This window comes from Peromyscus maniculatus, chromosome 5 (genome assembly GCF_049852395.1).
Source record: "Peromyscus maniculatus bairdii isolate BWxNUB_F1_BW_parent chromosome 5, HU_Pman_BW_mat_3.1, whole genome shotgun sequence".
Lineage (NCBI taxonomy): Eukaryota > Metazoa > Chordata > Mammalia > Rodentia > Cricetidae > Peromyscus > Peromyscus maniculatus.
The window spans coordinates 118,515,255-118,753,919 of NC_134856.1; the positions used below are offsets into that span (position 1 = coordinate 118,515,255).

General features: G+C 45.8%; 1 protein-coding gene, 1 long non-coding RNA gene and 1 pseudogene across 9 annotated transcripts; 1 reads left to right on the plus strand and 2 right to left on the minus strand.

Annotated features, from left to right (window-relative positions):
* Nucleotides 1-24,525: 24,525 nt before the first annotated feature.
* On the minus strand, nt 24,526-25,410 carry LOC102914591 (large ribosomal subunit protein uL30-like; annotated as a pseudogene).
* A 9,319-nt stretch (nt 25,411-34,729) lies between these two features.
* On the plus strand, nt 34,730-219,988 carry Rreb1 (ras responsive element binding protein 1). Of its 8 annotated transcripts, none has more exons than XM_015990857.3 (13): nt 34,730-34,866; nt 155,231-155,332; nt 159,582-159,687; nt 160,785-160,997; nt 165,646-165,735; nt 167,039-167,202; nt 184,679-184,823; nt 185,617-185,753; nt 198,231-198,420; nt 200,099-203,006; nt 209,067-209,228; nt 214,695-215,495; nt 216,644-219,988. In XM_015990857.3, exons 4-13 carry the CDS (start codon nt 160,827-160,829, stop codon nt 217,123-217,125), a joined length of 5,250 nt encoding a protein of 1,749 aa, XP_015846343.1. In that variant the 5' UTR covers nt 34,730-34,866; nt 155,231-155,332; nt 159,582-159,687; nt 160,785-160,826; the 3' UTR covers nt 217,126-219,988. The 8 variants fall into 8 exon arrangements, with proteins under 8 accessions (XP_015846343.1, XP_076429302.1, XP_006972837.1 ...); XM_076573187.1 differs by lacking the exon at nt 34,730-34,866 and adding an exon at nt 93,462-93,722; XM_006972775.4 differs by lacking the exon at nt 34,730-34,866 and adding an exon at nt 93,758-94,014.
* On the minus strand, nt 78,007-88,008 carry LOC143273467 (uncharacterized). Its single transcript, XR_013051581.1, has 2 exons — nt 87,536-88,008; nt 78,007-78,535 (listed from the first exon to the last, which is right to left on the minus strand). It is a non-coding gene; the product is annotated as an uncharacterized LOC143273467 (long non-coding RNA).
* Nucleotides 219,989-238,665: the final 18,677 nt, after the last annotated feature.

Here is a 238,665-nt window from a genome sequence, read left to right on the forward strand (position 1 = left end):
CTTCATGACCCAGGACAACATCAGGATATCTGAGAGAAGTTTCGGTGAGGGTCCAGTATTGATGATGTACCAGAAGCCAGAGGCCTTGAACCAGACCAACAACTCATTGCAAGTTGAACATTTGCAAGTAAAGCTGTTTGGGCATAAGGGTTTACTGTGTGACACACAGCAGCTCCCAGTGCCACCAAGACTAATGAAGAGGTGATGGAGAGGCAGGAAAGACAGAGGAGCAAAATGGTTTTCTTTCTTTTGTTTTCTTTTGTGGGGAGACTACAAGAGTAGAGGGTAGACATGGAACAACTGGGAAATGAGTGGGGTTGGGGTGCATGACGTGAAATTCCCAAAGAATCAAAAAATCTTAAAAAAAAAAAAAAAAATAGTTGCAACACCTGGACTCTTTTTTGGTATCAGGGAAAAAAAAAAACATGTGAAGGTCAACAGATTGGATCAATGGCGTCTTTGTGCTGGTCCTGCTGTTTGCTTTGTTTTGTGTTTTTAAGACAGAGTCTGGCAATGTGGCTCAGGTTGGCCTTGAATTCTTTACCCTCCCTCCTCCACTTCTGAGTGTTAGAATTAGAAGGTTGTGCCCCAACAACTAGCTTAATATGGATCCTGAGTAATGCCATGCAGACATTTATCTGGAAGAATTCTGTGGGCACCTGGGCTCAAGGTCAGTCATATGACTCATCTGACCAACAGAGGAGTTGACGAAGACCATGGTCCATTTCAGTAAGGTCCTCAGGAGTGAGTGTTAGGAGTAAGGACAGCATGAGGCACTTAAGTCAGGATAAAGTGAACAAGGGGTGAGGAGAAAGGGGGATAGGAACGGTCCTTTGCTTTTGCAAATGCAGACCCATGAGGCATCACGTACATATGGCCTACCAGAGAGTTCCCCCAAGTTCTGTGACATCCCATCCCTCCCATCACGTCTGCAAAGAACGCAATAGGAGGGGCTTATCATCTGGAGACTCGGGACACTGGGCAATGGTAGGCCTAAATACAATACTAGGCAGTCATCCACTGGTGTGTATAGGGAGTTGTTTCGGAACACTCCTTGTCATGGAGATGAAAATCCATGGGTTCTCAAGTCTCTTATATAAAAACGGCAAATACTTCATAGAACTTACACAAAACCTCCATATCCTCCCACACACTTTAGACCTTCTCTAGGTTATTTATACTACCTAAAACAATAGGAATGCCATCTAAGTAATTGTTACAGTGTGGTGCACAGGGAATAAAGGGCAAGGTAAATGTCTGTGACATGTAGTAGAGAAAGTCTATCACATCACAGCACAGCACACGGCAACACAGGCACACTGCCCAGACCCTGAGGAAACCCCACTGCATTGTACCACGGCATTTACGCATGTTGATGTGTGTGCTATGGGCTAGGGATGTAGCTCAGTTGGTAGGAGGCTTACTTTGCATCTGTGAGACCCTGGGTTTGATCTCCAGCACCATTTTAAAAAGGGAATACTGGACCAGGAGAATAGTTCAGACAATAAACAAGCCTCCGGAGTTGAGGGTTAGCCCTAGAACCTACATAAAAGCAAACAAGAAAGTTGGCATGCTAATGTGTACCTGTAATCCCAGCACTGGGGAGGCAGAGAGAGGAAGATCCCTGGGCTCAGTTAGCTTTCCTCAACTAGTGAGTTCCAGGCCTGCAAAAGTCCCTGTCTCCAAAAAAAAAAAAAAAAAAAAAAAAAAAGTGGATGTTGCCTGAGGATAATGACATCCAAGGTTGTCCTCAGGCTTCAACACACACACACACACACACACACACACACACACACACACACACACACACAAGTACACACTTTCATGCATGCACATACACATGCACCTGCACACACATGAACACATGCGTGCACACATGTAATGCATGTAAAAATATGTATTATAATGTAACAAGTTGATCTTATTTTGTTGCTTTCTATCACAAAGCTCCCTTCAGGCACAAACTTTCCCCTTGTTTTTGTGACAACCTGAATTCCAGCCTCAGAGGCTACACCTCGGGATCTGGTTTGAGCAAGGACCCGTGGCTTAAAATCCAATTTGAGAAGTTGGGGGTGGAGCAAGAGCTGGAAGGTCATAAATGAGGAAGGTGGGACCCAGAATGAGAAAAGCAACAGGTTCTGGCTCCCTTAAATCGTCTTTGCTCCATTTCTTTTCCCATGTGCTGTAATGAAGTGTGTTTGTCCTCAGCCATAAGAACCAGATCTTTTCAGGCCCATTAGTTAACAAATCACACCTCCATCTCCACACCCGGCTATAAAGACCGAGTGGAACTTGTGCCTACCAGGCAGTAAGGCAAACTAGAAAGCCAAGGCTTAGCTGTATTCATTCTTAGACAGTGCTTGCCACTTAGATCCAGGAATTTGATTTTTCAAGTTTTCGTAATTACTTTACCCCGATCAGTTTGTGTGGAAACTGCTTTTGACCAGAATTTTTTTTCTTTTTTTTTTTTTTGCAGACAGCCATCATTAAGCAATTGTGTTGTTCTATCTCACGCTATACAATTTTCACTGAAAGCACATTGATAAACATCAGCCAGGCCAGTTACTGGATGTCACCCTCGTTCCCCGAGGGCAAATTTCCAGAGCAGTCTGTACCTGCTGGCCGGTCCTCACAGGAACACAGTGATAACACGGCTCTTCTGGAAAGTTTGCAGGCATGTTGACCAAAGAAACTCAGAAGTGAGGCAACAAGGGCCACAGGTTGTGGCTTTCTCTTTGTAAGGACAGCGTCTCCTGCTTCTGCCACAAAGGAGGCCAAGGGGCTGCTTTCCTGGAGTTCCAGCGACAGGAGAGCTTTCTGTCCCCAGAGCTGCTACTTCCTCCTTCCTTGTTTACTCAATAGCCTGCAGACAGAGGTTGCAAGGAACTCTGCAACACTCTGGGGAGGTCGCAACTACTTGTCCTGAGCCTCCAAGCTCACAGGACAGTGGGCAGTCGTTCACAAAGATGGTTACAGGCTAACGAAGAAGGGGCTGGACTCAAGACGAGGTCCAAGTTCTGCACAAGAGAGCAGACTCTAAACGTAGCTAGAGGCAGAGCACTTCCTGCCAGGGAAGATTGCCTGAAGGAAAGGGCTCCAGCACCTATAACCAAAAACTGATTAACCGCAGTTCCCGAGTGCCAGCGCTTCTCTGACGGCTAAGATAGAACAGTGGACCGACCAGCCATGCACATCCTCCTCACTAGTGCCTCCAGTTTCAGAAAGAAGAGGCCCACTAACATGCCCAGTGTGGCAGAGGGACCAGGAGGCCAGGGAGAACTGAGGAGGTGATGGGTAAGTTGAGGAGCTAATGATCACAAGGAAGGGAGGGCTTTGAAGCAGAGGAAGATTCTGCGTGCCACACCAAGGTTCTCATGTGACACTCCAAGCCCCGTAGCTTCATCCTTGAAGGCTGTAGAGGGGGTGGGGTGGAACTGATGTGTTCACAGATAACTACACTCACCCATTGGCTCTTGAATTGTGGGTAGGACTGAGGGAATGGAGTTTCTACATAATAAGGGCCCAGTGTGCAGAGCACAGTTTCTCTTTAAAGATTCAAAACGTATCCTGAGTTGCAGAGCTCTTAAAATGTGTTAACAGTTGTTGGTTGGTTGGTTAGTTGGCTGGCTGGCTGGCTGGCTGGTTGGTTAGTTGGTTATTTTTGGTTTTTCAAGACAGAGTTTTTCTGTGTAGCACTGTCTGTCCTGGAGTTCACTCTGTAGCCCGGGCCAGCCTCGAACTTACAGAGATCCACCTGCCTCTACCTCCCAAGAGCTTGGATTAAAGGTCTGCACCACCACCCCCAGCTCCACATTCGACACAAGTCCCTCTGGATCCCATATGTTGCCACACCACGCGAGTTGCGAGGTGCGTCCAAACACTTGCATCTCTGGTCTCACTGGTCCTGTCTGTAAAATGAGAGAAAACGTAATCACATAAGCCTTACACAAGTAACTTCTAGGAAAGCATGTGGATCGGAGCTGGCAGTCTGGCCTTGTGAGCTACTGCACTGCTGAGGGTCACATGACCCATCACCCACCTCTCTCCTCCTTCCTTGGGCTTCTGCGGCTTTGCACTAGCCTGACTCTCTTTCTTTGACAGTTCCATTTCAGGTTACTGTACAGCTTCCTCTTCTTCCTCTCACTTCCTGGAAACCCTTCAGAGTGCTCAGGAACCCCATCCACGTGCCGTGACACCAGCGGTCGCCTCCATGTAGACTAGTCGTAAGCCTGTCTCCGGCCCGACCTCCTCCCCCACAACACCTCCCCCACGCTCTCAGCCTTGCTGCTCTCTACCCATGTCACATCAGCATCTCAGACCCTGCTCACCATCTTCCCCAGACCCGTCCCTTCTTCAGAAGTGCTCTTTGATGGTGGGCAGCTTCCCCACTCCCCCTCACTGAAGACTCTCCTCTTCTCTGTAGTGCGCCACACCTAGGGAACCAGCAAAGCCCGGCCTGATGCCTCCCCAGCAGCTCCAAAACCATCATGTCATGCCATTCTTCCCTCACCACCCCCACATCTTATTATGGTCACTGTAGCTATGGCAACCTCCTCCCAAAGATCTCCTTGCCTCTGGTATGTGTCTGTTATCTCTACTTCCCTTTGCTCAAGTCCCACACACCACAGTAAACTGACCTCACACTGTTCAGAGTTGAGAAAGGCCGTTCGGCTCAAATTTTCTCCACCTACCTTCCCACCAAGCCTCCTTCTGTATCTGCTGGCGTCCTCGGTTCTCCTCTTGACCATCCCTTCTCCTGAACTCCACATCCTTGCCTGTTATCTGTACTCTAGGACTGCTCATCCACACTTACCCCGCACCTATCCCTATCCACACCAAGTTCCAATTCCCATTATCCTAATCAAGGGTTGATGCCAAAGGCGAAGGGATTCCCACCAGGGCTGGAAAGTAAACGTGCTAGCTGCCAGTGCCAACATCCAGACTTTCTTCTGGCACATAAACTATCACCAGGGATCACAGCCCAGCTGAGAAAACCAGCAGCCATGTGGCAAACACCAGACTCAGTGCACTGAGGAGATTAGACCCTGGGGAAATAAGCACTACAGGAAAGAGGTGAGCGTTAAATTAAGCATAATTAGTGTCTTGGGAGAGGTGTGAGAGGATGCTAAATCCATGAATGACCGGCTGCTCCGAAGAAGATACCAGAGTGCTGGGTAAGTGAACACATAATTGCTCAGTGAGAACTCAGCTGATGGAGCCAGTCACAGAAGGTTGCCCTGAGCGGTGAGTCAACTGAATGGAAGGATGGGCTGATTTGCCCAAAATAAAGGTCAAAGGTTAAGAGATTTGATGTGAGGCCTGATGAGATGGCCCAGCAGGTAAAGGCACTTGCTACCAAGCTGGACAACAGGAGTTTGAGTCCCAGGACCCACATGATAAAAGGAATGAACTGACTGCGGAAAATTGTCCTCTACACACATCATGGCATCATGAAATGCATACATATGTGTATATAAATAAATTCTTAAATGTAAAAAAAGCACAATGTTTTTTTCTCTTTTTTTATTTTATTTTATTTTATTTTACCATTCAGTTCTACAAGCACAATGTTTTAAAGAAAGAAAGGGATGTAAGGGAGGAACACAGAGTAAGGGACATGAAAGCCTGAGCCATGGGTCACAGCCGCACAACATCCCAGGACTTGGTCAGAGCCAGAAAAGAAATACATTTTACAAGAAAGATTCAAGCCCTTTTATCTTTTTGAGATAAAGCGGTTTGGAGATTATTAAATAATGTGAAAAAATGCTGAGGAACCCATAGTAAGTAGCTGTCATTTCCATTATTAGAAAAATTGCTATATATATTGTAGGTATAAATGGAAATAATTTATTACCATTTCTCCCCCCTCCACATCCCTTTAGAGACAAGATCTCACTGTGTAGCCCAGGCTGGCCTGGAACTTGCTCTTCTGCCTCCTTTGCCTCTGAGTAAAGGGGGTCACAGGCCTACACCACCACATCTGTGCACCACCACATCTGGCAAGCATCCTTCAAATAACACTGTTTGCTTCATGCAAAACAAATGGGTTCCCTTCTCAGTCTTTTGGATCTTTCTCTCTCTCCTCTCTCTCTCTCTCTCTCTCTCTCTCTCTTGAGGAAACACACACAGCCTTTCAACTCCTGTCACACATCCTCTCTTCTTGTGTAGCCCTCTCCACGGGCTCAGCGCCTGTGCTGTTCCCAGGCTGTGCCCGATGCCTCTTGGAAGGCAGTCAGTCCAGCACACACCCAGGGCAGAGCTCAGCAAACAAAAGCTGAGTGGATGAAAGCTCAACCAGGCACCCTCTCTCCCACACCTCCACTGCCTCTACGGGTGTGTGTGTGTGTGTGTGTGTGTGTGTGTGTGTGTGTGTGTGTGTGTGTGTGTCCCCTGATCAAGAGTGTCCCTGGGCTGAAGGGTTCTTCCAGCAAGAGATCTGATTGGGCGCTGCTGGAGACAGGCCCCCTGCAGTTGCCAGGACAGAGGAGGAAGAAAGTCTCAGTGGGCAGCAATAACAGGAAGTAGAATCAGTCTCCCAGAAGTACAGTGTAAAGAACAGGGTGTCTCACCAGGCAGGAGAAGCCCCAAGGGGCCCCAAGAGCAGCCCCTGTTCATAGTGAGCAGGATCTGAAAAGCAGATTGGAGAACCTTACATTCTGCCCACCTAGGCACAGGCCACACCCCCAACCCACCCTCAACTGTCTGTCAGTGTCCTCTCAGTCTGAAATGCCCACACACCTAACAGGGAAGCCTTGAGGAAGAGCACCAAGTCCAATCAGGAACTTTATGTTCCCAAGATTATCTGGAGGAGGGGCCCAAAATGCCTGGAGTGCAAGCCAAGGTCAATGCCGCATGGCTGAGTGTCCTCTCCCTGGGGTTCAGCTGCAAGATTGAAAGTTCACAGCAAGAAAGGGCAGAGCAAGAAGTCAGCCACACCAGCTGCTCTGAGTGAACCTCAGGTCCAGGAGAGTGCTTGACTGACGTTAGCACCTACATTCTCCCCTTCTGAGCATCCATGTCTCACACAGGCCTTCCCTCACCCCTCACTAAGTGTCATTCTCCTGCCTCTTACCACCAAGCTGGGCCATACGAAACTGCCCAACAGTCCCTCGTGTTTGTCCTTTAAAAACAGTGATTTCATGTGGTCTGATAAAATGCTTCGTCAGAATTTTGAAGGCAGAGTTTGTGTATTCTTTGCCCATTTCTTTGAAGGCTGGGCCATGCAGGAGATGAAAAAAATACAAATCACAAAGCCTGGCGGTTCTGTGCGTTTATTTTATTTCACCTTGCCAAGTAATTCACCAGTAGTTTCTTAGAAAGTCCCTCTGCAGCCCTTAAGTAAAAATTAGTTTGCACGATTTCTCATTACTAAAACAGGGCCCTTCTGTAGTCCAGGCACAATAACTACACAGAGAAAGAAAAACAAAACAAAACAAGCAAACAAACAAAAAACAGTGCTTTGACTAATACCTTCTGGTGCCATTCACTAGCAGACTCACCAGGACAATCTCAAAAGGAACATATTGTTGGTCTCATTTCAAAAAATTAAGAAATTCTTATAGAGTTTTGTTTGGTTTATTTGTTTATCTTGGTGGTGGGGGCAGTTTTGTTTTGTTTTGGTTTTGTTTCTTTGTTTGTTTGTTTTTTGAGACAGGGTCTCTCTACATAGCCCTGGCTGTCTTGGAACTCACTCTGTAGACCAGGCTGGCCTTCAACTCAGAGATCTGCCTGCCTCTGCCCCCCTGGTGCTGGGATTAAAATGTATGCCACCATACCTGCTGCTACAGAGTAATTTTAAAAGCAATTATTTAAAAGAAAAATTACAGCCAAGCAACAGGCACTCAGGTGTCTGGAATAAGAGGATCAAGAACTCAAGGCCAGCCTGGTTTTTATAGCAAGGGCCTGCCTGTCTCAAAAAGAAAGGGAGCCAGGCATGGTGGCACATGCCTTTAATCAGTATTCAGGAGGCAGAGGCAAGTAGATCACTAAGTTCAAGGCTAACCTGGTCTATATAGTGAGTTCCAGGATAGGCAGGCTATCAGAGAAACCCTGTATTGGAAAAGAGAGCGGGGGGGAGGGGAGAAAGGAAGGACAGACTGGGGATGTAACCCAACGGGTCAAGTGTTCACTGTGCAGCCTGAGGACCTGAGCTGGAAGCTCCCCAAGCCACACAAAGCTGGCTGTAGTAGAGTACGTCTGTCATCTTGGTCCTCCTGTGGAGAAATGGTGGCTGGGCTCCTGGGCCACCTTGGCTGGTGTACACAGCAGTGAACAGAGAGACGGCTTCAAATAAGGTAGAAAGCAAAGCCCAACACACACACACACACACACACACACACACACACACACACACACTCACACACAAGATCAAGCACATACACACAAACATGCATACATAGGCACACACACACACACTCACAAGATCAAGCGCATACACACAAACATGCATACATAGGCACACACACACACACACACACACACTCACAAGATCAAGCACATACACACACACACTCACAAGATCAAGCACATACACACACATGCATACATAGGCACACACACACATACACACACACTCACTCACAAGATCAAGCACATACACACACACATACACACACACTCACAAGATCAAGCACATACACACACATGCATACATAGGCACACACACACACTCACAGGATCAGGCACATACACACAAACATGCATACATTGGCACACACATACACACACACACTCACAAGATCAAGCACATATACACACATACACACACACACTCACAAGATCAAGCACATACACACAAACATGCATACATAGGCACACACACACACACTCACAAGATCAAGCACATACACACACACATGCATACATAGGCACAAAAGAAAGAGATAAAGAGAGGAGGAGGAGATAAGGAAGCAGAGAGAAAGGAGGCAAGAGAGGGATGCAGGAGGAGAGAAGAGATAAGAGGGGGAGGGGGAGGGGGAGAGAGAGCAGAGGGGGCAGGAGAAAAGGAGGGAGGGGATGGAAGGAAGGGAAAATAGAGGAGTGACCAAAAGGAGAAAGGAGGAGAGGAGAGGGAAGAGGAGAAAAATTAGGGAACTAGGGAGCCCAGGGGTCAAGAAATCCATAAAATATCACACAGTACTGTAAACAGTAGAAAGCTAATTCAAGTCTACATGATTCCAGGCCCACCATGGTCTCCCAAACCCACCACTAAGGAGATTTTTTTTTTTTTTGGTAAAACATTTTATTCACACTGAGGGCCATGCAAAAAATAAATGATCCACAGAAGACAAGCATACCAACAAAAGCATGCAGAGAAGCTGAGAAGCCGCAGTGTCCCGTTAGGGATCCCCTGAGTGCCAAGCATGGTAACATCCACCCTTAATCCTAGCACTTGAAAGGCAAAGGCAAACAGATATGTCAAGTCTACATAGTAAGTTCCAAGCCAGACAGGGCTATATAGTGAGACCCTGTCTGAAGAAAATACAAGAGCTAAAATAAGAAAACCTTATGCTGGGCGGTGGTGGCGCACGCCTTTAATCCCAGCACTCGGGAGGCAGAGGCCGGCGGATCTCTGTGAGTTCAAGGCCAGCCTGGACTACCAAGTGAGTTCCAGGAAAGGCGCAAAGCTACACAGAGAAACCTTGTCTCGAAAAACCAAAAAAAAAAAGAAAGAAAGAAAGAAAAAAAGAAAACCTGGTTTTGTACAAATATTCCATTCTACATTCCCCCCATCCCGCGGGTCGCCTTTTTAGCATCTTCAGTGTTCTGTGAGTTGCAAGACATTTTAACTTGATATACTTTAACCTTTTTTTCCTTTTTCTTTAATTTTTTTTCTTTTATTGCTTACACTTCTATCATAGCACATAGATTATTGCTAAAAAGCAGAAAAAAAGCATCTTTTTCTGGTGTAATATGTGTGACGTACTCACTCACATCTGTGTCATAATGTCACTGTTTCGCATGTGATCCAAGGGTCCCAGTTACAAAATTTTGCAGTTCTCTTTGTTATTCTTTGGTCCTCAGCCAGGACCACAGGGTGGCCCTGCATCTTTTCTTCTAACATGTAGTTGAGATGTTCAATGCCATGTCGATGAGCTTAATTCTTTTTAATGTTTATCTTTATTTGCATTGGTGTTTGGCCCGAATGTCTGTGTGAGGGAGTCTACAATGGAACTTGAATTACAGACAGCCATGAACTGACATGTGGGTGCTGGGAATTGAACCCAGGTCCTCTGGAAGAACAGCCAATGCTCCCAACGGCTGAGCCATCTCTCCAGCCCACGGTGAGCTTAATTTGCAGGTCAGGGGCTTGGTCATGAGGCAGTCCACACGTTTGCACATAGAGACACAGACTCTTCCTCGGTAGAGCCTTCCTGTTGCCTATTGGTGACAAACGAGATACAGAACTGTGCCCCTGACTTCTGAGTGCTTGAGGCTGGAGTGTTGAGCACTTTCTCCGACCGCCTCTTGGCTGTGCATATGTACTCTCTCCTCCACTGCCCTGGCCTGCAAAGGAAGAGCTGCTGCAGAGAAAGTGGGATAAGAAGTAAAAGAGCGAACACCATCCAACACAGAGCAGAAAATCCACAAATGAGACCTTGTGGAGGGGTGCGAGCTGAAAGTACGGTTTGTGAACTCTTGATATCAGTGCTGTTCTCACTAGTGTAATGTCAACTTGACACCAGCTAGAGTCATCAGAGGAGGGGAAAACCTCACTTGAGAAAACGCCTGTGGGTAAGCCTGTGGTTCATTTTTTTTGATTAACGATTGACGTGGGAGGGTCCAATTCACTGTGGGCTGTGCCACCCTGAGCTGGTAGCCCTGGGTGCTATTAGAAAGCAGGCTGAGCGGGCAAGGCAGCAAGTGGCGCTCCTCCAAGCTTCTGCATCAGCTCCTGCCTCTGGCTTCCCTCCCTCCCTGAGTCCCTGTGCTGATTTCCTTTGATGATGGACTGTGATGTGGACCTAGAAGCTGAAATAAACCCTTTCCTCTATAAGTTGCTTTTAGATCATTGTGAGCAACCTAGTGGGTGCTCGATAAGTGTCTTCTGATAAGGAGAGACCAATTATGTAAAAGTCCAAAAGGGTACTTAAGACTGTGGTCATACTTAGGCCACATCAGACATTTACTGGACAGCATGTGGCTCAAACCTACAGGCCAGGTTTGAAACACTAGATCACACTACTCTCCTACAATTCATTGTTCACTTAGATGTGAGACCTAGGATTTACAGAAAAGAAAGCAAGCAAAAACTAAGATTATACAACTGAATGATTCTACAGAATTTCAAAACAAGAACCACTCCTTAAGCCAGATATGGTGGTGGATGTCCATAATTCTAGCACTCAGGAGACTGAGGCTGGAGGATCAGGGGTTAAGAAGCTATAAAGCAAGATCCTGTATCAAAAAACAAACTATCGAAAAAAAAAAAAAAAAAAACAACCAAAAAAAAGAACCCAGAAAACTCTCAAGTACATCTGGAGGATTAAGGGGTTAAGGCTTACCTGGCTATAAAGCAAGATCCTGTATCAAAAGACAAACTATCAAAAAAACAAAACAAAACAAACAAACAAAAAAACCTAAACAAAGGACCCAGAAAACTCTCAAGTACAGCACATCCAGGTTTCAAGAACACCACCCCCTGCAGTTAGACAGGAAGAGGTGTGCCCCAAAGTATCATGGCCAGCCCAAGGACACCTTTGGGAAAGAAGGGCCACCATTGAATGAATGTAAAAGAAAGGGAAAAGAACACATCAGCATTTTAAAAGTAGAAGCACAACCATAGTCCCACCCTCCTCTCAGAATCTCCAAACTTCCTCAGTAAAATCCCCTTGAATTGGGATGTGATCGTTCATCTCCACAGTCAACTTGACTTTAGAATCACCTGGGAGACACACTTCTAGATGCAACTGTGAGAGTGCTTCCAGAGGGATTTAACTGAGGAGAGAGGACCCACCCTGAACACAAGCAGTGAGATCTCAGGGGTTGGAATCCTAGACTGAAGAAAAAGGGGGAAAGAGAGAAAACTGAGGACCACTGATTCTTCACCATGGCTGCAGTGTGAACAGCTACCTCATAATCCAGCCACCGTGATTTCCCACCATGACAGAGCCTTTCCCTTCTCAAACTGTGAGCCAAATAAAACCTTCTCTGGGGGATGGAGACCTGGCTCAGCAGTGAAGGGCACTTGGTGCTCTTGCAGAGGACCCGGGTTTGGGTCGAGCACCCACTAGGTTGCTCACAACGATCTGCAACTCTAGTTCTAGAGGATCCTACACCTGCTTCTGGCCTCAGGCACACACACACACTCTCACACACACACACAGACACACTCTCACACACACACACACACACACACACACACACACTCAAAAAAAATTTTTAAGTAATTCTTCCCTGCCCTTATACACACACAACAAAAACTCTCAATCCACCATGCATAACTCCAGTTTCAGGAAATTCTATTTTGTGGACATCAGGCATGCATGTGGGGCACACACATATATAGACAAACACCCATACACATAAAAATTAAAAATCCTTTAAAAAAAAAAACTTCTCTTCTGTTGCTATTGGTCATAACAATAAGAAAAGTAACCAATAGATACAGCTAAAACAGATACCCAGTGAGGCTGGAGAAATGACTCAGTGGTTAAGACATATTTTGCTCTTGCATAGGGCCTGAGTTCTGTTCCCAGAACCCACACTGGACAGCTGACAACTGCCTATAACTCCAGCACTGAGGGGAAAGTAACCACCTCTGGCCTCTGTGGGCACCTACACTCATGTGCATGTACACACACACACACACACACACACACACACACACACACACATTAAAATGCAATTACAAAAAAAAATTCACAACAGTGGAAAGCAGAACAAGAAGTTGTTTGTTTGTTTGTTTGTTTGTTTGTTTGTTTTCCAATTTGGCCACATTACTAAGAGAAAGAGCAATGTCCAAGACCACCTCCACCACCTGCCCAAGACCCTCTAGGTTTAAACAGATATGCATAGCTAAACAGTCCTGGTCACACTGTGGTCCTGCCCGGAAGCATTGTCTGGGCTTCTGTTCTGCTCCCTCCTGCAAGGCGGTCTGACATGGAGTCAGAACTGTGTGAAATCTCTTTCCAGGGGATGAGGTGTGTGGTCCTACCACCCTCCCCCCAACCCCATCCCCACCCCAACCCCCCTTGCACCAGCACCCCCCATGCCCCACTCTTCCACCCAGCCCCCACCCCCCCCACCCCCCATCCCCCCCACCCCCCACCCCCCCGCCGCCCCGGGACTAGCTGGCAGCAGGCTCCCGACTTTTTCCTTGCCCCCAGCATGAGATTCCTGGGGAAATTCCGCTCCTTGGGGTCCACTGTTGGTCTAAAAGCCTGAGGAGAAGCACAAGTGTCTCTTTACAGCATCTTCATTCCTGCCAGGCTGGTAACGACTTGGCCTCAGACCTAATTCTGGTACTTGCCACCAGCTTGTTCCAAGAGCTTGATGGTCCCACCTACAGCTGCTGTGCAGAACTTCCTAGGACTTCCATACCTCAAGACTGACTCCCCAGAATCTTAAAGGATCCATGCGAAGGGAACGAGACAATATTTGCAAGGCGACTTTTAAAAGTAGAAAGGTTGTGTCTGGGGTCAGCAAACTAACAAAAGAATGAAGTCCGCTTCTGACCTTTTGCCTATGCCTGTGGGACAGAACTGGGGGTGAAAGAAGACCCATAGTGAGGGTGTCTCCAGCTCCCCAGAAATGACTACAAAGCCACTATTTAATATACAATAGATGGACCCTACATAGCCTGGCAGCGTTTACACAGTGACCCATGGGGACGAAGTTCTAAACTGGGGGTCTAAACTTGACTTTGTCTCCCAAGAGTTAGTAGTTCAAGAAGACGTGAGAAAAATATTCACAAAAATGGCAGAACCGAACTAATAAGCCCAGAAAACATAAAAAGTTGTTATTGGGAGTGATGACAGAAACAAACCATGGAGATGGCTAATGTTGATCAGGACCTGGGATAATCTGGGACGTCAATGACAAGGTGACTGGAATGCACTGGTCACTCGTTTTTGAGGACCAGGACCAGCTCCGCTTTCATGCTTTCTCCCCGCTATGGGAATTTTTATCCTTCCTTTAAAGAAACTCCTGATAGCAGGTGGTGTCTAGGACTCAGAGGAATGAATGAATGAATGAATGAATGAATGACAGGGACTTAGATTGGTACACATCTTAGTTACTTCCTATTGCTGTGATAAGACAGCATGACCAAGGCAACTTATAAAAGAAAGAGCTTATTGGGGTTTACGGTTTCAGAGGGTGAGTCCATGACCATCATGGCAGGGAGCATGGCAGCAGGCAGGCAGGCCTGGAACTGGAGCAGTGGCTGAGAGCCCACCTCTTGAGACACCACTAGGCAGAGAGGGTGACACTGGGAATGATGCAAGTCTTTCAAAGCCTCAAAGTCCACCCTGGGTGACACATTTTCTTCAACAGGGCCACACCTCCTAATCCTTCTCAATGAACTGGGAACCAAGCATTCAAATACACGAGCCTATAGGAGCCATTCCTGTTCAAATCACTACAATGCATTTATTTAACACATGTTCATTTTATCCAAGTCCTACAGTGGGTTCCAGATATATGCACAAATTCTTTGATATCCTGCCCTTCAAAGGGTGGAGACTAATTCTCCTCTCATTGAGAATAAGTCCTTTTGAAGGAATTTCTTAACTGCCAGTGTAACCAAAATAATTATTCAAGTGAAACTAGGGCATGGAAGATACAGCAGTTTAGGCTGAGACTGTACCTCAGTAATAGAGTGCTTGCCTAGCATGTATGCAGCTCTAAGATCAATTAATTCCCAGAACCACAAACAGTAAAAGGATACAGGAGTTTCTTTTATGCTTTTTCTTCTGGGTCATCACCATAGGATAAATAAGTTACCTTCCTATACTGGATACTTTCATGGCAACTTGACACAAGATAGAGTTACCTGAAAGGAAGGAATCTCAATTGAGATCCAGCTGTAGAGCATTTTCTTAATTAGTGATTGATGGGGGAGGGCCCTGCCCAGTCTTTGTGGGTGGTGACATCCCTGGGCTGGTGATCCTGGATTCTACAAGAAACAAGATGTGCAAGCCATGAGTTGCAAACTAGTAAGCAACACCCACCCCTCCATGGCCTCTCCATCAGCTCCTGCCTCCAGGTTCCTACCCTGTTTGAGTTCCTGTTCTGGCTTCCCCCAATGATGGATTATAACATGGAAGTTATAATCCTTTCCGCCTCAACTTTTGGTCATGGTGTTTCATTGCAGCAATAGAAACCCAATCTAAGGCACTTGTCATGTGGATTTTCAAGCAAATATCTGGAGATGCCTATACAGTTTTTCAGAAACTGAGGCCTCCTGTCAAGGATCATGTGAGTGGCCACCTTGGAGGAGGGCCCTTTAGCCTCTGGGTTACAGCTGCCCTGGCTGATACCTTGTCTCCAACCTTCTGAAACAAACACCCGATAGAGCTGCTCCTGAAATACTGACTCACAAAAACTAAATGTTAATTAAAAGGTAAAAAAAAAAAAAAATTGACCAGGTGAAAGGAGCCTGGTACATAGTAAAGCCTATAAAGGCACAATGTAGCATGTGAAATTGGAGAATTGTCAGAAGGAAGAGAAAGACAGCAAACTCTGGGGCCAGGTCATTCAGGGTCTTATGAGCCAAACCTAAGTGTTGACCCTTCCCTAAGAACAACAGCAACCGCTGAGGTCACATCCTGAGAGTTGTGTGGATTATCAGAAGGAGGAATGCACACAGGAAAGCAACCAACAAAGTGATGGAAGTCAGAATAAAAAGATCCAAGTCACTGGGTGATGCTGGCGCATGCTTTTAACCTCAACACTCCAGAGGCAGAGGCAGGTGGATCTCTGTGAGTCTGAGGCCAGCCTGGGCTACAGAGTGAGATCCAGGACAACCGGGACTACAAAGAGAAACTCCATCGCAGGAAACAAACAAACAAACAAACAAACAAGATCCCAGTCATGAGCCAGGCATGGTGACTTATACCTGTATGCCTAACACTCCAAAGATGTCTGTAGAGACACTGTCTCAAAAACCAAACAAATAAATATAATTAGTTTTGAAATAGAACTTACAGAAACAGCTGTCATGGAGAAAAAGAACAGGAAGAATCAACAATGATGATAAGATTCCTGGCTTGGACAAACAGATGGCTAGTTGTAGGTACCTATCACAAACAGAGAAGACAAGAAGATGTGGGATAAACAGGGTATGTTACATAATGGATCTTACTTATTTATGGCTTTTGGAAACAAGTAGCCTAGACTACTCCCAAACTTATGATTCTCTTGCCTGACTTACCACTCAGGATTACAGGTATGCCCTGCCACATCCAATTATGTATTAGATATCTGGATCATTTGAGCTGAAGTTTCTGAAAGCTTATGTTCCATAACTGAAAGGAAAGATGTAGTCTAAAGACAGACATGAGAAAACCATTCCCAGCACATGGAGCTCCTGTTTGAAGTCTTGACAATGAATGAGATCTCTGCAAATGAGAAAGTCCTGGGGCTAGAGAATATGGTATGTCTTTGGAGAATATCAATACTGGAAAAACAAGCAAAACATCACTCAAGAGATGTGAAGAAAACTAGAAAACCAGGGTTGGAAAAATGGCTCAGCAGTAAGAGTGTATATTCCTATTGCAGATGACCCAAGATCAGGTCTCAGCACCTATTTCAGGTAGCCCATAATCGCCTGTAACTCCAGCTCCCAGGGGCTCTGACATCTTCGGCCTCCACAAACACCTGTATCTATGTGCATATACCCTTCCACATACACATAACAAAAAAATAATAAAAGTTAACATTAAGAAACTAGGAGCCAGGCGGTGGTGGCGCACGCCTTTAATCCCAGCACTCGGGAGGCAGAGGCAGGTGGATCTCTGTGAGTTCGAGGCCAGCCTGGGCTAACAAGTGAGTTCCAGGAAAAGGCGCAAAGCTACACAGAGAAACCCTGTCTTGAAAAACCAAAAAAGAAAAAAGAAAGAAAGAAAGAAACTAGGAGACTAAGAAAATGGGTCCATTCAAAAGATGACAGTAGCAAATGATGCTGAGAATTCAAATAAGAACTATGACATGCCCTTTAAATATAGCAACAGGGACATTGCCCAAGACCTTGGCAAGCATGTCAATCTTCGAGATGTTCACTTGGAGCTGACAGGGCCATCTTAATAGTTTTAGATATGTTAGAAAGGATTTCCCCCTGCGTAAGTAGAAACCCAGTCACTGGTATCACCCCCACGCACACTCTGATCTCTTTCTGAGAAGGTGTTCCTCACTGAATTAGCAGAATGGCCCAAAGCTTTCCTTAAGTGTATCAGAGAACTCACTTATTCATCCCAGAGCCAACACATCCTGGAAAACATTAAGAGTCTACCCCCAAGGCTAAGGAAGCAAAACAGGCATCAGCAACATCTTCTAAGTACAACTAACTCCGCCCAATGTCCTTCTGGAATAGAAGAAACAACTCCTTTTCAGGGAAACCTGGGAGGACTTATTTCTAGGGCTTTCCCCAGCACAGGCAGATGCCATCCAAAAGGGCTTTCCTTTCTCTGAACTGCCAGCTTTGAAGCCCAGTTTGAAACCAGCTGCACTCACTTCACTTCCTTACGTCTCCATGCCCGCGTCTGTCAAAATAAGTGAAAATATAAGTCACCGCGAAGGGTGGATGAAGTCCATACCAATTGCCCTGGTGCTCAGCACATCAGAAGACAGGGGAATGCTTTTGTTCTTCCTAGACAATATTATACTGTGAACATTACGATATAGTTATCATCAGAAATCTTTCTGTTTTCCCTGCAACGTGTGAGCCTGCAGGTCCCTCGGCTTCTCCATCACCACCTTCACACACCACACCCCGCTCTTGGCAACCGCTAAGAGACACTATTTTTACTGCACACACAAGATCTAGTAGACTTTCCGGCACAATAGTCATGCTTTGGGATGAGTTAGTAAAGACCCAAGGGTATCCACCAAAAGTATTTCTCAGAGAAAAAAAAAAGCGTTGCTCCCGGGGAATGGGAAATATCACATGTGGGGAGGCAGAAAAAGCTGGTAAGTAGGAAGTAGGGAAGTTGAAGTTTGAACAGTATTCTTTCCGTCTAAAGGCCTGAGATCCATTCTGAAACCGCTTGATAGAAAGTCCAGTAACAGAGCAGCCTGGCCGCACAGCAGGGGGCAAAGATAACAGTCCTGTGGGCTGCTGGCTGTTTTATCCTCTCAGGGGAACTCCCTTGAGAGGCAACAGAAGAGGGCAGTTTTAAAAGAATGCATATCTCTTGTAAACGCCGCCGCAGACCACCTTCCTATCACTCCATCAGTCTGGAGCTAGAGGTGGTGAAGGTTCTGGGGACTGATGACAATTTGGGAACACCAAAAACAGAACAACAAAAAACGGACATAATTCAGCAAAACCCAATAAATTACAGGACATTTCAAACCCAGCAGGAGACAAAACACAGACCCCCCAAAGAGGAAGTAAGGCGGTCACCCTAGCCAAACAATGAAGTCAACACTTTGAAAAGGAGGGGGGGGGAACACCCAGCACAAAGGGGCAACCTAAATACCTTAAACAACAGAGAGAGCTGTGACCAAAAAGTCTGTGGCTGCCAGTCTCTGCCATCTAACTGGCCCTGGGACTCAGATTTGTAAGCTGCCAGCTTCAGGAATGAGCAAAGAGAAAATAAATGCTCCCATCTTCCATTTTGTCCTGCAAAACTTAACATGAAAGACATCAAGTAAAAGAAGAAGGGAATGGGGGGGGTGGGAGATGGGGACCGTGAGTGGACAGTCAGTAAGATGACCTGAAGGACCTCGAATGGTATTCATTCAGACCTATTCTGGGGAGATTACCATAAAGATATATTCTTTCATGTAATGAAGCCCTTGTAGGTGATGTCCAAAAAAAAATCGTAAATGTGAATTGGGGTATTCCCTGTACCTCTAAGGGATTTCATTTTCATCCTTCATGTTTTGCTGAGAAACTGAGGTACAAAGAAATGAAGGAAATCGCCTGCAGCATGGCAGTGTGAGTCAGCAGCACCATCAGGAAGCTGGGGCCGTGCCTCCTCACTTCCTGGTTTCCTCTATAAATATTAGTGTACATCGCTTTCCTCTCAGACTAGGGTCAATGGTGGCAGCCACACAGTGTAGAGAGGCAGCTTTCCAGCGGGAAGGCACAGATTTGAACTCTACTAGGGTGGGGCAAGATATCCTGACATGGGTCAGCAGAAACCGGAACATCTCCCCAGATGGGTCTTTCCCCTTCCTAAGCCTGGAAAACCCATCTAGTCTGATGCTCTAACATCCTCTCATGGAGGCGTGTCCTCCAAGCTCCCCGCCCATCTCCCGGCCTCTCAGGCAGTGGCTGCGCAAATTAGCAGTGTTCTTTGTCCCTGGAGCTCCAGAATTCAATTGTGCTCCAGTGCATGCCAAAAGCTCTCAGAGTGTGCCGTGCATTGTAATAAAGCTGGCACGTGCTCCAGCAAAGAATTTAGTTCTGCTTAACGGCCCCCCAGAACATTTGTTTAGTCACCCGTCCCTCTAAAGCAAAATAAGGGGAAGAAAGGGAAGAAAAGGCTGCAAACTGCTTATTTGATGCTTCCAGAGCTTGAGTGGAAGTTTAACTAACTTCAAGGAAAAGCGGGAGAACACTACACCCCCAGCTGTTTGAGGACTTTCTGCTTTTCCATGCACCGGAGCTGGGTTCTGGAGCAAAGGGCAGCAGCGATCATTCTAGAGGTTATGTCATAGATGGTGTAACATTACCTTCTACCCACTGGGATCTTATCAGCCCTCTGTGTTCCTGGTCTATTTTGAGACCCATCTGAGCCTGCTACCTGGGACATGGGTAGTGTTAACAAACCAACCTCCAGCTGCCAAGAGGCCAACCAGCCTCATCTGGAAAACAACGACAGGCCAAGACCTCTCTAGGCAGTTGATTTTATGCTTCAGAACATTGCTTCTTTGCCATGAAACTTAAGAGGTATGCTACACATTTAGGGGTATGCTGTACATTTAGAGATATGTTGTAAATGTGCAACTGGGGCCCAAATCAGCTGAGTAGGTATGGAAAAAAATAGATGCATTCTGTTACTTAGATCTCTTCGTTATTTAAGAAGATAGACTATTAAAAAGAATGTCAGCTGGGTGGTGGTAGCACACGCCTTTAAGCCCAGAACTCAGAAGCCTGCCTCTCTGAGTTCAAGGCCAGGGCTACACAGAGAAATCCTGTCTCTAGGTATGGTGGTGCATGCCTTAAATTCCAGCACTTGGAAGGCAGAAGCAGGTGGATCTCTGTGATTTCCAAGGCAGCCTGGTCTACAGTGTGAATTCCAGGACAGCAAGGACTACATAGAGTGACCCTGTCTCAAAAACAAACAAACAAACAAAAACAAAACAACAGCAACAAAAATCTCTCAGCCTAGTGTGGCACACACCTTTAATCCCAGCACGAAGGCGGGCATATCTCTATGAGCTCAAGGCCAGCTTTGTCTACATAGTTCCAGGCCAGCCAGGGTTACATAGTGAGACCCTGTTTCAAAAAAAAAAAAAAAAACCAAAAGAACTCTTTTCTTGAAGCAAAGTCTTGAGCCACCATACTAGACTGTTAAGTCCACACAATGTGTGTAAGTCTTCATTCACAGCCATGATCCCAGACACTGACTTCTCTCTACCTGAAGGCAGGTAGTCAGCTGATCAGTCTAATATCGTCATTCACAGCCATGATCCCAGACACTGACTTCTCTCTACCTGAAGGCAGGTAGTCAGCTGATCAGTCTAATAATCCTCCTACTGTATTCTTAGCTCTTCACAAAAATGGGCAGTCCAGGAACGGCAGCTTCCAGAAGCAGTGCTCTGGTCCTCGGCCTGTCCCGCACAGTGTGGGCTGCCTGGTGCTACCTGCTTCTCCCAACTGCTTCTGTTACTTCCTCACACCCAAGACTGGAATCCCTGGTTTCTGACCTTGACACTCCCTTCCCTCCAACCTCTCAGATACAAATGGCTCCCTCACATTTTTCCATTGAGTGAGTGGAGGCAGGGCAGAACTCTTGGAAGGCGAGAGAGTCTTTTTGTCAGCACGTGGTTTTGTCCTCCTGAGCTTTTCAGAGTGGGGGGTGGTTCTGATGGACAGTCTTTGGGGTTTTAAAGTGATTGGTTGGGCTTTGTCTCTACCCATCTCAAAATCATTGGTACAGCATGGGGATAAAGCTTCTTGTCCAGGACTTAGCCAGAATGCTTGAAGCCTTGCGGGGTAGGGTGGTATACTTAGAAAACAACCAATTAAGGTCATCAGCACATGGCAAAATGGTTCAGCCTCCTGAAATGATGGTAGGAAGTGAGAGATGAGTTCCCATCAAAGCCTGTAAGAGAAGCCAGGCCGTCGAGCCAGAAGGATGCCCTACTTTTCAGCCACCATATGTGTGAAGCAGTGAGCTCTTCCAGCTTCCACATGGTGCTTGTTGACTTGATAGCTATTGTGTGTGACCGCCTTTAAACTGTCTTCTGAGACAATAGTAAACGAAATGTCTCTCCTATGGAAAAGCCACAGACTCGTTTGTTTTCAAAATAATTTCTTTTCTTTTTTAATATACTAAAGGCTAGATAAGTCTTTAAAAGTCTCTCCTTCTTGATGACCATTTCTAGCCGTGAAAAGGCCAGAATAATTAGGTTAAGTCACATCTGGCCCAGTGCCATCTGTGCGTCAAATTCAAGGATGAGCTGGTAGTGGTTAAGCCACTTACATGCCTTCTAGTTCCTGGGAAGTGTAAGCAAGAAGTGATGAATGACGGGGGGCCAAGGAAACAGCTGTCGGTATCTGGCTTCAGTTACTTCAGCCCTTGCCTTTCCAAAGATAAGAGCAAGCGGGTGAGACCCCTCTGCGCTGTTTAAGGTTCTGATTCGAATTCTGCCACTCCCTGACAGATAAATAAATAAATAAATCAGCTTAACGTGTCACATCTCTTATTCTGAACAACAGAAAAATAACAATATTTGCTTCGCAGAGTTGTGAAGATAGCCATAAAATGCCTGCTGCAGAGCAAGAGCTTGGCAAGGATCAAATAATTAATAGAAAAATGAGTAAACCCTAGTTTGCCAGTAAACAAGCCTCTTCATGCCAGTCCTACCTCCAGTTAAGGATTTGGGAGCTCAGCCCTTGTACTGGATCCTCACTCAGCTATGATGCCATCTGCTTGCTGGCTTGCTGTAATATTCTAAGGGAAAAGTACACCACTGAAGAGAGAATTATAAACAGTAAGCAGAAAATTGAGGGCAAAAACTGCATCCTATAACAAGAACCTTCTGAGTCGCTCTGAACAATATCTGGGGTTCTCAAAAGAGCACCACATTTTAAGTGTTTATTGCTGTTAAATGTTGCAGCAAACATCTGTATCTTGGTATTTCCAATCTGACAGTGCATATGGATTGTGAAAGCTTTTCCTGGTGTTGGATATTAAAGTGAGAGCAAGCATCTCTTGGCATCCCAAGGAGATGGATTCTCAAGCTCCCTGCGGATAGCCAAAGTCTCAGATGCTCATCGCTTCTATAAAATAGCCATTTTTCCGCATAGAATGGGCTATGAATATGTATATATGTATACAAATCATCTTTAGATTATTTGTTTTTTGTATTTTGTTTTTGTTTTGTTTTTTGTTTGTTTTTTGGTTTTTCAAGACAGGGTTTCTCTGTGTAGCGTTGAAGCCTGTCCTGGAACTCACTCTGTAGACCAGGCTGGCCTCGAACTCATAGAGATCCCCCTGGCTCTGCCTTCCAAGTGCTGGGATTAAAGGCGTGGGCCACCACCGCCCAGCTTGATTACTTGTAACACTTAAAACAATGTAAATGTGGGCAGTGGTTGTGCACACTTTTAAACCTAGCACCTGGGAGACAGAGGCATGTGGATCTCTGAGTTCAAGGCCAGCCTGGTCTACAGAGTAAGTTCCAGGACAGCCAAGGCTACACAGAGAAAGTCTGTCTAGAAAAACAAAAGCAAAACAAAATGAAAAAACCAAAACAAGAGCTCACAGAGTGGTAGATTGCTTTGGGTCATTTCTTTGCAGGGCGGTGGTACACACGCCTTTAATCCCAGCACTCAGGAGGCAGAGGCAGGTGGATCTCTGTGAGTTCAAGACCAAAATGGTCTACAGAGTGAGTTCCAGGACAGCCAGGGCTAAACAAAGAAGCCCTGTTTTGGGGGGGGGGGAGGTGGGGGGAGTAAACGCTGAGTCAATAGTTATTATACTGTAATGTTTGGGTACTAGTAACAAAACTTATTACATGTTCAAAATACAGCTTTTTAAATATTTTCTCTCTCTCCCAGCATGTTTATGTGTTTTTATCACGTGTATGAGAGCTTCCTGCATGTGTGTTTGTGTACCGCGTGTGGATGTCTGGTACCAGCAGAGGTCAGATATGCAGGAACTGGAGTTAGAACTTGTTGTGAGCTGCTGTGTGGGTGATGGGAACTGAGCCTGGGTCTCGTGCAACAGCAGCAAGTGTTCTTAACTGCTAAGCCATCTCTCCACCCCCTAATGTATTTTCCATTTGCTGTTAAATATAGAGACATAGAATCCATGAATGTGGAGAGTGAATTGAATGTAAGTATAAAGAAGTAGCAAAGAAGGGAGGCCCGGAGCTTCCAAAACAGCCCTGACACATGTAAATGGTCCCTGACATCATTTCTTCCTTACGTCATTGTTGCACGTCAGATGTTGACTGTCTGTCCCCCCTAAATCCCCATGTGTTGAAAGCTCTCTAGCTGATGGGACTTTTGGAAGGTGGTGGGACCTTCAGGGGATGGGGCCTAGTAGGAGGGAATTGGGTCATTGTGGGTTTTTTTTTTTTATTGTTACTTTTTTTTTTTACTTGTATTCCTTTAAGGGGATGTGGGAGTCATTATTAGTTATTTTTCTCAGTGCCATGAAAACACCAAAGTCCGACCAAAGTCACTTAAGGAAAGAAATGTTGATTTTTTTTTGGGGGGGGGGGATCATAGTGTGAAGATGCAATCCACCATGGTAGGGAAGGTGTGGTAATGAAGGCGGCTCTCACGGTGACCGCGGGAGTCCCAGGCAGGAAGCAGAGGAAGATGAGTGCTATCGCTCAGCTCACTTCTCCCCTTTGTCTCCAGTGTGGGACCCAATTCCATGGGATGTTGCCATCCTTCAAGGTAGACCTTCCCTCCTCAGCTAATCCTCTCTGGAAACACCTTCACAGACACTTCCCGAGGTGTGTCTCCTAGGCGATTCCAAATCCAGTCATGCTGACAATGAAGATTAATTAGAGCAGACTCTAGCCCCTTTCGCTACCACCTCTCTCTTTGCTCCTCAGCCTCCATGATGTGAAGAGGCCTCTGCTACCTTCTCTGTTTATTTATTTACTTTTTTCCAGTTTGCCAAGCTGTGACTGTTTATTAACTGACCAAATTACAAAAATACCATGCCAGACACCTTAGTTCATCCAGCTAATAAACCTGTTAATCTGGTCTTCCCTCTTGCCAGCATCTCCACCATGCACAAAATGAGTTGAGTTGTCTTTCTCTTCATTCCACTCATGGAGAAGATACTGTGAAGGGCCACAGGAAATTTTCCACTTGTATAGATCTCATGAATTAGATCCTCCGTGCAGATGTTGCTGTATTTACCAAGAGATCAAGCAATCAAGGAATTAGCTGTCAAGGAAATTTACTTCTTCTTTTTGTTTTGTTTTGTTTTTGAGACAGGGGTTCTCTGTGTAGTTTTGGTGCCTGTCCTGAATCTCACTTTGTAGACCAGGCTGGCCTTGAACTCACAGAGATCCATCCACCTGGCTCTGCCTCCCGAGTGCTGGGGTTAAAGGCCTGCGCCACCACTGCCTGATGGAAATTTGCTTATTGATTTTGTAGATGTGCTCATTTACTGACTTCAGGTTGGGGTGACTCCATGCAGTGTGTGGCTCCACAATCCTCCGCATGTTAACTAAAGCCTCCGTGAGCTTAACAAAGGTACCGTGGAAGATCTTATAAAGACAGAAAAGCTGCAGTGCCTTGCAGACCTTTGTGCAGACACCATTGATACCTGGAGTTCTGACAACAAGCACCAATTTCAGTTCTGATATAGAAGTTTCCGGCTTTCCTTGCTGTCCTAGCCATCTGAATCTCAGTCCGGCACATCTGACTGTGTTCCTTGTGATGGTGCTTTGCCTTTTCATAGCTAAGCTTCCTCCTGGCCTTTCTCAATGTCTTCATGGCAAACTTCTACTGGCGCTTCACCTTCAGCTCTGTGAAATTCCTTCGCTTTTTCTTAACGGTTTCTGCACAGCAGGAACCTTCCTTTTTTTCTCTGGCACAGCCTCCATGGTTCCAGTAGGAAAAAAAGTTTCTCTCTCTCTCTTTCTTTAATTTTGTTTATTTGGTTTTTCAAGACGGGGTTTCTCTATGTAACAACTCTGGGCGCCCTGGAATTTGCTTTGTAAATCACCTTTTCTCTTTTTAAATTAATTACCCTGAGCATTTTTGTCACACAATGATGGAAAGGTGACTAACACTGCAATAAGCTATGCTATAAACAACAAAAAACATTGTGTTACATGAAATGAAGCTTCACAGGAAGCACAGGGAAAGAATGGCAAGGTTATGGAAGAATAGGAAGGAGCTGGCTTTACCACATTTACCAAGAGCTTCTCCTCCAGAAATGGTTGCTTTTATCTGCCCGCTCCACACACAAATTGAACTTTCAGGATTTTGTTTCTTTATCATGTGCCCCTCCTGCCATGAGATTTCTCTGTGTAACAGCCCTGGCTGTCCTGAACTCTCTCTGTAGTCCAGGCTGGCCTCGAACTCACAGAGATCCAGCTGCCTCTGCCTCCTGAGTGCTGGGATTAAAGAAAGGCATACCCCATACCTCACTACACCTGGTTGAGTTTTTGTTTATTTAAAAGATACATAAGGGCCGGGCGGTGGTGGCCCACGCTTTTAATCCCAGCACTCGGGAGGCAGAGCCAGGCGGATCTCTGTGAGTTCGAGGCCAGCCTGGACTACCAAGTGAGTCCCAGGAAAGGCGCAAAGCTACACAGAGAAACCCTGTCTCGAAAAACCAAAATAAATAAATAAATAAATAAATAAATAAATAAATAAATAAATAAATAAATAAAAAAGATACATAAGAATGGTAGAGGGGGGGTGGGAAGGGTGAGGGTGGTGCACACTTTAATCCCAGCAGTCGGGAGGCAGAGGCAGGCAGATCTCTGTGAGTTCAAGGCCAGCCTGGTCTTTAGAGTGAGTTCCAGGACAGGAACCAAAGTTACACAGAAAAACCCTGTCTGGAAAAGAAAACAAACAAACAAAAGCTTGGAGGTGGGGGCACACACCTTTAATCCCAGGCCAACCTGGACAAGGAATCTGGAGGTAGGAGCTGACACAGAGGCCATGGAGGAGTGCTGCTTACTGGCTTGCTCATCATGGCTTGCCCAGTCTGCTTTCTTATAGAACCCAGGACCACCAGCCCAGGGGTAGCATAGATCACTAATTAAGAAAATGCCCTACATTGGGATCTTATGGAGATATTTTCTCTTAATTGAAGTTCCCTCCTTTCAGATGACTCTAGTTTGCGTCAAGTTGACATAAAGCTAGCCAGGACACACAAGATAGCAGAAAGAGATGCTTGGCACATCTTTAATGGTTTTTTTTTTTTTTTTTTTTTTTTTTTTTTCGGTGATTTAAGTCAAGTGGGATGAGATGCTTTTCCCTTGGGTGGTAGCCTGTGTGTGTAGTCCCAGCTGTTCAGGAGATTGAAGCAAGAAGATTGCTGGAGTTCAGGAGTTTAAGATCAAGCTGAGCAATCTAAGCAGCTTCCATCTAAAACTAATAATAATTATTTTAATTAAAAAAAAATTTCCCCTAAGCTTCTGAGTCCATGAAGTTGGTCTGCTCCTGTCTTCTCTGTGTGCTTGGAAATCCCACCCTGGTCCAGTTTTCCAGATCTCTATAATATATCACCAAATATTTATTGAATGATATTGATCTTGCTTATAACCTCAATGGTATCTATACCTTAAATAAACTGCACTCATTGCCTTGTCCTTGTGATATTTTGATGGTTTCCAGATGCATATAGATCATATGAATAGAAAGAGGGTGGGGATACAGCAAAGCCATTCAAAATAGAACCAGAACCTCAGCTTCCCCATGTGTTTTAAATATATTACCCATACAATTAAGAACACAGTATTATAAACCAGCTCTATAAATCTTAGGATAAAACCAATAACATAGCAGCCCTTCTTAGCCACAAAGAGGCCCTTAATAACACAGATTTCATGATGATACACTTTAAATACCCCTGAATATTCCATAGCTTCCTAAAATAAACAACAGCACGTTCCTTTCTGTGCAAAACGAAGAGGGACATTTCTTCTTTCACATATATGTGTCCATCTTATTTTGGAAAAATTTAAAGACATTTTTAAAAGATGGCTTTTAAAATGCAAAGTAGAACCTGGCTGTAATGACACACACTTTCAATCTTAGGACTCCAGAGGCAGAGACAGGCATCTTGATCTCCTCAAGTTCAAGGTCAGCCTCGTTCTTATAGCAAGTTCCAGGATAGCCATAGATACATTTCATTTATTACACACACACACACACACACACACACACACACACACACACACACAGAGAGAATTAGATTATTTTAGTGACAACACAGCATTCCAGTATAAATACTGTTTAATTTAAGACTTAAAAATTGTGCTTTAAGCCAAGTGGTGGTGGCACACGCCTCTGATCCCAGCACTTGGGAGGCAGAGGCAGGAAGATCTCTGTGAGTTCGAGGCCAGCATGGTCGACAAAGAGAGTTCCAGGACAGCCAGGACTGTTACACAGAGAAACCCTGTCTTGAAGAAAAAAAATGACAACAACAACAAAAAACAACTGTGTTCTAAATATAATCACAAACTTACCAATCTAAATATAATCACAAACTTACCAACACTTAAATCAGTAACAATAATTCCTTTATGCTCTCCAATACATAGTTAGTAAGTCTTCCCTAAATGTCCTGAAAAAAATCAGATGTGCTTTTCTTACCTTTTTTCTGAGTGTGTGTATGTGTGTGTAATATGTAGTGTGTGTTGGTGCACATGAGTAAACAGGTACATGTGTGTACATGTGCACATGAGATCAGCAGTAGACGTTGGATGTCTTCTTCAAGTCTCTCTCCACCTTATGTTTTGAAACAGGATCCCTCACTGATGGCTAGACCAGTTGGCCAATAAGCTTCAGGAATCCACCTGTCTCTGTTCCACCCCTCAATGTTGGGGTTACAGATGCATACCCCTTGCACCTAGTTTTCTTTATTTGTTTTGATTTTTGAGACAGGGTCTTGCTCTGTAGCCCTAGCTCGCCTGGAACTCACAGAGATCTGCCTGTTTCTGCCTCCTGAGTATTGCATAGCCTGAATCCATGTGGTGGTCCAAACTCACAGCAAGCACTTTACTAACTGAGCTATAGTTCATCCTTCCCACCCCCTTTATTGAGACAGCAACTCAGTTTGTAGTTCAGGCTCACATGAAACTCAGTATGTAGACTAGAGTAGCCTAGAACTTGTAGCTACTATCTTGCCTCTGCCTCCTGAGTGCTAGGATTACAGGCATGCATCACCTTGTCCAGTTTCTATCTTCAGTTTTTAAGGACAGTAGCAGTTTTTTGTTTGTTTGTTTTTTAAGATTTATTTTATTTTATGGGAATGAGTATTTTTGCCTGCATGGGTGTATGTGAGCAGACATCAGATCCCCTGGAACTAGAGTTACAGACAGTTGTGAGCTGCCATGTGGCTGTTTTTAAGGACTCATAGAACTGAAATCCCCTTGCAGTTCCTCTTAGGAATATTTCCTTAAATAAATGTTGAGTCATGGGATATTTTATCACAAATTCAACAGTCCCACCAGCCATCGCTGGGATGGGTCCACACTGCTCAGCAGTGGAAACAGGACTGCCAGGAGCCTTTCCTCATGTCCTCTTCTTACTAAGGCAGCTGCTGAGAACAGAGAGCGAGCAAGCTGGGTGGGAGAGCTTTATCCCAATCCCAACTCATCATTAGCTAACTCTACAGAGTAACTTGGAGCAAATTCTTCTCTTACGTGTCTGTGCCGAGGCTGGAAAATGAATAAGTTAGCCTAAACAACCTCGGCATTTCCTCTGGTCCTTAAGATTCCACGAATTTGACTTTCATTTTAATTCTTCTTCTTCTTCTTCTTCTTCTTCTTCTTCTTCTTCTTCTTCTTCTTCTTCTTCTTCTTCTTCTTCTTCTTCTTCTTCGTCATCCTCCTCTATCTTAGTGCTCTGCATCAGCAAATTTAACCAACTTGGGATGGAAAGTGTCCTAAAACTAGCACAGCTGTACTAAATATGCGGAGACTGTTTTTCTTGTCCTTGTTTTCTAAACAATACTATGTAACAGCTTTTTACATAGGCTTTATATTGTATGAGGTGTGACAAGTCACCCAGAGGTGACTGGAAGTACATGAGAAAGGACTGGGCGGAACTCCACCAGCAGGTTGCTCACCTGACACACAGGAAGCCCTGGGTTCATCCCCCAGCCCTACATAAATGGAGAGTGGTGATGCCAGAACCCTCCAGACACATGAGGATCAGAACCTCAATGTCATCCTACCCTGCAGAGTTTAAAGACAGCCTGAGTTACATGAGACCCTGTCTTGAAAGAAAAAGAAAAACAAACAAACAAACAAACAAACAAGCAAACCAAACCAAACAAACAAAAAACAATGTACCTAGGATCAGTGCCAATACTGCACCATTTTATATGTGGATTTGGGGTATTCAAAGGGAGGGGGCTGGGACCAATCCTCTTTAGGTACTGAGGGATGGATGCAGAGGCAACTGACTGACTATGATTACACTATATATCATGGTGCTATTTGCAAAGATAAAAACTTTAGACAGCAGACTATTTGCGATCATAAAACCAGTCAAACCCCAACTTTCATTCCCTTGAGTAAGTCATCAACCATCCCAAGCCTCACTATCTCTCTGAATTGCAAATATTTGTTATGAATATGATCTTTCCTACTGGACACAAACTTTTAAAGAGGTTTTTCTCATATCTGTCTTTGTAATATCAAAATCCAGTGCCACATCTGGAGACTGGTAGGTACTCAATATATCCCCGCTACATAAATAAATGGTGAGTCCATAATCTGAGGCTACAGATTTTTCCATCTGCTTTACAGGACCCTAAAGAGTATAAAGAGCTGATGCATGTAAATACATACTTTATATTTCATAATTAAAACATAAAATCTTATTTGCATGTAAAAACATTCCAAATAGACCAAGCCTTGCTTCTAATGTATGACAAGGGATGAGTGGTGGGCATTTTTCTTCCCTAATCTCAATTTCCTCTCTCTTTGTAAAGTGTGTATCTCTATCTGTGTTTTCTTTTCCTCCCTCCAGTACTGGGGATTAAACCTAGGACCTAGTTCATGTTAGACAAGCACTCTTCCACTGAGCTTGTCTTATACACTACCCCTCTTTTTACTTTTTCATTTTGATACAGAATCTAAGGTATCCAAGCTGTCCTTGAACTTGCTCTGTAGCCCAAGTTGGCCTTGAACTTGAGATCCTCCTGCCTCAGCTTCTTGAATAGCAGAATTTAAAAACCTGTGCCAGCAGGTCAACTTGCTTTTGCTATCTATCAATCTATCAATCTATCTATCTATCTATCTATCTATATAACTATCTTATACCTCTATTCACTCATTATCATTTTTATTTTTCTCTAACAATTATTTGGGGACATTTTTGGACTTAATGACATTTCTACTTATAGTGTTTTTCTTTACAATACACATTGAGTAGAAACTGTCCTTTAGGGACTGGTGAGGTTCAGTGGGTGAAGGTGCTTGTCACTCAAGCCTAGTGACCTGAATTTCATCTCAGTAAACCCTGTAAAGGTGGAAGGCAAGAATCAGCTCCAGAAAGTTGTCCTCTGACATGTGGCATTCATGACTCCCCCCATATTATGCGCACACACACAAATCTTGTGTGCACACATAGTTGTAATAAAACATTTTTATTTTAAAGAAATTGTTCTTTGAGTCAGGATCTTTCTCTCAAGCTAGCAAGGCTAGCAATCTGCAATCTGGTCCTCTCATGGGGTAGGAACCCAGACTGCATTGCACTGTGTTGTTGACATTATTTTAATATGGTGTTTTAACTGTTCATGTCCCATCATGTGTACAAAATGACCATCAGTGAGTGTACAGAGCTAGTCAACACTTTCTCATAAGATAGGCTTGGTATTGGGTGACTTTGCCCATCCCTGTCTAAGTCTTGTGATAACAGGTAGGACTGGTGTGTAAAAAGCATCTTCGAGGGACTGGTAAGATGACCCATGGCATAAAGATGTCTGCTATGAAGCCCGATGGCCTGAATTTCATCCCTGGGACTCACATGGTAGAGAGGATCAACTCCTGAGAGCTGGTCCTCAGACCTCCATGTGCACACTGATGTTTCTGACCCCATTTTTTTTTTTTTTAAGATTTATTAGTTTTGTTTGTTTGTTTTTGTTTTGTTTTGTTTTTTGTTTTTCTGGAGCTGAGGACCAAACCCAGGGCCTTGTGCTTGCTAGGCAAGCACTCTACCACTGAGCTAAATCCCCAACCCCGATTTATTAGTTTTATTATTTATGCGTATGAATGTTTTAGCTGCATGTATGCAGATGTATGTGCACCACGTGCATGCCTGGTGTCCTCGGAGGTCAGAGGAGTGTGTCAGATCCCCTAGGTCTAGAGTTACAGATGGTTGTAAGCCAACATTTGGGTGCTGGGAATAGAAGAACCCAAGCCCTCTGTGAGAGCAACAAGTGTTCCTAACTTCTGAGACACCTCGCCAGCCCTCTCCCATTTTAAAAATGTAATAAAAGAAATAAAGCATCTTTGAAGGCTGGGCAGTGCTCACCTAGCTTGCTTACAAAAGCTGCTTTTTTTAAAACTTATAACTTGGAATTTACAATATTTATTATATCGTATTATATTAAGATTTATTGTATTGTATCATATTGTATTTTATTAAGATTTATGGGAAACCAAATCTAAGTAACTCACAGCCATCTGTAATTAGGAGCTTAGTGCCAGTCTTATTATTTGGACTCAGGGGATCAAACTCAGGACTTGACATATGCTGGGAAAGTCTACCACCAATCTGCACTCTTAATCCAATAAGCCAGTCAAATTTAAATAAAGCATTTTTTTCACCTTTTCCAAGTTAAAATAAGACAAAAGGCAGTGTAGCATTGATTATATATTTGAGATACATAAAATTCCTGACCTGTCATAAACATTCACAGCTCCTAACACACCTGATGGAAGCTGAATGGGAACAGTTCTTTAAATGTTTCTTCAAAAGCGTATTTCCTTCCTACTTCTTTCTTGTAATGACATTACATTTATTTTAAATAATTCCTGATGGTGCCATTTTGAAACATAAACATTTCCCTTCATTGTGTTCAAATCTTGTAGAAGCCCTGAAGTGGCAGTTCCTAAAAGAGGACTGTTAGTCCTAAGCAACAACACACTCGAATGCACACATTTATACACCAACACCCACCCACACATACACATGCACACACACACACACACACACACACACACACACACACGTGCACGCTCATGAACACATACACATGCGTGCACACAAACAAATGGAGACTTTTTTTAAATTTTATTTTAAAAAGTGCACATTATAATCTCTCCTGGATGACATGAGGCCTCTTCCTGCATTGAACACTGACAAGTCTTGTGATAAAGCTGGTGGTGTACTTACTGTATAACAAATAAACTGGATTTAAACTTTTTTAACTCAGTACTTATCAAACTTCCTTATTTTTATGGACCACTAAGAAGGAAAACCAGTGAGTCTAAAACTTAATGCCTGGGGGCTGGAGAGATGGCTCAGTGGTTAAGAGCACTGGCTGCTATTCCAGAGGTCCTGAGTTCAATTCCCAGCAACCACATGGTGGCTCACAACCATCTGTAATGAGATTTGACATGCAGGCAGAACACTGCATGCATAATAAAAAAATTAAAAAAAACCTAAAAAAAAATAATAATGCCAGGATGTCAGCAAGCAGAAGTCATCAGAGATGTTCAAGTTAAACCTAAGATGTTAAAACTAGTGCACTTGGAGTGGATAAAATGTGGTATAAAGGACCTCAGGCACCACCCTCCCACCCTGCCAATATAACTTATGGCCATGCTGAGGATCTTCGGAACAACTCTGGAAACGCATGCTCTGGCTCTAGGCTTTCAAAATTATGTTCAGGGGGAAGTATTTCCCAAACTGAGAAGATTAAGAACAAACGTACGGGAGGGAGAGGGGTTGAGGGGGGCAGATAGATGCCAGGCACCTTCTCACAGTGGGAAATGAATTGACCTTGCCGAGTGAGTTCAAGAGTAATTTCCAGGTACACATCAGAAGGAACTGTCCAGCTGGCCTCAATGAGCATCAAATCTCTTTAAATTAAGATGGCATGTAATTAAACCATTCAGCTTGTTGACAGGCCTCTCCATGAAGGTAGTTTACTTTCACTTGAAATGACCCTTTTGCTTCCGAATATCCCCACACCCAGAGTGACTCAACTTCATAACACCACCATTAAAATCTCTAGCTTTATGGGCAATAGGCTGAGGCGTAAAGCGTCAGTTACTCTACAGTGAGTCAGATCAAGTATGTGAGTGGCGGGGAGGAGGCTTGGAAGCCAGGTTGGCTTCCAGGGCTGGGGTGTGGCTGATAGCTCAGGCTCTTAGCGCGCCTTTGCTTGAGTGCGTGGAACTGGTCCAAGCCTTCAGTTTACACCCTTCTTCCCCTTGGCTGGACCACCCCACCCCCATCTGGGGCAGCCTGCCCTGGGAGCCTGACTTTAAAGACTTTAGGTACCATCTCAGACCGGCCCAGAATTCTCTGCACCCTCAATGTCAGTGTAGGCCTTTCAGACGTTTTTGATTTTGTCTTCCTGGACGCGCCCCCTGGGTTTTTCCAAGCTGTCTGGGCTGATGGGACTAGAGGGTGCCTCGTGCTGTCCTCGGAGCCCAGAACAAGTATCTGATGACCGATGACCTCCGGGTGGGTCACCTTCACAGTAGCCTCCGCCCCACAAGCCGGTTTACACCGCCACCTCCTTCTTCGCCTCTAAGAAGAGGTGGGCGCGGAAGGTGCCGGAGATGAGGTCGGATCTAGAAGAACTTGTGCTAGCTGGGCCGCGCTTACCCCAAGCACTGCATCCGACTGCAAGATGCTGGGTTCAGGGGACCGCCCCATGCAGCCCTCTCCCTCGTTACCCACTCCGCACAGTTTCCACGGCTCCGCCGCCATCCTCCCGCCCCTCTGCTCGCGCGGAGCCCAGCAGGAGTCGCCTGGTGGGCCGATGGGGGACCGCACGTTCTCCTCAAGGCCTCGGTGCACATAGGTGCGCCCCGTAACGTAACTCTAGTGAAGTTTTGTCATGTTCCTCGCCCCTTTCCCAGTCGCCTGCACTCCCGATCTGTCCCCTATCCTGGCAACGCGCAGCCCCGGGCCGGGCCTGGTGACGCGGGGGAGGGGCGCGCGGCGCAGGCAAAGTTGCTGAGTTGCGGTGCACGCTCAGAAGTTGCAGCTGCGACGGCTGCTTCCCGCCCCCTTCCTGGACTCCGCCGCCCGGAACCGCACACCCACTGGTCACCGCCCGCTACCTGCCCTCTCCCTTGCAGCCCCGGCCGGGACTCAGCAGCATCCCCGCCCCGCGCCCACAAGAAGCCCAGGTTTCCAGCGCAGTCGGGCTGGGGGCGGGCGGCGGGCGCACCCCACCTCTGCGTTCCGCCTGGAGGAGAGGGAGTGGGGGGCAGGGTCCCCTACACCCGTGGGCCCCTGAGCCCAGCTGAGGGAGGGAAGCGGGTTTGCAAACTGGAGTCAGCGTTCCCATTGCCTCCGACCAGGGGCTTTGCCCGGAGGGGCGCGCGCAGGGGAGTGGGGGGCGGGAAGCAAAGAGTCTGGGCCTGGGGCTGAAGTTGCCAACAGGTGCTCACGAGCTCATGTGACCCGGAGGAAGTACACGCAAGGGTAGCCGGAGGTGGGGGGGCGGGCTTTCTCAGGGTCCCCCGCAGTGCCAGACAACCGATGCACCCGCCTGCCGTGGTCCAGGGAGTGCCCGCGGGTGGCTCCGAGCACTGGCGCCCTCGCGGCCAGTCGGGGAGTAGGAGGAAGAGGAGGGGGAGGGAAGGGATGCGAAAGTGGGTCAGGAATGTGACTGGATGCACACCCCTCCTCTGGCCGCCCGAGGCAGCCAGCTCCAGCCTTGGAAAGCGAGTCCTTTGCTGTTGTGGTTCCGCTGCATTATAGGTGGACAGTTACCAGGAGATCCAGACGAATGTGTTTCTCTGTGACCCATGGGGAAGAAAAACTTAGTTGCCTCAGTAACCGGGTTTGACTTGGATGCAGTGATGCAGTGAACGTTGTAGGTGAACTTGGCTTTGAAGGAGACCGCAGTTGCACTTAGGGGACCAGAATGGAAAGCTGAGGAGGAGATCCCGCTTTGCTGTGTTTTGTGTTTGTTTGCTGTTTACCGTCTTAGAAGACATAAATTTACCACAGTTCTTAACAGTAGCTGACTAAGTAGATACAAAAGTTTGAAGTTGATACCCTGGAGTTGGAAGGAACAGGGGACAGTCACAGTTTTGTATTTGGGGAAGGCCTGAGAAACAAACAGTAAAAGCCTTTTATTAAAAGGAGAAGGAGGAGGGAAGGGGTCCAGCCCTCTCAAAGCAGAAGAAGCTGCTGAGTTCCTCCTGAGTGCTGGAGCAGCTCACAACCCGGGCACGTGATAAGGAAGGAGGAATTGAGATTTGAAAGTGATGGCCTTTGGGGATGAAGGCAGAGGAGACAGGAAAAGAAAGAAGAAAAGGGGGGGGGGGCGTGGAGGCAAGGGACACAGAGGCAAGCTGGGCCCGCACAAGGAGGGGCTGGTGTTCGTGGAATTTGTAACTCAGACTTCTCTCGGACACTTCCTAGTTTCTGTCCCATTTTCCTTCCATGTGGTGGACCAGAGTCACATGGTGTAGGGACAGGACTGAGGAACCCATGAGCTGAGAAATCCGTGGACGCTGGAGTTTTTGCTCAGAGGTCAACGGGGTGCCTGGTTCTCCAGGGTCATCTTCGGAGTTAGGTAGCCAGGGGCTTAGGAATTAATGTGAAGTTCTGTTTATTTCCAAAGAAGTCCACATGGGTCAAGATGGATCTTGCTTTGGAAAAGTATATACTTCAAAGAGACTACAAATCCTGGGCCATTGAGCTGGATAGGAGGACACAGGCCTGGGGAGTGAAAGGGGATCAGGAGTTCAAGGTCATCCTGGCTACAGAGCCACTTTGAGGCCACCTTGTCTGAAGAAGCAAAAACAAAGAACAACCAGGAAAATGTATTTGTTATCAATTGAATCGTACTCTAAATATGTAAAGGGAGGTTGATTATTTCGCCGTGAAAACTTTTGTAGAGATTTCATCTACAAAAAAAGAAAGATTTTTTTTTTTTTAAATTGGGTATGGGATTGAAGTGGCCCTGGTTGGCCTGAAACTTTCTATTTAGACCAGGCTAGCTTGTCACTTACAGCAGTCTTCATGCCTCTGCCTTCTAAGTGCTGGGATGACAGATAAACCGCCACCACGTCCAGCTCTCTTGTTCATTTCTCTTGATGCTGGAGATTGAACCCAGGGCCTTGCAGACCCTAAGCACAGTCTATCATTCAGTGGTACTTCCAGCCCAAATGTTAGTTATTGGAACAGCTGGCCTCTATTCCAGTAAAGGATTGTGGATCTTTAAATTTAATTTTATGCATAGGAGTGTGTTTGTCTACATGTATGTATGTGTATCACATGTGTGCCTGGTACCTGAAGAAGTCAGAAGAAGGTGGCAGACGTCCTGGAACTGGAGTAGTGGATGGTTGTGAGCCAACATGGGGGTATACATGCACTGAACCCGGGTCCTCTGAAGAGTAGCAAGTGTTCTTAACCACAGAGCCATCTCTCCAGCCCAAAGACTGGGCTTTGGAATCTTTATTTCAACTAGAAAACAAACATTGTTATTTTTACTTAGGATGTTTGCATAAGCCATGCAAAGGCTTTATTTAGAATTTCAAATGGCACCTGGTGGCGATGGTGCATGCCTTTAATCCCAGCACTAGGGAGGCGGAGGCAGGCGGATCTCTATGAGTTTGAGGCCAGCCTGGTCTACAGAGCAAGATCCAAGACAGGCACCAAAACTACACAGAGAAACCCTGTTTTGAAAAAACAAAAAACAACAACAACAACAAAAAAAAAAAGAAACTTTAAGTAAAATGAAGCAGTAAATGTCCTTTTCCCACCTACCCTTTCTCCAAATTTCACCTCTGAATTCATGATTCTTCTATATAGGATGATCTGCCTTTAGTTACAAACCAGATTTAGAACACAAATTAAATTGTGGAAGGAATATATGTCAATAAAGAGTTAACAACAGGACTTTTTATTAGCTGGGAAGTAGTGGTTCATGCCTTTAATCCTAATATTCAGGAGGCAGAGGCAGGCACATCTCTGAATTTGAAGTCAGCCTGGTCTACAGCTTGACTTCCAGGACAACCAGGGCTATAAAGAGATGCCCTGTCTCAAAAAAATTTGCATTTTTCTTGCTTGTGTATATATGTGGGTCCATGTGCCATGGTGTACATGGAGTTCCCTCCTCCTGCCACGAGGATTCTAGGGATCAAACTGAGGTTATTAGTCTTAGTGGCAGGCGCTGTCACCCACTGAACCATCTCACTGGCCCCATAAAGTCTCATTCCTCTGTACCTTTTGGGGTGCTTTCTAAAGAAACCATCTATGTAGCCAGGAATGGTGCCACACGCTTTTAATCCCAGCACCGGGGAGGCAGAGGCAGATGGATCTCTGAGTTCAAGGCCATCCTGGTCTACAGACTGAGTTCCAGGACAGCCATGGATACACACTGAAACCCTATCTCAAAAAAAGAAAAAGAAGCCGGGCGGTGGTGGCGCACGCCTTTAATCCCAGCACTCGGGAGGCAGAGGCAGGCAGATCTCTGTGAGTTCGAGGCCAGCCTGGGCTACCAAGTGAGTTCCAGGAAAAGGCGCAAAGCTACACAGAGAAACCCTGTCTCGGAAAACCAAAAAAAAAAAAAAAAAAAAAAAAAAGAAAAGAAAAAGAAATCATCTATGCAAAGTAGGGATATGGCTCAGTGATAGAGCACTTGAGGCATAGGTGAGACCCTGGGTTTGTTCTCCAGTACTGGGGGAAAAAACTTTTTTTAAAGAAGTTGTCACTGGGAGGTGGTGGCACATGTCTTTAATCCCAACTCTTAGGAGACAGAAGCAGGCAGATTTCTGTGAGTTTGAGACCAGCTTGTTCTACAGAGCAAGTTCCTGGCCAGTCAGAACTACACAGTGTACACAGAAAGACAGCTGTCCTGAGGAGGGAGAAGTTACCTATTCATTATATCAGATTTTCACATGCGTTGCTATGGGTGATGTGTTAGGAGCCATCTACTCACTGACAGCCCCCAAAATATTTTTTAAATGAGCACATATTTGAACATCTGATCTACCTATACTATGTACTGTGTTAAGCACTGTGGGAATTACAGACTAACAAATGGATGTTCCTTAAAAAAAAAAATGTCAATCCAATAAGGTCTCATTGAAGGTGATAGCTAGATGACAAATGTGAGAAGCTTAGTTGTCCAGACTTTAAAAAACATCATCAGTAAACAAAGCAGGCAGAAGAGAAGATGGTGGATTCATGTACAGAAGTCAGTTGTGGAGAGGTAAAGCGAAGGTCTAAATATGTTTTTCTTCTGGCTTCTATTTCTCTAAAATGTTGACAGTGAGCTTGCACATTTCATCTGTATAAAAAGAAAAGACTGGCTGGTTTTTAGGGTGGTGTTACCACCAGCCAGTGTGTGAATGACTACCAGTGAGGGGCTGGACAAAAACTGTCACTGAAAATTCCTGAAGGAATAGAGAACACAGCAGGCTAGGCTGGTGGGGCTATAAAGCGCCGAGTGTCAAGCTTACCTTGTCAGAAATGACTGCAGAAGGTACCCGGAAGGGATCAGAGAAAGCACACACCCGAGTTCATGCTTGGGTGTTCCAGGGTGCTGGGAATGTTCTGGGACGATGGATGACAGGTGACAACCATCAGGAAGTAGTTCTGAGGAAGGTCTTAAGACTTGAACTTGGGCCTTAAATGATGGACATGATTTTTATAGCTAGAAAGAAGGCAGTCCTCATGCTCTGAACCTGTGAGCCAAGAGGCCTGAAGTTACAGAGCACACACCAGGAATCTGAGTTGACCAGCTTTGCTGGAAAAGATGAATCAGGTATGAAATTTGTCATTTCAGTGATAAGATTAGGGACAGACCAATTAGGGACAAGGAATAGCTAGCCAGTCTCGGTATCGGGACCTTATCTGCAGATAATGGGGAATTATGGGAAAACTTTAAGCAGGGAAAATATAGACATACCTCAGTTTGTGCTTGGTAGATACTGCTATCTATTAAGAGTTTGTCCAACCCCGAGTCAAATAAATCCATTTTTCCAATAGCTCAGATGATTGTTAGCAATTTTTAACAATAATACAGTATGGACAGATGGGTAGTGGTGGCACATTAATCCCAGCACTGGGGAGGCAAAGGCATGCAGATCTCTGTGAGTTCGAGCCCAGCTTGATCTACTAAGACAGTTCAGGACAGCCAGGACTACACAGAGAAACCATGTGTCACAAAAACCCAAAAAATAAATAAATAAAATATGTTCATCATTTTATTAGACATAATGTTGCATAGTTAATAGACTCTAGCACAATTAAACATAACTTGAATATGCTGAGGGAAACCAAAAAAATTCTGTGTGACTCACTTTATTCTATTCACTTTATTGCAGTGGTCTGGAAAGGACCCTGCCATATCACCAAGGTAGGTTGTAGGAAATCAAAGTTAGATTCGGAGGCAGTCAGCCTTGGGGTTCAGGTTACAGCAGGAGTTTAAGGAACATGCATAGCTATTGCAGGAACCCAAGAGGACAATGAGAATGACTTTTGTCAAAGGAAATGGGAGTGGGGATGTAACTTAGTGGTGTATACCTACCTAGTATATGCAAAATATAATAAAAAAATAATTTTTTTTATTATAAATCAAAAAATAATTTTTATGGAGAGATGGCTCAGTGGTTAAGAGTGCTTGCTGCTTTCAGAGGACCTGGGTATGGTTCCCAGCACCCATGTTGGGCAGCTCACAATTGTGTGTAATTTCAGCTCCAGTGGATCTGATGCCCTCTTCTGGCCTCCACAGGCACCCACACACACATGCACGCACATATACACACATCAATAATGAAAATGTAAATATTAAAAAAGAAAATGTCGATATTTTATAGGATGTGTAAGGGCAGGACAAGGTACCTGATGATGTATATCTAGATGCTTTGAGTAATAAGAAGATTCACAGAGAGCCTGTGTTCAAAACAAACGGAAAAGTTCTCTTTGAGAAAAACTTGTGTTCGAGGTCATGTTGGAACCTGGGTTTAAGCGACTTAGGGGAATGGGTGAGTCATGGATGTCTGCATCACTCACTGGAAGTGATGGCGGGTCCCAGGTGTGACTGAGCACCTGAGTTGGAACCAGTTGGCAAAAGACCAGTTTTAGGGATCATTCTCAGTGAAAATGTGCCTCCATCCAATTTGTGAAATCTCCCTCCTCATAGACCACACATTAGTCATTTCTGGGGCTTTTTGGAGAGCCCAAGAGATGGCTCAGCACTGTTCTAACCAAAGTGCTTTAGCTCAGTGGCTCCTGACCTGCCTCATCAGATTAAGGCGCCCCACCCTCAGGCACAGCATCAAATCCTCCTGGGGTCAGCAGTCTGGTTTTTTTTTTTTTTTTAATAATCCTCTTAGAACATCCTGGTGTGGATCCTTGGCATAACTTTTGCCTTCACCAGTTTACGGTCCAGCTTGAGACAACCCCAGGCCTCCTGCGACTCTCCTAAGGAGACCAAGAAAGTTCCAGCTTTCCATGCATTCTCATCAAACCTGTCCTCTGTTTGGGGGTTGCAGGGACAGCCCTTGACAGGCAGCACTCAGAGTTGTTTTTATCCTAGTGACCTGCTGCCTTCCAAATTTAGCAGTGGTCTGGAAGAGAGGATGGATACCTCAAGTCCTCTGCCTGGCTGGGTTGGAAGGAGGTGGCATTTCTGAGCCCTGTGTGGTGGGCAGTGACTCAAACTGTGTACATGGAAGCCTGTGGAGATGATGCAATAACCCAGCTTGGGCAGACCACTTCCTGTACCTTTGGATTCACAGACCTAGGGTGTGGCGATTGGCAGTGTTCTCAGGAGCAGACTGTTTGGCTGACGTCTCAAGGCAGCTCTGTCAGTCTAAGGTGAGATGAGGCGAGCCACAGGCTGTAAGCCCACAAGGTCTCACAGGGTCTACTAGCCTAAACACAGATGTATCGTCAGAAATTTGGACTTAAATTCTAAAAGCCTATAGCCATGGATGCAAGAAATACCCACCTACGTATGTGTCTTTATTTATTATTGCTACAAAAGAAATGTATGTTCTATTGAACAGCAGTCAGACATTTTGTCACAGCCAACTTTCAGTCAGTCCAGTATTACCTATCCAGCTACAAAGTGATCGCTGGCTCTTCTTTTTGTTTATTAGGTATAAAGGGAACAGCTCATGTGTCTACAGTATGACTTGCCTGGGGAATGAGCAGGCGAAAGCTCATGTTTACAACTGACGGTGAAGATTGTAAGTGACAGAAGGTTCACCCCACACTCCACCCTGTTCTGTGTGTGCAGGGGTTTGCTGTGTTCACTGGAGTGCTGGACACTAGCGGGATCAGATCCCCTGGGGCTAGAGTTACAGGTGGTTATGAGTCAAGTCGAACTCTGGTCCTCTAGGAGAGCAGTGCGTCTCTTAACCACTTATCCATCTCTGCAGCCCAAGAGTCCATTTTAAAATGTTCTTGTCACAATTACTTACCGTTTCCCCGCAGACATTCATAAAAGCCCACAAAGCATATCTGAAGGCCATCACTCCAGCCGGTCAGCTTCAGTTCCAACGTTTTGGGTGTTTTTCCAAAAGAGAAATGCCCTCCCACAGCTGTGGCAGCTGGGGACATGTATAGTTTATTTCATGGCGGTCTGCTTGAAAGTACTGCTGGATTTATGAAACTCATAGAATAAGCTGATTTTACTCAAAACTGCTTTTTGCCTATCGGCCTTAAAAAGATGTATTAAAACCAGTTTGGCAACTTTTTAAATAGTATGTTAGAAGGCCTAGAGAAGAGAATTATTAATCAATATCAATGTTGGAATTAAAGCAGAGCACTTTTTTATTTTTCTTCAAGACAGGATTTCTCTGTGTAGCCTTTAGACCCTGTCCTGGAACTTGTGCTGTAGACCAGGCTGGCCTCGAACTCACAGAGATCCTTCTGCCTCTGCCTCCAGTGTTGGCTGGGATTAAAGGCGTGAGCCAGGTGAAAGCAGAACACGTTTTAAACAATATTCATGATGTTCACGTCTCTGAATTAGTACGACTCTTTTTTCCTGATAAGACTGAATTAACAATAGTTTTTTTTTTTTTTAATGATAGCATTCAAATCAGGCATAAGTAGTGTAGAGTTTCATCAACAACTTGGAAGATGGCTGATCACCTGAATGAACACCTGAATATTCACATCCTCACAGTCCTGGTGCCCTCTCCTCCCAAGTATGACTCCTTAGAACCAATTTAGAAACAGGTGTAGCAGCTATTTCTAATTCCTTATACTATGATAGTGTAGAAATACAGGGCTCCAGATGAGATTCATTCTCCCCGCCATCTCTCAACCTGAAACAGTCTCATGTATAAGATTATCTTGAATTTCTGATCCTCCTGCCTCTACCTCCTAAGTGCTAGGATCACAGGTGTGCACGGCCACATTGGAGGATCTACAGTGCTAAGGATTGAACCCAAGGCTTCCTGCGTGATAGACAAGCATTCTCCCAGCTGAGCTATGTAAGGACACAGGCATAAGCAGCCAAGGACTGCCCCTTAAATGATTAATTTAGGAGGCCCTATTATTTATTTATTTTTTTATGGGGCTAGGTATGAAACCTGGGACCTCACAGATGCTAGGCAGTCACACTATGCACCTAATGGTATGCGTTGACTATTTCATACTGCATTTTTAGAATATTTAGAAATAGTTGTGAGTTTCAATAAGACTGCTGGAGTAAAGAAACAATTAATTCATATTGTCAAATTGCAGATCTCTAAAAAAAAAAAAAACTGAGTTGAGACTGTCTTGGGAGTGGAACATTATCTTAAGGTTAGCTTTTGTTTTAAATCCGAGGTTGTTGGTTGGTTTCTTGTTGAACTAGAGAAGTACTCCAACTTTTAAACCCTAAACTGCAGCCTGGCAGTGGTGGCGCACGCCTTTAATCCCAGCATTTAGGAGGTAGAGGCAGGTGAATCTCTGTGAGCTCAAGGCCAGCCTGGTCTACAAAGCAAGCTCCAGGACAGCCAGGACTGTTACACAAAGAAACCTGTCTGTCTCAGGGAAAACAAACAAACACACAAACAAAAAACTGTAGCACTCCATACAAGGCTGTTTGTGCAGTGAAACTGTGTGATTAAATGGAAACCTTAGTGCCACACTACTGTGAAAGTATGTGGTCTCACGGCTGTGCCCCTTAGCCTTGCCAGTCCTGTGTTCCGCAGAACTGCTGCAGACTCCTAAAACGTCAGCTGAGCTCTCAGCCTCTGTGTGTCTTACTTTTGATGACTTTGGTCCTCAGCCAGCCTCATACTTGACACGCTGGGCATGGGCAGTGTTGGTGCTACTTGGACTTGAGCTGTTAATCTTTTTATTATTTCCTGTCATTTTGCCCCGTGATTGATGCTCTTGAGCCCGGGGTGGGGTAAGGGGGCGCGATGAAAATGACTTTGAAAATAGCTTTGGAAAGGAATAAGTTAAATTGGGACTTGGGTCTTACTTGAGTATTGTTGGAGGTTTTTGCTCTTTCTGGGGGGCCTGCTACCCAGCTCCCAAATAAATAACACATGGAGGCTTATTATTACTTATGAATGCCCGGCCTTAGCTTGGCTTAGTTTCTAGCTAACTTTTCTTAACTTATCCCGACTACCTTTTGCCTCTGGGCTTTTCCCATTCTCTTACTTCTGTAAATCTTACTCTTACTCCGTGGCTTACTGTGTAGCTGGGTGGCTGGACCCTGGAGTCCTCCTCCTTCTCTGGCTCCTAGATCTTAGCTCTCTCCTACCAGTTTTCTCTTTCTATATATTCTCTCTGCCTGCCAGCCCTGCCTATCCTTTCTCCTGCATTGCTATTGGCCGTTCAGTTCTTTATTAGACCATCAGGTGTTTTACACAGGTAAAGTAACACAGCTTCACAGAGTTAAACAAGTGCAATATAATCAAAACTAACACACCTTAGAATATTCTACTCCACGTGAGAAGAGAGAAAGACTGAAAAGAGCACATAGTATGTTTTAGAAGGGTACATGGGCCCTGGCATGGAGGGAGCGAATGCACTCCTGAATGCCTTGCCAAAGTGAAAGGGGGCTTTTCTAGTGTTTTATCATGGTTGTATAATTCAGATTTCCAGGTCTGTGGTGTGAGGGACAATAAGACCTCCTAGGGTCTCTGGACCCTATGGAAAGGGTTCTATGTTCTATGGAAAGGTTACTTTCAAGGTCCTCTTCTCATGAAGTTAAAAATAAAATAAATTTTTAGCTGTAGGCTTAAATATCTTCCCAATATTCCCCCTACCGCTTAGTTCACTCGTGAGGGCTGATCTTGGCTTGGAAGCTGCCCACCCTGTATCATGCAGAGAGGCCCTCTGGGATGTGAGGAGAAACAGAACATCACCTTATGAATTTTTGCCTTTCCTTCTGTAGTGTTGGATTTTCAAGATAAACTATTCCATCGTGACCTTGTAGCATAAAATTTGCTAGTGTAACTAATTAAAGCACATAAGCCAGTGGCATGTGTTGCGTCCATAGTGTTTGAACGTAGCACTGTTCTCTACTGTCAACATTTTTTCAATCACCGCCAAACAAAACTCCTGTGTTCATTAAGTATTAACTCCCTATCATATTTTGCTCAAGACTCTTATAACTTCTAGTCTACTTGCTCTTCCCTGTGGACATTCTGGATATTTCATAGCAGTGGGACATAGTTGTCTTTATTTTTTCGAGTCTTGCTTTTTCATCTAGCATACTTTTTTTTCAAGATTCATCTCTGCCATAGCATGGATCAGTACTCCATTTTTTTTCTAATGTCTCTGTGTAGCCCACCTTCTTTAGTCTCCACATGTCCTAAGGTTTCCTTTTAATCACTCAATTTCATGGTGAGAACAGGCTCCTGTGTTGTTTGTGGCCCTTAGCTGATTTGAATGATGCTGCCAGAAATACTGGCTTGCAGGTATCAGTGGGATTGGGATTGTTGGGTCATATAGTCAAGTTCTTTAACTTTTGGGGGAGCTACCAAGCTGTGTTTCCCTGTGGTTGCACCATTTTACATTCCTTCCTGCAATGCACAGGGCACAGATTTCTTCATGTCTCTGCTAGTATTTCTTATTTTCCATTTTTCAAAATTCTTGACATCCAGGCTGCATGGTGGTACACACCTTTAATCCCAGCACTCAAGAGGCAGAAGCAGGCAGATAGATCTCTATGAGTTCAAACCAGGCCAGCCTGGGCTATATGGTAAGACCATGTCTCAAACAACAAATTCTCACCACCTTATTGAAATTAAAGTGGAATCTCATTGAAATTTTTATTTATTTGTTTATTTATATGTGTATTGGTAGTTTACCTGTATGTATATCTGTGTGAGGGTGTCAAAAACCCCAGAGCTGTAGTTATAGACAGTTGTGAGCTGCCATATAGGTGCTGGGAATTGAACCTGGGTCCTCTGGAAAAGCAGACAGTGCTCTTAACCAGTGAACCATCTCTCCAGCCCCCTCATTGAGATTTTGATTTCTCTGATGATATTGACGCTGTTTCTGGTTTTTGTTTTGTTTTGTTTTGTTTTTCTCCCAATACTAGGGCCTTGTGCATGCTAACCACACACTCTACCACTGAGCTACATGCCCATCCTTTCTTTTCATACTCTTATTTCTTTGATGATGATGATGATGATGATGATGATGATGACGTCTGTGTGTGGTGTGTGTGCATATGTGTGCAGGCAGGCGTGCATGTACCATAGTGTGAATGTGCAAACCAGAGGACAATTTTACCTGCCGAGCCACTTCACCAACCTTATTTCTTAGTGGTCATTGGTACAACTTCCTTCAAATAATGTCTACTAAATCCCTTGTGTTGCCCCATTTTGCATATTTTATAACATATCTTAGTAGCATATAAATGAAGATATGGGGATACTTGGCTATATGCAAATGTTTTTTAAAGACAGGAGGACATGCTTTGTTAGGAAACCCTTACTATGGTCAGTGATGATCCATTTTATTCCTTAAAGCCTGACATTAACAGAAGACTGTTTATTTGTTTGTCTGAGATCTTATTTGTTTGGGTCTCATACGGCCCAGGCTGACCTCAATCAAATTCATTATTCAACAGAGGCTGCCTTTGAACTCCTAATCCTCCTGTCTCTACCACCAGAGTGCTGGAATTACCACCACACCTGAAAGAAAGAAGCATTGATGAAAATCCTTAAACCTTAAGAGAATTCTAATTGATCAAATGTTATGTGTACTGGAGCCTTCCATATGAAATTAAACACTGGGTCCCATAGCTCTCTTTTATGTTACCTTGGTACTTAAATTAAATCCTTGATGGGAAATAACCCCAGCACTTGGAAGACTGAGACAGGAGGATTTCCGTAATAGGATAACCTAGGCTACAAAACAAGTACCTGAGCATACAGGGCTACATAGCAAGACTCTGTCTTAGAGAAAGGGAGTGGGAATAAGGGGAGTTTACTTAGACGGTCTTCAAGTTAGAGACTTGTCTTGAGCTTGGTGCAACTGTGTGGTGAATCGAGGCATTTCAGGGTGCTTATGATATTTTTGTTTGTTTCTTTCTTTCTGAGACAGAGCTTTACTATGTAGCTCTGGCTGTCCTAGAGCTCGCTCTGTAGACCAGGCTGGCCTCGAACTCACAGAGATCCGCCTGGCTCTGCCTCCCGAGTGCTGGGATTAAAGGCGTGCGCCGCCGCCGCCGCCGCCGCCGCCGCCGCCGCCGCCGCCGCCCGGCACTTAGGAATCTTATTCAGAAATGGCACTTGGGGCTAGGGAGACGGCTCAGTGGGTAGAACGCTTGCTGCCCCAGCAGGAGGACTCGAGTTTGGATCTCTATTACCTGCATTAAAAAATAAATAAATCCGGACTTGGTAGCCGGTAACCCCCGAACTGGGAAGTGCAGAGAGGCCAGTGTTGAGCACTTGCTGGCCAGGAAGACCAAGAAGAGGGAGCCCTAGGTTCAGTAAAAGACCTTGTCTCAAATATGTAGATGTATTTCTAAACGGTCTTGTTAAATAAGAAACACAGAGCCAAATAAAGAGTTAAGAGTAGAGCCGGGCGGTGGTGGCGCACGCCTTTAATCCCAGCACTCAGGAGGCAGAGGCAGGAGGATCTCTGTGAGTTCGAAGCCAGCCTGGTCTCCAAAGTGAGCTCCAGGAAAGGTGCAAAGCTACACAGAGAAACCCTGTCTCGAAAAACCAAAAAAAAAAGAAAAAGAAAGAAAAAAAAAAAAAGAGTTAAGAGCCCAGAGATTGGGCAGTAGCCAAGAGTGAAGACCACCTTATCTTACATATCGATGCTGTCCTTCCCCTGAGAGAGAGACCTTCTTCCTGTGTCCTGTCTTTTTAATTGCCTTTCTGTTCTGCCTTCTCATTGGTTCTAAACCCATCTACATGATTTCTTCATCACTGCCTGTCTATTCAGACCTTCAGGTCTCTATGGTTGGTACTGGGATGAAAGGCGTGTGTCTCCATGCTGGCTATGCCCTTGAACACACAGAGATTTTGTCTGCCATGTGATCAGATTAAGGGTGTGCGCTACCACTACCAGACTTCTGCTTAATGGCTTGCTCTTAGCTCTGATCCCCAGGCAACTTTATTAACTTACAAATAAAATCACATTTCAGCACAAATAAAGCATCACCGTACAAATATAAGGTGGAGAGTGAAAGAGGAAACTGCTGCTGATGTTGACCCGCAGCCTCCACACACGACACAACACAACACATCCCATATGAGGACCCGAACTCACAACTCTCCGGAGACAGACCTGGCTCTAAAATTACCATTATCAGTTAGTATAATGATGTCATTTGCGAAACTCACCTGACTCTGTAAGACGTTCCCTGGGGAAGGATGGAGCTGGTCCAGTCAAGGACACAGCCGGAGCATTTCAGGTGTGGGATTGAGCTGTTAACCGCTTGACTTACCCTTTGTTGTTTTGTCCTCTGAGAGTAAACTTTGTGAAGTTGCCCTAAAATGCCAGCTTCTATCAAGGTGTGACATCACCCTCCTGGTAATCCTGGTGTGTTTCTTGGAAAACGACCACACAAACAGGCGTTCTCCAAATAAAACATTTGTTTCAGTAAACAGGTATTTTACCCAGCCACTCGAGTGGAGGATTTTAAAACCAGTGTTTGTTTTGCCAGCAAACATTTTGTTTCAATCTTTGCAGCTTAACAAGTGGGGAAGATTTAAGTGGCTCCTAGAAAAACCAAAGCCAGGCTGTGGATGGGAACCTCGGGTTAAGCAGCTATCTATTTGCTGTCAGAGACTGACTTTAATCACACATCTAGAGAACCAGCTAGTGCTTTCTGGATAGCTCTGTACTTGGTTGCAATCCAAATGAAAGTCTCAGGTGTGTGAACGCCTTTAAGGCAGCACTTGGGAGGCAGGAGCAGGAGGAGGTCAGCATGGTCTCCATAGCAAGTTCAAGGCCAGCCGCGGCTGCATATTGAGACTCTGCCTCCCTAACCATTTCCCCCACCCCCCACCCCCACCCCCACCCCCCACCCTCACAAAAAACAAACAAACAAAACTTAGGTTTTAGGTTTGGGAAGGGCTTTTCATTATTTTCTTATGTCAAAAGATGAGTAAAAAGGAATTATTAAATTGGAAATTGATTGTCCTCAAACTCATGATCCTCCTGCTTCTACTTCCTGAGTGCTAGGATTACAGGGACTGGACACCATCCCTGCCAAACTACTTCTGCTACTTGTTTGTCCCAGTCAGCGGTATGACGAGACGCAGCCATGTTGATGCCTGTAGCTGTGATTTTGTTGCTCGCGCCTTGTAGCCAGCCCTCTGGATTCCCACAATGCCATTTCCCACTTTACTCTTGGTGGACATTGGAGCCGTTCTATATTTTGACTCTTACGCAAAAGGCTGTCAATACCTGTCTTAGCTGGGGTGACGATTGCCGTGATGAAACACCATAACCCAAAGCAACGCGTGGAGAAAATGGTTTATTTGCTCACACTTCCAGATCTTAGTCCGTCACTGGAGGAAGTCAGGCCAGGGCAGGGCTGGAATCTGGAAGCAGGAGCTGATGCAGTGGCAATGGAGGGGTGCTGTTTACTGGCCTGCCCAGCCTGCTTTTTTTCTTTATAGAACCCAGGACCACAAGCCCAGGGATGGCACCACACACAATAATCTGTGCCCTTTCCCATCAATCACTAATTAATGCCCTACAGCCAAATCTTATGGATCATTCTCAGTTGGGGTCCCCTCCTTTCAGATAACTCTAGCTTGTGTCAAGTTGACATGAAACTACCCAGAACAAGACCTTTCTTCTAAATATTTTTCCTTTCTATTGTGTAAATGTTTCTCCAGGATGGATATGAAAGGTGATGGTTGTGTCAGGTTGTGTCATAGGATACTTGTTTGTTTGCTTGTTTGGTTTTTCAAGACAGGGTTTCCCTGGCCGTCCTGGACCTCGATATGTAGACCAGGCTAGCCTCGAACTCAGAGATTTGCTTGTTTCTACCTTCCAAGTGCTGGATTTAAAGGTGTGCACCACCGCTGCACCACCATGCCTGACAGGGATACTTGTATCTTTTGACTTTGTGCTATTAGTTACAAAGTTTTCCAAAGTAAATATTCCAGTTGCTATCACTAACATCAAATGTGGGCTATTTTTCCAACTTTACTGAGTTATAATTGACCTTCATTATGTGTATGCATTTGTGGGTATGTGCACAAGACTGCAGGTGCCAAACAGAGGCAGAAATCTTTTTTTAAATTTAATTTTATTTATTAGTAGTAGTATGTGAGCAGGCATGTGCTACAGCAGTTTGTAGGTCAGAAGTCAACTCTCACGAATTCTCTCCACTGTCCCAAAGATTGGACTCAGGCTGCCAGGCTTGCATATGAACCACTCCCCTGTCCCATGGTTATCTTTTTAAAAAACTTTGCTGAATGCTGGAAGGATGGCTAAGTGGTTAAAAGCACTGGCTGCTCTCCTAGAGGACTCGGGTTAAGTTCCCAGAACCTACATGAGGTTGATAACACTCTGTAGCTCCAGTTCCAGGGGATCTGGTTCCTTCTTCTGACTCTGTGGGCACTAAACATGTATGTGGTACACAAACATAGAAGCAGGAAAATACCCATAAACGTTAAAATATAATTAATTAATTAATTAGAAACTTTGCTGAATGAGAATATTTTTTGTTACTCTACATCCTCACCAAAATTTAATATTGCCAGACTTTTTACTCTTTGCCAATGTAGTAAGAACTAAATGACAAGCTACGCAGAGAAACCCTGTCTCGAAAAACCAAAAAAAAAAAAAAAAAAAAAAAAAGAACTAAATGACACTCCTATTATTGTTTTAATTATCTTCCTGATTACTAATTAATAATAATAGGCAATTTGGATTTCTTTTTTCCCTAAGTATTTATTCAAACTCATTGCATATTTTCTTTGTAAATTTGTTTATTTTTGAGAGTCATTATGTAGCTCAGGTTAGTCTAGGACTGCAGAATGTAGCCCAGGCTGACCTAGACTCTCAGCAGTCCACTCAACTTCTTGAGTATTGGGACTGCAGGCTATTGATACCACATGGGGCTCAGTTTTCTAGGGACTGTCTTTTCTTGATGATTCACTGTTTGTTTTCAGAGAGTTCCTTTGTGTAGCCTGATGTGGATCTTTCGTTGTATTCAGACTTGTTGCAAATATCTTCTGTTTATGTGCCTTAGCTGCACACATATTTTTAATTTTATACTGTTGAGTTTATCAACCCCTTCCTTTATGGAGAATACTTTGTATCTTAAAGAAGTATTGTCTTAGGCCGGGCGTTGGTGGCGCACGCCTTTAATCCCAGCACTCGGGAGGCAGAGCCAGGCGGATCTCTGTGAGTTCGAGGCCAACCTGGGCTACCAAGTGAGCTCCAGGAAAGGCGCAAAGCTACGCAGAGAAACCCTGTCTCGAAAAACCAAAAAAAAAAAAAAAAAAAAAAAAAAAAAAAGAAGTATTGTCTTGGGCCTGGAGAGATGGCTCAGAGGTTGAGAGCACTGGCTGCTCTTCCAGAGGACCTGGGTTCAATTCCCAGTGCCCATCCATATGGCAGCTCACAACTGTCTGGAACTCCAGTTCCAGGGGATCCAACACCATCACACAGACACACATGCAGGCAAAATACCAATGCACATAAAATAAATAAATAAATCTTAAAAAAAAAAAAAAACAACTATTGCCTTGGGCTACCCAAGATAGCTCAGCTGGTAAAGTACTACCCACGCAAGTATAAGGCCCTGAGTTCTATCTCCAGAGGCAACAGTTTTGAAACGTTGCCTATGATGGCTCGTGTTTGCCATCTCAGCGGTGGGAGACAGGATGGGTAGATCCTTGGGATGCTCACTAGCTGTTGAGTTGTGTAGGTCAAGTTAGAAACTTTATCCCCCTACACCTGAAGAACAACACCCAAGGTTGACTTCCGGCTTCCACATGTTCCCCCACCCCCACCCCCACAAATAAATTATTCTGAAGCTCGGTGTGGTGAGGCATTCAAGAGATGCCAGCATTTAGGAGTTAGAGGCGGGAAGATCAGAATTCACTGTCGTCCTTGATTCTATATAGTGAGTTCCAGGTCAGCTTGGGCTACAAGAGATCCTGTCTTAAACAAACAAGCAAATTATTCCCTATCCCTGAAGATAAACATGATGTTACTCTTCTGTATTATTATTATTATTATTATTATTATTATTATTATTATTATTATTTTGAGCTGAGGATCGAACCCAGGGCCTTGTGCTTGCTAGGCAAGCACTCTACCACTGAGCTAAATCCCCAACCCCGATCTCCTGTACTCTTTATCAGTTTTCCCCCATTCACATTTTGTTATTGCATTTCATTCATGTGGATGTGATTTTGGTGAGTGTTGACTTTTGTGAATGGGCTCCATCTTCAGTGCTCGTCTTGGTGACTATTGGGAGCTGCTGTTGAGGTGTCATCCTTTTCACACAGTCTGGAATTGTACCTGTCACACGTGTGCCCTGCCTGACTATGAGCTTTCTAGTCTGTTCAATGATGGCCATGTCAATTCTCAGGGCTGCAATTAACTGCCACAGCTTTCTGATGACTCATGCCATCCAGGAGGGTGGATTCCTCCAGTAGTCAGTCACATCAAAAGGTACTGTGCAGAGACATCAGTGTCAGACTCCTGGGTACCGACCCTGCACCAGGTCTCACTGACCATGTGATTCGGAAGAATTTACTTCATCTTGGTGTGCCTCTGTTCTCCCACGTGTAAAATGGGGATCCTGGGCTGAGAGATACAGGCCAGTGATAGAATATGTATTTACCGTGCATAAGGCCCTGGGTTTGATGCCCAGCACCAAAAAGAAAAAGTAAAATACTAAACCATAGCATAGGAGAAGCTGTCTCACATCAGCTAATTAGAAGCATACACAGCTACCTTTCTGAGAGTAACTGGAAGACTTCAGTGAGTAAATGTGTACTGTATGATATGCACAAAGAAGTTGGAACACGGGATCTTATGTGTTTGAACACTGATTCTGTTTGTTCACAGGTAGCTTCCTCGACATCCAAGAAAGTCTGATAATTTCCCTTGTAAAGCTCTATCTAGGGGCTGGAAGGATGACTGGGCACTTCTAGCGCAGGAGTTCTCAACCTTCCTGACACTGCCACCCTTTAAGGCAGCTCCTCATTCTGTGGTGACCGCCCCCACACCATAAAGTTATTTTTGTTGCTACTTTATAGCTGTAATTTTGCTATTCTTATGAATCGCAATGTAAATATCTGTGTTTTACCACGGCCTTAGGCAAGCCCTGTGAAAGGGGTTGAGACCCACAGGTTGAGAACCACTGTTCTGGAGGAACTGAGTTTAAATTCCAGCACCAATGTTGGGCAACTCACAACTGCCTGTGACTCCAGCTTCCAGGGATCCATCATCTCTCTTTCTGGCCTTTATGAGTACCTTCATGCACAAGGCACATGCACACTGAGAGACATATAAATATGTAAAAAGTTTTAATAAAAAATAAAACTATCTGTAATATGTACTTTATATTCCTATCTATCCCAACATGTATAGGGCACATTAGCCCATATATGTGGTATATATTACTTAGTATTAGTATATAACATATATAAATATAAAGCACTTTATATAATATAAATACATATATACACATTTTTGATGCATCAAATGGTACATCAGGCATCTCTGTGTATATGAGGTCCTTGAAGATATTTAGTCTATTTTATGAGCTGAGTGTGATTATATTTGGTTAACACTACTCAAATGTCATGTCCCATGAGCCACTGTTTAGAACAGACAAGAAATATGGACAGTGTGACAATTCATCATGACCACTGCTCTGTTCTGATGGGGCTGAACATGGTTTCTATTTTACCCGATCTGACATTTTACCCAATTCAAACCTTTGTAGACTATTGATTTCTGTTGTTGAAGTTTATCCAAAAATTTGGCAGTCTGCTTCATTTTTTTTTTCTTCTGCTATCTCAGGCTGTTTTCAATCTCTAACTTCTTTCTTACTGGTAGCATTAAGATGTCACAGAAGGTACAGCTAGACCCCCCACAGAGTGTCTGGGGTCCTCTTAGAGTCTGTGTTTTCTAATACTGTGTGTTCTGAATTTGGTATCAGAGGTGCCATTCCATTTGAGTTCAGAGTCACTTTATATGCTGACTAGCATCAGCCTAAGTCAGGACCCCTTAGATAAAAAAACAAATGTCATTCTTTTTCCATTTCCTGTCCCTGTCACAAAAGTATCTGTGGAGTTATATTTTTTTAATGTATGCTCATACAAAAAAAAAAAAAAAAAACAAAAACAAAAAAAAAAAAACAAAAAAAAAAACTTCTATACGAAAGTTCTTAACAGCATTATTCACAAAGAAGCCCAAATAGCCACTAGTTGGTGGAAAGATAAGTAAAATATTGTACATCTCTACAATGGAATATTATCTGACAATAAAATGGGGTGAAATACTGATGCATACTACAACATGGATGAGCCTTTCAAGCATCATACTAAGCCAGACAGAAGGTTGCGTATTATAACTCTATGGAAATTAGAATATTAAAATCAAATGGACAAATTCATAGAAAAACAGAAAGGAAAGGAAAACATACATCCGTTCTCCTTGCCTTGTGCCCCCCCCCCTTGGTTTCAGTTCTTCAGCATGGGCTCCGTCACGTGGCTCTGACTCACATGGGAGGCTCTGACTAAAGCTGCCAGGCTGCGTGTGATTTCACTTTGTTGGAGGACACGGAGACTCAAACTGAAACCAGTGAAGAAACCAATGTGTTCTTAATGGTTTTTACCCAAACCATAAGTCCCTCCCTTGGAGAGACGGGGAATCACCCAAAAGTTGGCCCAGTTCCTACAATATGCTGTAGAACAGTATCTGTTGAATTTTTTTCTCAATATCCGTCAATTCACTGATCACCTGTGTCCACCTCACTCCAGGAATTCACCTAAAACACTAATTCCTGGGCCTGTTCTAGACCAAGAGAACTGGACAGTGTGAAAGGCAGAGAAATCCAGCCTTTTGAAAGGTTCCTGGGAATACTGTCCACCAGGCAGGGCTTGCTACAAATGATGAAGGTGGTATGGGCTGGGGTTCCATGGAGCACTACTTATCACTTAATGGAAAATGTCATCAGGTGGAGAATTAGGGTGCTGACATTCATTTAGTGATGTGGTAGGTGAGCACCTCGTGTTTTAATAGAATGTAGTCTACTATTAGGGAACTATTGTGCAGAAGGGCAGGCAGCAACACAAAGGTGTTGGGTAGCATGTTCAGCATCTAACCTTTAATGCATAGCTGTCATGGTCTTTGTGAACCTCTATGTGAATTTTAACTTAAGTTGGGTTTCAGCCAAAGGGAACCAGCAGAGTCTACTTCTTTTTGTTGGGATTTTTTATGTTGCTGGGGATTGAACCCAGCCCCTCCTGCATGCTAGGCAAGAGTGCTGCCACTGTGCTACATCTCTACCGGGAATGCTTGGATCATAGCTGTAGCTTAAGAGTTCTGCTAGATGCTTCATAAATTATTCATTGCTTCAGAAAATCCTTACCAAGTGTTTAGCGCTCCTATGGCTTGGAGTAGGTATCTCACAAAAGAGAGGCACGCACAAAAGCTTTCCGCCTACCAGACAACCCAGGGACTTCTTTACCCGTGTCCATACGTAGATTAGAGGGACTTTGGGGGGTTGGAAGACTACTAGGCTCTATTGTTATGAGGTATTGCCGTATACTGGGCTGTGTGCTAAGCATTTTAAGTAGTTTTTCACAAACTTCGTTTTTGTTTGTTTGTTTGTTTGTTTGTTTGTTTGTTTTGGTTTTTTTTTGTTTTTGGTCAAATTCTATTAATAATGCATTTCATGGGAAACTAAGAAAAGAGATATAAAGGCTATGCAACTCCTATGTCATAGGTATGATGTGAAGATGACACCCATTTATGGGCATGCCATTTGCTTACCAGTGTCTGTAATGGAAAAGGAGAAAATGCAGACTTTCTCTTGGCTCAGCAGGTAAAGGAGCTTTTGGCACAGGCCTGATGATGTGAGTTAGATTTGGGGAACCCACAGGGTGGAAAGAGAGAAGTGACTCTTGTAATTTGTCCTCTGAATGAAATAAATGTGCTGCGGTATGCACATGCCCACCCCCACCTCCCAACACACACACACACACACACACACACACAGACACACACACACACACACGCACACAAAATGGAAAAATTTAAAAGAGAAGCTATGGGAGCTGGAGAGATGGTTCAGCAATTAAGAGCACTTGTTGCTCTTGCAGAAGACCTGGGTTCAGTTCACAGCATCCATATGGTAGTTCACATTCATCCATAACTCCAATTCCAGGGGACCTGACACTCACTTCTGACTTCTGTGGGCACCAGGAAGGCATGTGGTGCACAGGCAAAATACCCATATACATAAAATAAAATAAATAAATCCTTTTTAAAAAGATGACTTCTAAAAGAGAGAGAAGGAGAAAATGTAATCAAAAGTTAAAAAGGAGGTGTATACTGCGATGATGATGATGATGATGATGATGATGATGATGATAGAAGTGCTGATTATTTTGCAGCAGAATCTTGCTGTGTGGCCCTGGCTCACATGGCTCTCACTGTGTCACTTGCACTGTAACAATCCTCTCGCCTCAGCCTCCCAAGTACAGGGATTATAGGCCTGATCCACCACGCCCAGGTATGATTATTGTTTTTAGATCGAGTCTTGCCAAGGCCTTGGATACATATGCATAGGTTCTAACCCATACTGTCTCTCTCTGACCCAGTATGTTAGAAAATAGATGTTTAAATGGAAGAAATATAAAAAGGTATCCACTAATTAATTCATGGAAAATAATCATATATATAAAATATATATGCTATATATCATATATATTTATCATAAGTATAGAGTCCCCCAAGTTTTCACACCCCTTTGGGCTTTTTAGCAACATGGGCCTGATTTCAAACCCCGGCTCTATCTAGCACTTCCCGTCTGTTAAATAACCTTAGGGAAATGATCTAACCTTTGAGGACCTCGGTTTTCTCACCTGCCCAACAGGGAAGAAACAATTGTCTTTCTCAGGGGTTTGTGAGACATGAAGGGTGATACCTTCATTTCCCGGGCATTCCTTTCTCTACTCCCAGGAGACTTCTTCGTACAGACACCTCTCCAGTGCATTAGCTGCGCAGCTGAACATTTGCATTGTTAGGGAACTATCTGCAGAGATGTTTAATAACATGGACTGGATGAAACAAGTGAGCTGGGTGTGGAGGCTCAAGCCTGTAATCTCGGCTGAGGCAGGAGGATGCCATGAATTAGAAGCTAGCCTGGACTACACAGTGAGATCTTGAGGTTGGGGGAAACAGAGAACAGTACCTACTCCCTACTTTCATGTTTGAACCATTTACTTCTGAGATGCCTTTGAAAGTTGGTTTGATTAAAGTGAATTAGCTAGGCATGATGGTACTTAGGAGACTGAGACAAGAGGACCATGAGTTCCAGGCCACCATGGACTATAGTAAGACCTTGTCTTTAAAAAAAAAAGTAAGTAAATAAATAGATTGGAGAAACAGCTCGGTGGTTTAGAGAACTTGCTGCTCTTGCAGAGGACCTAGGTTCGATTCCTAGATTCTGCATAGTGGCTCACAACAATCTGTAACTCCAGTTCCTGGGGACCTGGGGACCTCTTCCAGTCTCTTCTCACATCAAGTGTGCATGTAGTACATAGACATACAGACAGACAAAACACTCATGTATATAAAATAAAATAAATAAATCTAAAAAAAATTAAAACAATAAACAAAGTTCTAAAGCTTGCTAGGGTCCTAGTTCCTGAGACCCTCCCTCTACTTGGCTCTTACCAGATCTCCTCCCCTTAGCCTCCCACCTAGGAATCTATAATAAACTTCACTCTAAAACAAAACAAAACAAAAATCTCTATTTTATTTGCTAGATGTGGTCTGTGGAATTGATTTTGAATGTCTTGCTAGCACTCGAGGCAACTGGTAGAAGTCATTCCTTGTCCAGTTCAGAGGACCCTAGGAAACTGAAAAGAAACAGTTGTGCAGGACAAACCCAGTGTCTTGCTTGGTCCCAACACCTTCCTGCTTGGGTCTTCATAAAGACAATTTGACAGAAACCAGCGAGGTCCCCCGTGATAGAGAAAACAACCTGATTGGTTATGATGGGCCTTGTGGTGATGACGAATGACACAACACTGATGCCTCGCTTCGTCAAAAATAGTTTGAAAATTGACCATCAAATGAGTGTAGACTGCTCAGACCAACCTGGGATAGCGTCATCGGTGAGCTCCGGCCAGCCATGGCCTGGGGCATGGGGCCTCTGGGTTTAGATCTGGGGAAAGAACAATTAAACACTGTTTTCCACAGACCACCTTAAGGAGGAGGACCAGTTTTCAGCAAGTGCTTTGACAAAGAGCCAGCTCACTCGATATAAACCAGTTTGAAAGAAGATGCAGGATGCGCCATGAAAGACCGCTGGACTTACTCTGAGGAGCTGAACATTATACTTACAAAACTTAAAACACACCAGCACTCCCACCAATGAGGAGCAAGTTGGAGGGTAGAGTAAGGAGGTCAGTTTTAGACTGTATGGGAGACTGTGCACATGCAGGTGAACACAACACCCTTGATGTTGGCTTAGCCAGAATATCTGGATGATTCTAGAGGCAAATTATGAAAAATAGAACTCAGGGTGTTTTGTCTTGTTTTGTTTTGTTTTGTCTTGTTTTGTTTTGTTTGAAACAGGGTCTCCCTTTGTAGCCCTGGCCGGCCTTGAACTCACTATGTAGACCAGGCTGGCCTGGTCTGCCTACCTCTACCTCCAGAGTGCTGGGATTAAAGGTATTTCCCACCATGCCTGGCAAATGTTACTCTTACTATCATTCTTGATGATATAGCTGTTCTGGAAGACTGACTTGGGGATTCCTCGGGAATCTCTGATATCTTTTAAAGGGTACATGGAGTCAGCACTATTTTCATAACAATGTTAAAATATGATTTGTCTTATTCCCTTGTGTTCCCTCTGGCTTTCCCAGAGGATGCATGGTGTGTGATATTGCAACAGACTGAGCAGAGAACCCAGTGACTTTCCATTAAGCCAGCTATTCAGAGATTTGCAAAAAAATCAAATAAAGTGGCGCCATTCTTCTCATTAACTCTTTTGTGAGAAAATAGTTTGTTTTTTTTCCAAGACAGAGTTTCTCTGTGTACCCTTGCACCTTTCCTGGAACTCACTCGGTAGCCCAGGCTAGCCTAGAACTCACAGAGATTCACCTGCCTCTGCTTCCTAAGTGCTGGGATTAAAGGCGTGTGCCACCACCGCCCAGCTAGTTATGTTTGTAAAGTATAATATTTATATTAACACATGGCTAGTTTGTTATTGTTATTTTAGCTGAAATTTTTATAGTTTATAAAATTTTTATAGTTCTAAGCTTTGATTTTTAATACATAAAGTACTGATTGGCTTATTAACATACAGGAGCTATCTGGGGTCCTCGATAATTGTAAATGTCCGAAAGAGTCTTGAGGCACAATGTCTGTGAATCCTCATGTCAAGCATGCACTCACCATAGACTTTGTTGGTCTGGTACGCTAACTATAATACACAAAACAAGAGCTGGGATGTAACCTAGTGGTAGAGAACTTCCCTGGCACTCCCGAGGGACTGGGTTTGATCCTCACTTGGCACTGCAGAATAACAAAAGTCAAAGCAGCCGGGCGGTGGTGGCGCACGCCTTTAATCCCAGCACTCGGAAGGCAGAGGCAGGTGGATCTCTGTGAGTTCAAGGCCAACCTGAGCTACAGAATGAGTTGCAGGAAAGGCGCAAAGCTACACAGAGAAACTCTGCCTCAAAAAAGCAAAAAAAAAAAAAAAAAAGTCAAAGCAAAATAGTCCACAACACACAGAATGGCTGTAACTCCAGAGAGGTGCATGATGCTGTCAGCAGTAACCCAGCTCAAGTGTGCAGAATTGTTCCCAACAACTAGACACCTCTGCTTTGCGTGCTTATATAATCATCTGATGGGTATTCACTTAGCACTAGAATTAATTACAGCAGTTGATAAAAAAGAGAAGGCCCTTGTGGAACTTACTTCTAAAAAAAAGTGCACTAAGAAATCAGGATCATCCTGTCTGTTTGACTAGGACCACACATCCATCTGGTATCTGTGTCTGTGGAACTGGTCGGCTGAGACTCTCTGAGAGAATGAGCCCCATTCCTCACTGTGAGCCAGGCCCTGGGAAGAGAGTCCTGTGCCCATTATTTATTCAGCATGCCAACCCTATAGTAGAAGTGGTCATATGTCTTCATAAGTGAAGACATGGACAGAAGTGGAGATGGAGAATTTGAGTTGGCAGCAAACACGGCATAGAACCAAGGGCTGGGTGTACGACAATGGTAGAGTTCCTGCTGAGGGTATGTGGGGCTCTGGTTTTTCACCCTCAACACAGTGGGAGGCAGAATTTGTGCGTTTTTTATAGGATATTTGTTTTAGGTAGTCTGTTGGACTTCCCATTTACGAGTTCCCACATCCTTTCTAGAGAAAGCATTGATTGCCCAGGTGGTGCTTGTGGATCACAGTGTGTATTTTCAACCATGTTCTCACACAGAACAGGGAGCAATGGGTGAAGAAGCCTCTGCCACGTCCAGGTTGGGAAACTTGTACTGCAAAAGCAGCCGGGCGAATCTGAGTGACATTATCAAAAAGGAGTTGTCTAAACTGAATGCAGGAAAAGGTGCAGCCAGACAACCAAGAGAACCACCCACAGGGGCATTGACACTGTGGTGCTGGACTCCTCCCGGACACCCTCACAGTAAAGCCTGCATCTGGCACCATCTTATCACCACCGCTAGTTCAGATGTCAAATTGCTTCTTTCTTTGTCAAAATGATTGAAGTGTCAGCTAGAGGTGACCTTCCTGGGTCTGTAACTGATTTTCTTTTCTTTTTTAAAATAAGTTATTTAGTTAGTTAGTTAGTTTTTGTTTTTGTTTGTTTGTTTGTTTGTTTGTTTTTTGAGACAGGGTTTCTCTGTGTAGCCCTGTGTGCCCAGGAACTAACTCACTCTATACACCAGGCTGGCCTCCAACTCACAGAGATCTGCCTACCTCTGCCTTCTGAGTGCTGGCATTAAAGGCGTGAACCACCACACCTAGCTTATTTATTTTCTTGAAACAGGGTCTTACTCTAATCTCAAACTGCCCTGGAACTCATGGGGTAGCCTAGGCTGGCCTCACACTCTCAACAATTTTGTACCCAAGTACAAGGATTATAATAGGGAGCCACCAAGTCAGGCTTGGGTTTTCATGTGGATTCAAAACCAGTAACTTTTGTTCCCTCAGCGTTTCCTCCCACCGCCACAACAGCTTTTGTTTTTTTCTGGTCCCACAGGAGCCTCTGTTCTGTCTCCTTACCATCTCCCTCCCCTCTACCCCCCTCCTGGAGAACTTTGTCCACCTGCGACCAAAAGATACAGCGACTTATAGTCATGCCCAGTGTGGTGGCTGCTTTGTGTATTAACTCCAAATACAGTTGATGTTTGCAACCCAAACCCATGTGATCTGCAATCTTTCAGTGTCTTCCAGAAGTCTAAGGAACTTGGAGTAGGTCCTGAATGGAGAGCTCACAGGTGCATGCGTATTTGCAAGAAGGCTCCCTGGGTGTGGAATCAGGGCCTCCTCCTGCCGGAGTTTTGTGAAACACTGTTTCATTCTCTCAAACAGTGTTTCCTTCTATCATTTGAAACACCGACAACAGGTGCTGTGGATACAGCCTGAGACTGGTGGATAGTGGAATCGTCAGAAAAGAACCATTCCTCAGACCTCTGAGTTCCATGCGTTCAGTTTGCCCAGTTTCCTGCGGATGGTCATCTGAGCAGTTAGCTCCCTGGGAGAACATGTACTCAGCATGTGTGAAGCTGTGGGCTTAATGCCTAGAATTCATCTCTGTACTCTGTCACCTCCCAAAAAAAGACAAGTTCCTGAGCCAGGCTTGGTGGTACAAGTTACCAGGAGGCTGCAGCAGGGAATTGCAAGTTGAAAGCCAGCTTGAGTTATTACAATGTTGAGTTCAAGGCCGACTTGGCAATTTAGTTAAGACTGTGTCTCAAAAATTATATCTAATAATTAACAGGGCTGGAGATGCAGTTCAGTGGTAGAACACCTGCCTTCCATGCTTGAGGCCCTCAGTTCAAGGACCAGTACCATAATGAGAGAGAGAGACAGAGACAGTCTTGCACCATAAGTAGTTTGGCAACTAAGCTCTCCCTGGGAACACGTGATGCTCCGCATCTTCTTCCCTGTGGCTTCTCTTCAGAGAGTTAAGTCGCTCTGGCACTCTGAGCGGCAGATCTGTTGCCCAGCTTATCAACTTCCCACTAACCTTTGTCCTGTTGACTTGGTAAAGTTTGGGTGCATGGAAGGAGCTGGCAGAAAACCAATGCATCCCTGTTGAAGCTGTCCTCCCTTTCCTTCCATGGTCCTTTCCCATTCTCTCCACCCCAGCTCAGATGAGACTCTTTCCCCACCACCCCCAAGTCTGATGTCCTGGAGAAGGCTTGTGAAAAGGAAGAGCGGCAGGTCAAGTCAGGTACTGACAGCCAAATGTGTTTGTAACTGGCCAGAAGACGTGGCAAATTGACTCACCCCCCCCCCACCCCTTTTTTTATTTGTTTTTCGAGAGAGTTTCTCTGGGTAACAGTCCTGACTGTCCTGGAACTCACTTTGTAGACTAGGCTGGTCTGGACCTCACTGAGATCCACCTGCCTCTGCCTCCCAAGTGCTGGGATTAAAGGCTTGTGCCACCACCACCACCTGGCTAAATTGACCCCTATTTACCATCTCAGCAAACTGATGTTGGCTTTTTTCTTACGTTTTGAATGCTGGCAGCCTGCTTTCTTACCATCTTCAAGGTGAGGCATTCACGCAGAAAGAGCAGTAGTCTTCGGCTGGCTGATATAGTTCAAGGCCATCTGAACACAATAGTTATACTTGGTGTACTGTCTTAATGACAACCCTTTATGAAAGGGTCAAATCACTGTTTCAGATAGGGGCCATGTAGAGAAGAGGACCTCTTTGCTGGTGTGGTTTCTGGACGTTGGTACTGTGTTCACAGTTTATAACAAGGGGATAAGAGCAGGAACTTTGAGAGACACAGACTCACTCTGTGACCTTGGTGATTTAATCCCTCCAAACCTTCTTCCATAAGTGAGGCACCCTGCCCACCTCAAAGGGTGATTGCAAGGGTTAAATGAGCTCCTGTAGGCTTATCACATGGCTCAATTTTTTTTTCCCCCTGGAGCTGAGGACCGAACCCAGGGCCTTGTGCTTGCTAGGCAAGCGCTCTACCACTGAGCTAAATCCCCAGCCCCACATGGCTCAGTTTTAAGCCAGGGCTCTTAGTACACGTGCACATTGACTCCTAATCAACTTCCTGATCCAAATCTGTGAATGGTGGTCCCTGTGTGTGGGGAGTGAGGAGACAGGAGGCTCTCACTATTTAGCATGTGGTCCACATGCCTGTAATCCTAGCATGTGGAAGCCCAAAGCAAGAGGATCATAGATTCCAGGCCATCGTAGGTTACATAGGCAGATGTGCAGGGAGGGGAGTCTTTGAAGGAGGGCTGGGGCCTGGGGCTCCATGGTAAAGCACTTGTCTAGCTTGCAGAAGGCCCTGGTTCTAATGCCCAACACTAGCAGTACTGCTTGAGATGGATGGGAAACAGCAAAGGAAATAGATAGAAGCCAGGCCTCAAGCAAATGTGCTACTCCTGGAGAATTCCTAGGAGGCCCGAGACAGACCAAGGCCCACAAAGAGATGCCAGCATAGGAGGCTTGGTGGGTGGTGTGTACCCCCCGTGCTGGCCCTGAGGGGGCTTCCCCTCCTCCCCCTGACCTTTGAAACACTTGCACAGGATGCAACCAAAACCTAAAGTACTTGGCAGAGTTCAGGGACTCTGTCCCAGTCCTGCACCTCCTATGACCAAGAAGGCGAGTCATATGGCCTTGTCAAGTCACTTTCCGACCCATGCTGGTGTCAGTCAATGCTTTCAGATTCAACACAGTGAGAAGACTACTCAGCTCTGAACTCTGTGGTCAGGACTTGAGTCTAAGTCTCTGCTTTGCCATTTGAAGGAGCTTCAGCCAGTGACATCCGTTCTCAGAATACTGAGTTCCCTGACACTAGAAACTCTTTCTGCATTTGAGCTCATCTCTCTGAGGGTTTTGTTTTTAGTTTTTATGTTTTTGGTTGTTGTTTTGTGTTTGTTTGTTTGTTTGTTTGTAGTGCTGAAGACAGAATAAGGAGCCTCCAACATTCTGGGCAAGCCTCTGCCACTAAGCTATATGCCCAGCCCTCAGTCCTTCCCCATCCAGGCAGTGGTGGCGGCACCTCTGTCAGGTTGAACACCTGGGACACAGTCCCTAAATTTGCCAGCCCTTCTCAGACTCTGGCCTGTTTTTTTTTTTTTGTTTGTTTGTTTGTTTGTTTTTAAGTTGTAGTTTTTGGACCTTGCTGCACACAACCACACCCACAGTTGCTCAAAATTTTCAGCTTCCTTTCCAGCCTCCTCTCCAGGCTGGCTGTGACGCAGCTGCCCCTCAGCTCCCACCGCTGCACCTGCTCGGCTTCCCTGTGGGGTCTGAGACTGAGAAACGGATCATCAGCCACCTTTCGCTTTCGGTGTGCCTCTTCCTGAATGAGTCGGGACTTCCATTTTTTTTTTTTTCTAGCTTCTCTCTCTCTCATCTCAAGGGCCACATCTAACAGAATGCTTAAAAGGGAGGGGGGCGGTGAGGTGTTGACCTCCATTTCTCTATGAATCAAAACAATTTTGGTTTAAATTAAATGCCTTCCATAGAACTTGTTTTAGAAGATTGGAGCGGTTCATTAGAAAGTGAAAGCAGCTGCTAATCCTTTTTAAATGTGAACTAGCAAGTCATTTCACACACACACACACACACACACACACACACACACACACACACACACACACCACACCACACCACACCACACCACACCACCGGAAATTTAGTAGAAATGAGCAAAGATGCTTGAATCTTGTCACCTTTCATCTGCCTCCTTTTGCCCAGGATGAAGATGTTATAGCTGCCCTTACGAAGCACACGCCTGCTAAATTCCTTAGGTAGGAGAAATAATTGGCTTTTCCTTGAGGGAAGGGTAGTCACAGAGTGTGTCTGAGCTAGTCTCTTGCAAATCCCCTGGGTACTGAATAATAAAGCCGGTCTAGCTTCCAGTCAGCAACTCTTCTCGCTTTCCTTTGAACGAGGCCAGTCCATTGCTCTTTTTCAGCCCAGCTCTGGCACTGAAAAAAAATCCAGTAGGTGGCCAGAGACTGAAGGGAGCTTCAGAGAGCCACCGAATCTGGTTTTAAAAAGAAAGCACGCTTGTGTTTTTGTATAGCAAAGAATGCTTGAAAAGTTGAATGATGCTTTCCCACCCCAGGTGACAGACAGGTGACTTCCTTCGGTGTGTCACAAGTGGAAATGTTGAACTGTAGCTAAATGACCTTCTCAGACTAATTCTTGCGACTGGAGCCCCTGCTAGTAAAGCAAGTGCTCAGATCAGACCTCTCAGGCCTACACATTTTACCCTTTAACTGGGACTTGGTGTCATCCTTCCCACCTCCCAGCAAAGCCCCTGGAGTGTGCTCCCTGGCACATGAAAGAAGTCTTTCCACATCACAGGAGCCAAACCCCAGAAGCTCTGAAGGCTGAGAACTTTGCCCTTGTAAACTGCTTTGGTAAAGAACTCTAAGGCAGGAGGCTGCGATAAGGAAATTGCTCCGCATTGTTTTATGGTTCCAGCAGTCGCCCGGTTTCCTGTAGTGTCCCATGTTCTACTTGAATCCTAGAAGCCTAAGAAGCCAGCATAACCCTGCTGTCACCCAGCTGGAGCATCCCATTCTCCCAGTCTCAGGCACAGGTCCGGTCACTGGGGTAGTCCAAGGGGCAGTCTGCATCTTTGAGTCAAGTACCTGCTGATCTGGTGTGGCTTCAGCATTCACACGGAAGGGGTTTTGTTTGTTTGATTGATTTCTTATTGGGGTAGGGTATGAATCACTGTAACTTTTACCAGCTTAACTATTTCTAAGTGTAGAGGCCGTGGCATGGAGTCCACTGACACCATCGTGTAACCGTCACCACTGTCCAGCTCCGCGATCCTCTTCATCTTCCCAAACTGAAATCGGCCTGAAACAATAACAGCTTCCAATGTCTCCTCCCCTAGCCCCTGGCAACCTCCATTCTCCTTCCTCTTTCTAGGAGTCTTCCTGCTCGAGGAACCTTTAGGTTGAACGGACCGTATTCATGGCTGGTTATTTCACCTAGCAGAATGTCCTCCAGGTTTATCAACTTGTAGTGTGTGTCAGAGTCAGCCCCTGCCGTGTGTGTGTGTGTGTGTGTGTGTGTGTGTGTGTGTGTGTGTGTGTGTGTGTGTGTATGCAGTACTAGTATCAAATGCAGAACCTTGTGCTTGCTAGACAAATTCTCCTTCAGTGAACTACATATCTCTCCCCTACCCCATCCTCTTGCAATCTCCTTACTGTCTAAAGCTAAGCAGTATCCCAGGGATGGAGAGATGGCTCAGCAGTTAAGAACACTGGCTGCTCTTCCTGAGGATCCAGGTTCAATTCTTAGAGCCCACATGGCAGCTCACAACCATCTGTAACTGCAGTTCCAGCAGAGCTGACTCTATTCTGGCTTCCACCGGCGCCATACATGCGAATGGTATACAAACATATAGGCAAGGCGAAACATCCATACACAGAACACAGAACTAAAGAAATCTTTAGCGGTTCATGCTTCAATCCTAAAACTCAGGAGGGAGAGGCAGGCCTAATCTATAAGGACTATACAGTGAGATCCTTTCTTAAAAACAAACAAACAAAAAACAAAAAAAGTGTTCTCTAGCTGGGCAGTGGTGGTGCATGCCTTTAATTCCAGCACTGGGGAGGCAGGAGCAGGCAGACCTCCTCGAGGTCTACAGAGTGAGTTCCAGGACAGCCAGGGCTACACAGAGAAACCTGAAAAAACAAAACAAACAAAAGTGTTCTATAGAATGCATTTTTCCAATCCATGGACTTGTAAGTCATTTCCAGCTTTTGGCCACTGTGCACAGTGCTGCTGTCAGCATAAACATACAAATATCTTTCAACACCCTGTTTTCACTTCTTCAGGGTATATACCCAGAAGTGTCATTACTAAATCATATGCCAGTTCTATTTTTAAGTTTTCAAGGAACTGCCAAACTTTTTCCATTCTGACCAATGCAGGCGAGCAGCAGTTTTTCCACACCCTCAACACACTACTTCCTGATTGTTTGGACAGTAGGTATCCAAAAAGGTGTCACCTTCAGTATCATTTGTTTTTTCTTGCCTAGTTCCTACTCTTTTAATTAGAGATTTTATATTAGTTTTTCTAAAAATTTGATGCATTTATTTATTGCGGTGTGTGTGTGTGTGTGTGTGTGTGTGTGTGTGTGTGTGTGTGTGAGAATGTGGAGGTCAAAGGACAACTTTCAGGAGTTGGTTTTCTCCTTCTAGCATGGATCATATAGATCATGTTCCTGGAACTGAACTCAGGTTGTCAGGCTTGGCAGCAAGCGCCTTTCCCCACGGAGCCACCTTGCCAGCGTGCTTCATAGTTTGATATCTAGTATCTCTTCTTTCTATGGTGCTTTAGTAAAGGTGTTTTTGTTTACTTCTATTGTTCTGTTCTGTTTTGTTTTTAACGGTATCTCTCAGACTGGCCTTAAAACTTTTTTTTTTTTACATGAATTAGTTAATTGACTTCTCTGCGTGTATGTCGTATGTGTGTATGTCTGTGGGTGTGGGTGGAGGTCAGAGGACTACCAGCAGGAACCGTTTCTCTCTTGTGTGGGTTCTGGGAAGCAAACCCAGGCCGTGAGATTTGATGGAAGCGCCTTTACCCACTGAGCCATCTCCCTGGTTCCATCGATCTGGCCGTCAACTCCCGGCTCTCTTGCCTCAGTCTCCCAAGGGTGGGACTACAGGTCCATACTGCCATGCCCAGCACTTCACCAAAATCTTATTTGCTATTCTCATTTGTTTCTTTCAGATGCACCCCAAAATTATTTTTTTACATTTCTATATTTTATAGAAATTTTGTTTTATATATTTGAATTTTTATTGGAGTTGCATTTGTCATATAAATTTAGGATGCACATTAAAGGCGTGCACACCTTTAATCCCCAATAATTGGGAGGCAGAGGCATATGGATCTCTTTGAGTTTGAGGCCAGCCTGGTCTACAGAGTGACCAGGACAGCCAGAGCTACACACAGACACCTTGTCTCGAAAAAAAAAATCATATATTTTTGATATTCATTGTTTTCATAATGAAAATATATTATGTATATATGTATGTCAGAGAATATTATAATTGTCCACTCTCTTCTTTCTTTCCTTCCTTCCTTTCTTTTTTTTTTTTTTTTTTTTTGGTGTTTTGAGATAGTCTCTTGATATAGGTAGGCCTGGCTGTCCGGTAACCCACTATTTAGACCAAACTGGCCTCAAACTCACAGAGATCCTCCTGCCTCTGCCTCCCAAGTGCTGGGGTTAAAAGTGTGTGCCACCACACCTGGCTAATTGTCCACTTTCTAAAGCAAAGCAATACTATATTGTAAAGAACATAGTCTTTGCAGACAAGAAGACTTGTGATATTTGTGTGTATGTGCGCACGCGCATATTCCCATTTGTGTGTCTGAATGATAATATATGTATATGTGTGTGTAGCCAGGCATGGTGGCACATCCCTTTAATCCAGCACTCAGGAGGCAGAGGCAGGTGGATCTCTGAGTTCCAGGCTAGCCTGGTCTACAAAGTGAGTTCCAGGACAGCCAGAGCTGTTACACAGAGAAACCCTGTCTCAAAAAAACAAAACAAAAAAAAGTGTGTGTATATACTAATGATAGGACATTATATATATATAAAATGATAGAGTCTTGCTGTGTAGCCGGGATGGTCTAGAACTTATAACCCTCTACCCCAGTCTTCTAAGTACTTACATCACAGGTGTGCACTCCCAAGTCCCAGGAGAGTTGGGTTTAAATCTCAGGTCTGCCACTGACCAGATGCATGACCCTAAGAAAATGTGAGTGTAGTGTTTGTGGCTCTTACACCAATAAATTGTGGCTAATACTATTAGAGTTCTCTTTAATATATTTCCACTCATTTCTATGTGTTCTCTAGTCACACAGTGATATGACAGACAATTAATAGTAATGTTAACTTTTCCTTCCCAATATTTATATCTCTTAAATCTGATTCATGTCTTATTGAATTAATGAGGAAAACCAGCTGTGCAATGCTATGTAATTATGTTAGTTCAGTCTTGTAGGGGTATTCTGCTTGGGAAAGCAGTGCTGTAATTGTTCATTGTTTTTTGTTGTTGTTGTTTGTTTTTGTTTTTTTGGTTTTTCAAGAGGGTTTCTCTGTGTAGCTTTGATGCCTGTCCTGGATCTCACTCTGTAAACCAGGCTGGCCTTAAACTCAGAGACATCCTCCTGGCTAGGCCTTTTGAGTGCTGGGATTAAGGGTGTGCGCCACCACTGCCGGGCTGTTCCTTGTTAAATACCAAATACTATTGGTTGTACTTTGGATACTGTAAATTAGAGCAATAAGTATTTTCATTCTTTTTATTTTTATTGTTTATTTATTTTTAATTTTCCAAGACAAGGCTTCTCTGTATAACAGCCTTGGCTGTCCTGGGACTCGCTCTGTAGACCAGGCTGGCCTGGAACGCACAGAAATCCACCTTCCTCTGTCTCCCAAGTGCTAGGATTAAAGACGTGTGTCACCACCACCTGGCTAAGTATTTCCATTCTTGTTAAGTGTTTTAAAAATGAAAGTCAGTTATTTGGGGAGATTTATCCAAGCTTGATATTGTATTGTGTCTACGTTACAATGTTAATGTTATCCAAAAGCAAAGATAAAAATGAAAGATCCACCTTGTCTTCTTCCTTCCTTCCTTCCTTCCTTCCTTCCTTCCTTCCTTCCTTCCTTCCTTCCTTCCTTCCTTCCTTCCTTCCTTCCCTCCTTCCTTCCCTCCCTCCCTCCCTCCCTTCTTCCTTCCTTCCCTCCTTCTTCCTTCCTTCCCTCCTTCTTCCTTCCTTCCTTCCTTCCTTCCTTCCTTCCTTCCTTCCTTCCTTTCTTTCTTTCTTTCTTTCTTTCTTTCTTTCTTTCTTTCTTTCTTTCTAGATAGGGTCTCTCTATGTGCCCCTGACTGGCTTTGAACTTACAGAGATCTGCTTGCCTCTGCTCCCAAGTGCTAGAATTAAAGGTGTACTACACCCAGCCCAGGGCAAATCTGTTCCTTAGTTCACATCTAATTTGAGTTCCACAACATATTTTTATCTTTGATTCCAATTATATAATGAAGCTTAGAACATTTAACTACAACTCATGGGGCTTCTTTTTTTTTTTTTAATACTTTCTTGTTTACTTTTTGTGTGTGTGCATACATACACGCCATAGCATCTGTCTGGGGGTTGGAGGACACCTTGCAGGAGTCAATTCTCTCCTGTCATGTGGATTCTAGGCATGAAACTTGAGTTGTCAGGTTTGGTAGCAAGCACCCTTATCCACAGAGCTATCTCACTGGTCATAAATTCTATATTCGTAAACTAGATTGTATTCTTCTGATTTAAGATCACTGTTATTTTCTTTTCTTTTCTTTCTTCCTTCCTTCCTTTCTTTTTCTTTCTTTCTTTCTTTCTTTCTTTCTTTCTTTCTTTCTTTCTTTCTTTCTTTCTTTCTTCTTCCTTCCTTCCTTCCTTCCTTCCTTCCTTCCTTTCTTTCTTTCTTTCTTTCTTTCTTTCTTTCTTTTTTTTTCTGAGACAGGTTTTCTCTGTAGTTTTGGCGCCTGTCCTGAAACTCGCTCTGTAGGCCAGGCTGGCCTCGAACTCACAGAGATCCTCCTGTCTCTGCCTCCCGAGTGCTGGGATTAAAGGCATGTGCCACCGATGCCCTGCCCACTGTTATTTTCATAACAATTGTTTTCTTGATATGAAAGAAATTTTTCTTAATTTTGATTTGTCGTTATTTATTTTTGTCTCTCTTTCTTGAGACAGGGTCTTACTTGGTAGTCTAGGCTACCCTGGAACCCATTTTGTTCCTTAGACTGGTCTTGAACCTGTGGCAATCCTACCTCAGTCTCTCTGTTGGTTCTGATGGTAGAGAACATGGACCAACTCCCACAGGTTCTCCTCTGAACTCAACATACACACACCGTGGCAAATATGCATGTTTACACATGCATGTACATGCATATATAAATATGTAATTGTAATTTTTTAAAAATTTAAGGGATATAATCTTTAAATTTCCAAGCTTCTATTTGCAGTGGTTGAAAATATAATTTCCACAACCATATATACATATATCCTGTTTTCTGAGCTTTGCTAAAACTAGAGGTCGGACTTTTCAAACAGGTTTTACTAGTTCAATGGGGGAAGAAATCTTACTGTGTGCTTTGTTGCTGTTGATGCTGAATATCACCAATGTTTACTAAGTATTCATATGTCTTCTTCTATTAATTATTTCTTTCTGTCCTTTGTGTACTTTGAAGTCTTGAAGTGTCCATTTAATTGATTTAGAACATCATAATTAAGAGAAAAGCTTGTAGGCAGATGCAGGTGGATCTCTGAGTTCAAGGTCAGCCTGGTCCACATAGGGAATACTAGGATAACCACAACTCTGTGGAAGTGATGTCTGGGTGTGGTGTTCAGTGCCTCTAATCCCAGCACAGGCAGAAAGATCTCTGTGAGCCCCAACACGTCCAGAGCTACAGTGTGATCCTGACTCAAAACAAAGAGTGGAATTCAGATCGATCCCCTTCCAATCTGTCTGGCTATTTATTTACTAGGTATGTCCTGAGCACATCACTTCTTCACTACTTAGTATGTATATTTAAACGTGGAGCTAATTAGGGGGCTGAAGATGGCTCAGAGGTTAAAAGTGGGTACTGCTCTAACAGAGGACAGGGCTTTGTCCCCAAAACACCAAGCACAACAACAATAAAGTCAACCATCAAAACAATGAAGTAATTTTGTCCCAACAATTTTTTTTTCTTCCCGAGACAGGGTTTCTCTGTGTAGCTTTGTGCCTTTCCTGGATCTCGCTCTGTAGACCAGGCTGGCCTCGAACTCACAGAGATCTGCCTGCCTCCCAAGTGCTGGGATTAAAGGCGTGAGCCACCACCGCCTGGCTGTCCCAACAACTTAAAATGTTTTGTCATCTGCAGTAGAGAAGGAAGAATTTAGGCTGCATGTCAGAGGACTTGGATTCCAATTCAGCCTTCACCATTCAGCAGTTTTAAGTTGGGTGTATTATTCAATGTTAACCTAAAGCTCTCTTTTAAAATAATTGTGAAAAAAAGAATTCACACTTGGGCCAGCAAGATGCTTCAGTGGTAACGATGCTTGCCACACAGGCCTGACCACCTGAATTCAGGTCCCAGAATGCACAGTGGAGGGAGAGAACCAACTCCTGAAAATTGTCCTCTTATCTTTACACAAATGCTGTGGCACACATGTGCAAGCATTCACACGTGCACATGTGCACACACAATAATAATAATAGCAAAAACACAAACTTTAAAAAAAATTGTAAAGTCAAAACTTACTCCAAATTCATGTGAAATGAGACCAACTTGACCAATTGTAGAGTCTTCAAATTTATATGCTTCTATAAGATAAGTCAATGTTTCTCCCCCCCCCCCCTTTTGTCTTTTCGAGACAGGGTTTCTCTGTGTAGCTTTGGAGCCTGTGCTGGAACTCACTCTGTAGCCCAGGCTGGCCTCGAACTCACAGAGATCTGCCGGCCTGCCTCTGCCTCCCTTTTGAGTGCTGGTATTAAAGGTGTGTGCCACCACCGCCGGCAAGTCAATGTTTCAATGACTCAAAAATTTTTATGACTTGGGGCTGGAGAAATGGCTCAGTGATTAAGAGCAAATGCTATTCCAGAGGACCCAGCTTGAGCTCTCAGCACCCACATCTTGTGGCTCAAAACTGCCTGTAACTCTAGCTGCAACACCCACCTTCTCTGACCTTCACAGGCATCTGTACTCACAAGCACACACACACACACACACACACACACACACACACACACACACACACACACACAGAGTTTTAAAAATAAAATACACATTTTCAAATTACATTTACAAAAATTTATAACTCATTTTTGTTATAAAAGTTTTATCCTCTTATCTGATATTGGTATAATGTGACTTTAATAATATTATCAGAGATTATGAGAAATATATTTATTTGTTTGCTTATTTTAGGACAGGGTCTTATTCTGTAGTCCAGGTTGGCCTCAACTCAAGATATCCACCTGCTTCTGCCTCTGTAGCTGCAGGACTAAGAGCATGCCTGACCTGACCTGAGAATTTTGTTTCATAAGTACATTAAACACATACACCCACATATAAATCCAATTATCCTCTTGAACTTGTAAGGGATGGTTTATGTGGGGATTTAGGAACAGTGGTCTACATGTAGCACTATTCTGTTTTAAAGAAACGATTATATAGGGAATTTGATTGAATTAAGGTATGTATGCTTGGTTGTGAAATGTAGCTATTGAGAGTCTAATTATAAGAGCTAGAAATGTGACTTCGTTGGTAGAGTCCTTGCCTAGCATGCACAGGGCCCTGGGTTTAATCCCGGCACCACATAAAACTGGGCATGGTAGTACACATTTGTAAATCCCAGTACCTGGAAGGTGAAGAGGAGGACCAGAAGTTCAAAGCTATCTTTGGACACATAGTGACTTTGAGCCCATTCTGGGCTACAGGAGACTGTTTCAGAAAAGGAAACAAAATAATCTAATTTTAAAATATACAGGAGCTGCAGCTTACTGAGAACCTGTGTGGGCCAGGTGCCTTCCTTGGATGCTTTCTGCACATGCTCTCCTTTAATCCTTCTAGCAAGGCTGTGAGTGGTACCCACAGCTCTTCTAAGGAAAGGAACTGACTTCACTCCAGGTAGACACCTATCCTAGAGCAACATTGGCAATCGGTATTTGAGCCAGGGCAGCTCCATCCATGCTCTCTCTCTCCGCTGCAGCCTACCCTTGTTGTCTTCATTTTGTCTCATAAAATACAATTTCTAATAAATTACAGAGGGAAGGAAGACCTTCAGTTAAGTCTAAATTTTGAATTTCAGTCTAGGCAGAAAAAAACATATGAATGAAGAACTGATGGAAATCATTTTGTTATTCTGTTTGTTTGTTTGTTTGTTTGTTTGTTGAGACAGGGTCTCTCCATGTAGTTCTGGTGCCTGTCCTGGATCTCACTCTGTAGACCAGGCTGGCCTTGACCTCACAGAGATCCGCCTGGCTCTGCCTCCCAGGTACTGGGATTAAAGGCGTGTGCCACCACCGCCCAGCCATTTTGTTATTCTTATTTGTTGTTGTTTCTCAAGACAGGGTTTCTCTGTGTAGCTCTGGCTGTCTTGGAACTTGATCTGTAGACCAGGCTGGCCTCCAACTCACAGAGATGAGCCTGCCCCTGCCTCTTGAGTGCTGGGATTAAAGGCAAGCACCACCATTGCTACCCAGTTTAAAAGTCATATTATAAAGATAAATTGTGGAAGAGATTCAAAGTGAAGAGGGCCATATGCTTTACTGTTTGTTACCAGTCTTCCCCTCTCACATTCTCTAAAGAATTGCATCAGATGACTGACTTTAAAGATTGTTACTTGTGTAAGGGTGAGGTGGTGCACGCCTTTAATCCCAGCACTAGGGAGGCAGAGGTAGTCAAATCTCTGTGATTTAGAGAGGAGCCTGGTCTCTATAATGAATTCCAGGACAGCCAGGGCTATTTAAAGAGACTTTGTCTCAGTTAGTTAGTTAAAATGAAGATAGTTACTTGGGCACGTGAAATGGCTCAGTAGGTAAAGGCATTTATAACCAAACCAACAACCTTGGGACAACAACAATACTTGGGACCCACAGGGTGGAAGGAGAAAATCAACTCCTTCAAAATGTGTTAATCCCACCAGGTGAGAAAAAGAGCACTGCCACAATTTTTTGAGCCAAATTTGAAGAGGGCTTTATTAAATACTGGCCAAAATGATGGACACTTGCCAGGTCCATATTTGGGATTCCTAGAGTGTGGCAGTGAATTGCATTAATCAAAGGCTCATAAAGGCAAAACCTACAAGTCTATATGCTTCCCACCTATGTCCAAGCATACATCCTGATTACTTCCTGCCTGCATACCTCCTACCTACATATGATCAAACAGCCTGTGCAGTGGGGGCAACCAAGCTTGTTTACAGAAGTGAAAAAAGTGGCTTGTTATCTTGCATGAACAACAGCCCCAACATTCCAGCAAGTTATCTGTCCTAGGGCCAGTGGGGCTTACAAGGTGTTTTTGTTTTATAGCTTTCCTAAGCACAGTAATTTAAACTTAAAACACAACGTAAGCCATTACAGTTGTCCTCTGACCTCACACATAGAGGCAAGTTTGTGTGTAAATAAGACGTAATTAAAAATTTTAAATTAAGATAGTTACTCCCAGAGCCAGAAATGTAGCTTAGTTGGTAGAGTTTTTACTTGCCTAGCATGCATGGAGCCCTAGGGCCTGTCCTTAGCACAGAAAACGGGGAAACAAGAGGCAATCACTTCGTGTAATGGGTTTAATAAATTTTCCTTTTATAGCAAAGTTATTACATGTCTATTATAAAATATGTATATATATATATAACATAGAGACAACCAGAATGAAAAAATAGTAACCTCTTATAATCCCATCACTTAGAAATAAGAACTGCTGAAAATTTCTGTGTTGATGCCCTTTATCTTTTCCCTTTCTTTTCTGGGTGAGGTTTGAGACAGGATCTCACTATGTAATTCTGGCTACCCTAGAACTCAATACGTAGACCAGGCTGGTCCCGAACTCACAGAGATCTGCCTGCCTCTGAGTGCTGCCACATCTGGCTTTCACATTTATATATGAATATAGTTTTTTTGCTTGTTACTTAAACAGAATCGATTATATATTTATAGTCAGCTCTTTTTTTCCACTTAAAAATGTATCATGAAGGGACTGTAGAGATGGCCCAGATGGCTCAGAACACCTGCTACTCTCCCAGAGGACCAGAATTGAGTTCCCAGAACCCACGTTAGAAAGCTTATAACTCTCACAACTCTCTCAACTACAGTTTTAAGTCACTGGACACCCTCTTCAGACCTCTATAGGCCCTGCATGCCTGAGGTGTATATGTATTCAGGCATACATACATATATACATAAAAGAAATCTTTTTAAATATATCTTCAACTTAAACCAGGCATGGTGGCACATGCATGCCTATATTTCTACTGTTCTGGAGCTGGAGATGGCAGGGTCAGAAGTTAAAGATCAGGGTCATCTTTGGGCTACATAGTAAGAACCTGGGATACGTGAGACCCCATCATATATTCATGCACACACACACAACAAATAGATGTTATATATATTATATACTGTGTTATAGGGTGTGTGTGTGAGTGTGTGTGTGTGTGTGTGTGTGTGTGTGTGTGTGTGTGTGTGTGTGTTTGCCATAGCATGCATATGGAGCTCAAAGGGGAATTCGTAGGCATGGCTTGGGTTCTAGGAATCCGAGGAGATTAGATGTGTTCAGGATGGTATGTCGGGTCCACAGAATCACACTCAGGTCACCTGGCTTTGCAGCAGGTGTCTTTGCCCCCGAGTCATCTGTCTCATCAGTCCACAGCATGAACTTTAAAGTGTAACAGTATCTTCTCCAAGATCATTTTAGTGGGAGCAGAGTGCTTTGTTCAGAGATCTAAGTAAGATCCGAATTCTGATAAAATGGTTCCAGATTGCAGAATATCCCCCACACCGTGAAGCTCTGTTGGCTGTATTAGGCTAGGGCTGAAATGTCCAATTACAATGGCCTGCTTTGCTTAAATAACAGAAACAATCTTTGCATAATAATGTAGGTGCTACAACCCATAGAACCATAGAGGCTATATATATAGCATGGAGGTCCCTAGGACGACTGTGGCATAAAATAAATTTCAGTTTTACTCAATTATTAAAAAAAATAGCCAAATGAATGGAAACACATGAACTATGAACCAAAGGCTGAGGGGCTCCCAGCTGGATCAGGCCCTCTGAATAGGTGAGACAGTTGATTGGCTTGATCAGTTTGGGAGGCAACTAGGCAGTGGGACCAAGTCCTGTGCTCATTGCATGAGTTGGCTGTTTGAAACCTGGAACTTATGCAGGGACACTTGGCTCAGTCTGGGAGGAAGGGACTGGACCTGCCTGGACTGAGTCTACCAAGTTGATCACAGTCCTCGGGGGAGGACTTGTCCTGGAGGAGGTGGGAATGGGGGGTATGCTGGGGGTAAGGGGAGGGCGTGGGAGGGGGGAGAATAGGGGAACCCATGGCTGATATGTAGAACTGAATGGTATTGTAAAATAAAAAATATATATCACAAAAAAAAAATCCCTTAGCCATACACCGCATCTTCTAATCTTTGATTTAAGATTAAAGGATTTTTGGTTTGGGTTAAAAAAAAAATAATGTAGGTGCTAAAAGGTTAAGGGGATGAAGAAATGGCTCACCAGTTAGGAGCACTTGTTGCTCTTGCATAGGATCTAGGTTCAATTCCCAGCATCCACATGGTGGCTCATAACCATCTGTAATTCCAATTCCAGGATGAACTCTTCTGACCTCAGACACCAGGCACACACAAGGTACCCTGACATACATGCCGACAAAACATCCATATAAAAATAAATAAAATTAATTATAAAAATAAATCCAAAACACACACACATATAGATCTATACATGCAGGCATGCATTATAGATATGCACACACATACATGCATAGATTATAATAGTTAATTTCTTGTAGTTTCAAAGCTTGGTTTCTCGATGGGCTTCTCCATATGTTGTTCCATTTTCTTCTTCTGTACTCTTTCATATCGTAATCTCTTCTTTAGCTTTTTGCAGAGACAGGGATGGTTTCCAGAGCTTCATAAGTAAGGGCTCTACTGCTGTCTCCATCCCCAGCCCTAATCTCTTTCTATCACGTTAAATTAGGGCCCACTAATGTGTCCTCATTTTTCTTTAATAACCTCTTTAAAGGATGTGTCTCCAAATATATCACATTTAGAGACTGGGCGTTGGTACCTTGATGGGGAGATTCATCCTTAACAGTCATACCCTGGCCTTCTCTTAAGATTTGAAATGATTTTTTCTGGACTTGATGACAGGGGTTTTGTAATCCAGATGTTTTGGAGACCGAGGTAGGAAGATTACAAGTTCAGGGTCTGCTTATACTCCGAAATGAGTTCAAGGCCAATCTGGAAATAAAGAGTTTTTAAAAAAAAAAAAAGTTAAATAAATGAAAAAAGATTTTTGTTTTGTTTTGTTTTTTTTAAAGCTGGAAATATAGGTTGGTGGAAGAATATTTTTCCAGTATGCAGGAGGCTCTGGTGTAGTCTCCAGTTCTGGGGAGAGAAAAAAGTTTTAGCTATACTTTCTTATTTCTTCTCTATACTGGGTTACAACCAAGGACTTCCTGCATTCTAGGAGAGTCCTCTCACCTCTGAGCTGTACCTCCCGGCTGCAGCGGCTTTCTGCTTTCATTTTAGCTTTTGTTTTGTTTTGGTGCTGGGGCTAGAACCCATGGCCTCACATGCTAGACAGGTGCTCTGCTAGTGAGCTTGGCTGCTGGTCCACTGGCTTTATTTTAAGAGATCTGTCCGAGGAAATATAGGTTTGGGTTTGTTTGGTTTGGTCTTTCAAGACAGGGGTTCTCTGTGTAGTCCTGGCTGTCCTAGAACTCGCTCTGTAGACCAGGCTAGCCAAGAACTTGAACTCAGAGTTCCACCTCTGCCTCCTGAGTGCTGGGATTAAAGGCATATTCCACCACCGCCCAGCGGAGATATGGTTTTAAAAGGTGTGTGTGTGTGTGTGTGTGTGTGTGTGTGTGTCTTTTTTAATGGCATTTGTTGTTTTAAACATAACCAGTCTTAAGTCCGTCCCTAAGAGCCACTGAATGCCCTCATTTAGTTCCCTGCGCATATAGAGCACAGAACTGCAGCACATCCATCAGTAGCTTCTTCCGTGAATGAGCAAATGGATGTCAAGTTTCTTCGGTTATGTCATGCCATTCTCCATATTTGAAAAGATCTTGCTGTGTTGACATGTCAAACTTGTTGGTAGAGGGCTGCCCGTGTTCATGCACAGAGTCTTAGACTCAATCCCCTGCATTGCATGGCTATTTCCAGTGTTGATGGAGAGACGGGGGCTTTCATAGCCATCTAGTAGTGTGATTTACTGTAGTCTTCAGCACTCTTGACAACTGAAAACTCTGGGTCAGATCCTTTGACTGGGGAACGTGAGGGCCCATTCTGCGAGAAGGATGACTGATGGCCGGGCAGAACCTTTACAATCGTCAAGGGCTGGCTGGCTGGGCTAGTGAAGTGGCCCGCCTTTTACCAGCATCACTTGAAGCTGAAGTTAAGGCAATTTTGTTTTGGTTCTGACCATCATTCAGCTGATGTCATAAAGATACACACTAATGGCTGGGAATGTAGCTCTGTGATTAAGCATTTGCCTGGTGAATGCAAGGCCCAGGGGGTCAAACCCTAGCACTGGGAAAAACCAAAAAAGGCTAGATGTACATACTATTTACTGAGGAAGTGTGTGCTTTATTTATCTGTACCTCGCCTCTCGAATGAAGAGCTCCACCCTACAAAGAAACATGGAATTTTAAGGGCAAGTCTTCTGGACAAAGACAGATTTTCATGTGATAAGGAGGGCAGTGCTTTTGTTTATTTGTTTGTTGTTCATCTTGCCTGACCCTTTCAGAGTCCTGGAAAGGAAGGACTAAAAACTTGCACTATGGAGGGAGGATGGGCTTAGGAGAGCTGCGGAACATTTCATGAAGTCTTGTATATTTCTGTTTTTGAAACATATATTTGCCGTCCAGACGCGTGCTAACAGTACATCTGTCTAAAGCCCGGTTGGTGGGAAGTGTAACTCAGTGGTAGAGCCCTTGCCTGGCATGTGTGAGGCATTGGGGCTGCATCTCCAGCACCGCAGAAATAAGATGATGGCGGCTGGAACCCGGAAGTAAGGCTGGCTGCAGACAGCAAGAGGAGTCCGGTCCTCCCGCTTACTTTTGACACATTTCTAACAGCCTTGGTTATCCGGTTTCCTAACCGCTGCAGATTAGAGCAGATCAATTCAAGGGGAAGAGCAGGTTGCTATTGGCAGGCACACAGAGTTCAGAGAGAAGTGGCAAGGGTCAGCCAGATAATGAGGAGGAGGAGGAGGAGGAGGAGAAGCAACCCGAAGCAGACAAACACTCCAGCTGGAACGGACTGTGGCGTCTTCGGAAGGGCTGGCGACTAGCTGTTGGATACCTGAAGACGAGAAGTTTCTCCGGGATGTGACCACCTGCAGCCTGTGCTAAATGGTTGTTTATAAAACATTGGTGTGGGCCTGGGAGCATAGCTCAGGTCACACGTGTGCCTGGTATGCACAAGGCTTGGATTTAACCCTTGACACCAAACAACAAAGGCAACAAAAGCTATCGAGTGATAGTCCTTGGTATAGGGATTTATGATCGGATCATTTTGTTCAGGTTTTAGTTTTCTAGTGTTTTAGAAAATGAAGCAAAACCAGAGCAGTATACAGTGCATTTCAGAGAGGAAAAAAAAAAGTGACTTCTATCTCAATGGGAACCCCTCAACCACCAGAAACAATGCATTCCTCAAGTCGTCTGTGTCACTAGAGGACTGGTGGACTGAGGGTGACCGAGGTTGTATTACAGTGTTCTCAGTAGCCCATTCCTACCAGCCTCATTCCTTTTCTGAGATGGTCTCACTGTGTAGCTCAGGCTGACCTGGAATGTAGACCTGGCTGGTCTGAGGCTCACAGAGATCCACCTGCCTCTACCTCCTGAGTGCTGAGATTAAAGGTATGTGCCCCCTCTGCCAGCTACTTCCTCCTGCTTGTATGAGACTCCTTAAGGGGGCGTTGCTAAGGAAGTTTAGAAGCGGCAAATGACATCTCCCTACCTGCCCAGCCCTCTGCTACATTTGTGACTCCTAGGCAAACCCTTCCTCCAACCACTCACCCCTCTCCAGCTCCCCTTACCAGACTCTTCCAGGTTGGTTCAAACGCTGTAAACTTTACCACATATAGCTGTTAAGAATATGAAGGCCGGGGGTTGGGGATTTAGCTCAGTGGTAGAGCGCTTGTCTACCAAGCGCAAGGCCCTGGGTTCAGTCCTCAGCTCTGGGGGGGGGGGAAGAATATGAAGGGATTTCCCTTTTCTTAAGAGAGGTTTCATCTCTGGAACCCCTCACTCAGAAATCAGTTCCTAGCCTTCTCCTCTCTTCATTCCTCTGTTAGAAATTTGGCTTATCCCGGAGGTGGTGCTTTAATCCCAGCACTCCAGAAGCGGAGGCAGGTGGATCTCTGTGAGTTGGAGGCCAGCCTGGTCTACAGAGCATGTTCCAGGACTGCCAGGGCTGTCTGCTGGGATCAAAGGTGTGTGCCACCCCCACCCAGCTCAAATTGGGTAATTTATAAAGAGCACAAAGAACAGTTTTTCTAGCTCATGGTTCTAGAAGTTCAAGCACATGGCACAGGCATCTGCTCAGCATTTGGTGAGGTTCCTTTTGCTGCATCATAACACATTGAGGTGGTGGAGCTGCAGCATCCTGTGGTGATATTATGTTCCCCAATATATTATGAACACTAATAAACTTATCTGGGGTCAGAGAACAGAACAGCCACTAGATATAGAGGCCAGAAAATGGTGGCACATACACCTTTAATCCTAGCATTCCAGAGGCAGAGATCCGCCTGGATCTCTGTGAGTTCAAAGCCACACTGGAAACATCCATACATGGTGACTCACACCTTTAATCCCAGGAAGTGATGGCAGGAAGCAGAAAGGTATATAAGGCCTGAGGACCAGGAACTAGAGCCTGGTTAAGCTTTTAGGCTTTTGAGTAGCAGTTCAGCTGAGATCCATCTGGATGGGGACACAGAGTCTTCCAGTCTGAGGAAACTGGATCAGCTGAGGAAATAGCAAAGTGAGGTAGCTGTGGCCTGTTCTGTTTCTCTGACCTTTCAGCGTTCACCCCAATATCTGGCTCCCAAGTTTTTTTTTTTTAATTAATAAGACCTTTTAAGATTCATGCTACAGCATCCCATAGGACAGAGTAGACAGGCTGGTGACATTGCTCCCTTAACTCACTGTTATACAGGAGGACCTTGAAGTTTGGATTCTCCTGTCTCTACCTCCAGAGTGCTGGGATTACAGATTGCACCAACCCAGAGCATCATGCGTCCTAGACAAGAATTCTACCAACTGAGCTACATCCCCTTCCTTTTTTTTTTTTTAATTTAATAAAGCTATAATCCAGCCAGGCACAGTGGCGCTCCTCTGTTATTTTAGCACAAAAGATGCAGAGGCAGGAGACTGCAAGTCAAGGGGCAGCCTGAGCTGCACAGTGGAGACTCCAGCTCAGAAAAACAAAACAAACAACAGACAGCCACTAATTCCATCCTTACCTCCAGGACCTCCTTTAATCTTAGTTACCTCCAAAGGCTCCAGCTCCAAAATCTATAAACCTATCAACATTGCACTTTGGAGATTAGGTTTTAGCTTACATCTGTGAGGAGACAAATGACTGGATCCCAATACCCTCTCCCCATGGCTTGAAGAAGTCTGCCCTCTCTCTCTCTCTCTCTCCCCCCCTCCCATGAGTCAGATTAGATCAGGACCCACCATAATGGTTCCATCTTCCACCAGTCATCTCTTCAAAGATCTGATACAGTGCCTTTCTGAGGCATTTAGAGTTAAGGCTTGCAAGTAAATGGTGGTGGTGGGGGGGGGGGAGGCGGGGACGGGACGGGACAACGATGGGGGGCAGGACGGGACACAGCTGAGCCCACCCTACTTCCTCTGATATTTATACATTCCCCTTCTCATCTTTTTTTTATTAATTAATTTATTTTTTAATTACACCCACGATATTCATTAATTACACTCATGATATTAATTACATTTGTGGTATTCATTGATTACATTCTCAGTGTTCATTCAATAACTCTATTTATGATATTCATTAATTTCATTAATTGTGTTCATTTATTACATTCATGCTATTATGTCCTGATACTACTGTCCATTTGTGGGGCTTTTCTAACACACAAAACAGAGATTCTGTACTTAGGAAATCATTGTTCTATTTTCCTTTCTTCTCCATCTTGAGATAATGTCTAATCCTTCTGTCTCTATGAATTTGTATATTTTATATATTTCATGTACTACAATTCTATAGTATTTGGCCTTTTTTTAATATAAAAACATTTTATGTACAACTGCAGGAGAAATAATACACAGATAGCTTGAACATAAAAACAGGTTATAATTCAAAAGTCCAGGGTTATTTGAAACTGGAAAATATTTTCTCTCTAGAAAATAGTAAAATGATAACATTTCCCAATAAACCCTTTTAAGCCAAATAATAGCTTCATTATACATATAAATATTGATTAGATTCTGGGATACAGATATCTTCATCTGTTCAGAGAGCTATGTTTTACTTAAGTTGTGCAAGTGAGATTCTATTCATCTTTCTCTTCACTGTTTGAATTACAGCAGACATTTTTTTATAGGCTAATCCATAATCTAAAAAGAGTTTAGCCTTCCCTCCTGAAAGTATAGCCAGCATTTTCTTTCATCAGCTTGATACGGTACAAATTCTTATCCTAACAGTGAAATGTTTCACTAAAGCTTGCCCAGTGATTGGGCAAAACCAAAACTTATTATAAGCTACAGTCATCCTAGGGTCCCCCTTCTAGGTAGCCTCCCTGGATTTGTGGGTTGCAGTCTGATTGTCCTTTGCTTTATATCTAGTATCCACTTATGAGTGAGTACATACCATGTTTGTCCTTGTGAGTCTGAGTTACCTCACTCAGGATGATATTTTCTAGTTCTATCCATTTGCCTGCAAATTTCATGATGTCATTGTTTTTCTCTGCTGAGTAGTACTCCATTATGTATATGTACCACGTTTTCTTAATCCATTCTTCAGTTGAAAGGCATCTAGGTTTTTTCCAGGTTCTGGTTATTATGAATAATGCTGCTATGAACATAGTTGGGCATGTATATTTGTGGTATGATTGAGCATTCCTTGGGTATATGCCCAAGAGTGATATGGCTGAGTCTTGAGGTAGATCAATTCCCAGTTTTCTGAGAAACCACCATACTGATTTCCACAGTGGTTGTACAAGTTTGCACTCCCACCAACAGTGGAGGAGTGTTCCCCTTGCTCCACATCCTCTCCAACATAAGCTGTCTGAAGTGCTTTTCATCTTATCCATTCTGACAGGTGTGAGATGGTATCTCAGAGTCATTTTGATTTGCATTTCTCTGATGACTAAGGATGTTGAGCAATTCCTAAAATGTCTTTCAGTCATTTGAGATTCTTCTTTTGAGAATTCTCTGTTTAGCTCTGTAGCCCATTTTTTAATTGGATTGTTCAGTATTTTGATGTCTAGTTTCTTGAGTTCTTTATATACTTTGAAGATCAGTCCTCTGTCAGATGTGGGGTTGGTGAAGATTTTTTCCCATTCTGTAGGCTGTCTTTTTGTCTTATTGACTATGTCTTTTGCTTGAAAAGCTTCTCAGTTTCAAGAGGTCCCATTTATCCCTTGCTCATCTTCTGAGTGTTACTGCATATTGTCCCCACAACAGCCTAAGCAGCTATTTTATACTTTTCCTCCCAACACCAATCCCTTCATCATTTTCTGTGGCAGGTCCATCTCAACGATTGATCTGTATCTGATTCATTTCTTTTTTTCTAGATTTTCCTTTATTTTATGTGTAGGAATATTTTCCCTACATGTATGTATGTGTACCACATTTGTGCCTGGTACCAACAGAGGACAGAACAGGGCATCAGATCCCTTGGAACTAGAGTTACAGATGGTTGTGAGCCTTCATGTTGGTACTAGGAATCAAACCCAGGTCCTCTGGAAGAGCATCACAACATAGCACTCTTTAATGCTGAGCTATCTCTCCGGTCCCAATCTCCCTGGTTTTGCTTCATATCTGCTCCAGTTCCTCAACTCAGACTTCGCCATCTCACCGACATTCATCTTTGAATTTTTCTTCCCAGAGAGCCCCATGCCTAGCTCCTGCTTGACCCTGTATTGCTTGCTCTCCCAGCGAGGCCTGCTTTCTTTGTCTCTACTCCCTTTGGTCAGGCCCAGCTCTCACCACCTCAGCTCCACCCCCACCTTGCTAGCCACCTTTCTCTGTTGGCCTGGCCATGCCCACCCCAGCATCTGGTCATGCCCTAGAGGTACAGAGGCTTTTAGACCCCTTCACTTTGTGGGCCTTCCGGCTCTAGTCACCCCCTACTGTTGCCTCTGCCTCCAGGTCCTCTTCCGAGGACAAAGAGAAGGCTCTCTTATCACCCCACCTCCTTCTGGCATGAAGGCCTTGGAGGGAAACTGTTATGAGCCATGAGCCGTGTTAGTCTCAGCCTGTGGCTCTTTCTTGCTCTTTTGTACTGGTAATTTATACATTTAAGGTCATCAGTTGCTAACTCTCACAACTGGCCCTCCGCCCTCCATCAACATTTCTTCTGTGTCCCTACAATTCTTCCTCCCTCTCCTTTGTTAGAGAAAGAATGATCACTGTAGGGCTGGAGAGACGATGGCTTGCTGGTTAAGAACACTTGTTCTTGCAAGGGACCCACATCAAATCCCATAACCCACACGGTAGTGCCAATCATCTGTAACTGCAGTCCCGACAGATCGGATGGCCTCTCTGACTTCCCCAAACATCAATGCCATGGCTTCTCAGCCTCAGGGCTAAGTCATCCCAAGGCTGATCTCGTTACCTTTTCTTCTCTGTTACAGACCCAGGTGTGTGCTCCTTCCTTCCAAAGCTTCGCTTTCTGCTTCCGATATCTGTATTCCCTCCCTTTCTGACATCAATTTCTTTCCTTTGGACATCAGTTGTCTGAGTGGTTTATCCATTCCCACCTCTTTCACACTGATCCTCCAGGAGAGCTGGACGCCTCCTTCATGGCACAATCAACACTTGGGACCAGAGAATTCTCCCCTGTGGAGCCTGTCCTGTTCATGGCAACATGTTAGGCAGCATGCCTGGCCTCATTTATTAGGGGCCTAGAGTACCTTTTTTTCCAATTTGTGATAGGCCGGAATGTGGAGACATTGCTTTAGCATCCCTTGTAGAGCAGAACTGCCTGTTTAAAAACATCGGTGTAGATGCTTAGAAATGTAGATTCGTGGCAGAAGGTGGTTGTGATGGCCTACACCTTTAATCCCAGCACTTGGGAAGCAGAAGCAGAGGCAGGGAGATCTCTGAGTTCAAGGCCAGCCTGGTCTACAGAGTGAGTTCCAGGAGGCAGCCAGAATTACACAGAGAAACCCTGTCTCAAAAAACCAAAACAAATACGATTCAGATTCTGATGATGACTAGACTGTGCTGTCCTTGTAGACCATCTGTCTGTCTGTTTACTTCAGAGTTAAGTGTGTTCCTAAATTCTCCTGATTTCAGCCCATTGACCATCTATACTCATAGCCCCACGTTTGTACTATGTCACTACATGGAAGGACATCATTACTATTTTGACCATCATGTGTAACTTGAAAGAAACAGATATTTTAAATTAAAAAACAAACAAACAAACAAACAACAACAACAACAGCAACAAAAAAAAGGAATGTGTGTTCTGCCAAGTCATTATTTCTAGTCTCTCTACAGGTGTATTAGGTTTGTACCTCGTGTTTATGTGAGGGAAGGACAATTATAAACAAAACTGTCAAAAGTAAAAAAGTGTAGCATCTTATCTTTCTGATTAAATTCCTTATATAAAGACATGGTCTCACTATGTAGCTCTCACTGGCCTCGAACTCACAGAGATCCACCTGGCTCTGCCTCTCGAAGTGATCGAATAGGCTTTTAAAAGAATCCGGCCGGGCGGTGGTGGCGCACTCCTTTAATCCCAGCACTCCGGAGGCAGAGCCAGGCAGATCTCTGTGAGTTCGAGGCCAGCCTGGACTACCAAGTGAATCCCAGGAAAGGCACAAAGCTACACAGAGAAACCCTGTCTCGAAAAACCAAAAAAAAGAAAAGAAAAGAAAAGAAAGAAAAGAAAGAATCTGTCAAGCAGTAGCAAGGGATGCCGGCCCCTGGGGTCAGCTGGGGTCTACCTTGCAGTTCTCCTACCAGTTATTTGGCTTGGGGCTGTCAAGTAAAGCCACTGCTGTAGAATGGGCACGGTCATATCACCTACCTGACCAGAGTGCGGAGGGGCTGAAGCAAGATCTTAGCTAGAAGCTCACCCTTGGGCCCGCGCCGGGCACAGTGAGTGTCCGCTAAGTGTAGCTGCTATCTTCTCTGTTGCTCTTTTCCTTTCTCTTCCTTCTCAGCCGAGCTCACAGCCTTCACTTCCTCTTCTTCTTTAACCCCTTCCTCCCTAGGCCTGGCCTTCCACGCTCTCATCAGCCTGGTGCTTGCCTTTTCCCGGTTCCGAGCCTTGATGGCTCTGTTTTAGGGCTGACCAGCTTTTCTTCATAAGCCGCCACTTCCTTGGCTGATCGGCTTCAGAGGAAACCGAGAGGGCTCTCCTGTCACTCCCACTTCCTTCTCCTCCTAACTGCAGGCATTTCCCTCGGTTCAGCCTGCTGGCCTCTCACACGCCATTGTCTCTGTGGGCCCTTATGTTGGACCCACCTCCCCGGTCTTCTTCCATGCATCTCCTCTCCAAAATTCATGGCACTAGTGAGCTGACTCCCCATCTCTGTAAGTCACAATCAAGGGACCAAAACTCACAGTTTCTACCTCCTCCCCTCTCTTCCCTCCTGTCCTCCCCGTTTCCGCTGCATTCCTGGAGGGACATTGGCCACTCTAACACTGCTTAGTGACCTCCCTTCTTTTATACCACACTGTTGTTTTTTTTTCAGAGCTGAGGACCGAACCCAGGGCCTTGCACTTGCTAGGCAAGCGCTCTACCACTGAGCTAAATCCCCCAACCCCAATACCACACTTCTTGATTAATGCTCTATAGTTCCTTTCACTTTCTCTCTCCCATATTGGTCAGTTTCTCTTCATTCCATGGTCCTGGAATTCACCATCCTCTTGTTGTGTTCAAGCATTTCAGGCCTGTAGCACCATGCCCAGCTTGTGGCCTAATGTCTCATTGGTTTTCTCCCCTGTACCTCAGCAGCAGCGACACCTGAGTGAATTTCTGAGGTGAACTCTTCCACTAACTCCTAACGAGTCCTCCTGTCTCTTTTTCTTGTCATCCCCCAGACCGCTCTCCACAGTACCATGAAGGAAGCTGGCTGCCCTCCTCTGCAAGCTGGTTCTTGGACAAGGTCCAAGTTTGGTGGTTTGCAGAGCCCTCTGGCTGTTGCTCCAGCCCCATCTCTTGCCGCCTCCCCCTCCTCCCCCCAAAGCTGCTGTCACCAAGAGGTGTTTGCAGTTCAGGAGCCTGACCTTGTGTTGTGCCTCTGTGCCCTTTGTGCTGGCTGCTCCCAGACTTCTCCGCCTGGTGTGCACTGCCTCCTCCTCTCTGCCTGGGAGACACCTCCATGACTCCTGAGACTCAGCAGGCTGTGTCACCTCATCCAAGCAGCCTTCCCCAGGGTCCGCATCCTTTCCTTCATTACCCACTTCGAAGGCATGGCCCTATTTCCCATCTATCTCTACCTCAGGTCTCAGGGTCACCTGCTCTGTGACCTTCTACCTCAAACAGGCTCCGACCTCCAGACTTTCTCATTCTTATTATTCTCTTATTGACCTCAGGCATAAGCTTGGTCCTGATTTCTTTACCTTCATTTCCCAACCTCTATAGAATGTTTTTCTGACAGCTTTTTCTCTAAGAGAGTCCCTCTGCTTCCCACCTTGGGTACTCAAGATTTTTCATGGATGATACAGGAAAAGTCTATCGGTGTAATCTCACACATGTAATAATGTCCCATCAACTATCAATTCCTGTCCATGTTTTTTTTTTTTTCCTGGAGTTGAGGATTGAACCCAGGGCCAAGCACTCTACCACTGAGCTAAATCCCTAGCCCCTTCCTGTCCATGTTTTAATCCATTCATCCTAGAATCTACCAATTTTAGGAAAAGGCCCATAATTTGCTATAATACTGCTTTTATGTCTACTGGTTTTGCTATATATGTTAATATATATATATATATATATATATATATATATATATATATATATATATATGGCTTCAATAGATTGCCCTTTTGGGTGTTAATTTTGGCTTTTGGTGTGTGTGTGTGTGTGTGTGTGTGTGTTCTGGTCATGATGGTACCCTCAGAAGCCAGAAGAGAGCATCAGATCCCTGGAGCTAGAGTTATAGACAGTTGTGAGCTATCTGATGTAGGTGCTGGGAACTGAAATCTGGTCCTCTGGAAGAGCATCAAGTGCTCTTAAACACTGAGCCATCTCTCAATCCTCATATTTTTGTTGTTTTGAGATAGGGTCTATATAGATAGCCCTGGCTGGCTTGGGATTTGTAGTTATACTCCTGCTGCTGTCTTTCCAGTGTTGGGATTAAAAGTGTGTAGCACTATGACTGGCCTAATTTGTCAGTTTTATTCCCAATTTCTATCTCTTAACTTGCTGGTGATTCTCTGTAGCTGACTTCCATTTCTTGTGTGTATGTGTGTGTGTGTGTGTGTGTGTGTGTGTGTGTGTGTGTTTACATATGTGCAGGCATGGATGCATGTACTTTGGTGCACAGGTGGAAGCCAGAGGATAATATTGTGAGGTGGGTTCTCTCCTTCTACTGTGGGGATTTGAGAAATTGAATTTAGGTCACTAGACTGGGCAGCAAATGACTTTACCTGCTGATCCATCTCAACAACCTTCAAATTCTTATTTACTTTTTAAGCTGTTATGACTAATGCTTCAATAAGCATCTGTGTAAAATTTAATTGAACACATTTTCATTTTTAGTATATGACTTAGGATTAGAATTGCTGGGTCATATTGTCACTATGTTTAATGTTTTGAAAGACTGACAAGTTATTTTTCAAAATGGAGGCACCATTTTCCATTCTTCCAACATTCTTGCCATCATTTACTTATTGACCTTTTGGTGAGCGCCATTTTAGTGGCTGAGAGGTGGTGTCTCATCATGGTTTGATAACATAGTTATTCTTTACTTATTGAGTGTTTGGCAACAATTTGTTGAATAAATGATATCAACATTTGAACAAATCTTTGAACAGGTGCTTTCACTTGCACGTTTATTAATGAGGATGATACAGGGCCCCAGAAGCATTAGAATCTAATCCTTTTTTTAAAATTGGCTGTTCAAAACAGGGTTTCTCTGTGTAACAACCCTGGCCATCCTGGAACTCTCTCTATAGACCATACTAGCCTTGAACTCAAAGAGATCCGCCTGCCTCTGCCTCCCAAGTGCTAGGATTAAAGGTGTGTGTCTCTATGCCTGGTTAGAATCTTTTTTTTTTTTTTTTTTTTTAGTATTTTATTGTGTTTTATTTTGGCTTGAGATAGGATCTTACACTATAACTATAATCCAGGCTGGCTGGAAGTCATAGCAATCCTCTGAAGTGCTGGGATTACAGGCTTGAGCCACCGTGCCTCATTAGAATAATAATAAAAAAATTCATGGTGACTTTTTGGTTGCCAGAATTATCTACGTGGTATAAAAATGGTGGTGATTTTTCATGAGAATCCATGCAACTTTGGACACTTGAAAGTATTTTACAGAATAAACTGAACTGCAAGTAAAACACCAACTTTGATATTGTTGCTGTTCGTGGTCCAGCATGATGGGGCAAGCCTATAAACCCAAGCACTTGGGCAGTATAGGCAGAAGGATGGTGAGTATGAGGCTGGCCTGGTCAAACTAGGGTCAAACTAGAGCTAGGGTCAAACAAAATACAATCAAACAAACAGCAGCAAACCCCCTCTGCCTCCTAAGAGACAAGTAAATAAGGTAACATTGTCAGAGTACCCATCCTTGACCCCCTTCATTTGAACAGGTTATAAATTGGAACCACAAGTCTAATATCTTTTCTTTTTTCTTTTTTTCCCCCGAGACAGGGATTCTCTGTGAAGTTTTGGTGCCTCTCCTGGATCTCGCTCTGTAGACCAGGCTGGCTTCGAACTCAGAGATCTGCCTGGCTCTGCCTCCTGAGTGCTGGGATTAAAGGCATGTGCCACCACCGTCTGGCACGAGTCTAATTTCTTTGATGACCATGTAACTATTCTATTTAAAGACAAGTCCTCATAACAACTTTTGGTAATACACTTGGGAGACAGGATGGAGGTAGCAAGATGCTTAGAAGAATGCAACTAGCCGGGCATGGTGCCACACGCCTTTAATCCCAGCATTTGGGAGGCAGAGGCAGGTGTATCTCTGTGAGTTCAAGGCCAGCCTGGTCTACAAAATGAGTTCCAGGACAGCCAGAGCTACATAGTAAGACTGTCTCAAAAAACCTAAAAACCAAATGAAGTCAAACAAAAAGAAAAACAAACAAACAAACAAACAAAAAAAGGAATTGCTGAGGCTGGTGGAGCACTTGCCTAGCATGAGCCCATGTTGGTACTTCATAAATAAGGCACGATGGCACTAGGAACCACAAGTTCAAGATTATCCTTAATTAGCAAGTTCAAGGCTGGCCTGAAGACCTGTCCAAAAAAAAAAAAAAAAAAAAAAAAAAAGAAAGAAAAGAAAAAAAAAATGCTACTACTAAAATTTCTCCAGATAGTTTTGCTCAGCAAACAGTAGACCCTGGGAAACATAACAGGTTCTGAAAACTTACTTTTAATGACTGGAAGTCAAAGAAACAGCCAGCTGAATCAGTTCCCTCACAGTCTGTGGTTTAGCCTACTTATCTCAAGTCAGGGGTAATGGTCCAACTGTTTTTCTTGGGTCCTAGAGAAATCTATCTTAGCCAGGCTTCATTTTGTTCATTCTATCCCCAGCCAGACACTTCTGTCTGCAGTCCCCCAGACTAGAGTACATTTGAGGGAAGACTTCAAATTAAAGTCCGTAATGGGCTTTACAACTGTAGGGTGCTCAAGCATTCCAAGAGGAGTCTGTGGGGTGGAGCCAGGGCAAAGGCCATACTAAACAGCATGTAGCAAGCTTTCTGCATGTATAACATCAACCCAGTAGTCCCAAATGCATAACTCTATAGTCCTGTTTTCTGTGCTTTTATCTTCAGAATTTTGGTGTGTGTGTGTGTGTGTGTGTGTGTGTGAAGGTAACTGTCATTCTTATCTTTCTGAAGATGTATCCAAAGGCCGAGAACAAGCCCCTTTTGGAACCTAAGTAGAAACCGTCTGACTAGTTGGAAACATGTCAGCTGCTTTGTGGAAGAAGCACAGCTGAGGCCTGCTTTCTCTGGGTTCTTTGATAACTCGGGCCAAGGCAGTGTGGTGGCTTCAGGAGCCTCGGGGATGGAGAGAGGCTCGCAGGAGGACCCGAGCTTTTCAGAGTTGAAACAGGAGCCCTCTGAGAGAAAGAGATATTACATGTGGCTTCCCTGACGCCTAGAAGGGAGACGTGGATGACACAGCACCAGCCATTCCGTCGCGGGGTGGGGACAAGGTGGAGGTAGACGCCATCCTTAGGCCCCTCTCGGGCAGGCAGCCTCCGCCGCCGCCGAAGCATCACTTGTAGGCAGTGAGAAGGCAAAGCGACCAAAGTGTAGGGCCCTGGCGCTTGTTGGCAGAGAAGCATGCTCCAAAGTCGCTGCGCTGGTGGGAAGGACCAACCTGGGAGAGAAACTGCAAGAGGTTGGGGGCGGGGTGAAGCGCCTGCTCTTTAATCTCCGGCCCCATCCTCTACTCGCCCCACCTGGATGCAGGGCGAGGACCGCGTACAGAAGGAACTGTGCGGGTGGGGCTCCGTTTTCAGATTCAGGGGAGCGGAGCTGGATCTGGGGTCCACCGTCACCACACTCCCCTCTCTCGGGCCTCCCAGGCGTCCCCCCCAAGCTCCTCTCCGCACCTCCGCCTCTCCCCTGCTCTGTTAAAATAGTGAAACAAACCGTGTTGTAAAGTGATGGAAAGCCGCGGGCTGAGAGCCACTGGCAGCGAGGGGTTGGAGAGGAGGGGGCGCGGTGGCCGGAGATAGTGGCCAACCGTGAGCGCCGGGTGGGTCGGAATTACGCTCAGCTGCAGCCGCTGAGACCCTTCCCCTCGGGCGGCCGGGCCCGCCCCTGGCCCCAGGCGCCTAGGGAGGGCGTTGGGCAAACTTGGGTCTGCTATTGGGGGTATGGTGGGGACTCCACCTCCATCCATCCTGGGATAGTGGCAACTGCGGTTGCCTAGCTAAAATTGAGGCGGGGGTGACGACAGGGACAGCCGGGTACCGCGGTCCTCCCGACTCCCCCAGCTCAAGCCGCCGCGGCTGCCGCCGCGGCTCTGTAACACGTCCCCAGGAGACTCGCAGGAGCAACACGTGATGTGTCTACTTATCAGGGTGAGAGGGGGAGAGCGAGTCTCTGAGCGTGCGGGCGAGGAAGCGGGGCGGGGGGCCGTGGCGGGGGCCGAGAAGACGGCTTGGGCAACGGGGTCGCCAGCTCCTCGCCCACCTCCCTCCCTATGGGAGAAAAGGAGGAGGGGAAGTGACTGCGGAGTTGATGAACTTTGCACATCCAGAAACGCCATTTTGATTCCTTTTCCGGAACAAGTTTGCATCTCTCCTCGTTCTCTCCCCGAAGCCCACCGGTCCCCACGGCATCATGCCTGGGAGCCCAGCACCCTGCCGGGCCGTAAGTACGCGTCCCGGGTCCCCGCTTGCGGCACTCTGGTGCCTGCGAGATGTCCGGGGCACTGCCGGAGCGACCTTTTAAAGAACTTTTTGGGGATGGGGAGGGTGAAGTGTGCAGAGAGCGGTGTACTTCTGAAACTCAGCGTTTGGCAGAAAGGACCCGCGCGCCCCACGCCGCGCAGCATGCGCTCGGTTGGGGGTGCGGGGTAGGGGCGGCCGGGATGAGCTGGGCAGCCCTCTCCCCTCGGGCTGCGCGCCCGGCCGCTCCTCCTCCTCCTCCTCCCCTTCCTCCGCTCCTTTCCCCTTCCCGAGCCGCCGGCTCTGCCAACCAGCTCCCTGCGCGAGCCGCCGCAGCGCCCCGCCAGCAGGACCTGATGCGCATCCATATTAGCCGTCCGAGCGCAGGAATCCGGCCCGACCCGCGCCGCCGAGTTTATTTTTAACCAGTACCGCCGGGACTCGGATGGTGCGCGCACCGCGGGCCAGAAACATCTTCCCAGCGCTGCTCTCCATCTTCCGCCCTCTCTCCCCCGACATCCTCCCCCCCCCATGTGGGAGGGGAAACTTTTCTCCTACATACTTTCTAGTCTCTCTCGGGTCGGGAAGCACGGAGATGACGGAGCCCGCCCGCCACCGCAAGGTATCCGGGGGTGCCCACCCGGGGTGCAAGGCGCGGGGGCTGAGCGTTCGGGGCTGCTCAGTGGGAGCATCCGCCGCGCCCTGCTCTGCGGACTTTGATCCTCCCGGGCGGACGGCGCCGGCCGGGAGGGGCGGCAAGCAGCCCCGCGCCCTCTGCGGGCTCCCGGCTGGCTGCGGGGCTGCGGGCGACCACCGTCGCTGGGGAGGAGGGGAGGCGGCGACCGGGGCCGAGCCGACACGTATTGTTGGTGACTCTGAGGCTGACTGGGTACGAGCTTTGGGGGAGCCCCCGGCTTGGGGCGAGCTTGCATCGCGGAGGGGGGGCTCGCGCCCGGCGCCGTCACGAGCACAGGAAGGAGGCCGGGAGCATCCGAGGCGGGGCCGGCGCCCGCCCCACCGCCCAGCTGTGGAGCGCGCTAGGAAACTTTTGTCCGCCGCCCGCTGGACCAATTTTTTCTGGAGTTCTGGGGCTTCGCTTTCTCCTCACACCCCGGCCCGCACCGCCGAGCAAGGAGGGTGGGGGAAGCTGGGGACCGTGGTGGGGGGAACCGACGACGTCGAGAGTCAGCCCCCCCCCATCAGGCCCAGCTCCCCGCTCCCCCACCCGGTTCGCGGTCTCTTAGGAAACTGCGACCTTAATGGTTGCTAAGGAGCAGGGGAGGTCCTTCCCGTCGCCGGCCCCCTCCTTGGGAGGTGGTGTGTTTTCTGTACAGGGCCAGGGTCGTGTCGAGGATGTGACCCTCTCTCCAGCCCCGGGTGAGTGCGGGGCGCGGCGACGGTGCCCGCGGGCAGCGGGCCGAGGTCTAGGGGCGCGGGGACCCCACTGGGTTCGGGCTCGGCCACTTGACAGGCGCCGCGTGCAACTTGCGTCCCTCGTCCTCGGTGCATCCGTGATGGGTTATAAAAGAGGAGGAAAGTTATTTCTCCTTGCTCAGCAGATTTGCCCTCCCTCGCTCCTTACTGGTTAAGAGATAGAACGTGAGCCCAGATCCGGACGAGCAGTTCACATTCCATTACGAAATTCTACACGGCTTCAGAGCCAGCAGCAGCACACATTCGGGGCACTTCGGAGGGGATTTTTCTTCTTTGGGGGATGCTGGTAGTGGTGGTGGTGGAGACCGATACAGGGGTGAATAAAAAACAACCTTTGGGCGATGTTGAAAACCTTGCCTTCAGGTTTTCAGCCCTCGGTCTTGTTTTAGAGTTTAGAACTAAGCATATCCTTGCTAAAGCTGATGGGAAGAAAGTTTGCCTGTTGGATGTTGGAAGTTGGCTGACTTGCTGCTTGTGCATCCCCTGGTTGTGAGATTACTTTTTCAGATAAGATGGTGGTCTGTGTCTGAGTGCGAGTGTGTTGTGCAATAGTTAATTGGAGTGGAAGGTGGAGAAATGAGAACAGCCAAGAAAAGAATGTGTTGATGTTTTTTCACATCCTCTAAGTTTGATGCTTTCTTGAGTAGGCAGGTATAGTTTCCAGGATAATTTAACCCGGAAGTCTGAGTTGGAGGCTCAAGTCTTGGTTTAAACTCTTAAGAAATTCTGTGCCTGCTCAAAGAAGCCATAGTTTCTGTGGAAAGAGTTCAGTATACTCTTCAAACATTATGTGCAAGGGTGGACTCGTTTTAGAGACTTGGAGTTGATTTTTTTGTTTTGTTTTGTTTTACCTCTGCCCATTGGGGTATCTACTGATGGGTCTTGCTTTGATGTATTTGGTTACACTGATGAATTAAACATTTGAATGGCTCTAATCAAGTTTTAAATGTGTGGTAAAAAAATGCCTTTCCCAATTTTTACAAAAGAAAGGGGAGAGAGGAGTACTTTGATTTAATTGTTTCCCTGTCTCCTTTTCCGGTTAGTTAACTTGCACTGTCCCAATCTTAACAAAGTATTTTTAAAGTAAGCTAGTTGTCTTTTCAGGGTGTCTGGTTTTCAAGAAAGCATTTACTCCTAAGAAATGCTGCTGATGCTCAGTGGTACATGGAATATTATTCTCGGCGTTTCCCTGGATACCACTTTATTTCTCATCAGAAACTCAGACAGCACCCTCACCGTAGACGTGATGGGGAGCATTTGTCTGACTCAGCTGGTACAGGTGGTGCATCCATTCCTAACCGTTTACATCATCAAACAAGTGACCTTTTGATGGAAGGGGCCTTTATTTTAGATTTCTTCAGGCAGAACTATCCAAGAGAGCTTATTTGCATCCAGTACAGGTACCTCAGTGTGGAAGGAGGAAAATAAAGCCTGAGTGTTTTAGTCCTCACCAGATCAGCAGCTGTTTATTGGTTATCTGCCCTAAGTCAGGCACTGGCTAGCAGCTGTTAGCAAACTTCTGTTTTTTGCTTTTCTGTTTTGAACTGCTGTGTTGGTTCACTTCCTAGGTCAGTTTGGAAGTCTTTCTTGCTATTGTGTGCTCACTTGCTAACATCACTTAACAGCTTCAGCTAAGTACATTTCCTGGTTAATGAAGTTGAAAAATTCTATCCTCTTAGGGTTTTGCATGGCATAGTTAATATAAACTTTTACAAAAATTGGCTAAACAGGCCCTCTAGAAGCAGTGAGAAGTGGGTCCTTTTGATGTTTCTATTCATTATCCTTCTGAAAAGTAGGTGGTGCTTAGAAGGTCATAGGATAAGGGTTGCTAAGCAGCTAAACAGAAGGATGCTAAAATTAACCGAAGCTTTTTTGAAAGGGAGTCCTTCCCTGTTTTACATTATTTACTAGGTTTAATTAATTTCTGAATCCTACATGTTTTTTCACCTAGGAAGGTAGGATGTTAAAGTTGGTTTTTGTTTTTGTTATTTAAATAGTCTTTCTTTTGTAAGTGTCTTTAATTGAAGTTCAGTATTCTCTGACCCGGTGCTGTGGTATCAAATGGCAGCTTGTCTGGGGTGACTTTCTTGTCTGTTAAGAGGTTGAACTTCCCTGTTGTTAATGTGTGTGTGACTTCACCTGCTTTCGCATTAATAACAGATTTTTATGTTTGTTTTGGAAATTCTACATAATCCACAAAGTGATGTTTTACTTTTGTTTTATATTAAAATTATTTGCACTTCAAAAGATAGAAGTGCAATATGGCATCAATAGTAACTACAGTATTGTCTCCTGATGAGGAGACAATTGCTTTCTTTCCTCCTGGATTAGATGTGGATGTGACTGTTCCTGGTCCATGTTATCCTACTTCTGTGGCTTTTTAAAAAGATAACCTTTTTAAAAACAGTTATTCTAGGCTTAGAATATATTTGGAAGTTCTGAGCAGATGTTAGAAGGCAAAAAGTATTGTGGTTTGCATTTTGCCTTGAGTGCGTTTCAAGGTTCTGGAAGTTTTTCCCGGAGATGGAGGATGCAGGTTGGGTTGAACTGGTGGCTGGAAACTACCACTTCTGTTGAGTGTCAGGCCTGCTGCAAAGTAGAAGCTCCCCTGCCTCAAGGTCATATGTCTTTCTGATCCATCAAACAGGCCTTGTTGAGTCATATTTTTTTTTATATTCAAATATAATTGAGAGATTGACAGTGTTCCTCGTTTCTTTTCTCTCAATTTTTAGATTTAGACTGTAATTCTTGAGTAGAAACAATCAAGTCTCTCTCTTAAATGCAGGGGTCAAAGAATGCTTGCCATGCCCAGGGGTAGAGGATAAATCAGAGGTAAAACGGTGTACCATCTGAACCCAGAGGGAGGCATGAGATGTGCTTTCTGAAATGCATCGCTTACTTTTAATTTCCCCCACTCCCACATGGCAAGCCGACCAAGGAAAGGAAACCTGTCTGCTGGTGTTTTCTTTACTGCAGAGGGAGAAGAATGAGGAAGGTGGGGAGGAGCTTTTCCTCGTTAGCAGTTAGTCTTGCTGGGCTCTGTCATCAGCCCAGCTTTTCTCAAGGTCTCTCTTGTCACGTTCTTTGGGTGCCCAACATGGTCTGAAGGGCAGCCGAGCATGCCTGGAGATTTCACCCTGTTTGTTGGCAGCTGAAGTCGGGTGGGTGGGTAGGGAGGAGGGCACAGGGCGCTGGGATCCTGCATCCTGCTTTGATGGGGCCTGTAGGCTGCAGGTTAGCCGTCTGCCCATCAGTAAAGGTGACTGCTGGTGAATAGGCGCTTCAGACAAAGCAGTGGGAGAGGGTGGAGACTGTTTGTTCTGTATGATTCAAGCACCTAATGCTAAGAGAATTCGAAAACCTCGGTAAAGGCCGGGGCCTGGGGACTGGCCGCTTCGGCAGCGATTCACCTGAGGGCTCCTTGAGGGCGGTGCAAGTCGCGGTGGGGAAAGAGAATGAAAACCCCCACTGGCTTTGTCAGACGGCCAGACTGAAGAGAAAAAGTCTCAGTGGGGGTAATTAGATAAAGCTTTTAAATGCTCTATTTGTTTTTCCCCTGAGCTTGCTTGGTATTTCATCCCTTTACCCCCTTTTCCAAGACTGGGGAAGGAGTGTTACAAAAGCGTTTGATGGGCTGGTTGTTGAATTACTTTTACATCTCCTTTTTTTTTTTTAAATTTTTTTTTTTTGGGGGTGTAGCTTCTTGGACTAAGTTTCAGCCTCTTTTTGTGAAGACAGTTAGCAAATATTCTAAGTTTAAACTCAGAACAGCTCAGATTTACAGCTAGGTCCATCCTGACCTCTGACTCCTCACTGCTGGTTGGAAGCAGCCTGGCCTCAGAGGACTTAGCATTCCCTATGTACTGTGGATTTCTCTCTTGGTGGTGTTTTAAAATAAGGCCAGACCCTTTTGGAAGTAATTCTCTGCTTGAATGTGCAGGTGTACGAGAATTAATTCAAACAAACACAAACACCCCACTAGCAGTATTGCTGCTGCTGGATGTAATTAGACACATCTTTTCAGTGGCTTTTCTACCTCAGGGCATTGCTGGGAGGGTGAAATTAATGTTCTAGAAACTCAAAATCTATATATGGAAGAAAGTGGTGTATTTTGAGCTCAAGACGTTTTTGTGGGTATCCAGTCCAGATTTCCTTTCCAGGATTTTTTTACAATTCCTTTACCTTTGACTGAGTTTACCTAGAAGTTTCTCTTAAAGGGGGGGGGGGGGGAGGGACGGGGATGGGGGAAATGACACACTATATTTTTTGCTTCCAGGGTGGGGAGCAGGTACAACCAGCAGATTCTTCTTAATGGGGTTCACTTATAGATGGACTTTAAGAGAAATCCAAGAGGCAGCCTTAGGACTTACTCACCATCAAAGGCATGGCTGACCGCCTGTTGGTTGTAGCAGTGTCTGGGTATATTTTACTGTGACCGCTTCCCAGCCCCATTGGGGAGGGATTCTGTTGGCCGTCCAGGAAGGAGACCCAGATGCTAATACACTTCCTGCAGGGCAGCAATGCAGGGCAGCAATGCAGGGTGACCTCCCTCCACTCTTATGCAATGGAGACTTATTCTTCGTCTCCCCGTGTGTCCAGGAGCCAAGGTGGAAAAGTCTACCTTCCGGTGCTTGGGATGAGGGTGCATCTCTGCCCCGCTGAGCCCTGGGTTTGATCCCTAGGACCACCAAGGAAAAGGGAGGGGGATGGTACTGTAGTTGTGCCACGCACACAAGCTGAATGTGCACTCCATATTGCATGCATCTTGTGGGGAGATGCAGAATTCCATAAAGTAGGTAAGCTCTTCATGGCGTGCCTGTAAGGGAGCTCGGTTGGCAGGTTCGAAGTTTCACGGACAGTTGGGGGGTGGGGAAAATGTTGAGTGGTGTTAAAGATGTTTGAAAACCCCGGTAGTAAGTTCCAGTGCTCATCTGCTTCTAAAACAACCTAGATGCACGGACAGGAAGCCGCTCCCGGAGGTGCCTCCGCTCTCCCATCACTCTGCAGCCACACTGGCAGGTCTCCTTCATTTTGTAAGTTATGTGGAATATACTTTTTTTTTTTTTAAGTGTTTGAACTAGCCCTTACTTGCTTGATGCTTTTGGTCGCTCCGTCTCTCTTCATTTTGCTTCTCAGATTTTTGTAAAAATTCTTACATAATTATCTATCTATCTGAGCCCGGTCTTTGATCCAGACATCTTGAGAGGGGGTGGGTTATCCCGTGGCAGGGTAGGGGAGAGAGGTCAGAAGGGGCGAGCACAGGGGTGGGGCTAGAGGGACAGTTACTGTATGTGCTTGGGACCCCAGAAGGACATGTCCAGCAGTGGCAGGAGAGAGATACACACACCCCTGGCTTTAACCCCTGCTACCACCCTGTGCCTCTCACACCGTGGCAGCAGGCAAGGCCTGGAGCCCTGGGCGTAAAGGAGCCAGTGTTTCCAACAGGAGGGACTGGGATGCCCTGGGCTCCCAGTCCTGTCGTGTGCCTCAGGACCCGTAGCTTCCGTCTCTCACACCACTGGGCCAGCTGTGCCCAGGGCACACAGTGCCGCAGCTCAGCAGCCACCTTTCAGGCCCTTCCCTGGGACCGAACGCCTCCGGCCTTTGGGTGTTTTCCTGCCCTCTTGTCTTCACCTCTGAACGGGCAACTCCCAGCTCTTTCTTTTTACAGCTTTGCCCAAGCTGGAACCTTCAGGCACCTCGCCCTGCAGGTACTTGTAAAAATGAAAGTCATCTCCCTCCCTTCTAGAAAGGGATCTGCAGGGTGCCTCGAGTACCCAGGCGGCCAGGCCAGGCCAGGCCTCTACCTCACTGTCTTCCGTGACTGTCCCTCCAATGGGCAGAGCCCCTCGTGGTGTTGCGAATGTCTCTTAAGTTAATTTCCTGTCACCGGTTCCTCCCTCCCGCCGTCTACCCTGCATTGTCCACAGAGTGGTGTGTGTGGCCCACTTAGAAACATCCCTTGGCTGCTTGTGTCTACAGGAAGACATCCAAGTGCCCACAGGGACCTCCATCAGCTGCTTCCACATGCAATCTCTGGCCTCGGCTGGCTCTTGGGAGCCCCCCTTCACCACTGCCAAGCGGAGCCATGTCTCCATGCTTTCAAATGGGCTGCTGTTCTTCCTGGGTGTCCCCAGCTCTTCTCCAGCTAGAATTCTTTCTTACCTTTTTAAAAAAAATACCCAAGCCCTGTCTTCTGGGGACTGTTATGTCCTCCTTACGGAGTATCCCCCACCCCCACCCACCCCCATGTTTTCCCACCTCAGGAACATTTTTCCCATCCCTAGTATCTAGCCTGATGATTGCTTAGCTGGTGCTCTTGCCTTAGCATGTGCTGAGTTCTGATACAGAAACCAGTAGATTTTGGAGAAGAGCCACGTGGAATTTGGAGCCGCGGCCTAAATAGTGCTACAGATGCAGGGAGGGAAAGAGCCATACACGTTTTTTTTTTTCTGCACACCCATCATGCCAAGGTTTGGTTCTAGGTGCACATTGGTGGGAAAGTCTTGGATTTCTGAAATCCTAAAATAAAAGTTGGTTCAGTTTCATTTAAAAGAGGAAAAAAAAAATTGAATGCTCGGTTGCTCTAAATGCTGTCACACTGGGGCTTTTACTAATTATAACCACTTTTCATGGCTCTTGGTTTGAAGTTTACGTTAAATAGGAGAGATGGGCACCCAGATCAAAGACGAGAGCATTTCAGAGCTCCAATGAGTGGGCCCATTTTCTCTGCTTAGTTAGAGTTTTGCTTCATTAGTGGTATGAGTTAATAGGAGTGTTGGTCTGTGTATAATTCAACTTCTTTTCCCCCCATTACTCCTTGGACTGAAAACACCAAACCAGAAACATACAGGATATGGATCTTCCTTCATTCCTCCTTCATTTGTATGTGTATGCGTACACACTCTTGGTAGATATTAGTTATATATAGGCCATAGGAATGAAGACTTGTCATTATTTTAGGGGACTGTCTTTTATGCTGACTGAAACTGCTGTGGAACAAATGCTTCTGAATACACAGAATCATCTCAGTCTTAACCTCCTTAAAAAGATACACACTTTGTATAGAAGTGAGATGATACTGGGGAACTGGAGTCAGGCTTTAAAAACGCGTCACGAGGGCTCAGTTTGTAGAGCACTTGCTTAGCATCCAGGAAGTCCTCCATTCAATACTCAGAACTCAGAAAATGGAGACAGGAGTACCAGAAGTTCAAGGCCATCCTCAGCTATATAGTTAGTTTGTGGCAAGCCTAGAGTGCATGATACCCTGTTTCAAGAAAAACAAACCATAATATAAAACTCTGGCCATGGGTTTCCTTGCTAAATAATCACACACACACACACACACACACACACACACACACACACAGAGAGAGAGAGAGAGAGAGAGAGAGAGAGAGAGAGAGAGAGAGAGCTTGCCATCAAAGAGCCAAACATTAAAGAACAGAAATTTACAGCATCCTTTTTAAGGATGAAGTTTTTGATACTGCCATATGCAAGGACATGGTTTTGCCCCTCAGTAATGCATTCACACTTTTAGTCTTTTTTTTTTTTTTTTTTTTTTTGGTTTTTCGAGACAGGGTTTCTCTGTGTAGCTTTGCGCCTTTCCTCCTGGAACTCGCTTTGGAGACCAGGCTGGCCTCGAACTCACAGAGATCCGCCTGCCTCTGCCTCCCGAGTGCTGGGATTAAAGGCGTGCGCCACCACCGCCCGGCTACACTTTTAGTCTTAAATGCGTACCTGCTAGCTGTAGGTCAAACTGAGATTTGGCAGCTGCAATCAGCTGTGCTAACTTTTAATTTTAACTGAATTCCTTTCTGATGGAGAAAGTAAAATTTTTGTTTTTTGAGACAGTCTCCCTACGTAGTCCTGATTGCCCTGGAACTTTCTGTGTAGACCAGGCTGGCCTCAAACTCACAGAGATCCACCTGCTTCTGCCTAGGAGTGCTGGGATTACAAAGCAAATTTTATTTATTTGTTTTTGAGGCAGGGTTTCTCTCTGTATATTCCTGACTGTCTTAGAACTCACTCTGTAGACCAGACTGTTAAAACTCAGGGATTTACCTGCCTCTGCCTCTGGAGTGCTGGGATTAAAGGCGGGTGCCACCGCTGCCCAGCATAGAAAGTACAGATTTTGAAAGGCCATTTTCTCTTTACTGTGGGACATTTGTTTGGAGAATGATTTTTATAGAAATGTTCAGTGAACATCTCAAAGTGGTTCCCATAGAATGGTTAATTAAGTCTGTATTTGGCTAAGCACTTGAAGTTTGAAATCAAGTATAATTTACCTTTGTGTGCAGTGCTGGGTACTGAATTTAGGGCACTGCACATACTAGGCAAGCACCTCTGCCTCTGGGTTATAGCCTTGCTGTTTCACTTTATTTATTTATTTATTTATTTATTTATTTATTTATTTATTTATTTATTTATTTTTTGAGGCATGAGGTAGGATTTCACTGTGTAGTACAGGCTGGTCCCAAGGTTACCTTAAATCTGAGTGCTGGGATGCCATACCCGAACACCAAGCAGAGTTTATACTTCTCTGAATTGGATCGTTTTCCATTGACTGCATTGTTGGTGATGAACACAGTGCCTTGCAGATGCTTGGCAAATGTTACAGCAAAATAAAAAAAAAAAAAAAAAATCATGATTTCTTTTCTGTGTGTCACCTGAGTCAAGGAAACATGTTCCTCCTTCTTGTTGTAGGAAAACGGCTTGCAGATTATAATTCATAATGGCCCCGTGGACTTAAAGTGATCAGGCCCTAAAACGTTGTGATGAGGTTTCTTTAGCAAGTTCATGTTTAACTTATCATTTATTTGATGAGTGAAGTTTTTAACTTGCTTTGCTGTGTGAAATTTCAAAGGGATGTTTTCTCAGGCTGGAACAATAAATGTCGCTGTGCAGTTTAAAAAAAAAAAAACCCAACTAAATATTGTATCAGCCAATTCAGTATCAATTCAGTCTCTTTGGAAAACAGGTAGTTTTTCATCACTTTTACGAATCCCATGGTATTTTTTTTAATGTATTCTAATATGCATAAATGTTTATTTACTTTGTGAAGATACTGATGATCACCAAAGCTTTAGTTAGGGAGAGAAAGACCTGTTAGCCTGGAAGAGGACACATTTACATACAGAGAGGCATGGTCAGCAACGTGTGATTGATGTCTGGGCCATAATTAACATGCAGAGGGAGGCAGGTCAGTGGAGGATTCTGGGTGACAGGCCAGGAAAGGCATCCTGTGGAAGTGACATTGGTGCGAGCACTTCAGAGGACAGCTTGCTCCTGGGCCCTGGGATTGGAAGAGGGACTGCCCCCAAGGAAGGAAAAGACAAATCCGGCACGGCAAGAGTGGGCACAGCTAGGCTTTATGTTCATCTCTTGGAAATTACATTTTCCTCCACCTGTACTGTTTATTTGGTTAAAACGTATGTCCCCAGCATAGATGAAGCGTGAAATGTCATAATGATGAGAGAGGGGACGCCAGGTAGACTCTTAGAGGGAGCAATTGAGTGGCTTTTTCTACCTCTCTCTTTTTTAGTTTCCTGATTTTTAAAGGGAACAGGAACTTTGTTGTCCATGGTCTGAGCTTTTGAATTGCATTCAGATGAGATGTACACATAAAGTATTATTGTTGTTTTAAGTTGTATTTTTGTTTTGTTTTGTTTTTCCGAGACAGGGTCTCTGTGAAACAGTCCTGGCTGTCCTGGAACTCACTCTGTAGACCAGGCTGGCCTGGAACTCACAGAGATCCGCCTGCCTCTGCCTCGCTAGGGCTGGGATTAAAGGCGTGTACCACCACCGCCCTGGCCCGTTTATTTATTTGTGAGTGTGAAGGTCAGAGGACAACTTGGGAATCACTTCTCTCTTGAGATGATGTGGATCCCTAGGACTGAACTCAGGTGGATAGGCTTGGTGGCAAGTGTGTTCCTCCACTGAGCCACCTCACCTGCCCTGTACGCTCAACACTTAAGAGCTGGTGAGTTTTCATTCATTCTGCTTTTACTGTGTTTGTTTTAGGAGCAAAGGGTCATGGGAAGACGCTTTAGGTAAGGTGCCCAGACTAGGACTCTTCAGTATTGCTCAGATCAGGGCCCTTTTCATGACCTGGTTTTCCAATTTAGTTGTTCATTAGAAGCACATGAAGTCGTCCCTCGATGCCCTCGCTGTCTTCTTGATAGTTGCACCAATATTTTATTTAACAGTAAACTTGTGTATCTGCTGTGTGTATACTGGGCTCTTCCTTAGATGTGTGGGTGCCAGAGACAAAGATCGAACCTTGGACTTCCACAAGGGAGGAGGAACTTGCCCCTTCAGAGTGGTTGTCTGTCTGGTATCCGTACACTCGGTGATGGCAGACTCACCACCCATCACCCAAGCCTCCTTCAGGTGACTTTCTTCCCGAGCTAACAGAAATCTTTTGGGAACCAGGCAGAGTGTTTTCTGCTGAGTTGGTACACACTGGAGACTGGCAGGCAGGCGTGTTCCCTGTGCTCTTGCCATGAGGAGAGGAACGGCGATCTGACTCTCGGAAAGTTCCATGGGGTTCCGGGGCTAAGCAAGCAGCCAGCCATGTTCTGGTGAGGACTCTTGCTTCCTGGGGAAGGGGGTGTACTCGTCTACACAGCCACCCCTTGTGCCTGAGTCGGGCCCTCCTATAAGATGACCACAGAGAAGGCTCATCAGTGTTTTTCTCTGAGGCTGTTCAAATATCAGTTAACCTCAAGTAAGCCCCAGTAAGCCTCAGAGGTGGCGCTTTTCACTGTTCTCAGTCTTTTTCTTTCTTCTGGTTTTTTGAGACAGGGTTTCTCTGTGTAGCCTTGGCAGTCCTGGAATTCACTCTTTAGACCAGGCTGTCCTTGAGTTTACAGAGATAGACCTGTCTCTGCCTCCCAAGTGCTGGGGTTAAAGGCATATCCCTTAGGACTCCGGGCAGCTCTGGTCCCACACTAGGAAGGAAGTAGTACATGCTTTTCCATCTTTTGCTTGGGATCCTGAATGTTTTCACATCACCGGTCCATAAATAGAGTTACAACTGAAACTGCACTTTTCCTTGGACCTGGACCTGTATTTGATAAAGAGATGAACGGAGGATGTGAGGAGACCCTTCCCCTGCCTCTTTTTTTTTTTTTTTCTTCCTTTAAATAGGGGAACTTGAGTTCAGTCTCCCACTACTACAAATTACGCAGTTTTAAAAATTGAAATAGCCATTCGGGGCGGTGGTGGCGCACACCTTTAATCCCAGCTCTCAGGAGGCAGAGGCAGGTGAATCTCTGAGTTCAAGACCCGTCTGATCTACAGAGCGAGATCCAGGACAGGCTCCAAAGCTACACAGAGAAACCCTGTCTCAAAAACAAAAACAAAAAAAATGAAATAGCCCCCTGTGCAGACTGTGACACAGTGCTGAGCCTGTAACCTAGCCAGTACTTGAAGGATGGAGGCAAGGAAGGTCAAGGGTTCAAGGTCATCTCCCCTGCTACATTATGACAAGGCCAGCTGGGGTGCATACCACCTTGTTTCAAAACAAACATACATTAGCTTGGGAGATGCCTGGCAGGGGCTAAAAATAAAGCTGGATTTAAAATAATAAATTTTGAAGTTTAAAATTGGAAAATCTAGATTCTTAATGTACTATGGAAACAGTTTAGGGGCCTTCACCTCACTCTGACCTTGACACATGCGGGTTTGGCCATCTAATTTGGTTGTAGATGGCTCACTAGGTAGTTGCCTTGTAATGAGTGTCTGCATTGTTATATTAGTTCAGTAGTTCATTCAGGACCCAAGTTTTGGTGTCAAACATGTAAACCCACTTTAGGGCAGTCCACTCGTAGCGACTTACTTTGGGGTCCTTTAACAGACTTGGGGGGCACTAGCATATTTTAGGTGTACGTGTCTTGTCTTCCAGATACCCTAGGCCATCTGTTGCCTAAGGATGAAATGAAAGCCTTTTAAGGAAAACCTCTGCAGACTGATGAAAATATGAGGTGAATGCTTTAAAATTTCAGCAAGCTTTATTTAGAAGCTCCTCATAATATGACCTGAGGGTGTCTCTGCCCTTTCCTGAACCCAAAGCCACTGTTATCTTACCTGAATGTGGTGCTGGGGTTTTTGCTAGCCTGGCAGGTGTGGTGGCACACGCCTTTAAGCCAAACACTCAGGCAGGCGGATCTTTAAGTTCAAGGCCAGCCTGGTCTACATAGAGAATTCCAGGCCGGCCAGGGTTTCATAGTGAGACCTTGTCTTTAAAAAAATAAATAAATAAAGGTGTGACGAAAAGACTTGTACTTTCTCCTCAGAAAAGTGGATGTTGAAGCACAATCCATGTTTGGTACTGTGCGCAGGAAGAGTCATGAATGGGGATGGGCATCCCTCTTGCTTCTTTGATTTTTGGAGTGCTGGCCAATGGAGGTACACACCAGGAAAACCCTCTGCCACTAAAGCCACATCTCTACTCCTTGTTTCTTTTATTTTAAGTGAGTCAAAGGCAGATTTATTTCAGAATTTATACAAAAAGCCCATTTGAAATACATGTGTTACAGCCAGGCAGTGGTGGTGCACGCCTTTAATCCCAGAGCTGGGGTGTGGGGGGGGGCAGAGGCAGGTAGATCTCTTAGAGTTCAAGGTCAGCCTGGTCTACAGATGTACAGAGTGGGTTTCAGGGCAGCTAGGGCTGTTACACAGAGAAACCCTGTCTCGAAAAACGAGAAAAAAAAAAGAAAAAGAAAAAGAAATTCATGTGTTACTGTGGTTCAGTAAGGCAGGAGGGCCACTTCAGTGTTAATTCAGCCTTGATTTTAACGTAGCACACCTTAGCATTTGCCTCAGTTTGTTTCAAACATTGGGAATTACAAGCATTTTTCTCTGCCAGCTTTGTATAATTTTGGCAAATTCTTTTTTTAAAAAATTATTATTTTTGAGACAGGGTCTCACTATGGTCTTGAACTCAAGAGATTTTCCTGCCTCTGCCTCTAGAGTGCTAAGATTAAAGGTGTGTTATCGCACCTGGCAGAAATTTTAATTCTTGGGTTGGGGATTTAGCTTAGTGGTAGAGCACTTGCCTAGCAAGCACAAGGCCCTGGGTTCAGTCCTCAGCTCCGGAGGGGGGTGGGGGACTAAATAAATAAATATACACTGGTCAGGCTTTTCTATTCCAAAGCAGCTTCAAGGATGATGGGTGATAAAGCAGTGGCGAGGGTGACGATGTGGTGCTGGCTAAGAAGCCTGATGGCCTGGGTGTGATTGCTGGGAGCAACATGGTGGGCAGGAGGGTACTGACTCCTGCAAGTGGCCTTGGCCTTCACATGTAAACTGTGGCCTGTGCACACCCTCACATACACACACACACACACACACACACACACACACACTCACTCACTCACTCACTCACTCACACCCCCCTACACAATACATCAGTAAAATGTAATTTAAAAAAGCTAAGGTTCGCTGGGCGGTGGTGGCGCACGCCTTTAATCCCAGCACTCGGGAGGCAGAGGCAGGCGGATCTCTGTGAGTTTGAGGCCAGCCTGGGCTACCAAGTGAGTTCCAGGAAAGGCGCAAAGCTACACAGAGAAACCCTGTCTCGAAAAACCAAAAAAAAAAAAAAAAAGCTAAGGTTCACTTGATGGTTGGTTTGGAAGCGCTGTTTGTGCCGCCTTGTCTCAGGAAGTCTGATGGCGTCTGTAGTAGAGTGTATCTTGTTTCGCGGCGGAAGATTGAATACAGGAAAGCAGTCTTTTTTGAGGGTGTCGGGGGAGTTCTCTACACATAGGCTGGTCCTTCTGCCTCTGCCCACGTTCTAGGGTAACGCCTGTACACCACCACACCCAGCTAGAAATCTGGTCGTAAAACAGGAGAAACTGGCGCATGGGTATTCACACCACCGATGAGTCTGTCTAGAGGACCTTGGAGAAGTTCCAGCAAACAGTGTTCCGGTTCCAGGCCCCCGTTAGTGAAAACATCACTGGTGGGGCTCATCTGAATATATTAGCCAGGTAAGCATAAGTGAGAAAGGCCTGCTGCTTCTCTCTCCCAACCCTACTTTATCCACAGGACAGGAATTCACCCTTTTGGTGGCATTAGTCTGTTGTGTAAAATAACTCTAGGTGTGATTGTAGGAGCAGCAGTCATAGTTAATATGTATCGAGAACATACTAGTTACTATTGCCCCAAGTTCTTCACCTGCGTCATTTCCGTTCCTGCTTCACAATTCGTGGACCCAGTGATGTAGGTACAGTTCTTATCCCCCTGATTCAGATAAGGAATTTGAGACCCGGAGAGACAGGGTGTAGTCGAGTCACACAGTGAAGTGGATTCCAGGGCCTTGGCTAACCACTCTGCTGAACTGCCTCTCAAAAAAGTATCACGGACTCCACAGTGCTGGGATCAGAGGCCTGAACCACCTGTTGAGCTGTTTGGCTTCATTAACAGGAGACCTGTGGGTTGGAGGAGAGAGAGAGAACACCCATCTTTTTCAGTGTCTGGGAGGTGGGGCTCCCCAGAGTGCTTTGTTCTCTACAGGGGGCCTGAACAAGTTGTAGGTCTGAATTGCTGTGAGCCCCCTGAGCTTTGCTTTCTGCATCTGGTGGGTCTGTGAAGGAGGGTTGTTTTGAGGCAACAGAATTTTAGTTACCCCCGTGCTACCAGCTCAGTTGTCACTGGCCTGCCTGTGTGCTCTGTTGTTATAATCCTTGTGATTTTGCTCTTGGCAGTTTGATAATTTTAGTGGAGGTCCGGTGACAGGCAAATTGGACTAGGAGAAATTTGTGCTCTTTATTTCTCAGCTGTGGGTTGTCCCATCAGCCTGCCTGTGTTGGTCACCCTACCTTGTCACCTAGTCCAGGTACCAGGCTCTGGGAAGACAAGGATACCCTGATGGTTCCTGACTTAAACTTCCACAGCACTTGGCAACGGGCAAGACCATGTGGCAGAGATGCAAGTGGGAAGTGGCTGGGGAAAGAGGAAGTGAGGCCTCAGCCATGAAGGGTTTACCATGTGGGGAAGGAGGTGGGGAAGGAAAAACAAGATGTACTTCTCGGCTGAAAGAGCCACGCACACACTGAAGCAGGAAAATGTGAAGCTGATCTGGGGACAGAATGAGACAGTTAGGAGAAGACTGGAGGGTTTGGGGGTACCGTGTAGATGGAGACGTGAGAGAGATTGACTGGTACTGGTATTGAAGCCATAGGCTTCAGCTGCTTTCAGGGACTTTGAGGTAAAGTCATGGTGGGACCAGCCTGTGCTTGGGAGAATACTATTAAGCCTAGAGCAGTGCTTCTCAACCTGTGAGTCATGGCTCTGGGGGGTGAACGACCCTTTTGTGGGGATCACGCATCAGATATCCTGCGCATCAGATATTTACATTATGCTTTATCACAGTAGCAAAATTCCAACCAAATAATTTTATAGCTGGGGTCACCACAACATGAGGAACTGTATTACTGAAAGCCTTAGGAAGGTTGAGAACCACTGCCCTGGAGGAAAATTAAGCAAGAGAGATGGCACCATGTTCGGCAGAGTGTAATACAAACGGGAAATTTGGTGTCGGTCTTTTATGGAACTGGGCTGACCTGCAGCTCCCTATGGACCAGACTAGCATGGACCTTGCAGTGAGCCAGCCTCCTGCCTCTGCCTCCTGAGTCCTAGGATTGCAGATGTATATACCATCATGGCCGGCTTGGTGTCACCTTCCGTTTCAAGACTGTGGACTCTCTTGCCAAATACTGTTAAGTGATAACTAAGGGGTTTGGGTGCATAGCTTATCAGGAGGGTGTTTGCTCTAGCACTGCAAGGTTTTTTAAAAAGAAGAAAAGATCACTGAAAGGTGGGAAAATTTGTTTGTAGCAAACAGAAGTCAATCGGACACTGTTTAAACTTCTTTTATTGTATTTTGCTGATTGGCACTTATTTAAGTTCATTAGCGAGCAGGCAGAGCCTCGACCCCTCCCCCACTCACAGATGTTAAAGGGTGGGCTGGGGTTGTGGCGCTCAGTATTAGAGCATTTCTGTGATATGTGCAAGGCTCTGGAGTCAGTCCATTTCCAGCACCCAAAGAGAAGCAAAGGAGGTGAATACTAGGAGTCTAACGCGGACCATTTATTTATTGTGATACCTGGTCTGTCAGTCCTCATGGAGTGAATGCAGGCTGGGAATAAGGGTGAGCAGATAATTCACAGTCTTGATATAAGAGTAGAATGCGGAGTTGGGGATTTAGCTCAGTGGTAGAGTGCTTGCCTAGCAAGCGCAAGGACCTGGGTTAGGTCCTCAGCTCCAGAAAAAAAAAAAAAAAAAAAAGAGTAGAATGCTTTAGGAGCTGAACGCCTCTGGTGGAAACAATCTGTTCATAAAACAGATGCTCCTCAGATGCTCCAGGCTCCGCTCCACCTCCTTCACTGTATGTAGATGAGGCAGCCAGGGAATTGGGGGGGGGGGCATGTCCAGGGCTTTAAAGTATCTTGGTAGGTGTGAAAGATGTCAGCTGGCAGGCTCTACAGACAATTAGTGGCTTAATAATTACTGTAGACACAGTGTTCCCTTGGACTGTGAAGTTTTCAGAGTCCTCTTGGGAGGAAATACTAATTTTTTTTTTATAGGCCTAACTTTATACATTTCAAAGCTTATATGCAACAGACTAAAGGAGCCGTCTGAGAGGATTGAGGAAATGTGTGTAGGCCTTTGTAAATTTGCCGGGTCAGACGGCACTCAGACCTTCAAGTTACTTATTTTCATCACTTAAAACTCATTGATATATTTTATGATTTTCTGTGTTGCTGTCAACCTTTTATTGCTTAGTTCTGTTTTTAACAGTGGAGCTACAAGGATGCAGGAGGAAGTGAGGTCCTCCGAAGCTGAAGCAGGGTTTTGGGGAACCAGGACAGGGGAAGGCATCTATCTGAGAATGCCGATCAAGGTTCCTTTTGTGTATGTGACCAGTGGGGCAAGGTGGTTGGGGGATGAGCCGTGTGCAACGTCCATCACTATCTGGCAGGATGTAGCTGCTTTCCTCTCCCTTCTGTTTAACAAAAATACTGCTTTTAGGTTAATGTGTGCGACTGTTTTGCCTACATCCATGTTTGTATAGTATGTGCATGCCTGGTGCACATGCAAGTCAGAAGAGGTTATTGCATATCCCGGAACTGGATTTCCCGGGACTGTTGTGAGCTGCCACATGGGTGCAGAAGAACGCTCCCCTCTTAACCACTGAGCCATCTCTCCAGCCCCTTTGTCTTCCTTCTAAAGGAGGAAAACTGGGGGTTGGAGACATTTGTGTTTCTAACATCATAAAGCCAATGGTGGTTTCCCAGGAAGCTTTATGGACCATTTCCATAATCTTAGGAATAAAAACTCCCCCCTCTCTTTTCTGGTGTTTTTTGTTGGCCCTCGGTGTGAAACTCAGAGTCTCACACACGCTAGGTGTGCCCTCTTCCGATGAGTTACACCCCCAGGCATTTTGTCATTTTCTCTGTGGATGATCTCTCTACCCTTTGGTCCCCAGAGCGGCCTACTATTTAACTCAATTCAGGTGTCTTGATGATTGCTTGATGAGAGCATTACATAGGATTTGATTGCCTTCACCTCCAGTTGAAATAGCCTTAATTGAGCAGCTGTAGTGTTTAGGGCATTTGGTTTAGGTTTTGGCAGGTGAAACATGGTGGTTTTTGCCTTCGGGGAGTCTATGTTGTGAAAGGAATCCACAGTGCTATGGACCCCGAGCCAAGTTCCCATGGGAAGGCCAGGGTTCGGGGAGGCTCTCGGGACTGGGTCTGCACTTCCAGGAAAAGCACCAGCAGGAGCTGAGGTCCCAGCAAGGGAAGGCAGGTTGGTTTGGAAGTCCAGGGTATAACTTGCTGTTGAAGATGATGTACTAGAAGATAACAGGGCTACTGGGTTACTTAGAGCCCAGGTCAGGAAGGGCAGAAGTTGACCTTTCCAGCTCCTGGTCATAGGAACCATAGGATTTGAGCAGAGTAGTGACTGTCCTCCTGGGGCCTCGACAACATCCTTAAGAGGGAGAATGTGGTTTGAACACTGATGCTTTGGTGTGGCCACCATAACCCGAAGCAGAGAATACATCCCAGGGCATCTGGTACGGGATGCATGCACTAAGCTGAGTGCTTAGCATGTTAATTGCTCTGAGCCACTGCACTGATGTGCACACACAAGGAATTCTTTTCTTTCAGTGTGGACGTGCTAAAAAGCTGACTCACATTCTCTCGCTTGATACTGGACTTGATAGCTCCCGATTCAGGTGAGCCACTTTTGAGAGGTGTCAGGAAGGTGTGGCTAGGTAGCAGGCAACTGGGTTCTAGTTAGGCCTCTACCTGGAAGGCTTGGGCTCATTTCCCTTTGGTCTGGGAAGCTCTTCTAGGGTGCTTTGTGTTTATAATGTTGGCAGTTGAGCTTGGGTATCAGTAGGAAAGCTTTCCTGCACATGTAATGTGGAGCGAGCTGCCAGTCGGCCAGGATACCAGGTCTTACTACCCTGGGCCAGCCCAGGGTCTCAGTGCTGTTCTCACGGCACCTGATCCTATCTCCTGACTTTCTCCATTCTGGCTTTGGGGCTGCTGGCTCTGTCTCTGTCCACAAGGAGAAAAGGACCCAGGCCTGCCTTCCTTACCTGCGCTCATCAGGGCAAGGCAAGTCTGGATCTATGGCTTTTTCCTGGTAATAACCCCCAAATCATTTTGATCCTCTACAGCTAACTGGCCTTCCTCTAGAAACCTGCAAAGCAGTAGTAAATCCCTTTGCACTGCATTGCTTCGCGCTCCTCAGCCTCTGGTAAAGCTGGAAGTGCCTGAAAGAGAAGCAGCCAGAGCCAGGGCCCACATAATCCACACGCTCTGGACGTCACCCCGGGTGACTCAGATTCAGTTGCGTTTGCTGTTTCACAACACCTGCATCTGATCTCCCTCTGGGCAAACTCTCTGCCTGGCGCCTGGTACTAGGAGCATAGTGCTCTTCCAGGGATGGCTTTTCCCAGCCTTTTTTTTTTTTTTTTTTTTTTTTTAAAGAAGCAGGTGTCGTGAGTGTTGAACAAGTCCTGTGCATTTTCTTTGCTGCCCTCCTAACAATGCTGGCAAGTGTGTAGACTTAACTGTTTCAGAGATTGGAAAGACAGAACCTGAGGAGACTATCCTAGTCATCATCACCGTAACATTCATCTCATTTCATTTCTGCATCCACCTGATGAGGTCATTGTTACTTCCTTCTTACACATAAAGAAGCTGGCGCTTAGAGAGATGTGGCTAATTTGTCTAGGGTCTCTCCAGCTAGTAAGTCGAAATTCAAACCCAGGCCAGGGTCCCACAGCGCTCCTAATTCTTGCTCCTTTGCAGTTGTCTTATTAAGTAAAATTGTTTTCTCCTTTGTGACTGACATAGCCTATTACTTCCATTGGGTTCATTTTTTTATTTGTTTGGATCTCGATCCCCCACTATAAAAGGTAGAAGAAAGTGAGCTAATGTATATCAAGTGTCCAGTAAGTATCAGGCACTTATTTATTTTTCCTAAAAGGGAGTGAAATCAGGTTTCTTCACACTGGAGGGTTAAGCTCCATGAGGCCTTTGGTCCGTTTTAAACTATTTGGTTGTTGTTGCATGCCAAGTGCCTGGCGCATCACTGAATGCTCAGTCAGTGGTCACTGAAGACAGGATGAATAAGACAGGGTTACTTTACCTGTTTGACGGGTGTAGACACAAGACGGATTTGGATGTGCAGCTCACGACATGATCAGGAACAGCCTCTGCGTTTCACACTGCAGGTTTTTGTTTTGTTTCTTGTAAATAAAAAGTAGATCCATTTTGCACATGTAAGCTGAGAGTAATTAGATCTATGCCGTGGGATTACAGAGCATGATATAAAACACTATAAATACCCAATTCCAGCACCATATAAACAGTGGATAAACTGAGCTGTATTTGTTGGTTGGCATGTGTCTTCATTTTGGGCAGGATTACCCCACACATTAGCGCAGCTGGAAATGTGCTAGTCACTGGAACGCTTGGAAGCGTGTTTAAATCTGACATCCCTCCCCTGCTTTTCAAGTCAAGTAAGTAGTAAAATTGGTGAAGTCAGTTCAGCTGTACTTGGTGAGTAGTTAGGAAGGTCAGGATTTGGTGAATCTCTTTTCTAATCTTTGTTTACAACCATTGCATTTAAAACCGTACCATGGTCCGCTTATTCTCCTTACACTTAACCAGCAGGTGAGGACCACGAAGCCTGCTGAGGTGTCCAGGGCTGGACCATTGGTCTTGCATGTTTGATTTCCTTAGACGTCGGCATGCCCTGTCTAGCCAAGAGACCCCGCGTTTGTCATCATTGGCTTTCCTGAACACTCTTGGTGGGCCACAGTTACTCATGTTATGGTGTTAGCAAGCAGTTTATATCAGTAATCTGCCACCAGCTGGTAAATCAGAACCACGCTGTGATTGTAAAAATGTTCACATTCATGGTAGATAATGAGGCATGTGAAGGAAGAGTGGTTTGTCACCTCTTTTGAAGTATTACAAAGAAAATAGCCCTAAGGAGTTAAACATTATTTCTTCCTATAATATTTAAAAAGATTTCTTTATTTTTATTTCATGTATATGAGTGTTGTGCTTGCATATGTCTGCACTATATGCATGCCTGGTGCAAAAGGAGGTCAGAAGAGGGAATTGGATTCCCTGTAACTGGACATATGGATGGTTGTAAGCTACCATGTGGGTACTGGGAACTGAGCCTGTGTCCTCTATGAGAACAAGTGCTCTTACTGCTGAGACATCTCTCCAACCTTCCTATTATAGAATTATTTTCCCACATATATGATTCATATTCACCAAGGAAAATGAATTAAAAGAATAATGTGAATGGAAAAGGAAGCAGTAGTATTCCTGCGCATCTGAAAAGATCATTACTGATACTTTTCTGTATATGTCTTTTTAGATGGCTTTTGGCCGGCGGGGGGTCAGGGGGGATCTTATGCAGGCCAGGCTGGTCTTAGAATCCCAGAATTGCAGGCATGCACCACCTTGCAGGTATGCGCTGTGCCGAGGGTAGAATCCAGGACTTCATGCATGCTAGGCGCGCGCTCTAACCAGTGAGCCGCATCTCCAGCTCTAGAGGACATTTTTCTCCTATGAACACAGTATGAAGGTATGATTCATTTGTGGATGAGAAACTCATTTTTATACATCCCCTTAAGCTATACTATATCTTTTTAAATTTAAGAATATATGACAAGTCTTTTCTGATATAGTCAGCATGGCATAACAATCACATTGTTTTGATGTGACATAATCTGGGGTCGGGTCATAGGCAAATAATAAATGGTCCCCACTCCCTGGGTTCTCATTAAAGGGAGGAAAGATATTTTCTTGTTTGTTTTGTTGTTTTGAAGATTTCTTTATTTTATGTGCATTGATGTTTTGGCTGCATGTATGTCTGTGTGAGGCTGCTGGACAGGAGTTACAGACAGCTGTTAGCTGCCATGTCGGTGCTGGGAATTGAACCTCTTACACCACTGAGCCATCTCTCCATCCGCCATGTTTCCTTTTTTTTTTTTTTTTTTTTTTTTTTCTTGTTTCCTTTTTTAAATGAAGCCCGTCTAGGATTAAGTTTTTTTGAACACAATCAGAAATTGGTTTAACTTTATGTAAGAAAATACTGATCAAAGTGTTTTGTTTTGTGTAGCTTGGGATCTTTCCTCTTAGTATCCCGAACAAGCTGAAGTCAACAATAAAAACCAAATTGAACAGTTCAGACAGTCCCTCTAAAGGGCCAGACTCCAAGCTGGAGTTGTAGCAAGGTCCGGGACTTGAGCTTTCAAACTGAAAACAAAACAAAACAAAAAAACCCTTTTTAAATTTAGAATGAAGAATTGAGTTAGGGGAGTGGAAAAGAGGGGCCAGGCTCTTTGTTTTGGGGTTGGGGAGGTCTCACATCTAGGAGCAAAGTTCTTTTTTTGTTTATCTACATAGTCCTGTGGATATGACATGTCATTTACCAGTGGTTGTATTTCTGTTGAGATATTTATTATGTTTTAATCAGTCATGATATTTAGGCAGTCTGTCATAATCTTTTCAAATATAAGGATAGTTATTACTATTATTAATTAACATGTATGTATGTGTATATACACACACTTACATATTTACAGGGCTAGGCCTTGAACCTAGGGTCTCACACTTGCTAAACACAGGCTCCCACTAAACTACACCCCTCCAGCCTTATGGATGGCTCGCTCCCTTTTTAATTAACATATAGAATAATGGGGGGCTGGAGGGATAGCTCAGCCGTTAAAGGCTAGGCTCACAACCAAAAATATAACATATAGAATAATGGGGTTCATTATGACATTTTCCTACATGCTTTGTGTTGATTCCTCTCTCAGAATCTCTTAATATAAAAAGATAAAGTCCAAAGTGGATATAGTGATGCACACTTGGAATCCCAGTCGAGGCCAAGGAAGAAGGACTTGAGTGTTAGGGCAGCTTGACCTATAAAAGGATAGTTTTCAAAAAACGAAACAGGCTGTGAGTGGTAGCCTATGCCTTTAATCCTAGCATTCAGGAGGCAGTGGCTAGTTGTGAGGCCAGCCTATGCTATATGGAGAGTTCCGGGCTAGAGCGTTACATAGTGAGAACCCATCTTAAACCTTCAAGACCAAGTATGACTTTATATTTTTAGAATATGTTGGCAGCTGTAATGACAACAAGGGTCATAATAGCATTTTAGTGGCATTTAGTCTTGTTAATTATAGCAGAGTCTTCATATACTTGCCAAAGAATAGTACATATATGTAAGGGTACTTGGTTAGTAGATAACTTGCTGAAGAGATAATTGGGTGGGTTCCTTGAAACAGCTCCCCAGAGGCTCCTGCCCCAGAGACAATTCCTGTGTGTGAGTCATTCTAAGGTCTTATGTCAGGAAAATAACACTTAGGTCAGTTCTGAACTGTAAATGGAATCTCTTGCCTCAGTCCAGGAATGACTGCGAGGTCCTGACTGAGTTAGGACCGTTTTTTTTGACAAGCTAGGAAGATGTGTTTTGTTCCCACTGGTCCATCAGTAGGGCATCATTCCCCCAGCAGTCTCTAGTGCAACCCTTTGATTGACATTCGTTTTAAGGCAAAGACTTGAGTTGGGGAGTGAATTCAATCTGCCAGATTGTCTGAGCATCCCTGCCTACCTCTTGCTGTGATTCCCTCAAAAGACCCTTTTAAATTTTCTACTGTGGTCTGTTAGCATGAGCACTGAGTTTGTTAGGAGCCCTTAACCCAAACCCAGTCTTACTTACAGTTAGTCTTAGTTTTTCATCTCTGAAATGGGCAGACTGTATTTCTTGTACCATATTCTTAGGTGACAAACTGAGGCCCCTAGGCAGTTTGTTGTTGTTTTTCTTAGCAGCGCATACAGAGACCCTTTGGGAGGAGAGACAGTATTGTCTTTTCACATGAAGGAAAAGTACCATAAATCGAGGGAAACTCTAAACGTCTTGAAAGCTGCTTTGAGGTGGAGCAATAGCAAAAAGACAGTCCAGTGGAAGGAGAACTTCCTCAGCAACCTTATCTCCATTTCCTCTGGCTGTGTTTTCCTCTTTTTAAAACGGGATGCCTCTTGTCATCACCACTGACTTCGGACAACAGAGTTACTGCACTGTTGAACTCGCCAGGGTGCAGGCGGAGGCAGCAAGCATCTCACTGAAATGGCCCTTGTTATCTGTGGGGAGACCATCCCACCATTCTCGTTTCCTAAGAGCCCGGGCCAGAAGCAGGTATTCTGTTTACATTTTAGGCGGGTCTGTATGTGCTCCAAAAACATTTAATGGTCTCCATTTCAAACTTTTATAGCTTTTCCAAGTTGCTCACGGAACTTTAGGCGGCAGCTTAGCAAGGAAGAGTAGACAGTGAGTGCTTATCAGCTGAGCCTGAGAAAGTACAGGGGTCGGGAAGCCAGTATCCCTAACTAGACTGTAAATGCTCGAACGCAAGCAGGGATAATTGGAGGAAGTAGATCTTGTGAGGGAGATTGTAGGTGATCTGTCGGTCAGCCAGGCCTAGGTTGAAGAACTTGTGGCCATCTGTGTACCGTGTACCTTTGCATGGTGAACTCAACTGTGAGGCAGGCTCCTCTGCCTTGACCAGAGGCCCTGGTTACTTCTGGTACACGGTGACCTCCTGAAGGTCTTACGGGGAAACTCTATAAACAGAGTTTAAGAATTCCAAAGCCATTTTACCAGCTTGATTCTGGCAGAGGTTTGAGTTGGAGGGTGCCTCCTCCAGCACTTTTTTTTTTTTTTTTGCCTTTGTAGATGTAATTAGAATTTTTTTTTTAAAAAAAGATGGAAATGAGCTGTGATGGATATCTTAGGGTTTTAGTTTGTTTTGAAGTCTTAAACAATTGCCTTGGAATTTTTCACCTTCAGTAGCTTATTTTGGGTCCCAGTGATTAAGTAGTATGGAGATAATTAGAAACGAGCATGCTCTTTTTAAAAGAAATTATTTGGGAAAGAGGTTGTAAAAATATGTATATATGTTAAAAAAAAAACAGCCTAGGAGTACACACGTAATTTTTTTTTTTCGGAGCATACCTGCCTTCTTGAAAAGAAAGTGATTTTTTTTTTAGGTGTAACAGACCATAAAGTAAATAGCATTCTCTAAAGACACAAATCTATAAACAGAGCATAAATATCTTTATTTAAAATGGATTAAGTTCTGAAGCCTAATGCTTTTCAAGTGTTGCCTTATCAGGTAGCTTACAAAAGTCTGTCACTAATCATATGTGTTGCCCTCAGAATTTCATTAAGTAGGCATGCCCTGGCTCACAGATTTTTACGTGCGGTGGCGGTGACAGCAGTGAAACAGAAACTGTGGATACAAATACCAAGCAAGGAGGGTGAAAAGATGAGGTCGTCTGTCGCACACCTGGCTCCTTCCCTACCCTTCCTTTCCCAGCTCTGCCTCATTGTGATGTTCTTCCAGAAGATGGAGGAAGCTCTGCCCTTAGGGTCATCATCCTGGATCCGGGGATGGGAGTGGCCCGGCACTGAGAGTCCTTCCTCAAAAGCCCAAAGCTGACTCTTCACTTCATAGGCTGTCAGGAGGTGGGCAGTCCTGTCCCCGGGCTTTCCCAGAAAGGCCTGGGAGGAGCAGGGAGGAACAGGGAGAATGTTCTGCTCTCCTGGACACTTCCTCCCCACCCCTGGGGTGCAGGGAGGAGGTGGTAGGGAGTTGGAATCCAGGGAGCAGGGCTGGAGGGGATGAAAGCTGTCACTGCTGTTGTCGCACTGGCCAGGCTGCTGCGGCCCAGAGGTTGCTGGTCTTGTACCCTTCATATTTAGGTATTCTGGGAATGCATCTGATGAGTTTACAGTTGGCTCACACGAGTAGGGGCACACACATACATGTTTAGATGTCGAATACACGGGCTGAAGCCAAACGCTGCTGAGGGGTTGGTTATTTTTCTAAAGAGTTGAAACTGGCATTTCTGGAGTCGCTTGCTCCAATTACTCCAGGTAGTCACCAAAACGACCCGGAAAGGTGCAGGGTTAAAGTGAGACTCAGAAGACTCCCCGTGCTTTCCTTTTTTGCAGCACTGGAAGGAGGAGGGGATGGGAGAAGTCACTTGGTCCTGGCCTGACTCCTCCTCTTCCTCTCTCTGCCCAGAGCTGCAGCCCCAGGCAGGGTTCAGAGCGGCTGCCTGGTGCTCAGTGCTGTGGCCGGATTTTCAAGTCGTTTTCAGTTTTTAGTGTCATCAGTCATCACATCCAGGGTTCCTTTTCCTTTTCAAGGGCACCCGGTCTAACTGTTAGGCCCTCCTCCCTTCAGTGTGCCTCCTCACTGTGCCAGTCGGGGAGCTTGATAAAGTTAACTGATGTCCTGTCACCGTAGAACAGCATTCGTTAATTAGACTCTTACACACACACACACACACACACACACACACACACACACACACACACACACACCGTCAGATGGCATTAGACACCCTTTGTACATTTTTACTCAGGGACGTTAAAAGACCCAAATCTTTGAGGGAAAAAGATGGGAAGAAAAAAGACTGGCACTTTCTCCAGTTAAGCTGCATGTCGGTCCATGTTAATTAGGCATTTGTCCCCTAGTCTAGAGGTGATAGAAGATGCCAGTTACTGTGGTATTTAACTGACACCAAACTGCTGTCCAAATACTTCAGTTAGACCCGGGCGTCTTTCTTAATTGGTGGGAAGGAAAACACACCCAGAAAAAGGAGGAAACTGTTACTTTCATTGGACGTTTTAAGTTTTTCATGCTGAAGGATCTGAAGAACACGTGTGTGTATTTCTTTTTAATTAAGTGTCCATTTGTGCTTTTTAAAAACAGTAGCCGTCAGAATCTCTCAAGGTTTGAGCTGCTCAAAATGACTCATTTATGAAAAGCTTCAGCAAATGAAAGTGTAGTACTGGTCACCAGAGCTCAAAAAGTAGTTCGAGCTCTCTGAAGTCCATATGGATTTGTGTATTTCTTTGCTGTTACTTTTAAAAATTGTTCTGGAAATTGAGGGTTGTTTGTTTGTTTGTTTGTTTAGATTTTTATAGTAAGATTTATCAGTGCCAGAAATTGCATAAACTAGTTAAGGCACCATGCAATATATACATTTTAAAAATAAACATGGCAGCTTATTAGAATAATGCGATGCCTTGGTAGGAATAATTAGATAAAACATGCTTTTGTCTTTTTTTTTTTTTTTTTTCAGCTTTCTCACTTTCTGGAGAGTGACCATCAGTAACAAGAATGTGCTTTATATTTTTTTCACCTAAAACAATTCCAAAAATAATAAGTTTTTTTTTTTTTTTTTTTTAAACTTTAAATCTCAGTTACTTTGTGTATGATGTCTAGCCAAAGGCTCTCATGTTAGAACGCACCTCGGTGTTAGTAATGAACTACTTTCTGGTGCATTGAATGAATTTAATATGTTAATACTCCTGTAAGGCCCAGAATTGCTTGGCTGCCCCTTGCCCTGCCTGCCTGGTACTGGCTGAAAAGGTACCATTGTTTGTTCTGCAAACACTGGGTGATGTTTGTTTCCAAGGTGACTGATTCTATTGGTGCTCTTTAAGCAAGGGGGATGGGAAAGGGAGAAAGTTAGCCTTAAACACCTGAGAGCATCTACTAGCAAGTTCTGATATTTAATTCAATATATAGTGAATGTAATGACAGGCATTGTTAGAATCAAATCTCCTTAGGCTGAAGTGAACTGTTTGGGAAATTTAAGAGCTAAGGGAAAGATATTTTAGATGATAACTGTTGAGAAACAGTAGGCTTTTTTCCTTTCAGTTATAATAACCTATATCCAAACCATTCGGGTAAATATTTGGCAGTATAATTAATATTAGTTATTGATAACATATATGGGCCTTCAAAAAAATGACAACATGGAATACAAATTTGTTTCAGTTTTGCATTTTGTTGAATTGTTTTTCTGACAACTATGTAAGATCATTGAGGTGTATTTCTTCCAGAAAACTTCCAGAGACAACAAAATAGATCAAAAAGCATCTTTTCATGGGTGATATATATTGACATAATTCGTTAAATGGGGTGTTTGTAGTTTATCATTGAGTATGTTCAAGTTCAGACTAGAGAAGACGATTCTTCTCATCCCCCACCCCCCTCCAGTGCATGGATGCCGTTAGCAGAACTTTGCCTTTTCACTCCTATCTGGCTTAGTACAGTTCATGCGCAGGTTTCAGTAAACATTAACTACTTTTATCAGGGCTTGCAGTGTGCTGAATGGTTAGTAAAGAGAGTGTACTGCAAGAGACAGATGAAAATGAGAGTCCAAGGTCAGAGGGCTGTTGAATTTTTTTTTTCTTTTTAATTATTGAGAATTTAGGGGAAAAGTAAGTCTTTACGAGGCCTACTGGGAAGCTAGTCTGCCTACCATTATGTGTGTTGAGGCCAACACAGATTTGTTCAGATGCTGTGAGTGGCTAGGCAGGTTGACGTTAGGACTTGCTTTCCTCTCATGAGAAAGCATCCTTCGAGGATAAAAGGTTCTCGAGGCCTCAGCAAAGAAATGAGGTCACACTCATGTTACAAGGGATTTCCCTTATTCTCTTCTAAAAGAGGATTCGCCTTTGCCCTCTGATCATCATTGGTGTTTTCTAGAGTTAGTACGGTAGCTCATAAACCAACGTGCTAGAATTCAATATTGCCAAATATAGAATAAACACGGCAAAGTTTCACGTGTCATGTAATATTCCAGAACTTTGGCTGTCAACTTTCGAAAATAAGAACGTGGTTCTCGCTCTTTTCAGCTTCTGAAAAGGGTGAGACGATTTCAGCACGGATAACTAAGCTGTCTCCCTGCTCCTCCGACCCAGGGGGGTTTAGCGCCCCGACAGCGGGGGTCGCCCACTCGCACCGCTGTTTGCCCGGCGGGTCGGTCGCTCCTGGCAATGCTCCGCCGACGGTGCCAGCAACCTTGAGGTCCACGTTGTTGGAGACACTTGACGCCCTCGGTGTAAGCTTGAAAAGTGCAGGGGCGTCCTGGGGCCCAGGTCTGCCCTTGTCAGGACCTGGCCAGCGCGCCGGGTGGCACGGCTCGCCCTCCTGGGGAAGGGCGTGAGGGAGACGGAGGTGGGCAGCCATTATGAAGGCGTGCGGCCGGCAGTCCGTCCGTCCGTCCGCCCGTCGGCGGGGACGGGGGACGGGGGTGGGGCACGGTGTGAGGCGCCGGGGCCGCCGAGCCTGGCCCTCTTAGGGCCTGTGGTGCCCGCCTCAGCCGAGGACCTGGCCGTGCTCGTCCAGGCTCCCAGGGACCTGCATGACGCCCGCCTCGCCTCGGCTCCAGTGCTGGGCACTCGGCAAGCGGGCCCCGGAGCTGTCAGTCAGGCCAGCGGCGTCGCCGATTGGCTGAGGCGCCGGCGGGGGGCAGGGCTGGCGCTGGCATCCCTGAGGGGGACCTTGAAGCTCTCTCGGTGATCTCAGCCTCCCAGGATCTCTCTCTCTTCAAGGCTCTCCCTCACCCGCAGCCTCTGTGACCGGAGCCGTAGCCTAGTGGCAACCAGAGGTCCTCAGAGCCCCCGTTGCGCCACCGACGCCTTCAAGAAGCATTCTCTCCGGGAGAGCTTAGTTAGAAAATGTGGGTGCTCTGAGCAAGACCCTCTTCCTCTTTACGCCTGCCTTCCTCCTTCTGGGTCCTTCGAAGGCTCCCAGCTCGTGGCCACGTGTGCAGTCTCGGGAGTTCTCCAAGCCTGTTAGGGTCTGGGGTTCCCCCCTCGATGGCTGCCACTCTCAGGAGGGTGGCGCTGGGCCTGCGGCTGCAGAGCTGGACCCGCTGGAGGCCCCGGGGAGCAGGAAGTCAGGGACTTCCATGTGTGTGGGGGGGGACAGCAGCAGCAGCAGTGGCAGCAGCCAGGTGGCTGAGTGTGCGAGCATCGAGCATGGTGCAGCTCGGCCAGGCCTTTCCGAATCCCTGGTCTGAGGGGGCCGCGGGCTTCTCAAAAAAATGACACTCATTCGGAGAATAGAGGAAGAGGCCCAGCACCGCGGCGCCCAGCCAGGCCTCAGGCTGTGTGTGCAGCCTTCACGGGGAGCCCACATGCCACGGTCACTGTGCTCAAAGTGGGGCGCCCTTGTCTCCTCCAAGTGCTGTTTCAGGTTTCTCTCCTCGGGACCAGTTAGTTAGGAAAAAAGAGCCTGTTCGGCTGTGGTGAAGTTTCTCGGTGTTCTTCTGTGCTTGTACATCACTGGAGGGGATGCCGTTGTCACTGATGATACAGCCGGCCAAAGGTCGCTTGCCACGGAGCCGGCTGGTGGAGCGTGCTCGGTCTTCCTCTGGGATAGTTAGTCCACGGGGTCAGCCTCGAAGCTCCCTGGCAGGTGCTCTAGAAACCCTACAGTCATGCCGCCCAGAGCAGAGCTGGAGCCAGGCGCAGCGATGCAGCCCCAGAGAAGTGGCCCTCCCATACGGCGCCCTAGAGTGGCCTAGAGATTTGCCTCCCTTTTCCTGTACTGTTTTGTTTTTTGGGTGATCGGCTCCAGAAGATTGTGATTGAGCTAGTTTAGGTCAAAGCTAGCAACAGGCAATTGGGTGCATTTGTGTCAAAAACTTCTGATGAGGTGGGCACGGTAGCCTACACCTTTATTCCAAGCATCTCTGTGAGTTTCAGCTAGCCAGAGCTACATAGATCCCCTCTCCCCTCCCCCCCCCCGCCCAAATATGATGAGATAAGTGGATTTTTTTTTTTTACATGTGTTGATGCTCATGTGGATCATAAGAGAGCTTTGAGAGCTTTCCAGAGTCAGTTCTCGGTGGATTCTGGGGACCGAACTTGGGTTTTAAGCTTGTAGCAGACACCTTTCCCCTCTGAGCCAATCACAGGCCCAGCAACTAGGTTGTTTTTTTAAAACATCGATGAAAGGGTTAAGAGTTGGTAAGCCCCGAGTTGTCCTAGCTGCCGCTTGCTGGCTGCAAAGCCGAGTTTGCTATTAAACAAGGCACTGTGGCACCAGTGCTAGAACCCGCATGGCCCTCAGCACTGGCAGGTGTAAATACCACTAATTAATTTTTCAAGAACCCGGAGCTCGGACAGAATTATCAAGGATGCTGAGGAGCAGGGACCAGATGTTTCTTTTGTTCAAGTCACGGAGAAGCAGTGTTTTATTTAAGTAATCAGGCCATGGAGGTTTAATAGCCTAGTCTGATGTTATGGGGCTTGGAGTAAGTAGCGAATGCTTTCTTTCAGGAGGGAAGAAGAAGAGGCGGCTGTACATTCTGGTTCCCTCTCAGTGTTATCTTAGGTGGAGGTGTTGACTCAATTATCATTAGGCCCAGGTCCTGGTAGAAGAGGGTTAAATGGTACTCGGGGGGCCTCTTTATCTGAACCGTTTTGCCGCAGCCGAAGCTGGCCGCCCGTGCCTCTAACTGAATTCAGTCCTTCTGCACCGGGGGCCAGCAGGACAGTCAGCAGCTCATCATGTCGAGCAGCTTTACAAGGCTCTCAACAGCTCTGCTCTTGCAGCTCGTGAATGCACCGTTTGTTGTGGGGAGCACAACTGTTAGAATCAACTGGCCTGGCAGCCCACTCTGCTCGTGACCAGGGAGCATCGGCACAGATGTGCTCCTCCCCCAACCCTTACCCCCCCCCCCCCGCCCCCCCCCCCCCAGGGACCAAGTTTTTACTTTAAATGCTCCTATTTTGTCCACACTAGAATTTCTTTGACCCGGTTTACATTTTTCAAATGTGTAATTTTCAGAAATAAGGTTTGAGTGTGCTAAAACTGGTCTGAGAATTCTGAATAAATATTTTAGTTGATTAAAGAAAGTTTTTTTGTGTGTGTGACTTTTGCACACATGATTTTTTTATAAGTCAAACTTTGTTGTGACTTTGAAATTTAATTTTAAATTAGTTTGAAGTTAGACTTATCCTTATACATCATCTCTCCATCAAATATTTCCTTCAATTCAGAATTTAAGATAGATTTTAAATACTTTCATAGCAAAACAAATAAGCACATGAGGTGATGGGTTATTTTGTTTTATTTAACCATTTTACAATGTATGCATATATCAAAACATCGTATATATACTGTAAATAAGTACAGCCCCCCACCCCCGGTGCTAAGACTCAGCTCAGAGTCTTTGTTCTGCTAGGCAGTGACTACCACTGAGGTGTCTGTCCAGCCTGACAAGTGTTGTCAACCACACCATAATAAAACTTACTAATTAAAAAATAATTTAAGAGATGCTGTCAATTAAACTGTAATATGGTATCCTCAAGTATTTCTGGATAACTTGATCATTCTCCTAAAACAGGACTCCACAAATGATAATGCTCCTGTTAGAATTTTCACTTCTGTTTTCTTTTCCTCTCACATGCACATTTTTTGGCCCTGATTGGTTGCAGCAGGTGTTGACATTGAAATTATTCCTTCTTTGTAGTTTAAGGTATTTTAGCGAGAGTGTATTAGCATCCCTTTCTGTTGTCCTTTTCGTGTTCACATTGATTGTTTGAAATGCTGTTGGATCTCGGATGGGCCAAGGAGATGAATTTCTGTCAAAAACATCCTATAATTGATTCTACACGCCTTGATATCCTAGAGCTTCTAAAAGTGATACTGTCAGGTTGCTGCAAATGAAGAAGCTTTGTGTAGTTGAATCTTTGTTTTGCTTTGGTTTGGTTTTGAGACCAGGTTCTCAATCTATATAGCCTTGGCTGGCCTGGGGCTTGTTTTATAGACTAGGTTGGCCTCGAACTCACAGGTTCACTGTCTTTGTCCAAGTTCTGGGATTAAAGGAGTGTGCCACCACACCCTGCTATATAGTTAAATCTGAAAGTAAATTATTATTATTATTATTATTATTATTATTATTAATTATTATAATAAGAGACAATCTTGCTATGTAGCCAAGGCTGGCCTCATCTGTCTTTCAGAGAAGTTATGGAGACCCTGGATTATATTTGTGGTTTTTGTTAAAAATTGGCATAAACAAACACACACAGGAAGAAAGTACAGTCTGGTGTGAGGTCTTTTTTACTTCACTGTTTTTATTTTTCTGTGATGAGGTCTCCTAAGCATCAGACTAGGTGGGGAAGCAAGCTCATGCTGAAGGGTTCTCAACAGCAGCTTTCTAGCCCTGTCCTTAACTTTTAAAGCATGTTTTACATACACAGCATCCCATGTTTCCATGCTTGGTTTTGATCTGTGCCTTTAAAATACCTCAAGTTGCAGATAGTTCTCCCTTTACAGTAGTTTGTGTGTGTTTAATTATGTGTGTCGTTTGAAATGGTAACTAAAACACCACCAGGAATTACCAGCAGGTAGAAACTGCTTTTCCTATGTCAGAACAGCCAGTGTGGCTTAGTGGATGCTTCTGTTGCTAAGCAGGTAGGTTTCTGGTCTGGAGGCTGTCCATTAACCCTGTAGGTGCCTAACGGTAAGTCAAAACGATAAAGAAAAATAACCTGTGTTTTCTCCAGCATCATGCTTTGTCTGGGAGCTTGAAAAGTAGACACAGGGCAGCTTAAACCTGACTTACTCATTCGGAGGAGAAGGAGGGCAGCTGGAGAGATAGTGAGGACTCCAGCTTAGCAGTTTTCACTGGGATGAAGGCTCCACCCAGGAGTTGATAGTAAAGGTCTCAACAATATGATCAAAATTATGGGTTGGATCCCAGCGAGGACTGGGGTTAGCTCTTCTTGGTATTTTTCTCTGTAAGCCTGCCTTTAATTGCCCACATGGCTGTGAGGAGAGGAAGAAGGAAGAAAGGAGTTGCTGTTTGCATCCATTTGCCAGAAAGGAGTTAACAGAACATACCACAGAACAGGTTGGGCAAGACTGTTAAAGTCGGTGATGAAGTCGGCCTCCCCCTCTGCTCCTCTTCCTCTCCTCTCTTCTTCCCTCTCCTTGCTTTTCCACATTCAGGACTTGCAAACATCTTTGGGTTCATGCCTACACCCTCACCCCCACCCCCAGTGCACTGTCTGGCTTCCCCTCTCCTAGTCAGAACACTTGATGTGAATAAAATACTTTGTGCAGATGAAGAGCTTGTCAGCGACAGGCAGGCTGCCTGGCCAGCTGTTTCTCAAGCAGCCGATGGTGCCCTCTGTCATGTAACATAGGCCCTATTCAGCAGTAGCATTCTTGAGTATGCATTTATGCCTCTGTGGGACTGTGGAGTGGACAGCCTGGGAGGGAGGGGGGTGTGGAGGCAGGATGAAGGGAGTGTGTGCATTCGTACAGACTTGGAGCAGTGAGCCACTCAAATGCCACCAAGTCAGCAGGCATCGCTGTTGGAAGCATGTGCAGTTAGCTCTGACTTCTGGGGTGTCTTGGGGTCTAGGATGCAGCAGAACTCGGTCATGTCTGATATAAGTTCTACATGGTGTTTGCATCCATTCATCCCATAAACATACCATATATAGTCAGGCTTTCGCTCACTATAACATCACAAGGGAAGCCCTCTTAATGCACGGTTCCTTTCTTGCTCAGAAGCAGACTCACAGAGGCTATTTCTGGTCGGTTGTGGCCTCCTGTCTTTGGGGAAGGGGGGAGAAAAGAGGCTCTTGCTTTCCATATTTACACTGTTTCTAATGTTTCTGATTCTTGTTTGCCTGGCACTCTGAAAGTTAAATGAATTTTACTGTCATGGGAGGAAAGATGGAATTCTCTGAGTGCATCTGTTTTAGGATAAAAGTCTGTTTTTCCTGGTGTCTTTTGACATAACATACGTTTTGTTTTATGGGCCCCGATCTCCCACTGTTCTGAGAGCATCTTTTCATGTTGTTTGGGTGAGCCGTACCCTGTAACTTGTAGTATTTATTGGTGGCCATGGAGAAGTTTTTCTTCTGTTCTTTTTCAACCTTCCCTGAACTGACCAGATTATTTACCACATGTCACCTTAAGATGTTTAGGGCAGGGCTTGCAGCTTCTGTGGAACTGGTGGCAGCATTCAAGCTTGGCAGAGCTGGGTCGGCTGAGTTGAGGAGGTGGCAATGAGAAAAAAAATGCAGTCCCTTTGTCCCTATCTTGAATATACTGCATTTCAGCAGCAGGGCATCTGTGGATCAGATAAGAGGTCGGCGTGCACAAACAACCCCCCCCACACACACACCGCCCCATTGCACATCTTGCACCCCTACTTCCCAGAGTGTGTTCTTTTCAGGACCCATGTAAATAACTTGAAGGAAAAGATGGTTTGCCAAGCAGGGACTTAGAATACCATTGAAGAGACAAGATGGGCACTTTCTTAGCCTCCTCAGTGAATTTATATCTATCTGTGTGACAGTTAATTGTCGCATCCTTCCACTTTCCTAGGCTGATAAGCCCCTCTCTGTCTGTCAAGCCTCGCCCAGAAGTTCTTAATGTGGTACAACAAAGTTATCATATTTTTATAACTTCATTTCCTTAATTTAACGTAATTGTGTTTTTTCAAATAGTGCAGGTTGACTAATTCTTCAAAAGCATTAATAAGTTCAGATTGAAAAAAAAAAAAGTGCTGGCCATTTCAGAGGCAGGTAGAGCTCTGTGAATTAATTCAAAGCCAGACATCAGAGAGAGCCATACATAGAGAGACTTTGTCTCAGAAATAGACAAGCCAAACAAATGTCTGAAGAGCTGGCTCAGTAGTCAAGAGCACTGGCCGCTCTGCAGAGGACCCAGATGGGATTCACAGCATCAGTGTGGCAGCTCAGAACCGTCTGTGCCTCCAGCTCCGGGAAATCTAGCACCCTCTCCTGGCTTCTTTGTATTCTTCATGCATGTGGTACACAGACCTACACCAAGGCAAAACAAAACAAATAAAATAAAAAAAAAAATCAAAACACTTCCAAGTGATCTACATTTGTTTCTAGATTATTAGCATAACTGCTAATTATTATTAGCAATTTCTAAACATTATATAATGTTTAGAAAATAGACACTTGAGTACTTCCAGATGACCTGTTATCACCATGCAGACAGCAGTCAATTGGTTAGTATGCAGTTGACTGACTTGCATTGCATCACTTTTATGGAGGCCACCTATTTGGCATTCTCAGGTCTAGAATGAGTGAGATCTAGTGGGGGTGATTTATATAAAATAAAGTTTTCAAAAGCCACACAAGTTAAATCCTGGCAGTAATACTCATGACCTTGATTTGTGTGATGTGCTAGCATTATTTGTTGTTTGTTTGTTTGAGACAGAGTTTCTTTGTATAGCCCTGAATGTCTTGGAACTCACTCTCTAGGCCAGGCTGGCCTCAAACTCAGAACTCAACCTGCCTCTGCATCCTGAGTGCTGGGATTAAAGGTGTGCACCACCACCTCTGGCTTTGTTTATATTCTTTTGTTTATAACTAAAATAATATATTAGATGCCACTGATTTTTTTTTAAACAAAAGAATAGATTTTTATTTTATTTTATGTGTGTGAGTGTTTTGCTTTAAAGTATTTCTGTGAATCACATGCATGGCTGGTGCCCATGTCAGTCAGAAAGGGGCATCAGATCCTCTGGAACTGGAGTTACAGACACTTGTGATCCACTGTATAGGTAATGGGAATGGAACCTGGGTCCTCTATAAGAACAAGTGCTCATAACTGTTAAGACATCTGTCCAGCCCCAAGATGCCATTGTTTTTTGTTTTTAAAACTTTTCTATTGTAAAGAAAGATGTTCTACACCAGAAAAGTCCTAGGTACCCTGGAAGACACTCTCTGTAGAAAAGGGATCTTGGACTTGGACTGTGTGTTGTGTAAGATTCATTTTATTATTTTGTAGATGTGTGTGGATATATGTACATACGTGCTTGCAGGTTTCTGAAGGGAGCATCAGATACCTTTGAGCTGGAGTTACAGGTAGTTGTCAGCTACCCAACGTGGATGATGGGAACCAAACTGAAGTCCTTTGCAAGAGCATCAAGCCCTCTTAATTGAGTCTTCTTGAGCCTCATTTTGTGTGTGTGTGTGTGTGTGTGTGTGTGTGTGTGTGTTGTGGTAGTTTTGGTTTTTTTTGAGACAGGGTTTATCTGTGTAGCCTTGTGCCTTTTCCTGGAACTCACTTGGTAGTCCAGGCTGGCCTCGAACTCACAGAGATCCGCCTGGCTCTGCCTCCCGAGTGCTGGGATTAAAGGCGTGCGCCACCACCGCCCGGCTAGTTTTGTTTTTGTTGTTGTTTGTTTGTTATTTAAGAGTCAGGGCCCTACTTTGTAGCCCAGGCTGGCTTTAAACTAACTCCTGTTCTTTTGCTTCAGCCTTCCATGTGCCAGGATGAGTTTGTAGGCATATTGTCACCATGCTCAGAAGGACCACATTTTAATAATCAGACTTGTGTATACATTTGAATAGTCACATTAACTTTCCTTAAGACTTCTGTGCATTTATATTTGCTGTAGTACATTACTTACACTGATAGAAGGGTAGTATAAACTTTCTGTTCTTTTTCAGATAAGCCCTTGGTGTGTTTTTCATAAGCAAAATTGTTCGCTTGAAAATTTAATTAGAGTTAAAATTGGGTCTTGCCAGTATCTAGGGAAACTTTGACTCCAGATTACCACACTAAAGGTGGAAAGTATTCTCTTACACCGTAGTTGTTTTTCACACTGTCAGACAAGGGAAACACATCTGAATTACATATAAGAAATAGGAATTAGTTGTCTGTACGTTAGCTGCTCAGAGCGGCTAGAAAAGTAATTGAAAGCCAGGACTTCCCAAGAAGCAAGTGGCAGGTTTGGGAGCTGGCCCCTTTGAAGTGGGGGATAGCACAGAGGATAAGTACAGAAAGGGTGTTGCTGAGGGGGCTGGAATACTCTGTCTTTGAAATTTGTGACAGCCGGTAGAAGTGACCTGTAGCAGGGTGTGATGGCTATTCCATTTCCATGGTGTGTTGTTGATCCCCTGGGTAGGTGGAGCCTCAGGGACAACTGTTCAAGTGGAGTGGTAGAACTGGAGGAGCAGGTAGGGAAGTGTCCAGGCACGGAATGGAATAGCCTCTGGCTGCCTGGAGAGCAGCCCTGTGAATCATGGACATGGAGAACTTTGTTCCGTTGGAGCTGATGGGTAGAGAGCAGGAAAGTGCATGCTCCCAGTTAAGGCTCTGATGTCCCTGCAGAGTTCTGAAGAAGTCACCACATAAGTTGCTGGGCCGTTAGTAGCCCCTCAGTCTGCCACATGTACTATTTAAAAGCTCTTTCCCCCTCATAAGTCCTTTTTTTTTTCTTTCTTTTTTTTCAGTTCAAACTAGATGCCACCAATCAGGTTTAAAGCTGGCTAAAATTGCTCTTATAGATACCAAGTTAGTTATCAAGAGGGGAGAAAAATTTGATCAATCGATTTAAGGTTGTTGGAGGATTAAAATATTACTTGATTGCTGGCCTTATCCTGGATTTGGAGATTTCAAGGAAAAATGAACAATGCCAGCTTTTGTCCAAGGATTTCAGCAGTCACATGATCTTTATAGCCAGTTCCACGAGCAGAAAATGCTGGCATCCTCTGTGCTCGGTTCACTTAGAGAAGGAACTGCAAAGTGGAAAGGTTGTTCTGGCTTGGGAATCATTTAACTGAGAACTGAGTTTGGTCCTGGCCTTAATTTTATACAAAGATCAACACCTTCCAAACCCGTGACATGAATGGGCTCCAATATTTGGTGTAAGTTGGAGTTTAAGGAGGAGGCAACAGCAGGGAGACCAGCAGAGGGAGTCACTTGCAGTTCTCTGTTGCACCTAGGAGAAGCTAGCTCAGCCAGATGGGGGCCACGGCAGAGGGATCATCTTGATAAACGATCTCAAATAATTTATAGATATGAACAATTTATTCAAGTCTGAAGCTGCAAGCCTCTGAGCATAAGTAAGTGGGGATTTGGGTTATATAAAGGATACCATTTATAAACTCCCAGGAATTTACTTACAGCTAGATTCTCTCGTGATGGGCATGTGTGCAGGAGAAATGAAGTGATCAAGTGAGACCACTTGAGCCATGTAGTATTGCTTTATATGGTTTTGTTTTCTCAGCGGTGGATCCCCATATCTCTTTCACAGATGAGCATGCAAGGACTCTGGTTGGATGAAACAGTATGAGTGTTATAAAGTCACTTGGCTGAATAATAAACCACTTAGGAACTTTGTGGGAAAGTCACTAACAAGATGTGATGCTGTTTTCCTTTAGTTAATAAAACACTTTTCTGACAGCACACAATTCCTGCTTTTTTAAATGGTTGAGGAGAATGTGCCATGTTATTTCCTTATGAAAGTGAAGAAATGATCCTGCTTTGGGATTCAAATGAAGATGTATTGATCTTCATAATACAAGTAGAATGACAGCTGGTTTTTGGGGGGACGTGGGTAAGTTAAAAAGCTAGGTTTTCAGGGCTGGGAATACAGTCTAGTGGTAGAGAGCTTACTTAACAAGTGTGGAGAGCCTAGTTTGAGCTCCAGCATGGATGGGGTGCATGGGGATGGGCGTCTGGAAAGGGTGTCTTGCAATTAATTAATTAATTTTATGTCTGAGTGATCTGTCTATGTCTGCATGCCAGAAGAGGGCATCAGATCCCATCATAGATGGTTGTGAGCCGCCATGTGGTTGCTGGGAATTGCACCCAGGACCTCTGGAACAACAGCCAGTGCTCTTAATTACTGAGCCATCCTTTCCAGCCCTGCTTTAAATTATTTTTAATTCTAATTTTTCAGCTGAGTTATAATATATGATTAAATGTATTATATGAGTGTTGACCCTTTTTAGGGGAAGCTACATAAAAGTACCCTAAAAGAATGTGATACACGCAGAGAATGTGTTCAAGGGGCCTTGACACAATAAGTTTCCTTCATCTCAGATGTTGACTTCAACAGTGCTAAGAAGGGAACAGGGAGCCTGAACTTTTTTACTAAGTTTTTAAAGTAAGTGTGCGTGTGTGTCTCTGTGTGTGTGTCTGTCCCAGTCTTTTTGTTCCATGTGGAATGATGGTGTGTTCTAGTAGGAAATTCTTCCTCCTTTGAAATGAGTTGTAGACTAGGGTCTTCATGGATAGCCCTCCAGGGAAGTGCTGTTCTGGCTCAATAGACTGGAAGTTCATATGTGATTCTGTTAAACAGAGAGAAAACACAGGATAGACTCGGGTGGGCCTGGATCCTTATCCAAATGGACCCAGAACTTTCCCAAAGGTCTATTTATAACAATGCCAAGGGGTGGAGCAAAAGACCCCCGCCCCATTGCTAGTTAGACCCTTCCAAACACCTGGTACCCAGACCCATGGTCCAGTCAACCTCCCATGCAGTCCTGCTGGGTACAGCACTAAGAAACCTAAGTGGGCTCCAACAGGTTCTTTCCAATTATTTCAGTTTTGTGTATTTCACTTTCTAGTTTAAACCTGGCATTGTGGTGCATGCCTCTAATCATAGGACTTTGGGAAACTGAGGCAGCAAGAAGAGATTTTTGAGGCCAGACTGGGAAACTTAGTGAGATCCTGTCCTATTCCTCAAAAAGAAAGAGATTCCCCTTTCTGTTTGGGCAAAATAAGTTGTCAGTCCACACACAAAGAAAAGGGAAGCATTGTGCTCTTCGTCTGTCCCAGCAAAGCAGAATGAGAGGCAAAGAGTTCCGGGAAGGAGAGGTCACCCTTTCACCCTCTTTCTATGGGCGGCAGCTTCCAAGATCCCTTGCCAAGGATGCTACAATTTAGTAATCTCTAGATTATTTGTAATATCCAATACTGTTCTTATGTGAATTCATTCATGATTCAGGATAGTATAGTACTCAGCACACAGCAGATCCAAGTTTTGCCTTAGAAACTTCTGAATTTGGGGATGTGGGAAGATAAGATTCTAGGAACCGTAGGTAGAGATGGGCTCCTGTGTATGCTTCGTCTACCCGAATTCTTGTTCCAAATCCTCCAGTGTGTTTACTTTTCACTTTGGAAATACTTGTTAGCATATTTAACTTTCTCTCTGACAGTTGCTTCATGAGCATACTGCAGTGAGGGATTTCTATAATTGACTAGAAACAGACCTCAAAAGGGAAGGCATAAAAAAATATTATTGCAGATAAAAGTTAATGAGGATAGGGTAGACATCCTGGCTGATTTTAAAAAATAGCCCACTTACCCTCATGCATATGTGTTTAATAGGTTGGATATGATGTGAGTATTTTTGTCATAAAGGTGATAGGCATTGTTTGTTTGGTTTTGGTTAGTTGGTTTGTTGAGACAGGCAGAATTTCATGGTTGTAGCCCTGACTGGCCTGGAACTCACTGTGTAAACCAGGCTGGCATTGAACTTACCAAGATTCACCTGTCTCTGCATTCTGAGTGCTTGGATTTACGGCATGTACCACCATGCCCAGCACTGATAGACATTGGTTCATTTAAGCTGTACTGAATGAGGTATCAAATAAGCCTTGAAGTCTAAAACATTTCATTCATGCCTTTACTTGTCGAAGAGTTACGACTCATTAGTCTAGCTCCATCCCATGTTGTGATTCAAGGATCCAGGCTGAGGTGGTCATATGGCCATGCTGGCATTATCTATGCTTACAGGTGGCAGCAAGAAAAGAGAGCTGGCAGGTCACATGGGCAGCTTTTCAACACTCCAGTCTGTAGTGATATGCATCCCTTGTGTTCACAGCCTGTTGGCCCTAACCAGCAGTGTGACCTGCCTGAACGCAAAGGTCGTTCTCTAACTAACTAGTCATTCTCTAACTAGTGAGCCACCTCCTTTGTCTCCTTTATCATTCCTTCTCCTGAAGGTTTACTTTGAACATAAAGAAATGAAGACTAGGGCCTAAAGCCTAACCCTGAGCTAACTGTTCTTCACAGTGATGCTCAAGAGTGTGGTTCCCCCAAATAAGCAGCCTAAGTGTCACCTTGGAACTTGTCGGTACCAAAGATCACGCTTCTCTTAGGTTTCATCAGAAACTGGAGGGCTGGCTTGTTCCATGGTGGCATGTTTGCTTTTATGTGCTAGGCCCTAGGTTCTTTGATTGATAATTAGTTCCATAAGCAAAAAAAGGAACTTCAGGGCCCCCCCCCAAGCTATTATACTGAGTTTTTTGAGGTATCGGTAAAGATTAAGAATGACTTAATTGAAATTTTAGCACCAGTTGGATTTATGATTGAGGGATTAAGCCTAAAGTACTGACAAGCACTTACTAGTGTGAATGTCCATCCGAATCACAAATATGACAATAGCAAGCATCAGAGGGATTTCACTGTGTGTCCCGTCTCTAAGCACCTAACAAATGTACTCCTGTTGCCCACAGCAACCACATCATGTAGCTGTTGTTACTGTCTTCGTCTTTTAGCTGAGGAAACCGAGGCACAGAGGTTAGTGTCACAAGGTCAAGGATGCAAGTGGTAGATGCAAGAATTGAATCCAGGCTCAGAGAATGGCTCCCGAATCCGCTCCCTAACCATCATGTGCGTGCTCACCACTCTGTAGGGTGACAGTTTACCTGGCCCTGTCGTAATTTGTACTTTTCCTGGGATGGAGACAGTCTGAGAAATAGCAGGAAGTGTGGTATGACCGTGACAGTTCACGTTTTAAGTTAAGCCCCCTTCCCATGAGCTTCATGCGTTAGTGGTTTACATGTGTGGTGGCCTCCTGATGGTGTTGGCCAATCGTGGAGGTGCATGGCGAGGCTGCAGTTGCTCAGTCATTTAAAACTGAACAATAAGCAGAATAAGGTTGTTAGGGGCAGAAGCAAAGAATTAGTGGGAAGTGGTTTCTCAGAGTGAGGTAGTCCAGTCACATTACAAGAACATTTTCTTCAGTTAACCTATGTGCAATCTCCTGGCTCGGGAGGGAGGAGGTCCTGTTCTCATCACCTTCCCTTTTGAGTCTTCTCTGGCCTTCCATCTCTGGGCCCTCTCTGAGATGCCTGTGCGAAGCCGGATTCCATCAGACAGTTTAAAGGTTCAGGTTGAGTCTTCGGTGTTAATGGAGAAAATGTGGTTTTCCTTCCAAGAGATGGGGTAAAATGGTTCTCAGCCTTCCTTCTGCTTGAGAAGGCTCGTGGAAGGGGTTACATTACCTGGAGGGGATCTGTTTACTAGCATTTTAGCATACTAGCATTTAGCTGATGAAAATTTTTTTGTTTCCAAATGACATTAAGAATCGATTATTTCAGCTGGGCAGTGGTGGTGCACGCCTCTAGGTGGATCTCTGTGAGTTCGAGGCCAGCCTGGTCTACAGAACAAGTTCCAGGACAGGCACCAAAACTACACAGAGAAACCCTGTCTCGAAAAAACAAACAAACAAAAGAATGGCGTATTTCCTTACATTTTTTAAAATTTGTGACAGGGGCGGAGAGATGGTTCAGCCGTTAAAGAGCACTGGCTGCTCTTCCAAAGACCCGGGTCCGGTTCCCAGTTACCCACGTGGTAGCTCATGATCTTCTGGAAACTCCAATTCTCCTAGATCCAGTGCCTTCTTCTGGCCTCCACAGGCACTACACATGTACATAGTACACACACATGCAGACCCATATTATATGTGTAGAGATTTTATAATAGATACATAATAGTACATATAAATATAGTATGTATATATTATTTATACATTACAACATGTGTGCCGTATACATGTTATAAAAATAAACACATTTTTAAAAATAATAAAATGTGATGATCAAGTCCGTTTTCTTCCAGGCAGCTCTGATGGCTCTTGCTGTTAGGTGTCCCTTGCTGCTGGCCCCGTACTTTCTCGCCTGCTTTGTCCCCAGACTGCAGATGAGATGGCTCCTTGGCAGTCCTGCCGAGGACAGTGTTCTGACTTTGACTCTAGGTGGAGGATAAAGATAGCATTGCCTCTTTCAGGTTTCATGTTGGCTGGGAACAACTGCTATGCTTTATATGGTCTGAACATATTTCATTCCCAGATTGCCGAAATTTTTAGTTTCTGCAAGCAAGGGCTCAATTGAGGTTTTAACATTTAGACTGAAGTCTAGGAATTGAGAAACAGTTGCTCATTTAGTAATTGAATAGAGATGGGGAAGAACAGGTAAGGAGGAGGAGGAGGAGGAGGAGATTATTTGCATAAGTTGTTTTAAAGCTCCATCCATCTACTTCCCTCCTCTTCATCAGTTTAAATGGTTTGGTTTGCTTAGGTCCTCCAGTGACGGCGTAGATAATTGAAGGAAGTCTTGAGTCAAATCTAAACAAAAGAACTAACCTAAAAAAGAACAACTGAGTTCACACTCATTGACTCACAGATTGGTCCAGGCTTGGCTGAACCTTCAGAACTGCCCAGATCACAATGCTCTTGGTGGGCCTTGTGCCTCCTTTTGCTGGGTATGGTGGCCCCTGGATTTAATTCCAGCACTTGAGGCCTTGGCAGGCACAACTCTGCATTTCAGGCCAGCTCGGAGTACATATAGTGAGACCCTGTCTTGTGTGGCCATCAGCCCGCATTTACACTGTGCGGTATCTCTGTTAGAGCAGCAGAGTTCAGCCCAGAAAGAAAATGTGAAAGGATCTGGGTTGAGAATTTGGAAGGTGTTTTCTCCTCTCTGGGAGCCCTGGTGCTCTTGGTATTTGTGCATGGAATCTACTGGTTTATATTTAGGAGAACAGCTACATGACTGGATTGGGTATCAGCTGGAAGAAAAGTAACAGGCTGGCCTCTAACTACTGGAGTAGAAGATGCAGTGTTTGAAATAACACATTTTTCTTTTTCCTCTGCCACCCATCAGGAGTGGGAAGCAGGGTGCCATAGACTCCCTGAGGAGGAGGAGGGCCTTCTAGAAGTGCCACTTCACTGCCCTTAGGACCGTGTGTGTGTGTGTGTGTGTGTGTGTGTGTGTGTGTGTGTGTGTGTGTGTGTGTGTGTGTGAGAGAGAGAGAGAGAGAGAGAGAGAGAGAGAAAGAGAGAGAAAGGAGAAGAGAGAGAGAATATGAGAATGTGTGTGAGAGAGAATGTGGGGTTTTTTTGAAATAGAGTCTTATTTTGTAGCTCTGTCTGGCCTGGAACTCACAATGTAGCCTTGAGTGCTGCCAGGATTACAGAGTATAGACCCATCTGGGATGTGCATGTGTGAGGGTGTGTGTTTTGAGGTAGACTCATAGTCTCGGCTGGACTTGTATTCTCTTGTGTGGCAGAGGATGACCTTGAACTTTCTCCATCATCATGCTTCCACCTTGGAAATACTGAGATTGTAGAAATGAGCCATCCATCAGGCTCAGGACCAATGGCGAGTACCTTGAGGTCATGTAGTGTAAAGACTTAAACTGAGGCTTCCCTCTGTTCAGCTTCATCTTCCTCGGCTGCTGGGCTGGTGCGGGGGGTGGAGGGTGGGAGTGGACATGGGGGGGTCTGTTTATCTCTGACAGCCATTGGGCTGTCTCCTGCCTGTTGTCTGGGTTCCTTTGTTCATTAAACTATCACTCGCCCCATTTTCTTCTTCTGACTCACAGCTGGGACGAACTGCCTGTTTTCTGGAGATCACCAATCCGGTCAAATATTTGAATTCCTACTGTGTGCTAATGATGAAGACCCTCCAGCAAAGGAGCCTTTTTGGACCCTCTGGGATTCCACTCTGTCTTACTCAGATGAAAGGGATCTTCTATGCTTTGAGGCAGGAGTGTCTCTTCAGTTCCCCGTTTCAAGCTCCCTCCCCTACCACTTCTACACCGCCACCACCTTCTGGACAGGCCCCTGCATCGTGGCACACCCAGAGTCTCTAGAATAGAATGTAGCCCAGCTCTGTCAGCGTCTGAAACGTTTTGGGATCACCATTCCTCGGCCCTCAGGCCACCTGCCTTTGCTGTTGTTTCTCCTGCCTGCCTTTCTTTGAAAGTTGTTCTGGTTTACCTTCCCTGTTCCCTTTTTTCCCCTTTCTAGTCACCCCCTCCCCCAGTCACCATGTTGGAACAGGTTTTCTGAACTCTTACATCATCGTCTCAGAGGACTCTGAGCCTATACCCCTTACTATCCCAAACCCAGCTTTCCCAGTTCCCCATAATTTGCCCCCACACACCCTCTGTAATCATCCCTTGGCCTTCAGCAGCACCTGGTGCCGGAGTATCAGCCCCCCATCGGTTTTGCCACTCCCATACCCTTTCCCCTGCACACACCTGTCTTCCGATAGACGATAGACGGAGGACCTACCCAATTCTGTCACCTGCTTCTTCCGCCCCCTGGGTGGGAAGTTCGTGAGTAGTTCCCCTCTCTTGGCCTAGTAGTGGATTTTGTTTGTGTGGTTGTGGGTGGGTAGGGGGTAGCATTTTTATCATAAGAAATATTTACCAGGTATAGTGGTATATTCCTTTAATTCCAGTACTGGAGGGCAGAGAGAGGCAAGTGGATCACTGAGTTCAAGGCTAACCTGACCTCCCTAGTGAGTTCCAAGTTAGTTAGGACCACACAGTGGGACCCTATCAAAATACATATCTACATATACATAAATATAAATAATATTTGAGGCCTTAGGAGTATTTTATTCCCACAACTTTGGAAACGAGAGTGCAAATCCTGTTGGTTGTTCTTAAGGTATTTTGGAAGAGGAGTCGTGAAACAGGCTCTGACTGTGTAGCCCTGCCTGGAACTTGCCCAGTCTGGAACTTGTAAACCAGGCTGGCCTCAAATTTATGGAGATCTACCTGCCTCTGCCTCCAAATGTTGGGATCAAAGGTGTGCCCCACCATGCCAATTCAGGTTTCTTTTTAAAAAACTCTTTGAAACAAAACAAAACATTAGTTTTCTAATCTTCAAAGGATGCATGCAAGAATAAAGACCAAGCTAGCTCAGCACCCAATGCCTGCTAATCAGAGTCACATTCCCATTTTCTCATGATTCTTATTCTTTTGTCTAGGCTGTTTATGCATTGCAGTCTAAAGGGGACAACTTTTAGGGCACCCCAGCTTTAATTCATGGTTTCAATGTCAAAGGCTCACTAAGACCTTCATAACCTTTTGTTAGTTACAAAACAAACATGTCCAATAAGACCTTCTAGTCTGTGACATGAAATTCCCAGGAGTTGATAGTGTAGGGTGTATTCACACATCCCCTAAGGCTTTCTGGGAGCACCTTTCGAGATGGCCACAATATATAGGCTGAATGTTTTCCTCTAACAATTACCAAATATTCTGGAATCTTGGAATAAGTGGGATGTGGGCAAACCTGAATAAAGGGCTTTGGCTTACCATTTCCCCCCTCCTTTGTAGGAAAAAGAGCCGTGTTTTGGGAAGTATGCTTCAGGAGGTTTTTAGAAACCGATTTGACCAGTGTGTATTGAGTAATTGTTATGTGTTGTGATGGTAGCTCACTAAACTACATTTTATCTCCACAAGAAAAGGGAAGGTTAGAAATGGCATTCTGTCGATGCCACTGGTGTCACTTACTGTGGGTTCCTGCCTGGAACTGGTGGCGTAGTGATGGACAAGCCTTGGGTGACTCGTAGTAGATGGAATACAGTTCTTGCACTGTGCTTCATCCCTAGCACAGGGGAGGAAACAATAGCAATAGGAGACGAAAAGGTCCTGCTGTGCGACATAGCCCAGGCTGCCAAACTACTGTGTATCCTAGGCTGGCCTTGAACTTGGGTTCTGCTGTCTCCGCACATGGCTCCCATGTCCCACTGTATATTTTAAATTTTTATCTTATTTAATTTTTAACTTCTATATTTGTGTATGTATGTGTATGGCCATGTGTGTGCTATCTGTTTTTGTTTTTGTTTTTTTTTGAGACAGAGTTTCTCTATGTATCCCTAGCTGTCCTGGAACTCACTCTGTAAACCAGGCTGGCCTCAAACTCAGAGATCCGCCTGCTTCTGCCTCCCATGAGTGCTGGGATTAAAGGCCAGCACCACCAAGCCTGGCATTTTTTGTTTGTTTTTTTTAAGACATTTTAGTTTTATGTGTATGAGTGTTTTGCCTGTATGTGGACCTCATGTGTGCTTGTTATCAGAGGCCAGAAGAAGATATTGGATTCCCTTGAACTGGAGTTGTCAACAGTTGTGAGGCACCATGTGGGTGCTAGGAACCGAACCTGCGTCTTCTGCTAGAGCAGCAGGTGCTCCTAACAGCTGAGCCGTCTCTCCAGCCCCTAGATAGGATAACTTAGAAGTTTCTTCTCTCTGCCATGTGGGTCCTGGGAATCAAACTCAGGTTTTCGGGCTTGGTGGCAAGTACCTTTACCCACTGAGCCCCGTCTCACCAGCCCCCACATAATTGTAAATACTATACAGTTAGTAAGGTGTTATCCTCATTTTAGACTAGCTTAAGCCCAGGGCCTCAGGCATGCTCGGCCAACACTCTTAGCACCAAGCTATGCCTTCTTCTACTCCCAAACTGCATTTAAAAGGGACCTAGATTTATAAACATTCTCCCAGTGTTTTGGGCACTTTTTTTTGTTTGGGGCAGGACTAATTGGAGCAGAATCTGTGTAGATGAGTAAGGTGGGATTGACTCATTTGCCTGCTTAGGAGATGCCCCTGTCTTGTTGGTTTCATGGGCTGTTTCTCTATATATACTGAAACTCATAAATAGTAAGCAAAGTAAGTTACATCTGTGAACTACGTCCTCTTACTAGACTATTTTTATTCCTGCCTTGGGGCTTAAAAACAAAGGACTACAATGTAGTAACCCAAGAATACTAGAAAAAAAAAAAAAAGTACTATAGACCTGCCCTATCCAATGCTCTAGCCTCTGGTCATGACTAGTCATTTAAAGTAGACTCACATAAAACTTTTTAAAAGTTACAGAGCTGGCTTAGCGGGCAAAGGAGCCTCTTGCCACGCCTGAGGACCCGAGACTTTCTGTATTCTGCTGTTCCGTAATCAGTCTCATTCCACTGTATGGCCCATATTCCCTCCTTCAGGAGGAATTTCCTCCATCTGCTAACTGCTGTGTCATCCGCTCTATTACCTGAGGCAGGCAGCCCAGGATCGTTCTGAACATTGCCCTGGCCACAAAGGCCTCCTCTCAGATCTCCCTCTGTGATGCTCCATGTCCCCTCCCCACCAGTACCTCTTCATGTCTTCATGTCTGTCCTTTAAACTGCCCCGAGTTGCTTCCTAACGGCGGTCATGTGCCTCTGATCATCCCCTTAAAAAAAAATCTACTGCCAAACACTTTTTTAAAATATGGATAAATATGGATATGATTAGTTCATCCTAGGCCAAAAAAAAAAAAAAAAAGAAGAAGCCCGTCAGTGGGTGTCCACAGTGGCGGGCTAAAGTTCATCCCTTCCCAGATGGAACCTTGACCTCAGAGTCGTTCTGCCAGCCTCCTCTTTGCCATTTCCCCCACTCCACTCTCCCTCCCTTCTCACAGTGTGCTGTATGCGCTGAGGACTCCCAGAGGAGTTTTCTTCATGGGTCAGAAACAAAGCAAAAGGTTTGTAGTGAGGTGGGGGGTGGGGATGGAGTGGTGGTGGGAACTTCTTCTGCCAAGTGAGGGCATGAGAACACAGTCTCTCGGTCACTCCGTGTCCTTACCTCACTTTAAGGAGAGCTTTTCAAACTTAAAGCAAAAGTAATTAAATAAATAAATGCACACAAACCGTGGGCTTCAGCATCTCCCTGGAGGAAGGGTGAAAAGCACGGTCCCTTCATTGGAACCCATGCTTTCTCCACATTGGGTTCTTGTTGCTAACATTTGGCCAAAGGCTGGGTCCTTTCTTCAAGCTGAGGTTTGCCTTTGCCCTCCTGCCCTCCTCTTCTGCACCTCTGGTGAGCCCCACAGCTTTAAAGCAGTTTGGCTCAGGGGCCACTTTCCCTTGGGTTGGAATTTCACTCTTTGTATTTGCTCTGTCTTCCCAGCCTGCCAGCCAGGGGCTCTTTCACGTCCTAGTGTCTCCTGTAGCTGGAGCCTCAGCGGGCCTTAGTGCCTGCACATGGCAGGCTCCGCTTCTCCTCCCACCCAGAGCACAGAAACAGTGCAGCGCATCTCCAGGAACTTGCTTTGCCTGGTGAGATTGCCAGTCAACTTTGATTATGAATTTGGGTTAGAACTAGTAAAACACACCATTTTTACAATTTCCACATAAGATAGGTGGAACTAAATTGTTTCCTTTAAAAAATATTGTGCTTCTCATTGGGATAATGTCAAGATATGTGCAGCTTCTTCTAACATACCTGTGGACGTGTGCTTACCACTCCAATCCAGTTAAGCAACTGCTGTTCACTTGACTTGTATGTTGACTTCTGCAGATGTATGTATATGCCTGGGTCTAGTGGACTGCCTGGGTCTAACGGACTGCCCATTTGCTTCCCCCTCCCCTCCCCACCCCACCCCACCCTACCCCGAATTGGAATGAAGCATCTTTAAGAGCTCTGAAGTTTCCCTCAGGTGTACTCAGTGAGTACTGTAGATGCCATTGTTTTGCAAGTTTTCTTTGTCTGTACTGGTTGTTCCTGACTTCATGGCTGGTGGGGGCGGGGACGACTTGAGGATGTCGAAGCTGTTTGCTGGTGGGTCTGAACCACTTAGCTGGCTCCTGTTCTTTCAGGTCCTGTGGCTGTGGGATGGAGGCCTCACGGACAGCAGTTGTAGGCCATGATGGAAGAGCGTAGCTCCCCTGGTGGAGTGGCTTGAAGAAATACTGTCTGTGCTCTGGGGTGGTGGCCTAGAAAGTGGTGCTGGGGACTCAACCTGTAACTAGTCTAGTTTGTCGCTTGCCCCCGGCCTGATTTACCGTCCTTACCCGTCTCCTCTCCCACTCAGCTCTCTTGCCTGTGAAATTGTGAGAAGCTACAGGTGTTTAGACAAGGAAGTATCCCTTCAATGATTATGGAGAGGATCTTCATGCCGCCAGAAAGGTGGCCGTTAGCATCTTGAGTTTTATCATTTTCTAAACCAGAAAATGGAACTTTTACCTCCTGGTGGGCAGTGGCTGCTGTGCTCTGGGTGAATTTTCTCTGGCCCGTCGGTGCACACGTAAGTAACAAACACAGCTTTCACAGCTGCCTCGATGGTGCACAAAGAAGTGCCCTTTGCTGCTGTTATCCAGATCTTGGGCTGAGCAGACAGGGGTGCTTTGGAGACTGAACTGTAGACCGCCCAGGCACTGCAACCGTTGAGTGGTTAGGGCTGGGTGGGCTGACTGACAAGGGAGCCAGAGCACTACTCTCCAATGAGGGCGCACACAAGCATGTGCTCTTGCTTCCAGTGGTTAAGGAATAGTAGCACATAATGGCAAGAATAGGAATGTATGTAGATGGGAATAGCGGCTTACACCTGTAATCCCAATACCCAGAAGGCTGAGGCAGGAGGATCATGAGTTCAAGGACAACCTGGTTTGCATAAGAAGATCCTTTCTTTAAAAAAAAAAAAAAGAGAGAGAGAGTTAAGCTGTGCATTATTCTAGCTCTTGTTACAGCTTGTACACTTTGATGAAGATAGCTGTTGTGTTTGCTGTAGATGCTTAAGTGACCCCAGAAGGCATGTCCTTCTCTTGGTCCATGCCAGGCCTCTCCCACATCAAGGCTCAGGCAGGTGAGATAACTCAGTGGTAAAGGCTCCTGCCACCAAGCCTAATGGCCTCAGTTTTATCTCCAGGACTCACATAGTGGAAGGAGAGAAGGCAAGATGTTCTCTGACCTCCACGCATGTGCCATGGGTACGCGTGAGACACATATGCCCACAAAATAAGTTAAAATGTAAAAACAATTTGAAGTGTTCTACTCTGTTGCACTGCAAGGTTGTTAAGTTTGTTGCTGCAGTGGATTTTGGGTAGGTGTTGCTTAGGCATTGGGACAGGCAGCAGAGGCAAGTATTTAAAAAGTATTTAAAAGTCAAACAGCCCCTCCAGGCTAGCGGCAGGAAGTCCAGCCCCTGGCTTTGAGTGGTCAGTAGGAGATAAAAGTATGGACTGTTAGAGGCTTGGCCCCTCCTATCACTGGATGGCAAACTGTGAGAGGAAGATAAAGAGAGTAGGGATGTCTTTTTTGAACATCAGGAGTGCCTTTGTCACATGCTTGGTTTATGATTGTCTTTCAAATGACTCTACCTGAAATGCAGGACTGCGTTCCATGGACGAGAAAGCAGTTCCTTGTGGTTTTGATTGAGAATGTGTAAATCACTTCCTGCTTATGTAAATAGACATTAGCTTGGTTATCCAAATCTGTGTGCTAGGGAGACTCTTTATGCTCAAGTATCTGTCTCTTGGAATTGTCCAGCCATCCAGCCACGTCCCAGATGTCTGGGACCCTCCTGGGTCTGGGGGCAGGGCATCCCTTTCTCGTTAGCTGTGGGTTCAGTGTTGGCCAAGTGGTGACTTAGATAGGAGAAGGGAGTTCAAGGAAAAGGACCTGCCTCTCTCGGTTATCTTCCCCTTTCGTTTTCTTCGTATACTTTGTAACCCTTGGTGGGAATTCAGTTCTTTGTAAAGGAGCTGTCTGTTTAGGGTGGGGCTTGTGAGAGATGAACCGACATTTGGAAGCCTGTGGGTGTTCAGCACCTGGTAGGCGATGAACCTAAAGCAAATGAACCTGTGTACTTTTGGGACACGGGTTTCTTTCAGAGTTGCTCAGGAGTGGAGAGCAACCCTTCACAGCAGTACGGCCAAAACCTAATCCTGCACGTCCCACCCTTGGCACTATAGTTGTGATGAGCTAATCATCCTCCCAGCGGTCAAGGCCAGGGTAGTCAGGACCAGAACCTCAGTCTTCTTTTAGTACTGCATTAATCTCCCCAAGCCTGGACAGATGCTGGGCTGTTGGTACTCAGAATATGCCATGATTTCCTGACACAGGGTCTCTTAGGAGGGACATGTCTTGTGCACCATAGTAGTCACATTTGACTCACTGTTTAAGAAAAACCATTTGCTTGCCAGTGATTTTTTGGTTTGTACTGTGTATAAACATTCATCAACCACTTATAACTCAGAGTATGTGTTTGCCTTCACATGTGCAGTGGTGAATTCTTTTCTTACGGGGAAAATTGGGGGAGATGGGGGGGAGACAACGACCATCTGTTGCATTCAAAGAGGGCAGCCCATCATGTCCCTGGGAGCACGTCACCTCCCCAGCACAGTCATCCTCAGCTGACAGTTGGTAATGTCTGATTACCCACTGTGAAATTTTGACCACAGCTGACCACTTTTCCAATGGGCAAATGAAAGATGTGAATCTCCCCCTTCCAGTGCCTTCTAGAAGCAGCCAGGGGAGGAGCAATTCAAACAGTAGTTTTATCTTCCACAAAATCACTTTGGTTTTCCTAGGACAGTCATCCTCCACCTGCCCTGAATTCTGGGAATGTGCAGTCCCTTCTAATCTGAGGTTGATCACCTGCCCTGGGGTTCTTAGCTTGAACTGGGCTCCTCCTCAGGGAAGAGCCAGAATTCCTGATTCTGCTGTGCCCTTTCCCTAGCGTATCAGAAAAGCCAGCCTGAGCCCTCGGGATTCATGAACGGGTGGGAGAATATTGCCCAAAACTGCAAATGGCTACTGAACTTTACCCCAGCTTTCCCACGAGCTGTAATGGGATACTTAGTTCTAGTTCACAGAAGTGCCCAGAACAGTCAGATCACTCCAGTCCAGTTGCCTGAATGGACAGGGCAAGTTGCTGGTTGTGAGCAGCACCAGGTTCAGGTGCTGCCGCTGGAAGAGAAGAGGTGTGTTGGGGAATGCGAGGAAGCAGCAGCCGTGGCCCTGTCCTCATGGGTGCCAGGAGCGTATACTGCCTTGGTTTAGCAACTTTGGAGTTGACCAGGATTTATTTCAGCAGTGCACAGAGCCCATGGGTTTTATTTCCTCCTTGCCATACAGCATGGCAAGAGTCAGCAGCTGTTCTGCTCTTTGCTGCTGTCTGTGGGATTGCATTTGTGATGATAAGCCAACTTACGTATTTTTAATTGTCTCACTTAGGGGCTGAAATGGGATTTTTTTTTTTCTTTTTTTAACAAAGCTCATCAAATTGGGCTGCTGTCAGAACTCTGCAAATCTAATAAGAGAAGCTGGAGGCAACTCCAGGTAGACTTAGCACGAGGGGAGAGGGTAACTGGGAATGCTGAGTGAAGAAGCATCACATCAGCAGCTCAGACTATTTCCCAGGTGTTTGAATAAGCCTCCTTCACTCAGATAGGAGAACTGAGGCTCAGGAATATGCAGCCTGTCAGCCAGAAGAGTCATATACTACTCTGGTCAGACTGATTTTTTTTTTAATTATTTTCTTAATACTTTTGTGTCTAGTTGGTTACCCGTTCTGTGTGAGTACACCCAGAAGAATCAAGCTCATGACTGACCTTCCCGGGCCTCATTCCATCCAGCAGCTGTTCTCTTTCAAAGCTCTGGTTTAAGGCTGGCAGAATGGCCCAGCAAATAAAGGTGCTTGCTTGCCACCAAGCATGTAAACCTGAGTTTGATCCCAGGAACTCATGTTGGAAGGAGAGCCAACTCCTACAGGTTGACCTCTGACCTCCACACACGATAAACACATGTTTTATTTTTGTTTTGTTTTAAGCCAAACCAGAGCAAGGCAGAAAGCAGCATCCCTCCACCTGTCTGCTTCAGTTCCTGCTCTCAGGCTCCCTCCCTGATTTCCTTCAGTGATGAACTGTTACCCAGAACCATAAAATGAAATAAACACTACCCCCCAACAAACAAACAAACAAACAGCCCTGGTTTAAAGAATCACGGGTTCCCAACACTGTTTCTTTGTGTCTTCTACCGTTCTTCATGCTTGTCCTGGTGACCTGTGGGATGCATGCATCCTTTCTAGTCCTGCAGCATTTGCAGCCGGCTCTTGTGTGTTTCAGAAAATGTTCTCAGCTTCTCCAGCTCCATTAGCTCTTGTTTTTCCACTGCCTCAGTTTCCCAGTCCTGTACATTGCTCATTTCCTTCCAATGAAGGGTTTTTCTGTGCTCTTGGTGATGTCTTGATTGGTACAGGAATCTTGGAGCCACAGAATCCCAGATTGTAGTTCTGTCCCCATCCCTTAAGAGTAGTGTGTAGCATCCATCAGATAACTGGTCGTTGCTGTACAGGATTTGGAGGAGGATTAAATACATATAAACTGCTTGCTGCATTTCTGGCATAGAGTTTATGTCTCAGGAAATACCCCCAGTTCTCTGGAAGTATTGTACTTGAATACAGGCAGGCTTCTGGTATACTCTGACATTGAATCCTATTTTCTGTGATTTATAGCCTTGTCTTTTCCAGTTTTAAATTCCACAACCCAGGTATATTATAGAGGCCCTTTGCCTAGCCTTCCCCGTACCTGTTTTTACTTGATAAGCCAGAAGTGCTCTGGAGGTGGGGTGCGGTAGGAGTCCAGCTTAGCCCCCACCCTAAACCATGTGGCCAGGCACTGTGGGTAGGTGAGGACTCTTGCTCTTCTGTCCGCACAGGCAGGCATTCCTTGTGCGGTGCAGACCACCCTGACCTCTTACCCCCTTTTCCTTCGGCTGTTGGTAAAGTAGAGGCTTCTGCTAAGCTAGGAAAGAAAGTGATGAAATACCAGGACCTAGTGAGTGGCCAAGCAGAAAAACAATGTTTAGGAAAAGTCTGGCCTGCCTGGGGAGAGGGCCAGGGACTTGTTCTTCTCACAGCCTGGTGCCAAGGGCCACCCGTGTTCCCCTCCCAGGGGAGGAGGGTGCTGGGTGACAAATGGCTGCCAGGTGGCAGCTGCGTCTTGGCCTTGTGAATTTGGCAGTTGTTAGATCCTGTCTGTAAGATGTCTTCCCTGGAGAAGAGCCGCAAGGCGAGGAGTCAGCTTCTCCACAGTGCTGTGTGCGTACAGGAAAGCGTGTGATCAGGGAAGGTGCTGCCGCCCTCCTTCCTCTGAAGAAGCGGAGATGCAGGGAGAAGAGGAGCCGCTGTGGTGATGATGGTCCAGTCCAGCATCTAGCAGACTCTGCATCTTTCCAGCTGTTCACCTTTTGTCGTTTGTTTTTGTTTTCTTCTGTATGGTGCTAGGGATAGAACCCAGGGCCTCATGGATGCTGAACATGCACTGAGCTACCCGAGGAGCGCTCTCCGTTCACTCTTCCTCTCATCCTCCCTCGCTCCTGTGTCCTGTGTCTATGACACCTCGGTAGCTCCTGAGCTCATGCTAGGGCTGTAGGAGGCAGTAGCCATGCTCTCTAACTCTTCTCTCTTCCTCTCCACCCTTTGTTGCACATTTCTTACTGCCCGGGAGGGGCAGAGAAAAAGGCAAAGGTCCACAGAAATCCTGGCCGAAGTGCTCAAAGAGTCTCAAAGAAACTGAATTCTCAAGGAGTGGCATAGGCTTGAAGAACACCATTTGCTGGCCGCCCATGCATTGCACTCCAGTCCTACCCTGTCTGAAGCTTATATCTAATACGTTGTTTCTCCGGAGGAGCCTAGAAACAAGGCCCTGTGTAGATGGCTTCCTTTCCCCTTTTCCTGTTTAGTTGTGCTGTAGAAAGTCAACGCCAAGTTGGAACTGGATTCTTAGGCTCTGCTTCAGTGCTTTGGTGTTTGTTCAGGGCTTTGATAGGCCAGTGGCTCTCAGAAAGGTCATTGATGTAAATCCTTGGGGCTTTTGACCTTGTTGTTGGCCTTCATGAGCTCCTTCTCAGGGTTGAATAAAGCCCCCTGAGATGGGCTGCTGGGCCCTCCCCCAGAGGTGTGAGTTTGAGGTAGAGTCCAAGAATGAAGGAGGTGTCATGCACACTTAGGGGCAAGAAACGGAGTAGAGAGGTAACCATGGATACTGGTGGGTGACAGGGGCAGAAAGCAGACTTTGGGCTCTCCCGGAGAGCTTCTGAGTGACAGGTTAGAGGGAGCATTTCCTGTAGAGGAAGGAGGGAGAGGAGACAAAGATCGTGCATCTTTCTTTCATCCCTGGATGTCCATCTCATCCTTTACTTTCATGCTCATTTCCATCTCTTAGCAACCCATCTTCACTCAAGAGGAAGCAATACAGAGTTGGCTATAGCGCCTCCTAGTGCTCAGTTGAGCTGGGGTTGGGTGCTGCTACATCATGCTTTAGCCTTCCTTTAACTAAAGCCTGTGCCAATGGGGTGGGGCCTGGTGACTTTCATGGGTTGCCACCCTCTCCAAGGCATAGCCTAGCCCCCAAGCCAAGAAACACACCAACTTCCTGGAATTCAGAGAGCCGCCACCCCAGCCCTCTCAGCCTTCAGGGCATGTACAAGGCCATCCTGGTTAGCAAATATGGGTTTGCCTTGGGCTTGGGGCTGGGCAGGCTTGGACTTGGTGGTCTATCTAGTCAGGTTAGATTCTGTCCCCAGCGTAGCCCACCCTTTCAATGTCTTTGTAGGTTGTCAAGAGCTTCAGTCAGTTTCATAGCTGAATTTCTACTCTTGTATCTTCTACTTTGTATCTTGTTCTGGATTGGCCTGAACTGGTCAAGTCAGCTCTCTCCTCATACATCCCTCACAAACCATCCAATGTATTTTTGGACATTATAGGGACTCACATTGTAGCCTTTTCAGTCAAGTATTATAAAGACCATCATCCTCGGCATCTCAACTTACTCCATATTTCCCGAGACCCCGAGGAGAGATTTTAGATTTCATCTTCAGAAGCTGGGATGCGGCTCTTTACTTCTAAACCATCCTTGCCTTTTATCTTTCATCTCTCTGTTGCTATCTCCCTGGACCTGGAGACAACCTCCTTAATCTTCTCTTTCTGGCTTTGCATAGCATTGTCCCTTATCTGGGGGGTGGGAGGTGGGGCTGGCCTTCCCCACCCCTCCTCCTCCCAGGGGCCTCTGCCTACTCTAAGATATCCTGCCTCTTGGACTTGCACAAGCTTTCTGGGAAGGAAAATCCAGATAGTCAGCACCCCACACCTGCCCTCAAATGCTGTAGCCAGTCCTTGTCACATTTTCTCTTCTTGGACATAACTAGCAACAATCCGCACACACCCCTTTTTTTTTTCTGAAGTGATCGTGATGGAGGTGAGGGGTATCTTGAAGTGCCTTGTACTTTTCCGTCCTCCAAGCTTTATGACTCCCTGAGACCTAGTGGAACTCAAAACAAACAGGGAGGTGGCTCTTGTTAGTCAGCATTCTCAGGATCCAAATCGGTTTGCATCCAAGGTCAGATAGAGGATGCAGTTTTGAGAATCAAGTCCAGCCTGACCCTTTGCTTTGCGTGGATCCTTACCCCTTGGTTCTATGTGTGTGGGGGGGTGGCGGGGGGAGTCATTTGGGGCTGGACTGCTTTTTTAAGTGTCTAATGGAAAGAGAAGGAAGTGGGTCTAAGTTTTAATAGGATTTTTCAGTTCTGTAAATGTGTTATTCCAGACCCTCTGACCCTGGGAGCATGCTTTTAGTTCACTGAACTTGTTTGGAGACCTTGACAGTTTATTGAAAAATAGGAGGGGCTACTCCTTTCTAGACTCTTTGTTACTGAATCTATCATTACAATTTAAAAATTGTGCGTCTACTCTTACTTTTTTTTTCCAGTGATGGGCATTGCAGGTGCCTAAGTTAGACAAATACTTTGCATGAGAGTTACATCCAAAACCTCCTATTACTTTAAAATTGAACACAGTCAGGGAAAGCCTCTCTCTCTCTCTCTCTCTCTCTCTCTCTCTCTCTCTCTCTCTCTCTCTCTCTCTCTCTCTCTCTCCTCTCTCTCAGTGGCACAGGAGGAAGAAGTGAATGAATCTGAGACCTCAAAAATGCTAGACCAGCTGGGCGGTGATGGAGCACACCTTTAATCCCAGCACTTGGGAGATAGAGCCAGGCGGATCTGTGAGTTCCAGGCCAGCCTGGTCCACAGCGCGAGATCTAGGACAGGCCCAAAACTACTACACAGAGAAACACTGTCTGCAAAAACCAACACCCCCCCCCCCAAAAAAAAGAATGCTAGACCATTGCTTTACTGCTGAGCTATGTACTCTAGACTTTTTTCTTTAAAAAAAAAAAAATGTTTAATTTCTCCCTAGATAGTGATAAGTTTAGATAGGTAGGGATGGTCTGCAAGGACATTTTTGAAGACTGGATGGGAATTTTATTTATTTATCTGAGACAGGTTCTTACTATGCAGCCTAGCTGGGTTGGCCTTAGACCCACCTCTGTGTACGCTACCATGCCCACCCTTTGATTTGTATTTTAAAGGTTGCTGAGCTGTGTACCCCAACTTCTTTTCTTTAAGATGGGTCATAAAACAATAAAAGATCCTTACCCTGCTCTCCCTGGATAGACATCTTCTATTAATAGTGAAGAAAAATGTCAAGTGTAAAGAGAATAACATAAAAGATGGCGCCTGGAGTCACTGAAGTGTAAACAGAAGAGCTGCTGGGGGATCACGGTGTCAAAAACCCCAGGAAGTGCTTGTGACAGCGAAGGGTGATGGAGTGTTCGCATCCACGTAGACCAGTCCTGCCCAAGGTGCTTGGGGCCTGTTTGGAGATGCCGCCGAGTAAGATGGGAGATGATTTCTCTATAGAGATGATAGCTGTATGACACACTTAGGCAGCTTGTTTCCAGATGCTCTGAAAGAGGATAAAGTGAGAAAATGTACCGAACAACTGCATCTTGACATTCTTGTTTATATGGGATTTTTTCCCCCACTTTGTGGTGCTGGACATAGAACCTAGAGCCCCTGTGTATGCTAAGCTGGCGCTGGTCCTCTGAGCCATACCCCAGCTTTTATTCTGCTTCAGCTGAGAGATGCTGTGTTGAGAGCAAGAGACGGAGTTGTAGCTCTGGAACATGCTGCATCCCACCTTTCTCCGAATTGAGGAGCTGACATAACCATCGGATCAGTGCTTTTGAGGCCTCTGGAACTCCAGAGCAGACAGACACTCATATTCCTGAAGAGAATGTGTGGAGATGTTGTTTTCCCTGTGTTTCTGTAGAAAGAGAAAGTGGTGCATTTGGTCTTCTTTGAAATATGTTAAGCAACGCCCGCATATTTGCTTATTTGCAGTGATCTCTACTTTAAGGCACTGTTAGTTTCATGATTCTCGTTTTCTTCAGCTCTCCTTCCTCTCCTGTTTCCATTAGCACCAAGTGCTGTCTCTCTTTTGTTTTTCATCTATGCTGGAGGATCATCCATATCATTCAGCCATTTTTGTCTTTCTTTGTGGTGCTGAGATGAAACCCAAGACCTCACACATGCTAAGCAGGTCAGGTACTCTGCCATTGAGCTACACTCCCATCCCAAGATCTTGACCTCCACCTAGAGCCAGCAGTCCGAGCATCCTCATGTGCCATTGTCCTCAGAATTGCTGGACTAGAGGGTGAACGTTGGGTAGAGGTAATGGGGGGCCTGGCTGTTGAAGACACACTCATTTTCAGCAGCGCTTGAGTGGATTCTCGTGCAATCAACTAACAGTTTGCTTGCAGTTGCAGATAGGGAATGGGAATTGTCCTCATGGTGGTGTTGAGTAGAGGAAACGATACAGAAGCAGAATTGTTCCTTCTTTTAAACCCTTCTAATGTTGCCTTTTTTTCCCCCACCAGGTCATTCCAACTCTGTGCTCCAGAAGTGGTGGCTTTGAGGTGTGACTCTGCCCACATTTGGGCCCAGTCTGTGTCAGCTCCTCAGAAGAAAGAAGAAAACAGGTCAGTTACTCTTTGTAGGCTTCTTTGAGGCACAGTAATGACCAATCTTCTGTGCTCTCCTTCTCCTGTCCTCGACTCGAATTGTCCTGCTTCTTTTCCAAGTCCGTGAAAATTGCAATTGCAACTTGCTGGTTCTTCTCTATCCGTTGAGTCTCTGGTGTGGGATGAGGAATCTCTGGGATGTCTGGGGTTTGCATCACAGGAAGCAAAACTTCAGACACTCCTCCTCCTTCCTCTTTTCTCCTTTCCACCCCGCTTCAGATCCAAACCGCAGATTCAAAACTAGAAGGGTAAAGCTGAAGTAGTCAGCCTGATGATGCTGGTCAGTCTCTTCTGAGACTTGAGAACTTCATCTGGGGTCCTGATCTTCTCTGATCCCAGTTGCAGGTGTTCGTATTAGCATCAGTGATTTTTATTTTAAAGATTTTTAAGTGTGTATGTTGGGGGTGGGGTCAGAGGACCACCTATGAGTATCAGTTGACTCCTGTAATGTGGGTCTTGGGGACTGAACAAGGCTGGCAGCAGTAATCACTGCTCATTTAGTCATCTTGGCAGGTTGATCATTTTTATTTTTGTTTTAAATCTTAAATGATCTTAGATGCAGCACATAGAGAGAGAATGGAAATTCTCTAGGTCTGTAACTATTAGGTTAAAAAACAAACAAACCAGCAAGCAAACAAAAACACTGTAAATGGATCTTAAACTATTAAAACCATCCTTTAGGCCAGTAGATAGGAGGATCTTTCCTGACAGCTTAACCTCACATGGTGTGGGATTTCAACCCCTCGGGTGTAAGCACAGGCTTCTCTCTGTGACCTGGAGCTTGTGTTAAGGCATGGGGCATCCTCTCATTAGCATCCTCTTCAAGGCACAGGGTGTGTGGGGCATACATGGGAAATGGCATACCTGTGGGGACCAGAATGGGTGGGAGAATCAAAGAGAAAACTTGACTTCATAGCATGAGTGTCAACAAGTTTAAATGTTTTCATTTGGATGGTTATTGTTCAGTATTGCTGGGTGGTTACAAAGGATCAACTAGAACTAGCCAATTTGTTTCTGGTTAAATTATCCTGTACTTCTGCCTTAATGTAAAGATGGATGTTGGGGTTTGTTTGTTTGCCCTAAGGCAGAGCAAGTAATGACATTTTGCACCAGTCTTTTCCTTCTGCCCTGTTCCAGTATCCCAAAGGAAAATTGTAGTGCCAGAGTCAGTCAAGACTAAACTGGCGTGAAGTTATACCCCAGCTATACGTAAAGGAAATAAACAGAGGGGTTCTTAGTGCCACACTTGACACTTTATCCCCAAGGAGGAAATAAATGTAGCCAAAGTTTTCCTGCCGGGACAGTGGGAAACATGTTTGCAGGGCTTTTCTTCTTTCCAGGTAGGAAAATGTGCTAGGTAGCCAGCTCTAGGCCCTCCCACTGGGTGGATAGCCTATATCCGAAACACTTAGTTTCAGAGAATCCATCTTGGCTATCATGACTGTGGGGCAGGGATTATCGATAGTTTGCCTCTGTCCAGTGAATATGTTTTGTCACTTCCTATTGAGGTGGGCATGGTGGGACACAGCCCTAAGAAGGGCTGGGCGTGGTGATGCACACCTTTAATCCTAGCCCGAAACCTAAGCTTGCTTCCCCACCTAACCTGCTGCTTATAGTCACTGCTGCTTACTGTTCATCTAGACCGGAAGGATTCCTCAAAAGAACAGTAAAGTGAGAAAGGCTCTCACACCAGGCTGTACCTTCCTCCTGTCTGTCTGTCTGTCTATGGTCTTTTTTTTTTTTTTTTTTTTTTTTGGTTTTTTCGAGACAGGGTTTCTCTGTGTAGCTTTGCACCTTTCCTGGTACTCACTTTGGAGACCAGGCTGGGCTCGAACTCATAGAGATCTACCTGCCTCTGCCTCCCAAGTGCTGGGATTAAAGGCGTGTGCCACCACCGCCCGGCTGTCTATGGTCATTTTTAACAGAAATAAAAATGTAATCCAGGGTTTGTGTAGCTTCTTTGACAGATAAATATCCCAGTAAGAGGGAGTCTAAAGGAGGCCAGCCTGGGCTACAACAGAAAGATTGTCTCAAAAAAAAACAAAAACAACAACAACAACAACAACAACAAAAAGACAATAGATAAATAGGCCAGGTGTGGTGGTGTACAACTTAAACCCCAGCACTCTTGAGTTCAAGTCTTTGGGAATCTCGTGAGTTAGAGGCCAGCATGATCTATACAGAGAGTTCTAGGACAGCCAGAACTGGGTAGAGAGACCTTGTCTAAATACAGACAAAAAGATGGGCTGTAGAGATTTACACCCTGTCTCCCTCCCCCACACCAAAAAAAGTAGTGGTTAAACCAAAGTTCATCATCTAAACTCGGTAATAATTGGTAGAAAGATTCGTTTTCTCTTTACTGAAATAATAGAAGTATAGTGATGATTTCTAGTCAAGGATCTTAAACTTTTCTATACATTAGAGTGGAATCTTTAAAAGAGATAAGTACATTTATGAGCCAAATGCACGTTTATACATACTGATTGGTTACAGTAGGAACTGATGACATATTTGTTAGCCATCTATTTAAAAAGAAGTACGTGTGTCCGCTCTTCTGTATATGCACTCTGTCTTCATGTTTTTCCTCACAAACAATCACCCAAACACTGTTAATTTTTAATAACCTCATGTGGTCTGCTGGTGCAGAGGCAGCAGTTCAGGTGGGAGTTTTGTGTCGTTCCTCGGTGAGGTAGAGTCCTCTCCTCACTCCTCCTGCTGCTCCTCCCTGGATGTCAGTAACCTTCTAAAAGGCCCCACCCCCAAAGACCATTCGTTGGCCTTTACAAAATTCCATCCCCAGGCCTTTCCTGCTCTGTAAGGCTGTATATCTGTGGCTGTTGTGGGTGGGACCCACTGTTGTATCCCCTTAAAGCTGAAGGAATGAATCACATGCATCAGTTTGGAAATGAGATGGTGGCCTTGACCTTAGGCTCCTGCTTCATTAGGATACCAACAGTTATTACCAGCAGGGATTCATCTACTTATAGTGGTTCTCAACCTGTGGGGCACAACCCCTTTGGGGGTCAAATGACCCTTTTACTGGGGTCGCATATCAGATAACCTGCATATAAGATATTTACATTATAGGCCGGGCGGTGGTGGCGCACGCCTTTAATCCCAGCACTCGGGAGGCAGAGCCAGGCGGATCTCTGTGAGTTCGAGGCCAGCCTGGGCTACCAAGTGAGCTCCAGGAAAGGCGCAAAGCTACACAGAGAAACCCTGTCTCAAAAAACCAAAAAAAAAAAAAAAAAAAAAAGATATTTACATTATGATTCATAACAGTAGCAAAATTACAGTTATGAGTAGCAAAAAATAATTTTATGCTTTTGAGTCACCACAACCTGAGTAACTGTATTAAAGGGTTGAAGCATTAAGAAAGTTGAGAACCACTAATCTAGAATATTTCACCAGATAAAAATGAGAAGAACATATCACCTATGTTCTTCTAGTTTAGGAATGAAGTCAATTTTGATGTGGCTTGGGCTATGGATTTCCTTTTGGTATTCATTTCCTGTTGCCCAGGTGTCTTCTAGATGTGACCTAATATTGCCTAGACTCAGCTCTTAGGAATTGAGAAATGAGGTGGATCAAGTTGGGATCTATGAAGAAATGGGGTACAGTATAAAAAAAATGGTGTGAAATGGTAGCTGCAAAAAAGTAAAATACTGGAAAATCCCTTGGTTCTTGAGGACGTGTGAGGCAGCATATCACACGGACATTAGGATGAACCACATCACAGTTTATAAGAAAAAGCTGATAGGCCAGTTGTGGCGCCGCACGCCTTTAATCCCAGCACTCAGGAGGAAGAGGCAGGCAAATCTCTGAGTTCAAGGCCAGCCTGATCTACCGAAGAGTTCCAGGACAGCCAGGGCTACACAAAGAAACCTTGTCTTGTGTGTGTGTTTGGGGGGGGGGGGTGCTGACAGCATTGTCTCTCATTTGTCTTTGTATTTTGTGAGTATAGTGACCTAAGGTCACAGCAAATAAATGGTTCCGCTTTTTTCTTTCTAAGCGAAAAGACTGAATCTATTTGTTTTCCTTTTTTGAGATAGAGTCTCTTATACAGCCAGGCTAGCATTGAATTCAGATTCTCAAACCTCTGCTTTCTGTGTCTAGGGTCACAAGCATGTACTATTTATTCCCAGCCAGTACTGAGTCACTTTCCTTGCTGAATTAACTAATCCAGTGTCCCCTGTTTCTCTTCCAGTGTAAAGGAGTGATACCAAGAGAAGAAAAGAACTCAACAGAGTCATTTCCTACTTCACGTGGATGACAGCTATACCAAGAGACTGTCACTTGGGACAGAAATGGAGGTAATTAGAATGGCGGCCCTTCTTTCTTCCATTTGATGAGTTATAGGTTGCTTACTTTTTTTTTTTTTTTAAAGAAACAAGGTTTTTAATCTTAGTTAAATTTGGTTTTAATTCTTGCAGGGTTGGCTTCTAGAATTCACACACACACACACACACACACACACACACACACACACACACACACACACACCTTTACATCACTGCACTGGAGCCATGACGTTAGAGGGAACCTGAAGTTTCCTATAAGCCAGTTCTTAAGCCTAGAACATTTAAGTAGAAGAAAGCAAGTGCAGGGTGGAATGTACTAACCAAATGCAGCCCTGCTTTCTCTTGTCAGCCTCTCCTCACAAAGATGAGCAAAATTGTGGGCTATGGGCATGGCTCACTAGCTAAACTGCTTGCCCAGTTAGTGTGAGGATCAAAGTCTGAATCCCCAACACCCACATTAAAAAGCCAGGTGTGTATGGTACACACACACACCCAACTCTAGTCCCAGCCCCATAATCCCCATGCTCAGGAGGCAGAGACAGGATCCTTGGACAAGTGGGGTAGACCAGTCAAATCAGCAAGTTCTGGCTTCTGCAAGAGACACTGCCTCAGTATGTAAAGTAGACAGCTGTCCAGGGAACCATGCGTCTGCACACATGCACCCACTTTCATGCAAACACAAAACACACCACACACAATACACGTGGGATTAAAAAATAGAAAAGGTAAAGAAAGCTGCTTCAGATAACTGGAATTCTGTTGGTGCCTGCACTTAGAAAGCAAACGTCTGTAGAAGAAAGCTCTAACTATTTTGGAACTGGGTGTATTAGCTCATACCTGTAATCTCAGTACTTGAGAGCCTAAAGCAGGAGGATCAGGGAGTTCTGAGTCATCTTGGCTACAGAGTGAGTTTGGACAGCCTGGGCTACATAGCAAGCCCTTGTCTCAAAAAACAAACAAAAAGTCATTTTGAGCTCTGTTGTGGGTATGGGCTTGAACTAGGATAAGGGTGTTGGGGACCTATCTCTATTTCCCTTACTATGATTAGTACCACGTGGCTGTGACAAGCCTAAACGCTCATGATAACATCAATAATATCTGTTTTTCAGTTCTATAGCAGAGAGTTCTTAGAAGCATAAAACCTCGTCCCAATGACATCAAATTCACCCACTGGTTTAGAAGGCTCAGACCTGTCTTCCATCAACACCATGATGTCGGCAGTGATGAGCGTAGCGAATGTTACTGAGAATGGTGGGAGCCCCCAGGACATCAAGTCCCCCATGAAGCCTCCAGGACCAAATCGGATTGGCAGAAGGAACCAGGTAAGGGTCTGTGGGCTGGGTGGTAGCAGCCTGTGGCTTTTGTCTTGTGAAAATGTAGGGGAGAAATTCCCAAGCTGCCTAAGAGGAAACCCTGGACACATTCTGAATTAAAGATATACCCAAAGGCCTCCATCATTTTTCAGGAGCAGATTTTTTTCATGATTTATATCTTTGCATGCAGGAAATTTCTGCCATTGTGTCTTTCAGGGAAAGCACCATTATTCCTTGCCCTGTGATTTGACTTAAGCACAAGCTTATGTTTAAAGAAATGAACTTGACTGCCTCTGCTACGATGTGGTTTCTTTTCTTTTCACACAGCTGATTAATTAGTAGCTCCTTGATTCCCTTTTTTCTCCTTTTTCCCAAGTGTGTTCACATTAGGTGGCAAATACGTTCCTGTTTGTTCCGGATTCAGCTTTCTAGTTTTAGAGACCTGCACTTACGGCTTCAGAGAATCCCGTTTAAAGATCTATTGAATGGAAAAGGGTTGTGCTCAGTTCACAGAAGTGCAAGGTCCTGAGTTCAGTCTGTTTAATCCTCTTGAGTTTTCAGTGGTCACAGGATTGGGAGAGGCTGCAAAGAGTAAATGCATGAACAGGAATTGTGAGGAATGCTGTTAGAAAGCCGCCGTCTCTTCTGTTAAGAACAAGATGTCTTTTTTAGTTAATGGACAAATGGGGCACTTTTGAAAAGTTGTTGCTGTCATGATAGCAACGTTTTCAACAATATAAATAAGGAGGCAGAGGGCAAATAATTCTCAGTCCATCTCTGAAATCAAATAGTGTAAACTGACTTCCCCATTAGTTTCCTTTTTTCTGGTATAATGTAGTTACACTAAAACCTTGTTTGGAGACAAGGCCTCCTTCTCAGGTTGTCTAGGATCCAGGGTGGACGAGAACAAACCTGTTGGGGCTTTTGTGAATTAATGACTGTTCTTATAGAGATTTCTCTCCACGCACGTCCATGATGGATTTTTGACAAATTCTCAGGTTTTTAGTACTATGTGCCCCCCCAGGTGGTGATAGCAGCCCCACGTGCCCTGAAGTCTGTACGTTTGTATGCCTCTGTTCCTCGCCTCAAGCCTGAGAACTCGGTAGAGCTCAGGGATGTTTTCGGTTTGGAGCATTGATAACTTTCTCTCTCTCTCTCTCTCTTTTCCCTTGCCTTCGTGTGCCTCTCTTCCTGTGGGTGCCTGAGAAAATACTCAGCCTGAGTACAGAAGGAGCACTATCCCTGGGAAGAAAAGGTTTATTTCCACTCTCATATGCCTGTCCGTCCATCTCTCCATCTGTCTCTCTTGTCTATCAACTCATTTAACAATAGACCCTGCTTCTATTTCCGGCTAGCTACTGTGCCAGGTGTCTAGCATTCAAGGATGACTAAGAAATGAGAGGTCATTGTCTTACTCATCCTTCTCTGCTCTACCAAGAATGAATGGAGGACAGGGAAGAGCTTTTCCTTAAATAGCATGGCATGGGCATAGCTGCTCCAAGTCCAGGCTCTAGACCCTTCCCAGTTGTTCGAGACAGTTAGGGTCACTGAGGACCCCCGACATTCCTTCCACCTCTGGATATTGAGTAGAGGTTGTTTCTCAGGAGTGCAGTGTAACTGGGTCACTTGTCGTCCACCTCCTTTCTCCTCCAGGGATCTGACACACTGGCTTTGTTTTTGGAAGGGAGGCTTAGGCCAGAGGTAACCTGCGAAACGCAGCCCCCAATTTAAGGCACCAAAGCATAGTGGCCGGCCAGCTCGGGGAGTGAGGAAGTACCCTTACCTGACAACTGCTGGCAGGGAGAGCAGGAGAGTGCCTTTGGAAAGGTTGCATCCATGTGACCATAGCATTCCAGGAGAGATTAGCCCCAGCCGGATGCTGACAAGGGTGCCAGATTGTTTCATTATGGACTGGTTAGTTATCACATTAGCTGCTAATTTTATCTCTCGGCTCAGGAAGTGTGTTTCTTTCACCAGCGTGGCTATAGTAACGACAGCTCAGACGTCTTTAGCGGGCCTTTCCCACCATCACAATGCTCTTTGGCTATTCTGTCCACCTTTAAAAGTTAGTAAATCTGATTCCACAGACCACCCCGGGTTTTGTGAACTTGCATTATGGCCTGCACGACAGTATTACCAGCTTCAGGCTTGACAGAGGTTAATGATCAACCCTAGAGTCAATATCAGTCAGCTCTCTGTGCCTCCACACAATGTGCCTGGTGTCTACTTCAAGGTGACCACAAGATGATTTTATTAAAATACGTCACTTGGAGGCCTGGGGGGGGGGGTGTGGTTGTGTGTGTGGGTTTTTTTGTTGTTGTTTTGTTTTGTTTTTGAGACAAGGTCTCACTGTGTTGCCCAGACTGGCATGAACTTGTGGGCTTAATCAGTTCTCCTACCTAAGTCTTCTGAGGGAATAAAGGGATGAGCCACTGTGTCTGGCTGGGTTTGGGCTTTTTTTAAATGTGCATTTATTTAGTACACAAATTTGCACTTACTGGTAAATCTTTTAGTATAAAATGTCTAGAATATTGTCAATCTGATGACTTGACATAAATACCTCATAGCTTGACTTTTCCCTAAAGTTTTGACCTAGCTGTGAGGCATTTTCTGGGTGAAACCAGATTTTATCTATCTATCTATCTATCTATCTATCTATCTATCTATCTATCTATCTATTTATCTATCTGACTTTGTAATCTTCAGCTTCCTTAGAATTTGAGAATGGAAAAATGTTTGACTAGCCTAGTTCTCCAAACTGCTTCTACAAGTTAGAAAAACAAAAACAAAAAACTTAGAAGACAGCCACAAAAAGACATCATCACATACTCATTTTACCCGTCTGGTTTACGGGGCCATTTGTTTTCACAGTCTTCAGGGTAACTTTTACTCTCATCCCATCTCATGAACAACCAGAAAGGTGGTGCTTTTCTGTGCCGTGGGGCAGACTTTATTTAGGATTTCGATTTAAGGTAATGGGCCATTGAGCAGCTAGTCTGAGTGTTAAGCTGGTGTCCATTTCTTAATTGTTCTCTGTTTGGAGCAAGTTCCTTGTCCCTCTGTACTGTAAAGTTTCTTTTTCCAGAAAATGGGGTCCATAATAATGGACCTCTCTTAGTGATTGTGGAAGGAAGAACACCAGACCTGATGTTGCTGTAAATTCACTGATCAGCATGTGCTCAATAATTGGTATTAATAGTAAAAGTAGAAACTCATTCAAATGAGTGCAAGTGAAAAGAAATCTACTCTAAGATACCCAAGACCAGAAAAGGATGTGGAGGTTGGCCAGAGCATCCAGCCGCTCTTCTTCTCTTGCCTCTCACTTCATTAAGCACCAACATTCCCCCCCACACTCCCCACACCCCCACCCCCGCCCCAAATGATTTCTTGTGGCTGGACTTGACATAGCGTGAGCTCTGGATCCAACTCTACATGAATTCTCTGTGGATGTGCTCATGATCACCTGATCAAGTAATTAGTTGTCCCTAAACCTAAGTACATCAGTGTCTGCTGGGGAGATTGTAAGAAAAACAGATCTCAGGTGTTCCCCCCAACCCTGGACTACTATGTTGAGAGTCTAGAAGTTTATATTGTTCAGAGCTTCTGGATGGTCCTGCTGTTTTTGGAAGCCTGGTGATGGCAATATTTGAACATTCCAATTCCTGAGAGCTGCCCAGGCGTGAGTACAGTTAGTTTAGGAACATAGACAGGGACCTATGATGCCTGAGTTCTGTGTGGTTAAGAAGGTAATACTGGGCATTCCTTGTGATTTCCCATGAATTACCTAGAAGGAGGAACTTATAACAAAGGGTCAGTGAAAGAAGCTAGCCTTTTCCTTAGAAAAGTAAAACTATATTGCTTGAAGGAAGCTTGTCCTGTATGTTTTGAGGGAAAATAAAATGAGCCACCTAACCAAATAGTGAGCTGAGTTTTTTTTATCACCTCTTGTGGAAATCTTTGACTAGTTTTGACAGGGTCAGAATTCTTCTTCTTTATTTATGGACACTGTCAAGAAGATGCTAGCATTATGGGCAGAGCCTTGTTATTCCCACTGAGTATTACTGCTAGGGCACTAAGAAACCCTTCCAAGGTATGGTGGACTTTTCTTATGAGGGTTTCATAACCTCTCTTAAGTTCCGGAGGGACCTTGAGACCTGGCTGTCTCAGCACATGGAAGGTGGAGGCAAGAGAATCAAGAGTTAAAGAAAGTCTAGGCTGTTTAAGGAGGCCAACTCGGGCTACTCGTGACAATAACAAACAAGCAAACAACAAAAGGAAATAGTACCTGGAGCTTGGGTATGAGTGGAGGGAGAAATACACCCTGGCCTAGCCGAGCTGTAGGTGACATGGTGTTTTTCACTCACTGGGGTTAGTGGAATGAAGTGTGATAGACTACTATAAACCTGTCTGCTGAGCATTGTGGCTTTGCCTACTCTTTGTCAACTAGTTTAGTCTTAGCACAATGTGGCCAGTGTTAGTTTTCTCCTTTTGAAGCAAGGAAACAGAGGGCAGATGGGCAAGGGACTTGCACAAACACCTGGCCAGGCTCCAGTCTAATGATTTCAGCTGCTTAGACCCAGCTCTTAAGACATGGGCTTAAACAGAAGGTACCAGTTTGCTGTGATTGGCTATTCATGCTCTGTTTTGATCTCTTTAGGAGACGAAAGAGGAGAAGTCTTCCTACAGCTGCCCCCTATGTGAAAAGATTTGCACCACCCAGCACCAGCTGACCATGCACATCCGTCAGGTTTGCCGCTACTTCTGTATTTCAAAGTTTAAAACTATTCTCGCTAACAGGATGATTTGATCTTGATTGAATTGTCCAGTAAATTGTAAGCCATTAAAATTTAGTGTTTTAGCAATCTTGGGGTCATTATGAAATATTTTTTTGCATAGTCATGTTTCTATGACAGAGTCTAAGAATACATTTTTCAAACATATTTGAACATACTTAACTGATCACTTGTATCGACATTGTGTTTCTTATTGTTTGTAATGGTATGAACTAAATCTCTTAGGATACAAGATTATAGGTGTCAATCTCCCTGCCCCATCCCCTGTACTTTCTCTGGTTCTGTATTTGTGTGGGGAGGAAGGGGAACAGGTTACGGGGATCTTTTCATGGAGTCCTAGTCCATGCTGGCTTTGACTTCAGCTTGTAGCCCTGGTTATCCTAGAACTCTTAGCAGCCCTCTACCTCAGCCTTCTTAGTGCTGGGATTGCAGGCCTGTATCACCACACCCGATCCCCCCCCCCTCCCGACTTAGTATTTCTTAACAGGGTCTTGCTATGTAATCAAGCTGGCTGAAGCCCCCAGCCCTCTGCCTCAGCTTGCTTCCTGAGTGCTGGAATACAAATGAGTGATATCATGCCCACCCCTGCTTTTTAGTTGATACAAATGTACTGCAGGCAGCTGAGGATCTCCTAGACTTGAGATCCTTCTTCCTTTACAGTAGACTGTGTTCTTATCGCCCTCACTCCATTGCTGCTTCATGAGAGACTGCTGGGGAAGAGAGAACAGGGGAAAATAATGGGTGTATTCAAACCAGGGAAGGCTGCTACATAGTGATGACACTGAGAAACCTACTAAAGAAACTTGGGTTTGGGTAGAAATGTTTCTTACCATATTTCAGCAGCCCAGACCACCTCATATACAGGTTTCTCTGTTCGCTAACAACCAGTCTAAGTCTTCAAACTGGAGCCCGGTTTGTGGCCTCCCAGTGTGAAGATCGTATTTATTTCACATACTGGCTGTATAGTTAAGACTTCTTCCAGCCAGAGGAGTTATTATATGTGTTCATTGAACCCGTAGACCTGCAAAGACTAGCTCTGTCTCAGTTTTGCAGTAGAACTAATTTTCAGAACTAGAATATGAGAGTGGAAGATAACACAACAAAATAATTATATGCCCGTGTCCCTAATGCTTTTGGCTCTTTCAAAGACACTTAAAAAGGAACCAGATAAAAGTTGAGAAAGCGACTGGTTGTTATTAGATCTGTATTTCTAATGCCATCTTCTCAAGTGACCGTTGCCCCGATTGCTTTCTGTAGCACAACACGGACACTGGAGGCGCTGACCACTCCTGCAGCATCTGTAAGAAGTCACTGAGCTCTGCCAGTTCCCTGGATCGTCACATGCTGGTGCACTCCGGCGAAAGGCCTTACAAGTGTACAGTGTGTGGTCAGTCTTTCACCACCAATGGGAACATGCACAGGTAGGTGAGGTGTCCTTGGCTGGGGTGGCTGACGGCACCATTGAGCCATCGAACCCCAGTACTAGACTTGCCTTACAACCTCAGAGTTTTTGTTTTTTTCTGTTCCCCGTAGAGAAAAATCTGAGATGGTTTTAATTGCCTGTTTGGAGCATCTCAGGGTATTAGAGGTATCGGCTAGGCTAAACCTTTGGCCCTTTGGTCCTTCCGGGTAGAACAGTGTTTTTCCCCCTGTGCCACTCAGAGTTTTTCTTTGTGAGGCAGCCAGAGGTGGGAAGCTTATTGCATATCAAAGCACCCTTAAGACGAAGCATCATGTATGCAGCCTTTCACTTTAAACAATATCTTCATGTGCCTTCCAGATCTCACAAAGGTTTTCCTTTAAAAAAAAAAAAAAAAAAAGTGGAGCCTTTGAATAGTTAAGTGGCCTGGTTCTGAGGCTTCAGAAAGAGGATAAAATGTGTGTGTGTGTGTGTGTGTGTGTGTGTGTGTGTGTGTGTGTATGTGTGTGTGTGTGTGTGGTGGGGGGAACATCTGATAAATGCTAGGAAATAACTTCCTGGAGTGATGCTCATTCAGGGATGAGACAGAGAACAGACGTGGATGGATGTATTAAAATGCTGAGAGGTGAAGCACTGGGAATGTATTTTATAGAGCGATAGCATGTGTTTCGAGTGGTTAGAGCAGAAACAGCTTCCAAATGCAAACTTTTTTTTGTTTTTGTTTTGTTTTGTTTTGTTTTTTGAAACAGGGCTTCTCTGTGTAGCTTTGCTCCTTTCCTGGAATTTGCTCTGTAGACCACACTGGCCTCGAACTTGCCTGCCTCTGCCTCCTGAGTGCTGGGATTAAAGGCGTGTGCCACCACCACCCGGCACAAATGCAAACATTTTAAGAACATTTTCAGAATAGAATTATGAGAAGAGACTCAAAATATCACATTCTCACAGAGTCAGTGACACACCAGAATCCAAATCTCTTCTAGTGTTTGTAAATTTCTGTTCTTTGTGTCTTTGGACATCCATTTTAAATTGTTGTTGTTTGCTGCTGGCCATTGAATCCAGTCTACTTAATTGGATTAGGATGAGGATTAGAAGGTATGAGTTTAGCAAACAGTTCCAGGCACATGGTGAACATCCAATAAATATTATCTGGTGTTATTATGTGGTATCTAAGTAATTCTTCAATAATTTATAGCTGGTGAATCTTGGTCTAAGCTTCTAGAAGTGAGGTAGGCTACAATTTCATGAAAGGCCTCAGTTTTATAATTTTATTTGTTTTATTTTATGTGTGGGGGTATTTTGCCTGAATGAATGTATTTGCCAGTATAAAACCCTCAATATTATAAAGTGCTCTGCTGGATCTCCACCCCTGTTTGAATTCTTATTGGGCATCAAAGAAGGAAGTGGATTCTTTCACTTGTTAATAGACCTACACTGTTCTGCATCGTCATTTTACATTAACACGTGATTTTACATCGTAGCTTTTGGTTATTTGACGGCCATATTGACCAGGGTAGTGTCACTGACTTGTCTTTGAAGCCTGTTCCTTTTATTATCCCGCCTCCTCTGTCTATCCCACACTTGCCGTTCTCAGCCTGGTCCCTGGGTAGCTGCTCTTCTCTTGGATGATTCCACATCTTCTACTGAATAGAGCTCTGTGTAGGTGGTTCCGGGCTGGCGTGTGGCTGTGGACACACTGATGAGAAGAGCCTCCGTGTGGCTGTTCTGACCTTCACTGCTGATGGCTGGTGGTTCACCGTCACACATCCTCTCATTGTTATCCAGATCACTTCTGATTTAAAAATCTCCCCTTTTGAGATCATGTCTGTGATGAAATTTAAACATACCAAATATACCTGTTAAAGATAAGTTGTTATCTTTGACAAGGGATGTTTCTGGCAGTGCATCGGTGAAACTCGGCCCTCCCCAAACACTGTATTTGTCTACTCAAAGAGAGGTAAGGTAGCGTAAGGAGGTTCACAGTTTCTTAGACTTAAGTTTATGATCCATTTTGAGTTAAAAATATGGATAGCCTACTTTTCTTTTCCTCGTTAAATTACCTTGCTACTCTTGTCAAAAATTGACAAATGTAGGAAGAATCTCATCTTCCTTCTGCTCCGTTGATCTGGGTACCTAGCCCAAGGCCATTATCACAGTGTATTGCTTACTCTGACTTTCAGATGAGTCTTCAATAAGGAAGTTTGAGTCTTTCACCTTTTTAAGTTGCCTTCTGCGCCCCAGTATTAAAGTCATGCCTAGATTCAAACTTGTTTTGATTAATCTGACTTGTTTGCATTTCTATCTGGATAATTCAGTTTTGTTGTTTGGAGGAGTACTAGGGCTCCAGATAGGCTGGGCAAGTAGTTTGGTACTGAGCTAGACCCTTACCCTATGTGGAATTTAGGAACTGAGGTCAGTTTCTTCAGAAGGAGCAGCTACAGTTATTGTAGGTATATATTCAGTCAGTAAGTCTGTTTTGATATATTGCCATCTTTTGGGGCTTTTTTTTATTTGTTATTATTTTGTTTTGTCAGAACTAGGAATCGAACCCTGGGCCTAGGGAAGCACTCCACCACTGAGCTGCATCCCAGCCCCATTACTGCCGACTTAACAGTATTGAGTCTTTCCATCCAGTGGCGGAGGCTGCTTCCCCGTTCATGTGGTCTGTCTGGGTTTCCTTGAGCAGTGTCTCAAGGTTCTCAGATTATTATTAGTTTTAGGCTTTGTTAGATGAATTCCTCTTTTATTCCTTATGGTGGTATTGAGTAGGGCTGTTTTCAGTTCAGTGCTGGTCTATAGAGAACAGTTCAAGTTTATGCATTGATCTTGTTTCCTGCTATCTTTCTAGGCTTCTTTCTTTGTTCTTAGGAGTTATTTAGTAGATCCCTTAGGATTCCCTCCTCCCAAGCCCTTGGCATTTGCAATAGAGATGGCTCCATTCTTTTTTCCACTCTGGAGGTCATCGATTTTCTGTCTTACCTCTTGGAGTGCACCAGACAGACCTTTAGCAAATGGAAGTAGAAGCGTGTAGACATTCTTGTCTCCTCACTCCTTTTCCGAAGAAAGCATCCGGCCCTTCCCTGTCAACTATGATTCGGTTGTGGGTTATCGTAAATGAAATTTACCAGTGGAAGGAAGTTCATCTCTATTCCAAGTTGGTTGGATTTGTTTTTTTTTTTAAATAGTGAAAGAGGGTTAGATTTTGTGAATGAGTTTTGTCTGCATCTGTGTTTGTTGTCTTTGTTAGTGTTTTTGTCGGCCTGTCCTGTCCCCTCCTATGGGATGTTTCTCCCATATTTCTCCCTATTACTGATTTGAGGTCATTACACTACATTTATTTTTTTCTTTTCTGCTAAAACTTGTAAAGAGTGGATTAAAAGAACATTTGATTTTTGCTAATCAGTCACAAAGTCATTATCACCTTCATTTGTTGGCAAAGCTATACTTTCAAAAACATTATAAAAATGTGAAAAGACTTACAAAAATGTGTCAGAGTGGAGTTAGATTTATATGCCGGGATGGATCCATTCCAGAATCTGAGACTTCAGTGGTGAGCTGTGCTCACTCCTAACCACATACCTGTGCTACATTAATCAGGAGCCAGAACTGTCCTGGGATGTGTACAGGAATTAAAGCATTAATGAAGCCCGAGGTTCTGATGACCATGGATGGAAGGAAGCAGTCAACTGAGAATCTAGTATTTGGGACCCAAGTCCTTTCCCCATTTCCCTGCTGTTGCTTCCCAGGGTCCTTTGGTACCTACCAGGGTCGAGTAGCACGCAGGAACTCCTTTGTGGGGTTTCCAGATTTGACACTGAGCCAGACTGCCAGAGGACTACACAGTGGCTTCCCTGGGCACCTGTGAGCCCCATCTGAGTTTCCCAGTTCCATCTTGGTTTTGTTTTTTGCTTTAAGATAGGGCCTGGGGTCTGGCTATGTCATCAAAGCTAGCCTCAAATTCATTTCTTCTGATTCAGCCTCCTAAGTTATAGGCTATCAATGTGTGCCACCATACCGACACCTATATTTATGACCGGCCATAAGAAGTTTCCTTTGACTCAATGGCCATATGATCTGATTATCAGTCTCTCTTGATGGGCACAAATTGCATCTAATCTCTGATGAGGCCTGATTTCCCTTGGAATGGTTTTCTATATTTTTATTCTTTCGATCTCAGGTGTAGCTCATTGCATGTACTTAGCAAACTTTTTAAAATGCAGAGTTCAATTTCTTTGAAGACTTAAATCCATGAGAAGGCAGGATACAGTGTCACTGAGGGGCCTTCCTTCACTTTGTGCTCTAAAGGCTGTGTGATGGGCCTCCATGTGTACACAGTTCTTGCAGACGAACTCTGACCTTACAGTGGTTGCCTTATGAGACAGGTCTAGGCTCTATTCTAGGATTTTTTGTTGTTAACATTAAGGGGGGGAGGATGCCAGTCTCACAGCATACGCTCCATGGACTCGGGCTCCAGGGAGTTCTTAGCTGATATTGAGTGGAGTACTTCACTTCTTTGGCCCCTAGCTCTTCCATGAATGTTTTGGTTATTCTAGTTTTTAAGTCAGTCCTTTAACTGTGTGGTCGTTACATTAGTCAAATAAACAATGAGACCGCATACTAAACTGTTCTGGGTAGTCACATTGATAGTTGCTTTGCAGCACCCATACACTTCTTATACCTTAACTACACTAAGTAAATTTACATGGTAGTTTGATTTGTGTATGAATGTGTGTATTCACTCATTCATTCATTGAAGTATGTTACCCAGGACTCTACACAATCATCCTGACTCAGCCTCTCAGGTACTAATACTACATGTGCATGCCAGGACATTCAGCATAATGTGCTGTCTTAAAACTAAAAGTAGACAGAGTCAAGAAATTTCGAGAAAGTTTAGGTAGGAGACGTTTTAAAGAGTGTATTATCATATGTGGTTCCTGTCCTGCAGTTCTCATGTTTTTGAAGTTTGAAAATATATGTGTGTGTGTGTGGGGGGGTGCTGCTTCTGTACATATTTTTATGTGACTTACATAAGCAAGTAAAGGCTAGAGATTGTCAGGTATCTTCTTCAGTTGCTCTTTACCTTATTTTTTGAAACAGGTCTCATTGAACCTGGAGTTCACCAAATCAGCCAGGCTGTTTGGCCATCCAGTGAGCTCCAGGGATCATCTGCCTGCCTCTGCCTCCTCAGCACTGGTACTGCGGGTGTGCGCTGATGGGCTTGACTTCTCCCGTGACTTCTGTGGATGCTGGGGATCCACACTCAGGTCCTAATGCCTGTCTAGCAACACTTGATCAACTGAACTTTCTTTCCAGCCCCCTAAAAATTCCTTATCTCAAACCCATAGCTTAGTTTATGAACAGAATAATAGACTCCCGTCGAGCACAGAAAATAATTCACAGAAATATCACTGTGGGTCCAGCCACTGACTTTCCCAAACTCTTTATCAGCTGCTCTCATGTTGAAAATTAGGATTAAACAGAGTGTGCCTTCCAAAACAAACTCAGGAAACCAAGCCAGAACACATGCTCCAGGTGAGGCTGATGTAGGAAGAAGGGCATCTGCAGTTTGTAAAAGTTGTTCTAGAAAGCCTTCAGTTGTGGATCCATGACGAAGTGAGACCTGGAAAGAGAAGATGGGGGCAGACCTTGTTTGAAATGTCTACAAAACAAGTATTCTTTAAAAAAAAAAGAAAAAAAAAACCCTTAGTAATCGTCTTTGCAAAGTAGGAAACTCAACTCCACTGTGCTCCTTTCCCAGACTTGAAGGTGTAGAGTTATAGGTGTTTGTTGAGCTGGGAGGGGCTGAAGACCTGGAAGGTGCTCTCATGGCAGCCTTTCCCTGTACTCTGTGAAGAGCAGGGATGTGTTCTTATTTTGACTGTCATAGGAAGGTAAAAAGAACTGTGTGTGGTGGCGCACGCCTTTAATCCCAGCACACTGGTGACAGAGAGAGGCAGGCGGATCTCTGTGAGTTCGAGGCCAGCCTGGTCTACAGAGCGAGATCCAGAACAGGCACCAAAACTACACAGAGAAAACCTGTCTCAAAAAATTTTAAATAAAATAAAATAAAAATTAAGAAGAAGGGAGGGAGGGAGGGAGGGAGGGAGGGAGGGAGGGAGGAAGGAAGGAAGGAAGGAAGGAAGGAAGGAAGGAAGGAAGGAAGGAAGGAAGGAAGGAAGGAAGGAAGGAAGGAGAAAATCTGAAGCATCGACTAGCTGCTTTCCCATGGACTTTATTGCCTGACCCCAAGAATGCTGCTGGATAGCAGATAATCTTCAGGAATAGAGGCTTACATGTTCCTATTATACTTGAAGAAAATCTTAGCTGCACAGAAATGTGACTTACTCCATGATAAATGAGACTACAGAGGCTCTAGAGTTAGCTTGCTCCTCTGCGATGCTTGAGCTAAGCCTGCTGCTTGCATGCACAGCTGAACTCAGCTTTCTAGAACAGGTGGTCAGCACTAAACAAGACAAGGAACAGAGGTCAGGCAGTGTCCCCACCAAGAGGAAGAGCTCTGTGAAATTCTCTCATAGTCACATTGAGTTTCTGAGGACTCCCTGTAATGAATCCTGATACTTGCTGCTTCTCAAGTGTGGAGGTGACCATGCAAAGGTTCAGCCCGTCCCCTCACAAAACATCTCTTAATTACTTGTTCACACTGTCACCATGTTCCTCTGTGGGAAGGAAGGTATCAGGCAAGAAATTAGTTCCATGAGAAAAACCTGTGGGGCATTCCACTAAGGACAGACTGTGAAGTCTTGTTTCCTATAAATACCCCCTACCTGTTCTTGTTTATTTGAGATAAGGTCTACCTATGCCATCCTAGACTGGCCCCAAACATCTGGGCTGTAGTGTCCTCCCAAGTAGCTGGAATATAGATACCCGACTTTAGATAGTTCTAAAGAAAGGAAGAAAAACTTTTTTTTTAAAAAAGAAGGTACCTATTTTGAAGAAACAAGACAAGTTAAAAGAAAATTGCTTTAGGAACAACTGGAAATCTTGATTCCTTTAATTCGGGTTAGAAGACCCTACATCATAGCTGGACACAGTGACATACACCTCTAATACCAGCACAGGAGGCTAAGTTGGAAGGATCTCAGAGTTGCACACGAGGCTGGGCTACAGAGTGAGACCCTGTCTAAAAACAGACAAAAAGATCATACATGTATAAATGTTATCTTGCATGCAACGCTATAACTGAGATTACCAAAGACTTCATGGGTGAATGTGTTTATACACACAGAATATTCACATCACTGCATGTATGTTAATGCATACACATCACTGAGTATTCAGTGAGTGGTAGTTTTATGGTAATAGTGTTAAGTATCATCAGCATATCTAATACTTTATTTTAAAGTAAACACACCTGTGATATAGTTTAGAGGACTTTCTTTAAGTGTTGAAACTTGTAACCAGGGAGGAAAAAAAACTATATATATTAATCCCTTCTCACTCCTCAACAGCATCCTGTTGAGTATCCAAATGATTCCGTGGCCTATTGTTTTCCCCTGGACAATGAACATAAACATTTGTAAATCTGCTCATCACAGGAGAATTCTTAAGTTACCAATTTTACCCTAATTACATTATTAAGCTTTCAATAATTAGCTTTCTTACTTGATTATATTTAAAGCTTTCTTGTTTGATTGTATTTAAACATTTTTAGCCTTTGTTGACATCTCAGTGGCCAGGTTTGGGACTATGGTGCTTTGATAAAGGTGACATTTTCTGGACTGCTTCTACAGCCTTTGATCAACCTTCCTTCCATTCTGGCTTTCTAGGAAAGAGATCTCCATGAAATGGCCAGAAAAGTCTCCCAGGGTCTGTCCTAGGATTCAGAGCTAAGCCTTGAACTGGCATTAAGTGCTTAACAACTTGTCCCAATACACGTTCTCTTAAGATATTTTGCCCAACAGTCTGTTGCATGCCAGATCTGCACACAAATTTACAAACAGCAGAAAACAGACTCTGTGCCCTTTAAAAATGGAGGAACAGGATGCATTCTAAGAACCCAAGTCTGGTCAAAAACTGTTTTGCAGAGAATCTATGTACCAGATGCCTAAGTCTCCATTATCTGAATACATCTTTTCTGCTTGTTCTGCGATAAATTTATACTTAGAGTGGGGTGTGGATTTGCACTGAGCTATTAGATGATATTCTATGGCTCTTTTCAGTGATTGTGCTTTGCATTTTAGAAATCTGCAACTAGTAGAACACTAGGATTATTCTCTGAGAAGGAGTAGGCGAGAGTGACCTCTCACTTAATTTTATTATTCAAATAAGATAAAGCGCATGAGAAAACATCAAAGCAGAAAGTTAGCTGCTGTTGATTGAGTCTCTTGAGTAGCTGTCTGGAGATGGCAGTGTTTTCTTCCACTTTGGTTTTTCCTTCTTTAATATACTTTTCAAGGATCACTGCAGTTTTCTTTTTGAGTGAATAATTTAAAAGTGTACTTGTGACTGGTGCCTATTTTTTATTTCTTTCTGAAAGCCCAGTTGGAGTTCAGTCGGGTTGAAGGGAGGGAAATAAGTCGTAAAACTGTCCCCACACGGGGTGTGTTAAACGGCAGTCAGGCCGTCTTCCCTCAGTGCCGCTTCTCAAGTTCATGATCTGCTCCATAATCCTTTATCATTTGGCTGGCTGGATGCTAATATTTTTAACAGCCTTTCTTCTGTTATAGCAGTAGAAATGTTTATTTATTCTTCTTCTTTTGGAGAGGAAGTAAATACCAAAGTTTTCTCTTGAATGCAGACAGTGTGATATTTTGTTGAAATATTTCAAAAGCTTACTCATACTAGGTGAAACTAGTAGATGGCGTCCAAACCCGGAGCATCATGCTTGCCCATACTTGAACAGCCCAGTCGTTAGGAGAGCTGAGAACTAGGTCACAGCAGGCAGGGGATAGGTGTGCTGGGAGCAGGATGAAAAGTTTGTCGTGGCCTCTTCCCCTGTGCATCGGCCCCATGGTCCAAGGATTTGGCCTACACAGTGGGTGTGGATCCAGTTCAATTTTATAACAAGAAATTAGTGGCATGGAGGAGGATTCTGGTTTCCAGCACTAGCTCACAGATGGAGCCCTGCAAGGGTGCTGGCTGCATTTCCAGGGCAGCACTTCCCTGGGCTTTATACCTCCGATTTTTCCACCTTTGTTTAAATATCCAACCTGCCCAACCTGTTTGGGCTGTGCAAGCCGGGGCTAGCAAACACCAGAACGTGCCCACTCATCAACGTTTTTCTGATTTGTTAAGAAAGGCAGCATCTCTTCCCCTCACCCCCTTCCAAGAGGAAATGAACAAGAAGCACAGAAACTGTGTTTGTGGACCGGAATCACCATCTCTCCTCCGGTGCCCGTGGGCACCGGTGAACTCTTCTTTACTCCTTTCAGGGTTCTAGGATCCTCCATGGGGAGCTTATTGGCCTTCAGTGGAGATTTTATGTTTTCTCAGATCAGACTGTTTCATAATGTGTTCCGTGTTTATGTAACCCAGCTGGCTCACCAGCTTTACAGGTGAGAAAACTGAGGGCCAGGTTTATAAGCTGCTCTTCCGGGGCCCCCTCCCTCCTCAGAGTTGCCGAATTGGAACAGTATGCAGTTCTTCCCTCAAAGCGCGGTATTTGATTGTGTCATCTCTGGAGAGCAGAGGCCATCTGTGCCCTACATCTGTCCCATTTAAGATAAAAGGCAGCTGTAACTGCTGCAGGCCTGGAGAAGAAGGCCCAGTGGTTTTGGTAGGTGATGATTCTCCAAGATCATTTGTCGTCATTCTCCCGGTCCAGATTCCTCCTCCTCTCTCAGTCGCTTCTCACTGGCTCCTGAGTGATACAAGGTGTCCCTGGGCAGCAGAGCCTTGTCCTTATCATCATGCTTGTTCTTCTCTCCACCCACCACGATACTGCCTTCCATTTTTTCCTGTTGTGCATGAGGTGACCATCTTGAAGGGCCCAACCTTGTTCCTCTTCTGGAAGGGCTGGGGAGTGGCGAATGTTGATTCACTCTTGGCTTACTATAAAGATGGTTATCTATTCCTCCTCCACAAAGGAAGATGAATGAATGATGAGGTTCTGCCATCTTTCAGAAACCTAAGAAGAATCTCCTGCCAGGCTGAAGTGACATGTCTCAGTGACCGAAGCCTTCCAGTCTGCCATGAAGCATAGCTTTGGGCTTGGTTTGACACTGTTGTTTCAGCCTGTGCCACAGACAGGCTTTCTCTGTGGTGAAGCTGGGTTCCCACAGAGGGAATGGCTCTGAGCCAGTGAGGCTACTTTGAGAGCGGTGACTTCATTTGGGGCCCATCACAAGAGAGTGTCATTTTCAGGGCAGGACTGCCTATGGGATGGACTTGGGACTTCAGGCACCATCATGTTACTTGAGTATTGTGGGGTAAAAGGGGACATGTTACCTGAGTATTGTGGGGAAAGCAGTCTGTGCTCATGGAGAATGTTATCTCGATAGATGCCTTCTGAGCAGGGAACGTAGTCATAAACTTCAGTATGAGGACGAAGGGTCAGAGTCTCACTTTAATGGCCTCCATTGGGCCCCGTTGTCCTGTGAGAGGACATGGGATCTAACTGGGTAGTGGTGGGATAGGTATCCTATGTGTAGGGCATTTGACCCATGCATCAGAGAGATTGGGAGCACAGCCAAGACTTTCACACAGAATGCCTGCAGACAGAAAGTTTTTGCTTCATGCCCCGCTGACTTCTAGACTGTTCCGAGAATGCAGGTGGTTGGGTCAGCACAGCGGCTCACACATGATCAAATCTTCCTCCACACCCTGGCATGGCTGGTATGACCTTCCTTCTGGACAAGCACGACTGAACATGAACAACACCTTCTAGTAAGGAGGTGTCATTGCCCTAACGGGTGGGGCTCATTGAGACTGTCTTCCCATTCCGTCTTCATGCTCCATCCCCCTTTTCACTGCACAGAGCCTGACTGACAGTGCAGACATCACTCCCAGCCTTCTACCCTAAACCCCTATGCTAGGTATTTGTTACAAAAACAAACACACTTCTTTGCAGAGACATGCTTTTCTTCAGTCAGAAGGGTAGGTTGTAGAGCTCTGGTGCTTCTTAGATTTATTCACTCCTCCTTGGCTTATCACAAAGACAAGAAAAGCTAGCACCAGGTGGATGGGGATGTGTCTATCCTCAGGTTGCCAGAAACCTGTTTGAAGCAGTCACCTTCAGTAATGTAGAGCTGCCAATGTAGAGTGTGGTGATGGGGTGACCTTTCTTGTCAAGTCATTTGTTCAGATTATCAAACACTTCAACCCCTCCACTAATACATCTATGAGGAAATTACACCTGGAAAGCTAACATGAACTGGACATATCTAGATCTCTCCTGAGCACTACCCTTCTGGTGTAAATTAAATATGAGAGACTTAATGAATGCCACTTACCTGGGTTAGTCCTTAGTTTGGGTCCTATTTAAAAGTATTCAAAAGAATTTTAAGAATGTTATATTCCAATTTTCTTTAAGAATTCATACTTGGTGTATTAGAAGATGGGTCTGAGAGAGGTTTAGCATTTACATCCAAAAACTGTCCACAAAACAGCTAAGGAATCTGAGGAGGCTCTCCAGTTATTCACACTCGCATCCTTCAGTGTCTGTCGCTTGCAAGGCCTGTGAAAACCCGTGTGGGTGGGGCCTACCGCAGCCTCCAGCCTGGAGTCTAGGACAAGGCTTTGTGGCTCTAAGAAGCTTCCAGGTGAGCTTGATCTGAGGTCCAGGTGTTAGAAATCAGTGTTGAATACCCAGATTGCATCACAACTTCAAGGCCACTGCAGCCTACCTTCTAAACTCCTGCTTCCTCCTCAGACCGAGAGAACAGTTGACCCCATGCCCAAATCTGATATTTACAGATTACTTAATCTGCTGAAATATCAGCAGAAAGTTCCTGTATTTGAAAATAGAAGAGATGTCAAGAGCTAGGGAGGGGTGCATTTTAGGGACTGAGCTGTGTGATCCACCTTCCTCAAGTTACTTAAATCAGTTCTTGTACGAAGTATAAAAAGTACAGTTTAACAGTGATACTGTCAGTATTTTTATGGATAGTTCACCTTACTAAATGTGGATATCACTCTGTATAAATAAAATGCTAATTGGCCAGTAACTAGGCAGGAAGTATAGGCAGGACAAGCAGAGAAGAGAATTCTGGGAAGTGGAAGGCTGAGGCAGAGAGACCCTGCCAGCCGCCTCCGCCATGAGAAGATGTTAAGATACCGGTAAGCTACAAGTCACGTGGCAACTTATAGATTAATAGGAATGGGTCGATTTAAGATATAAGAACAGTTACCAAGAAGCCTGCCACGGCCATTACAGTTTATAAGTAATATAAGTCTCTGTGTTTTTACTTGGTTGGGCCTGAGCGGCTGTGGGGCTGCTGGGTGAGAGAAGTATACTTTGGCTATACGTTAACCTCTCTTGAGTAGAGACACTATTTTGAGCTAGTTAATTAGTTCTAATAACAGGGGAAATTAACCTATATCTTCAGCATTCATTTTTGGCATGGTTGCCATTAAAATCAACAACACTATACTCAACAATCAGACATCAAGTCTGTTCACATTATATGTTAGTAAGGTCAGTTATAGTACTGGGAGACTTGAGGATGCATGTTACACTGATACTCTGACTAAAACAGTTTCTGCATACCCTTTGTTCTTCATTTGTCCATGCCTTGCTTTGACAGACACTCATTTTTTGCTTCAGCCGTCCAGCCATGTGGTGTGTATTTCTTGTCTGCATGCTGTGTGTCTTGGAAGCTGGTGCAGAGACCAAGAGGGAACAAGCTCTTAAGTAGTAGAACTCACTTTTGGTTGAAAGCCGAGGATCAAATTGAGTTCAGGATATTACTATTTTCTGCTGTGTATTATAAAGGAATCAAAACTGAGTAGTAGGTTTGAACATCAACAGAGGTAGTATGTGGAACTTTAAGACCTAATAGGAGGGATTGCATGATACAAAATTTACATGGCTGAAGCAGACCTAGGAAGCCCTGGAGTGCCACTTCCTAGGCAGAAGGTATAGGAAATGCCTGGGTACCAAGGCAGGAGCTTACTAAGAATCATTAGGAATTCTGAAGACTTTAAGCAGGAGGGAGTATGGTACTGTCTGTTTTAGAAATTGCCCTGACGCTGTGTAGAGGATGAAGAGCAGGTAGAAAGGCAGTGTGGCTAGCACACAATAGTACTAAGACTCTATAGTCTATGATGCAACCATCTCAGTTATCATAAGACAGCTTATCCAGGCACAGTGTATTTCCAACACCGCCCCACATGCTGTGTGTGTGTGTGTGTGTGTGTGTGTGTGTGTGTGTGTGTGTGTGTGAGAGAGAGAGAGAGAGAGAGAGAGAGAGAGAGAGAGAGAGAGAGAGAGAGAGAGAGAGAGAGAGATCTTAGATGTGGAGGTTAAAGGACAGCTTCTAAGAATGGGTTCTTTCCATCCATCACTTGAGTTCTCAGGATCAAACTCAAGTTGTTAGATTGGTGGCCACATTATTGAGTTTTAAGACGTCCGTCTTCCCAGCATGCCACCACCAGAAGATAGATAGAGACAGAAGAACCTCTAGAAGCTTGCAGGCCAGCTGCTAGCCTTGCAGACATAGCAGTGAACAAGAGAGACCTTGTCAAGAATAAGGGGGAAGGTGAGAACCAACACTCAAGGTTATATTCTGACATCAGTATGTATGCTGTTGCACCTGCACAGCACATGCACATATACACACATGTGCAACTACATACAAGAACTGTAAATGTGGTTAGGGTCATGGATTATATCCTTATTTAAAATTCTGGTTTGTGGTACTCAGCTCCTTTTCAGAAAGATGATTATTAGTTTTCACATCTACTAATACTCTGTCATAAGTCATCCTTGTCAGTCTGGAAAGTGAAAAGATATCAATTGAATTGCTCAAGGGAAGAACGGGGAAGGCTGGATTGTGAGCTTGGTTGAAGGAATCTTAGGCATCTTAGTTCACAACAAACAGTGAGAATTAGAAATGTGTCAGGTAAACCCACTTGTTCAGCAGAACCAAACCAGGCTATTTTTCTGCCATCTTCCGTGATCAGTGTGTCACAGTTGTGTGCTCTGTACTCTAAGAACATGTTCATTTACATTTGTATTTGCTGGATCCGGTGTGGTCCAGATGTTGACTAGCACATACTCTGAGTTCAGTTAGTGACCTGTATGATTCCTCAGACTTGTATGCAGTGTTTGGGGGCCCACGGTGATTTAATTATGAAGAGAGAACTTGGCAAAATGAAACACTATAATCCCCTTGTGCTGTTTGAAGAGCTGTCCTGCGGAAAATAGTGTAAACGGTCAACTTTGTCACCTGAGGATGGACAGACACTTAAAGCAAGAGAGGCATTTCCAACTGGTGTGCCAAAGACGGAGTTTTACAGTGAGAACAGCTGGTGAAGGTAGAGAAATCCCTGGGGCTGGAAGCACGCACTGAAACTAGAGGACGTACACTCTGCTCTGCTTGGATGGAGAGAGACTTCATGTGCGGAGTGTGCAGCTGATTAACATCTCAGTGAGCTGGGGGCTCACTGGCCTTCACTGATTTGGGGTACATGGAAATTAGATAAAATTTAGGAAAAAAAGACTGGCATTTTATGGACAGGAATTAAGAGTTGTGTCTTCCCTGCCCATCCTTGCTACCATGGCCCTCCCCTGACAGGAAGAGGCAATTATTGGCTCATTGTGATGGCTCACCCATGTCCTGTGAGCCTTTGGAAGGAAGTGTACAGCTGGAGTGGTCATCCCTGTCTCTGGAGGCTAGGGATGCAGAGCCAGGTTGAGAACTCTGGCTGTTGACTGACTTGAGATCACGAGTTGCCCTGCCACTATTGTCATCATGGGGCTAGAAGAAAATACTGGGAACTCCCCATACAGTGGCCACGACCAGAGGTTTCACTGTAGAAGGAAGCTATACTTGGGTTTTGAATCTGATGTCCCAGCAGGAATGTGGGGGAAGTAGAATGGATTGCTCTGTTCGTCCAGCATTTATGTGCCACCGAGCTTCTCTGACCTGCCACCTCCGCTCTGTGTCCAAAGCACTCCTGCAGGTAGAGGTGTGAGGCAGGGGTGAAGGTTCTGCAGTCCTTGATCGAGACTGGAGTCAGGGCATCGTCTGTGCCTGACCTCTTAGCCCTTCACCCTCCTCTATCTCCTGTTGCATTTTGCCAGGAGTTTGATATCAACTATTCTGCCTTGCTCCATAAGAAAGCAGTAAGAAAGGGCCCAGGTCCAGGTTATGGTCCTGAGTTTCCAGCAGCTGATCCAGAACAGAAGTGATGCCTGAAGTGGCCTTTGGAGGCCGTCTTGCTTAATAGGTGGAGCATGACATCAGTTGGTTATACTGAAGCTCATTCTGGCTGGAAGGCTGTGGCCTCCCTGCATCTGAACTGTTTTCCTTGTAGAAAGGACAGTCATCTAAGTAATGTTCTCACAGAGCCCTCACTAAATGCTGGTTCCAGACCCTCCTTCCTGTCTGCTATGAAAACAGTTTCTCTCATAAATCCCCAGGGTGAAATAATACAGCATTGCCTTATATATCCATGTGTGTTTGTACCATGATTGAGAATATGCAGCCTGAAATGGCCCAGTGTTTACAGCAATCATTCTCTCATTCCTAGTGTTTTTACAGTCTTATAGGAAGGAATGTTCATTTAGCTAGTTTAATTAAAATTCATCGAAAGACCAGATTGATAATAATTGATAACCCTTATAGATGAGTTCTTTTCGAATCTTAGATTTTTTTTTTTCAAAACTTAACATTTGTGGTGAAGCATGCAACAAATGTCAAAAAGAAACTGACCAGCTTGCCTTTTTTTCACCTATAAATGTTGATATTAAAAGAGATGGTTTTGACAGACATAATGGTGCAAAAACCCAGCATAGTGTGCATCTGAAGCCCAGGCTAGCCATGGCTTCATAGTCAACCCTGTCTCAAAACAACAAACAAAAACAAAGAGATGTGTCTCCTTGAATCACAATCCCTTTGGTACTTAGAGCAGAGCTATTTGTGTCTATTAACTTTCTTATGGCTTAAGGTAGCCAAGAACTGAATAATAATAAAGCATCCTTCCCTCAGAGTCTAAGCAAGGGATTCTGTGGCCGTAGTCTGATTGTCTGTGATTCTTGCCTATTTTCTCCCACTGGATACTTTAGGTCTTTCTGCTCCACCACATCAGTTTCCACAAAGAAGAGGTTTGGTTGAGCCCTCTTTCCCCAAAGCCTATGTTCTCTATCCTCAAAAGCCAGGCTACCTTTTCAGCAGGTCCAGCTTTGCTGATGGTTTATGGCTGTAGTCTAGACAGGAGTTTCTCATGTTGTAAAATAAAGGTAGTTTGTTTTTTTTTTTTTCTTTTTGAAATCTAATGCCATTCTTGTCTGTATGTCTTGGGACCTTTCCTTAGAATTTTGCTTTAAAACTTGATAAAATAAGGCCACATACATAATTAGTCATAAGACTCCCCTTTTGGAACTGGCGCATACATAGTATTTATAGTGCTTTCTTGTGTGTGTACCCTAGTTCTGTAGATATCAGAGTTGCATCATATAATGCACTCATTGCACTGTCCAGATGGTTTCATGGTCTGTTAGTCCACACAGATCTTAAGCACCCCAGACTTCTGCTCTGTCGGTACACTTCCAATGTGATAACCCCAAATGCTTCCACAGGTAGAGCATGACAAATAGACCTGATAGGTGGAAAGTGGTTTCCAGGGGCTAGTACAGAATTGGGACTTGGTGTATGATCTAGTGGAATGATTTAAGAACCAGGGAGTTCTTTATACTGTAGAATCATGTGTCCTAAAATATGCTTTTTGTCCAAGTACAGTAGACCAACTGATAGTTTGTTCTCATCTTATTAATTCCAGTCAAGTTTGTGACTGTCTTCCAACAAGACACTGAGCAACACTTCTGCTTGCAACACTGTGCTTGCAAGATCCTGAAAGAGATTCAAGGAGATGATGAAGTTTTACAAAGACTGAAGGCACTATAGAAATGATGCCCTTAACTAATAAAGTTTAGGGGTGCGATACTGTCCAGTGAGAGAGCACTTGCCTAGTGTGTATGACGCAGTGGGTTCAACCCCCAACACTTGAAAACAATGGTGATAACTGATGAGTACCCTGCTTATACATAATATTAAAAAAGAAAAGAAGCCGGGCCATGGTGGCGCACGCCTTTAATCCCAGCACTTCAGTGGCAGAGGCAGGCGGATCTCTGTGAGTTTGAGGCCAGCCTGGTCTACAAAGCAAGTTCCAGGACAGCTAGGACTGTTATACAGAGAAACCCTGTCTAGAAAAAGCAAAAAGAAAAGAAAAGAATGTGGGTCTTGTGGTGGTGGTGGTGGTGGTGGTGGTGGTGGTGGTGGTGGTGGTGGTGGTGGTGGTGGTGGTGGTGGTGGTGGTGATTGTCAGATCACCTTTTCTGTGTGTCTTCTTTGTAGACATATGAAGATTCATGAGAAGGACACCAGCAGTACTACAGCTGCAGCCCCTCCGTCCCCTCTGAAGCGTAGGCGGTTGTCCTCCAAAAGGAAACTGAGTCACGATGCCGATTCCGAGAGAGAAGACACAGCACCAGCTAAAAAGGTCCTCTGAGTTTATGACATGGATGTGCCCCATCATGTGGCTTTTGGCAGAATATCTAATCTTTATTATCACAGTGTAGAGACTTGGAAGACATCAATTCTAAACTTGGGGGTTTTGTTTGTTTGTTTGTTTTTGTTTTTTCGAGACAGAGTTTCTCTGTGTAGCCTTGGCTATCTTGGAACTCGCTCTGTAAACCAGGGTGGCCTTGAACTCAGAGATCTGCCTGCCTCTGCCTCCCAAGTGCTGGGATTAAAGACATGTGCCACCACCACCTAGCTGTCTCTCTTCTTTTTTGGTTTTAATTAATTCTGGGCTTTTTCACATGTGTTCCCCTACACTGTTTTCATAAAGAATCTGGAAAAGGCTCCTATATGTGCTTTCTCTTTAGAAGTGCCAAGTAGTACGTGGATGAAATGAAGAATTTCCAAAGTTGTTTTCATGCTTTTTACATTGTCCATGTAGCTGAAGTGGAAGCTTTGTTAGCATCAGGGACTGTTTTGTCCTCCCATTTTTTCCTAATGCCTTGCAGATAGTACGTGGTTCATAAGTACTTGTTGATTAGATGAGGAGACTGAGGAATGGGTGGGTCATAGGTGGGATGGATATTTAGTGGTAGTGTTCACTGAGTGAGTGAGTGAGTGAGTGAGTGAGTGAGTGAGTGAGTGGTCACTCAGACCTTGGTACTGAGTGAAGAGCATACTTTTAGAACTTTCTAGACTAATGTTAGACTCTCTTCGAAAGCAAACTTGTGTGGGAGACCACCTTGGTGATGCCCTCTGTCCTTTTCCCTAAGATGGTAGAAGATGGCCAGTCGGGCGATTTGGAGAAGATGGCTGAAGAAGTCTTTCACTGCCCAGTGTGCTTCAAGGAGTTTGTTTGCAAATATGGACTGGAGACCCACATGGAGACTCACTCAGATAACCCATTAAGGTAAGGAATGTGAATTAGATCCGTGGTCTGGAGACCCACATGGAGACTCACTCAGATAACCCATTAGGGTAGGGGAATGTGAATTAGATCGGTGGTCTGGGAAATTACTCGGTACTGTTTCTTCTGGCATATAACATTCTTATTTCTTGTCACTCCAAACTGGGCTCCAGCAACTGAGCTTATTTACAGGACATTGAGAAGGCACTTAAGAAACACATGGTATGGAGAAAAGGTTGGGTTGAAGATTGTGAGCAAGTGTGGCTGTAGCCATGTGTTCACTTTGCTCCTTTGTTCTTCCTGAGGTCCCTTGAGTAGTCACTGGGTCTCCAGGCATTGGAGAATCTCCTGTCACAGACATAATTCCTTTGCAAAAGGTGTTGCAACCCAAATGATCGATTGCTGTACATGAATAAATGGTCTAGACATGGACAGCCCATGTGTTTCATGTTCTCAGCATAGCATTGACATGTACCAGGTGCTCAGAAGTGCTTCAGCTGAACTGGACTCAGTGCAGAAACCTGAAGCATTGTAGGTAGGAAAGAGTTCTCGGGCATACAAGCAGGAAAGCCGTTATGTAGTGCAGGTGTCCGGTGCTTGTTCTCCTCTCACCTCTGTTAGGGCTGAGCAAGCAGAGCTGATTCTCGGCTCCTGGGGGCTAAAAGTATGGATGGTGATAAAATTTCCAGCAGTGTTGGAGAGGGGAACACTCCTGTCTTTGTCTGACTTCTCTGGTAACTTCTATCAGAAAACAAACAAACGAACAAACAAACAAACAAAAAAGGCTTGTATTCTAGATGAACAAATAGGTTTAGTAATTCTCCCTACAGAATTGCTGCTGTTTATACGTTCCATCTATTTTAAACATTGGGAAGGACAAAGAGCTCCATCGAAGCCTCTGCTCAAGCATATAGCTGAAGGTTCATCGGAGGGCAGAGGCCAGGCTCCCAGATTGTCGCGGTTTTAGGAGACGTCTTGGGAATATAGGATTTGGGTATCTGTTTGCCTAAATTCTCTTATCAATTTTATGGCGGTTTTTCACTGGAGTGAGAGGAAGAACTTTCGGGGAGGTCAAAGTATGAGGCAGTGAAATGCTCTAAAGTACCTGGATGGAACTTCCCAATCTCAAGACAGTGGCTAATGGGTTACCCAGTGTCCAGTGGGATTCAATCTCCAGTCTCTGTGAGGAGAAAAGGTCCCACTCTAGAAAGACCCCAAAAGTGTACTGACTGTCCTACATCCAAGCCTGTCTCTGCCCCCACGTGGCTCCCATCAGCTACACCTGTATCTCTGTTTCCTCATTCACACTGAAGTAGGGCTAGATTTGTAATGCCTGTGTTCCCTTCCGGTCCCCGCTACTTCTAAAATATGTCTCTGATCTACCAAGAAATAGCTGTTTCTCTTGTCAATGACTACTGATTCTAAGAATTTCAGGAATATTTTGTTTTTTGAGACAAGGTCTCTCTATGTATCCTTGGCTGTTCTGGAACTCACCATGTAGACTAGGCTGGCCCTGAACTGACAGAAATCTGCTTGTCTTTGCCCCCAGACTGCTAGGATTAAAGGCATGCACTACCACACCTGGCCAGGAACTTAACTTCATAGTTTCACTACCCGCAGCATCCTCTGAATGTGGAATTATGGGTAAAGAGTGAGCATTGAAATGGCACCAGCCTCACAATGAAAGTGGTGCAGAGACAGGAGACTGGCTGGCATGTGGGAGCCTCGTTCCTCCAGGTGGGGATTCCTGCCAGGCAGCTGTGAAATTTATGTTTTGTGTATATTTTATTTTGTGACCAGATACTATTTTAAGACCAACCTGCTTTTACCTTTCTTGGAAATTCCATCATAAAGGGAAGTAACCTGGCTCTTCTGAGTGATTTCTAGGCAGTGTGAGTCTGTACAACATGCTGTAGCCATGATGAGGCAAGACCGAGTGTCCCTTTCTGAAATGCTGATCTGGAAAGACTCCTTCCCCAGAGCAAATGGAGGCGGGAATCACATTAGACATGAATCAGTCTGTGGGCAGAACTGTCTGGGCCATGGTGCATAGGTAGGCTTTGAGGTTGAAGCTCCATAGTCCTGTACTGTTACCAAAGCAGTTTCCTCCCCTCCTTAATGGTGACACTGTCTGGTGAGGGGCTGACAGAAAGAAGTTTCTTAGCGCGTTGGATGGACTTAGCCCCTTCAGGCAGCCTTTCATTCCACTAACCCCACAGCAGCTAGCCATGGATGGCTCCTAAGAAGGGGTGGCTTGGTGGCTTGTGTACCTGGTGAGCAGACCAGCCCCAGCTTCAAACTGTCTAGTAACTATTGTGAGGCCGGGTGGGGCTGGCTTTTGAAAACCGAAGAGTCGATTATAGAACATAGTTAATTCTTCGTTTCTCCTCTCTGCTCAGCTTCCACATAATAGCCTGCTATCAGAGGAAGCCTTGGGGCCGGCCAGGCATGGGCCAGTAGGGGGCTAACTGGGGTGGTGCATTATGGCAGTAGCTGATGGGAGAGACTGCTTGTTAACCCAGAACCAAAATAGACAACAACCCCACTTTCAAATCCCAAAGGCGGTAGAGTCACAGCGCTACCAGTTTAGAACCGGCCGGAGTCTGTAACTTAAAACAGCTGTTGGTTTCTTTCTCCTGCCCTTGCCCCGCTCCCTCCCCTGCTCCCAAAGTTGGCGAGGTGCCCGTGTTCCTTAATAAAGTGCTGGCAGTCCAAACTTGTATATACGCCGAGTCTTCTCTCCTCCACTCTGCTGTGTTTCAAAATGATGCAGTTCTGGCATCGAACAAAAGGAAGATGCAAAGTCACTGGTAAAGATTCTCGTTCTTAAGTTCGGATATTGCTTGTGACGCCTTCTATCTTGCTCCTGGGCACGGGGTAAGAGGGCAGAGAAGAAAGCTGAATAGAGCGTGCTGGGCGCTTCCGAACTGACGGTGAGGGACCGTGCAGAGAGCCGTGGGTGCAGAGGGAGAGTGTGCCTGGTGCCGCATGTCTCGCTTTGTTGTTAGAGCGGAGCAACAACAGGCTGCACCTCTGGGGATGTAGTGAGCTGGAGAAACGTGCAGACCAGCGCTGCTGAGCAGGACAGCTGACCCCACTGTCGTTTGAAATCTCCTGCTTGCCACGTTTGAAAGTGGAAAGTGGTGCGGGTGGTACATTTTTACTCTCTTGCTGTCTTCTCTTTAGTAATGGAAGCCTGTCTGTGCTCATGTGCAGTCATAGCCCTCTTTCTGGAAAGCCGTCCCACGCCAGGTGCTGAGCAGCCCACAAGAGCAGGTTAAAGACAAGCCAGGAGGCCTTCCCCAAGAGTGGGCTGTGCAGTGGAGAGTCACCATGTTGATGAAGGAGCTGCCAGAAGCAGACTTGGCCCAAGTTATTGTATAATCTTAGGTGGCTTCTTGATTAAAGGGGATTGGGTAATAAGTAATTTTAACATTATTTCAGTTAAAATATATCCAACAAATGACTGATTCCTCATTGTGACAGTACAAGGCATTTGACCAGTCTTGAGAAAAACAGGGATGTTTGAGGTGGGACCTGGAGGCTGATCAGGAAAAGAAGGAGGTAGAGGTGGGGGGTAGGGGTGGGAAGTATGCAAGTTCAGAGCCAAAAAAGACACAGTGGCTAAGAGCTTTGGATCTGACATTGGATGCTGTGGCACTCCTTTCATTCCTTCTGGGTTATTGCCATCATTATTGTCACATTATTGATCTTGGGGTAATTTTAAGTTTAAGGCAGTGTCCTCATATCAGTCAGGAAACAGGATATGGGAAGCTCAAGGGGTCTTTGGCAGGCACCCGGGGCTCTGAGGGGAGGCTGAGCACTACCCTCGCCAGAGCAAGCTGTAGGCCAGCCATCCCCTTGCTATGCATCCTGGCTGTGAGGCCCCTGGGTGAGATATACCAGGATGTTCCTGTCTCTGTTTTGTGATTGTTCTGAGGAATATTCAGCTCCCTTCACTGTACACCCACCACCTGCAGAGAGACCCTGAGACTCTTGTGTGTCATTGGCCCCATATTCTCAACATGCTAAACACAAGGCGAAAGTGAACAGAGTATTACTTTTATTAAGACTCCAGGGGTCCAAGGATCAGCCAGAGGAGGACAGAGGCCCCTGGCCTGGCAGTTAGAGGCGCCTTAGTCATACCTTTCGAAGCCTCCTCACCACCCAAGAGTGGAGCAAAGACCAAGTTCCACCGGCTTCAGAGCCGTCTCCTGTTTCCTCTCACCCCCTTAGGCTACTCGCTACTTCATGTCATGCTGGCTTCATTGAATAGGCCTAGCTGGATGCTGGTCAGTGGTAGAGAGCCTGAGCATGTTCCTAGGATGTGGCAGGGGAAGGCAACCCAGCCAGGGCTCAGTCACAGTCCATCACTGCTGCTCACAACAACTGGGAGAGATTACTTACTGCAGCTGTGGATGTCAGTTCTCTGCCCCAGGATGGGCCAGGAAGGGTGGGCTGAGGGAAGAGGAATGTCGGGGTAGGGTGGGGCTCTAGCCGAGGGATTATTGTTTGCACTTATTCCTTTTGGCCTCTGGAGACAGAGCAGGAAAAATGAAGCATGAAATCTCTCTTTAAAAGGAATGCCAGTCTCCATCAAAACTCTGTAACGAGCAAGGAATTGGCCGTTTCAGGTATTTCATAGGTTCTGGTGACTGCAGGGAGTGGGGAGTCACCAGTGTCAGGAAAGTTGCCCAAATTGAGGATGTGACATGAGTCAAGGAGGAGCTGGGACATCTGCGAATGACTGTCCTCTGAACAAACAGGGTCGCAGACAGCCAGTGTGGTCCCAGCCTGCTGCCTGGCACCTCTGTGACCTCAGGCAAGTAGAGACTCAGTTTCCCCATCTGGAAAATAAATTTGATTTGTGAGGGTGAAGGACAATGACCTAGGCCTGGAGCTGTAACAAATACTAAGTGAGTTTTTTGTTGTTTTAAAACGTTGTTTCTTAAAGGGTTTTTATTTATTTATTTTGTGTGTGTATGTGTTTGTGTGGCAATGTGCTTTCGTATGTGTGAAATCACGCCCAGCTTTTTTGTGGGTCCCTGGTTGGGGCTGTCCTCGTGTTTGATCAGCCAGCACGTCACTGAGCTGTCTCTCCAGCCCACGTGTATCCTTTTTAGTACTTTAAGCCCTCTAGCAAAACAGTTACCAATTTGGTGTGGTCTTTCCTGACTATCCCATCCCAGTGACACAGAGGAGTCAAATTCCAGGACTTCTTCTCCCAAGTACCGTGGACTTGACAGAGCACAAAAGCATTTGTCCTTGGCCCTTTGTTGTCATCAAGTGCCATTTTTGTCTACCTTTGCTTTTGTGAATGCTGAGCAGCTTTTTAAATGGGGTTTGAGTCCTGCCTCCTGGGAGTGTTGTAACCCTTATAGACTTGACAGATAGGCAGATTTTAGAAGCTTGAAGGACCTTGATGCCTACAAATAAGAGAGCCACACGTTTTTTGTAGCATGTTGGGGAAACCAGCAATTGTTTTTTTTTTTTTTTAAAAAAAGTTCCTTAAGTTGAAATTTGTCACTGTAGTCTTTTGAAAATACTTTTTGGGTAGTTAATTTTTTTAAAGTTAGCCCTTTCTTTATGCTTAAGTGTGTGTGTGGGGGGGTGTATCTGTCTATCCCTCTGCTACCCCAATTGCCTTTTGTTTATTTTTTTGAGACAGGATCTCTTTATGTAGCCCTAACTGTCCTGGAACTAGCTATGTAGATCAAACTGGCCTTGAACTTGCAGCGATCCTCCTGCCCCTGCCTCAGGAGTGCTGGGATTAAAGGTGGGGGCTACTATGCCCAACTTAATTTTTTTTTTCAGGATTTATTTTCTTTTTAATTATGTGTGTGCACACGAGTGTGGGCGTCTACAGAAGTCAGGGTGTTGACTCCCCTGGGGCTGGACTTACAGGTGGTTGTGGGCTGCTTGGCCTGGGTGCTGGGAACCGAACTTGATTCCTCTATTAAGAACAGGACCACCTCTTAACCACTGAGACATTTCTGCATCCCTCCCTGCATTTGGAGGGAGGCATTGTTTTTTGTTGTTTGAGTGTTACTGTTTTATTTTGAGGCAGGATCTTGCTATATAGCCCAGTCTGAGTGCTGCTGTTACAGGCAGGCAGAAGAACACCCAGAGCCCACTACCTGGGAGGTACACATGCTGGGGCTGGGCAAGACTGAAGAGGCCATGGGGGACCAGCTGAGTGGCTTACAGACCACACTGCCCAGAATTGTACTTGGTGGGACTGGACAAGGGTGGGGAGGGCGTAGGGGACCAAGAGTGGCTTACCTCTTGTTGAAGCTTTTCTGCTAACTTCAGGATTTCCATCTTGCTCTAGAACATTAAGGTCACCAGATGTTACTGTAGCAGACACTGGAGGAAGCACATCCCAATATTGCTTAGCTACAGTGGACGTCTGGTTCCATTGTTTTTTAGACTGTTTTGGGTTGGATCGTTGAGTCCTGTAGTGGATATGCACACCAACATAACATCCTACTACATTTCTACCTTAGCCCCGCTGTTTTCTTGTAAAAAGAGAGTAGATGACAGAAGGATACCTTCTTTCGCTGCATCCTTTCCCTTCTTACAGGGATGCTTGCCATCAAAGCAGTAGATATCTCAGCTCCCTTCCTAAGTAGGCATGTGGCATACAGCAGTTAGCAATTTCGTTCGGGATGGCTTGCCTTCCAGCTTGATAATATAGCCCAAGCTGGCCTTGAACTCCTGACCCTCCTTCCTTCCCTTGCAAGTGCTCGGGATTACAAATGTGCGTCCCCCATACTCAGTTTCAATGTTTTCTGAATCTTTAATTGCACTTTTCCTTTAAGACTGAGTGGATTGGAGTGTGAACAGCGTTGCCTGTTTCATTACAGTGTCTTTTAACAACTGGAAGGGCAAAAACCTCAGCTCATGAGTGTGTCCTTGACCTGGTGGGTCTAGCTGGCCTACTCCTGGCTGTGGTGACTTGAGCAGGTTGAGTGCTGGCTGGCGGGGTTAGGTCTTCTGTAGCTTGATGGCTTGAGGTTAGAGTAGAGATCAGTCCCCGTGGAGCCAAGTACATGAGCAATAAAATCTTTCCAACCTGGCAAAAGTCACAGCTAGAATGCGATGGTCTTCTGCTAGTTGACAGAGAAAAGATGGGGAACTTCTTTTTCCCCTATGACTGCGGCTTGAACCCAGGACTTACACATGGTCAAGCAGCTGTCCTGCGCTCAGCTACACTCCCGGCCTACAGACCAGTTCTGTGACGGTGCCTCCCCACGTCCTTGACCACTGAAAAACACTTCTCTAAGCTTATCCCGCGGGTTCTCTGTGAGCATAGTTTCCAGCAACCCCATTCTATCTCTACAGCTTCACATACTAACACCCACAAGCAAAACTTCGCTCAGTTATCCTTCCCTGCTGCTGGGAGGCGTTTCCGGTCCTTGGGACCCCCACCTACAGAGCTCCCTATCTGTGCTTCACACCTACCCAGAAGCCCTCGGTGATATTACAAGTGGTACTAAGGGAGACTGGGAGAGAAGAGAGATAAGCTGCTGCAGGCCGCTCTCTTCTCGTGTTCCAGCGCCCCGGCCCTCTCCTCCCCCCACCCCTCCTCCCCACCGAGGTCGGGGGGACCCCAGATCCAGTGACTGGGAAGAATCTTGGACTCTGTCCTAACATGCCAAAATCAGATCCTCATCTTCTTAGCTATACTGGCTAATGCGGTGCTAATTTGGGTTCTTTCTAAGTGAGTCAGTATCCGTGTGTTCTGCCCGGGGGTGCAGAAAGCTGCTGCCGTGAGTCAGTACAGTGAGCACGCTTGTGGAAAAGTCAGGCAAATACCTGCTTTTTTTTTTTTTTTTTTAAAATCACCCCTCTGTTCCATATGTAATTTCTCCTTAAACTGTTCAATGGCAGTTTTTCCACTGAACCGCCCCCTCACCCCCTACACCCCACCCCCCACTCCCCACCCCCGTCCCGGGAATAACCTATTTCAATAGGATTTTGAAAAGACAGCTTTGGTTTTGGAAGGAAGTGTAAGTTCTTATAGTTTCTTTGGATTTCCAGGAAAAAAAAAAAAAGATTGCCCCACCCCCACCACACTCCCCCGCCCAATACATTGATTTTACTGACAGCAAAGTTGGTTTCCATTTGGGAAAGCTGCCCTCTGTGTTTCCAACATAGGGCCTTTTCCATTGCCAGAAAATCAAAAGACAGTCAGTCTGGTATATAAAAGTTCTCTCTGGCACGTCGTCAGGGTCTGTTGCAAAATGAAATTCTCCTCCAGCTCTCCCCTCACTGTGACTCTTGAGTATGTTTCTGCCTCTTCTAAATATTTTGCAATCATTGTCTTGATGGGTTTCCTGGCAGGGCTGAGATAGTCCACAAACCCAGGTTGAGGACAACGGAGTCCCGGGGACCACCCAGCCAATGGCTGTAGCCTTAATGAAGAGTGAGTGATAAAGCCAAGCCAGGTCTGCCGATAGATACCCTGAGAGGAGCGCCAGCTGCGGGCTCTGCCTGCTGCCACGGGCTCCACAGATTTACAGTGACCTCCCTTGTCCTTCAAGCCCTTCGAAACAAGGTTGCAAAGCCATGCTTCCCGCTCTGGGGAGGGCTGTTAAACCCTTGTCTCTGATAAAGGCCCCACTTTTCAAGGTGCCGGTTTTCCTCCCTGGCTTTATTTAAAGTCCGTCAACAGGTGCAGACTGTGAGGCAAAGAGGCACAAGATTTCCTGAGTGTCCCAGCCTTACAGTGCATTTATAATTTCAAAGCAGGTGTGGCCTCTTGGTTTGGGTTGGTTTATTTAAGGGGATGTGTTTTGTTGGGGGCACTATGGCTATTTGCTTTTTTGTTTTTTATCTTCCATTTCAAGCAGCCTGCTTGTGAGATCCTCTAGAGCAGTGGTTCTCAACCTTACTAAGGCTGAGACCTTTCAATGCAGTTCCTCATGTGGTGGTGACCCCCAACCACAAAAATTATTTTCGCTGCCACTTCATCACTAATTTTGCAACTGTTATGAATCATAACGTAAATGTCTGATATGTGACTGTAAGGGGGCTAAGACCCAAACGTTGAGAACCACCGCTCTCAAACCTTTTTAGAAGGGAAGCCAAGGTACCTGTTGTCTCAGCTACTTGGTGTCACAGGGATCCTTTCAAAAACAGACAAATCCAGCTAGGCAGTGGTGGCGCACGCCTTTAATCCCAGCATTGGGGAGGCAGAGGCAGATAGATCTCTGTGAGTTCGAGGCCAGCCTGATCTACACAGTGAGTTCCAGGACAGCTGAGTCTACACAGAAAAACCTTGTCTCGAGGGGGGAGGGGAAGGTAATCCAGTGCTTGGGAGACAAAGGAGGCAGATTCCTGTGAGTTTGAGACCAGCCTGGTCTACATAGAGAATTCTGGGCCACCCAGGACGACATACTTGAGACTCTTAAGAAATAAGGAAGAATTTCCAACTGTGAAATACAGGTGTTAGGCTGAATTCCTGTGAAGGTGGAAGTATGAAAAGTAGATCTTAGACTTGATTTGGAGGGTCCAAGCGTGCAGGTTGGAGAGAGTGTTCTCTTCTCAGCTGTGGCCCCAGGGAAGGCAGGCAGGGCCCAAGGAAGCAGATGGTTAAGAACAGAGGGTGGACCAGAGAGAGCACTTGTTTTTCCACATGAATCTTTCTCCAGATTAAACCTGCGTGCTGAGGAGGAGCGGCATGTGTGGCGTTTGTGAGGGCCTGCGCTGAAGCTTTGCTACTGGGAGAGCTAGTTCCTTTTGATTCCTGATCCATTTCATCCAGCTAAGATCAACACAACTTTGTGTTTCTGTTTAGCCTATGTGTTGAATATGTATTACTGACTGGTTAACATTGAACTCAACAACCAATACCACTGTAACCCATGCCTGAATAGACCATCCCTAATGCATCATGTTCTCTCCTTAAGGCACATCGCAGCTTCCCATGCTTAAGACACTAGACAATACTTCAGAACCACATCTAGAAACCATTGTTTACCAAAATCACCAACAAAAAGCATCTGAACACAAGAAACATGGTGTGAAATATCAGAAAGAACATCCACCTATAGTTTAAGGGCTGATCAAGGCCACATGTGATTTCCTCCTGTTTAAGAAAATATTTATTATTAATATTTATATTTATAGTATTTAAGGTATATATAAATTATCTTGTGAGACCTCTTTTACCTGATTAACAAGCCCTTGTGCTACGGACAAGCCTGCTGACTCCAAACTAGACACGTGCTGAGAATAAGTGTTCTCCTCCCCGGAGTGACTGCTCATTCTTTTTTTTTTTTTTTTTTTTTTTTTTTGGTTTTTCGAGACAGGGTTTCTCTGCGTAGTTTTGCGCCTTTCCTGGAGCTCACTTGGTAGCCCAGGCTGGCCTCGAACTCACAGAGATCCACCTGGCTCTGCCTCCCGAGTGCTGGGATTAAAGGCGTGCGCCACCACCGCCCGGCGTGACTGCTCATTCTTACTCGCTTTCTCTCCTGTGATTAGGATGTCACGGGCTTGTGCCCAGCAGCGTGGCTCTGTGGGACATTCTGAGCAATGGACATTTCTCTCCATTCCAGTGCCCTCCCCACCCCTTCCAAAAGTTCTCATAGTATCATAAGTATGCAGGCAGAAAAGCATGTGCAGGAACCCTTAACATCACATGTGCCAAAGGGAATCGGGGTTAGTGTCTGTCAGCTGAGGCTGCTCCACACTCGGCAGCTGCTGAAGGTCATCCTTGGTGAGATGTGAAGTTATAAAACCTCACCTCACTCTTACTGGTTATTTGAGGTAAAGTAGTTCCCCTTCTGATGAACGTGTTAAGGAGCATTTAAAGCATATGCAAAAACTTAGCAGCAATTTCTTAATAACGAACATGGTGAGAGGTCGGTTCACCTAATTCTGATATTTCTCTCATCTTTTTAACTAGAATAGCGTGAGGAGGTGGGCTGGGTATCCATGTTCAGTTGACTTGAACCTAAAAGGTCTAAGCTAGAGTCCCATTTCCAGGCAGGATTTCCCCAGCCTCTGAGGTCAGCATCATATGTCTGCTGTCAAGTCAGAACTCAAACCTGTTTCAGCTGAAAATAGATCCTGGCCTAAAGTGCAATGTCTGTGCCTCTGTCCTGCTTAGCCTGTGACTTAGCCCTCTGTATTCTGAAGGGATGGAGCCTGGAGTCTCCCTGGAACATGCCCTGCCCACAAGGTGGGAGCCACACCAGGGAAACCCATGGATGAAGCATTTCCAGTCCTCACGTGTGCTCTGGCCACAACTGTTGGAAGCTCAGTAGACTCCCCTCAGAAAGAGCATTGTGTTTCCAGTGGCTGTTGGGAATGTGTTATGTTAAATCTTGCTTAGAGGGTGTTTCCAGATTACCAGGGGAGAGGCAAGAGGTAGGTATCCGACAAGGCTACATTCTGCTGCAGCTGCTAGGGAGTGAGTGATAAAGGGCTGCTCAGACTCCTCTTCGGCATTTCAGCAGCATGAGCTCAGAGGCAACATGGGGGATTTCATTGTCTTTCTTTCCAGAAAAGAAGGAACAACAAAGAAAGTTTCCATCAGCAAGTATGTGGTGTAAATGGGAGCAAGTTGCTTTGCCTCTATAAAAACAGTGGTAACAAGACCCCTCCCCAGGGGGTTTATGAGTGTGAGATGTGGTTATACAAATAAATAGAACTTTCTGCCATCATGCAAATGTGCACATCTGCCCTGCCCCATACCAGTGAGCTCTATGTGCATGAGGAGTTTTGATGAATTTCCATTTAACTAGCCGCATGGGCTCCAGTGACTATAGTGAGTTACAGACTGGGGGATGCTCATAATGCCATTATTACAGCACCTGAGATTTCACTCAGTGAAGATCTAGAGATCATGATGCCCACCATCCTGTTGGCCTCCTGTCCACTTCCCCAGCAGGGCTTTTGCACTTATTGTGAGCTCAGTATGTCGTTATTTTTCTGGTAAAAGTGGTAGTACTACCAATATACTTATTTTATCTCTGCTGCACACCAGGAGTGCTGTGTGATTTCACTAGTGCCGTGTAGGCATGTGGTGTTTGTTTGGAAAAGGGGTTTTGCCTTTGTATCTCTTAAGTGTCGTATACCACCATGCCCAGCAGGATAGGCTTTTTTGTGTTTTGTTGATTTTTTTTTTTTTTTTTTTTTTTTTTTTTTTGAGGCAAGGTCTCACTTCGGTGACTTCAGGACCCTAACTGTCTTCTCTTTGGGCACAGTCTTTGGATGATGGTGTCATACAGATATTTTGTACTACCTGCAAAGATTTGGTATCCAGAGATATTAGAATATGTCTTTACAAAAACAAAAGGGGAAGAAAGAGATTTGTGTGCGTGCGTGCGTGCGTGCGTGCGTGTGTGTGCGCGCTAACCACTAGCAATTATGCTTTATTGTATTCAACTAAAATGAAGCGACAAAGCCTATGCTAAAGCTAACAGACCATGGAGACTGAACTGCCTCCTCATGGCTGTCCCTCCCTCCTAGATGTGACATCTGCTGTGTGACTTTCCGCACACACCGAGGGCTGCTGCGCCACAATGCCCTTGTCCACAAGCAGCTTCCCAGAGACGCCATGGGAAGACCTTTCATCCAGAACAACCCTTCGATTCCTGCTGGCTTCCATGACTTAGGATTTACCGACTTCTCCTGTAGGAAGTTTCCTCGAATTTCTCAGGTATGCTGATGGACCCATTCAGCCTGCAGCTACCTCTGCATTCTGTGCAGCAGGGTGGGGTGGGGTGGGGTGGGGTGGGGTGGGGTGGGTTCTGTAATGTCCTCTCACTAAAGTCCAGCCTGGCCTAGTCTGTCCTCCTTGGGTTTCTTGGGCTGAGAGGGGCTAATGGCCTTTTATCTTGGGTTGCGTTTTCCATGAGTATTTGTATGAACCTAGCCCATCGGTGCCTTTTGCCCATTCCTCAGGCTTTGAGACATAAAGTTGTGTATTCACCATCCCCACCAAAGCCCTGTTGTAATCGTTAGTGTCTGCTTTACAGCCTGGTGTTTTCAGCAATTTCTATTAAAATGCATTGGACTTTTTTGGTGTGTGTGTGTGTGTGTGTGTGTGTGTGTGTGTGTGTGTGTGTGTGTGTATGTGTGTGTATCTCTGTCATATGTATGTGGATGCTCCTGGAGGCCAGAAGAGCATTGGATCCCCTAAGCTGATTGTAAGTGGTTGTGACCCATCTGATGTAGGTGCTGGGAACAAAACTCGGGTCCTCTGGAAGAGCAGTAAGCATTCCTAACTACTGAGCTGTTTTTCCCAGATCCTTGGATCATTACAGATTTGAATAAGCCAATGAGCCCATTTGTTCCATGCCTATACGGAAACTACCAAAACTACCTTTTAATTTTTTCCATGTGTGAAATGGAGATAGGGAGCATCCACAGTTCTCGAGTGCATTGTACCTGACACATGTACATGCATGACTCTCCCAGGTGACTTATGTCCCCTCTCCTCCCACAGTCACAGAAACAGCCACTTCTCATCACTTTGTGGAAAAGGCACCCTGGTTTGTCCTCTCAGCTTGTCTGGCACTGCCCAAACTGGCCATCCTCCTGCCTCAGTCTGCCAGGTGCTGGCTTTGTGCTATCACCACCAGTGTAAACACTCTCCCTTTTTTAAAGGCTCAACTAAAACCCCACCTTGATGTTATTTCACTGTACTTTTTAGTATCCCTGGTGACGGTGTCCTTAACCAAACAAGCATGCTTCTTTCGGGTATGTCCATCTTTTTGGAACCTACCTTGCTGTGAGGCAGATGGGACGTTAAATATACAGCTTCAAATCTCAAGCATGAAAGATGGGCCAGATCCACACAAAAACTCACAGAAGACTCAACCTAAGATGAAAGGTCTTCTACCCCCTGAGCCCAAGAAACCCAAGGAGGATAGACCAGGCCAGGCTGGATTTTAGTGAGAGACTGAACATTAGAGAAGAAGACCAAAATATTACACACACACACACACACACACACACACACACACACACACACACACACACACACACCATTGCAATAAGACATTGCTATGTACAGGGTTCACACTTATGAACTGTGCAGTTGAGAGTAACGAAGGAGAAATGTCTCGTAATGTTTTACGTAGGTTTACAGTTCTGTGTTAGATTGCATCCGTAGCTGTCTGTGGCCACATGTGGCCCACAGGCTGTAGTCCAGGCTCCTCTCTCTGGCTGTCATTTTCCTAATTCAGTCTCAGCTTCACACTCAGAAAGGCTGGCTCCCAGCATTAACGAAAGGGGCTGCTGTTACACAACAGACACGCCGCACATCTCCCTTCCGGGTCATTTCTAAATCCTGACCTTTTGTCCCCTTGCCTCTGCTGGTGGGATCCCCTTAGGCCTGGTGTGAAACAAACCTGCGGAGGTGCATCAGCGAGCAGCACCGCTTCGTGTGCGACACCTGTGACAAGGCGTTCCCCATGCTGTCTTCGCTCATCCTGCACAGGCAGACCCACATCGCCGCCGATCAGGGCCGGGAAAAGCTCCAGACCCTGGCTGATGATAGCGCGGACCAGAAGGTCTTCCTGGCCTCGCTGGGCCTGCAGCACACCAAAGACATCAGGCCTGCACCTCCTGAGGAACCCCTGCCGGACGACAACCAAGCAATACAGCTCCAGACACTCAAGTGTCAGCTACCTCAGGACCCTGGCTGCACCAACGTGCTGAGCCTGTCCCCTTTTGAAGTTGCTTCTTTAGGTGGTTCTCTGACAGTCCTCCCGGCTACCAAGGAGAGCATGAAGCATCTGTCTCTGCAGCCCTTCCCAAAGGGCTTCATCATCCAGCCGGACAGCAGTATCGTGGTAAAGCCTATTTCGGGAGAGTCAGCCATTGAGCTAGCAGACATCCAACAGATTCTCAAGATGGCAGCTTCCGCTCCTCCACAAATCAGTCTTCCGCCACTTTCCAAGGCTCCCGCCACCCCCCTTCAGGCCATTTTCAAGCACATGCCTCCTTTGAAGCCAAAGCCTTTGGTCACACCTCGGACAGTGGTCGCCACCTCTACACCCCCGCCTCTCATCAATGCACAGCAGGCATCGCCAGGTTGTATCAGCCCTAGCCTTCCTCCACAGTCCCTGAAGTTCCTCAAGGGCTCAGTCGAGGCAGCCTCCAATGCTCCTCTGCTCCAGTCCAAGTCTGGGGCCCAGCCAAACACCACCACCACACAACTCTTCCTGCAGCAGCCTGGAGTGGAGTCGCCAGGCCAGCCCGAGATGAAGACGCAGCTGGAACAGGACAGCATCATCGAGGCCCTGCTGCCCCTAAACATGGAGGCAAAGATCAAGCAGGAGATAACCGAGGGTGACCTCAAGGCCATCATGACCGGCCCCAGTGGCAAGAAGACCCCTGCCATGCGCAAGGTGCTCTACCCCTGCCGCTTCTGTAACCAGGTGTTTGCTTTCTCTGGAGTTCTGCGCGCCCACGTGCGCTCCCACCTGGGCATCTCACCCTACCAGTGCAACCTCTGCAACTACATCGCTGCAGACAAAGCCGCTCTCATCCGCCACCTTCGCACACACAGCGGGGAAAGGCCTTACGTCTGCAAGATCTGCTGCTACCCATTCACGGTCAAAGCCAACTGTGAGCGGCACCTGCGCAAGAAGCACCTCAAGGCCAACCGAAAGGACATCGAAAAGAACATAGAATACGTGAGCAGCAGCGCAGCGAAGCTGGTGGATGCCTTCTGCTCCCCGGAGACAGTGTGCGGGCTCTGCGGTGTGGATCTGAAGCACTACCGAGCACTGCGCATTCACATGCGTACACACAGCCTGGGTGGCTGCCCCAAAGGCCGCAAACCTTTCGAGTGCAAAGAATGCAATGCCACCTTTGCAGCCAAGCGCAACTGTGTCCATCACATCCTCAAGCAACACCTGCACGTGCCCGAGCGTGACATCGAGAGCTATGTGGTGGCCACAAATGGTGGCCTTGCCCCCACAGACACGCCCACAGAGGCCTCTGCCAGAGGAGAAGAGGGCAACTGCATTGCTTTTGGTGAGTGCAAGCCCCTCGCCACTTTCCTGGAGTCCCAAAATGGCTTTCTTCACACAAGCCCCACCCAGCCCCTGCCTTCCCACATCTCTGTCAAGCTGGAGCCCGCCAGCAGCTTTGCGATGGACTTCAATGAACCCCTTGACTTTTCACAGAAGGGCCTGGCACTGGTCCAAGTGAAGCAGGAAAATGTGTCCTCCTTGCTGACCTCTTCCTCCTCTGCCCTCTACGACTGCTCCATGGAGCCCATTGACCTATCCATCCCCAAGAGCATAAAGAAAGGAGACAAGGACATAGTTGTCCCCAGTGACGCCAAGAAACCAGAACCAGAACCTGGGAAAGCTGAGCAGCAGTCTCCCTGCCCACCACCCTGCCCTACCCTGTCAGTGACTATGGAGCCCAGAGGGAGCTTGGAAAACTCCACAGGCACTGTGGTGGCCGTCACCACAGCTGCCAATCTGGAAGCCCACACTCAGCCCCTCCAGGGCTCTGTGCAGCTGGCTGTTCCCATCTATTCCTCAGCTCTCATCAGCAATCCCCCCATCCTGGGCAACTCTGCTCTCTTGAACAACCCCGCCCTGCTTCGGCCATTGCGGCCAAAACCTCCCCTCCTCTTGCCAAAGCCCGCCATGACAGAGGAGCTGCCTCCACTGGCTTCCATTGCCCAGATCATCTCATCTGTGTCCTCGGCCCCTACTCTGCTGAAAGCGAAGGTAGCCGACCCTGGGCCGTCGATCACCAGCAGTAACACTGTGGCCACAGACAGCTTAGGAAGCTCGATCCCTAAAGCTGTCACTACCCACACTGACATCACAAGCCCTAAAGAATCCAGTGACCCACCCCCTGCGGCCAGCAGCCCAGAGGAAGCCTTGCCTACTGAGCAAGGAACCTCTGGCTCATCCAGGAAGAGGGGTAGGAAAAGGGGGGTGAGAAACCGGCCCCTCGCCACCAGCAGTGGTGTGGACCTGGACTCCAGTGGTGAGTTTGCTAGTATCGAGAAGATGCTAGCCACCACAGATACCAACAAGTTCAGCCCATTTCTGCAGACTGCAGAGGATGATACTCAGGACGAGGTGTCTGGAGCCCCTGCAGAGCACCATGGACCCAGTGATGAGGAGCAGAGTGGCCCTGCAGAAGACAGGCTGCTGAGAGCAAAGCGGAACTCCTATGCCAACTGCCTGCAGAAGATCAACTGTCCCCACTGTCCCCGGGTCTTCCCTTGGGCCAGCTCCCTCCAGAGGCACATGCTCACACACACTGGTAAGGCCCTCAGGACTCACCAGGCGGTGAGTCTTGAAAGAAGAGACTGAGGGGGAGGGGGAGGCCTAAAGGCTGTTGGTTTCCACGTAACCTGTCTGAGCCACCAAGGGTCGTCCATTGGCACACAAATGCGTCAGACAAGGTGACAGTGGTCGTAGCCTCTCACTTCCCTCCCCACATCCCTTGCCTGACAAGTGTCAAGATTTTCTACTAAGTTAAGTCTGGAGGCAACTCCAGAGAAATGCGACTTTGCACTAAGTAAGGTTCTGGGGATGTAAGGAGCTTGGTGCTTTGACGTGAGAAATCTCATCCTGGCATCTTCAGGGCCACTTTTTCATTTTGAACATTCTGTGGAGTTCTTTGGCTACCATACATGTGAAAAGTAATACTGTAAAGTGTGACTGGGCCATTTTTCCCCTTCTCTGAAGTAGCTGCACCTTCCCCTATTTTTTTTTTTTTTTATTTATTTTTTCTCCTTTTTTGAATATTTATAATACACAGATAATTGGTAGTGGTAATAGTTTTAAGTTCTATTTATTGTAAAATGTCAACTGTTGAGGGAAACACTCTCATTATAATTCTAAATAGTTCTAAATAACAGAGCTAAATTACCAAAGTGATATCCTAGAAATATTTTTCAGATGTCAGTTTCTAGAATCTTAAATACAGAATATTTGTTGAATTATTTTATGCCAGATATTTTGAGTATTTCAATAACGATATACCTTTTATCATAAATGTAATTTTCTGAATATATTATCATAGTATTTGTATCATTGATCATTTGGGCTTTGTACATTGAGTTGAGGTCCTTACTCTTTTGGTATTTACAATTCAAATATTAATAGGTAAGACTAAAAAAAACAAATTATTCTTACTATATGTGTAGTACAGGATTGCTAGGTCATCAGCAAAATTGAAATTTTAGGCCAACAAGTAATTTTTGTAGTGTTAGGGACAAACGAAAGCCTTACTTATTGATTTGAATGAAGTTCAAATTTAGCTAGACGTCTTGTCATTCTGCTTGCAAATGATAGAAAATCAAGGTAGTTGGGAAGTTTACAACAGTACTGTGAAGGGTAGATATGTGCCTGGTGGAAACACTATAGGTAGGACTGATAGCCCAACTGTGCCTTTTGAGATGGTCTGGACCTTGTGATTTCCTCCAGCCCCTCCCACATTCTCTTCTAGATGAATGAGAGCTCTAGGCTTGGTAGACACTGCACATTTTCTATGGATATCCTATCTCCCAGCAAACTGACAGTCTTCCTGGAAACTGATGCATCTATACATTTCTTTTCAATTTGTGCTGGCATCTGGAGATGCTAGGGACACATCCCCACTTGAGAGTCCAATCCTTATGATGCCTGGGTCTTGATTGCCAGAATGCCGTCATTGCTGATTCAGGAGCTTCTGAACCTGTTCAGTCCCCAGGACCCACGTGGTAGATGAAAAGAACCACTCCCACAAGTTGTTCTCTGACGTCTACATGCATGCCATGGCATGTGCATGCTCACACTCATGCTCGTGCGCGCGCGCGCGCACGCACACACACACACACACACACACACAGAATAAAATTACTTTTTAAATGAATAAATTCCAGTCAACAGCATTGAGCAAAACCCAAATTCAACTGTAGTTAAGCTAACTGCCTACATCGTGAGAGATGCCTTCTTCCATCCGGTCGTCTACTATGTGGGATTATTCTAGCATCTATCCTTTGTCTTGACACTTTTCTCCGGTTTACTCACGCCCTACAGTGGAGCAAGGAGGCCAAATGCTAAACGTCCAAATAGGGGCCAGCCAGCACAAACATGGCTTTAGCTCCTTATCCTGCTTAGGTTCCAGGAACTGCATCTGAGGAGGAAGCTGTCATCTTTCATGTCCGCTTGTGTGGTTTCTACATACTCAGTTTCCTCCCTTCTCCAACTCTGTATGAGCCCGTGGCTCACTGTTCTTTCTCTCAATGTGTTGGACCTCGTGAGACAACGATGCACTTCCTTACAGTCCCCCTCTTGAGCAGCTCATCCTGAGTCTTTAGGCCACAGGAGGACAGAGTGCCAGCAAACAAATAGTCCCTTTCAGCTGCAGTCCTCATCTCTTCCTCCTTCCCTTTGCTCTGGTTCCTTGTTCCACTGTGACAGGTCAGGATGGTGCAATATCTGAGAATCCCCTCCAGCTGTAACAGCTGGGGTTCCCTAACTCGCTTTCTCATGGGTGCTTTAAGCTCCGTTGCCAGCTCTGGGCTCTTCCCCCTCACCTCCTGCCCACTGCTAAGGGGTAACAAGCACTGAAGTTTGAATTAGGAAGCTATCCTTAGAGTGTAGAAAGTGACCGGAACCAGTTGTTCTTGGATGCCTTTTACTAAAGTTTAGTTGATGCTGATGTGTGTGTGTTTGTATGTATGACTGCACATATGTGTGCAGGTACCTGCAGAGGCTAGAAGAGGGTGTTGGATCCCCTGGAGCCAAAGTTACAGGTGCCTGTGAGCCAACAGATGTAGGTGCCGAGCACTGACTCGGGTCTTCAAGACCATCTCTGCAGCCCAAGGCTTTTCTTTACCACTTTTACTTAAGTGGCAGCTTTGACTGCAGAAGAAGAAGATGGAGAAGGAACCACAAAAGAAAGATGTCTTGGCCCTGAGGGTAGAGCTTATGGGAAGTTCAGGGAGGCTTGAGTGTCTGCAGGCCGGTCACCACAAAAGCTCCATCTGAGTCACAGGCTAGTTCCAACCTTGATTCTCTTCAGAGAACATTTGCAGCTCATCCGTCCGTGTAGGTCTTGACAAACAAGGTCCCGTTGTCCTCAGCAAACTCTTGTTCCTTCTGCCTGGCTTTGCTCCCGGTGCCCTTCAGATAATGCCTCTTCCTTTTCTGACTGCTCTGCATGAATGAAGATTGGCTGACTGGCTTTAATGTTCACATTGGGGTGGGGGGACATACGATCCCTGGGTACAAAAGTAATTCCTTATGGTTACAGCTGTTACACACACACACACACACACATACATAATAATAATAATAATAATAATAATAATAATAATAATAATAATAATACAAATGGCCATTTAAATCATGTGATGTGGGTGCAGTCCTCTGGTGATTTTCAGATCTACTATGAAATGCTAAAAAGGCTTACCACTTTTACATCTCTGCTATTTTAAAAATAAGGGTTTTTTCTGCAGTGAACTTGTGAGCTTTAAATGATGGTGTTACTTGTCAGTTGGAGGCCCTTCCTATGATCTAAAGCTCGGGTACCACCGAGCTGTCTTTTAACTGTCATACACTAACATGACTCTTTGTCATGAAATATAGCCTGGCTGTCCAAACCACCTATAAAGAAGAAGCATGGGAAAACTTAAAAAAAAAAAAAAAAAGTAAATCAGGTAAGAGATAGGAATGTACTAGCCGGGCGTTGGTGGCGCACGCCTTTAATCCCAGCACTCGGGAGGCAGAGGCAGGCGGATCTCTGTGAGTTCAAGGCCAGCCTGGGCTACCAAGTGAGTTCCAGGAAAGGCGCAAAGCTACACAGAGAAACCCTGTCTCGAAAAAACCAAAAAAAAAAAAAAAAAAAAAAAAAAAAAAAAAAAAAAAAAAAAGAGATAGGAATGTACCATTTCCTTTGAAATCAAGAATCTCAGCATCGTGGAGCGGGGGAGATGGCTGGGTGGTTAAGAGCAGAGTTCAGATCCAGCAGCCATGTAATATGTTGGGCATCTTAGAAATGCTTGTGACCCCATCTCCAAGAGATGCCACGCCCTCTTTGGCCTCCCACACATGCACATGTACTCTACACACACAGACACAAATGGAAAGCCTGAATGAATCCCAGTGTGGTCGCTTCTGCCTCTTCCCTCTTTTAAGCCCCCTCTCCACCTTTTTTTGGTGCTGGCTCTTGATCCAGCCCTTTAGTGTGCGCAGAGCTCCTGGTCCGCCACTAGCCCCGCCCCCTCGTTTCTCCTCTGCCTCCCTTCTCTTCCTCCCCATCTGGCCAAACTAAAGAAGCTGCCATCTTGCTTTTTGACAAAGAAATAGTAAAGGAAATTTTAAAATATTGTGTTCAATTATTAATGGAAAGCAAGACAGTCACCTGAAAAATACACAGCAATGATGTTTCTACAGCTAGTCACTTTATGACTTTTTTTAAAATGGAGGTGTTTTCTGTGCTTTTAACAGAAAACTCCTGTGGACCCCTGTCAGGGGACTCCCCAACCAATTGGTGGGTTTTTAACTCTTGTGCAGGGTCCCTTTTCAGTACATTCTAAATGTACACATGACAGGATTTTGATGTGACCTTCCAAGGTCTCTGAGTATTCTTAGATTGATGTAAACATTTATGTCTGTCTTGTCACCCCCAACCCTATACACCTTTTGTGTGCCTTTCTACCCCACGAAGTAGACCTTGCTGGGGTAGGGGTCTTGATCTGGCTGGCTTGGTGGGTGGATGTTGCTGCTGCTGCTGCTTTTTTTCGATGCTGTAGTTCAAGCCCAGAGCCTCATAAGTGCCAGGCAAGAGCTGTGCCCTTGAGCTCCATCCCTGGCCCATCTGCACTGTCAGCCAGCCCCTAAGAAGGTCTGTGAGCTCTGCTCCCCGGAGGGAATAAATGCCCCTTGTCTTCAATTACCCCTGCTAACAATCCTGGGTACATTGTCGCAGGCATTCTGGGCGGCTTTCGCCTGGAAAACAAGAAGCCCATCTGGCTCTTCCCAGCAGCAAGCCTTGGGGGCCCCTGCAGTGCCCATTTGCACCCTACACTAGTCCAAGCTTTGCTGATATTAAAGTCTTCATCTCAAAGGAAGGCCCCTGGTTTGTGTTTCCAGGGAGCTGGGCCCCGTGACTCTGTGTCAGTTATTGAGGATTGCCTACAGGTTCAAGGCTCCAAGATTGCAGCACTCGGCAGCAACCCCGTGCTTTTAGTCCGTGACACCTTGTCCCGAGGGAGTCAGAAACTGGGACCTGCAATCTGGCAGCTGGAGCAAGGGCGAGGGGTGGGAGCGAACCAGTGACACCCAGCAATCCACCTTTGCCTTCTCTCTCCTAAAGCTCACGATGCTGCTCTCTTCCCCTCTGCTTCCCATTCCCGTTTTCCTGCCTCCCTTCTTGCCCCTCTTCCTTCCTTACCTCCTCAACTCCTCCTGTCCTACTTTGTCCTGCATACTCTCCTGCTGAGCCCATGCCCTTCCCCTCCACATCAGTCCACACAAACCCAGTCACAGAGGAGCTTCCTGTGCGTTTTGAAACACAGTGTTTACCATGCAAATGGAATCAGATAAATGAGGGGGGTAAGCGGGCCAAAGCCGAAACCTCCTCTGGGAGGGAAGAAGGGCCTCTCCTCCTCCCAACATGTCAGCCTGTTCATTCATAGCACTGTAGAGCGTGTAACCCCACGTAGACCTCGCCGTGTGCTGGTCACTTCCTACCGCACAAAGCTAGAGTAAGAAAACGTGGGACCTGTGGGGTGAGGCCTCCTGTCACTTATTAGTAGGGCCTAGGCAGGGTCACTGCAGAATTTCCTCTGTGTGAGCCACAGCGGCCTTGTCAAGAAGAGGGAGAGCTGAGAGCTGCCACACTGGACAGAGGACTCTGACTTCTCAGCATGGGTCCTGAACGTTACCAGGGGTTCATGGTCTCCCCTAGGGAGGTTTGGGCCTGCTTCTCTGTCCCGGCTCACCCCTCACCTCCAGTACCGCCTGCCAGGCTGGAAGGGAATGGTTTTTCTCCGGTTATGTAGGTATTGCTTGCCATGCCTTAAAAACCTTGTAGTGGTGTTAACGTTTTTTTACTGTCTTACTTGAAATACATGTATCTGGATTTCATTGTTAACTTTCTTTTAGCCACTTGAAGACAACTTCCATTACATGAAGGCTGGGGGAAAATGGTTATTTTAGTTGTCGTCTCTCTGTTTTTGTTTTAAGTGCGTTTCTCTTATTTTCTTAAAATGAAAGGGTGGAGGGGCGAACAGATGCCAGCACTCCAAGGAGAGTAGATCAAAAGCAACTTTTCTTTTTCATTGCAGTAGAAAGCCAGATAAATGCATATTTTTCTTTCCTGCTTCAGGTCAGAAACCCTTCCCTTGTCAAAAATGCGATGCCTTCTTTTCTACCAAATCTAACTGTGAACGCCACCAGTTGCGCAAACACGGAGTTACCACCTGCTCCCTAAGAAGAAACGGGCTTATCCCCCCCAAAGAGGGTGATGTTGGATCCCATGATAGCACAGGTAGAGCCTCCAGGTGATGGAGAACAGAGAGAGGAGGGCGCTCCCCAGAGCTCGGTTAAAGCTGTGTGAGCGGGAGCCCTTGAACCGAGCACTGCAGCCTCAGCTCGGGGGGCCTTGTGGAGGGCTGGAAGTCCAAGCCCTGCCTGGACTTCCTGACACCAAGGCCTCTGGAGTTGGGGAATTAGCGCCAGCGCCTAGGGGACTTTGGAGCTGCTGAGGGGGAGATCCAGCACCTTCCTTCCAGAAATTGCCAGTGTTCTGATCCTGGAAGGTGGGATGTGCCACTCGTATACTTTTCAGCTCCTGGTGTTAATCCCTGAAGGAAATGCAAAGCTCTGAAGTTTGGGGGACCCAGCTTCTGCGGGCTTCTTGAGAAGCACTTGCCTAGTGGACTCAGTACAGCAGGAACTGTGGCCCCCAAGCTTTTAGGTGGGGGGTGGGGGTGCCGAGGTGGGACAGAGTAGGGTGTTTCTTTTCAATAACTCTTTCCCAGTATAAACCTGTCCTTGTTTGAAAAAGCACTCTGCATGCCCTTTCTTTAATCACAACTCTGCTTGACCTGGATCCGGGGATTATTCTCCTGTGCTGATGTGTGCCTCCTCCCTCCAACCCTACAGAGTAATTAACACTGCCCGTTCCTTTTATACCAACTTCACCTCTTCAAGCTTCTGTATTGACTCATGTCCTCTATCCGATACACTCCAAAATCCGACTGCTGGAGTATGCCCCCTCCTACCCCCGAAACACCACTGTAGAAAAACCAGGCTGCTTCAGGCCACCTCAGCCAGCCGGATAGGAGTGAGGGCACTGCAGATGCCTGCTCAGCTCTGTGGGTGTCGAAAGCTGGCATCTGCCCATTGCTTGAAGCTAAGCCCTGGATGTGTTTATCTAGGGTTGCAGTTGTGTCTTGTGACCTCTCTTCCTCAGACTTGGGTGGGATAGAGTGCTGTGTAGTTTGGGAGGTACCCCAACCCTGGGAGTCCGTGTGTACAGAGTGACAGTCATGAATCCCAACCCCCGACTCCCTTGTCCTTACCTCAGTGATGACACATCACAGTGGACTGGATTTCAGGGAGAGCTGACCCAGGGGAACAGACCACCTCCACCCTTCCCACACCTTCACTCAGCCTCTGAAAGCAATGGAATGCCTTTGGCTTGCTGGGTCCTTCTGCCCGGTCAGACCCTCTAAGGACAAAAATGGTCCAGCTGGTTTGCTGGCTCCTCTCCCCACCCCAACTTCCATTTCCACATAGATCTCTGAGTACAGAAAGGTTATCCTGCCATGGCCGACTCCCCGTTAGCCCAGCCTGAGCTGCTTCCCAAGCTCCAGGCAGCCCGGGGCGCTGCCGCAGCTGTCTTCACCGCAGACTGTCCTGTTAATGTTTAACCATCATTGCCAGGGCACCTATTAGACTGGAACGGTTTCTTACAGCCTGCCCTACAGAACAGTCCTTGATTCTTCCCAAACCAGTGCCAGAGGGAAGGCAGGCAGCTGACACAGGGCTTTGCTCTGGGGTGGGCGTCTCAGTGACTGCATCCTGCTCACAGGGGAGGATGTCCACAAGAACTCTCCTGCTGATGGCGGAGCTCAGTCGGAATTTAGGGTCTGAGCTTAGCTTTGGCACCAAGTGTTAGCCTGTGGCTGCATTTACTTTTTAAGTTTACAATTACAGGTTTTCGTTTTCCGAGGCCCTGCCCCAGAAGTTATATAGATTTTCTTAAAGGGACAAAGCCTCTGAGAAAGGAAGTCACTGAAAGTTGTGAAACTATCAAAGGGATAAGTGTCTGGTTTAATTCTAGACACAGCTCACAGTGAGAAAGAATACAAATTTAGGAGGGAGAGAAACCAGAACAGGAGACGTGGGAGTTGAGGGATTTGAGAAATGTATAAACCGGGTGGCTGTGATAGCTGAGGGGATGGAGAAAAGGCTTCTTTTCAAAGTTCTTTTCTGAGCTGGCAGTGGTGGTGCACGCCTTTAATCCCAGCACTCAGGAGGCAGAGGCAGATGGATCTCTGTGAGTTCCAGGCCAGCCTGGTCTACAGATTGAATTCTTTTAAATCCCTAAATATGTCTTATGTCAGTATGACTTTTCCAGCCACACGAGATCTTCCATGAAAATGCACCCCAGATTCCCCCCACACCCAGTGCTAAAAATACTATGATGGGGGACAGTTTTCCCTTAAAGGGCTGTATTAAATCCTCGGCTTTAAGTGGAGACTCTTCCCTGTGCTAGGCAGAAGTGGCCTACTCTGTTCTTGAGGAATCTTCTTGGTTCTTAGTGATGCATGAAGTAGACATCACGTTTGTAGGTACCTGGACAGGACCCTTTACAATATAAACTTGAGTATTTTAAAACTATTCCTTAATGGAAGGCACTTTTTCCAACCCAGAAGTCCTATTGTCCACATGCACTGGTACCCAAAAGTGCTCCCCATGCTTGAACACATCAGGCAAAGTGCAGGCGAAACTTTCCATCAGGTCGTGTAGGTCAGTTGTATCTGTCACATTAGCTGAGTGGCATTTCATTTCTAAGCAAGAGATCCTTAAGTGTCAAGGGCACTAAGTGGGGACTGATGGGGACACAGAAAGAAGCATTGCCCATGAGAAGGGACGAGCTCAGCTGCCTACATTTGGAAGTGGGGTTTTGAGGAGAAGCCATAATAGGACGCGTCCTTTAGAGTAGTCTACTCACTCACCATATGTGAGGAGGTTAAGTCTATTGTTCCTGAGAATCGTACAAAACCAGGTCACAGGCTACCCTGCTAACACACTCCCCCTAGTGGAAATTTGGAGGGCAACCAAGCTACTTTTGTTCAAAAGAGTAAGCCTTATTGGATATAGAACTTGTCCATCCTCAGAACTGGATCATGAATAGGGTAATTCAGTCTCAGTGCTTATACCTGGATTTGGTTTCAGAATTTTTTTTTTCTGGTTTTTTGAGACATGCTTTTGGTGCCTGTTCTGTAGACCAGGCTGCCTCAAACTCACAGAGATCCACCTGCCTCTGCCTCCTGAGTGCTGGGATTAAAGGCATGCGCCACCGCTGCCCAGCCTCATTTTTATTTTTATAAGTGGGTTTTAGGGTTTTGTTTGTTTTTGTTTTTGTTTTTAGAGACAGGGTTTCTCTCTGTATTCCTGACTGTCCTAGAACTCGCTCTTGTAGACCAGGCTGGCCTCACTGAGATCTGCCTGCCTCTGCCTCCTGAGTGCTTGGATTAAAGGTGTGTGCCACCACTGCCCAGCTTATTTTTATAAGTTTATCATGTTAAATATATTCTCCCCAATTCAAACAACCATGTGCTGGTTAAGTCCAGGCTACTCTGGGCCTAAGAAGGGAGAAGCACAAATTCAAGACCAGCCTAGGATACTTAACAAACTCCTGTTTCCAAAAAAGAAAGAAATCATGTTCTGCTGAAAAACCAATAATAGGAACAGCCTAAGGTGTACTAGAAAAAAGTAGACCATTACCTTATTTGTAAACTGGCCTGGGGACATGGCTCATTCTGCATTGTGTTTGCCAGACAAGCATGAGGACCTGAGTTCAATCCCTAGGACCCATTCAAAACAAGGGTAGGCTGGTGCCTAAAATCCCCTGACTGTAGTAGCAAGAGACAAGATGAAGGAGGACCCCTGCAGCTTGCTGGCCAGCCAGTCCGGCCAATCAGCAAACACTGTCTCAAAGAAATAAGACAGAGAGTAATGGAGGAAGACAGCAGACATGGACCTCTGGTTTCCAAACACATGTACGTGAAAACACGTGCGTGCATGCACAGAATTACACAAAGCAAACAATCTAAGCCTTCTGTGCTTTTGTTGTAGAGTTGAAACCAAACATAGATGTTCTCCAATTCCAGAAAATGAACATAGACGTTTCCTTTAAAGTATAGCCCAACTATTAGTGTACATGTCTCAGGATTGCTGTTTCTTGTCACAAACTATCTTCATACCATGATTACTTGCTTAATTCTGAAGTCTCCTGAGATACTGAAACAGTAGCCTCTGCCAAGTAGTACAGTAAGAATGAAACTAATGAATTGACGCAGGTGGACGTGTCCTCACTTGGCTGTAGGAGAGCCCAAAGCCCCAGGCAGGTGTGAAGTATAAACACCATCTCAGAGGCAGCTTCTCTCCCCAGCCCCAAGACCCGCCTTCATGGCACATGATGGAGCATGTGACACAGAAGGAACGATAGGCATGCGGTGGCCTTCTGGCGTATCCCACCACAGCAAGTCTCAGATTAGGTGCATGAATCTTGGCTGCCTCAAGTACTGATTAGAGATGCGCCTGTCAGAGGGTGCATCCTCTATATGTGCTCCAAAACAGTGACTTTCCTCTTTGGGGTTCAGAGGAAGCACTGACAATCCATAGTAGTAAATTGGACATTAAGTGTGCGGCTAAACAGTAGTTCTCAGCCAGGTTCCATTCTGCTGTTAGAACCAGTAAGTCCTAGTAGAGAAAAACTAATGTTTCTCAATCTCTCAATCTCTCTCTCTCTCTCTCTCTCTCTCTCTCTCTCTCTCTCTCTCTCTCTCTCTCTCTCTCTCTCTCTCTCTCTGTGTCTCTCTCTCTGTCTGTCTCTGTGTCTCTGTCTCTCTCTCTCATAGCCTAGGCTGGCCTTGAGCTCACTGTGGCGCCCAGCCTGGCCTCAAGCTCTTACCTACCTCTTTTAGTCTCTGAAGGGCTGATACTGCAGGCGTGCACCAAAGTGCCTGGCTTTGGTGTCATTAATGTTGGTCACGGTGCCCTCACTTACGGTCCTTAGAAGCTGATGGACTTCCCACGTCCAGTTTTGCTGTGGGAGGGAGACAAGTGGGAGCAAGAAATCACGGTCTGTAGACTCCCCTTCTGGGTCCCTGTCGTCATGCCCCCCCACACTCTCACGCCCCTCTGAGCCGCCTGCCATCCCTCCCCAGGTCTGTGTAGAGGGTCCTCTGCATGCATGGTTTACAGGTGCAGGAGCATCTTCTCTGGCCTCTCCCTGGGGAGGTGCCCGTGGACCGTATACACAGAATCCACACGGGGGCTCCTTTTCCGTGAACCTCCTTGAGGACCACGTTCGGAAGATGGGGGTTGTTCTTGTGTATGTTGCATGTTCATAAAAGCTCTTTGCACTGGAAAGATAACCTTTACAACTTGGCTTCCTCAACCTCCCTAGTACTTCGAGTCTCTGGAATGCACGCCCTGTCTGTCTGCACTGCCTGAGTCACTCACACCTTCCTTGGGGGTGGGGACAGCTGAGTGACAATGGAGGTCAGGAGTTCTGAGGCACAAGAACCCATCGGCTTAACTGGGAATGTGAAGGCTGGTTTGGTCCTTCTTGCCACTCCAGGTTCAAAAAGTCCTCACTAGGTTTAGTGTCCAGGTTGCCAGGGTGGGTCCAGCCAAGTCCCAGTCGAGCCCTTGAAAAGGACATTCTCAGTGTCACCTCATCTGAACCCCTCCCCTGCTCTGCTTGTTTACACAGACAGCCAGTCAGACACAGACACATTGACCACCCCAGCTGAGGTGCTGGACCTCACAGCGCGGGAGAAAGAGCAGCCGCCAGCAGAGGGAGCCGTGGAGCTCAGCCCAGCTACCCAGGACCCCGCTGTTACAGAGGCCAAAGCAGAGGCAGCCCCTCCTGAGAAGGAGGAAGAAAAGGGGACAGAGGAGAACCCAGAGCCAGAGGAAGAGGGTGGCATGGAAGAGGGCACCGGGGATGCAGATGTCCTGGAGGAAGACACAGCCAGCAACCAGAGCCTGGATCTGGACTTCGCCAGCAAGCTGATGGACTTCAAGCTGGCCGAGAGCGAGGCAGGCACCGTGGACAGCCAGGGCACGGCCCAGCAGGACCAGAAGCATACCTGTGATACCTGTGGAAAGAACTTCAAGTTCCTGGGCACCCTGAGCCGCCACAGGAGGGCACACAGCTGCCAGCAGCCCAAGGAGACGGAGGCGCCTTTGCCGGAGAACGAGAGCGCGGGCAGAGCAGCCGAGGGGCCCTCGCCTTCCCCGGAGCCTGAGGAGAAGCCTGCCGAGTCCCCAGCGATAGATCCAACCCCAGGGACCAGGGAGGCCTCAGTGGAGAAGCAGAATGAGGAGGCAGAGGGTCCCTCCGACGGGGAGGGCACAGCCGAGAAGAGAGATGACGGCGACAAGAGACCAAAGGCGGACTCCCCCAAAAGCATGGCCAGCAAGGCGGACAAGAGGAAGAAGGTCTGCAGCGTGTGCAACAAGCGCTTCTGGTCCCTGCAGGACCTCACTCGGCACATGAGGTCACACACAGGTACGAGAGACTAGCCCCGCCTCCCAGAAGAGGCCAAGGTAGCCCACTTTGGTCATCCAGAGCCGAACTGGGAGTCAGGCCAGTGAGAAAACTGGCTGGGTTGCAGGGTCGTCCTTTGAGCCGGGGAAACTGGGGCTCTTACGGAGTTGTCTCCTTGGCTCTGAGAGTGGCACAGACCTTCTGCAGGCCAGGGAGTGGTCCTCTGCAGTGCTGCGTGGGAAAGCACTGTTTTCCTCAGCCGCTCGGCTCCAGTCTTGTCCTGTAGATAGGGATGGCTGCCCTGTCCACAGGCTTCTGGATCAAGAACAGTGGGCATATGTCCCATCCAGTGTAGCCTTAAGCCAGATCCTAAGAAGGACCATGAAAGTCAGGTGCTGGCCTAGTCTGGGTTGTGAAGATGCCATGTGTCCTCCATTGATAGGTGGGTGGGGCTGTTCTTTTCTTGTCCTTGTAGCAGCCAACCTGATGGATGATGACACGCTCCTCTACTAGCTGCCACATGGGCACACCCTTGTCCCTTGTGGCGCTTAGCCTGCCACCTGTAGGGCTGGTGCTGCAGTGTCCAAAGAAGGTCCTGTTATTTTGCCAGAGAGGGGGCGGGAGGAGGGAGGGAAGGAGGGAGAAGAGAGAGGAGAGACCTGGGTAGAACCATGAAGCCAAAAGATAGAAACATCCTTCCTCCACCATCCTTCAAAGAGAGCACCCCTGTCCAGATCTCACACTCCATGCCCCCCACCACAAGCGGCCTTGGCACAGTCATGGGCCCTACATGATACCTTGTTCTGGCCAGAGATGTTCTCAGCTGTGGCAGCTTGATTTTTTATCGGGGAAAAGCCCAGCTCCACCTTCCTGTGCCGTGAGTGAGGGGCTGTTGCTGGCCTTGCAGAGGACCATTCAGTCCTTCTGCAGGACTCTTTGCTTCTGGGATTCTTTGAAGATCAGTGTGTAGAAGACTTAGGTTGAGAGGAACAGGAGGAAGACTGGGACCCCTAGTCTCGTCAGTTTGGACAAATAAGAGGGCTCTCCCTGAGCAGCGAGGTTTATCTGGTTTGTTTACTTCTGGATGCTGCATTTGTGTAGAGCAGGGAGCTGGGAACCAGTGGCCTTTATGCTAATGGACATCTCGTTTTCCTTCTCTGGGTGCTTAGGAGAAAGGCCGTACAAGTGTCAGACTTGTGAGAGAACCTTCACCTTGAAGCACAGCCTCGTGCGCCACCAGCGGATCCACCAGAAAGCCAGGCACAGCAAGCACCACGGGAAGGACAGTGACAAGGACGAGCGGGCTGAGGAGGACAGTGAGGACGAGTCCACCCACAGTGCTAACAACCCTGTCTCGGAGAACGAGGCCGACGCAGCCGCTCCAAGTACCAGCAACCATGTGGCCGTCACCAGGAGCCGGAAAGAGAACTTGGCCAGTTCGGGGAAGGACTGTAGCCAGGAGGAGAAGGCTGCAGCAGAACGGGGAGCTGAGCCTGGCCGCAGCACCCCCAAGGAGCAGGCGTCTCCAGGTGAAACCGACCCCGAGAGCCCAGCAGCCCTGGTGCAGGACCTGTTGGAGCTGTGCGCCAAGAGGCCCGCCCCCATCCTGGCAGCTCCCGACAGTGCCTCGCAGCTCCTGGGGATGGAGTGACGGGCAGCTTGTCCCCGTCCCCCTCAGCACACAGACACAGCTAGCAGAGCCTCCCCAATAGAGATCTCACAAGATTGTCTCAGTGTCGTCCTTCAGCTGTCTGGAGAGAGAGAGAGCGGAAAGAGGGCAAGCGAGAGAGACAGGCAGTGCAGCCAACCAGCTCGTGCCATAGCCTTACTCAGTGCGCATGCTCCCGGCCCCAGTACGGCGGCCTCCAGTGCCTTAACTACTTATGGGTCCTCCCATGTCACTGTGGGTGTGACCCTCCCCCCCCCCCCAGTGGCGTTTTAACAAAACAAATATTTTAATGAGTTGTTGGGAGTATCTCTTCATTTAAGCATTAACATTACCTTTTGTGTTGGTGTGTTTGAGCTTGTTTTTGTGAACCTGTGATCGTACTGTTTGTTCTGTGAGCTGGAAACAGAAGAGGAAGGCCTAACCCTTGGATCCCCGTAGCCAATAACTGGAAGAAAATGATGTGAATTTCATTGTACATGACCGAAGGGAAGAGGGTGGGAGGCTGATTTCTAAGCTAGACCTTTTTCTCTGGGTCACCTGGTGGAGGAGCCATGGATGTGGTTGATGCAGAGTTCCAGGGTGGTGTGAGCCAAAGCCAGGAAAGATTCTAGCTTCAACCTCACGTGTCTCCACTTTCTCCGTGTTAGAAATGGTTACTGTTCAAATTCTTAATTTACAGAGAAGAATGGCCTCCTCAACAGCGTAACCTATGGAGGACATACCTGGATGTCATGTATTGATTTTCCCTTCTCCCATTCGATGTATGTTATTAATATTATTATTGTTATTATTATTATTATTAGTTCATCAGTTTGCTGGGCTCTGCATTCAGCAGAAACAAATGGGCAATATTTGTCCTGGGAGACCCGCACTGCCGCCTGGTCCCCGCATAACGTGTGCCTGGAGCGTTTGCTGGCACACCATGGTGGCTCTTCTGCTGTACTCAGACAAGCCTTTCTTTGGTGACTGTAGAAGCCAGCGGGGCCAGGAGTGGTCGGCCCTCCAAGCATGGCCCAGGAGTGGCTCAGAGAGGACCAGGATGCACGTGTCCAGGCCACACCTGGGGCACCTCAGAGTCAGCATGCCAGGCATCCCAGTCTGCCTGCTGAGCCGGGCCCCAGCCTTCCCCGAGCTGTGCTACTGTCGTTTGGAAAGCAATGAGATACTACTGCTGTATATGACCTGAACTGCGCGTGCAAGGTTTAGACGAGAGGGCTGTCTTCCTGCACCTTCCTGCAGCGTGGGGTCGCTGCTTGGAGAGAGCAGCGCTGTTCACTTCCTAACTGCCCAATCCCCCAGTGCACAAAGGCAAGGTTCCTTTTATTCCTGAGTGTTCTATACAGGCAGTAGATGTCCCTCATTAGCAAAAACAAAAAACAAAAAACAAACCGGCTCCTACTGTAGCTGACCTCTGTTCAGCACCCTGTCCTTTAGCGGAGACCGAGGATGCCTGAGCCACACTGCTACTAGAGCCCTGTGCTTGTCCCTTGCCTTCAGAGCCTGAGACTTCCTTAGGAGAGGTCTTCCTCTGCTCCACTTCTTCCCCTCACTCACCCTGTGGCTCCATACGCTCCTCTGGCTCTGAGACATGCGTACCCTTTTGTCCACCAGTTTCTAGTGGCTAAAATCCAACCACCCTGACTTCAATGGAAGATAGATATTCTAGAGATGATGAAAAGTGATATATTTGCATATGAAAAAAATGTTGAGGTATATATGATTTTTTTAACTGTATTAGGGATGTATGAACCAGTTTAAATTTGAGATTTTATTTACTGTAGAGAGAAATCAGAACCAATGACCCCATGGTCTTCTAAGTTAAAGCCAGCTCCTGCATCCCTTAGTTGTTTTTTATTATTATTACAATTGTTATTTTCATTGCTATTATTTGGGGTTTCTTGTGTTTTGTTTTTCTTTGCAACTCTCCACACTAAACTAATGATACTGTGGGGAGAAGCCATGACTGAACTCTACGCTGCGGTAAGATGTACCAGGGAATGGTTCCCAGCAGCGGCCGTAGCCAGGGCTGCAGCTCGCAATAATCACTATTGATTTAAAGCTTTATGTAGTCTGATCGATTCCTTCTTAGTCAATAAGGTCTTGCCACATTTTATTAGTGAGATTGAGAGATGTATTACTTGGTCGTCCTGCCCGCCTTCCTCCCGCCATATTAAACTGTGAAATTTGTGATTTGTTGAAACGCTGGGTGAATCATAGCTTAGTTTGCATGTCCAGCTAACTTGTTTCTAGACATTTTGTTTGATTCTCTTTCTCCTCAGGGCTTTTACAAATATATATATATTATATATGTATATATATATATGGATTGTCTGAAAAAATTTTGAGGTGCAAATTTTTTCTTGGTTATTTTGTTGTTGTTGTTTTTGTTTTGTTTTCGTTTTTCTCTTTAATGGACACAATGCTGAGATTCAATCACTACATAAAATACCTGGCTGTGAAAGCAAAACAACGAGGCCCCGTGGGGCTGTTCTCCCGGCAGCTCTGGGCGCCTCCGTGAGTCGGATGCCGGTTTCAGATAGCTCATCCTACGTTCGTCTCTTTCTTCTCTCCTTTCTCAAGAAGTTGATCCTGATGATTTCAGCCCATGCATTAAACAGGAAACAATAATAACTGTAGAATTCATATTTTTCTAAAGGGAACTTAAAAACTGCTGCTACATGTCATATACAAAACTGGTTTATGCCACATGAACAGAATCACAAGTTTGGTTTTGGTACTTTTGTTCCTCTTTGTACTCAATTGTATAGAACTTCCAAATTCAGAATGAAAAGAAAGCTGTTCTGTATCAAACCATCTAAGCAATAAATGTTATATTTAAAAAATGGCACATGGCCAGCCTGTGAGTTCCTCCAAACCTGCAGCCCATTCAGGGCTGGTCTTAGTTGTCGGGCACTATGGGGTTGTCAAGGTTTAACTCCCAACCAATGATGCCCTAAGAAGCCTGGGTGCCTAGGCAGCATCTTTAAAAGACAGTTGGGACTGGGGAGATGGCCCAGTCAGTAAAGAGCCCAACACAAAAGAGTTGAGGACCTGAGTTCAGATCTCCAGAACCCATGGAAAAGCTGTGTGTGTGTGTGTGTGTGTGTGTGTGTGTGTGTGTGTGTGTTAGCATGTGTCTAACTGGGGGGGTTCATACAAAGACAACAGATCCCTGGAACTCCCTGGGCAGCTAATCCAGTCAGATTGGTGATCTTGGGTTCACTGAAACATCCTGCTTCAAAAACTAAGGTGGAGGGTTGGCACAATGGCCCAGTGGGTAAAGGCGCCCAAAACCTGACAACCTGAGACTGATCCTTAGGACCCACCTGGTAGAAGGACAGAGGACTCTCAGACAAAAAACAAACTGGAGCAGAACACATAAAATGAATACATTTTTCAAAAATCAGAACACCTTTCATTAATAAAAGGCTGTTGGGGGCTGGAGAGATGGTTCAGAGGTTGAAAGCACTGGCTGCTCTTCCAGAGGTCCCAGCAACTACATGGTGGCTCACAACCATCAGTAATCAGATCTGATGCCCTCTTTTGGCCTGCATGCCATGTAGACTTACATACAGGCAGAACACTATACATAATAAATCTTAAGAAAGAAGTAAAAGTAAGTTGGCTGCAGTTAAGAAGTTCTGTCTTGAGGATGTGGATGGGGGATGTCAGCAGCTGTGGTGAAATTTCATAGGCCAGATGGGGTCAGCTGAGGGGCAGTAGAGATGGCTGGAGCTGGGGTGGCTCACACAGCCACGTCTGTTTTCCTATGCAGTCATAACTACTAAGGAGAAAGTCTGGCCTTTCTTCCCTAACTCATTCATAAGGGACTGAGTTGGCATGGTATAGAGCAGTGTTTCTCAACCTGTGGGTCTCCCCTCTTTAACAGGGGTCGCCAAAGACCATCAGTAAACACAGATACTTACATTATGCTTTATAACAGTGGCAAAAATATTCATGAAGTAGCAACGAAAATAATTTTTATCGTTGCGGGGGGGGGGGGGTCACCACAGCATGAACTGTATTAAAGAGCAGCAGCATGAGGAAGGCTGAGAATTCTGGTCAGCTGAAATCTTAGTGGTGCAGATTTTAGTGAGCCTAGCCATGGGACAGGAGTCCCAGGGTTTGAAGACAGCTGGTCAAACCCATGTGTTTGTGAAGAGCCCTGTACCTCCTCACTGGGGATTAGCCTCCAGGCCATGGTGGCGCACACCTTTAATCCCAGCACTCAGGAGGCAGAGACAAGCAGATTCCTGTGAGTTCGAGGCCAACCTAGTCTACAGAATGAGTTCCAGGACAATCAGGACGGTTACACAGATAAACCCTGTCTTGGGGTGGGGGGGTGGGGGGAAGCAAACCTAGAAGAAACTGATTTGTGGGGAAACTAATTATAGGTTATGATATAAAGTCATTGACAATCCTGTTTTATGTTCCAGATCACAGCATGACAGGAGGAACAGGTCCCTAAGCCTTCTCAGGCTCCTCTGTTGGCCCCAACAACTGGCTTTGATGAGATACCAATAAGGATCCTAACATGTCCCACAGGGCTAGACAGATGGCTCAGCAGTTAAAATTCTGGTGATGATCATCACATACAAGCAACTTAGCAGCACAGCCTCCAGCCTCTCCAGCTGGATGGAAGGGCGCTGCCGACCACTGAGTGATGTCTCAGGCACCTGTAAACATGGACTCGGTGCCCGGGTGCATTAGACTGCAGCTGGCATTCTATTTGCTTTCTACTGATGTGATAAACACCATGACCAAAAGCAACTTGGTGGGGGGGGGGGGGTGTTGATTCAGCTTAGAACTCACTCTAGGTCACAGTCCATTATGAAGGGAAGTCGGGGCAGGAAGTGGAGACCATGGAGGAAGGCTCTTTGCTGGCTTGCTCCCCCTGGCTTGTTCAGTCTGCTTTCTTATACACCCAGGACCACCTGCCTAGGGATGTCACCACCCACAGCGTCCCCCGACTGGGACACTAAGAAAACCACACAGAAGGAACCTGACTTCTTTGCAACTTAAGTTCTAACAGGGAAAAGTGACAGACCGTAAAGGAAGTAGATGAGGAAGATAAAGATGGAACCGGGATGGGGCAGGGATGGCCGGCCCTGAGGAAGTCCCCCATGCAGATGTCTGCAGAAGGTACAGAGGAAGGCCTTCAGGCCACAAGCCCTGCAGGAAGCCGGGGAGACAAGTAGAATGAACAAGGTGTGGAGCTTCTAGTGGACTGGGGTAGGTGGAGTGACAAGGACAGTCTGAGAAGAGGCAGGGTTTTTGTTTGTTGTTAACACAGCTTCTCACTATGTATCCCTGGCTAGCCTGAAACTCACTCTGTAGACCAGGCTGGCCTCAAACTCAGAGACCTGCCTGCCTCTGCCTCCTGAGTGCTGGGATTAGAGGCATGCGCAGCCACACCTGGCAAAGAGACAGTCAGGGCTGAGGATTTCAGGAGAATCCCCAGGACTAGATGATAAGCCAGGTCCTGGGTGAGTGCTACCGGGCGGTCAAGGACAGACACACACTTGCTCTGTGGGCCAGGGGTTAGCTTTGAAGAGAGCTCCCCCCCGCCCCATGACAAATGATCTTGACGGGAAATATATTGTGCCTAAGAGCCCATTTCCAGGAAGAAGCTGAGGGATGTGGGAGACGTGCTGCTCTTCTGGGCTGAGTCCCAAAGAACCCCAGTCTCCTGCCCCTCAGGGACTCTTGAGTCTAGCCCACCACCCTCATGCCATCCTTTCCCTATATCCGGACTACTGCCAGGTCAGCTGCCCACCTGTCCCGAAGACCACAAAGGCACAGAGATTCCAGGAACCCCGAATGGTGACCAACTAGTGAAACTGTTCCCTGAGGACGTAGCGAGCTAGGCATCACAGTTAGGCCTGTGGGGCCATCCTGCGCAGAAGAGAAAGCCTTGGATCTGAGGTCCAGACTTCAGGCCTGGGTGGTTCAGCCTGAGAAAGATATCTTTCCTCTCATCCATCTCTGTTGCAGTGCTATTTAACAGTGACTCACAGCAACAGGGAGGGAAGGCCTTATTTGGCTTATACTTTCAAATCACAGTCCACCCCTCGAGGGAAGGCAGAACAGGAACCCAGGCAGTATCTTGAAGAAGAAAACGAGGAGGCATGCTGCTCTCTGACTTGCCCGAAAGGTCATGCGTAGCTAGCTTTTTGGTTCCATCCAGGACCACCTGCCAAGGGAGCGGTGTCACCCACAGTAGGCTGGGTCCTCCTGTATTAATTATCAGTCAAGACCGTCCCTACAGACATGCCCACAGGTCCATCTGAGCTAGGCAATCCTTCACTTGAAACTCCCTCCTCAGCTGACTCTAGACTGTGTAAAGGTGACAGTTAAAACCAACGAGGACAGTGACCGTGATGATCTGCTAGATGTGTGTGACCACTCAAAGACCCTACCTTCACTTTGATGGCCATTACCCACCATCAGGATCCTGCTCTCACTCTTCCTCTCACTCTTCCGAGTCTAATGTCTTACATCATCGGGGGCGTGGGTGACTGCGTCCCCGCCTTAAAAAGCCAGACACGGACCCCCCATCCCTTCTTTCTGTTTCCTCTCTGCCAAGCCTGGCTTCTCCCTCCTATTCCCTCTTCTTTCTAATAAAGCCCATTCTAACTCTGGTAGCCATGGGCCGTGACTTTTCCACCGACCAGCCAGCGCCGTTCATCCTTTTAGCCAGGACATGGATGAGTGCATAAAAGGAGCCAGCCAGGAGCACCAAGTCCAACACAGTAACCATCTGTGCTCATCTCCCACACTTGGCCCTCCGGAATCTTGAAATAAGAGTGGTGGTACATGCCTTTAATCTCAGCACAAATCGAGTTCCGGGACAGCCAAGGATACACAGGGAAACTCTGTCTCAAAAAAGAAAAAAAAAAAAAGTTGTGAATCCTGGACTTCATGAAAAGAAATTGACTTGAAGGAAGAAATGTGTCTAGTCAATGGTAGGCCGGTGTCCGACCTTGACTTGCTGGGTTTCAAGGACGGTGCTTGTGTTAGTGAGCTTTCTGAGGTTGGCAGCTTGTGAGAGGAGGTTTATTTGGGTGCGTGGTTCCAGAGGCATGGGTCCCTAGTTGCTTAGCCCTTGACCTACTTTGCTTTCTGTTGCTGTGATAAACACCGGGACCAAAACCAACATGGGAGAGGAAAGAAAGAGTTGATTTCATCTCACAGATTTCAGTCCATCCTCAGAGAAGCCAGGGCAGGAACTCATGGCAGGAACTGAGAAGAAATCATGGAGGAAGGCTGCTGTGGTGGTTTGAAAGAAAATGGCCCCAAAGGGCACTATTAGGAGGTGTGGCCTTGTTGCAGTAGGTGTGGTCTTGTTGGAGGAAGTATGTCACTGTGGACATGGGCTTTGAGGTCTCTTTTGCTCCACCTTTGCTCATCGTGACACAGAGACCATTTTCTGTTGCCTGCAAGATGAAGGACCCTCAGCTACTTCTCCAGCACCATGTCTGTCTGTACATCGCCATGTCCCACCACGATGATAATGGACTGAACCTCTGAAACTGTAAGCTGCCGCCTTAATTAAGTGCTTTCCCTTATAACAGTTGCCATGGTCATGGTGTCTCTCCACAGCGATAGCTACTAACTGGCTTCCTTTCAAGCTCATGTTCAATTACCCTACAGCGAAGACTACTTGGCTTGGGATAGTACCGCCCACAATAGACTGAGCCCTCCTACATCAACCAACAGTCAAGAAAACACCCCACAAACATGCTCACAGGCCAATCTGATGGAACCAATTACTCAGCTGAGGATCCCTCTTCCTAGATGTGTTAAGTTGCTAACTAAGATTAGCCATCAAAAGCCTGGTGCTTTGGCCCTGTGGCGAGGCACCACCACAGCAGAAGCTTACAAAGGCTCCTGCTCAGTGCTATCGCTACGAAGCAAAGAAAGAGTTGGGAAGAGGCTTGGATTTCACAGGCCCCCTGCAGGACACACCTCCAAAGACTAACTGCCTCCCACCAGGTCTCACCCCTTAAAGATGCCACCACCACCCCCCCCATCATGGTGTAGGCTGACAATGAAGCTTTCAAGGCATGGACCTGTGAAGGACGTCTACTCAAACCGCAGCAAGGTGGCCAACAGCCCCTCTAGGTTCTGAGAACTTGGACTCCATCTGGGCTGTCCTGATGCCTCCATTTGTCACAGCCTCTGTTCTTCCTGGAATTCGCTTTAAGGAGTAATGGCCTCTTGCCACTAATCAAGTGAGGGGCTTGAGATATTGCTCAATAACGGAGCACTTGCTTATTCAGCATCTCCCAAATATGTGTAAATAGTATTTGGTTTGTGTGTGATAAAATGTATCAAATAAACTCTTCTCATCTTGCTTTTTGTTTTGTTTTGAAGACAGGTTTTCTCTGTGTCGATCTGTCTATCTTGGAACTCTCTCTATAGACCAGGCTGGCCCCGAACTCAGAGATCCACCTGTCTCTGCCTCTCCAGTGCTAGGTTTAAAGGTATGTACCCCCACTGCCCAGCCAACCTCGCTATTTTTAAGTGTACAACTCAGAGACATCCAGTCCAGCACATTGTTGTGTGCCCATCACCACCATCCATCCTCCTAGAGCAAAGCCCTGCCTGCACTCATTTACACTACCTCCCATTTCCCCACCTCCCATAACCACCTCCACTCTGCTTCCTCTCTCTGTGAATATTGCTCCTTAGGTAACTCACACAAGCAAAAACTGTATTTCAAAAATACATTTACTGAGGACTTGATTTGTGGGAGGTCAGGTGAGGGACATGTCTCTCAAAATTTGTGTCCAGGAAGCAGATGTGGATTAAACAGCGCTGGGTACAGAGATGCTGAGCCTTGGGGCTTCCTGGTGAAGACAGCCAATTGTCTGCCCCTGCTAGTTAAGGTGGTATGGGGGTTAATATTGAGGAGCAAGTTGACAGGGTGTAGAATCTCCTAGGAGACAAACCTCTGGATGTCTGAGAGAGAGGGTCTAGATCGCATTAAGTGAGCAAGAAAAACCACCCTAACTATGGGCAGCATCATTCCATGGGTGGGGGTCCCTGTCTGGATAAAAGGGAGAAAAGATCTCTCTGCTTCCTGACCACAGGTACACAGCTACCATGTGACCTGCTTACAGCCTCAGGCCTCTACCATGGCTTCTCCACAGTGATGGACTGCCCCTTAAAATGTGAACCAAGTAAACCCATCCTTAACTCACTCATCAGAACAGTGAGAAATGTAACTTGTTGCAGAGTATTAGTTTAAGATGTGTTACATTAGTTTATGCTGTGGAATATTTGTTTAATGATGCAAAGATGTGTTGTATTCTTTTATGTTACATTTGTTTAACTCTGTGAAGCTTTGTTACTTTGCCTGTCGAAAACACCTGATGGTCTAATAAAGAGCTGAACAGCCAATAATGAGGCAGGAGAAAGGATAGGTGGGGCTGGCAGTCAGAGAGGATAAATAGGAAGGGAAATCTAGAAAAGGGAAGGAAGAGCGAGAAAGGGAAGAGAGGAAGACGCCAGGGGCCAGCCACCAGCCACAGGGTAAGAAGGAAAGAAAGACATATAGAATAAAGAAAGGTAAAAAGCCCAGAGGCAAAATGTAGTTAAAGAGAAATGGGATAAGTTAAGTTAGAAAAGCTGGCTAGAAACAAGCCAAACTAAGGTCGGGCATTCGTAAGTAAGAATAACTCTTCATGTATTTATTTGGGAGCTGGGTGATGGGCCCCCAAAAAGTAAAGGAAGAAAACAACTACAGTAACTTATACAGATGGGTGGAGAAATGGCCAAGAGCTGGGTCTACAATGACAAGCTGGATGCCTATAGGTCCCACCTTTGCCTCTGATGAGTGGCTTTGTGCCTTGGTCTCTCCTTCCTAAGAATATAACAGTAATATCTGCCTCCTGGGATTGTTGCGTGGATTATATAAGTTACTATATATGAAGAGAATATTCACAGCTCTCATTGACATCACTGTAGTAACCATGAAGGAAGCAGACAGGACTTCCAGGCCAGACATGGATTCCACAGATACTGGAGGAGCTTATGAGAGACTCAGGCCGGGCCCTGCCACTCAAGGTTTCCTCCACCTTTCTCCTAGGTTTCTCCGTGCTCAGGATCCAGGCACCTTCCATTTCAAAGCACCGCCATACCCAGAACTTTTCTGTAGCCTGGATGCTTGTCACGTGTCCTCACTCCAGGAGGTGGGGGGGAAATACCTTCTTCCTCCACACCCCCAGTTCTGCGTCGGAGCCTCATCCACAGGGGAGCTGGCCTGTGTAGATCACCCAGGACAAGGCCAGCCCTAGCTGTCTGGTTCCCCAGGGTGTGGCTGAGGACTGAGCACCCACGTTCCTTGTGAGCTAATCAGAGTAAGTATGTCAGGCCTACCTAGACCTGCTGGATAATAGCCCTGTTTTAATAAAACGCCAGGGAGTTCATGAGTGTATTAAAATTAGTGAGGCTCAGGTCTAGAGCAGAAAGTTTGGTTCAGAAGAGAAATCGAGTAACCAGCTGCACAGAGCTCTTAATAGACTCCATCTGTGTTAGCCTCTTCCATTACTATAACAAAATACCCAATTCTGTAAATTATCCTTTTCTAAGTTATAAAACGTTATAACCAACTGAGAAAAGAAGAAAGGGCCGAAGAGACAGCTCAGCAGTTGGAGCGTTTGCCCCCCCTGCAGAGGACCTGGGCTAGATTCCCACAACCCACATGGGGCCTCACAACTGTCTGTAACTCCACTTCAGGGGAGCTGATGCCCTCTTCTGACCTCTGTGGGCACCAGGCATGCACATGGTGCCCACAGACATACACGCAGGCAAAGCACTCATACGTGTAAAATAAAATAAATCTAAAACAAGACAAAACCTTACCAAAAAAAAAAGATTAACCAGGCATGATAGTGCAGGCCTATAATCCCACCACCTGGGAGGCTAAGGTAAGAGGGTCTGAAGTTCAAGGCCAGCCTGGGTTTGTTGCGCAGCAAGAAGTCAACAAAAACAAGAGTGGAGTCTGTTGGCGTTCACAGTTTCAGAGGTTTCTGGCCAGGGTCAGTCGACCCATTGCTAACTGTGGCTGAGGAAGCCGCTCACCTCACAGCCATCAGAAAGCAAAGAGAAGGCTGGCCAGTGTGCCTGTAGCCTCTTCAAGGGTATGTGCCCAGCTCACTTCCCCCTACTGGTCCTGCTCCTTAGACAGCCCTCTCTTCCAGGAGCATCACATGCTAGGGACCAAGTCTTTAACTCAGAAGCCTCGGGGAGAAACTCCAAGTCCAGATAATGGCAGCATCCGAGGTGGAGAGTATAAAATCTGGCTGTAGATTTAGAGTGAGGCTCTGAGCCACGCTCCGGCCTCAGCTGCTGGCAGACCTAGCCATGGCGTCATCACACAAGCCACCCTGGAGTCCTGGGCTTTATATTAGTTGCTTTTCTGTTGAGCCAATAAAACACTATGACCAAGAGGCTGGAGAGATGGTTCAGTGGTTAAGAGCTCTGACCGCTCTTCCAGAGGACCCGGTTTCAATTGTTAACACCCACATGGCATCTCACAACCGTCTATAATTCCAGTTCCAGGGGATCTGACACCCATGGCAAAACACCAATGCACATAATAAAAATAAACTTTTTTAAAAGTCAAAACAGTAATATTTAGCCAGGTGGTGGTAATGGTGCACGCCTTTAATCCCAGCACTCAGGAGGCAGAGCCAGGCGGATCTCTGTGAGTTCGAGGTCAGCCTGGTCTACAGAGTGAGTTCCAGGATGGACTCCAAAGCTACACAGAGAAACCCTGTCTCCAAAAACAACAAAACACACACACACACAACCAACCAAACAAACAAACAAAAAAACACCATGACTGAGGCAGCTTATGGGGGGAGGAGGGATCTGATTTGGGCTTATGGTTCAAGAGGGATAAGTCTCTCATGGTGGAGGGGCATGGCCGCATGCAACTGAAGCAGCAGCTGAGTGCTCACATCCCGAACCACAAGCTTCACACGGGGTAAACTGCAAGAAAGGAGAGGTCTTCAGCTCTCAAAGCTACCCCCAGTCACATACTTCCTCCAGCAAGGCCACACCTCCTAAACCTCGCCAAACTGCCAGAGGGTTCAAATGCCAGAGCCTATGGGAGACATTCTCATTCCAACCACTATAGGGGTCCTGACATTTGCCACGCCCCGCAGCTGCCTGCCAGCCCCACGTGGTACCAATACACGGGCCTCAAGCTACTGGGGCCCCTCCCTTGCCATGACCAACTTCCAAGGAGGCCGGAGGCAGGAAGAACGACAGGGTTTATTTTAAACCTGTAATTGAAGGTTGCGTGTTAACAACAACAAACAGTGGCCTCTAAGCCCGGGCTGCCAAAGTTGGTGTCCTAAATAAGGCACAAGCTCCTTTCCAGTTTTACTTTCAGAGGAAGAAAGCTGAAGCCGAGTGGAGGAGTGGCCTGCCCGGCTGTGGCTGTGGGCTGTCCTGAGTCTCGCCTGCATCCTGCAGGAATTAACAATATGGTGGTGGCTAGGGCCCAGGCCCCCAGATGGGGAGGGATGGCGAGTAGAACTGCTCACAGCCCTGCTTCCCACAAGGACCCCACACGGCGCTCTCACATGAATATTAGATCTACTCTGCATGAAAACACGTTAGGAGTTTCAGGGAAATGGGCAGGGGTGAAAAATCAATGAGAACTGAATGCAGTCACATGTGATGGTGCACGGCTTTAATCCCAGCACTGGGGAGGCAGAGGCAGGCAGCTCTGTGAGTTCAGGACTAGCCTGGTCTACATAGGGAGTTCCAGAGTAGTCAGTGCTATATAGACAGACTCTATCTTGAGAAACCCAAACCAACCAAACAGCAAACCTAAATGCAGTCGTCTACCTTCCCACCAGTTTGCATGCACTATGTGGTGCTATTTTAGGGTAGCACAACACCCTGTCCCACCCTGCTCTCAGACTCATCCCCAGGACTTTGTACATGGTGCCTTTGTGTCTTGCCTTCAACCTCAGTCCAATGAGCTGAGAAGAAATAAAACTCTTTCCCACCGGACAGTGGTGGCGCACATCTTTAATCCCAGCACTCGGGAGGCAGGGCCAGGTGGATCTCTGTGAGTTCGAGGCCAGCCTGGTCTACAGAGCTAGTCCAGGACAGGCTCCAAAGCTACACAGAGAAACCCTGTCTCGAAAAAGCAAAAAAAAAAAAAAAAAAAAACCTTTCCCTTCAGAGCAGGGGTGAAGGGTGAGGTGAGGTGAGTCTGCCTTGCTAGGATGAAACTGCCCACCAGACACAAGGCTCAGCACATGTGGGGTGTGAGGTGTCCAGGACAGGAGGATGGATCTGTCCCCACCCAAAGGGCAGTGGCTGAAAACGGGTAACACATAGCTCCTGTGAACTCTGGAGACAGATGTGATGTGACACCCTCCCAGTACCCCAAGGCCAATGGTGACATCCCATTCTCTCCTTGCATTACAAGTGACCTACTTGTGATGTAAGGCAGGGGCTCTGTAGTGATGGCTCACACCTGCTATGCTGGGATGGAATATCCAGAAATGCATCTTTTCCCTCCTGCCAGGAAACTCAGGGACAGCACACACATGTTCAGACAACTCCCTAGGCTGCTTGTTTGAAAACCCATTTTCAGACCTGCTGATACAGGATTTCAGGCAAGGGAACCTAGCCATGAAATTCTCATGGTTCTGGAGCTTGGGAAAGTCTGCAAGCCACAGCTCTAGAAGCTGGAAACTGCCCAGGACTCTGTTCCCGTGATATCTCTCTGTATCAGTAGGGGTTGTCTCCAGGATACCAACATTGGAAGATGATCAAGACTTCTCTATAAAATGGCATCACAGGGGCTACAGAGATGGCTCAGGAGTTAAAAGCACTGGTTGCTGTTTTAGAGGATCAGGGGTCAATTCCCAGCATCCACATGGTGGTTCCCAACTAGAGTTCCAGAGGGTAGGATGTCCTCATCTTGAATCCTCATCTGGCCTCCAAAGGCACCAAGCATGCACGTGATACACAGCCATACACACAGGCAAAACACTCATTACTGCTACTACTACTACTAATTTATTACTATTATTTAAATGGCATCATATCTGCACAGAACTTGTGCACATCTTCCCATCATTTCTTTTCTACATTTCTGTTTATATAATTTGTATGCACACATGTGTGAACATGACATGGTGTGCTGCATGTGGAGGTCAGAGGTTAACTGGCAAGAGTTGGTTTTCTCTTTTCATCATGCTGACCTTAGAAATCTTTGGTTTTTTGAGACAGGGTTTCTCTGTGTAGCTTTGCACTTTTCCTGGAACTCACTCTGTAGCCCAGGGTGGCCTCGAACTCACAGAGATCCACCTGGCTCTGCCTCCCGAGTGCTGGGATTAAAGGCGTGCACCACCACCACCCAGCTAGAAATCTTCTTGATAGCAGGTGCTGTTACCTGCTGAGAATACAAAGTAACTGCTGTAAGAAGAGTTGTTTAGTACATTTGTTGGTAAACTGCACCAAAAATGTTAGTAAACTGGTTGCAAAAGGTGAGTTTTGCAAATCTGTGGGTTTGGTGTCCTGACTACCTGGAGTCAGGCAACACCTTGAGCTGTGTAGCACAGCTGTGATGGCTGAAACTGCAAGGAGACAGTTCCGCCCTGGAGGGCGAGGTATCCTGGACATCTCAAGCTGCTCAGAACAACAGCTCTGCCCTGAAGGTGTCCCGGACACCTGGAGCTGTTTAGCACAGCTCTGACAGCTGGGACTGCAAAGAAACAGCCCAACTCTGGAAGGGAAATTTTTCTGACTTCTTGAGAGAGTCAGGCCTGGAACTGCTTCAGCAGGGAAGGGTATCCTGACTCTTCGGGAAAGTCAAGCTATACCTGGTGTGATGGGGGATGGTCTCCCCGCAGGATACAGCAATCCTGCTCCTCTCCTGGAGAGCTGGAATCTCCAGCTCAGTGTTACCAGCTGTCTCTTGCTCAGTCCACTATGGGACATCTTAGCAAGGTTCTTCTGTTCAGCTCCCCCTTGCTCAATCCACTATGGGATGTCCCAGCAAGGTTCTTCTGTGCACTAGTGAATGAAGGTCTTCACCCAAAACTCTTTTGAGAAAGAGATTTATTTGGGAAGGAGGAGTCCAGGAGAGTAGCTGCCTCTACCAGGGTGGAGAGAACAGCTCACAACTGACCAGGCAGGACGTTTTATATAGGATGTCCAGGAGGCAGAGTCAACTGTGATTGGTTAGTTTATTTTTCTGCCCAGGGATTGGCCAGTTTTGTGGGCAAGAGGCAGAGATGGCCCTGATTTCAGGGCTAAACTGTGTTTCTCTCACTGGCCTTATCTGAGCCATCCTTCCCTAATTCTGGGCTGCAGGGTCAGGGTGGGTTTCTTTAGCCAGCCCCTTTTCCCTACAACATTGTTTAAGGACTAATGACAAGAAAGAAAAAAAAATCTGCTGTATTGTCAACAGAGACAATATTTTAAAACATTTGCTTTCCTATCTGCCTCGGTTACATCTAGAGATGTGGACCACAGAGATTCAGGATGGGTACCTATCATCACCTCTCAGGCCCATGCTAAAGCAGATTCGGTGCAGACCTTTGACTCTGGGGCATTGCTTTGGCTGGAATAGCTCTCTGAGATCTGGGGACAATGCCAGCTCTTCCACAAACAACATCTGACCTCTTCCCCAGCCTGTACAGGTATTCTGTGTGTCAACTCAGTGGGGTCACCCCACCTCGGGATCAGCTTCCAATCCTTCTGGAGAGAACTTCCAAGCAATTGTGACTGGGCTCAACCTTGGTTCTCAGTCTGGGAGCAGGAGCCTCCAAAATACTACCATGGTTCTACCTCCTGTCTGGAACTTTGAGGCACGCTGCTCCTGGCACCTACATGTTCCTCCGCCAGATCTGGTGATGAAATGTGTGAGACTTTGTTCAAAACAGTGGGGGAAGAGTTTTCTTCTTTGTTTGTGTTCTCTAGAGTCCCAGTTTTCATCCAGGCACAGTCTTAGCTATACAGGGAGCTGAGGCAAGGATGGCTTCAGCCCACACGTTTCAGACCTCCTGTGCAACCCAGCAATACTTCCATCTTAAAACAAAACAGAAAACCGAGTCCTGATTATCCTAATTTACTAAGGTCACATGCCATGGTGATGCCGTGGGCAAGTGTCTGGGGCAGGCCTGGGTGGCTCACTTCCAGAATCAACATGGAACCCAATCCCCAACCCTCCATACCTACATCCACACCCAGGCCGCCACCTGAAGGCAGGGTGGGAGGTGGTTGGCCTGCAAGGTTGGGGTCACAAGCAATCCAGAATCTGCTCAGAGAGCCGGGACCACATGGGCCCTGAAGTTGCAAGCCCTCTGTGCATACATCGTTGTCCTGCAGAATCCACTCACTAACCCAGTTCAGAGAGAACCCAGTGAGGATTTCAAGATGACGCCTCCAAGCACAGGTTACTGCCCAGCCCAGGGCTCTTGGGGCAGCCATGAGGTCACACGGCATGAAGCTGGCTCTGTCCTCTGCCTGGAGCACTCCTTCTAAGGATCTTTAGCCCTGTCTGGTCTCACTGATGATAAAGTGATACACTTCTGTCCCTGAGACCCTCACCTACCCACACCCAGAAAACCTTCTCTTCCTTTCCACTCTGGTGGCTGTGGCCCTGCCTATCTTCTGCCCCTGGACATCAGTGTCTTTGGGGACTCTTATTTGCTGTCCCTGGGTCTGCATAAGGCTGTGTGTGAGGCACTCCTGAAAGGGCTATCTGGTGTCATAAACAGAATGTCAAGGCTCTGTCGGGCTGGCACTCACAGCTGGGTCTGACCTCTTTGAACTCTACCACACACAGCCTGTGCCACACCCTGTCCCTAAGCAGCCAGTACTCAAGGGGCCAGGCCAACAAACAACTTCCCATCCCTGCCTTGCCCTTGCTCCATGGAATATTCCAAATCCTCCCTGCTTCCCTCGGTCTCCTAGCTCCACATCTCACCCATTTCATTCAAGTCCTGATTCTTCCCAGTGTTCAAGAAGCAGAGGCAAGTGGATCTCTGTGAGTTCAAAGCCAGCCTGGTTTACACAGTAAGTTCAGTGAAACCCTAAATTAATTAATTAATCATTTTTGTTTTTAAAAGTCTTGACTCTCAGGGGTTTGCATTCTGCTGGAGAAAAGGTGGAGTGAAATTGTGAGAAGTGGAATCAATCAGAGGGTCTCTGTGACTCCACAGGAAGAAAAATCATAAAAGGAGAGATGTGAGAAATGACATCAAAGACGAAAACACTTGTGTGTGTGTGTGTGTGTGTGTGTGTGTGTGTGTGTGTGTGTGTGTGTATGTGTATGTGTGTGTGTGTGTGTGTGTGTGTGTGGTGTACACATGTGTGTGAGCCTGAGTGTGTGGGTATGTGTGACCATATACTCAAGTGTGGAGGTCAGAGACTGACATGTCTCCATCTATTGACCGCAGCTTACTCTCTCTGAGACAGGGTCTCTCATTGGAAAGCTCAGATTGGCTAGACTGGCTGGCCAGTGAGCCCAGGCCCTAGGTTACAGGATCGGGACCCCATACCCAGTTGTTTTTCATGGGTGCAGGGGATCTGAACTCAGGTCTTCATGATTGCACAGCAACATCTCCCACTGAGCCATCTGCCCACACCCAGCCTAGGCATTTGAGCTGACACTAAGTATGTCATGCCAAAATTTTCCTGTCATGTGTGTACAATCTTTTTAAAAATGTTTGGGGCTGGCAAGATGGCTCAGTGAGTTACGAGACTTTTTGCCAAGCCTGATAAGCTGGATTTGATCTTCAGAACCCACATGGTAAAAGAAACAACTCCTGCAAGTTGTACTCTGACTTCCATATGCACACTGGCAGGTGAACACACACACATACACACACACACACACACACACACACACACACACACACACCCTCACTAAATGAGTATAGTAGTAAAATTTTTTTTAATGTTTTCTTGAGGGCAAAGGTGTGTGTGTGTGTGTGTGTGTGTGTGTGTGTGTGTGTGTGTGTGTTTGCAGACTGGCTTCTTGTAGAAGAGCTTTAAAATGACCCTCAGAGAAGAGCAGGAGCCTGCAGGTGACAAGAAGCAAAAGGCTCTTGGCCCACCAGGTATGAGGTCAGCAGGAGACCTGAGAGCTGAGCTTGGGATGGGGACATGCTGGTTAGGCCTGCCTATGCCTTCATTTGCAAAGCACCAATACACACAGCCGCTGAGCTGGGCTTGGGAGGAGAGTCAAGGGAGTGAACAGACCGACCTCCAGCAGCAGGTCAGGAGGGACAAGAAGTGGCAGGTGATGCTGATGTGAGAAGGACAGAGATGCTCTTCAATGAGGTGGCAAGCACAGTGCACCAAGGATAGTCAGAGGTGACAGGCAGGATACGTAGACCAAGTTCATAGAGAAAGCCATTTGGGAGGACTTCGGGAGTGGCATCTGCACCTGCTGCAGACTGCCATGGAAGGTTCTTGAGCACAGCATTTAGCACAGGGGCTAACTGAGTTCTCAAAATTATGTAACCTGGCTGTATTAATGTGGGTCCTCTAGACCACTTGGATGATGAGGCTGGAGTCATCCCACAATGGCTGTCTTACACTGGAAAGGCAGAGAAGCCATCAGTAGTACTAAACCATGGGACTGGATGCCTCCACAGTCCCACTATGGCTCTGACAAGGCCTGGGGGATTTCTAGAGAGCTGCTGGTCTTCAGCCCATGTCGGAAGCCCCGAAAACCTGGTTCTAATATCAGCAAAGGAGTCAGAAGTAACAGCAATAGGGTAGATGAACAGGCAAACACAAAGATTTCCTTCTTCCATATCCTTTTATCTGGGCTGCCATCAGAAGGTGCTGCCCACCGTTAGGGTGAGTCTTCCCACTTCAAACGATCGGATCAAGAAAATTCCTCAGGGGAGCTCCAGCAGCTTGCCTGTTGGTTGACCCTAGCTCCAGTCAAAATGACAGCCAGGATTAGACATTACATTGGCTTAGGCAAGAGGGAGTCAGGCTGGCATAGAACAGCGCTAAGAGGAGAATGGCAATGCTCAAACATATCACTGGATGAAAAACATAAAGATGAGGGCTAAGTCAACACATTAGTGTTGTCATTTGGGGCTGGGAGAGATGAGGCCATGATAAGCCAAAGAAACCTGAGTTGATGGATCATGAGATTGCAGGTTCTGTCTTATCTGAGGCACCTAAGTGAGACTTGGTTAGCAAGTGAGGAAAATCTGAATCAGGCCAGCTCTGATACAGATGAAAATGTGTCAGCCTATGTCATGAGAGTCCAAGTGTCAACCTATGTCATGGGAGTCCAGACAGTGGCCTTATATGCAAACAGATCCGGGTACTCTGGGGCCAGCTCCAGAGCCTAGCTGCCACACTCCTCCGGCTTTCCTCCCTCCCTGTTCTTTCATTACCAGCAGGTCCCCAGTACAGCATTGATGGTGGTCCCACCAGGTCACTTTGATACTGAATTAGCTGAGCAAACCAAGAAGCTTGTTCTGCTGAGAAATCAGGGGCTCTTCTTTCTGCCCAGTCTGAACCAGGGCCCCATGTCAGGCCACAAGCCATTTATGTAATAGATAAGCCAGACATCACTCACTGCCTGGAAAGGCCATAAGAGATGGACAGAATATTCACCTCTCTCAGTCTCCAAATTGGTATGTTGACTGAGTCTTAATCTTATTTTTCTTTCCCTAAGAGATGGTTCCAAGGACTCGGTCCTCAGAAGAGTGGTCCCCAGTGTAGAAGGACAGGCCCATAGGGTCGAGGAAATTGGCTCAGACCAGTTGCCAAGGCATGCACGTAATGTACTCCTTATGAGCCAACCTGGAGTCGAGGGCCTAACAACAGGCACTGTCAGAGTTCCTGATTGTGCAGAGTCTGCCTGAGGGCCTAGCTACAGTCACAGTCAGAGTTCCTAGTTGTTGTCAGAGTTCCTGATTTGTGGAGTCTGCCTGAAGGCCTAACAACAGATGCTGTCAGAGGTCCTGGTCACTATCAGAGGTGCCCAGCCAATGAGGGACGACCACACAGACTGGGCGCTGGGAGGAGGGTATAGAAGGCCTTCCCTGTTATTGAATGAAGGAGTTCTTTATTTACCTTCAATGGACTCCAAAGGGAGCCCTTAGAATCCAAGCAACACCCCCCGATGTGTTACTAGGAAGTGATACAAAGGAGGCCAGACCCCAGAATGGGGGAAGCCAGGAGGTGGTCCCTTGAAATTGGATCCCAGGAAGATGATCTCCAGGAAGCGATCTTTGAAAGGAAGTGACCACCAGAAGGTAGTCCCCAGGAAGGTTATCATTAGGAGGAGGGTCCCCAAGAAAACTTGGCAGTGTAACCAGGAAGGAGACGACCGCTCCCTGCAAGTCCTCTAGGTGGCTCAACTGAGGCCTAAGCAGCTCCTGAGAGCCACAGCCAGGAGTCAGGCAGATGAAGTAGTTAAGTGGCAAGTGCTGGAAAAGAGGTCCTTTCAAAGGAGATGGCTGGGGGCCACCATGATGGCTCAGTGCTTGTGGGTACCTGCCACCAGCTGATTCCAGGACTCACACGGTGAAAGGAAACAGCGATTCCCACCAAATTGTCCTTGTCCTCCACACACAAGCTCTGGTATGTAAATTCCCCCCAACACAAAATATTTTTAAACGGAATAATTCTTTTTAATCAAGAGGTAACTCTAACAATGTCTATTATCATCTTCCAGATGATTATGGGGAAAGGATGTAAAGTCTCCCCAACATGACCTATCTAAATACTTCTATCCACTTTTCAAAATGATCACTTATGGGCTGGGGAGATGGCTCAGCCGTGCGGACACCAAGGTTAACAAGCTGATCTCTTGGATCCACATGGTGGAAGGGGAGACCGGCTCCCACAGGTTGTCCTCTGACGTCCCCCCACTTGCTTGAGGTGGCACATGCATGCACGCAATAAGTGTAGACAAAAGAAAGTTCATCTCTTCTAATTAGGCACGACTGCACAGGTCTGTAATCTAAGCACTGAGGAGCGTGAAGCAGGATTGCAAATGTTAGGTCACCCTGGACCACCACAGTGAGACCCGCAAGACAAAAAAGGTTGATCACCAACAGGAATAATGTGTCACTCTTGTGATGTGAATTTTTCTTTTCTAAAAGGGAAGTGGGCAATGGGAAAGCCCCCACTGCAATTTGGGCTTCGGCCTGCTGTGGCGATGCTGCGTGCTGACGTCCTCCTCGGCCGGCTATTTTTGGAATTACATCCCATCCAGTAGACTCTGGTGCAGTTCTCCCCCTCTCCATTAGGTGGTGTGAGCCCTTCATCACAAGTCAGATTCAGGAGAGGGAAGGTACCCAGCAGGTGTTCAAGGATCACTGACTGACCTGCTTTTGCCCCACAATCATACCATCTGTTGGGTCCTGAGTTCAAACTTTGGTGTTCATTTGAGATGAGTCTTGCTATGTTGCCGACTTTGGCCTCTAACTCCTGAGCTCAAGCGTTACCTGATACTTCAAACGGTGCCATCGAGGCTTCTGAGTTTAATATCTTACT

What these genes read in the sequence shown, in the direction of transcription:
- Rreb1 (XM_015990857.3), top strand. Translation starts at nt 160,827, where the DNA reads ATGACATCAAATTCACCCACTGGTTTAGAAGGCTCAGACCTGTCTTCC. An exon ending in ACACAGCACCAGCTAAAAAG is followed by an intron (nt 184,824 to 185,616) that starts GTCCTCTGAGTT and finishes CTTTTCCCTAAG; the next exon opens with ATGGTAGAAGATGGCCAGTC. An exon ending in GCACATGAGGTCACACACAG is followed by an intron (nt 215,496 to 216,643) that starts GTACGAGAGACT and finishes CTGGGTGCTTAG; the next exon opens with GAGAAAGGCCGTACAAGTGT.